Below are 288,358 nucleotides of genomic sequence, written 5' to 3'. Positions count from 1 at the left end.
TTCTCCAAAGCCGTAGCATCTCTCTAAGAAGAGCTTTTATTTTTCTAATTTTTGATGGGCTTTTAATATTTACACACAAGAATTTTGTGTTCTTTGAAATAATTTCTTTGAACCTCTCTCCGTATTACTTAGAGGAAAAGAAAATTGGCATGTTACCAGTTCAGTACACTATAAAGGCAAGAGTATTTACTGTTTTCATAAACATCCTCAGAAGATTTACATGTGTCTCTTAATGGTGACCTGCTGTAGATCTTTTTCAAAGAATCTATGAATATGTATGAAAACATAGAATGGATATGGATAAAAAACATTTTTAACCATTGATTTGCATTTTTAAATGATTTTAAAGCCACTTTTCTAGCATAAAATGCAAAATAAAGCAACTACTTACTAAATATCTTTTAGCCATATATTTGTTTTATTGAATAATGAAAAACAAAGTAACTACTGTAACAGTTTTGTTGTGATTCTTCAGTGAGGTTTCACATTTTATAATTGCATTGCATAAAATAAATTGGCTCTGATCACATCTTCCTTCTTGGCCATGTTATGTCTGATGGTTTGTTTCTTTCTATTTTTTTTCTTTTTTGGGGGGGGAAAGATAAGGTATGTGTTTTAAGTGGCCTAACCACATCTGTAGTTGTGCCTCTCCAATGCTTCTGGCCCCATAGTTTCCGAAAGTTTCACAGCTTTTAAGTAAATCAAGTCATATTGTTCAATCTTTGCTGATTGTCATAGTAGCATCTGAAAAATCAAAACCTCTGTGTGTGAGTATCCTGGATGACCAGGGAAGGAAGGGGATATACTTTTTTCTTTTTCTTTTTTTTTAAGTGACTTTGTCATTTTCGTTTTGCAAAGACATTTAAATACCTCTCTAAACATCTCCACTTCCTGTAAAACACTGGTTTGTAGAAGTTTGCTTGGTTTAGGGCATAATAAAAAATTTGGCTTTAGTTTAAAGATGCCACAGTTTAAAGCAAGTTATGGGAAGTATTTTGTGATGTATTTATCACGCAAAAAAGTTAGATGTACATTTTGTAAATACGTATGTAGGGGAACCATTGAAGTACATTCTTAAGAAAGTGTTGAAATGAATATATCTTAACTCCAAAATACTTCCCTGACACTGTGATGTGCTTGAATGCTGTATTCAGTGGATATTCAGAAGTCTATAGTTTTTTAAGTTCTTTCCATAAAATGCAGTTCTTCAGTGAAATATGGGCTGGATATTGAAAACATTTTTGTGACCAGTAACAATGAAGGGTACAAAACGATTCAAAGTAACTTCAGGAAAGTTAGCTGGATTAGTTTGGCTAGTTGCTAAATCAGGCTGGTTTGTTGTGTTTTGATTTCGACACCTGATTTTCTCCAGTTATGTACATGAAATACAGCTTGTGCTAGCATAGAGTGACTCTTCCATCATATTTTAGTGGCTAGATCACTTACAAGGTTAAAACTAACAGACCTGTGTCTCTAAGAAATAATGAGAATCTAAGACTATACGTACTGGAACAAAAGATCCATCTAGTTCAGCATCCTGATTCCTTTCATGGGTCCGTAATATTTTACTGTCGAGGGGAAAAAAATGGGACACGCGGCACAGTGATAATCACCGGGAGCTTTCGTGGCTGGTTTTGTTGGGACCAAGGCAGATTTCAGCCTTGGTTACAAAAAGCCAGCAGCGTGACCTGAGCTCCCCAGATGTTCAGAGTCCACCTTCATTCCCTGCGTGCATCTGCCGGAGGGTTGCGGCTGCAGGCTGGGGCAGAGGTGGGCACATCTGTGGGAAGAGCGATGCCGTGCGTGTTTCTGTTGATCCTGGCGGGGCATGGCGTATGCGGGAGCACGGTGTGGTTGCCAGGTTGCTCACTAATGTTAGCACAATTGTTCGTCGGGCTAAAGTTTCATCATTTCTCTTCAGACAATGTTTCCAAACACTCACCGGGGTCTTGTTCAAATGGTAGAGTTTAAGGCGTTTGCACAAGTCTTTTCTGAGTCATAACCACTGAATACATTGCTGTTACTGAACACCGTATTAACTTGAACTTTAATTTTCAAGAAGAGATTGTTAGCTTATGTGATGAAACAAAACAGAAACACCAACTCTGAGTGAAATCTAAAGTCATCAGCAGTGTGTGCTCTAGATACCTGCAAAGTCTTCAGGGAAGACTTCATGTGCTTAAGGTCTGTATCCTAAAATAAGGTCTAGCTAACTGCTTTATGAGGAGACTCCTAGTCTAGAAAATTTAGAGAGAGGGGAATATGGCGACAGAATTAAAAAAAAAAAAAAAAGTAATAGCACTTGTAATAATAATTCTAGGAATTAATCTCATTATTTGAAATTAATACTATTTTGTGAGTGTAAGTATAAACCACAGCAGATTGTACTGGAGAATAAGCTTTCTAAAACTGGAAAGGTTGACGGAAAACTTTTCTTTAAAGAGAAAAAAAAGCAGATTTTTTTTTTTTTTTTCACTGTAGGCTTTTTGCTATAGAGTGACTCTATACTGTAACTCTTAGATGGCCCCTCATGTTTTCAAGGCTGGCAAATTTTTTCTTGCTTATTTGGGTCACAGGTAAGGACCAAACTTGATCTTTGATTAACAGTGCATTCTAAGAACAAAGAAACAGAAAGAAAGTAAAAACAATGATGTTTACATCAGACTGAGAATCTTGAGCTTTTGTTCTTAGTGTACTTTCCTGTGGAATTAGATCATAAATATGGTTATTCTAAATAGCTATATTCAAAGCAACTCTATGGTCAGTTGCGTGAGCATTTCTGGTTAAACAATTTCTAATGCTTCCTGAAAGTGACGCTGTAGAGCTTCTTCCTCTGGTAGACCGAGGTGTCTGTAGGAACAGCTCACCACCGTCCTTTGCAGCTGAAGGAATAACTAGGTGTCCAAACATTCCCAAGGGCAATGGAAGTTTTAAATTAGTGCAGTTTTAGAGGAGTCAATCAATTTTCACTTATGATACAGTAAGGTCAGCAATTTCAAAGTTAAAATTTAAAATGTCAGTGCACACCAGATGGTTTATAGTGTATATACGTGCTAGAGAAGGTTAAAGCATGGCTTACAAATTGTTTTCAGATTTGTTCTTTCCTTTGCCTGGTTCATATGCTTAGTGTTATGTACTTTGTGTTTTGATTTGATTGTACAAAAGGGTATGTGTTGAGTGGGAGAGTAAAGGACACTTGATCTCTATTTCATTTTAATTTGGAAAAAATATCCATAAGACAAAGTAATACAGAAGTCTAGGATGAGTTTATTATCATATGACTTTTGAGAGGCATGAGTTCCAGAGAATTAACATTAGAAAAAGCTGTATTTTTACCGAGGTCATCAAGGAATGACGATCAATAACAACAAAGAATTTTTTCCCAGATGCTGATGGCAAATAAGGTAGCGTCCTGTTTCAAAGGATCCATCAGTGTTTCAGATTCTATTTTGCTCATGTTAGAGGCATCTATCTTGTATCAGGGCATCTCCTTAATTGATTTGGTTTTCCTCTCTTGTGCATTGTACTCACCAGATCTCCTGAGATTTGTGCTTATTTATTTAAACTGCCCAAGAACAAACTATCAGGTTCTGAATGAGAAGATGGGAATTATTGTATTTAAGGATACTTCTTTGAGATTTAACATTGTGGGAGTGTTAAAACATGGAAGCCAGTGCATCAAGCAGTTGTTGATTTGACAGCTTATGCCCATGACTACAGAAACCAAATATATGAAGGATTACTACTTCACAAATCTTTAAAACCACACAAAGACGGGATCTTGCTCATTTTTTCATCAGCAGGATACATGTGCCATAATTGTATGCAAACTGTGCCATGCTACTCTACTTCCTTATCAGTAAAGATTTAATAGCAGGGTTGTTTGTCTTCTATTGCATTTTTTTAAAAAAAATGCTTATTGAGATAAATCATTAAAACATCTTATCTTTAAAACCAATTCTTTACAAGGATCAATTTCAATTTTAAGTTCAGTTTTGCCCTGAAACTGGTGCAATGCAGAACAAGCATATTGAGTAAGACAGTGTTTTGGAGGTTCTCTCTGCTGCCATTAGTGGCAAAACATGGGTGTAGTGAGGAGGCAGAATGAGTACTAGGATGTCATATGGTTTCTGTCCCCATGAATGTTCGGTCTTGATCCACCCATAGTGACAGATGAAAATTTTACTGTTATTCATTTATACCTATTCCTATGTTATTTTCCCCTGTTTATCCAGATAAAATTGTTTGTTATGCTCTAGTTCTTCATACCTTTGGATACTCATGAAAAGCAATGAATGATGGACAGCTGTCAGTTAAGTTATAGTTAAAGTAGTGCGAGATACATTTTTTTGGTTTGTTTTTTTTTTTTTTTTAGTGCAAGTGAAGATCTTAGTTAATCATTCTTTACTGGTATTGGTATGTGAAATGGGAAGTTCTTTTCTTTATTGCTATGTGTTACTTGAATATATTCAATGTGAATTGAATTATTCAATGTTAAAGTCGTTACTCAAGTAATTACAACCTAGTTTATTCTAAAGAATTCAATCCTCTGCACTTGAACATATATGTCTCTAATCAAAGCTATTAAATGTAACAAAACGGATTCCTTGCATGCTCACAAAATGATTTGCTTTATTATGGCATTCTTATTGTCAAGTAAAAATAATGTCCTTTGGCTTTTTTGCTTGTTCATAATGGAAGTTTTCATAAGTAATGGGAATTAATAAGTCATTATTCTAACCTACATATATATATTGTTTTATTCTTTCCATTAGTAAAATAATGCTTTATTTGGCTCTTTTTTATTTTTCTTCTGTACACTTGTTTATATTTAAGAAGCTTGAACTAAGATGTGAATAGAAGTGATTAATTTGGTGGAAGGGATTTTAGATCCTTATATGCTAAATAAAGTCTTAAAGTATATTGAGACATAGTAAATTATGGGAAGGGAAAGAAGAAAGTAGTGATTGGACTGTTGAACATTGCGATAAATTTATGTTCTGCTTTTTCACTAAATGAATGCTCCCTTTTTATTCATTTGTCCCTTTTGTCAAATGTTTGAGCTCTGCCTTCCCAGTGTCTTCCCAATACCTGTCTCTCATTTTCAGTCAAACCACCAGAAAATTTTTTTCCATCCAACTTGTTCAGAAAAGGGCACTTTCAGTGTGGAATCAGTTGTCTATTGATTGTAAAGTAAGGATGATTTTTGTTTTTCTGAGCAAGAAACTAGAACTTTGTTATGTAGAGGAAGAAAGGCATAACCTGCTAGAACTGCCTTATCGTCTGTAGAAAGATGGGTAGGCAGGGGTTGTTGGGGAAAAATGGAGGATCTCATCATTAGGACACCTGAATGCTGTCTTGAAAAATGTAATTCTGTCTTTCCTCTGCCATAGTTAGTCTAGCACGGAGCATATCACTCAGACTGAATATTTCGGAGATGATTGCTAATCATTTGCTCATCTTCCTGACAAAGATTGAATCCGTGAGCCAAAACATAAGCAGAATCAAGCCTTTTTTTCTCCCCTCTCCTCTGCCCCAAGTAAATATTGTCAGAATATGTTAGAATAGAGTAGAGCAGGATGATTGGGTCTAATAGGGAGAAGCTATGCTACAAGTACAAGCCACAGACAAACGTGTCTCCCTTTCATGTTGGTTTTTGTTTTGGTTTGGTTTGGTTTTGGTGGGGCTAACTGCAGAGAGGTATTTAACTAGCATGCAGTGTTATCTTTGATATCCTCTGTAATCAGGGATGAGAGTCATCCAGAAGGCCATTCAGACCATCTAAGTGAAATTCCTCTAGAAGGTCATCAGACTTCATCCCTGTTCTCTACAAAGAGGTACAGAAAGGCTAGTTGGGTTAATTCAGTCAGTTAAGTTAAATATACTTAGATGTGAACTCCTAAACACTGAGGGGTTTTTTCGTTTTTCTACTGTCTTCTGAACCTAATGCAGGATAACACCCAACTTTTCATTCATTATAGGCCTTCCCTTGGGACTGTAAACTGTGTTAGTAGGTGAATGTTGTTAAGGGATTGTGCTGTTGAAGTATAAAGTGTTTCAGCACAGCACTGAGCTACTATGGTGTAAGTTAAGGTTTGTTATCTGAATGACGGTAACTGATGAAGTTATGTTTTTAAACCATAAATGTTGTATTTTACTTCATTTTACATTAAATCTCAGAAGGCGCTTGGGTGGCAGTGCTTTATAATTGACTTTAGCAAGTCCTTCCTCTGACCTCTTGGCTGTTCCTTTTGTTGAGCCACAATGGCAGCTTGGCCATGTGCTATCTGGCATAATTAAAAACAACCGAACAGAAAACCTTGGCTTTAAAAATGTTTCTTTGGTTGAATCAGTTCCTCAGTCTGGTTCAGTGCATGGCTGTACACATACTTGCCAGGATAACAAAGCAGGTGTGGAAGGTCATTGGAGTTGTTGAGCCACCAAGTGATGTCCACAGAAGAACAGCCTCAGTGAGTGAGCCCTGAGACTAGGGGAAGAAATTTGTGTGTCCTGACAGGGTTTGTGTCAGTTTTCTTCTCTTCCCTTAATGTTTCTTTGAGAGATGTAATGTTTAAAAGTTAGTTTCAAAACTTGCTAAATATTAAGGAAGACGACTACCTATTCCTTGTCCACTTTCAACTGGGAGTCTGAGTGCTCTGTTCTCTACAGCTTAAGCAAATTTAAGTGCTGCAGGCCTTGCTTGCCACCACTGCCTCCTCCAGCCAGCCACTCGTTCTTCTCTCTTCCTTTGCACCGACACTGTTTTGTGTTGCTGGGTCAGGTGAATGCCATTTAAGGAAGCCTGTCTAGCTGAAGGCTGTCCACTGCCTTTGTAGAAATAGTTTTCTGGCAGTTTTCTGACTGACTTAGGTTGAAATCCAAGAGGTGTCACTTCAAGTAAAGGAGCAGGAATATATGGCATGGTTGAAGGGAGACATGAGAAAAAACTGTGTAGATGTGGGGGGATGGTTGCAGCAATGACTTGGCTCTCTTTGGGGGGCGGGGGGGGCAGTATCTGTCAAACTGTATGTTTAATTTTCAGCTAGATCAACTTGCTGGACTGACTTGCAGTGTGGCTGCACAGCTTCTTGCCCTTGGCTTGTGCTGCCTCACAGAGCCCATGTCCCTGGACTGCACCTTGAGGTCGTGCAGCACCAGGCAGGGACAGGGATGGGGTGAGGAGCAGCACCCCTGAGAAAAGGGCTGTGCCGTGTGATGGGGGGATCACGTTCAGAGTGGAAGACGCTGTGCTGCACAGTTTTAGTGGCTAGTTACCCTTCAGTTTTAATGTGAAAATGGAAAACTAGTGCTTGCAACAATTTGGGATGCCAGTTACTTCTCAGTGCTGCGTAACTGCTACTTATTAACAATTCCCTGAATTTTACTTTAGGCATACCAGTTACAAAACTTGCTGAAACGTTTTGTTACTTTTGGTGTGCCACAATGAGTAATGAAAATTCTGCAGCCATGTAAGGCTGTCTTTTCCCTGTCCACCTTGATTATATTATAGTTATGCTTTGATGCTGTTTTGCAAACCCAATCTGAAGATGGGGGTGACATAGAAGTGTAGCTAAAAGTATCATTTATTTCTAAGGATTCTGGTTATTCACTGAGTGGGCAGGGAGTGGGATGGGACAGGATGTCTCCTCGTAGTTGAGCTCACTTTAAGCTGCATTTCATTTAAAATGCTGATATTCATAAAGATTATTTTTAGCCCTTCCAATGGAATTAAAATTCAAAGTATAAGTGCTGTCAGTATCTTTTGGGTAGAAAAACTTACACTTTAGTTACTTTCGGTTTCAGTTTCACGAGCAGGAGCAAATTATTTTCACTTTGTGTTTAAGTGAAGGTGGGAAAACTGATAAGGAGAGTAAACTGTGTTGCTCTTCAACTCCTTCCAATAAATAAGAACTGGTTAGGAAAGAATAATACCTACTAATACTAAAGACTACAAGGCTAGTGCTGTGTTATGGAAGGATTTGGGAACATAGAGATAGCAATTGAGTGAGAATTTAGAAATAGCCAAGTAGTTTAAGTGCCCCAAATCCAATGTTCTCCGTTCGGGGGGGGGGGGCTCCTTATTCTGTTTACATTAAGGAAAAATATCCTGTCAGTTATTTGGGTGTGGCTAATACTTAATTAAGAAATTTATTATTTCTAAATGTTAAACATGATGATAAAAAGACTATGTATTCAGCATTTGTAGTTTATGTATTCAGTATTTTAAACACAATTTTCTTTTATTAAAAAGATTTAATATACTTATTACAAATGGAGTCTGCCTTTGTATGCAGCTTAAAAACATAAAATAGATTAAAATATTGGTTATTTCAGGGGTGTAGCACACAAAAATTAAGATTGTGTGAATGTATATTCAGATGACTCATTGTTTTAACAGGTGCATGTAGCAATAAGTTTAAAAGCTATATTTTGCTTCTAAACCAGTACAGTGTAATGGCATTGCCAGCCACTGGCATTGATCCTTCATTTAGTTTAAAAAAAAAAAAAAAATTAAAAGTACAAAAAGTTGGTTGATCATTGTCTGGAAACTCAGTCCAATATATTCAAATTTATTTACTTGCCACTTGCCAACAAAGTATTAAAACAAAACCAAAACTAAACAACAAACACTTTAGACTACTTATGTGAAAATTACTAAGTCAAACAGACTTCCACTGTGCCAGTTTTTATTGAGTGCCACACTTTATTAAGAGCAGAATCAAATTATAAAATCAGGCCATTATTATTGCCCCTTCCATTTTTCTTCCATGGTTCAATTCTGACATTGTTTTAACAGCCAGTCTGGCCTAGGCACTGGGTTTTTTTACTCCCAGAAAGCAAGGATTAAAACATTGCATTCTATTTTTGATTATTTGCAAGATAAAAGCAACTGAACAAAGTGTATGCTTAAGGACAGAAAGTTGCCTCAGAAAGTTCTGTAAGGTCTGAACTTTCTTTTTATACAGATAAAGGCACATTTTGGGGGGATTTATGTGACAGAGGGATCTTTCTTTAAATGTCTAGATGCAAAGAAACTATGCATTGTTGTTTCAGAGTGATCACATTAGGTGCTCATTAATAACATTTTCCCAGAATTTCTAATATGTGCAGGTCATTCATCATCCTTTTCTGAGAATAAAATGTTCTGTTCAATTTCACTCTTCTGACAAGAATGAAATGAAGTATAAGCTCACTCCACAAAAACAATCAGCACTGATAGCTATTGTTGCTTATTTGAATCTGCTCTATCCAGTACAGGCCTTGCCAATAATATATAATCACTTTTTTGAAAAGGATGATTTCCTAAAAATAAAGTAATATGGATTTTACTGAAAATATAAAGAAAACAATTTTGTCTCAAAGTTATATTACTTAAAAATAAAAGTTACTCAGGGGGTTTTGTAATTCTTACAAGGAAAAGTCACAAGAGATAGGTATAAAACTGTCATAGTGTAGTAAGGCAGAGGTGAAGATTCAAATCAATGAAGATTCAGAGAAAATGCCATGAGTAGTACTGGCTATTAGCTGTCACAATGAAAAGATCATTCGTAGTAGATTATATGGACACTAATCATAAACCTTCTATCAATGGGGTTAAGAACATTATGAAAATTCTCTTATTTATTGAGAGTAAAAAAATGCTAGCAATGACATGCATTTACTAGATAGGGACAATAATAGTTGAGAAGAGACAGAAATACTGCAAAAGATATTATTCTATGATTCTTTAAAACCATGCTGTGAATCAAAATACTGTTGTTCTCTGGCCAAAATCTGGATGTTGTGTTCACAATTTACTGTGACTTACAAAATATATTTCTGTATTCTGGTAGGAACAAACAAATTTAATTCTTTTCTTTAGTCTACAGGAGTCAGGATTTAAAACAAACAAACCAAAAACCCCAACCAAGTGAAGATATCTAAGGTATTGGCTTTTGTATTTTGTCTTGTTTTAATTTTAATTGTTGTAGAAGTGTAAATGAGATAGGATAGGCCAGGTTATAACATAAATACTAGACTGGACAGGTTGATAATGATCACAGAAAGAATTGTGGAAAGGCTGAAATGAGAATTGCTTAGCAGAAAATCGAAGAAAGCAGAGTCCCTGCTTGCCCAACTGTTCATGACGATTAGAACTTGTCTGCATTTATTTCTTTATTCTGAGGCTGAAATTTTTTGATTGACAAAGATACTCATGTAGGTATAGTAGGTAAGCTTTCATAAGGCACCTGATGCAGTACTGCATGGTATTCTGATTTTTAAAACCTAGCTCTTTGCTAAGTCAACATGGCCCATGTTAAATACATTTCACACTGGTTAATTGGCAGATCATAAAGCAGTAATAGATGAAGGACGTTCATATTGGATTTTATAGAATTTTTTCACAGCCCATTGCTTTGAGGATTTGGATAATGATCTGGAGGAAAATAGAACATAATCTCCAGTAAAATGCATACGTGCAAAAAACTGATGGATTAATAAGTGTGAAGGATGGTCTGTACTTAGTTAATGGGGATCATTTCAACATATGTTAATATAGCTAAATATATCTGTCTAGACAGTAAGATCATACATGTAGGATGGAGAGTAGTACTTGGAAAGGAGTAATTCGGTGATATGATACAGTAGCTAAAAAGTGCAGTGCAGTCCCTTGGTATGGATATAGGGAATCCCAAGTGGAATCAGTTGTGCTTTTTTTTGCTGTGTAGCTCTAGTGAGATAATGTTAGAAAATTACATCCTGTTTGAGCTTAAGATGCAAAAAACCCCAAAACCTAGATGAACTTAAAAAGATTCAGAAAAGCATGTCAAGGGCAATTAAAAACCTTAAAAACAAGTAAGTGAACAAATGCTGGTGTATACTAAGAACCTGGACAAGCTCAGTCTATTCAGTTTAGCAAAAGGAAGTTCAGGAAGTGACTGATGGCATGTAGCTACTTATATGGGGCAAAGATTTCAGAAAGAGCAGTCCTTTAGGTATGGTAGGCAGTGATATGACAAAATACAGGAGCTGAAAGCTGATCTTGGGTGTATTTCTTCTAGAAATATAATAAATTTAAAACTGAAGACAGTTATCAGAACAGTTTATTTAAGGTTGTTCTGGATATGTCAGCAATAAAAAGGTGTGTATTTTTCAAAAAAGATGCCTTTAGTTCAAGCACAATGTGATGGCCTGATGCAGGAACTTTGGAGTGAAATTATCTGTTATACAGGAAGGCAAACTAAATGATCATTGCTCACACAGGTCATCTGCAAAATCTGACAAAAATGTTTTCAGCATCAAAGGCACCCTGTACTCAGTTGTTATGCGCATCTGTATTTTTGAAGGGAAGGCTGAAAAGAGAAGGGAAAGGGAGAGTTGGGGATGTGGGGTGAGGATATAATAAAGATGAGCTTAAATTTTATTTTACAAATACAGAGAAATTAAGTATGAGATTTATTAAATCAAAATATGTGATTATCCAAGCAATACATACATGTTCTATATAGCATTTTGAAAGATTTTTACATGATAATTGTGTGAATTAGCAACCAGCTGGGAACAATACTCTGCTATTTGTTGAAGGAGAGACAATGAAGTTCTTCTAGACAGGAAAGCATCTACATTGTTAACAGATGACCTGAAAGTTCAGCTCATTGAAAAGGCAAATATTTTGACCAGGAGAATAATTCTTCCTGTGGAACAGTATGAGTTGCCATGCTTAAGCTGTACAGCTATTTTTACCATGTCACAGCTATTGAGCTTAGTCTTCAACTTACTTCATAAACAGTGTAAAAAAGACTAAGTAGGTCTTTCTCTGTGATGAATGTAGAGGTGAATATGTCAGAATGCCTTTTTGTTGCAGTTTTTGTTTATTTTGTGCAATTTCTGTATTGGTTTTAAGAGCTCAGATGCAGATTTTTGCTCTTCTTGTCACTACCTGCCACGTTCTGTTTTGTTAAACTCCAGAAACGCTATTGCATCGGAATAACTGCAGGCAAAAGCTGGAGTTGCATGTGGAATGAAGGTTGTTATGATCAAGGGGAAAAAAAAGTTAAGGCTCTATATAAAATCCTACTTTCTGTGAATGGCACAGATGCAGTTTTCCAAAAGTTTGTTCTTGAACACTTCTGTGGTTTAAAAAATTTTATTCCAGTTTAATGGCAGTTTTACAGTAGAATATGAGTTCAATATGTAGCTTTTCAGCTTGTCTGGATTCTTTCAGATGTTTGACTTGAGCATCTAAAATCTTTATCAGAAAACCTTTAGTTTGATTTCCTGAATTCTAGGTTTTTCTGGTTTGAGTGGTGATTCCATTTACTGTGATAAATGTCTCTGAATTACTTTAGTGCTTTCTAAGAGTAAAGTTGTGCCTAAATTAATGTCTTGCAAGTTAAGATTCTTCAGTTCAAAAGGTATGTTAGCAATGTAATTAAAATCTTATTGAGAAATATTTGAAGGAGTGAAATGTTGTTTTCAAGACCTACACTTATCTTAGATTTAAAATATCTCATTTTTCAAAGATGGTATGGTGCAAAATGTTATATCAAGGAAAATCTATTTCAACGTTAAAAATGTGCATCACTTAGTAGACAGGCTTATGTATCTAGGTAGTTCTTTAGTGGCAATCTCTGAATGTTATTTTGTGATACGCCTCTTGAGATTGTGTATTGTGTGTCTAAATTCTATATGATTTCTTTGGGACATGCTATAGAGTTTATGCTTATTCTATGTACATAAGTGCGTACTGCATCCTTTGGGAAGAAAACAAGCACCTTACCTCTTTAACTACTAGGCCCTTCCTTGTAATGTGGCTTTAGCTTCTCACGCTTTTTAGGAAAACATGACCCAAATAGGAGAAACAACTATGAATTGCACAGAGTGCAAAGCTCTATGAATTTGGTTTCTTTTCCACTTTTGCAATTAGTGAGTATAGTCACTGTATCCATCTAAATGGTGAAATTTGGTCAAGCCTAATCTTTTCCTTCTTCTTTCCACCACTTCCCTGTGCCCATGCTAATGGGCTTGTAGGAAAATGGAAGGCAGGTATGATGTACTACATTTCATGATAACTTGCTTGATGATTTGGTGACAGGCCGAGAATAGACTAGACTGCCTTTGAATATTATTCGTGGAAATGAATGAGGAAGTGTAGCCACGCACACAGACGTTCCTTATGTTAGGGCATGTTTTGGGAGTTCACCGCAACTTCTTAAATAACTAATTTGACACTTTCTAAAAAGACATTTGACTGATACAAAAAAAAAAAAAAAAGGGATACAATATAATTGAAACTATACTGTCTGCTCTGTGATAGTTAACTGGCAATGCATATATAACCACAAAAAAAAAAAAAGGTATTTCAAGTTCAGCTTCCACCAAATTATAAGATAATTACTTTTGCTTGCCTGATAAAGACATGTGCGTATAAACAAACCACATTTAGGTTAGCCCCTTGTTCATGTATACTTGATAAATCTGATAAAACTCTTTTACCCCTGCAAGGAGGAGGATTGTGAGCTCTCTAGGGCAAGGGCTGTGTCTGAGCATCTTTTTTTTTCTTTCTTTATAGATTTTATACCACATCGTAAAAAGACTGTTATTTACGTCACAAATTCAAACACTCTAGATTGAGGAAATGCCAGATTTGTGGTTGCCTGTGAGTTCTTAATTCTCTTTCTTTGTATCTATTTTGTGCACAGACTGGATCATGGGTCCTGTGGTCAGGGAAGAAAACTGTTTGCAGTCGTAATTAAAAGAGAACTAGAAGGTGCACAGCTAATCTACCCTTTCCGATGAATTCAGTGGGAAGGGGTACTTCCCCTTTGGTGCTTCCAGGAGACAAGTGTCAGCCATGAGCAAAACCATGGTACTAACATGTTTAGATTCTCCTGTTTGTCCTTATTCTCAAGGACTAGAGATTCCCACATATTTCCAAGGCAAGGTATGTGGATATCCTGCCTTCCCCCTGCCTCCTCAGCTGGGTGTTCCCTCTACCAACGCTGGCACTCAGGATTTCACACAGAGCTAGTTTAGGAAGCTTATCCATCTGAAAATTCTTCTCCCTCACAACCCCCCACTTTTTTTTTTTTTCTCCTGTTTTGCTTAATAGGGTTAGTTTGAGGCCAGATTTTCTCCAAGAGCAGGTTCAGTTTAAAATTTTGGCAACCCCATGAGTATTGCTTTAAGCAGCTGTGGAAAAGCATCCTCAGTTCAATCTGCTGAGTTTCAGAAGCTACTGGCAACTTTGGAGGTGGTATAACTTCTGAAAGAGACTGCCATTGTAAGGAAACTTAAAATTTGGCATTATTTCACTACCAACTCCCCTATAATGAAATATCTTTAAAGTAGCATGCAAAACTATATTATAGGTATAATAACTTTGTAGTTGAATTACCAATGTTTTTGTGTTTGTAATTGGAAGCATCTAGAATGAATTTGTTTATTAAAAAATTGAGTTGTAGCTACTTAAAGCAAAAATGCGAAGTCCAACTTCTCAATCTGGAAGTTAAAAACCAAACTTTGTAGAAATTTATTGACTAAGACTGCCTGTTGTTTTATCACAAGAGAGCAGAGACAAATTTTGGTTTTATTCTAGAATTTGCTCCTTATTCTTTGTTGTTCAATAATTTTCTTAACTTGGAATGCATATGAGGAGCTGATGATTTTGTTGATGTTTTTTTCCCTTTGGATAATAAGAAAAATTATGGGGTAAGGGGAGTACTTCTAATGAGCATTTCTATGTTCCCATCTATAACTCTTTTGATTATCGTAAGTATAAACCTTGTATCCAGATGTACAGGTAAGGAGTCGACAGTTTTTTCCATACCAACAGAACTATCATTCATAATATGATTTTATTTTTCTTTGTCTACATGGATTCCAGTTAGTGTGCTTGACTCCATGTGCATGGGGTCAATTTTCTGTGCTCTTGCCTGCTTCCTAGAAGCCATTGCCCCTTGCCTTTCCCCACTTGAACTTAACAGTACCTGTTTTTAAGATAATAATATATTTCCAGTCCATATAGCTTCTCCTGCTGTCTCTTATCTGGCTTAGAAAACAATAGCAACCTGCCTACAATATATATATTTACAGTCCTTCAGCAGTGGCTCTGTCAATGGAAGAGCAAGTCCACCCCAAAGCATTCATCACTGCCCTCTGTCTGGGGTTACTGCCCTCTGGTCTGCTAGCTGAGCTGCTCATGGGAGCTCTCCCTAATCCAATTCGGTCAAATTGAGCCATGTTAGGAAAGATTTGTTATTTAAATTACTTAAGCTGATCTAGCTTATTTTGACTGACATGTTTAGGGAGTTCTTATATACGCAGCTCAGCCAGAAGATTTGAGAAGTGGTAACCATCAGCAGGATGTGATGATAAGCTGGGGACATGGGTGGCAGAGAGCAGGCCTTTCCCAGCTGTGCCCAAACTGATTGAGGTATGCTCATCTACAGCCTGAAATTTGGGATCGTGCTTTTCTTCATGGAGCACTCTTAAGGTTTTTTGGCCATTAAAAAAGAGAAGACTGCCAACACCAGTCCCTCTCTGAGTGTTTCCATTAGCCACAGTTTCACCCGGAACCACCTAGGGTACATTGGCCAAGAGGCTTTGATTGTCCACTTTTGAATGACTCCTGCCAGCATTATTTCATAGTTGAACTATAGTGCAGGTCTCCCTCTGGTGCCTACTTTGTAAAAGCACAAGATTTTATAATTGGGCTGAGCAATTGAAAACCAACTGTATGAAAAGAGAAAGGTCTCTTTGTTGTCCTGGTAATAACAGTTCTGAGAGTGCTGACAGTAACATTAGACAGTAGACTACTTTTTTTGTCACGGTACATCATGCTAATCTACACATAAATTCAGAACTGTGTATTCACTGTCAGCTGCAGCAGTGCTTGTCCTCTGCACCTCTTCTAGCAGTAAAATCTTCTATTTGGGAGGCATATTTGTTAGTAGATATATGGAAATAAAACCAGAGGATTTTTTTTCAGTTTCTAATCTTTTTCACTTCCTTACCAATTGCTTTTAGCTGTTAATTTTGGAAATTACTAGACCACACAAAAATTTGTCTTTCTTATACAACTAGATGTTTTATGCCTTGATGGATTTCAAATTGTGAGGATCAAAATCTAATTTAAAGCCTTTAGCCCACTGATGGAAAGACTTAGACGTCAGAACATTGATAGGAGCACACCACCACACACGTCTCCAACAAAATGCTAAAAATTGATGTCATCACTGAGGGAGGAATTTTTCATTTAAATCACCTTCCACCTCAGGGCCTCTGCCCCCTTCAGACAACCACGTTTTACATAATCAGTCCTACCTTTCACAGCTATCTACATGTGAATTTTTCCATTCATGTTCCCAAGAACACACAGTGCAAATGTTTCTCAGAAATACTCTGGTTATGCCATACATCAAAAGAACTCCATGCGTTTTGGACTTGGTACCTTTTGGTTGTACCTTGCTGACTTTGAGAATACCTTGACAATTCCTGATATCAGCAGGCAGTTCTCAAACAACCACAAGTGATGTGTATGACTCAGTCCTGCGTGTTGGTATTCCCAGAAATAAGCCTACTTTAAAAATGCCCAAAACAATTGTTTAGAAATACAGTTCCACATGAATACTGGTTTATGTTTCAGACACGTGATTTTCTCATCCTTTGTTGTACACCAACATATGTCTAAAAACTTCCCTGGTATGAGAAACAAAGCAACATAAAGGGCTGATTTGGACTGCCCCATCATGAGCAAGGTCAGGTTGATGCTTAGAAATGATAATCCGAAGACAACCCCCCATCAGTTTACCTATTTGATACAGTCTTACAGAACGGCAGTCTAATCCTGCACTTGAAGCTTGCCTGTGGGTATCTCTGTGGACAATGTCCACCACAACAACCTGGTTGGCTGAGGTTTAGGATACTTTGTTCTAAAGCAGAGGAACAAGGAACTGTGTGGAACAGGAGTTCATTGTGGGGAGTCCCATCTTCTCATGATGTCCATTGCTGTCTATGTGGGGGGCAAGCTGCTAGCCCTGAAAAGAAGCCAGGTGGTCTTTGACTCACTTTGTGCCTTACTGCTCTTTGGCAAACAGCAGAGGATGATGACGATCAGGTTCTTTTGGGGTTTATACAGGGGCAGGGGTGGCGTCGGCCTTCAGTTTCCCTATATTTCTCTATTCCCTTGATATAAAACTACTCTTTCCACATCTGAGTGTTAGGCTGTAGTTTTCATATGTATTAAGTCAGTACTGCAGCAGGAATGGTGTGGGGGGAGGTGACATTTGTTTTTTGGGGATTTTTTTCCAGTGTGCTCTCTTCCATTGTGCTGGCTCATCTGTTTTTATGGCTGAATGTGAACCAGGTCCAGAAATTCAGCTAAAACATAAATACTATCCTGGTCTGCTTCTTAGCAGAATTAGTTCTCCTAATGGGTACAATATGCATCTACACAACAACTGTGCCAGCACAGAGGTGGGGGAGAAACAGAAGGGAACTTCAAGAAAAAGGTGTCCTTTTTTTATTATTATTTTTTTAAAATTTTAAAAAGATTCTTAAGAGGAAGGAAGCAAGAATGAGCAGGTAGCAGGTCACCCAATGGATAATACTTTCCTGCAAGTTGTCTTTAAAGGGTTTCTGTTCATTCTCAGTAAGATGAATTATCAGCTTGAACATCTGGCTGTAACTGGTCTTTGTGTTGTCCTCTTCTCCCATATTTTTCTAATTTTTCCATAGAAAACAAGACAAAGTGTTGAAGAAGTTCTTTCACACTCTCCCATTTGGCTTTCAAAAGGAATCAATTGGCCTCTAAATGCTTTGTAATTGTGGTGCTGTCCGAGGCAGGTTAGTGACCTCATCTAAGAACAAATCAGAGTATTAGATTACTTTTTCACTGCTAGCACTTAGTACCTCTTTAAATTCTGCCCTTGAGTTTAGACATCCTCTCAAAGAAAGACAGTCTAGGTCCCAGTGGTAACAGATGTACATGGAGAGGTGGCAAAAGATTGCTTGCAAGGCTTTCATTTTTTCAGTGGTATAAAAAATTGTTTTGTCCTGGATGCTCAGTCAGAGGCTTTATAAGGCTTCTGAATCTTACTCCTCCATTTCCTTCCCAAGAAACTTCCTTTCTTCATGTAATTGTTTTGTCTTTAAGAATTTGTTTGCATATAATCTTCCAAAGTGTCTTGGAATCAGAGAAACCCTCTCAAGAACACTGTGTTCTCAAAATGCAGTCAGTGCTGTGGAGGAATACTGCTCAAAAAGGCTTCATAATTTCATAATAAAATAAAGAAGGCACTAAAGATTACTGGAAGGTACCCAAATGTCTGTCAGTGACGGATTATGGGAAAGTTTGATGAAATATAGTTGTTCATCTACTTTTTTACACCTGCACTACATCCTTAAGCTGGGAATCACAGTAAGGATTGCACTGCAAGCCAAATAATGAAAAACATTTTTTTTATCTTGAGAACTCAAGTTCAGACCTTAGACCAGTTGCTGGGGGGAGGAGGTGTTCAGAAGAATATATTTCATCACCATAAAGATACTTCAAAATATCCAACCCCTTTTCTTGGGAAAAACAACGCCTTTCTGGAAGGCAATACTTAAAGAAGATGGTAATTTCAATGCTGTCCAGTTCCACTGTAGGAGTAGTTCTTGTTTAGCTTGAGGGAAAAACTAAGTGATGGTGTAGTGCTGTTTCTCAAAATGGCCCTTTTCCTCATTTATTTTTTTCAGAATTGCTTGAATTATCTTTAAACACATCTTGAGCAGTTGAGTTTGCACAGACTGCAGTGAAATCTGAGTGTTACTTGTAGTCTGAGGATATCTACTAGACCACAATCTTCACTGGGGCTTAAGCACATCCTTGATCCTTTGTGAGTCCTGGCTGAATTTAGCCAGGAGCTAGCGTCTAGATTCTCAAACCACAGTACTGCTGAGCATCAGCCAGGCAACTCTTTTAACAGCTATACTTGCAGTGCTGTAGCCCACTTCTTCATCCACAGTGTTTTTCCTGCTTTTGCATTTGGCCATTTTACTCCCACCTTCTGCTCCAAGTGACTTTCAAATTTGTTATTGCATACAGTGCTAAAAAGCCACCTGCTTGTCTTTCTGATGAAACTACTGCTGTACAGTACTTTCTACATGCAACCTTTGTATCCTTTGTTCTATCCTAATCCTCACCTTTTTTTTACTTGGCTTCTGCTTGAATCCTTATTCTCAAATATGATTTTCTTAAGCTCTTATTAAAACAAATACCATCTATTCTTCCACCTTGAGAACTGAACACAGCAAGGGATGCAGAGTTGTCTTTTAAATAATGCTCTTTTTCAGATTGTACTCTTTATTGTTCCTTTCTGTTGACCCTCTCATCCTCTCTACCCTTTTCCTTCTCTTACTGTATTTTAAATCTTTTTGGATCAACTATGTAACTAAGTGCTTACCAGGAGGATTTCAGGTTGTTTGGTAGATGCCAAGCTGAGCATCTTTTTTAGATTTCCTCTTGTGTCATAGTAAGATCTGTTTCTGCTGATTTTGATGCATTAGCATTGTTGGTAGTCAGCAAAACATCTTGAAAACTGTGTTGGCATGATTAAACCACACCACTAAATATAAAACTCAGTGGTTAAAATTGAATATATTTACCTTTGACCCTTTGCTCTCATACTAATCTTTAAATACAAAAGCTGTTGTCGTTAGATCCATTGTACCCAGATCCACCATTAAGGAGAGTTTTTTTGAAACAATTCAGAATAAAGTAAATGCTGGGGCCTTGCTAAGTAGTAGGATATCCACCTGTGTTTTAGAAAAGAATGCAAAGCCAATCATGCAACTTCTACTTATGTGGAAAAGGCATACGCAGGCAAATTGTCCTTTAGACTGATTTTTTTTTTCCCCCCCAACCAATTTTAAGATATATTCAAAAAATTGTTTGCTTGTTTTTTCATGTCTGAAACGTGTATGTATGTAGATTTTTAGGCCAGAAACCGTTACAGAGGTGTACATGTATCATATACACTCCATAATAATATGTGAAAGGAACATATGTCTATTCCCAGATCTGAAAATGGTTATCTGAACGAATTCTCATATACTGTTATACTGTACTTGGGTTCCTCATGTTCCTTAACATACTTCCCTAATTAAGCTGTTCATTTCCTAGATTTAAATAGCTGTCCCCAGCTGTTGTGCATTAGCAGATCCCCACTGCTAGTCTAAAAAATTGGCTGAAACTGTTTTTTAAATTTAGAATTTGGTCTGAGTTTAATTTAGCCAATGTTTACTACTACAACTTCTTCTCTTTCGCTGGAGAGAGAGGCTTAGGCAGTGAAGTAATAACATTTAACAGATATAGTAACTCTCGGGTAGCTGTTAGAAAACTGAATCTGAGCAATTAAAAAAAACTCTCTTCCTGACAGAATATGAAAGTAACAATATTATGCTAGATAAGCAAATAAGATACAGATTAATATAAAATCCTGAATATGTGATGATATTGCTAGGTATATTTTTAAATAAATATTTAACTTTATTGAAAGACATACTTAAAATATGAAACATCTCTTAAAGGATGAACTTTCTATAAACTACCAAGGTACAGAAAACTACAGAAAAGTTTCAAATACTGTGTATCTTGCTGCCAGAGAATTACATCACTGAATTTGTCATGGGCTGAGCTTAAACAAACTTGAGTTTTAAGTACCTAATCCATTCTTAGCAGTAATAGCAAACTTTTTATAGATGCATAGAGATACTTTCTTCATTTCAGCTTATTCAACCATCTCAATAATAACTTATTAAAAGCTAAGAAAACATCTTGGATTTCAGAAATCAATGTCATATATTCTTGTCTAAAGAAAAGAATAGGTATGAGTTAAGATATTTTACTTCCAAAATCTTGAAGCATGAACACAAAACCAAGTTTAGCTCCCTGCTACTGATTATTTTCTCAAAACAATTTATAATTATGTTAAGTAAAAAAAAAAAACCCAAACCACAAAAAAACCCAACCAAGCGTTTAAGTCCATAACCTATTTTTAGTTAAATAATACTAAAATAGCAACAATAATAAGCAATCAGAAAGGTAAGCTTCCTGCAGTGTAGTTAAATTTTAGTTTACATCCAAATAAAATTCATATAAGTTAGGAATAAAACCCTGGATATTCAGGGTTTCCTTAACTCTTTTAGGATTAATAATGGTGCATTTCTTGGCTGAATAAAATAACAGTTAAATCTTTTCCCACCTTTATCATCACAATAATAAATGTGAGTGATGTATCATCCTATTCAGCAAAACCCACCAACTTTGCTTAAAAGATGTTTTTTATCATTTGAGTTAACAATACCTTAGGTCTTAGTTTGCTTTGTTCATTTTTTTTTTCTTCCAATGAATCCATTCTGCTGCTCCCATGCCTCCAAGTTTATTCATTCCTGTTAAAGCACCTGCCTGATGCAACAGGGAAGGGAGTACCCAAAAAGAAGACCTGAACAAACTGAATCATAAAGGATTTGTTCCCAAAATGTAATGAAAGAGAGAAACAAAACTGGACCCTGAATCTTTGGAAGCAGCAGATACTGCTGAAGAGGAGTGAAAAGACCATTGTACTGAGCTGGAGAAAGCAACTCTCACTAAATTGATCTGATTAATTTCTATTTTATCTGTGTGTCCAGGGGAGTTAAAAAAGAGCAGGAAAGAACGTGGGAACAAATTTGAGTTAAAGTAAATTTGATTAGTGGCTAGATGAAGAGAAGGATAGAGTGGGAAAAGTAAATTTAAAAAGCAGGTTGAGCAAGAGCTAGCTGAACTTTGTTCTAGCCTATTTGTAGTACCTGAAACATTCTTTTATTTTCTCCTTTAACTTTGGCTTTCTGTTTGGTGTGGTTTGGTTTATTTCTTATTCTCTGTATGCAGTTGTTAGGTTTTTTTCTGATAACCAACACTAAAAAACCCCACCAAACTCATTCAGCTGATTTGAGAAAGCGAGTGTGGAGTTAACTACCCAGCAAAGTGTAGGATGACTCATGAGTCAGGAGACTCCTGGTTTGAAAAGGTCCTCAATTACCAGGGGCTGCACCCGTGTATCCAAACAATAGGAGATGGAGATGAACAGCTTCAAGGTCCATTTCCATTGCAGCTTTTAAGTTGAGCTAAGTGGGGACTCTGCGGGTTCCCTTTTGACCCATCCCAAACTAGTTTCCTGCCTTGTATGAGTGCTGCTGATGAGCTGATCTATTGATGAGGCAATTTGGAGAGCTGGTGAGTTTTATACCAAGTGAGGGTACAGGGGGTAAAAGGTTCCTGAATCCTGTCCCTCTGAGATCAGATGAACTCCAGTGCTATTCCCAAGGAAATGGTCTGGGACACCCTGTGGGTGGGAAGAGTGGGACTGGGGCAGAAATACTTTAGCAGTTTTCATGAAACTTCCTTTATAGGAAAGCCAGAGAAATAGCTAGGTGATGTGATGAAATGACCTTTCTAAGGCTTTGGCTTTATTTGCTGAATGGCTAGGAACATTGTAGTACTTAATCATGTAGTTAATCTTCAGTTATTAGGAGGCAGTTGATTGTGGGGAGGAAGAGAGGAAAGGAGAATAGGGAAGATAAAAACAGGCTGTAAGACAGAATATATTGCAACAATGGGACAAAATGTTCCATGACCCACTACAAGAAGTCTTTGGACATTTTGGTATCTGCAGAAGGACAGCTGTGACTGATTATCCCTGAGTGGTGCCATTTTCTTCTTACAGTCATCTGGTTTCTCAAATCACATCAAGCAGAAGAGAGAGCTTGCAACTCCAGGGAAGAGCTGTCTTCAGTGGAAAGTATATCTGATGCCTGCAAAGGCCATCAAACCCAACAACAAGGTCTCTGACCTGGACCCAGCTATCCTTTTTGAAGAAGACCTTTCTCTGTTTTGGTTTCATCATCTAGTTACTGTCAAAGTTCTTGGTTTCAAAGTAATTCAAAAAGCTTTTCTGATGCCTGTTAGCTGATAGAAAGCAAAAAAGAATAAAAGCAAAAATAACCCAGTTATTCCTTGGAATGATTGGCTTTCCATTGATTAAAGTAATTAAACTGATACTTCAGGAGCTGCAATATCCCTATAATTGATATAAGGGATGGGGAAGAGCAATAGTGAAATTATGACTGCCTGTTTCAGTCATAGTTCATAATTTACCTGCAATGTCACACATTACCTGTAAGCATCTGTAGACCTTCAATCTGTTCCATTGGAACACAGCTAGAATGAATGTTATGTTGGCGTAAGTCAGCACTGATGCCAGAAAAAGCAGAAAAGTTCTTTTCCTGAGCCTGGCTGCTCCTTTCTGCCCCTGTGCATTGCAAAGCTTTTGAGCATTAATGGCACAATACGATAGTGGAAACCAATTTAAGCTTAAAACTTTTTTTTTTTTTTTTTTTAAATTGGGACATTTTAAAGCTGGATCTGTTTCCCAGACTGGTTCCTTGTGTAGCTAAAAACCCCTGTGCTTATAGTGGGGGGAGGGTCCAAAGAGCAGAGACCACTGCCCATACCAAAAGAAAAGTACCTTGTATCATTACTTTAGTGTCGTGATTTAACCTGGCAGGCAGCTAAACACCACACAGCCTCTCGCTAACTCCCTGCTGGTGGGATGGGGGTGTGAGTCAGAAGAGTAAAAGTGAGAAAACTCGTGGGTTGAGATAAAGGCAGTTTAATAAGTAAAGCAAAAGCCACACAAGCAAAGCAAAACAAGGAATTCATTCACTGCTTCCCATCAACAGGCAGGTGTTCAGCCATCTCCAGGAAAGCAGGGCTCCAGCACATGTAACGGTGACTTGGGAAGACAAAATGGCAACACTCCGAACGTCCCCTCCCATCCTCCAGCTTTATGTGCTGAGCATGACATCATATGGTATGGGATATCCCTTTGGTCAGTTGGGGTCAGCTGTCCCAGCTGTGTCCCATCCCAGCTTCTTGTGCACCCCCAGGCTACTTGCTGGTATGGTGATGTGAGAAGCAGAAAAACCTTGACTCTGTGTAAGCACTGCTCAGCAATAATGAAAACATCCCTGTATTATAAACACTGTTTTCAGCACAAATCCAAAACATAGCCCCATACTAGCTACTATGAAGAAGAATAACTCTATCCCAGCCAAAACCAGCACATTCTCCACTGCTTAGTTCATACCATTTACGTCATGTTCAGGTTCCACACTATCCAATATATTCTCATTACTCACCTCCCCCCTTCCCATCCTTTGATATAACACACAGATATCATTCCCTTAGTCTATGGACCACCCCTGTGAAATGTCTGTAAAATGTCCATAAATGTCCACAAAATGCCCAATGACCTCATTTAGTCCATGACTTTGGGCTCCATCTGTTACGGTGGTCGCTCAGGACAGGAGAGGTGGTGTGTTGCATGACGTTACTGGGCACCAAAGCCAGCTCAGGTTGGGCCACTGCTGCACTTGCACTGCTTTCTATAAGGCTTCTCCTCCATTGGTTCAGGTGGTTTCTGCTATAGTAATTCCTATAACATGCAACTCAAATCATGGGTTACAACAATTTAAAGGTATTTCCATTACAGTGTCTACCCCTGGTCCCTTTAGGCCAGGTTACAGAGTTTAACATAGCAAAGGGAGGAGTTCATTGCTCTTAGCCTGGCTAGCAGCAAGGGATTCCTGCTATAGTAATTCCCATAACATGCAACTCTAATCCCGGGTTACAACAATTTAAAGGTATTTCCATTACAATCTCCACCTCTGGTCCCTTTGGACCAGATCATGGGGTTTAACATTGCAATGAGCTCCTTCCCTTGACCCTGCTCCAGCTTGGATTTATCCATAGACTATAGTCCTTTAAGGGTGTACCTGCTCCAAGTGGAGCCTTAGCTATGACCCACAGTCTCTCCAGGTGTATACCTGCTGCAGCATAGACATCCACGGCCACAGTCGCTTTGAGGTGCACCTGTTCCAGCGTGGTCTTCTCCATGGGCCACAATGCCTTCAGAGATACACCTGCTCCAGCATGGCTTTACCCACAGCCACAGTCCCTTCAGAAGTAAACCTGCTCCAAGATGACCATACCCATGGCTGCAGTCCCTGCAGGGATGTACCTGCTCTGTCATGGGCTTATCCATGGCCACACGCTTTGAGGTGCTCCAGCATGACCTCATGCACAGCCACTGATGCTTCAAGGTGCACCTTCTCCAGCATGGACTTATTCTTGGGCCACAATCCCTTCAGAGCTATACCTGCTGTGGCACAGGCATAACCATTGGCCACAGATGTTTTGAGATGTACCTGCTCTGGCATGGGCTTATCCACGGCCACAGATGCTTTGGGGTGTCCTGCTCCCACCTGGGCTCATCCACAGGTCACAGTCTCTTTGACTCAAGTTCACACTGGAGTTCCAGCCTGTCTGGTACAGCAGCACAGAAAGAGCAGCGATGCCCTGGCCATCTGCCAGCCCAGGTGCATCGCCATTGCTGTTATCAAAATGTTCCCAGGCACAGCAGAATAAGATGATAAGCAGTACAGCAAGCAGCAAAAGCAAAAAGCAGCCACTAACGAGCACTAGACTCTAATATACAGCAAGGCAAGCAAACCCCATGGCAAGCACAGGAACCTGTCAAATAATAGCTAAACGGCAATTAACAGCTATAAATTCAATCTAGCACATTCCAATCAAATCTGTTGTTCTCTTGAACCCTTTGAACCCCACACTGGGGGCCAAAAAGGACTTGTGGTTTAACCCCAGCCAGCAACTAAGCCCCACACAGCCACTTGCTCACTCCCCACGCTGTGGGATGGGGGAGAGAATCAGAAAGGGTAAAAGCGAGAAAACTTGTGGGTTGACATAAAGATGGTTTAATAGGTAAAGCAAAAGCCGCGCACACAAGCAAAGGAATACAAAGAATGCATTCACTACTTCCCATCAGCAGGCAGGTGTTCAGCCACCTCCAGGAAAGCAGGGCTCCATCATGCATAACAGTGACTTGGGAAGACAAACACCATTGCTCCGAACGTCCCCCCCCTTTCTTCTTCTTCCTCCAGCTTTATGTGCTGAGCATGATGTCATATGGTATGGAATATCCCTTTGGTCAGTTGGGGTCAGCTGTCCCGGCTGTGTCCCATCCCAGCTTCTTGTGCACCCCCAGCCTGCTCGCTGGTGGGGTGGTGTGAGAGGCAGAAAAGGCCTTGACTCTGTGTAAGCACTGCCCAGCAGTAATGAAAACCTCTCTGTATTATAGACACTGTTTTCAGCACAAATCCAAAACATAGCCCCATACTAGCTACTATGAAGAAAATTAACTCTATCCCAGCCAAAACCAGAACGGTTAGACACCACTGTCTCAGTTATGCTGTTATTTTTAACGTATTCTTATGGAAATGTGTGTGTGGGGGTGTTTTGTTTGGTTTGGGTTTTTTTTTTTTTTTTTAATTTAGAAGGCAAGGCTTTTACATTACCACTTGTCTCTGGCGTTGGTATCTTAGCTATGTGATTGCCTGAATATCACCTTGCTGTAGGGTATGGTTGAATTCTATTGAGGATGTTAAATATGGAGACTATATCAGGCTGTGTATGTATAGAACATCTCACTTTTGGTGTCTAGGGTAATCTGGATCTTATCTGTGTGGTGGCTTTCTGCTCCAAAACTGTTACATGTTTTCAAGTGTCCTCTGCTTTACCCTCTTGGAAGCTAATTAACCTTCAAACATCACGGTCCTCACTGAAAGCATTTCTGTGCAGAGCTAGCTAAAACTTAGCATTCCCAGCACAGAGAAATTATGACAAACAGGATTTGTTTGAGTTTGGAGGGTTTGGGGGGAACAACAGAGGACAGTGGGGCTTCTTCTTGGTGGAAGTCAATTGAAATTAACTTTTTGACAGTAGAAATTCTCATCTTGTCTTTTCTTGGGAATGCTGAAGTTGAGCTGACTTTTGATACTTCAACCTGCATTTCGCCACTGTGGCATGTCGTCTTCAGGATGTTGTAATTTAGGAACCTCAATATATTATTTACCCAAATGAACCAGGATCTTTGGCCAAGTTATTTCTCCCAGAATGCACCGAGAGTTATGTCTCTCTTGTGCTTCCTGCACAGGCAGGTAGGAGGCATGTCTGCATGATGTGAGGAATTGCAACACCTTCTGAGGAAGTGCTCGTGCTCCTCTGAAAACAGTGGGGGCTTTAGGAGCTCAGAGGGGAGGCCATCATGTCAACTTTTGTAGGAAAAGGAAGTTAAATTGGTTTTGAATTACCTTAAAGCAGAGTGCATTGAGTTGCTTTAAATATCATATTGAGATGTTCCAAGTTGGATCAGACAAAGAATGAAGAAGTGTCTTATGATTTTGTTGATTGGAGAAAATAAAACTTTCGGGAGAATTTATATTCCCCATAGAAACAATGATTTAATGAAAACTGCCTTACTGATAAGAAATTTTTTCATTTTAAAAATTCCTGATAACATTTACATTTAATAAGTAGCTATCTTCATGTTGCCTATGCTTTCCAAACTGCCTCTGTAACCCCGATTCTAAAGTGTCACTGGTCTGAATGAAACAGAACATAAGGGCTACTACTCCAGTTCAAGCACTTGATCTGCTGGTGGGGTTACCTTTTCCATAAAGCCTCTTTATCCTGTTGTCAATGAAGTATTAATCCTCATCTTTCTACTTCTTAAAAATACTGAGCTTTTGATGTAAGAGATGTTCTACTGGACCAGCCTGAAGATCCACCTAGGTGGTGTCCTTTCTTGAAATGACAGTAGTGAATGGATAAAAAATAATAAGACAGCACAGAGACTCACAGCAATTTAATTTTATATTTGTATTACTGCCATGTAGTACAAAGTAAATCCTCTCCCCCAATAATCAGTAGGTTAGAAGTATTTTCAATTAACGTTATTAAAATGACAAATAATACTGCAAAACATACTTCCACAGTCATTTCCATCTTATTTCTCCTAATTTTATCTGTCAAACTGAATGTATGTAAATTTGATTGCAACTTTTAGTAGGATTTTAATTTTTTTAAGTCTTAACATTTTTTTTTCAAGTAGGAACTTACTCCACTTTGTTAGAACAACTTCCCTAGCTTGTGAAAGTATTTTGAATTCTCAGTTTCCCTCCCTTTTTAGGTAAATACACATATCACCCTTCTTCAAAATATAGTCTGTTCACGGTTGCTAGATCCAAGTATTAGTAAGTCAGTGTGATAATGTGAATGGACGATCCATCATGGTATCCAAATACTCCCTTATCCAAACTGATGGTAGCATCCTAAACAGCTGTAGTAAGCAATTGACTGTAAACATATGCTACCTTGGAAAAACCTCTGAGGGAAAAGGAAACACTGCTGCATCTGATTTTTTGAGGGGCAGGGTGGGGGGAGGAATGGTGATGTAGACTGCAAACTGGATGCCTTGGTCCGGACAGGATACTGACACTCGGAAATCTGTGAAGGTGTAAGAGAGAACTGGCACGACATGCAGTGGTGTTTTAGGGTGTAAGGAGGCAGACTGAAAAAGTTATACTATGGCTAACAGCAGAAGAAAGCTTATGCTGCTTCTAATACACGTTACACTCAACAAAAGGACTGTCACTCTCATAATGTAAGCTAAAAAAAAAAAAGGCAAAATAAATGTGTGCTCTAGCAGGAGCTGGTCTGAGAAGGTGTCTCTCTCTCATATCCTGTCATAGACTGGTAGGTAGGAAAAAACCTCTCCCATTATAAGTTAAGGTACTGTTAGCAGGATGTCTCTAAGGTGCATACACACAGATGCATACAAAATGTTTTAGAAGAAATAAACCATTTTCCCCGAGATTTCTTTTTGAAAGTGACACTAGCTGTTTGTGTATAGTGAAAATCTAAATGAAATTTCACATTCATCAGTAACTTTATCCTTTAGGATTAAAGAGGAGTCTGTTTCACTTCCCTTTCTCCTTGCTCCTGTGAGGTGTCAAGTGAGGTGTCACAGAGTTCTGGAAGCATCAGGAAGAATAATTTCATTCAGAAATTGGCATCTGAATATCTGGAATTTAAAAAAGAAAAAAATGCTTGACTTAAATGCTTTTCTAGTTTGGAAGCAGTCATGCATTTTGTTTTGGGGTTTTGTTTGTTTGTTTGTTTGTTTGTTTTTGAAACGGCTCTCTGAATGAAGATTCCAATCTGGCCCTGGAATAAATATTTCTAAATGCGAGATGACAAGTTAAAATGACATTGTGCCTACAGAACAAAAATAAAAACTTCTTTGTAACCCTTCTTGTGTTTATGGGGAGTACTAATATGGAAACATGAAATTAATTATTATTTTACCCTTAATTGGTTTAGTGGTGGAGTTGGTAGTGTTAGGTTAATGGTTGGACTGGATGATCTTAAAGGTCTTTTCCAACCTAAATGATTTTATGATTCTGTGTTCCTTGCAAAAATTTGTTTATTTTGTTTTCTGGATTGGGATGGTTTCATTTTTACTTATCCTCTGTTTTAGTTGTTAGAAAGCAAGACTTTAAACATGATGTCAGGGTAAGGAATAGATAGAAGAAGAGACAACGTCCTAATCCTTTGTTTTGACACCACATTGTACTTGATTACTGTGAAAAGATTCATGTCATAAAACAAACAATTAAAGACTTTGGGTAGAAAAGTTTTTGAAGGAGACGGACTTTTCAAAACAGTGCTGTCATCCTTGTGTAACTGAAGATATTTCAAAAGCAAGGAGCGAAAGACAAACGTGCAAGCAAGAAATTGGAAGGGTTTAATTCATACACTTTCCAGTATTCTATAAAATGTAATTAATTAGTCTTTAAGAATTCTTGATTATGCAGTTAATTATCTTTAATACTTACATACAATTTGTAATTATTTTCATGTATATAAACTCAGTATTTAGTCTTTAAAGTAATCTCCAAAAATAATGCATTCCTTCAGGTAACTTCCTCATCTCTGATTTTTTTTCAGGTTGAGGGGTTCTGGGTTAGATTTTCTTTGTGTTCATGACAAACACATATAAACCATGCTGCTAGGGAACTGCAGCAATTTTCACCATAATTCCACATTCTTATTATTCCAGAAAAACTCACCACTGCTGTATCTCCACTTTTTTTTTTTTTTTCCCCTGCTCCGTCCCACTTCCATCACCTAAGTATATGATTACACAATAAACCAGCTGAAAAACCAAGACATTTTTGGATGTATTTATTTTTAGGCAGATCCATTCACCAGTTTAATTCATAACATTGCTACTTTCTGGAAGAGGAAGGAATCAGCTATGTTCTTTACAGTAACAGAACCAAGTTGTTCCAGATTCAACAGAATATGAAACAAAAGTGTTTGTTGTCATGGATTATAATTATGAGAACAAGGAAGGTTTTTTTTAAGACCTCGTCTGTTGAGGGGAAAAAAACCTAAATAAGTCTTACATTCCCCCAGAAATGTAGTACATGCATTATTAACATGCCTTTTTTTAAAAAAAAAAAAGCCAAAAACAATTTAAGAGGAGAGCACTTTTTAAAAGAAAAAAAGTTGAAGGAATCATTAAAGGATATTTAACTTTACCTAACCCTTAACTTTTTGTGTGATTTCAGATAAAAAAATCTTTCTCACATTGATTGCATGACTAATCTCCCTCAATATAATGAAAAGCATAGCCTTAAAATCAAAGTCTAAATTAATCACTGATATATATCTTAGTGATTGGTTAGTAATAATAAAAATAGCAAGGAAAAAGCTGAATGTTTGTGTTACTCAAGTAGCAAGGCATGGAAGATGTAGGGTCATGAACTACATGACAGAGTACAGCAGTTTGGTCACAGTTTCCAGGAAATCCCTTTACAAAAGCATTAGTGCTTTGGATTGCATCTAAATTTGTGCATTTGTTTTAGATATTCAATTCTGTTCTCTTCAGTACCACTGTAATGGTAACAATACCAATTAATTTAGTTTAATTTTTGAGTAACTGTAGAGATAAGACTAAATCCTATGCTGGGTAGCTCTAACTGAACTTTATGGTGCTAAAGTATTAAAAATGCTATAAAAACTATCACAAAAGACCTTTAATATGCAAACATCTTTTTTAAAGGTATGTTTTAAAACATATTCAAGTTAACCACTAGCTATTGAATTTACAGGTGATACTGGACATTGCCAACAGATGACTAGACTAATTACCAGCAGCTGAAACAAAGGAAAAATATCTATTTTTACAGAAGATCCTGAATTCAAAAGATTTTTTAAAAATGTGACTGGTTCTAGAAACGGATGGACTGTTGGCAAGGAATTTGCAGCATACATGCTTTGGATGCAGTATAGATATGCAGTAATTATGCTAGGTATAAAGACAAATGTGGAGGAGAAAGGAACTCTCACCTGTCCTCCCAGTCAAATTTGAAAGAAAGTGAAATATGCTTCTATATTTCAATGTTACTGTGACTGTACTATGACAAAGTAGGTATAATACCATATTCCTGGAATTTGGCAACTTGCTTCCAAATAAATTATTTCTATTTTATGTAGGCAGGGATTACCAAGGCTAGAAGTTTGGAAGACCAACATGCTAGACCTTGCCTGAGCATTCCCTGAATTTGAGGACTTATTTGTGCAAAGAAACCGACTGGCATTACTTCTGCAGGAAAAGTGTTTTGTGAGGCAGTAGCTATTTCGGAAGGGTAACTCCCCACTTATGTTGCAATGTGAAGATAATTTTATGTGAATTTTTACATTCCTTTTGTGGCATTAGTTTGGATATCAGTTTTTTTCAATGGAGAAAAGGCAATAATGTTAAAATGTTATATATGAAAAACAGCTCTTAAGTAAAAAAAGTGTTCATGCATACAGTGCGTATTTAAACTGACTTTAAATATGAAAAGACATAGTGAAGGGGAAAATAGATGACAGTGGATTACATGCTTATGTCTTGATTCTCCAGGCACACATTAGTGAATTTGTCTATTTCATAAACAAAGAGGTAAGACAGTCATTTATTCTCTACAGCCCACACAGTATAGAAGTAATAACCTGAGATCCGTCAGTGAAATTGTACACATAACTAAGGCAAAAAGAAAGGTTTGGGCCTAACTTAAATTACTTTGTATATAATAAAAAACCTGTTTGTGAATAGTGACTGTACCACAAACAGCTGCACAGATTAAAGTGAACACAATGATTTTTAATTTTTTTAAAAAATAAAAACAGTGTTATTTTGCAAGGTATTTTACAAATTACCTCAGTGTTGAAACTAGAGAAATGAATAAGGGTTTAATATGCTGTTACAGTATAAAATGATGAGGAAAATAATCCTCAAGGCATTATTTGGAAAGCCAACTATGATGTGGGATTAGGAAAAGCACTGCAAATAGCAGTATCAGATTCAGACAGGGACAAACACAGGAAAAGGAAGAAAAAGCAACTGAGGCTGAAGGAGATGGCATGAGAGAAGAACTACTCTTTTAAACAGATGAAATGTTATCTCGGAAGTGAGTATAGCGGGTGGATAAGGATGCACCAAAAGCCAATACAGTATAAGTATCTGGTGGAAAATACAGAAAAATATGTTCTTCCTCTGGAAAACAGCATGTGGTAGTTTACTTACAATATTTTTGTAGTAATCATAGAAAGTTGACAGGTTATTTTGTATGATATCTCTGCAGAGGGAAAGACTTGAATACAAGTAGAGAAGGAAATTTGTGCTTGTAGAAGGTAACTCTTGGTTCCTGTGTTCTTGAGGATAGATTTTAACAAGTTGTAGTGCCATGCCATTTCTGCCTAAATGAAGATTTCAGCCATGGTTCTTTTTAGGAAAAAGCTCTGGCTTTCCACAGACTTTAAAGAGCATTGGCAAAATCTGCAGAACAAATCGTTTCGGTTTCTTCAACATCTGTGTCATGACCTTAAAGGGTACAGTTTTTAAGTGTTTTATCAAGAGTACAATGGCTACTTCATGCTACAGCCAATTTTGAGACAATGTTTTCTGGACAAAAAATAATGGGCAAGAAGTGTTTTGAGTAACAAACAACTTTTTTTATTTTATTACCTGATTCTGGACACTGTATTTTTCCTCATCTTACTTATCTAGAGGATAGTGAATGGAAGATTCTTCTGAAGGTTTTTGTATCTATATTACTTCAGAAATTCTTATTAGCCATGTAATAGAGAAGTTGCTGCTACCCAGCTTTTTAAAAAAACTCTGAATTATTAAAAAATGGGTTTAACTACCTCAACACAAGCTGCTGTTAATGAAGCTGCCATTTTCCAAGCCTAAAACACTTTGCTTTTCATGCTGTTTGTTGTCATTGCCAAAGCATGCAGTATTTTGAGATGGGACAACATTATTTTATCAACCAATATCAGGATAATCAGATAATATCTAGTGTCTGTTACTTTTAGTATGCACGTATGAACTGATGGTGGATAGGGTCAGTAAATAACAGAGCTTAAGAGAGTGCATATTTTCAAAAGACAATGCAAGAAAATCTTATAGGCATCAGTCCCTTTGATGCATGACGTAATATCAATGTAATGTGTTAGGTTGAATGACTTGATTTTAAAAAGTATGTATCACGCCTAAAGCATTAGATACATTTTGGGAAAATCATCATTATTGGAAATATATTTTCATATAAATTATGCCAGAAGGAGGTATACGTATGTTAAAAACAGTGATGCAATGTAGGCTAGTTTTATTTCTGATTGGCATGTTTGAAGGATGAAAGCATGAGGCTTAGGAACCCCTTAAAGTTACAAATACTAGTGAAATAAGAAAGCCATTTAAACACATAGCTTATTGCAAAACTTGTACTATTAATGTGCCATGTGCGGGCCTAGCAAAAAGTTAATTATGTGCCAAAGATCACAAACTTATTTGTACGTACTCTGAATTATTTTTTTTGTGAGGAAGGTACATACTGGAAGAACATTATAAAACTTCCCTAGTTTAATGAATAAACTTCAAAACCTTGCAAGCTGGAAGAATTTTTGCCAAGCAGAGTTACCAGTGATCCCACAGCTTTATTTGTACCCCACAGCCCAGTTCCAAAAGAAAATGGGAGAGTGGAGTCATGGAAGCTGCAGTGGTATTAGATAAGAAAGAAGAATTTAGGTTCAGACTAAAAACTGGGGAGATGGAGGGACCCAAGACCTAAAACAGAGAAAAATGCCTTTTTCCAACTGGAAAAATAGTTCATCTACTAATAAATCCCATAGAGAAACAGCATGTCAGAACTAAGAGGCAGCTGTGCTGCACTGACATTGATTAATTAGGGGAAATTTCCATATCACCAGCTTTTCTAGATGGGATTAGAACAAGAGAAATCATATTTCAGGCAGAGTGACTGGGGACCTGTGCTCATACAGCATGTTATTCTAGGACATGATGAAATTGAGGTAAGGAATACAGAAAGAGCCAGTAAATAATGTTGTTCTTAATTATGATCTGGAACCGTTTAGTGTGGTTTTCTGTATTTGAAAACAAAAATGCAGTCATAGTCTTGTATCCAGAAGCTTGAATTTTGTCTTGCTGAAATAAGCTTTTGGTGCAAGGGTGAGAGGAGCCTGGTAGGAGGCCATAAGTGCATATCGTGCCTTCTCAGATGCAGTGATTCCAAAGGCAGCTGTCGCTACTATCTTTACTTAGGACAAGCACCTCAGGACCTCTAAGAGAAAAAAGAAGGAAGACAGTGCTACTGAATAAGCTTCTAGGAGCTTATATGAAGTCTCGTGTCCCTTCTTACTGAGGTTTGGTCAAGTGATCTACAGTAGCAGACTCACGTCACTGTCCCTTCTGCAAGCAGCAGGCTGCTGAAAAGCCTTGTTTGGTTTTCATCGATAGAAGTGTTATTGTAGAATTAAGTGGCATTTGATAAATTTTAAGTACAGCATACCAGGTTCCCTCTTCAACTGTGCTGTGATTTTCTTGCTCTTCTTTCTTGTTACAGTTCCCGTTTCTGAAGTTTGTTTAGCCATGACAAAGTGTTCTCTAATGTATTTAGAGTGCAGTTTTGCTGTGACCTACTCTCTCCTTAAGACACTCTTTTTAGATAAAATATTTTTAATCTTTATCAGTCATTTGTGATTGAGCACTGTGGAAGGTTCAGTTTCTCCTACTTTGAAAGCAAAAGTCTGTAGTCTTGATGCTTAATGTTGACGAATTCTTCATCTGATTGTATTATTCTAGCTGAGGGATAAAGTGACAATATTTCTATTGGCCTTATACTTTAAGTAAATAGTAGTCAAACTGTTGAGGCTCTTACTGTGAGGTAGCTTTAATTTATTACTACATTTTCTCAAATTATCACATCCCAAAATATGATCATCTTTGGGTGAGAGTTTTGTCTTTAATTTTGCCAGAGTTGCCAATAATAAATATATATATATGTCAGTTTTCTGTACTTTTTCTTTGGGGTAGTGTTGGTTGTACCACGTTTGGGACCTGCACCTTTCATGACTGCAGTGGAGAGATACCAGGAGCAAAATTTGACAAGTGCAGATGGAATATTTACCTCTGGGGGAAAAAAAAAATCCAGGATTTGCTTCCTGGGATATAGATTTTACAAATGAATTGAAGAAGTGAAGAATTTCCTTTGGAATTCTATGTGTGGGTGATTCTGAGATCTTCACGTAACTAGTGATGGGAAACATTTTGATAATTTTATGAGAATAACACAGTAATACTTATGTAATAGCTTTGACCATCCAGAATCTGTATCTTAAATCAAATGCTAGTAGTTTTTAATAGTTTCTTCTGATTAGGGCCATTTCCATTTGAGAAGATAAACCTATTTAATGCTACTCATTCTTATTTCAAAGAGGAAACCAGTGCATGTTTGGAAAGAATACATTGTTGCAGGCATTTTTTTATATTCAGTATTTGTACATATATTAACAACTTTTCATGTACTTTCATTCTGGTTTTGTGCAAAATAGAAAATTTATAAGACTCTCATCTCTTTGTAAATAAAAGGTAAGAACTGTTATGAAAAGTGAGTGGATGGGAGTAAGATTTTCTAACCATTTTTGCAATAGCTAGGTAACTACAGTTAGGGTAAGGCACTTGATAAATTCTGCAGTAGGCTGTAACTTGCACCACAACTTGCTGTGATTATTTCTATGTAAATTGTATCTGGAAAGATCTGTGATGCTGACATTTTAGAATCAACCATCAGTGGTGATTTGTGAGGAAGTAAATCTGAGGCAAACTGTTTCTACAGTAAGTTAATTCTCTGAAGCAAAGTGAATGTGTCACAGGTTATTCTTTCCCACCAGTTTCCCTGATGTCCTCTATGGAAAAGGCTTCCTAAGATCTTTTTTTTTTTGATCGTGAACTGTATTTTTCAATAGATCATAAAGGAGCTGCAGGTACAGTGATACTCAGTTTGTTGAGTGTACAGGGCATAAAACTTCCTAAAGTGCCTTTTCAGGAGATGGCTGTGCAGCCAGGCATGGCACTTGCCACAGCTGTGATTCCCTGGAACCACTGGTGTTGGTGAGAATGTGGTAATTAAATTATTTTGTCTATTGTCTTTGTTAAGACTATGGAAGGATATGAGTCATAAAGTTGATGATAAATTAGGGGCTTGACTGAGACAATTGTATTTTTATAGGCAACTTGATTAGAAATTTATACAGAGGGTGAATTAAAACTTTAATTATGAGCTGCAGGCCAGTATATTAATTGAATGTTGCAGATAGCCGCAAAGTTAGCACTTGCATGACTTGTGTCCAGGAATCCTAAAAGAATGGATGGTCTTTGACTGAAATAAAGCTTGTGAAAAAGAGAAACCTCGATATTTGTTTTAGCAGGTTATTTAATTTTTGGAAGGAGGGTTGAGATATACAGTTCTCTCTACTGCACTGCTAGCATGCAGGACCACTGGAAGTGTATTAGCCCTTTATGTGACTTCTGTTCATAGACATGAATGTGTTCCGACTTCGCTGGACACACCGCTTCCTCAAAAGGAGGTTGGGAGTGGCTGCATGTTGTAAAGCAATGATCCTGTATGAATTCATCCTGCTGGTCCCGATTGCCAGAAGACAGTCAAGTGGGTGAACTCTGTCTTGGCAGGCCTTGGGCCAGATCAGGTATCATCCCTCATCCCAGAGCTGTCACAAAAGTAACACAAAAGCTGTATCATTTGCTGTAGCTAATTTGACAGAAAGCCAATAATCTGCCCACATCTGATCTGTACTTATTTTGTACAGCTCTGGCTTCCAGAACAACATATACATAATACAGTCATCACCGTAGCCAGAGAGTCCTGTACCCTATAGACACTCTGGCCAGTCATGCCATAAGGAGGCAGCGGCTCAGTTTACAACAGTTATTGACTGTTAATCCAATCACTCTGTCCTGCTAATCAAATCAGTCAGCTACAGGAACATGTGGCAGCAGGCTTACGTTAGCTCCCAGGCTAACGCGAATGGAGCGACATGGAGCTGCAGTGAAGATGAACTCTAGGATTTATATGGTATCCTAGTGTAATTTTTTAATGAAGTTATTTGAACTTAAACTGTGCAATACTATGGTTTTGGTATTCTAGGCGAATGTGTGTTAAGCTGTTTTTAAAATTTACCTGCTGATGCTAACTGCAGTGAGCAATGCTCTGAACTGGCATTAAGGCATACTATTGGAAATGATGTATTTTCTAATAAAATGTGTACATTGAAGATTTTAGTGCACATTTTGCAGACCTTCAGGTGTATTTTGACATCCTCATCAAATTTGTTTTTGCATAACTGTCTTCCCAAAACTAATTTCTCCTTTTACTTTAAGCAAAATTTGGCACTTAACTGTTTTCATGTGTTGTATGCTGCTATATATCAGTTGCATTTTTTAACGTAGAATGTATTTATTTTATTTACAATAAGAAGTACTTGAATACTGTTTATCATTGACTTCTGCAAGATTTTAATAAATAGAGGATATAGTCATTCATAAATACTGCTGATTGCTTATGGATGATCATTTCGATCCCATTTGGACATGGAACAGTTTCCAATTTAACCAAGGGTGACTGTTCACATGTAGCACATACATGTGTGCAAGACTTGCATTTATTCTAGCTTCAGTCTCTGAACTGGGGAATGTCTACAACAGTGGTTTGGCTCAATTGGAGAAAATCAGTAGAGTGACACAGTTGGTGCTGCGACTCCCATCTCTACGTAATCTGCTGTGCAGCACTTTTATTTTGGACTAGATTTAGTGGAGCCTCTCAGGATCAATATCCATGCCACAACATGTGTTGAAACTGCTCAGAGCTGTTACATGCTTGGACCTGTGTGCCCCCTTAGGGGTTGAAGCATGACCAATAACCATTGCATTGGTACATTTCCATCTCCAGTTTATATTTCTCCTTCTTCCTTCCTTTCTTCTATTATATTTCATAAAGAATTCACATCATGTATACAAAAACTGGTCTGTGAACAAAACCATTGCACAGTAAGTGGGAATAGTGCTAAGGGAAGAAGGATTTGCTTCTAAATTGCACTATTGCTCTGAACCAAATACTAATGTAAACCAAATACTAATGTAAACATAGCCTTCAGCTAACAGAACAAGGCCTTCTCCTATATTTTACAGACAACAGATAGAGTATGAAGTCAAATAGATTCTATTCTGTTAACTTTAAATTAATTTAGCCTGACATGAATGTGAGGACAGAGAGGAACATGATGGGAGTGGAAAATGGATTTATGACAAACAAGGCAGCACTCATTGAATATTTACATGCCTACTTACATGTTTATTTTGCTCATTCTGGTTTTTACTGTTCCCCCCGACAGCTGTACCTTTAGTTTAATGTCTTCAAATCTTCTGTTCAATTAAAGTATGATGAATATAAAGTATCTTTATATATATAAAAACATACGTATACACACACACAGAGCGAGAGTATGCCTTATATAGAGTTTACAAATGTGCCCAAATTACAATGCTTTGGACTGAGAACATCCTTTTGAATTTCATGCCTACTTTTATTGACCTGAACTAAAGATCTTTCATTGCAGATTAAGTTTGCATGTCCTTTTTCTGACCGCAGCAGAACAAAGAGGTTATTGTACCCGTCCTGCCCATAGGTGTTTGTTGTCCTCTGCTGAAAGTTGCAGTCCTCTTAGATGTGTCAGAAAATACTGCATATGTGGCTGCTCTCCAAACCAGTTATTTCAGGATGCCTACATTAGCTCAGGTATTCTTAATATTTAAACCAGGTCACTTTGACAGAACTACATTAGGGAATAATTACACAAGAAGTTGTGCTGACAGATGGGGAGGAGCTGTTGTCTCTGAGCACAGGACAGGGAGGAGCAGTTGCAGTGGTGCCGTTTTCACCTGGCACAGCTGTAGCCGAACAGCACTCTGGCCTGCAACCTTACCTTGTTCTTGTCCCTTTTTTGAAAAAGTGTAGATGCGGTATATTTTGCTAACAAAAGCAATTAAAATCAAAGTATCTGCTTCCTCAAGGAGAGAAAGCAAACATGAACCAATTCTCACCACATTCATGGAAGGGAAGGGAAATTTACCATTTTACAGATGAGAAATCACAGATATAATTATGGTGTGTGGGATTATAATTTGGGCCCTCCACTGTTGGATTATACCTCTGAGCAGTGTGCTGTTTTTCTGTCACTTTTTCTGCTGGCTGAGCTTTTGAGTGTCATTGATCAGTACCCCATGCGGGGAAAGTGATAACTTAGTACGTTAACATAAACAGGGAGATGTTATCTTTTGCCACCCAGATAGTTTGCCTGATAACTTTCCCTCACACTTATCTTTCCTTTTTATATAATTTTTCATTTTGTTTTGATTCTTCTACGACACCTGAAAACTAACTAGTAGCAGCAAATCCTGGCAGTACAGATCCTTTTAATCACTAGAAATAAGTATTAGCCCATGGCAGAAGGCATTGGACACGGTAGAAATGGTAGTTGGCATGAACTAGTTATTGCCAGCATTTCTGGAGTGATTATGGCAAAGGATGTGGTCTTGCTTTTCCCCGGCTGTTTAGGGGCACTCTGGCAGTTTTTAACTCTCTGAACTAACTTGACATAAGATAAGAAAAGCACCCCTCAGCTCCAGGGTAACAATAGTGGGGGGAGAAGCAATACTGCCTGTGTGGATGTTACCTAGCTGTTCCAACAGGTTCGCTGTGTCATCAAACCGCACCATAATTGAAGTGTCAGGAAGTAGGAATGTAGACTTTTTTTCCCCACCCAGTTATATTCTTTTTTTCATTGTAATATTTGGATGTAAGCCATTAGTGTCTTCTAACATAGGACTTTGAGGTGTCTCGCATGGTATTTCATGTCATGTCACCACTGTGTACCAAAGTAGAAATGGATGACTTGGACAAGATTTGGTTTTCAGCAGGAAAAGAGGAGAAGTACGAGTTTGTGGTCTCTGTTTTTGCCGTGAAAGAGTTTAAATAAGCCACTAGTTCAGCATGGATATTCCTATTCCTGTCCTATACTCAAACCCTGTATGCATTGTGGAAGCATTCCAGTTTCCTCTTCCCAAATCTGGGTGAAAAACACATGTAGCTGTTATCATCACTAAAAGTATTGAGGCAGAATATTCCTGAGCAGTTTTTCAAGTGATCCTGGGGGAGTTAGACTAAACAAGCTGAGGCAATCCAAAAAGTCCCTCACTAAAGCTCTCAAGCCACATGATAAATTGTGTATCACAGATTAATTGTTATAATTTTTGTGTTGTAAATAAAATAGAAAAAAGCTGTTAGGGAAAAAAATCTCCTTTTAATCAAAAAGAACAATGTCAAAGTAGGTTTTGTTGCAGGCTTGGACACTACAGCTAAATATAATAGTTTTCTTTATGCATTTCTGTTTGCTTTATAAATCATTGGGTTAGGAATGGATTTTTGTGTCTCCTGTTCTAGAGTTCATCTGTTATCTCTGCAAGGTATCTGTTTTTTTGGATGAGAGGGATGGCTTCCTACTTGAAAAGGATATGTCCTTAATGGGTGGCCTTTCAGTATTTAAAGGTGTTAATAGAACTTTGTGCCCAGTAATTGATGCTGTTTGTTACAAAGATTTCCTGCTAGAAAATAAAAATACCTTCTTACTAGCAGAGCACTTTCTCTGAGAACTGTATTTTTAAAATCTATTTCAGAAGGTTGAGACAGGGGGAGAGGATAAGCAAGACTATTGCACTAACTGCTTTTTTGACAATATATCAAGTTTGATTCATGCGTTTGTTTTTATGTTTTAATTTAACATTTCTGACTTAATACTTGAAGGTCTTTTTACTCAGTCTCTATGAGAAAAAAAAAAAGGCATATTTTTCCATAATGACTTTCTTATTTGGGGTAGCATTTTTGTTAAGACGTTCTTAAATATAGTCTTGTGGAAAAATAATAGTTTCATTTTTCTAGCTGTATGTTTTTTTAAGTCCAGTAACTTTAATAAAAAGTGAAATAACTGGAATAAAAATAGTTTTAAAGTATTTTAACATTTGAAATAATATTTGGACAATTTATATTGCATTACTCTCTATAAAATGTATTGAATTGTACAACTGAGTAGCAAGGTAAAGGTGGAGCTAGTCTGACAGTTTGTGTTTGGTTTTTATTTGTATGTTGTTGTTTTGGGTTTTTTTAAGACCTATGCAAACAGAGCTATGCAACATCCTAATGACAGGACAGCATAGTACAAGACCTGCAGGGTATCACATGAAGTTCTAGGATGTGTAGTTACATTGCTGCTGAGATTATAATAATAGTAATCATTTAACCTCACTGTTGAAAACCAGGCAGTACGTTATGATAACGTCATGTATAAAACTGAGGTGCACTCTTAAGAGAATCTGTTGTCAACAGTCATATGATTTGGTAATGACATACATACCTGTATTTTCCTTCTGTCCTTCCAAACTGTTCTGTAGACATTCCATTCAGTTAAATGCCACTGCAGTAAAAGTTACTGGTCTTCAGAGATTCTCCTAGGTGTTATGTGTGATCTTAGCTTACATGCATGGTCTTTGTTTGTGAGAGGCTAAGCACTAGGGCTAGTAGTTAATAAGTGGTAGTTCCATCCCATCCACCCCCCCGCCCCACTTTTTTTTTTTAATAACGAAAAAGGAAGATAAAGATGGGGAAGAAACCTGTATTGGTCCCATAACCGAAATGAAGTGGCCTGGAGGATTTACCAGAAGGAGCAGCCTGGGTAGGAAAAATGAAACGCAAAGGGGAAATCCCAAGATTAGCCTTGCATTTACATCTCTCTTTCTGTAAAAGAATTCCCTTTCTGTGGGACTAGCATGACTGGCAGGAGTTTTGGTACGAGGCATGAGCCTCTGTCCCTGCAGCTGCTGCTGTCTGCCCTGTCTGCTTTACCCTGGTGCCTGAATTCCTCTAGCCTGTAGGTCCCACGTGCAGTTGTAGCATGTGCATGCTTAATACTTGTGACATAAATATCATCTCTATTTGCAGATAAACGAGGCATGGTAATTTGTTCAAGTATGTGTATCAAAGACTCTGGCCAAAACAAGTTCTCTGTTTTCACAAGAACAACCACCTCTAAAAAAAAAAATCTTCTGTATTTGCCCCAATTTCTGAGCCATACCATATTGTCCCTGGTAACTAAAGGACAGCTTACTGTAAGTAAGAGATTCTCGCCTATGCCTTATGCTAGGCAGCAAATTATTAAAACAATATTAAATTGATAAGTTTTGTAAGATAAACACACTGTGTTTATACAGCATATTTAAACATGATCTCTATATTCAGAGAGGGAAATCCTATCCATTTGAAGTTGGTGTCAAAACTTCGCTGGGGCCAGTGCTGGTTGTCAATTGTAATATGTCATATTCAGTTTCTTGTGCATACAAATACTTACTGAAGAACAATTTTGGTATTTTAGAACATCTTTTATGAGATGGAAGTAACAATCTGAAATTCAAAGAGAGGAATTTCCAGTCAGCAGTGAAAGACTAAGCTATAGAGCTACAATACAGAATTACAGAACTACAAGAGTATTTTAAAACATGTCTACACTCAACAAATTACTTGCATGCAAGTTGCTCACTTGAGTTGTGTATCTGCCCATGTCTAATGTTTAATTTTCCTTTTTAACAGGTAGAGAGAATCGTTGACAAGAGGAAAAACAAGAAGGGAAAAACAGAGTACTTGGTGCGATGGAAAGGATACGACAGTGAAGATGATACTTGGGAGCCAGAACAGCACCTTGTTAATTGTGAGGAATATATACATGAATTTAACAGACGCCATAATGAAAAGCAGAAAGAAAGCACATTAACCAGGACAAACAGGACCTCTCCAAATAATGCCAGAAAACAAATTTCTAGATCTACCAATAGTTCTTTTTCAAAGACATCTACTAAATCTTTAGTTATGGGTAAAGACCATGAGTCAAAAAATAATCAACTCTTTTCTGCCACCCAGAAATTCCGGAAAAACAACTCACCATCTCTTTCTGGAAGGAAAAATATGGACCTTGCAAAATCAGGTATTAAAATCCTAGTGCCCAAAAGTCCAATTAAGAGCCGGACAACAGTTGATGGCTTCCAGAATGAAAGCCCGGATAAAATGGACCATATAGAACAGGATCAAGAAGACTCTGTAGCACCAGAAGTAGCAGCAGAAAAACCAGTGGGAGCGTTATTAGGACCTGGTGCAGAGCGTGCTAGGATGGGGAGCCGACCAAGGATACACCCATTAGTGCCACAATTGCCAGTGCCAGTAACAGCCACAATTGCATCAGCATTAACAATAAATGGGAAAGGTACGTGTACAAGTTGGTCATTTTTGTGTACATTTTTCATTTGACTGATCTTTTCTGCTGTTCAAATGCAAACAAATTACCCACTCTGTTTCAGCCATGTTAAATCAAGTCTGGCGAACTTCACAACTTTATTTTACATAACTATATGACTGCAAAGCCATTTTGAATTTTGCCAGCTTTTGCTTTCCTCACAGAGATTCATTGGTATTTGTGTTTTCAGAATCACCATAAGATACATCTGTGTTTGCCTTGACATTGTGTGGTACACATATTCCGTGTACCACTTCCAGAGATTACATCATGGCTTTAAGTTTCTTAAACTAGGTCAAATTTGTTATGAATATTAGAAACATAAATTATAGGAATAGATGAATGATGTGAACAAAGATTCTTCATAATAGTACACATATCTGTTTTGTTATAAATATTGCCTGGAAAAAAAACTCTGAGAATGACGTTGCTTAAAAAATGAAGTTGATAAGTTCTGTTTCAGTGAAAATTTGAGCCAGTTTTGGAGATACATATGACTTCTGCCTGGATTGAATTATATCTTCATTATATTTTATCAATATTTTGTTGTTTATACCTCATTTGATATTGAGAGCTTATTTAGGTTTGATGTCTGGTTTGCTAATATCTCAGTAGATGACAGTTTCTTCAACTCGTACTGTAAAATTTGTGACACCAATGAAACCCAAACTGCTTTCATGGAAGGAAGCTGTTTGTTCCCCCCACCCAGCTGAGACCCTTGTTTAAGCCTTCACGATTCTCATTCTTGCACCCCAAACTTTTGTTCTTCCCTGACAGACCCAGGTTGTTGTGTAGTCGCAGGTGTTCTTGTAAGCATGCTTTTGAGGCTAAATTTTCAAGTGTAATACTGCATCCTCAAATAAAATGCAGCGGGTAGAATCCATGGGTATGCTATTGATGACGGCTTGCTGGAAAAATTGCTTGAAAAGCAAGGACTGGGCCTGCCAAAAAACACACTTAGAGACAAACTGTATAGGCAAAAAAATGTGTTGAGGACTTTGGGAGAGTTTGTTGGATGCCCCACTGTTGCTTGCATTCAGATTTTCTGAAAAAACAGCTGCAGCTGGAGAGGTTGCATGTCAGTGGACAAGGGAGGAACACACTCCTGGAGCTGCAGTGTCAGGTCATGGACCAACCCATTTTGCTGCAGATGAACTAGGTAACCATGGTAATGCACACACAGATGCCAGGAATATCTCTTCCTTTGCATGGGCTAAAGAAGGAATGTAAATCTCAGAGGATGTAAACAAAGCTGGAAAGGAAAATGCAAGAGATGCCAGTATGTGAGTTTTCTGAGTAGGTGAGGTAGAGGAGTGTGCTTGCACGTGTGATGGTTTTGTGATAATTAATACGTGTTTTGGAGTATGGTCATGTTCCTAGTGAAGTGATTGATAAGGGCTGCCTTTGGTGTCCTGGTTTTTGCCTCATGGCATTCAGAAAAAAAATTAGGACACAAAGGCCCTTCTTGGGTAGATCAGCAACCACAAATGATTAAATCATTCTCACCAACCTTTCACTCTAGTAATAGTGGTACAGTGAGGGCCCAGTTACGGGGCATCAAGTGGCAGTGGAAAGACCTGCACAGGAACAGTAGTGGCACATAAAATATTGCCTGAGGTGCATTTGTCTCTTTCACTGAAATGTTACAATTCACTCAACTGCCATGACCTCCTTCAGCTCTTCTTAGGCATTTGTCTAGGCAACTAACATTGAAAGCTATCAACTGACCCTAGGGATGATGGCAGTATAAGACTTTTTCTCACATGTACGTTTTCACGAGATCTTAAGGTGTAGATCAAAAAAAGGAGAGCCAAGGAGATAGATAGTCACAATATGTGGCTGCCCAAAACTACACAGTACATTTCCACCTTCTGTCTGCTGCTGGAGGGATATTAGTTCAAGTACATTAACTGAGGCTTTCCTTCTGTGTCTTGATACACCGCTTCCAATCCCCAAGCTGAGCTGTGCAGTCTGCTGGGAAACGGGTGCTAAATATCCAAATTTAGCCTTTGCAGGCAGTTACACTCATCTACAACATTGTGGGGGGTAACATCCAAATCATGCAGTAATTCTCTTATTATGAAACTTGGGAACAAAGCTGCAAAAGAAAAATACTTTGTGTTTACATCAGTCTCTTCTGCTAGCTTCCCAGGATTTCTTGGACAGATCTCTTTCTCATGGAAGCCCAGGCTCCAACTCATCTGTTCTGCATGGCCAGAGTGCACCTTTATTTAGAGAGAAGCCAAGAAAGGCAGCCCTGTCTCCTGGAGTTAGCCTGGCCTTGGAGCTTCCTGAGCTGACACATTCTCCATCTCTTCATTAAAGCTGCGCTGTTCTTGCTGGTTTTATTTTTAACCTCACACTGCTATTCATTAAAATGTAGTAAATCGATGCTTGCTTCCCTCCTCCCCTGCATGGAGTTGTCACAGTCCTGGATCCCATTTTGCTCCTTACTCAGGACATTCCTTCTGTCTTAAATGGACACCTCATCACATTTTCAACATCACCTCAGGAATCATACATCATGAGAGCTATGCATTGTACAGAAACACCATCAAATTTGTACCATCATTTCTGGCTCTTCATATGCAGCAGATCTGACATATTAATAATATAAATGATAGATCTGGCATTTGGAGCACTCTTTCCAAACTTCCCACCTCCTCCACATACACCTTCTGTTAATTTTAAGAGTTCCTACTTCCACATGGAGGATGCTGTCAGGAAGACAAAAGCATGTTTTGAAAAATAACTTTTTACTTGACCTGGTTTAGGAATTTCTTATCAAAACACTTTTGTTGGAAAAACCCAGTTAGTCAAAACAGAAATCACTAATTTGAAAGTATAATTTTGAAAGATTCTAGAAAAATACATATTACACTTCAAAAAAAATTTTGACAACTTTTTTAATTAAAGCTGATTTAGAATTTGATTTTTTTTAAACTAATATTGGAAATATAATTTAAAATTTTAATATGAGAACAGTGTTCCTAATTTTGAGATTATTTCTATGACTGCTTTTGAATTGTGTGACTTATGTTGGTTTTTTAGTCCTAGTTCAGGATGGTGAAACTCTTCAGCGTTTAGTCTGTTCTTTATTTGTTTTCCCTAGCCTTGATTTTTTTTTTTTTCTAAATTTCATTTTTATAATGGAGTACACACCAGGAAAAAAAAAAAAACCAAACTTGTATGCATAGGAAAATCCCATGACTGCAATTACTAGGAAATATTAGTATTATTGTAACACTTAGTCGTGCTTTTCATGACACAAACTGCCATGATGCAGTTCTTGCTCCAATGTTCCTACAGTCTCAGAAAAGGCAACCAGCAAATATTTATACAAATATGCAGGAGTACCAGGGGAATAAAATAACAGTAATGTTTGCTCTGGGAGTTGGTGGTTTTAGCACACTAAAATCTAGCTGCTGTCCAAAGTATATTTTTTAACAAAGAAAGACATTGTATTGAATGTTCAAATTTTAAAGACTTGGCCTTGAAAACAGAGTCAATGGAGTAATATACTACATACAAGTGTAAGAAGGGTGATATATGAAAGAAGTGGGAATGGGTCACTGAATGAACATTGCTGTGGTTCTGTTTTTTTGAAATATGTGGTGATCATCAGCTGTTACTAAAAGTTAATACAAGCGATCCTTAAATAGATGGATGAAACAGAAAAACACCACCAAAGAACTGAAATGCTGTGGAAAAGATGTTAATGGCACCTCCAAATAATGTGTATTACTCAAAACTAGGAAAGACAAAAAGTGGCCTCATGTCTAACCATAGGTTCTGATACCTGTAAAGTTTTTGAAAGCTTCCTTCATCAAAATTGCATAAAAATATAGCTTTGAAATTTTATTGCAAATGTTTTAGGCATAGTACACTCATAATATCCAAGGAAATTCTATTTAATAGAATACACAAGAAGCGAAACTGTAAAGGGAATCTAACCTGTCAGTCACACAAGGCTAGAGAGTTGTCTTGAAATTTTAGAAAGGACTAAAAAAATGGATTGATTGTTCACCTTCTGCAAAACTTAACCATAAACCTGTTGAATACCATTGCTTGGCAAATTCTAGTTGCCTTGCTGTATTTTTTTTTCTGGGTTACCCTATAGTTGCTACAGTTTTTATTCAGCTAACAATGTCCAACATGTGGATGTAATTGGGAATAAATGCCACAAGAAGGGAGATTTGGGGCAGAAAGGCATGCAAAGCTCGAAGTATAAAATGAGCATGAAAAGCACATCTAGCTGCATATGTTGTTATAATTAGAATAAGGCAGGCTGGTGGCTGGCATACGGGAAGAGAAGAAATACAAGAAATGCAGTGAATTACATCACTTGTTAGACAGACAAGCACCACCAGTGTGCACAGTGGCATTAGCATCTCCCTCCTTGCACATGAATAACTTGCAGGAGCAGTAGGCTGTCTGACAATACAAAGATGATTGCAGTGTATCACCCTACAAGGAACAAGGGTGCCTGCTGATTTTTCAGTTGGATAATGGTCCTGTTTTTATCTCAAAACAATGGTATTAGCACCAAAAGAAAAGCCGGGCATCAGAAAAAAAATTATTGAGCTTAGGTTCTGTTCGTTACTTGTTCTCTCCCTTACTCAAAGCAGCTTTTGGGATTAAAAACCACAGATTTGGAAAACCAAAAATCCACTCTAACACCCAAGGAAAATACTGTCTGTTGTTTGGTTAAGTGTCTGATAGCTTTAGTCTCAACAGGAACCAAGCAAGAATAGAAGTGCTTACAGAGGCAGCTGGAACCAGGGAGGAACATACGTTCTCAATACAATATCAAGCTGAGCTGAAAGGAGTTCAGCTGCTCTCTGTTCCTTAGGGTGAGGGGAGGTCACCCAGTTCCCTCCCAAATTCTCCCAGTTACTTTCTTCCCTCTCCCTGTATGTGCCTGGGTATTGGGCATTATGTGAGGAACAGTCCAGTGTCACCAGCGCATCTCATTAGAACACCCTCAAGGCTCCCTTGGGAAGGGCATAGCAGTTGACAAAGGTGTGTTGGGTGTGAACCACATTAATTGTCCAGGTGGACCACAAGCTATGCATATAACCCTCTCAAAAAGCAAAAGTGGGAGGAGAGTTGCAGAAGCTCATTGCTCTGTGAATAAGAGCAGACAGTACAACTAAAGGAAAGTTGGGGTGATGTGTTACAATTTGTCACATTTCTTTTTAGCATCCTGGAAGGACAGAAGCAGCTTTGAGCCCTCCTTTTTTTTTGTTTTGTTTTGGTTAAGTAGTAAAATGTGATTCCAAAAAAAGCCCTAAGACAGGAACTTCCTTTTTCAGTGTGTTTGTACATTGCACTTGGATGGTGGCTTGATCTCTGCCGAGTGATCTGGAAAGCAACCAAGTACTTTATTAGTGCAAACAAAAGCCTATGAAATGGGTTAAAGTCTTTTGTAAAGCCTGCCTAATTTCTGAAATTACCGGTTAAACTTCTTTGTCAAATGCAGCAGTGTGTAATTTTGTATCTTTTCTATTGTGTATGCAGTTAGCACATCACTATGAGTAAAGGGTAAAACAGTTTTCATTTAATCAACCTTAAAGACACCTTTGCGTTGTTTTTTTTTCTTTGGAAGTTGCATTTCATTTAGATTCTATTCTTTAAGAGTTCACATTATTCCTTCCCTTATGTACTGTATTGCAACATTTTAACCTAGCATCAGTTTTTCCATCTGTATTACTGTTAAGTCATTTTCAAGCCCTTCAGCTTCTTTACTCTTAACTAAAATAATATTCTGAAATGTTGCCAATTTCTTGTTTATCTATATTTTCTGGCTTAATGTAAATGCAAAAGTGTTAAGTAATATGGTAGACTGGATGGTCTATATTATGTGGAAAATTATACTGTTCCGATTTTTGTCTCCTGTTGCTTGTGCAGTTTCTGGTACAGAGTATTATTACTTTACGTGGTGCTCCAGGATTGAGAACCTCTTGTGAAAATCTGTCACCTTCAGGGCCATATTGGTATATGTCAAGATTATCATAATAATAAATCACGATTTAAGTGCAGGATTTGCTTGAGTTTTAAGGCTGTTTTCCTGAGGATGTAAGCCATAAATGACTGGTTTCTTGCTTTTTCTGCCTTCTGCCATCCTCCACTACTTAGAACAGAGGTGTCTCAGTTGGATGCTACGTTGGTGTAGCCCTTTTGATACAGGTAAGCTGGTGTAAAAGGTAGCTACTTTGGAAAGAGTGGTCCCATTCCTTTCCCCTGCTTCCCCAACCCCAGGTTATAATATGGCCTAACCAACTGCTCCTTTAGGACAGGCTTATTTTTATCAGCCTTCTGGAAGTGACAATGAGGGAAAGGATGTGTCCCTGGGGAGGGATAGAGAGACATGCTTTTTCCATGTTTTAATTCTGTCCCTGAAAAACCTTTAATGGGAACTCTGGATGTAATGTATTAAAAAAAAAAAGGGCAAGAAAGTTCTCAAGAAATACTTCAGTTTGGACATAAAATCCTCAACCTAAGTTGACAGAAAAACTCCTGTTATTTTCACTGGAATTTGTATTACACCTGCAGGCTCACTAGTAAACTGTGCTCTTAGCTGTGCAGTTCTTCTGACATTGCATGAGTTTACACGGACTGAGCATCTGGAGTCTAAATCTCTCTTGACTATTCAGCCATTACGTCCTCCTACAGTACTTGTAGCAATATGAGACAAAAGTAATTTCTGAGGACACATTTGTCATACCTGCTGTGTCAAAACTTAGGAAAGATGAAGCACAATGAAGCAAAGGCTCTGTTTACAAGGCTAACTTTCAACCTACTTTGCATATGTCTGTGCAGAGAAAATGTGGTGAAGATCAGATTGAATGACAGAACAAAAGTGTTGAGACAGGTTTTGTTGTGGTTTTTTTTCCACCATTGTCAAAATTGTAGAACTTCAGAACAGCTTTTGATAATACAGCAGAAATGTGAAGCGCAATCAGAAATCCTGATGCGGTGCCTTTTGCAGTTGTGCCTGGCAGAGTAACAAGCAACTTTTTTTTGTCTCTTCCTGTTTCAATTTTTAAAAAAGTTGCATCTCCCATCTCTGTTAAGGCTATGAAGTAGAGGGAATGTATATTTGCAAGGAAACTGTCATTATGAATCTGTGTTCTCCTGAAAAGAAGAATAATCTTAACAGGTTGATAAAAAAATCCATAAAAAACAGACCAAAGCAATCATAATACGGTTCAGGGAAGATTTGCCTAGATCACACTATCTACTTAAAATAAGAAAGGGAGATGATGAGAGTGCAGTTAAATCTTCAGTCAAGAAAATATCCTCATAGGGACACTGTTACAGGTGGGATAAAATATCATAGAAAGAATCAGTAAATAAACTATTATCGTTTTTTTCCATCAATGCTTGTGAAAGAGAGAAAATTGTTATATTCAAGGAGATGTAAAACTGAGATTTTTTGAAAATTTTTTTTAAAGCTAGCTGCTTGGATAACAGCTGGCAACAGCTTTGCATATTACAGGTGATTGCAACAATATCTTTTTTTATAATGAGATCTAATGAAATAGCCAGATCCTGTATTGCCCTGGGATAGCTGTACTTCCTACCAAGCCAGAGAAGTTGCAGTATTCAAACTGGTATAATCATGATTCAAAACTGCTGCTGTGAGTTATTGATAATAATACAGCAAAGTACTGTTCTGTTATTTAAAAGAAAATAAATACAGAAGTTGTACTTTTGTGATACTGTATGCTATTTTTCAAATCAAACAAAAATACCTAAATTATCTGCTGTATGTAACATTTATATTGTAAATGTATTTAAAAGCACACACTAAAATGCATTAGGCCACAAATTATCAAACAGTTAATTCCGGTGTAGCAATTGTTTTCTTAATTTTGCAGTTTTAGAATGCATAAAAAAGCTTTTCTTTTTTATTTAGTTAGTATTTTTAATTTAAAATGCTTTACAGTTTATTATATTTTAGATGCCTTTAAAAACCAAAGGCAAATCATAAACACTAGTGCTTTGAACTAGAATATTCTATGTTTGAACACATCTGAAAACTGGGAAGTTCTAAGATTTAATGTGGAAGAAGAGGAGGAGAGAAAGCATCTTACTATTGTATTAAGAGTTCTTTGAACACCTCAGTGGAACAGTGGATAAAGAAATACAGATTGCCATTTATTTTCTTTGAAAATATTCCGTGAATGAAGCAACTAAAGTAAGTAGTTGTGCTTCAAAAAGCTGCTAAGACACTGGCTGGGAAGATGGAAAACATAGTGGGCTTAATGGTTCATTTTAGTTGTGTCAGAAGGTTAACAGTGGGATGTCATAAGATTCTGTAATAGGATCTGTGCTTATTTATATTTATTAGTGATCTTTAAAAAAATTGCAGTGAGCAGCAAAGGTACAAAACTTGCAGAGAACAGTTATTTAATCCTTAAGATTCCAGAAAATAGAAACTTCGGAGGAACATATCTAAAGTGGGAGGCTAAGTAAAGTGATGAACAGCAGGAAGATAACTTGAACTGATTGTTTTCCTTGCTGGCTCCTAAAAACAGATTTTTTAGCCTGGGATGAAGATAGGAATACCTAAACACTGCTGAGGGCAACTCCAAGACGACTTGGCCTAATATGAGACTAAAGAAGCTCTCAAGGTTTCTCTGTGTGTCACACACATTTGTCATCACTCTTCAATCAAGCTTGGTGTATAATGAATCTGTAGATAATACGTGTTAGCTGGCATAGTGTCTTCCATGCGTTAGCAATGCTGTCCCTCAGATTTCAACTTTGATTGTTAAATCATTTTTAAGATGGGCTAGAATGAGAAGGAGTGGAGAAACTGGCTGGCTGCCTTCTCAGACTAGCTCCTTGTGAAAGATGTCCAAGTGGACTTCCAATGTATACACAATTGGAGAATCTAGGCCAAGCTATTGATGAAAGCTGGTACAACAGGAACAAAGAGGATATAAAATAATTTTTAAAAGTCATGTATCTGTATGGAATACTGAAAAGATTGCACATGGTTATTTTAGAGAAGAAACAAATTATAGACATGATGTAATAATGACTGATGTAGTTGGAAATTTCTATTCTGGAATTGAATGAATAAGACAAGGGGACATCTAAAGAAATCAAAGGGTGTCAAATTCAAAAAAGAAACATAATAGCTTTTGATATAGCTTCCATTTAGTCCTGAGAATGGTTTGCTAAAACGTACCTGCGTCCAAGAGATAAAGAGATAATGACCATTCAAAAGAATTGTAGGCATTGATATGGATAATGGGAATAAACTGTATTTATAGAAATGCTATTGTTTTACAAAGAATGTAAGTTCTCTTGCTTTAGAGGTAAGGAAACTTTTTGTGACCTACCTGGAAATTGTAATTCAGGGATTTTTATACCTCTTTCTGCATTGTTAGCCATTATTATTTATGGAATAATTCACTCAAATATTATTATTGAAATTACTTTTATGCTGTGCAGACGTTCAGAGATTATAATCATTGTCCTGGTAGGATATTAGGATAGGCTTTGGAAAAGCAGTAAAAAGGTGGAGCTCTGGTCTGGTTCCTACTGAGGTCCTTACTGTGAAGCACCTTTCTCTACTCTAGATCCATGTATGACATCCTTTAAAAAATACTTAGAGAACTGTATAAAACAATCATTCGGGGGGGTGGGGGGGAACCCAACCACAAAATTTAGATGCTTTAAGTAAAGAATACTGATTTTTTCATTCATCTTTTTTTATTTTGGGATAGTCAGGTCAAAATCAGATTTGTTATGTTGTATTCTCCCCTCATCCCTTGGTTTTCTGGACAGATTTCAAATTCAGTGGGCAGTTTTGAGAAATACAGGAATGAGTCGAAACCAACTGTAAATGCAAAGCTAATTCTTATTTTACCAGGCATAACATTTTATTGACATAGGTAATTTAAAAATAATTTTCAGCATATGGAAAGAATATCCTGCTAGGGCTTCTCTTAAAGTTGATGATTGTGTGAAGATGTATTTGTGGCAGTGCAGGGCAACACCCTTTCACCAAGAAATTCAAAGATAGGGCTTTTTTCGTATGTTAGAACAAGTAGGAAAACTTCATATGGTTATAATGGGTATTTCAAACAATTTACTGTATGTTTTGTAATTTTCTGTTTTAATTTCTGAATACAAAGGAAGACAGATTATTCTCTGTTCATTAGTTTAGAGAATCATCTATTTTTACTTTCTGTGCATGTGCAGGCAATTAGTTTGAAAACTTGTTTTAAATATTTAAAAGTTTATACAAAACACAAGTTACATCTTTGATTACCATTATTGAAAGCTAGTGAGGCATTTTGTTTTCTTGTTTCTTTGTGTTGTGGTTTAACCCCAGCAGGATACTAAGCACCGCACAGCTGCTTACTCACTCCCCACCCGCCCCAGGTGGGATGGGGGAGAGAATCGGAAAAGTAAAACTGAAAAAACTCATGGGTTGAGATAAAGCCAGTTTAATAGGTAAAGAAAAAGCCATGCATACAAGCAAAGCAAAACAAGGAATTCCTTCACTACTTCCCATCAGCAGGCAGGTGTTCAGCCATCTCTAGGAAAGCAGGGCTCCATCACGCATAACGGTGACTTGGGGAGACAAATGACATCACTCCAACCATCCCCCCCTTCCTTCTTCTTCCCCCAGCTTCTTATTGCTGAGCATGATGTCATATGGTGTGGAATATTCCTTTGGCCAGTTTGGGTCAGCTGTCCCGGCTGTGTCCCCTCCCAGCTTCTTGTGCATCTCCAGCCTTCTCAGTCGGTAGAGCAGGAGAAGCTGAAAAGTCCTTGACTCTGTGTAAGCACTACTTAGCAACAACTAAAACATCAGCATGTTATCAACATTATTATCAACATCATTCTCATACTAAATCCAAAACACAGCACTATACAATCTACTAGGAAGAAAAGGAACTCTATCCCAGCCGAAACAAGGACACTTTGCTTTGTACATTGACAGTGCTTTTTGTTCCATCAGCTCTATTGGATCCTGTATAGTCAGTTAGGTTGGGGGATGTTTTTAGAAATGACCTTTCTGAGCACAAACAATGAAGCAGCAAAAAACCCTTTTTAAATATGTGAGAGGGAGAAAAAAAGAAATTTAGACATGTTGCTTAGCTCATGTCCTTGTAGCAAGTGGAAAGTTTTCCATTTAAAAAAGGTAAAAATAAATAAATAAATAATCTTACAATTAATAAAACAAACGTGTATTTTGTAATACCTATACAGTGAGAGAATGGGTTTTCTCAAATGATCACGTAGTAAGATAGTGATGATAGTAAATGGAGTGGCAGCCCAAACTATGGGTCAGGATCCAGGACCTATTCTGGAATAAGTACTCTGAAGAGGGGTTTCTGAACTTGATTTAGTTCTGCTTGATGTTTCTTCTCTTAAGAGTCAGAGGAAATGTTTATTTCAAAGGTTTTCTTTCTTTTTCTGGAATGCTATATTCTACAACACTTTAGCTGTTGTAAAGTAAAAGGGAAAAGTAACAAGCGTATTAATGTTTAATGAACTTTGAAAGCAATGTGTAAAATTATTCAAGCATGAGTGCCTTTAAGACACATGACAAATCAATGGTATGATTTTTTTTTTTTTTCCAATTGATGGTTTAAATACCTATTGTGTTTATTGACTTCATGGGGAAGTGCCGATGCTCTGCATTTTTGGAAATCAGATTTCTTTTGTTTTCCATTTCCAAATACAGATGTAGCTAGCTAACATTAAAGGTTGAGCTCTCAGTCTTCTGGTAAAGTAATACAAGCCAAAACAATCAGTATCCCTAACTGACCTTTATTTTTCGGCTTGCTGTGACACTTTGAGGAAGAAAATGGACTTGTTACAATGGTATGTTAAGGTATTTTGCCCTTAAGTCCCTTCTATTGTAGCACTAAATTTTACTCTGGCACAGTGGTCATCTTCAAAACATTATTCGTCTTGTTATATCATGTCATAGTTAAGGGTTACTGTTTTGTTGGTGTAGTCCAGTTTGAGATGTCATCTTATAATTGAATAAGATATATTAATAGGTTAGTGATTGATGCATGAAATGTTTAGAAGTGCTCCATGCTCTATTAGATGTTTTATGCATATCAATAATACAAAAATTTATTTAAAAATAATAAAAGACATAATTGAAATTGTGTGAGCTTTCTTTTTGAAAGACAGGGAATTCTTATAACAGAGTTGGATTTATTCCCAGCTTTTTAAAAATCATTTTGTTTTCTATTTTCAAATTATACCAAATTCATTTATATCATATTTGGTTTAGATTGTGGCAGGTGAAATTTAGGCCCCAGTGAAAGTAATACATCTCTCTAGATTCTTTTGAGTTAAAGTGTAATATGAAGAAATCATTACTGCACTTGTATATTATAAATTACAAACCTAGTAGGGTAATGTAATACAAATAGGCTGTATACTTACATATGTTCAGGTTAAAAGCGGGGGTCGTGGTGGGGGTAATACTAGATAAAATCTATTTCAGGATAAACCTGTATAAAAGTCACTCAGTGGGTCTGTAGTTGACCTGGCATTAACATCTGTATACTTTTGCTGTAAGAGTGTCTAATATTTTAATATTTAGCCAGCATAAGAATAAGCTATGCTATGATCTTCCAACAGCTTAGTTAAACTTGATGATCACATTTTCAAATGTTTCAGTCTTTTATGTGTTGATTTTTTAAAATATATTTTTAAAATATACTTAAATTTTAGCCTATCTTCCTACTATAAATACTTCACATATTCTTTGGATATGACTCATATTCTTTGAAGACTCCAAAAAGGAAAATCCGTTATACTGAGGCAATTTTTGATGGGTTTTAATTACAGTTTGGCTACGTTTATTTCTATCTCTAAAGCACTTTTTTTTTTCCCCTCGGTTGTATGTCCTCATTGGTTTCTCTGGTCCCTGACTGAGCCCTGCTATGATCCTCGCACGCTCGCTAAGGCACTGCCCAGGGAGGAGGGATCAGCACAGGAGCGTGTTTGGCAGCAATGTGTCAGGGTTAGGGAAGGCCCTCAGGGAGGCTGGTGGAGCCTTTGGATGAAAACGGAGACACTCCAGCATCCCTGGCAGTCCTCAGAAGTTAAAGAGGATTTCTGTTGGTTGCAGAGTGATATTTATGTAATCGTTGTGTGCTTTTACAGACCGTGGTTATAGGTCAATAAGTTCCTTGGTATGTGTCCAGTTTTCACAGGTATTCTTGTAATTCTGCTCTAATTGTACTGTGGCTTCACTTAGAAGGAGTAAAAACTTTTTGTAGGGGGTGAGGAAGGTAGGTAAATCGGTTTGGTGTTCGTTTTTATTACATATAGATTTTGCAGAAATTGTGGTGAGATAGATCCTAGAAGTGCTCTGCCCAGTGTTTGTTGTACCTCAAGTCAGTCTCATTTGCATCAGTTAGATACTGTGGAATGACTGTTTTGATCAAATCAACATATTAAATACAGTACCATTTCAGTGATAAAGTTTTTTATGCTTAGGCATTTAATTGATTGGTTTAAAATAAGGTATCTCAAAAATGTGGTGTAATAAGCTGAAGAATTGTGAAGAAAAATATACAATTGAAATTTTTTTCACAGTATATCTATATCCATGGAAAGAAATTTTTATCTAGAGCTAGTTAAGGTGAAGCCCATCAAAGGAAGGGATGAGAATGGGAGTGTACTCTCTTCTTCTCTTAATGGCAGAAGTATTGCCCTCCTCCACTTCTGAATGTTCATAACCATGGCGAATTGTAAGCTCCCTGGTTTGCACACAGAGCTTTTATTCTCATCAGGGAGCAATTAAAAACTAAAGCCAGAAAGTGACTACCTTTATTTCGGTATTTCTCAGTTATAATGGGTGAGGGGGTAAACAATTTAAAAAAAAATCTTAGTATCTTGTGAGATGCACATTCAGAGTTTGGGTTTTTTTAGGAAAAAGAGAGGTCTGAACAGCTCTTTCTTACCAGCTAGTTTGCAAGGTTTTCACTAGAGTTCAGCTGCTAGTTGGCTGGATTTCCATAGGGTTAGTTGTGGAAGAGCCAGACCAAAGAGGAAGATTGAAGCTTGGCAGCTCCTTCATATAGAGCAGTTAGGGTTTAGGGTTCTCAGTCACTGTCTCAGGTATGCATTCGCAAAAGGGGAGCAAGAACACAAAATAAGACTGTCTGGCAATGCTTGGAAATTTTCTGGGCATCCACTTCAGTATGAAAGTTTTATCTTTCCTTGGCAACCTCCAATGACATTTGTGTACCTCTTAAGTCTTTTCAGCATTCTGGATGCAGCAGAGAGGGGAAAAGTAATGATGTAAGCTAATCTTCTCAAGGGCACTTGAGTTAGGCAAAATCATCCAAATAGTAATGGCCCAGACTCTTCTGAAAATAAGAATTACACATTTAAACAAAACCTAAGTTTTGCTTTTTTTGCTCTTACCCATATTCAGGCACAACAAAGTAAAGTGAGAGTAAGCCATTGGTAAGAAATGGAGTATTCACACTAAAACTGACTTATATTTACCCACTCAATTTACCTTTACAAATGTAAGACGAGAAAGAGGATGTTAACATTTCTTACTAATACAGCTATGATTTTGTAAACTTTTATGATTCTTGATCATGAGAACTTTGGGTACAAGTCTCCCTGAGATGCAGTTAATTTGGCAAAAGATACAATTTCTTTTTTCTTCTAACATCTAGCACATGGTAGTTGATCCCAACAGGCGGGTCACGAGTGGAGCTGGGCCCAGAGGATCCATCCATCTTTGGAGTCTGCTGCCCTTTCCCAAAGGAGGTGGAGAACCATTTGAGCGGCAAGTGTGGTCCAAGTCCTGAAGCCCTTCCCTTGCCCTGCCTCCCAGGGATGCAGGCTTGCTCCTGCTTGTGGGAGGGAAGCGGCTAGCAGCAGCAGCTGCCCCTGCTCCCTGCAGCAGCTGCGTGCCCTGCCTGGCAGCAGCAGCTCTGCCAGGCCTGTCCCCTCTCAAGCAATGGTTTAGCAGTCTCAGGATGGTGTGTGCAGGAGCAGCTGTTGCCAGTGGAAGAAATGGAAAGCAGGGCTATTAGTATGGGGGGGGTTGGGGGAAGGACCTCCTTACACAGAGAGTGGAAGGTGATAATCTTGGGTGGGGGTGCAGGGAAGGCACTGAAAAGAAGCTGGAAGCACTGGCAGGAGAGGAAAGGGACCTTAAAAGTTGGATGAGAATTCAATGACTGCTCAATTTGGACCATCCTGGTATAGTGCATAACATAAAAATTCCTTGAGTTAGTATTAGTATTCTTTCAGCATGCTCTTATTTAAAATCAAAACCAGTAAATTGTTAAATTATTGGAAAATACTAGGACTATGCATGTCCTTCATGCAGAAAATTGTAACATCCCTTTAGTTTGTGGGAGTCCCTTATGTTTTAATTCTGTGTTGTATGAGGTTGTAATGAGATGATGACTCACTTTTGATGTACTGCATTGTATTATTGTGTGGTAAATGAACCTCTGTACATCAACACACTTGGATATATATGACTTCCCTGTTACAAGGAAATCATGTAGTATCTATTAAAGGTGGCACACCATGGTCTCAGAGTTGAGGTGTGGAGTAGGAAAGGTCAGGAGGGGGGAGTATTTTGTAGTACTTGGCTTCCTTCTAAATTATGTTTTGTCTGTATGTAGTGATAACATTTTCTTTCATGTGATATCCTTCCACAAGTCTTTGTAGTGGTTGCTTAGGCTTTGCCATGAATGGAGATTAAAGGTCATGATTCAGGAGGAGTTACGTAAAAACATAATATGAAACTATCAGCAATGTCTCATTCTCATCATACAGACTCCTACGATACAGTGGTTGCATGGCAGTTTTACTGACATACTTTATGACAGTATTTCTTGCCTCTTGTTTTCCTTTATATAAATACAAAAGGCTGTGTTAGGCACTTCTGACTAACCTTAGGTCAAGGGGTTTGTCCATCAAATGTGCTCATCAGCACGGAGGCTGCAATTTGTAATTTTTTTTTCCCTACAGTTGGAATGCTTTTTTTATATAACATTAAAGTCAAAAGACATTGAGGTCGTCTAGTCTGTGCTCCAGTGTATTACAAGTCATTACATTTCATTTCATCACTTACTGCTATATCCTGAGTTAGCTTGAGTTAGCCTAGAGTATTACCAGACTCTGGAGACTAAATTTTTGTTTGTCATTTAATGCTGAATAGCAGGGAGTTGATTAGAAAAAATATGCTCAGATGAAAATGCTTGTTTTGTGTGTCATGTTCTGCATAACGTCTTGAGAGGATGCCATCTGCTTCTGAATAAATAAATAAACTGGATTCCTATTAAAAGAGCTTGCTTGCAGAAAAGCAGCTTATGTTTCAGCCATGTACACATAGCCTAGCCCTGGTAATGTGCCCTCCAAACACTTCCTTCTGGCAACCTCTGCTCTTCCCACCAAGACCCATGCAGATTGTTATGCCTCCCTGAATGCCTGAGTATGCTGACAATGAAAAACTGTGTAGGCTGGTTATTAAAACTTCTGTTGAGGTCATCCTGCTAAAGGGCTTGCTTTCACTATTAGCAATTTCTTCCTTTAGTGTCCTTCTCAACTGAGGAAGAGAATAGAGGTGGGCTCAGATGATTCCTTGCTAAACCTCTGCAGCAGAAACTCTGGACTTTCTCTTGCATGTGAAAGCTGAGTTGGCATAAGGGGCTTTATGAATATAAGAGATATAGAGGGTTTTTTTGTTGTTCTCTTTTAAACAAAAAAGGTTTGGGTTGTTTTGGGTTTTTTTGTGGATTTTTTGTTTGTTTTTGTTGCAATTATAATTGTTTTGTTGCCTATAGAGTAGAATACAAACAGAAAGATTTTTTAATTTTAAGTGTGTCAAGCTGAGCTGTAGCCTGGAAAGATCGCTGTAGGAGCTCCAAGCCAGGGAGATCCAATGTGAATAGATTTTAAGATAGACAGTCTCATAAACCACTGCATTTTTGGGGTTTTTTGGTTTGTGTTTTTTTTTTTTTTTTTGCATCATCTACGCTATGAAGTTCTGCAAAAGTAAGGAAAATATTTTTTACTTCAGTTGGTTTCAGGAATATCCTCAAGTTCCCTGTACTGAGCCCTCTTAAAGGTGGGAAAGGTCCTGTCAAAACGAATTGGTTTTTCTCTCTAAAAAGGGTTTAGGTTGTTTTTCCTGCCCCTTGCTAAAGTGTCTTCTCCACTATCATTCTGTCTGTTGAATGCAGCTTCTTCAAAATCTTCAGTCTACACAGCTTCCTTGAGGGGAAGGAGAAATAGAGCCACAGATTTCTATTGGGCAACCTAGCCCCAAGCCAGCTATGCTTTTCCCCCTGTTTAGTACTGTGGTTAAACATTAAGTAGAAGTGCTTCCTACACCTGCTTGCACAACGTCTTTTTTCCTTCTATCTGTCCCTTTTATCACTCCATGGTCCTGGCTGCTTATTCCTGTCCATATCCTTTAATTTATGCCAGCCCTTTTAAAGGGACTGAGCAGGGGCTGAAACCAGCAGGTACTGGGCAGAGGAGGATCTTGAAACTGGCTCCGCTGCTTACAGAAGCATGCCCTAGATGTATTTTGAAAAGACTTTTTTTGTCCTGCTAAAAACATCTGGTAAAGTGGTGGAGAGTAATAAAGAGCTGGTTTCTTTGCTGAGCAAAAGCCCTTATTACAGTGAGTAGAGATACAGAGATAACTCTGAGGTCCCCTAATTAACGATCTCTTAGGTGCTTATAACCCTGACGCAATATACCAATCTGCTACCCTCCTCATAGAAGCAAGCAGTGTCACTAAGCAGCTTCTTTAAATACAGGCAGTATGTAATCCATGAACATAAAAACCTCTGAACTGAGTTTTACAGCACTGGAAAGATTGCTTTATAACTCAACTAAGCTAATACAGAGTCTTTTTAATGGCGATTTCCCTTAGCCATCTCCACTCTTTGCATGGGCAGCTGTGTCCCTGTGGATGGTAAGAGCCGAAGGAACTGGCTCAAAACTGTGCTTCAGCCAAGAAGTTTGTCATTCAGACCCAGCAAAATGTGGCCTGGGCCATTAGTCAATATGACTTTTTGGAACTGCTTGATGAAGGAAGATGCCTTTTGACTTCATTAGACTAATGTGATAGCAGGTCACAGGAAGACAGGGAGTAAACAAATTTTAAAAGGCAGTATTTAACAGAAAAATATGTCCCTATTCTTTACTAAGCTCTATAATAGGAGTAATTACCAAGATCTAGCAAGTAGTCCAAAGAACAGAATACATTGGGTTGTATTTAGTTATTCAAAAAAATTATGTGATTCAGTCTTGTGCTTAAGGTCCTATTTTTTTGTTTTGCTTCTCATCAGACATTTGGATATCCTCGTGAAGGTTGCTCAGGGCTTGTTTATAGTACCTGCAAGGATGGAGATTCCACACCTCTTGGGGACGCTTGTTCCAGTGCTTGACTACCGCATTGTGAACATTTTTTTTAAACTAATACCTACCTAATCTGAATTGCCCTCGTTACAGCTTGTTTCCATTGCCCTTCATCCTTCAATGTGCACCTCCAAGAATAATCTGGTTCTGCTTCTGTACAGCCACATGTTAGGTAGTTAAATACGCCACAAGTAAGATCATCAGCTCTCATTAGGTGCTTCTTTCTAATGTGTCAGGCCATTCTACGTAGACTGCGGGAACTAAAATCTGAATAGTTTTTGCCTTTCCTTGTTAACTTTCAGCATTGGAAGTCTGATTTTGGGGTAGAAGATGGAATTTCTTAGTTCTGAGAATCTCCCACCTACCACATCAAATAGTCAAATTAAGCTTGTAAACTATATTCAACCTTGTTGTTGTTCAGTATTAGTTACTGTTTGAATAATTTGATTATTTGGACCTGTAGCCTAACAGTCTTTGTTACAAATTTGGAGAATTTGAGAAATCAAAAGGGCTCCTCAAGTAGATGCTGTTACCAGATGGGAATTCCATGGTGTGTGTTTTCTGGACTTAGTTTAAATCTCTTAGATTAACGCCCACATTGGCTCTGTCTTTAGTGGTATGGATTTCAACCAACAGCTTCAAACTAGCAAGATGGTATGTGTTTATAGTAAGCCTGTTTTTCGAACGCTTTTTCTCCATTTAGAAATGCCTAACATCGTAATCTTAGGAGCTGTGTAGAACAATGTGTCACTGAAGCAATAAATATTGGGCTTTGATCAAATTATGGTAGCATTGAAACTGGGACTAGGCATGTGGAAAGCAGATTCTTCTTTTTTTTAAACCTCGGGGATGTTGTTAGGGCTGCAGCTTGGACTAAAGGAGATGTTGATCAGCTTAGTCCATCCTTGTACTGAGGCAGAAATGAACAAATGTTTGTTTTCCCTGACAGGGGTTGTATAACCTGTTCTTAAAATACATCTGTAATGGGGATTAAACCATCTCTAACTCACCTTTCAAGCTGCTTTGTTTAGAAAAGTCCTCTTCCTTTTCTTTCCCCAATATATTTTATGATACAGGTTAAGCCAAGGCCATTCAGTAGTGATTCTTCCAATGAACAATTCATATTTGACTTGCATATGCTGTAGAACAGATGTCAGATCTCTGTACTAACTTCTTAGGGACTAAAAAGACCCTATTCCTTTCATCTTTCCTCATATGTCTTGTTTTTAAATTGCTTGTCATTGTTGATCAACCATGGACAGTCCAAAGTGTCTCTCTTTAGGTATGGTGCCCAAAACTGGATCATTTCAGCAGATACTTCACAAGTGCTTAGTAGAATGTATCATCTCCTAGCACATGTAAAGTTTCCTAAGCAACGTGCCTCAGAATTTGGCTTTGCCCTTCTATCTTACATCACACTGTTAACTGGTGTACACTTTGTAATTTATTATAACCCAATAAACTTTTCTGTGGTCTGCTTCATAGTCTGTTATTCCACATGTTAGCGCATGTTTTACTTTTCTTTTTATACAAGTAAAAATTCACTTTTCAAGCTGTCTTCCAAATTCAGCAATATAATTTAGAAATGTGATCCTCCCCTTCTGAAAGCTTGCAGTCCTTTCAGTTTGATGTAATCTGCTCACCTCATAAGTATAGTTTCTCTTCCATTATCCAAGTCTTGAGTAAAAAATACTGACTAGAATTGGGCCCAGGGCAGACCTTTGTACTTGAAAAGTATTTTTGGCTTGATATGTTTCTGCATATTTTTTTTTTTCAACTATTCACATACCTTCCTTCTCTCACCTCTCAGTGGTTATTACCCTTAGACAGTAATTTCTTATCTTGTTACGCCACCAGTGCCAAAAGATCTACTGCATCTTTTTCTTTCCCCCTCCCCCTTATCACTAGGTCATTTACTTGATTTCAAGCAACCTGTAGAGGTTGGTTGCAGGCGTTGGAGTGGGGCGGGGAGATGGTTGTGGTGGTGGGTTTTTGGTTTTTGGGGGTTGGGTGGGTGTTCAAAATTGGGTGGCCAAGAGCAGGAGCCAAAATTTTATTGAAAAAATAACAGTAGTGGTCCAAGTATATTTACAGGTGAAAGTGTAATACTTCAGTGGTTTGGGTTTTTTTTTTGCATCAGCCCCCCCACCCCAATCTACTCCTATAACGGCTGCCCTAGTGACCCTCCTGATCTATCACAGCATACCTTTTGCTGCTTGTATAGTCCAGTAGCTATGATTCCCTTCTGAGATTTCCTAACCTTGTTTTGCTGTTTCTCAGAATTAGGGGGTGATATTAGCACCTGTGAGACTTTCTAGATTCTGCAGACTTCCTCACTTTATCCTTGTGAAGCTAAAAAGTGCTAAAGACAAGGCACATGGTTCACAGCGAAACTTAATACCCTATTTGCATCTACTGCACCAATATATATTCCACTGTGGGAAGAAGGGAAGAAAACTTATTTCCTTCTTTTTTTTTTTTTTTTCTTTTTTTCTTTCCCCTCAGTGAGATTGCTCGAGTGTGGAGTTTTTTTTTTCTGGCTGGCACTAGAAAGGCCCAGCATTTCACTGCCTCAGTGCAGGATTGGGCTGCACTCACTGTCCTACCTTCCTCTTCTGTAGGGGGGAGTAGTGCCTGTGGGCTGTTAAGATGTGGTCCCCTCTCCCGGAGATCTTTGCATGCCCTCCAGGTGGGCTGTGTGTGATGGCAGCCTCTGAACTGCCCCAGATATGGTTTTTTTGTGCCTCTGTCAAGCATGACCTTGGGCTGCTTTAATTTATGACTGCCTAGCATTTTCATCAGGTTTTGTAAATCAAAGTGTGTGCTGTTCCTGAATCAGCTACAAATTCAAAATGTTTTGCCTATCAGATTTTAAAGACCACTCTGGAGATAAGCAGCCCAAGATCTGTAGATATTGTCTTTACAATGTATTGCTTGCTCAGTCTGGTCAGGTGATGTTGTTCGCATATATTTGCAACACACAGCAAATTCACTTCTGTCTTCCTTTTTAAATTTTTTTATCTCTACCCATACTTTTATTTTAATTTTTTTTTTTTTTTAGCGTTGGACTTTATTGGTCTGATTTCCTTTTGGTAGCATTAACTACATGTTTTGACCAAGGAACTCTGTAATTATAGTTATTTTAAGTATTGATTTTGGAGGAGGATTGATTTCAGTGCATCTCTTTTCCATGGGAATCCTTCCCGGTGTTTATAGTGCACCAGCTCTTTTATTGCACAGTGACTTGCAGTTTCAGTAGTTGACACTGCTGAATCAGTTGCACTTTCTGTTTCATTTTTAGCTCTAGAATTTCCAAGAAGTTATGCACTACTTCTTTGAATAATTTGGGTTTATGCTTGTTCCTGCTCATACAACAGTCACAATGCTTTATTTTCCCACATATTTCCTACTTTTTGGGCTGTGACTTTGTAGGAGAAAACAGGTGGTTTCTTGTGTTTTGTATTTGTTTCAGGTAGTGATCCTCATCCTTTTTTTTTTTTTTTTTAAAACAGTGCCATAGTTACTTTAATGTCTTTTTCTCTGTGAAGGTAAATGATTTATAAAACATTTAGACTCTAAGTACATGAATTAGTAGCTTTGTTACTGGACTTCAGCTCATTTAAATTAAAGTTTGTGATTCAGAGGGTAGGGGGAAATATTCTCAAAATATCTCCTAAATATATATACTAAACTATGTACTGAATGGATGACTTTCATAATTTATTTAATTTTATCACTCCTACCTTGAAACAATACAAGAAAGTCAGCATCTAGTTCCATATTGTTTGCTAACTGTACAGAATTATGGAAATTTTTTGTGCTCCAATAAAATACCTGGTTAGGATTTAAAAAAAAAAAAAAAAAAACAACCAAAAAAAAGTGTAATGGATGAAGTCACTCATTATAAATTGGCAGAGCTTCAGTTAAGAGCTTCAGCTAAGAACTTTTTCTGTCCAGGCTCTGGCTTCCTGTTGCAGGCTTAAAGAAACACCATGCATATCCTAAAAACCCACTTGTCTTTTTGTCCTACATGCTTTTCTCATAAAGCCTGTTTTTGTACACCTCTGTAATGCCATGAGCAATGAAGCATTACCTTGAGACCTTCTTGAAAGCCTTTGACTTTTACTGGTTTTGAACATATTCTAGAAAGCTGACAAATCTAGCTAGTGTTGGGTTTTTCTTGTTTGCAAGGTAAATACGACCTCAAGCTTTTTAAGAACCAGCTTCACAAGGTCATCACTCAGAAGGATTAGAATATTTTACAGTTAAATTTAATGACAAATTATCTGTGTTTAAGAAAAACAATTAGTAGGTTTTGTCCTGTACTTTTTATTTTCTTTTCATCAAGATACCAGTAAAGATCACCCGATTTCAAATGTCTGCAACAGTTTGACAAACAAAAATTCACATCTCCAAATTTAAATACAGCCTGCAGTTCATGAGTTATTGCAGTATGTTTACCAGGATCTTTACAGTTCTGTAAGAGGTAACATTTTGCCAGAAGGAAGAGGCAATATACCTTCAAGAGCAATATACCTTTCTAAGAGATAGTAGTTCATGTAGTCTGTAAAGTTTGGAGTGTAGAGTCATACTTTTGACACCGGATTGTGACAGGAAAGGTATCCTGGCTCACTGTGCAAATGAGAAACTTGTCTTACTTTATAGGCTGACCAGAAGTATTTAATTTAGGGTCTTTCATGGTTGCACGCAATTGCAGCTTTGCTTTTGCTTTTGTCAGTGGCAAATCATAACTACTGAAGGCTTCCTTGTAGTGCACCTGTGAGGGAAGTGGCATAATATAATGCTTAAATGTGGATTTTCTAAGGAGAAGTCTTTGTATATTTATTTGATAGTGTAATTTGTGGCGATGTGCGCCCCTAACACTAGAAGTGTATTTCAGATGACGTGGAGAATGAACTTAAGTGTGCCTAACATTAAGTATGTCTAATATTACCTGCCCCATAAAACTCCCAACACTGATGCCCAATTCTGTAATCACCCCTCTGCTTCAGAGACTCCTGCCTTGTAAATTCACAGATTAGCATTGCTACAGATGGAACACATCCAAACTAGCTTGGAATTTTTGTGTTCTATAGGTAATAAATAATTACTGGAGGTGTGTTTGTTACTATATCTGAGTTAGATGAAATCCTCTTTAAGCCACATTCTTTGTTTTTTATTGTCAGTGTAGCAGGCTTTTTCCCACCAAATGTACTGGTCAGACTCCAGGATCAAGTTTTTTCTTTGTTTTTTGCCTAAGTTAGGAAGAATTCAAATTTCATTGTCTGGGTTTGCTGCTCTGAATTAATAACATGATTAAATCTAAGAGGTAATAATCTCCATATCTCTACCTTAAATTTAAGACTCTATAGAATTTGATACATTTGTTGTTGTTGGGGTTTTTTGGGTTTGTTTTTTTTTCCCCCCTCATGTTGTTAAAGGTCAGAATAATAAGATCCCCTGAGACTGCGTCTGTAAGTACACGGAAAATCTCTGCTTCTCAACTGTTCTGCTGTCTGGTCATGCCAGAGACCTAAGTTCAGTGTGAAGTCATTAAGACAGCTCTTTAGGCTAGTAGGAAATACTGCAAAAGTATCAGGTTGATCTAAATCCTTAAGTTTTATGAAGACAGTTATATTTGGTGAAGAGTAATTTCATTCATGCACATGAAAGGTTCTTATTGTCTCTTCCATTTCTTTTAGTCTTCTCATGGTTTTCTCATGTGATTCTTGCAAAATTCAGCCTGGTGGGAGAAAGGCTCAGTAGCAAACCATTGAATGATTTGTGGCCTACAAAATGTAGAGTGTTTTAAAAAGGGATTCTGACCACTATTTTCTGAGAGCATCTCATCAATGCTTTCCCATGACACATCTGAAATGGCTTTTCTGGACCTAGTTTTAGTACGTAATATAGTTAAAATAGATAGTTCCAGCTGGGAGGTAGTGCTGTCTTGTTTGCATTACAGAATATAAAAGTCAGTAATTTTATAAGCTTTTTCCAGTAACCTGCAATAATGGGTAATTAGTTGTAGCATTCCTGAGAGTTAGATTTTTTACTTAAAATAAGCAAATGCCAAGGGTATAGTGCTCTTTCAGTATCACATAGCTCATCTTATGTTACGGGTACTTATGGATATGTTCTTTCTTACAGAGTTTTTTTCTCATTTCCAGTATGAGCATTAATTTAAATTTCAGTAAAGCCTTCGGTAAAGCCTTCATGCACTCAGTAAAGCCTTTGACACTGTCTCCCATAGCATTCTCCTGGAGAAACTGGCTGCTCATGGCTTGGATGGGCATACTCTGCACTGGGTGAAAAACTGGTTGGATGGCCAGGCCCAAAGAGCAGTGGTGAATGGAGTTAAATCCAGTCGGTAGCCAGTCACAAGTGGTGTTCCCCAGTGCTCTGTTTTGGGGCTAGTTCTGTTTAATACCTTTATCAATGATCTGGACAAGGAGATCGAGTGTGCCCTCAGTAAGTTTGCAGATGACACCAAGTTGGGTGGGAGTGTCGATCTGCTTGAGGGTAGGAAGTCTCTACAGAGGGATCTGGCCAGGCTGGACCGATGGGCCGAGGCCAGTTGGATGGTGTTCAACAAGGCTAAGGGCCAGGTCCTGCACTTGGGTCACAACAACCCCATGCAGCACTACAGGCTTGGGGAAGAGTGGCTGGAAAGCTGCCTGGCCAAAAAGGACCTGGGGGTGTTGGTTGACAGCCAGCTGAGCATGAGCCAGCAGTGTGCCCAGGTGGCCAAGAAGGCCAACAGCATCCTGGCTTGTATCAGGAATAGTGTGGCCAGCAGGAGCAGGGAAGCGATTGTCCCCCTGTACTCGGCACTGGTGAGGCCGCACCTGGAATACTGTGTCCAGTTTTGGGCCCCTCAATACAAGAAAGACATTGAGGTGCTGGGGTGTGTCCAGAGAAGGGCAACGAAGCTGGTGAAGGGTCTGGAGCACAGGCCTTATGAGGAGCGGCTGAGGGAACTGGGGTTGTTTAGCCTGGAGAAGAGGAGGTTGAGGGGAGACCTTATCGCTCTCTACAACTACCTGAAAGGAGGCTGTACTGAAGTGGGTGTTGGTCTCTTCTCCCAAGTGACAAGCGATAGGCCAAGAGGAAATGGCCTCAGGTTGTGCCAGGGGAGGTTTAGATTGGATGTTAGGAAAAATTTCTTCATGGAAAGGGTTGTCAAGCATTGGAACAGGCTGCCCAGGGCAGTGGTTGAGTCCCCATCCCTGGAGGTATTTAAAAGACATGTAGATGTGGTTCTTAGGGATGTTGTTTAGTGGTGGACTTGGGAGTGTTAGGTTAATGGTGATCCTAAAGGTCTTTTCCAACCTAAATGATTCGATGATTAAATTCACTGGCAGGTGTTTGGTTTTCTCATAATTAAGGTAAAGTTGGTGTAATTCTGGTTGTTAATTGCTTTATATTTGTTTGGATAGTTTACCATACTCTGATCTTTCCATAAAGGAGCTAATATATTTTCAGAGCTCTATTTTTGGTTTTTAATGAAAAGCTGCATTTCACTTGTCAAGACATGCAGATGTGTTTTCGGGGCTTTTTGGAATTTTTTTTTTTCTTTGAAGTCAGTTTATTCTTTTACAGTAGAGGCGGATACTATGATACTGTCCTATGCTACTGCTGCTCAAACAAAAAAGCCCTTATTTGACACCTCAACACTAAGTTCAGAGTTACACTTTTTATTTCTCTGTGTGTTATCTTCACTCATTCTGTCCTCTTGTTTTACCTTTTCAGTACTATCCCGGTAGTAAGGTTTTGGGTTTTGATACTCACAAGTTTCTTAGCTTTTTGATTGGTTGGTTGTCTGGTTTTTGCCCTCACTGTGTAACACAGTTTTTCAGTTGCTGTGAGGTGTAAAAGCATAGGGAACAGTAGCCAAATAGAAATGAAACCTGCAGAAAACATGTTACTCTCTAATTTCTAGCTTACTTGGAAGGATTTAAACAGTAAAAATCTGTAAGACAACAAGGAACATCTAATAAGAGTGCCACAGGCTTCAATGAGTAAAAATTTCAGTAAAACATCTCCTACTTTGAAAGCTTATTCCCCCAAACCTATCCAAGCTTCCTGATGTATTGGGTTTGTGTGGCAAGGTTTTGGCAGTGGGGGGGCTACAGGGGTGGCTTCTGTAAAAAGCTGCTAGAAGCTTCCCCTGTGCCCTATAGAGCCAATGCCAGCTGGCTCCAAGACAGACCGCCGCTGGCCAAGGCCAAGCCCATCAGCAATGGTGGTAGTGCCTCTGTGATAACATATTTAAGAAGGGAGGAAAAAAAAAAACCTGCACAGCAGCAGCTGGGAGAAAGGAGTGTGAATATGTGAGAGGAGCGACTCTGCAGACACCCAGGTCAGTGCAGAAGGAGGGGGAGGAGGTGCTCCAGGCACCGGAGCAGAGATTCCCCTGCAGCCCGTGGTGAAGACCATGGTGAGGCAGCTGTGCCCCTGCAGCCCATGGAGGTCCATGGTGGAGCAGATACCCACCTGCAGCCCGGGGAGGAGCCCACGCCAGAGCAGGTGGATGTGCCCAAAGGAGGCTGTGACCCTGTTGGAAGCCCACGCTGGAGCAGGTTTGCTGGCAGGGCTTGTGACCCCATGGTGCACCCATGCTGGAGCAGTCTGTTCCTGAAGGACTGCACCTGCCCACGCTGGAGCAGTTTTGTGGAGAGCTGTAGCCCATGGGAAGGACCCACGTTGGAGAAGTTCGTGGAGGACTGTCTCCTGTGGGAGGGACCCCACGCTGGAGCAGGGGAAGAGCGTGAGGAGTCCTCCCCTGAGGAGGAAGGAGCGGCAGAGACAACGTGTGATGAACTGACCGCAATCCCTGTTCCCCATCCCCCTGCACTGCTCAGGGGGAGGAGGTAGAGAAAATCAGGAGTGAAGTTGAGCCCAGGAAGAAGGGAGGGATGAGGGTAAGGTGCTTTAAGATTGAGTTTTTATTTCTCATTATCCTGCTCTGATTTGACTGGCAATAAATTAAATTGATTTCACCAAGTCAAGTCTGTTTTGCCCGTGATGGTAATTGCTGAGTGATCTCTCCCTGTCCTTATCTTGACCCACGAGCCTTTTGTTATATTTTCTCTCCCCTGTCCAGTTGAGAAGGGGAGGGATAGAGCAGCTTTGGTGGGCACCTGGCATGCAGCCAGGGTCAACCCACCACACCTGAGCAGAAGATACTTGGGCTTCATCTGATGATTGCTGTTCCACAGTCCCCCTTTTTTGCCAGTTAATTTTAGCTTGAAGTCCTACAGAAGGATGTTCTTTACTTTGCTTGTTTGGTCTTGGTTCCATCTTTAAAATCTTGAGATTTCTCTAGGATGTCAGTATTTGTGGTTGGTTTAGGGTCTATATTTGGTTTTTTCCTCTTACAACTATTATTAGACATTTTAAATTGTGAAACAGATTAACAGCTAGAAGACAAATATTTTAAAGTTTGGAGGGTATTTATTTTCTTTGTCTGTGTATCTTTCTCTCAAAACATTGTACATTGTTATAAACCAAAGGAATTCCATAGACTAACTCTCTGTTTGACCAAGTGTGTTTGCCTGTAATACCTACGATTCTGTTACATTAATGTTATTATTGCAGTTGTTACAAGCACAACAGAAGTAATATTCCATCTATGCTCCACTGCTGTAGTGGTTAGGACTGCCGCAATGTTGATGCTGCCATAATGTTGATATTCTCTCATCTCATAAGGTTACAGTCTGGCTAGTGTGCTCTAAGTTGCATTGGCCTTTTTTGCTCTAAATGTCATGTTGGTGTTTATTGACTAGTCTTAAGTGTTGGGTTTTTTTTATTATTTTATTTATTTATGAAACTTCAGCACTTGGAACTTGCAATAGGGATGTGAATACTTGCTTTGAATGACTGATTTTCACAATATATCAAGTTTGGGATAAATGCATATATGCAGAGAAATGTGTGCTTCTGATTGTATTTCACTTTTACTATCTTATAGCAATACTTAAGAGTAACTTGTAAGATTTTGTAGAAGAAAATAGGTCTTAATATGGTCACATTGTTAAATTAACCAAGAAATGAGTCTTTGTCAAGAGATAGCAAAAACCATTTTTTAAATATAGGTTATAGTTGTAAATTAGATAAGCCAATGTTAAGTTATTTTAATGAAGTTTAATACTGAAATCCACATAGTAAAAGAATCAATTACCTTGGCAAAAAAAATACCAAAACTAAATTAAACAGTAATTGATTCTCTTGAATCATAAATAGAGCTTTTCTAAGCAGATGAGAAGGAACAATTTTCAGAGCAAATTAACCTCTTTTACTATGGTAGATAAAGCAACATCCTTTCCAGGAAGAAATTTTAAAACAAAAAGAAAAGTTTACACGGAATTTTTAGTGTGTGTGTTTCACACAGGCTAACTTTCAGTGGACAGCAATATCTAATGTGTAGATTTCCATTGAAAATGTAACAGGGAATCATTGTTGTATGTCACATTTGTGGGGGTTGGATTTGGTTTTAGCCATCTTACTTGCAGTATGTAAACTTTGGGACGGTGATGAAACTTTTTTGGCTTGAGATTTTAGCCTTTCGGGAAGAGGAGGGGCAAAAACCTCAGGCTCTTCACCTATCATTGAAACTTAAACACATTACCAGAAGAATAAAGGAAAAGAAAAAGTCAATAGCAGAAAGCTCTGTAGTGAATATTGGGCTTGCATCAGAGGGAATTATATGGAAGAAATATATGGTATGTCAGGAATTCCCATATCCTGAGAATGTCATACATTGCTCAGCAGTTTGCTTTCTGAATATCTTAACTATCAAAGAAGGTGAGTGGTCATCTGCCCCTCACACAAGCCTTTGTGCAATGATTTGCAGTTTAACACAGCTTTGGCCTTTGTGTCAGAGATGTGCTTTTGCTATCTTGTTAAAATCTGTTCAGACTTGGCCACCTTTTAAGTCTTTCTAAAAATGTTTGATTGCATGCACACTCAGAAAAAGTCTCTTTGTTTTTTATCCATTACATTGTCTGAAGATCGCCTACACCGAACATAGCCTGGCTTGGAAATGAATGTAACAGTGCCTGCAAATGTTTCTTACTAACAATGCTAACAGCAGAGGAAGCAGTCTCCTTTTAAATGAATGGATTTCCTCAGCATAGAAATACTGCACCAGCTAGCTAGGCTTTTTTAAAAAGACTTTTTTTTTTTTTTTTTTTGAGAGGGGTGAGCCTTGTAACCGGCTCTTTTTGTGGTGGGAGGGCTGTGCTGGCTGGAGCAGGGACAGCTGAGGCTCTCCCTGAGCAGGCCGGGTGGGGAAGGGGCTGCTCACCAAATTGCAACCAGCTGTGGCTGCCTCTGCTGGCACGCAGCTGAAGACTCTTCCTGCTTCAACTTCTTTTCCCCCCGCCCCCTTCCTTCTCGACGAATTTCATCAGCCTGTTCTATCTTTCTATAACGTAATCCTGTGCTTCGCTGTAGAAGAGTGACTCCGTGCCCTTGCCGCATCCTTTCCGTGTCTGCCCGGCGGGGAGCCCACCACCTCCTGCCTGCCAGCCTGGGACAGCAGCTGCAAGCTGGCGGAGGGCCAAAAGCAATGCCAGGGTGGCAGACCCTCCTGCAACTCTCCTTCAGCTACTGAACGCTCTTTTGGCTCACGGTGATGTTTCCCTGACAGAGTATTGCTTGATTTAGGGGAAAAAAGGGAGGAACCTGAAGCCTCTCACGAGGGAACTGGCTCTGCTTTGGCTGATACTTATGGAAAACCTGATTTCCCCTTCCTCCCCTCACAGTATGCTTTGGATGATCAGGCAACTTCAGCATTCAGAAGTAATGTAGTAACAGTGGGCAATGCTGGACAAAACAGGCAGTTGCAAAATCACTGTGAGTCCAAGAAAGGGAAAAAAATACCCTCAAAAAGTAACTGTTGTCATTCCCCCTCAATAAATGCAGTTAGCTGGGGAAACATGGTTCTCTTGAACTTTTTACATCCACTCTTGCTATTGTTTTATCAGATATTCCCTGCTCCCCCACATCAGAGGGAAGGTGATTTTACTATGGTCCTCACTTAAATGCCAACAATATCAGATGAATCAGACTGGCTTTACTTCTCTTGCTGCAACCCTGCCAAATTCTAGCTTAACACCAAGTATTGCAGAAGGTTGTTTCAGAGAATGACTCCTACAGTTGGCCATAAACTCCCTTAGGCAGTCCAAAAGGTATTGCACAAAGTTTATCCAATAATAGCACCCATATTTAATTTAGATAGTAGTTTGGTTGTGCTGAAACCAAGGAGATTAGCAGTTTCCTGTGATGAATGACTGTTCATGTTCCTTACCCTTGGAGAAAAGGGAATTGTCAGTTTTAATCTGATCATTTAGAAGTTTCCTCTTACCACAGGGTATTTTTCTCATCCTTATTTTGAAACTGTTAGAAGGTTATCATTTCTTGTACCCAGTCACAGAGTCCAGTCTCCTGATTTGGAAGTGTTTTACAAATAATGCGTAAAACACAAGTAATTTTCACATCAGTGAGGTAATGGCAGAAATGAGCAGTTCAGAATGGAGACTGTGCTCTGTAGGAACATTCTTACAAAGACCTTACATAGCATGAGACCCTAAATTTTGTGGCAGAGGTACAGATACATATTGGAGCTGTGGTTGTGGCTTTCCAGACAAATATTCAGGCATGTCCACAGAAGAGGATTTTTTTCCCCCCAGGGTTCATTCAAGGACACAGGCAGAGAGCTCCCCATCAGGACTGAAAGCAGCAGTTAGCTAAGAATCTGATTGTCATTGTTCACAGTTTGCTAATCTGCACCTGATACCATCGGTCCAGGTACCTTTCCTTTGTATTCCAGCTTGTTGAAAAGCAACTGCCTTTAGGTCAGGACAAAAAGGCATAAATGCTACATAGTGTGATCACATATGCATCACAGAATACTAGGAAATAGGGCTGGAAGAGACCTTTGTCACCTAATCCATCCTCCTCCCCCCAGGCTGCTCTGCAGATGCTGCTGTTGATTCAGTCAAATGGTTTTCACATGCAGGGGAATCCATCAGGGTCACTGGGAAATACCTGCAGCTCTGTGGTTAAAGAATGTGCTAGTTAGTAAAACGGCTAGTAGCTGTTGTATCATCATGCAGAGGTAAAAGCAGTTCCTTAACTGGCAAAAAGGAGGTAGGTTCTCTCTGAGGGTCGTCTGGTTGGAGCAGAAGGTGTTTTTAGGTAGTGTGATAAAGTCAGAATGCCATCTGCTTTTGTAGATGCCCTTGGGACATCAGAAATATTGGTAATTCTAGCTAGTCAAGGATGCAGGGGAAGAGTTTTAATGAGGGAAATTTTCAGTGGAAATAATTCACATGTCTCTGGAGATGCTTGGTTTTCTGTTGAGCCATTTTTGCCTGTGAGGGCTACAAAATGGGGGAATCTCATCTGGCTTTCAGAGTCTGGGTTGAATTTACTCGATGTTGAAGTGTTTAGTTGCATCAGAATATTAATAAAACACCTCTCAGGCATATGATAAGGTGGAATTGCAACACAGGGCGGTGTTATGTATGTTAAATGGGCCATACTTCCCTTCTTTTGCTTACAGGTCCTGGTTATTTGCTTGTTTGTGTAGTATGACTGTACATGGCCATCAGCACTAGCTCACTAGTCATCCTGTGTGGGACAAATGCTTTGGGTTTTGTAGAGGAACCCTGACTGGGAGAGGGGTGGTTCCCCAATGCTTTTTGGAAGGAAAATAATTGTGAGAAGTTGTTGTTTCCAATTGCCTTGTGACCACTGACATGCGTAGTTTTTTAAGCTACCAAAGCAGAGTCAAATCACTGACAGACCCTTTCAAAGAGTGTATCTTGAAACAGCACAGGCCTGAATTCAAGCCATTGGTTTCCTTTACCATACAAGGGAAACATCTTTCTGATCTTAGATTAAATAATTTCTGGAGTTCAGCTAATGCATGTGGGGCTAAAGTTATGATTAATTTTAAATCGACCTGTAAGATATAATGTTGGGTTTGTTCTGCTTCAATTTTAACCTTTCTCAAGGAGAATCTAGTGAGTTAAATGCTGTATTAGTGTTTGCAAACTTTATTATGTTTCTTACTTATCTTTGCTACAAGTAACATGAATAATATGTATTCAGGTTCATACAGCAAAATAATTTAAACTTCTGCATTAACTCTGGTAATAAATGCTATAATTATATTACTCCTGAATGGATATGGGCAACGCTTTTTTTAGCAATAGAAATTGTAACAAAAGCAGAGCTTAGGACAGGGAAGAGCAGAATCCTATTTACAAATGAGTCCGATTTATTAAATGCACATCTGACTTTGTTTTGAAGCAGCATTTTTATTTTGGTTCAGAACAGTTTGAATGCTGTTACATAGAAGGAGTGAATCTGAAAACAAAAGAACCACCTGTTTAAGTTCTTTGTTGTGTCTCCAGTTCGTCTGAGCCAAAATCCATTATTTGCCTGCTTCTGCTCTTGATTGCTTCCTACTTCATGGTCATCATCACACTCATTTTTCATGTGTTACACGGAACATATATAAGCTAGATGAAAAGGAATGGGAAATTCTAAACTTCAAACCTTAATGTTTTAATCCTTAACCAGCCTAAAAGAACCAGAAAGTCTTTGCTTGCTGGCTGGTATACACAGAGTGATGCAGTGAGGGACTTGCCTTTGGAAGGAGCAGTTGTGAGAGAACCACCCGGAGTGGCATGGAGTCAGTCTCTCTCTGAAAACAAAGCTGTTTTGCGGGCTGGTAATGATGGGCAGCATGTCACGGCACGTAGAAGGAATGTGTTTTAACATGAAGTCTGCTATTTACTGTAGCTGTTAGTTTAGAAAAAACAACTTTCTCAACAGCTTTAGAGGCTGTATCAGTTGCGCTGTTTTCTGTGTCTTTCAAAAGGCTGACAAAGTCAGCAACTAAACAATCCCAAATCGGCTCTTCGAGTACATACTGCTCTAATATAATTTTCAGAGATGTCAGGGCACTCTCTTAACAGCCTTTTCCAGGGGCTTACTGGAGCATTTGTTAGACTGATTCGTGGAGCCTCAGCTTGAACATTAGTCTCCTTTCCTATTCCATGCAGTTTACTCTAGAATTTCTAATAGTCAAAAGCCATGCTGCAGGGACGGACCTAGCAGGCAGGGAAGTCCCTGTTTGTGAAGAGGGGGTGATGAATGGTCGCGCCTCTCTGACTGTCCCTGTTCGTGCTTCATCCCACTGCAGGCTGTGGCAGCCTCCGTGGATGTGTGGCTTGACCTCCCACCTCACACTTCTGCTCATGTCTGAGCGGGACATCCTGTCCACTTCTGATGCCGTTTTCTTTTCTGTGACAACTTTTCTTGTTTCTTTGCTTTCTAGGTAAGCATTGATAAACTACAAATTGAGGGCAGCAATGAAGTGTGCCGTATTTCCCTCACAGATATGTGCAACAATTTTTCTCATGATATTTCTGTTTGGGCAAGTTTGAAGACTTTACATCACAGGCTGTTTTGTACAGTATAAATAAACATTAGAAGATAGATTCACAGCAGGTTGTTGTTTTGTGGGGTTGTTTTTTTAAAGGCTTTAGATTGTAGAGCATGAAAGAGTATGTAGCGCTACAATGATACCTGTTCTCTGATGATTTCAAGTCTGCCAGTTTCCTAGGTGGAAATCTGTAGCGTTGGAGTTTCTTTTGCAATTCTGGGACTCGATCTCATAACTAAATGGTTTGCATGAGGAAATACCTACTCTTTTCTATAATTGTTATCTGCTAGTCAGTATATTATTTAAACTTGAGAGACATGTGTTGCCATTCTCTTCAGAGGTGCTTTCAGCATTACTCTCAGTTATCCTGTTCTTCCCTTCCACCACCCCCTTCCCAGACATTCTTGCTCCCTGCTTGGTCAGCAGCAGCACTCAGGAACTGATCAAGCTGAAAGTTAACCCAGTGCACCCTTGCAAAAATGTTTGGCTTGTTCTTGCTGTTAAGTTAATTTTGTCAGGTTTTGTGGGTTTTTTTGGCATGTCTTCATTTGTTTATGTCAGTTTATTACTCATTTCTTGCTACTTAGTCATAAGTTGATATTTCTGTCCAAATAATGAGCCCAGAGTAGGAAAACACTAATACTTTCTCCTGGATATTCTACTGTAGTTGAACTATGTTTAACACTTTTCTTAAGTTTGGTTTAGGATTCTAGTTGTCTGTCTTAAGACTGGAAAGGAAAGGAAAGTCAAACAGGGTAAAAACACTGATGATGGTAAATAGTTTTAAACTGGAATTTGATTTAACCTTGGAAACCCCATGGAATTGTTCAGCAGATGTGTCAGTAGAGGGAGGGAAGGTACTAAGTAACCCAGCTGTCCTGTTTCTGGTTTAGACAGAAGTACCTGCGATGAATGACTTTTTTTCTGGTCTGGCAGACTATACAGGGAAGAAACAGGGCAGTGAAGGGAAACAAATCTGAATTTCCATGTTATGTAAACTAGATTGGTGCTTAAGTATGTGCTCCTTGCCCAGATCAAAGGGGTATGGTGGGGTTCATGGAAGGTCCTTGGCTGATATTTCCTGAACTTGCCAGCTAAATGGAGTGCCAGTCTGCTGGCAAGAACAGTTGAGCCCAAGGACAGACATGTGGTGGACTTCCTCCTTGTAGCAGGTGTGATCAGACCAACACATTTGCAGTGTTGGTCTGACCTGAGTGAGCACATGATCATCCTGCTTCTTGCTCATAGTCTCTTAAGTGGTTTGAAAGCAAGCCAAAAAAAAAAAGTTTGTTTTTTTTTTTTTTTTAAAAACAAAACACCACATTCATTCTTTTGGAAATTTCAGTAAGCAATTTTGTTTAAGAATTAACAAAAAAGTAAGGTGATCCCACTGCAGCACTTTTGTTAATTGTAATGATTCAAAAGAACACCTTGAAGATAAATTCCTTTGAGATCTCCGTAGCATTTTAACTGAGCTGTGGGGGGAAATATCTGATGATGTGGTATCTTCTGTGGTGTAGCTATATTGGAAAAGTCATCTAACATAGTAATTAAAAATGGTTAAGGTGTTTCGGTTTGTCAATTACCAATATGTTGATGTATAGATAATAACAGAATAGAAAGCTATAAGTCATATCTTTCTTTCAGTTAACTATTGACCTTATGGGAACATACTAGTGATATGGCAACATATTCTGAGACCAAGTGGAGATGCAGAGTTTTTTATAACTCTGTATATCAAACTCCCAATGACAGAGAATGTTACTGTTCTTATCATACAATAACCCTGAAATCTTTGTTGTTACTAACTTCCATTTTTCGGCATCAACAGAAACTTTCATGTTTTAGGATCTTATAAAGTAAAAGTAATTTTAGATGGAAAATTTTTACTTTTCAATGTATTTCCAACTTTATATCACTAAGAATAATTCTGTGTATACGGTTTTGATGCCTAGCAAAATAGGGTTGCTCCTATATTGAGATATTATTTTTAAATCCTGAAATTTACATTAGGTGTAAGTATGCATGATAGGGATGCATGTTTTGTAATGGTATGAAACTGCAAAATATTGGTAAAATATATGGCACGCAATGAGTGAAGTCTTGTAAGATGAAATTTCTCTGCAGTATCCAGTATGGCTCTCCTAAGTATTGCTTTGGATTCCCAGTAGGTTTTAACTGGAAGGGCACTTTTGAAACATGACTTTATGGGAGCAGTCTTGTTTATAAACAGAAATAAACTGTAGAGGTTTAAGCCTTCTTTTTTTAAAGTTTTTTTTCCAACTCTTTCTGAAACTACATCAATAGAAGTTTTATTACTCAAAGCACCTTCCAAATTTGCTAGTCTTTAAGCAAGCAAGCCTCAGAGGTATTTCACTTACTATGATACATTTCCTATATAGATTATCACATTTGTTTGTTTCTCTTTTTTTACTGTAAGTCAGCAATCTTGTCATGTTCAAGCCTTTTAGTCTGTCATTTGTTATATGTACAATCTATTCATACTCATTATAAATCTTTTCTGGTTACTTATGGCATGCTGTTTTCCCCACTAACATTTTAATTGACTTTGTAACTTACACTACATTTCACTCTTTTATTTTTGGTCTAATTCTCCTCTCTCTCTTATTTTTTTTATCACTGAAAAAATAATTTGTGTTTAGCATCTGTAACTATGAGAACTTTAGAGTTTTACTTTGCATTTCTAATACCCGTTCTTTATCTGTTTTAGCATCTCCCTGTATTCTTCCCAGTGTTCTTTACTTCCTATTTTCTTGTAAGTATAGCATATTCTATTTTTCCCCTCAGTTCCTATTGACCTGTTTAACCATGTGGAGTTAATTGAAGCTACATCTCACTCCTGAAGAAAATAATTCAATTACTGTATAAGTTTAGTTCCATTTATACACCCTCTCCTTATGACTGGGTCATCTTGCTATTTGTCTAAAAAGTATTTAATGCAATATCTTTTTACATAACACATTTATCTAAAATTGTACAGCATTCATCTTGGTAGAAATTAAATTTCAATTCCATTTGCTGATACTGTCCTGTTTCTATTTTCTTTATTCTGTTTGTTTAGTGGGTGGAATCTGACTTGAACAGGTGGGTCCCTGGCAGGCTTCAGGAAACAACCAGTCATGTAATTAAACTACCATTTTGCCTCATCTATGACATGTTTTAAATGGTTTCCAAATTAAAATTGAGCTCACAATTGTGACTAGTTATGTACTAGTCCCATTATTTGTGTGTACACGATCTTTGCTTTACTTAATAGTAATTCTTTTATGTAGTGACTTCCTCTGATATTTTTGGCTTCTCTGTGTGTTCTTAATGGATTGTTTCCTAAGGCAAGATTCAGTATTTTAGGGGTCTATTGTATCTAAAGATGTTCAGAGCCTGTCACCCATGAACCACCTCTTAGTAAATGTGAGTCTGAGCACAGCTTTGTGAACTTCCCACTGAACATCTGAGGCTCCAGCGCTGGACTTGGAATTGCACCAATTCCCAAGCCCAAAATTCAAATGGAGATTCCCCCCCCCACCCCCACTTTCTCAAGTTACCAGGTTGTGGACCCAAGTCCTTTCATGTACTTGCAGTGACAATATTTTTAAAAAGAATCTACAAATTGACTCTCGAACTATGATCACACCAGTGATTTTCCTGTGAAAAGATGTGCTCCTACCTCCATCTCCAAATAGTCAGATAAGCCTTACTTTCCTATTGCCAGCTACACAACCTACAAAATTCTCTCTGAGGCCACTGCACACTTTGTTTTAAAGCATCAGGAATTATATACATTGTTCTTGGTTTTTGTGTGGCAACCAGCATTATGGTACCTAAATAAGTCCCCCTTGTTTTTGGTGCAGTTGATAGTAGTTGCTAAGTCCTACTCTCTTGAGATAGATCTTCCCTGCTGTGTCTTTTTTAAACTTGTTCTGGAATTTGCCTTAAACCACATTGGTTTTTCTGTTGGTCGGGGTTTGTTTTTTTTTTTTTTCTCTGCCACATCTGTAACTGCCTAATTTCTTGAATTTTCTTTTTCTTCAAAATTTCAGCCTCGTAATATTAGTCTTCATAGTCTTTTAGATTCTGTGGTTTCACAGTAATATATTGGTGCTGCTGAAACAATGTGTCCCCCTTAAATATCATAGTGCTTATTCTGTGGCTTCCTTAGCTGTCTCTTCTGACTAGCAATAGTATCAATATTGCTACTTGTACTTTAATCTAGATACATACAATTTCTGGAAAGGAAAAAAAAAAACCAGTACTTTACAAAAGCAGATTTTTACAGGGGAAAGTAGCTTTTGGGGATTGGGACCACCTGTAACTGTAATAATCCTGGCTTCTATACTGACTTGCTTTGTAGCCTGAGGGAAGCCACTTTAGCAGCTCTGCACCATTTTCTATGTATGGCAGCATGTGTTAACTACTTAATTAGTGCTTTATGGAGTTATGAGTTTAGGGTTTTTTGTCTGTGAGATTTTCCCTTTGATAGACTGTTCTACTTCATTGACTGTTGTCATATTTATGGAAGTCCAATGTCTTAAAGAGAAGCTGATTGCTTTCCTCAGTAATATGAAGAGTATGCATGGAAACACTGCTCATGCATGTGCAATCCATCCTGCTGTGTAAAGGCAGCTCACTGTCTCCAGTTTCTCTCAGCTGCTGGCTGAGATTGGAGCATTGCCTTCTCTGTTCACTGCTTTCAGCTGTGGTTATTTTCTTGTGATTGACCCTGGGAGTGTTTTTTTGATTTGCTTGTTTACCACTATATTCTTGATTTCAAAATTATGATGAAAACGTGTTCTTATGATGGACGTTTTCCCAAGACTCATGGCCATGTTCAAGATCTTTGTTATCTCTGCAAATCCCACAATGTGGAGAACCATATCGTTTGTACTGGGGTTAAGCTGTGGGGCAAGATGATGTGAAGACAAATGCTTCCTGTTTTTTCTAGTAGTTGCCTGCAGTGATACGGGACAAAGCCTAATTGAGGGAGGAGGATATCATACAAGTTTCCCTCATGCAAAGCATCTGATCTAAATCTTTTATTCTCCTAAGTCTCCTTCTGTTGACTTTAGGATTTTCTCTGGGTTTTGGGGGTTTTTTGTTTTTGTGGTTTGGGGTGGGGTTTTTTAATTATTATTATTTAATATAGGAAGAATAAAGGATTCTGGATATTCTCCATGAGTTCTCCAGTTCAGGCATGTCCTCACAGACCTGCTGATCCTAGCTAGTGTTGCCAAAAACAAACAGGAGAGATCAGATTCAGCTTGAGAGCACAGGTTGTATTTACTTACTCCTTCCATCATGCCACATTTCAGCTGTTGCCAATAGATCATATTTGGGATTTATTCCCCTCCAACAATATAAAAGGACAAATTTGGCAAGGTGATACACTGTTCTGAATCACCTTTTCAGTTCAGAGCATCTAACTATCCAGCACCTGTTGCATGGGATACCCAAAGATGCCTTTCATCATCCTGCTTTTAATGTGGGCTTATTTTCCCAGAATATTGGGAAAACTGGGGGAGAGATTGCCTCTAGAACAATTTGTGAATGCCTCTTCAGATATGGTGTAAATGCAGTTCTGTGCTTTGCCTTAAAGCTGGGTCTTTAAGAAATCTTCTTGGCTTAAATCCTTGACTCTCCAGTGGAGACTACTTTCCATTGAGTACCTCTGAATCAAAAGTAAGAACCTGCTTGACACATGCATTCCTGAATGTGCCGCTCATCTCTGAGGTACCCAAAAAAAAAAGTGAAGACTCAAGAGACTCCTCCTTTGCGCTTCCCCTCCCTGCCCCAGCCAGTTGTTTCTGTCAAGGTCAGTAATTTCTGATAAGGGGGTGCTGCTGCAGAACAGATTGCCCATGTTAGTAGCAGGCAGCAATGAAACGTATTGCGGGCTACGCGGGTATAGGGTGTAACTGGCTGTGTTAAGGCACACAGCTACATGCACTTGTGTACTGGAAGATGGCTTCTTTGCTGCAAGCTCCTACAGCTTCAGGTAATCTATTCATTGGCCACCTCTTAATGAACCTGTTGCTGAATGTCCCACAGGAAGTCAAGACATCTTCTATTAATGACAGATGTCAGGGAGTGGCTGGAAAGGCACACATAGCTCCTTGAGGTAGATATGTAAAAATAGAGATGCTTCTTCAAAGCAGGGATGCTCACTGCAGATACTCTCCTGTAAAGCTCAATACATTCACATCAGTGTCCTGAACCTCTGAAAGTCCTCTAGCCCTGTTTGCCTACTACTTTTCCACATTGAAATGCCAAATGTTTCTGTGGGCAGTTGTGAATGGAGCTCTTGCAGACTCTGGTACTTAAAGCCTCATCTATGTGATAAGAATGAAATGTGAATACTTATTGACGTGTTTTCAAAAAGAAGGTAGGTGAGAGTATTCTGCCAACATAGTGGTGCTATACCCATCTATCTAAATCTCGTTAATAATTTAGCTAAAATATTTTAGAAAGTTTTTATGTCCTTACACAAATTATGTCATGTGTACATGGCATGTGTATATTGGTGTCTAGACAGGGAACTGCCTGGGATGTCTTTTGACTGTATCTGTTCTAGGCTAGCCTTACATTAGGGCACTCTTATTCCACAGGAAGAGAGTAATTTTTTAGATCACTTTGGGGATTGGATTAAATTGCAATGAAGTACTCTTAATATAGAATGTGTTCACCTTAGGATTTAGTGTGAAATAGCTGGGTATACTTCAAGTTTAAACCTTAGCCTATTTTGTGATAGCTTTCCTCTACAGATGAGGCCTGAGCAATGTTCTTTCTTAGCTCTCAAATTTGAGAGCATTTCGAATGAATGCTGCAGTATCATAACCTGCACCTCCAAGAATATCAAAGGACAAGATAGGCGAGTTCTTCCTCATGAAATGTTCCCAGTGTTAAAAGGCCTCAAAAAGCAGTCTGTAACCTGGGGAGGGTTTTTCTTATTTGTATTTATTTGTGAGAAAAAGAAATAGGACTAACTCTTTGCTTTTCCCATCAAATACTTTGGTGCATGCTACTGTGAAATATGGCTGGGATTTTTTTGACTGGAGTAATATCAGAGGGGCTTGGGAATTCATTTTTTTCTTTTTTTTTCTTACAGCCACCTTGAATAACAGCTAAAATGGTGAGAATGATCATGTGCACTGTTTTCTGTTTGTCAGTGGTATCCTGATTGTAGATTCAATGGAAGAAAAATCACTCAAAAAAAAAAAAAAAATTGAAATGGAAGGGAATAAGAGAGCAATCCTAACTTATTTTGATGTCATGATCAAGGAGAAAAAGAATTTGGTCATCTGAGGAGTGTTTATTTATATATTTCCAGTGAAATAGTAAGAATGGAGATGTATTTGGAAAGACTTTTGCAGTTCTTAGGAAGGGGGCATTTTTTTCCACTGTAAGACAGCATGTAGAAAGTGTACTTAATACTTTATGCATAAAAATGCAGAGGTCCTTTTTGAAGGTAGTAAAACTTAATCAGACTTTAAGAGCTTTGTTGCCAAATTACATATTACTAATGTTATCCTTGGTTTTGTGGGCATGGTCTTAACAAGTGTTAAGTCTAGTATTTCGTAATTCCTGTCTTTTCAAGGTATGTAACCTTCCTTTTATTTCTGCTTATATGACTTAAAATAGTCAGACTAAGGTAAACCTATTTAACTTGAGGGTGGAGAAATGCCATTTTCTGTTGTAACAATTGCCCACTTTCAGTAGTAGAATTTTATGTTCTGATTAGTTGCAGTTTTGGTTGGCGTTACAAGTTTATCTTCCTCTGAGAAGGGAAGACATTCAAAAGCAAAAATAATTAAATAGCCTGTGACATATGTCCAATGCAACCAGTAATGCCACCATCTTCCTAACGGTATCACTGTAAACATGTAAAAATATTTGATTGATGCTCTAAGTAATCAAAGAAACAGAGAAAACTATCTACAGAAGGAAAAAATGGCTACTATAGACAGTATTATTCTAAATGTGATATGGCAGCCAAGATAAAAATTGGTATAGGATTGAAAAATCCTTTAAACAAGTGGAGAAATATTACCAAGGGTACATGTGTGTGTTTTTCTTCTCATGTTAATTTTGTCCAAAACAACAGTGTCCTGTAAGAAACGTAGATTTTACAGGAGCAATGTTTCAAAGTGGCATTTAAAATTAACACCTATGCAAAATATAAGGAGAAGAGGAATTAAGGGCATGAGAAAGTGGCTTTTTTTAGGAATTGAAGATGGACATTGACAACCAAGCCTGCCAGCCACTTCAGGACTGTTTAGCCCTGAGTTGTAGTTACCTATTGCTGATGTTTCACCAAACAATTTGCCTGTTAGTCTGTGCTTAAAACCTACTTTCTTTGGGTATGGAAAGGTGACATATTTGCAAAAACAACAGAAGGTGGCCAAAGAACATCTAATGGTTCCCTATGTAACTATTTCCTGGAAACAGAATCAAGAAGTGGTTAACTTTATTTGAAAAGATAACGTTGGTGCGCACACACACACCCCCAGCAGTAAGAGTTTTGCGGAGGTTTCGGCACCAGCGGCAGGGTATCGCAGTGATCGGCAGCCCATAATTTGAAGTAGTACGACCATTTCCCCACCCGTCTCCTCCCAGGCATCTTTGGGGATGCCTGTTCTAATGCTGGGGTGTGTGCAGATTATTATTGGTAGCACTGTTGTTTTGTGTGCTGCATCAATATAACAACATAGTCAGGAAGGATGTAAGTAAAGTGTCTCTTTCATAAAAAACCTATACCTTCTGAACACTCCTTCAGAAAGACAGAGGAAAACAGTATTTTAGGTGAAATGTACAATAAATTCAGAATTTTTTTCTTCTTACACATATTTATAGTGACATTTCAAAGGAAGCTGGAACTTTTGTTTGTTTCTGAAATGTGAGTGCTGTAAATACATATACTCAAGATAAAAAATGGGCACATATATAGGTTTTTTAGAACCCTCATTTTGAATTTATATAATTTGTGCCAATACACTGCAATTCTAAGAAATATTTGCTGTGTAATTGCTGAAGCAGGGGTGGAAAAATTACTGGAAACTGCTTTATATTATGTTTGTATTGTGGTATCACTGTCTGGGGTTGGTGTCTCATTGTGTGAAATATTTGATGTAGTGCAGAGTTAAGACTGGAAAAGCTTAACAGTGTTTATTTACAGTCAGAGCTTGCTAGTATGTATGAACATGTAGCAAAACACTATTGTTCGTAGGCAGAAAGGGAACATGAGGCAACCTGCAGTGGACAACTGATGTGAAATCTTGTGGATTATATATACAGGGGACTATAAAGCAGTGAAAGTATAGAAAGGACTCTGGAAAAAATACAACTTACTTCTAGCACTGGTTTTGTTTGGTTTTGGGTTTGGGGTTTTTTTAATTTTAAAATTATATTTTTTTCCCAGTCAGTTTTGCAGATCATATTTTTCCCTCTCCGGTACTTGAGTTGTAATCAGTTACAATTACAGTGTTATTTTTGCAGTTAACACTAAGAAATTGTTGTTGCTGGTGTTTGTTCATTTGCTTATTCAAGTGGGGCGCTTCTTATTAATCATTTCGTCACTTAGGATAGGAGAGGACATGGTTAGTGCATGAGGGTACAGGGAAGGCATGGGTCCCTGCAACTCCTTGTGAGTGCTGCAGACATATCTGAAAATACTGAGTGATTTCATCATTAAAATGAGAGATTACTTTCAGCACAGATTAATGCCAAGCAATGAGGAGGGGACAAAACAGACTTCTATGCGAAACTATGCCTATAGCAAAACATAAAACCGTGCCTGGACAATGACTGGTTCCCGACTACATGTTACTGCTCAGCAAAAGGGCATTGGGTCTGTTTTGGGTAGCTTTCTGCAAACATCTGCTCAGTGCTAGTTTAAAAAAAAACAAACACACACAACAACAACAAAAACCCAAATAAATTGTTAGACAATATTATGGAAAAGGAGCAGAGAACAAAAGAGAAGGCTCAAATATACCACATTATAAATCCCCATCTTGAATATTGTGTGCCCTTTTGGACTCTGTTCCAAGATTTAGTAGAAGAGGAAGAGGTATGGAGAAGAATGACAGGCTTGGGCTGGCTTCTGGAAGAAGAAAGGGTAAATAAGATTGGTACTGCTCATTCTGGAGAAGGGATGTGATAAAAGGGATGAAGAAAGTAAGGATGTACATTGCAGAACTTAGTGCAAAAAGATACTTTGGAAGACAAAACCATAGTGGTTTCAAAAGTAAATTGGACAATCCCATGGGGGATAAGGATTTAATTATGTGGGTTTGGGTGCATCCTATGGTTCTGGGCATGCAAATCTTAGGAATCCCTAATGTCTGGTAGCTGGAGCTGGGGAAAATACTCAGACAGCATTGTTCACACCTCCCATCTTCTTGTGCTCATTCCTTAGACATCTGTGCTCAGCCCTTCGGAAACAGCATGCTCTGCCAGAGAAACCTTTAAGTTAGGAGTACCATCACTAGTACATGTGTACTGGAAAAGAAGTGTGCGAAAGAGGCTTGGCTGTCCTTGGAGCACCTGTTTGGATCTGTCCCCAGTATTGTTGCAGGGAGGGGAGTGTTTGTACTCAAGGCTTGCTATGTAAGCTAAACAGAACTTCTCAAGAATTTGGGAGACAGTAACAGTGAAGCATGAATAGCTTAGGGAGGAGCTCGGGATTGTAACTTTTGGATTGCTGTGAAGTTTTGTGGTACTTGTTTTGGTTTTAACTCTGTTTATCTAGATGTCTGGCATTGTACATTTTAATTCTTATCCCCTCACATTTTGGAGAGCAGCTGCAAAACCCAGTAGCCCTCTTAATTTCATTTTGCATCTGTACGGTGAAGCTTTGCGCAGTAGTAGTATGTCTTCACCTTTGAGAAGACCACGTTAAGTTAATTAACAGTTTGCAGTTGGAAGGGGGTTTTGTAACTGTAAGAGCTTAACCTTAACACAAACAGAGCTCTGCATTAGTTGACAATATCCAGGGTAAATTGTCTTTTTTTTCAAGCCCTTATTGGTTTTGGAAGGCTCAGTTTGAAAGGAGAGGGCTGTGGTGTTTTGTTTGTCTTTGATACGCTATCTCCATTAATGTATTAAAATGCAGAACTGCTTTTAGTTTGTTATTAAATCTATATTTTGAAATTGTAAAATATAGTTAATTGACCTGAAAATAAGTAACCTCAATGCAAGATTTTCATGTGAGGAAATCTATGGCAATACAGTTAATTTTCTCTGGCACTTTTTTTTTCTTTCCATCCTCATTTGCTGCAACACATGTCCAAGACTGTCCAGTCATATAACCTTTGCTTATTTCTATATAGCATGAAGTACTGCTTTATGTCTCTGAGTTGTCTCTTCACTTTTGAGGACCAAATGCCAAAATAAAGAGCCCCCTATGCTTTAAGGTGTAGAAGGTCACAAATTTACAGCAATAATGACAAACACTAATGAATGTACTTTAATTCTGTCTGTGCCATTTTCTAATCTGTACCAGCTGGCTGAATCTGAGGTACGGTTTCTAAAGCCTACAGTTTTTTTTATTCCAGTTTAAGTATCTTAAAAGTGTGTTTACAAGATTGGATGTAGGAGACTTCTTCCACTGAACTGCAGCTGTCCCTTGTTTGTGGTTTGAAACTGCAACTATTGACAAGTGCAGACAGAGTTTATATAAAAACTCAGAAGGTCTCTTGCCAATTCAATAAGCATGAAAAGTGGTGTCTGGTGTTTACATCGTGGTCTCTCTTGCCAAAAGTTTTGTCTCTCAAAGTGTATAATCATTGCCTCTTACATCTCAAAAGTAATTTTCTGGTGTTTGAGTATGTCTTTGGAAGTATGAGTCGTGGGAAAAGATCTACTCAAAGCTCTTACCCAAGTTTGCTGACTTTTTTTTGGCTTAGTCAGTCTATTGTGCTCTCCTCGTTCTCCACTTCTTTCACTACAGCTAGGACAGAAGCAGTAAAATCTTATAGCAGGATTTAGAAATTAGAGGTAATTTCAGTTGTTTTAATTTACCTTTCCTATGGAAAAACAAACCATTGAGGCCAGTGATACCATTTCGTCTTGTGTTCCGAATGAAATATGGGGCAACAGTAGTGTTCCTGCAAATTCCCTTTGCAGAGAATTCTTTTAAAGGAATGTAATCCACATAGTGTAGCTTACAAGGGAAAAGTATTGAAAGCACCCCTCATCAATTTCATATTTGGTATGCATCAAATTTTTATTTATTCTGCTGAAATGAAAAAAAGAATTTGATAAGCTGTGAGAAATTTAGGAATAAATGTGGAACTTCTGTGACAATATAAAATATTAATTTTCCATTTCATTTTGTTCACCTCTGTTGTCTCTGAGACTGATCACAACTGAATTCAGTTTCTTATTCTTCACTTTAAACAATTGAAAAATCTTGAGTAGTCTTTAACTTCTTCATAAAAAGTGATATGGTAAGAGGATTAAATCACTAATACAACAAGAAAAACTTTAAAAATTAAAATAAAAGCTTATTAGTGCATAGCTCCTTTGACAGACAACTTGCCTAATTAATCATAACAGATTTATAATCAAAGATTTATTTATTTTTAAATATTTGATATAAAGACATCATTTATATCTGAAGACAGTTTCTGAAATACAAATAGAAAAACGTATAATGTTCTAAATCTTAATTTCGTTAGCCTTCCTTTTAATATCTCCCTCATACTTCATACGGGTCAAAGTAAGCAACATTTGAATACAGTTAAAATGTGGAGATACAGGATATTGCAGTTATTTAAGTGGGCCTATTTAATGTCTTCATGGACCCACAAGTATTTGAAGTATCTTGTAAAAAAAACAAACAAAACAAACAAACAAAAAAAACCCAAATGCATTGCCTATTATTAGAACTGTAAAAATATAGGTTCTTCAGAAAGATAATGATGAATTAAACAAGACCCATCAGTGGCATTTAATTAACAACTTACTTATATGTGGTTTAACTGTACTTTTTAAGGCATCAGATGCATGGTGTTCTGAAGTACCTGTTTGTGAGATAAGGGCTGTGAGCTTCCAGTAGATTTTAACAAAGTCTCAGACCTCAGTTTTCAGGAAAAGGCTTTCAAAACTTTCCTATCTTGGCTTGTAATACATTTTTCCAACATTTTTAACCCTACTGTCCCCTCCCCCCACACATACTCCATTACTTTAATCTGACAAATTTTATGGAGATTTTACATGGAGACTTTAACATACAGGCGGATTATAGATCCATGATGTTCTCTTAGTTTCTCTTACAAATGCTAGTTATCTGGTATTATGTTTCTGATGTGGAATACAGAAAAATCTGTCCCTTCTGTGTCATGAGGAATGGCCTGTTTACTTGTATGCCCTCAAATTCTGTCTATTTAAGTGACTGGGAACAAGACCAGAAAGACATAATGCGCTATTTGCCCATCCTAATAGGAAAAGTTGTTTAGACTTGAGAAATACCTCATTGTCTATGAATCCGTTAAAATATCCATCACTGCATGGGTCTTGTTTCCCTCTCACAGAAGTATAGTCTGTATTTCTTCATTTCCATTTTCATTTAAAGACTATTATGCTTTATATGACTTTGTCAATCAAGTTCTTTATCTGGCTTATTGTAAGTGTTGTTTTCTTCTGTATATTAACTTCTTGTGGTGTTTGAAACAAAAGGCTTCCGCTTTCTTTTTGCGATCTTGATGCTGTTAGATGACTTGATGTTGGAAAAGGAGAAAGAGTGTTCACCTACTGAAGTGCATTGGTATTAGGGACGTTATATAAACCTTTCCCTTCCTTCTAAAAATAAGTAGATTATGATTGGTCTGTTTGGCTTGTTTGAAATGTATTTTCTCACAACTGTAAAATGAATTTGTTGGATCTCTTTGTCACTTTAATTTTGCTCTGTGCACAGTGTCTATTTCTGTAACATTTCAGTAACTTCCAGGGGGCTGAGTTTCATATTTACTATGTGTTCTTAATATGACCAGTGTGTTTTCATGCTAATAGGGATTTTGAAACTGCTGAGCTAATAAAATGCAATTAATAGAATGTTATTGTTTAAACTATTTCCAGGTACATCCACCTTTATGGAAGCATTAGCAGCCAATGGTACAACCAACATACAGACATCTGTAACAGGAGTGACAGCCAGCAAACGGAGGTTTATTGATGACAGGAGAGATCAACCTTTTGATAAAAGGCTACGTTTCAGCGTGAGACAAACCGAGAGTGCGTACCGGTACAGAGACATTGTTGTCAGGAAACAAGATGGATTCACACACATTTTGCTATCAACAAAATCATCTGAAAATAATTCACTAAATCCAGAGGTCAGAACAATTCTCATTTTGTAGGGGAAGGGTGCTGAGGGAATTCTAAGTCTCTGTCTCATTTACGCCTGTTATTCAGGCACAAACATACACGAAACAAGACTCAGGTTGTTGCTTGCAAGATGTTACACGTACAACTGACTTTAACTGTAATTCAGTTGAGTTTTAACTACATTATCTGAACATGTAGATGTACTGACTCTTGTAAGACATGTGGCAATTTATGAAGTGCAACTTGAAACAAGCTTTATCCTGAATTAAGGGGTTTTTTTTCTGAACTGGTTGCATGTGCCATCTGCTGTCCAAATTACAGAAATGCTGAATGAGTGCTTTAGTTACAGATAACATCTAATAGATCTTTTCTTAATGATTTCATTATCTTAGTCTAATTACATTTTTGAAATGCAAAGCTTCTAATACTTTTTTTAACTTTCTTATTTTGGGATAATGAAAAAAGTTAACTTTTCTAATATGATGGCTGAGTGGATCCTGAGGAAAAATTAAAGACGTTGACGATCTCATGGGGGGAGGAGGGGAAGAGAATAGTATGCTACTTCTTAATGATGTAATAAGAAGATTCATTAGAATTTTTGATTTTTCAGGTAATGAAGGAAGTCCAAAGTGCACTGAACACAGCAGCTGCAGATGACAGTAAACTTGTGCTGTTCAGTGCAGTTGGTAGCATTTTCTGCTGTGGTCTTGATTTTATTTATTTTATACGACGTTTAACAGATGATAGAAAAAAGGAAAGCACTAAGATGGCAGAAGCTATTAGGTATGTAAGATTATCTTCATCTGAGTGGGTATTCTTCATCATGTAGTCTGGCTTGTTTTATCTTTTTTTATTTGAAAAGCCTCTAATTCAACAAGATCTCAGATGTTCACCTGTTATGTGTTACTGTGTGCAGCACTTCTTTATACTCCCTGTCCCTTTCTATTTAGGTTGTCATTTCATGCATCACTATTTTTACTACTAAAATTTAACTATTAAAACTGGTAGTATGGTAATACTCCTCCACTTGAAAGCAATTTTAAAGACTTAAACAGCCATAGGGTTTCAGGAAAACAAATTTAACATACACAAATACAATATGTGCATTGAATGAGTAACTTAATATAGTACATTCAGAGCAGTGGAATGATGGAAATTTTAGAGAAGTAGGTTAATACTAGTGAACATCATCCCAGCGTTAGGTACCAAACCTAATGTTTAAACAAAATGATCTGAACTACTACAACTAGAAGAATATATATGGAAAAAAGTATGCAACTTAGAGGGACATGTTTTAACAGTACAAACAAGTAGGTTATCATTTGAACACTGGTTTTGAGGGCCTAGGCTCTTGGATTAGTTCTTGTATGCTTCCAGAGTATCTATATTCCTTCAGAGACCTATGTTCCGTTGTTGTTATCAATATTCATGTCCCTAAAAAAGGCCTTGTAACATGTAAAGCCTGTTTCACTGGAGGCACAGTTGACTCCTAGAGATGATAATAGATAGTTTTTTCAAAGAAAAATTTTTAATCATTCCCTGTAAAAGTTGCTCATGCAGTGACTTCAGATGTGGCCAGGGGACAGAAGCTCTTAACAATGAGCTTCTGTCACTAGTTTAATTCAGGCCCTTCCAGAAGCCTGATTTGTCACCTATTATTCGTTGTTAATAAAATGGATAAAGGTAACTTAAACCACCTATGAACTCCCCCTTCAAATATAGTAATGGTATTTTTCATATATATGCTAGCGATGGTCCTCTCTGGAATATTCAGACATGATTAAAATTATCTTAAGTCTCTGGATAGGATGTTTCTATGACAGCTTGCATAAGATCGTTCCAGTAGAAATTTTTTTGCATTCATCTATTTCAGTTCACTAGAATGAGTTAAGAAGCAGCATGATAACCTTTAGCAATGGATGCAATATAGTAGAAATGTTCTGTTTCGCAGAAATACAAGAACATGTAACAGATAAAGAACAAACTTTAAGATTACCACTAAATCCCCCTTTTAAAAAATTTTTATTAAAATCCTGTATTTCAGCATCTAATACTGAAATCGAAAATCATCTGTCATTCAGAGCAAAGGAGTGCTTTACAGGTGCTGACAACTGTATGTTGTACATTGTATTCTAATCGGAATTTGTCATGTACTTGAAATAGATATGGACAAGTTCTTCATTATATGTGATAGGTATTATCTGAGAAATGTCTGCTCCTCAGCTTCGAGGTTTTAGAAGTCTCTACTTGGTCTAATGCACGTGTACACACATGTAGGTACATACATGCTTACTTTTTTTCCTAAGAAGCTCTTGAAGGCATTTACTGTTTGAGAAAGAGAAGCATGTAAGCACCCATGCTTTGTGGGTACTGGAACAAATTGTCATCTTGTATTGATAATGAGGATGAGAATATGCATTTGTAACTTAATAGCATAACACCTATAGCATTATGACCAACTGAGAGAGGGAGATGAGGAGGGGAAGTTTACAGGTGTGTGATATGTGAGGATGGAGCTCTACTATTTATGGCTTGTTCATAATTTTAGAAGGCAGATTTATTTATTTATTAAGAAAAGCTGTCTCCCCAAAGTCCAGAAATACTCCTTAAGGAAACTCATTTATGCTTTGCCCATCTTCACTTACACCTATATAATTTACACCTTCACTTAAAAAGATAGATAGATACCTTATACCAATGTCACACATAAGCACAGTGAAGACCAAGCAGGGCTGTAACCATGGCTTTGGTGCCCAGAGGTGAGGTATAACTACAGGCTCATCTGAGAGGGCTGTGAGGCATGTGAGTATCCTGCAAGTGCCATATCAGCTGGTGCTTGTAGGAAGGGCATTAAATCTGGACCTGCCCAATTACTGTGCTTTGTTGGGCTGGGAGAAATGCTAGGCTTTCAGGGGATCAGAGAATGGTTGAGGTTGGAAGGGACTTTCGGAGGTAATCTTTTTCAACCTGCCCCTGCTCAAGCAGGGTCACCTAGAGCAGGTTGCCTGGGACCATGTCCAGGCAGGGTTTTTTAATATGTCCAAGGATGGAGAGTCCACAGTCTTGCTGGCCACCTGTTCAGTCACCCTGACAGTCAGAAAGTGTTTCCTGATGATCAGAGGGAACCTCCTGTGTTTCTGTTTGTGCCCACTGCCTCTGGTCCTGTCACTGGGCACCACTGAAAAGAGCCTGGCTCCATCCTCTTTGCATCCTCCCTTCAGGTGTTCATACACGTTGACGAGACCCTCCCTGAGCCTTCTCTTTTCCAGGCTGAACAGTCCTAGTTCTCCCAGCCTTTCCTCACATGAGAGATGCTCCAGTCCTTGGTCATCTTGGTGGCCCTTTGCTAGACCATCTTCAGTAGCTCCACATCTCTCTTTCACTGGGGAGCCCATAACTGGACACCAGTGCTAAGCAGAGGGGAAGGATCACTTCCCACAACCTGCTGGCAACACTCCTCCTAGTGCAGGCCAGGATACCATTAGCCTTCTTTGCCACAAGGGCACATTGCTGGCTCAAGTTCAGCTTGGTGTCCACCAGGACCCCTCTAGGTCCTTTTCTGCCAAGCTGCTTCCCAGCTGTTGGCTTTCGCCATATATTGGTGCCTGGGGTTGTTCTTCCCCAGGCACAGGACTTTGCACTTCCCCTTGTTGAACTTCGTGAGGTTCCTGTCAGCCCATTTCTCCAGCCTGTCAAAGTCCCTCTGGATGGCAGCATGGCCCTCTAGGGTATCAGCCCAGTCTTGTATCATAAGCAAACTTGCTGAGGGTATACTCTGCCCCATCATGCAGATCATGAATGAAGCTGTTGAACAGTACTGGACCCAGCACTGATCCCCTGCGGTGCAACGCTAATTACTGGCCTCCAACTAGACACTGTGCCACTGATCACCACCCTCTGGGCCAGCCATGAGACATTTTTTCAGTCCACCTCACTGTCTGCTCATACATCAACAGCTTGACTATGAGAGTCTTATGGGAGACAGTGCTGAATGCCTCAGTCTGAAGTCTAGGTAGACAGTATCCACTGCTCTCCCCTCATCCACCAAGCTAACCACCTCATCGTGGAAGGCTGTCAGGTTGGTTTTGAAATTGGTGTTACTGTGGAGATGAATTATTACTGATTTTTTTTCAAGGGCTGGTGTATTTTACTCTATATATGTAGTGAGTGCATGTTTCTGTTTCTCTTCAGGAATTTTGTGAATACTTTTATTCAGTTTAAGAAGCCTATCATTGTAGCAGTAAATGGCCCAGCCATTGGACTTGGAGCATCTATATTGCCTCTGTGTGACGTGGTTTGGGCTAACGAGAAGGCTTGGTTTCAGACACCATACACTACTTTTGGACAAAGTCCAGATGGATGTTCATCCCTTACATTCCCTCGGATAATGGGCCTGGCTTCTGTAAGTAGCTTGCAGGGTAGGGGCTGACAGCTTCACAATGTAGTTGTGATAATTTATCCAGAGTGATTTCAAGGCTTTTTAGCTTTGCTGTGTTGCCTTTTCATGAGAGAAATAAAAAATAAAGAAAACCTTTCATGAGAAACTACTATTTTTAGCTTCTCTGCTCCATACTGTTACAACCTAGTCTTCACGTGCATGCACAGAACAGAAAGCAGGCGCCGGCCCTAATCCCACGTCATGGGCATCTTTCACCCTGACAGTGGCAGAAGGGTTATGTCCCGCATACCAGGACACACCTTCCCTGCTGATGCCTTGTGAGGACCAGCCACCAGTGTCTTGCATTCAGCACAACATCAGAGTGTAGCAGAGAATGGGCTGGTCTGCACTCAGTGTGGTTACGGAGCAGAGCACTGTGTCACCAGCCATTAGCAGGCTCATGCTAGTATGCAAAATAAGTAACTCAACTTTCATGCACTCGTTCTCAAGAAGTCGTGTCAAACTTCCTCGCTTTGTAGATCTCTGCTGATGTTTAACACTAGTGTGTTATGTAAGAAATACTCAGTCCAATCTCCTTTGTGAAGGATTTTTTTTTCTTCTAGTCTTGCAGTCGATTTACAGTATTGCTGGATTGGGAAAAAAAAATGGTAACGCTTTGCATTGTTGCTGAAAACATAAGCCACATGTTACTTAGTATCCCTTTTCTCGCTTTCTAATCAGATGAAAGAATCAAATGTAACAAAAAGCTGTTTACAAATCTCTTACCTACCTTATTTTCATGTTGCTTACTATTTATTATGCTGTGTTCTTTGAAAACTGTTAGACCTATGTCCCATTCCAATTTGAACAGTAACAGTATGAAACAAGTGCTTGTAGCTGCACCTGTTTTTCCTAAATTGCTATTTATTGTAAAAGCCAGCTTTTCCCTGTAGGTATTTATTGATTTTAAAAATACAGATTTCAATATATTAAAAGTATCAGTTTGAACATATCTGATGATTAATTGTGTGATGTCTGGATTTAGTTATTAGATGAGAACAGAAAAGGTAACTGAAATAGATTAACACTTATAAGAGTATCTTTAATATCTTAGCATATTTCAAACTACTGATTGTTCCTTTCCCTGTTTATTTGGCCATCCATCCATCCATTCATCCATCCATTCCATCCATCCCCGTCCTTTAGAGACTTGTGGTTGTTACTTTTATTTTCTTTAGAAGTTGTACACAAAACACAAGCAGCTCTTCCGTAGTATACTCTTTCATGTGTGTTTGTGAATGCCCTCATTTTTAAATATAAAGATTTAAATTGAAAGCTTCCAGTGATAACAATTCCGTAATATTCAGCGCAAAAGGGGAGAGCGGGGGGAGAAAAAGGTCCACTGTTTTCATACTATTCTCAACACTCTGCAGTATAGCAATGTCAACGCTGTATGGAACAAAGTTGGACTTTAATCAGCAGATTTCATTAAATATATTCAGAATCCACGCTGAAAATTTTGATAAAGTAGCATGCTTTCTATCTATAAAAGGGAGAGAGAAGTCAGCAGAAAGAAGAGATGGTGTGAGTGAGATGAGAAACATTCAGGGGAAAAAAAAATTAAAATGTCATACAAAAGAAAGAATTAAGGCCTCTGTGTGCATCATAAAATTTGCTATAGATGTATTAATTCAGCAATATTAGTCCCACCCTTAAGTCTTGTAAGTAAGATTCAGTGAATTCTTTTTATCATCAGCAGTTATGTAAAAATCTTCAATTGCAAGATATTTCATATCTTCCCTACCAGGTCAGTCTTGGCTGGTGAGCAGGTTTGTCATGGAGGGTTTTTTTTCTCCACAGAACATGTTCAACAGAAGTCATTATTACAGGAAATCTGAAGCCCAAACCTTAGGATTCAAAACTGATACTGTGTTGGGAATACCAAGAATTTTAGAAGGATCCTTAAACTCAGCTTTTGAGTTTTGAAAATAATCTGTAATAGAGATTAAGGTGACGTCTGTTTGGGGAGATACGTTATCATGCGTCTGCTGTGGAGTTCTTGGTCTGGTTTTCTGGTCCTGGATATAAAGCACAGGAGCTGCGTGATCAAGCTTCACATACTGTGTTTCCCTGTTGGTCTCCAGCATGCGTGGCACTATTTCTTATGCTTTTCTGTCAGTCATGAGGGATACACCTTTCCATAGTGCCTGTAGTCCACATCACAGCCAGGGTCTCGGGCGTTGCAGAGATCAGCTGCCTCCTGATCATAGTGCAAGAGAGCTGAGATGCTGCACGGCAGCTAGTGCCTGTGGGTTTGCCCAAAAAGTCCCCCATGAGCCTCAAAGCACTCTCTGTAAAAGAGAGACCAGAGGCTGTCCCAGTGAAGTTCCCCTGTGGAAGGAGAAAGACAGACTGAGTAGAAAATGAAGGTTGTTAACGAGAATCTTACATTAATGACATTTTTTTATCATCTTCATTTCTATTGCTGTATTATATTTCTTGGAAAACAACCACCAAGTGTGTTAATTTTCACAGCAGATGCAAGGCATGATTGTATAATTAAAACTTGTTTAGCAGTGGGTCTCCGGCATACATTGCGTATAGATCAAAAGTGAAGATGCCAGAGCAAAACATTTCCCTTCAAAACCTGTCAACTGAGAACACTAATGGGAGTGCTCGTTTCATGTGAGGTTTTTCTGCTGATGCTGTGTTACAGCTGGCAGGAATAAGATATCTGCACCATTGTCATTTGTAGTTTTGCACGTTCAGGAGAACGCAGCAGTTGCTACTGAGTTTTAGAAAAAAATTATTAAGTTTTGCCAGCATTCATTTTTACCCTTGTTACCAAAGATACATGTGAAGAATATGTAGACCTGACCAGCTGACTTAAATTTCTGACTTTTCTGACTCCCAGTTAGATTGACTTCATGTTTTGATCTTTGATATAGATGTTAAGTATCTTTTAAAATTATTTTGGAAGAATTTTTTTTTTTCCATATCTCCTTAGGAAAATGATTCCTGTTTTTAGACAAACTTGTGTATATCACTGATTTTTTGGCCAGTGTTTCAGGTTAGTATTATTCACATATAATCTGGAAAATTAGAAAGTATAGTTGTGATAGTTAATGAACCTTGTATATTTGGTTTTGCTTTCACAGAAGGTAGAACTATAGGGGTATATAATTTGTACCTTTAGTTGGAGGCTTGGTTTTTTTAAACTGATATATGTGAATCACAGCTTTCCATATTAACTTATGAGAGATGTGCTGATGATAAATTTTATGTAAAAGGCCCTAGGAAGCATCTTTTTTTTACATGCCTAATGGACTGGGAGTCAGCAACCAAACTGCCAGTAGAACCCATTTGTATTTCATTACAAAGGGACAAGTAATAGACCTCTGAGTTTTCAAATTCCTTCATATGTAAAATGGCAATACTAGGAACATTACCTACAGTAATTAGCTAACATGAGTTGAGATCCTTAACTGGCAGTTGCTGTAATAATTACAAAAATTTCCAGTATTAGAAAATATTTTAAAAACTCAGAATTTTATCCTCAGAAATGCTACACCTGTCAGGTTTGGGTCTTTTATAACAGCCTTAGTTCCCATATTTAAAGAGTCCAGTGATGGCTTTGTTATATTGTCAATGTAAATTAGTCATTAAGAAACAGTAAAACTGGTGTTTGGGTTGGGTTTTTGGTTTTGGGTTTTTTTTTTTTTTTTGGCAATTACTCTGACTTTTTAATCTTCACTGGCTGTTTCAGTGCAGATATGACTGCAAACAAAAAGTTTAACTATATAAGAAACCTCACTAAAAGTAGAATTAAAGCATAAGCATCAATGGTTGTAGGATGAAGTTTTAATGGGGAAGCTGATGAATAGTGAAGCATGTGACAATTCCATTTCAAAAAGATTTACAGAACTAGAGATCACCTTATTGTATAGAATATATATAGTACTCTGTTCTGTACCTTTAAACTATGTACAAGATCTCTTAAATAGTGGGTTTTTTTAATAAGACTGCTAAATCAGCTTTTGAAAGGATTTATCATTCAATATTGAACTCCTGAATAAAATGTGAATGTTTATTTTCTATGAATTTGATCAGAAATTGGAATACATCCTGCTCACTTCAGTGGGTTATGGAGGTCAAATTCAAAGATGATCCAGCTATTTTAAATGTTGCATCATAAATGAAACACTGCTGAAGACTTTTGAGAAGTGCTGAAAATAAACCATATATCTAGGTTTTAAACATTTTTCAGTACTAAAAACATTTTAGTTGTAAAGTATTTAACTGTTCTTTTGTACCACAAATGGCAGCTCCACTACCAAAACTGGGTTATTTTTATAATTTACAGATGATGTAGATTTTTAGAAAAGATTTCATTGCTGCAACTAACATTATTATAAAGGGCAAGCTGATGTATTCATTGCTGTTTTACAGATCTGCTAGGCCCTATAACCTATTACCACATATACAGTTAATCAAGTCAGCAATACTGCAAGAAAGCTAGAGCTAATGAACATTCATGAATGGAAAATGACAAAAGACATTTTCACGTTTAACCCTTAATCACAGACCTCCATATTTTTATAACTACTGATGTAGTACAGTCAACAACACCGACCAGCTATCTGTAGGCAAGTCTTTTTCTTTATTAATTAAAAGTTGGAAGAGCTATAATAAAACTATTTCAAATAGTGCAGGCATTTTCCTTATTTATTTTGAACATTTTTCCTTTAATGAGTTCTGTTTCATTACATTTCATACCAGAAGTAACTTTTTATCCCTTCAGGCCAATGAAATGTTGTTCAGTGGAAGGAAGTTGACGGCGCAGGAAGCTTGTGCCAAAGGACTCGTCTCTCAAGTGTTTTGGCCGGGAACATTCACACAAGAAGTAATGGTTCGAATTAAGGAACTTGTCACATGTAATTCAGTTGTAAGTTTCCTTTATTTTCTTACCATACATTTTTATGATTAGATTAATAAGAATTAATCTAAGATTATTAGACTACATCATTACGTCCTTCTGAAAAAAGACCATTTTCACGAAACAAGGACAGCATTTTAGTATAGCAATGTCTTTTAACACATTCTTGTGTATCTTTTTGTTTCTGGGTTTTTGAGGATTTTTTTTTTTACGTTTGTATCTGAATCTTCTTTGGCATATGGTATAGTACATTGTAGTTAAGAACATTAAAACAGCATTGGACTCTTTACAATATATTCTGGTTTTAACATAGTTGTGTAAGTCCAACTTATTCTAATCAACAATGTAAACAGTTGCCCTAAGAACCACACAGAAACACAGAAATCTTGAGTTATCTTGAGCTGTAATTTAATGTCTTGAATTGTAATTCAAATTACCAAGGAAATAAGTGTAGTCTTTGTCATTATGTTGAACTTGCACTAGGTGTTACTCATAAAAGTGTATTTGTCATTGTGTGCACTACTGGCAGTTGCACAAGACAGCTAAAACTACCAATATTTGATGCTTTCTTACGAGGAGAGATGCAGTACAAATTAACTGTTCTGTGCATTAGGAATTTTGGATTTGAAACAGATTAATAGCTTTCTAAATGGAAAAGCAAATGAGATTTTTCAGTCTATTTTAAATGCTCAAGGGATTCAAGGTCTGCCTGGTTATTAGAGCAGTTCTGGATAATAGTGTTATGATTAGCCTCCACCAAAATGGAGTTGGAGTTTTCTCTAGTTATCAGCACAAACCCATTTTTTTTTTCCTCATAGTTATGATTTTATGATTTTCATTATTTCCACATTTTTGTGCAATTGTAAATTGTGCTGGTATAGGGTAAAGGAAATCCTATGTGACGCTACGAGAAAAACTCTATGAGAAACGTTTCTTAGGGTCGTAGTATGTCCATGAATTGATAAGCTTAAGTTTGTAATCAACTTCAGGATTCATCCATATAAACATGTAAGTGCACATGTCACTCAATTCTCATGTAATACTAAGCCAACTCCCTTTCTTTTTTGGCCTAGGTACTTGAAGAATCCAAAGCTTTAGTACGTAATATCATGAAGGTGGACTTGGAACAAGCAAATGAAAAGGAGTGTGAAGTTTTGAAGAAAATCTGGGGCTCGGCACAAGGGATGGACTCAATGTTAAAATATCTGCAGAAGAAAATTGATGAGTTCTGATGAGATGCCCATTGACACTGGAATTGTATTTCTTGGACATCAGGGCAAACAAAATATGCCCATTTTAAAAAACCTATATAAACTTAACCCCTTGTTCAGCTTGGGAACAGGAGTGGACCCCCCCTCCCCTTTTATTGTCAAGGGGTTTAAAAGTACTGTATCACTTAAATTTGAACAAAACTCCTTTCTCCCTGATTGTTACATATAGATATATATACACACACAAGTGTATGTGTGTGCATATATATATGTCTTTTATATATATATATAAAAAATGTAATATGTTTGTGAGAGTGTGTATGTAGACACACACACACAAGCTAAAAAAAAAAAAAAAAAAAAGATAGAGTGCACTACCAAACATCTCTTTAAAGGATCTAGTTTTTGTTACCTTTGGCTAGTACTGTATCAAACAGAGAATGGATTAAAAAGTGAATGGTGTTGCATTATTTTCTGTGTGGCAGGGAAGTCTGGAATAATGCTTTTCTTTTTCATTAGAATACAGAATTGAAACGGGTATTAGCCAGCCCTTACTTTCACTGCCCAACGAGCCAGCTAAGATACAAGGCATTGCCTCTGAAGAAGGTTGAAATACCTCAAGTAATGGAACATTCTAAAATTTTGGGGAATTAAACCCTATTAAGATCCCAAAAAGAGAGTGTGCTCAGGATTAATGCTAAGAAAACACTCTGTCCTTTTTTGGGGGGAGGTATAGAGGGGTGGGAGGAAGGGGGCAGGAATATATTTAATTCTTACCCAGATAGCATGAAGAAACCACTGTCTCTTGGGGAAGGGGAATGAGGGGAAGTGGGAGGGTAATGGAAGGTGGAAGGAAAAAAAAAAAAAAAAAAAGCTTGTTTTGCAGTATTAGTGAATCACTGAATATCTTATGTATGAATATCCTAAGTTATAAGTTAGTTTTAGTGGGTTTTTAAATAGTCTCTCTGGGTTTGTTTTTTTTGGTTTTTGGTTTTTTGGTTTTTTTGTTTTGTTTTTTTTTTTTTAAATAACTACATAAGTGCTTCTGTTGCTGGGTGAGAATACTACTTTATATACAGTTTGGGTTTTTGGTTTTGGTTCTTTTTTTCTATTTGCTGGTTTAACTGATGTATTACACCAAAAATGCATTTTATGTTCATAAATTTTAGGTTCACTTAGAATATATTATTTAATAAGTTAAAATTCTTTTGGCACACTATTAAGTAAAAAAAAAAAAAAACTTCCTTTAAAAAACCCCTACCTTATATTAGATGTTTAATGTTCTTTGTCTATGCTTTTTTTATTATTTTAAATACACACTATATACAGTATGGTGTAAAAGAGTGCCCTGTGTAAATAGACATATTTTGCATTCCTTTCAGGAGTGGTTATTGATTCCTGACTGCAGATATCTATTACTACTTGGGTATCTGTGCTTGCAATCTTATTGAATGTATTATGAAGAATGAAAAAGAAATCAAACCTTATTTTTGTACAGTTTTGAAGTTTTTACTTGGAACTGACCCACCTCCCCTTCCCAGTGCAGAGCTGTACAGTGTGTAAATCTGCCTTTACCTTGGATTGGTACAGTATTTTTGCATCTGTGGGACCTACTTTTTTGTTCTAGTAGTTTGAACTATATATAAACTGTACAATCTGTAAAGTTTTTATAGAATAAATATTCAGCTGTGAAAACTGGTTAAATAAAACTAATATTTCTTAACACATTTTAAATGTGGTTCTCTCATATAGTTGTCTTTTTCAAAGACATTTCAGTTCTGATTTTAAAGTAAGAGTTGCTGAAACAAATCTTGCAAATTAAGGACTTAAATATTTTATGTTTTCTTTTGTTGAACTTCTATAAGCTCTTAACAATTTCCTTCAAATGAAAAGTTGAAAATTAATTTATTGTGGTAAACTATATAGATGTTTTCTCTTAGTGGATGCGGATGGGGGAAGAAGACATATAGGAAGTCATTCTACTCTTAATTATTTTCTTACAGTTCTAAAAGAACATTCAGTAAATTTGTCTTTGCAATCTTAAAAATGGGTCATTTTCCCTACAATGCTGTGGTAAAGTGAGAATTGCTTAGTTGAATTTGATTTTATTGACAGGGAGAAGGAAAGATACCTTACCTACAGTTCTGTAATGTTAAACCTTTTGGAGTTCAACTCAAATTTATATGAAAGATCCCTTTTCTGGCATCTGTAAGAAGTAGTTGGGCATAGATTGCATCTATGAATCTGATAATTAGATCAGTTGAAGGTACAGGCAATTCAACAGGAAAAATAGTTCTACTTGCTTCATTTTTTGTGTTACTATCAGTCAGGCTGTTATGCTTGCCTACAATTTGCATACTAAGAAGTGAATAAGTTGGTGACCACGTACATTCCTGTCTTTGACTGGAAAAAGTCCTTAGTTCAGACTAATTCATATACACTGTCAGTGTCACTGTGCCACTACCCTACTTTTATATTAAAAGCAGTAGCTAACTTCATGCTATTAACAAACTATGCTCTCATTCATAGCTAATGTACGCATTTTGTCTATATACTGGACTACAGTACTGGATACTGTTTCGTTAGGAAAATCCTGTCAGTTCTTTTCAGTATAGGTCAGTAAATATCCTTTGATGTGTGTGAAAGTTACAGTTAAGTCTGTTAGGTCTTTGCAAAGCCATAATAGAGCAAAGACAGAAAAATCACGCGGTTCTAATAGCAAGCAAGAAGGCCTGAGAGATCATAAAAACTGACAAGACATTTTAAAATGAATGTTTTCAAAGCTTTTCTTCACAGAAGACACAGGTCTTTGTCTAGCCTGGTTCATTGCTGATGCTTGTACTGTTCTGCAGAAATCTGCAGTACTGCTTAGATAAACTAACCTGAAGCATCAGATTTAGCCTCTGGTGATTGAACGCAACTGTGGCCACAAAGGTTTGACTGGGCCCAAGGAGAAGCATGGGGAGAGCACTGAAGCCAGCGTTACTTCTAAGGCACCTGGTTTGGAGTCGCAGCCTCACGGAAGCGGTGGTACTTCAAAATGGCTTTTCTGTGTTGATTCTAGCACCGATGTGTGAACAACCTGTACCTGGAGAATTTTGGAGCATCACGAATTGTTGGAGCTGGGTGCTATGTAAGAAATATGTAAGAAATAGTAGCTTTCTGAAGGATGCCTGAGAGAACTTCCATAGGGCTTTTTTTTTTTTTCTTTAAAAAACAAGAAAGAAATTTTCCTCACTTTTTTCCTCTGTCAGGCATGAAGGCAAATCACAGCACCTGTTTGGGTGTCAGAAGTCTAGTCAGAGGCTAGTAGAATCAGGAATAATGGTATTGGAATATAAAATTCATCTAGCCTTTAGCCTTGCTCAGTCCTGACTCCGAAGTCTCCTGCTGTGACTCTGCTATCTTGATTGCATCACTGTACTACACAATCTGCTTAATTCCTTACGGAGCATAGAGACATGCTGTAAGCCCACTGTCAGTGTTGATGCCTAAACTTAAAAGTAGCAGAGGAGCCTTGATAATGCAGCGTAGGAATCTCCCTATGACATTCTAGTTCTCTTCCTGAGACAGGTAACCTCTCAGGCACTAGCAAACAGCAAATTGACAAGCATTAGCAACTGGACTGCCTTGAGGTCATAGAGCGTGCTTTCCCCACAAAAGTTCCATCACGTTTAAGTTCATTTTTGGAAGTAAAGATGAGAACTTTTCTCCTGGTCAGGAAAGAGTACCAGAGAGCCATGGGTTGAACGTACTTGGAACTGTTTGAAAGCCACCTGTGTACACTTAACCACACTTTGTTCTGGTATATTAGTCTGAGCAAAAATAGAAAGCAGAGCAAGGTTTTAGCTCTGGGTAAGCTAACCTACAACAAAAGGTATTTTTGGGGTAATCTGAAGATCAGAACTCACCCACACGTCTTTTCCTTGCTCAAACTTCCTAATTTGCATGCATATGGGATTTGAAGCAGTTTGAGTCCTTCCCTGGATTGCTGACATTGCTAAAATATACTTCTCTGCGCTTCAGAGGCTGCACTATTATCATGCTGAGAACAAGGTTCAGGGGAATTAAATCATCTTTTGAGGTGAGATTCATTTCTTAAAGTCAGGCATACTTGAAAAGAATAGAAGAAAAAAAAAAAAAAAACAACCCACATAATGCTGAGCTATAAACTGCTGAACTTTACACTGATACGTTTCATACTTTACCCAAACAGTGGATAAAATAGGACTGCAACCATCTAAGGAATGAGGCAGCAAACAAAACATTTCTGGCCAAGTGGAAAGGAGAGACTTTCTTCAATCAGTGGTGCCTATACTCTACCTATGTTTGTTGGTGGAAGTGGAGGCACTTCACATTCATCTGGGACATGACAAGTATGCTTCTGAAGAGAGTCGGAGGGAGGAGATACCTCAATTACAGTTTGCCATATGATTTTCCATCCTAAAGAACTGCCAGCAGCTGTCAACACACAGGCTCACTTACAGAGCTATAGCAGAGGCTGAGTTGGCAACCTTAAGTCATGCAGCATGGGAGCTCAGTTATCCTGAAGGTGGCACACAGGTGAATTTTCCTTTCCAAGGGAAGAAGTATCAGGAGGAGAGCCCCTGTATAGCACAAGATCACCATGGTCCCGTTCTGTACAGCCCCTCAGATTTCTCTAGAAAATACTCTGCATTTTTTTTTCTTACTTGTGAGGGACACGTCTGGCAGATTAAGTCAAGTCAGGCACCAGACTTACTAACAAACAAAACCCAAATTACCGCTTGAGGTACTTGCAGGATGAAAAATGGTTTGATGTGCAAAGATTTTTGAAGTGCAATACAAAATGAGAAGATGGTGATGCTGGAGTTCTTTTGGTCCTATTCATCTTTCCTGCACAGGGAAAAATACAACAAATAAGGGAAATTAGAAACCACCAGGAAACAGCAGGTAAGAAGTCAAAGGAGCTGCAGGAAGAAAGAAAGGAATGGCAGTTATTCTCCCTTAAGTCCTCATTCTTACCACCCTCAATGCTGGAAGAGGTACAATTGACAAGAACACCAGGTGGACATGTACCTGTTTCATACAGCAGTGTGGAGCACATTATCAGTACCTAAACTTAAGCTCATGCAGATTACGAGCCTCACATTTGCAGGCCCTGGTCCTCATGGGTGACTTCAACCACCCTGATACGTCCTCAAGGGACAGGACAGAGAAAAGAAGGCTCAGGGGGAATCTCATCAATGTACATAAATACCTGGAGGGAGGGTGCACAGAGGACAGAGCCAGGCTCTTTTCAGTGGTACCCAGAGACAGGACCAGAGGCAGGGGGCACAAGCAAACACAGGAGGTTCCCTCTGAACATCAGGAAACAATTCCTTACTGTGAGGGTGACCAAGCCCTAGCACAGGTTGCCCAAGGAGGCTGTAGAGTCTCTATCCTTGGCGATACTCAAAAAACTTCTGAACATGGTCCTGGGCAACCAGCTCTAGGTGGTCCTGCTTGAGCAGGGGTCGGGGGGGACCAGATGACCTCCAGAGGTCCCTTCCAACCTCTACCGTTCTGTGAAAAAAACCCACTCGCATTCATTTTCCAACTATCCAGTCATCCACCAAACAACCTCTATGGCTAGAACTGCAGGCTCAGCAGGCTCTGCAGCACTACATGCTTTAGTCTTTTAGAACCCAACATCTTGTGCTGGATGATACCAAATCACCCAGAATGAACGTGAGTACAGATCAATTCGTACTTAACATGTGTTTCAGGTAATACAGAGATCATCCTTTACCCTGTCTTTTAAAAAGCATAAAGAAAAAGTTATTTGTTCAAAGAAAAAGAATTTATTTGTTTATTTGAGGATAAACAGGATTGTAATACTTAACCAAAACAAATACATGCATTTTACAGTACCTGAAACGTTGCTTTGGCCTCAGCAGCTCCTTGAAATTTTGCATTTTTTCCAAGATCTGCCTCACTCAATCAAGCTGAGCAGTAATCCAGCCACTGGTGGTCATACTGAAATGTAGCCACATGAGCTACTCAGGAAGACAGCATGTAGTGTGAGCCTTTACGTCCAGTGTAACACATCTTTACTATGTTCTCTGGCTATAACTTACTAAACACACACTACAGAGCAACTACGTAACTGCAGGGTGAGAAGTCAACTCATAATGCTGTAATAAACCAGTATTACCTAGATGCTGCTTTCCAAGACTTGTTCATTATAACCCTTTACTTCCGTCTCCAGCAAAATGTTCTGATTGCTAGACAAAACCTAGAATATAAACAATCTTCAAAGTCCTGCTTGTCTTCCCTGCCTCCCCCTTACTAATTAAGTTTCACTAAATTCACTGTACCATCTGTCTCAGTAGGAAAAAGCACTCATTGAGGCCAACCTCAAAATCACCCCAATCACGTGCTGGGTAAACTGACTGCTGCCAGTAGCAACTTTTGTGAAATGCAGATGCTGCTCCTTACAAATATAATGTTTTTGGAATTCACTGAGCTTGTCAAGTTGGACTGGGATCTTTAATCAAACAGTATTACTAAAAAAACAAAACAAACCTAAAACCACCTGCTAAGCTGGGAATAACCGAGACACGTGCTTCTACAGAAATCATGCTTGCACTATATGATGTAAAGTAAAAATGACAAAATAACGTAGTTTTCTTTCTATGTTCAAATGTCAAAAGACAGACACATCCCCACATTTCGTCCCTTTCTTCTCTCCACCACACTCCCCCCTCATAGGCTTTATGCTCAGAAAGAGTGGTGGGGATTTAAGCCAGAAACCCGATAAACCCTGAACTTATGTGCTGGAAGAATTATTTTTGATACTAAATAACAGTTAACAAAATTAAAACAATGCAAAGCTGGGAATTTTTAAACTGGATGACCCCTTGAATCAAGAAGATCAAGATAAGAAAGCAAAGGGAAGCCACCTAGAAGTTTTTCTGCTTGCTTCTTGGTAGGCTTCTCAAGGCCAATCATGTCAAAATAGAGGCCTGCAAACTTAACTTTGTAATCTTAAGAGCTGCGCTGTAACATCGACAGAAGTATTTGTGAAGCCAGCATTATATTGTGCCTAGGAATAATTGAAGTCACATTTTCATTTTTGAATGTTTCTGAAGGAATTACATGTTCATTCATGCTGACAGAAAATCGTATTCTGGATAGAAATGAAACAAGTCCATGCATCCAAGGGACGGGAAAGAAAAAAGTCAGGTCTTGCCATCAATTTTCTTGAAGTAAAATAAACCACAATAGCAGTCTGACAGAGGAACCAGAGGCAACAACTCCACAATCTTTTGGACATGGACATTTTGGACAATCTATTTCAGCTCATGAGAACAGACGGGGCGGGGGGGCGTGGGGAGGCGGGTGGGCCGGGGACGACATGACCCAAACCCAAAAAAAACCCCAGGTCATTGTCATAGGAGACTCTCTTCTGAGGGGAACAGAAGGCCCAACACGCAGACCACACCTTAGGGAAGTCTACTGCCTCCCAGGGGCCTGGGTTAAAGATGTGATGAGAAAGCTTCCTACCCTGGTACAGCCCTCACACTAGTCTCCATTATTGATTTTTGATTTTTCAGGTAGGCAGCGATGAAGTTGCGATTAGTCCGAGGGCAGTCAAGAGAGACTTCAGGGCCTTGGGACGACTGGTTAAGGGATCAGGAACACAAGTAGTGTTCTCCTCTACCCTTCCAGTTGCAGGGAATGATGAGGAAAGACACAGGAAGAGCCAGAACATCACCTGGTGTCACTGGCAGAATTTGGGACTTTTTGACCATAAGTCCATTTACAGTAAGGATCTTGCACAGGAGTTAGCAGGACTCATTGAAAGAGCTTTAAACTAGATTTGAAGGAGGAAAGGGATAAAACCAGGCTTGATAGAGATAAGCCTGGGGGTGGCATGCCATTGTTTGAGGGACAGTGTGCTAGCCAGGTCCTTTGGTCTGCCGTCTCAGTGGAGGTAGGGGATGGAGATCCATGCAGCAGCAGACACAAGGGTTACAGATGTGTTAGAAACCACAGCAGTGCCTGAAAATGGTCATGTAGGAATTAGGGCTTCTCCCCGCATAAAGGTGCCGGGATCAATAGCCCAGCTGACTTGCACCAATGCACACAGCATGGGCAACAAACAGGAGGAGCTAGAAGCCATTGTGCAGCAGGAAAACTATGACGTAGTTACCATCACAGAAACATGGTGTGATGACTCACACAACCCGAGTGCTGCAACAGATGGCTGCAAACTCTTCAGAAGGGCTAGGCAAGGAAGGAGAGGTAGTGGGGTAGCCCTGTAAGTTAGGCAATGTTTTGATTGTCTAGCTTAATGATGGTGATGATAGGGTTGAGTGTTTATGGGTAAGAATTAGGGGGAAGGCCAATAAGGCAGATGTCGTGGTGGGAATCTGTTATAGACCACTCAACCAGGATGAAGAGGCAGATGAAATATTCTATAGATAGCTAGGAGAAGTCTCATAATCGCTAGCCCTTGTTCTCATGGGGGACTTCAACTTACCAGATGTCTGCTGGAAATACAGTACAGTGAGGAGGAAACAGTCTAGGATGTTCCTAGAGTATGCGGAAGATAACTTCCTGACACAGCCGGTGAGTGAGCCAACTAGGGGAGGCGCCCCGCTGGACTGTTTTTTGCAAACAGAGGACTTGAGAGTGGGCATAGCGATCACGAAATGATAGAGTTTTTGATTCTTGGAAAAGTAAGGTGGGGGGGTCAGCAGAACTGTTACCTTGGACTTCCAGAGGGCAGACTTTAGCCTGTTTAGGAGCCTGGTTGACAGAGTCCCTTGGGAGGCAGTCCTGAAGGGCAAAGGAGTCCAGGAAGGCTGGACATTCTTCAAGAAGGAAATCTTAAAGGCACAGGAGCAGGCTGTCCCCATGTGCCAAAAGATGAGCCAGCAGGTAAGACCAGCCTGCCTGAACAGAGAGCTTTGGCTGGAACTTGGGGAAAAAAAGGGGAGTTTGTGATCTTTGGAAGAAGGAGCAGGCAACTCAGGAGGACTACAAGGATGTTGTGAGGTTATGCCGGGAGAAAATGAGAAAGGCCAAAGCCCAGCTAGAACTTAATCTGGTTACGGCCATACAAGACAATAAAAAATGTTTCTGTAAATACATTAGCAACAAAAGGAGGGCTAAGGAGAATCTCCACCATTTATTGGATGCGGGGAGAAACATAGTGACAAAGGATGAGGAAAAGGCTGAGGTACTTAACGCCGCCTTAGCCTCAGTCCTTAATAGCAAGACCAGTTGTTCTCTGGGTACCCAGCCCCCTGAGCTGAAACACAGGGACAGGGAGCAGAATGAAGCCCCCATAATCCAGGAGGAAGCAGTTAACAACCTGCTACACCACTTACACACACACAAGTCTATGGGGCCAGATGGGATCCACCCAAGGGTACCGAGGGAACTGGCAGAAGTGCTCACCAAGCCACTTTCAATCATTTATCATCAGTCCTGGCTAACTGGGGAGGTCCCAGTTGACTGGAAGTTAGAAAAGGTGATGCCCATCCACAGGAAGGGTTGGAAGGAGGATCCGGGGAACTACAGGCCTGTCAGTCTGACCTCAGTGCCAGGGAAGCACTGAGTTATGGAGCAGATCACCTTGAGTGCCACCACACAGCACGTACAGGACAACCAAGTGATCAGGCCCAGTCAGCATGGGTTTATGGAAGGCAGGTCCTGCTTGACTAACCTGATGCCCTTCTATGACAAGGTGACCCACTTGATGAGGGAAAGGCTGTGGATGTTGTCTACCTGGACTTTAGTAAAGCCTTTGACACCATTTCCCATAGCATTCTCCTGGAGAAACTGGCTGCTCAGGGCTTGGACAGGCATCCTCTTCATTGGGTAAGAAACTGGCTGGATGGCCAGGCCCAAAGAGTGGTGGTGAATGGAGTTAAATTCAGGTGGCGGCCAGTCAGGTCATGTTCCCCTGGGCTCAGTACTGGGGCCAGTTCTGTTTAATATCTTTATCAATGATCTGGACGAGGGGATTGAGTGCACCCTCAGTAAGTTTGCTGATGACATCAAGTTGGGCAGGAGTGTTGATCTGCTGGAGGGTAGGAAGTCTCTACAGAGGGATCTGGCCAGGCTGGATTGATAGGCCGAGGCCAATTGTATGAGGTTCAACAAGGGTAAGTGCCCTGTCCTGCACTTGGGTCACAACAACCCCATGCAATGCTACAGGCTTGGGGAAGAGTGGCTGGAAAGCTGCCTGGCCAAAAAGGATCTGGGGGTGCTGCTTGACAGCCGGCTGAACATGAGCCAGCAGTGTGCCCAGGTGGCCAAGAAGGCCAACAGCATCCTGGCTTGTATCAGGAATAGTGTGGCCAGCAGGAGCAGGGAGGTGATTGTCCCCCTGTACTCGGTGCTGGTGAGGCCGCACCTGGAATACTGTGTCCAGTTTTGGGCCCCTCAGTACAAGAAGGACATTGAGGTGCTGGAGCGTGTCCAGAGAAGGGCAACAAGGCTGGTGAAGGGTCTGGAGCACAGGCCTTATGAGGAGTGGCTGAGGGAACTGGGGTTGTTTAGCCTGAAGAAAAGGAGGCTGAGGGGAGACCTTAACGCTCTCTACAGCTGCCTGAAAGGAGGTTGGAGTGAGGTGGGTGTTGGTCTCTTCTCCAATTAACAAGTGATAGACCAAGAGGAAATGGCCTCAAGTCATGCCAGGGGAGGTTTAGATTAGATATTAGGAAAAATTTCTCCATGGAAGGGGTTGCCAAGCACTGGAACAAACTGCCCAGGGAAGTGGTTGAGTCCCCATCCCTGGAGGTATTTAAAAGACATGTAGATGTGGTGCTTAGGGACATGGTTTAGTGGTGGACTTGGCAGTGCTAGATTAACAGTTGGACTGTCGATGATCCTAAAGGTCTTTTCCAACCTAAACAATTCTATGATTCTGTGATTTATTTACCCCTAGAATCATAAGCATCTGAAGTTATTGATACTAGTCATCAGTCCTGGCAGGTAAGCCAGAATAAAGTAAGCAGGTAAGCAGGGCAGGTAAGCAGGTAAGCAGGGCAGCAGAATTATTTCAAGTTCCTTCAACAGAAGATCTTTGCAAATAGTTGATCCTAATGATGTAAAGCAGGAAATTTGGAGACCTTACATAACCCAGCTCTGAAGTAGAATAAACACTTAAAAAATAATTCAGATCCCTGATGCTTCTGAAAGGCCCTAGCACAAGAAGATAAGCTATTGCACTTACTCCTTAAAAAGATGCAGGTCTACAGTTCAGGTTCCCCTACAACAGATACCCCCAGCATCCCTACCAACCATTCAGATGAGGGTGACAGTAGTTTTTCACATTCATTCAATTCTTTTATATTCTGCTGCAGACATTATGGCTCAGCAAATAGATTTTTCACAGTCATTAAACAGTTTAAACATAATTGCTTGAAAGCATAGTTTTCAATGAAAAAAAAAAAAAAAAGTGGTAAGGACACAAGGATGCTATTAAAGAGATACCTCAAAACCTGAAAATATGTGAGGAGCTTCTGGAAATCTGTGGTTAGCCTATATTAAAATGCCATTCAGTTCCCTCACTACATTTCCTAACAGCAGGATAGGTCCACCCAACGCTCATGTGGCAAGTTAATGCTTTGGGAGCAAAACTTGCTGAACAAGAGAAGTGGCACATCTGCCTCTAGACAGTTCTTGACACAGAGGCATTAAAACTGCAATTTTGCCACTGAACCGGTTATCACTGATTCTCAGCATGTCACTTAAGGTCTTTCTCTTTCATTTCCCCCTCTGGTAAATTGGTTTTGGTTACTGAACTTTCAAAATCAAATAAGCAAGTAATACAGCAGTCTGTAACACTAATACATATACAATAATTAAACAAGTTATACAAAAATTGTCCAGAAGTTCCCAAGAGAGGTTGGTTGGCTGAAAATAAGTGTAATTTTGCCAGTGTCTAGAAGACAACACGCACAGAGCCCCTGACTGTACGTTCAGAGACTTCAGAAATCCTCAGCAGAGTTTTGTACCCCAAGAAGTTGGTTTGAACCCAGGAAATTCCCTGGTGGAAAATTTCTGGCCAGCAATCCACAATAACCTGACACGCCATCATTATTTCCCCAGCTCTGATGTTCCTGGTGCTCCTTTAAGTTCATACTGATGAAGAGCAACTGTAACCTGAGAAGAGCTCCAGCACCAACAGCAAGGACCCATGGCACATTCCCCAGAAACGTGTTATCACTGAAGACACAACAGCCCAGCAGCACAAGGCACCAGTGAGATAAGCGCTGGATTTTCTCTCTCAGACCACCACCTCATCACAAACCGAAACCACTTGCACAGACAAAGAAAAATCAGAGCATCCCACCCAGGATCTACGTGCAACGCAGGAAAGAGGCACAGCTCCTCTGCAAGGATGACAGCCGAGATTAAGGATCTTTTGCATCTGTTTTTCCTATCACGCACAACAGGAGGTCTGTTTGAAGAGCTGTGCAAAAGCATCCATGTGCCATGCCTGGACTGCTGCCATGCCTGACCCTGCAAATCACTGATGATAAAACAGCAGAGTGCAACATTGCTAAGATTACAGACTTGCCCAGTTTCCCCACTAGATCAACACACTATCACCACTTCACAGGCTTTCTCATGAAGGAAGCTGCCCACCACATCAGCAACGTGAAACTGCACCTTCCAGCATGCTCTCCCTAGTAACTAAAGCCATCCACATCTACTTCTAGCCAAAGCAGCAGACTGGGAAGAGTTGGAAAGGAGTTATCTAGGAGCCTGACGGAAGCAGTGGCTTATCCCTCTTGGAGACTGTGAGGCTAGAGGCAACAGCGCAGCAAACACTGCATTACCCGAGGGCCTTCAAACCAGTACTTGCAGTCCAAAAGCTGATGGGTGGCCAGCACCTGGTGCCAGCTCTTTCTTTTCAATTCATGTTTTGTGGAGGGGCATCAAAATACTTCAAAAGCATTCACCGACCAACCGCTGGCAACTGCCGCAGAAATGGTGTGGCCATAAATGAGGAGCTTTGGCAAATGCCAAAGCCTCTCAGCCTTCAAATTAGATGTATATTTAGAAATTCTGTGTTAAACCATGAAATTAAAAAACCCTGAACACTGTGGGTCTCCTAGCAGCAAGACCTGGCTTTGTCAGTTGGGACCAGCAGGGATTTGATCCCGAGGCGCAACACTCTTGCTTGTTGCTGCCTCTGGAAGGATTACATTTGTCAGAGAGCCGGAGAGCCTCTGCGACTCTGCGTCTCTGTGGGAACCCCTAAGGGGAAAATTAGGGTCTCCTCAGAACTGACAGGAAAATTTAAGACTTCCTCGAAGAAGAAAAGAAGCAAGGCAGAAGAAATCCGAGGGAAGAAGTGGAACTATTCCTAACAATCATGATAATTGCAGTTTTGTAAGTTAGGCTGGCTAGGTGCCCAGAATGGGTAAACAACCCTAAACCAGTTTAACCGACAAGCATATTACAGTTTGCACAGCCCTGGAGCAAAGCAAAATGACCTCCAACTTTTCAAAAATCTTAGCTACAGATTTTCCCCCATCCCTACTTTTTTATGTAAATTAATAAACCTATGCTCTAAGATAGTGGTGAAGTTTGATATTTCTGACAGTAACCATGAGGTTTAGAGACACAGCTGTCACTAAAAGAAATGGGAAATAAATTTTGCTTCAATCTAAATTTCAAAAATCCCTTATTTAAAATACATTTATCATACATAAACAGCTGATTGTACACACACAATGCATGAGGTGCAGTCTTCACATGTATATTTTGCATGGACAACTTACCCAATGTTTACAATGCTTTGCTCAATGTAAGTGTTTTAGCCACATTTTTTTGGTAACTTTTCTTCTTTTTTTTTAAAATATGTTTTACTAACAAGTCACCCAATTACCTTTGTATCAAGACAACTTTAAACTCAATTTTATCCCCCTGTCACACTGACCTAACATTGTTCCAGCAGAATTCTGAATTCAACACTTGTGAAGATCAGAATTGTTCATAAAACTACAAAATAGGGCCTGCTGGCACGGCTTCAGGATCTTCACTTTAAAGATTCTTGGTCCAAGATTACATACGATGGGTAAACTTTCACAAGAATTCTAGAAACTCTGGAGGTAGATATCAGGCATCCTCCTTGATGTCCTCTGTTGTAAACAAAATAATTTTTTTTTAAACAGAAGATGGAACAGTGCAATGATTTTGCACTGTTATTTGATCTGCACAGGCTTTTCCTGCCTAGAAAGAGTTAATCTGAATAGCATTTTTCTTTCTTTAGCAGGAACTATGCATCCCCTGATGAAATTGTATGGAAATGCAAAATTATAAAAAATGGTGCCCTTCAGGTTTACTGAGGGAAGGGGGCAGGAGCCACATGAAACGGGAGCCCCTGATGGGCTGTGCACTACATCCTTCCCTGCCTTTCGGATCAGTCCTGTATCCAGGCACGTATTTAACACCCTTCATCCCTCTCTGCTGTGTCGCCTTTATCCAACAGCAACCTCGAAGCAGAACTTTACCAATGTTCAGAATAGCTTTTGACAAGGACATGTAAGACCATTCACCATCTGAAGAGGGAAGCAATACCTGTAAAAGTAACACGGGGGTGCTGGAGGAAGCCTGGCACCCTTCTGGCTCGACCTACCCAGAGCTGCTACTACACAGCGTTAAAGATCCTAAGGCATTTAGGCTCCTAATCTCCCATTCACACATACACGAAGTAGGCCATGAGCATTGTTGGCTACAATCTGCCTCAAATTATATTTACTACCTGATTTTAATAAGTTTATCTTTCTTAATGATCATTTTGTATCAGGAGAGAATAATCAGTCCCTTGGGATCCAGTTCATTTCTCTTTGGGCCTTTTTAATTTGCTAGTTTCTCAGCCCTTGATGCTGGCAGCTCCCAGAATCATATAAATCACAATTTAATCTAATCTGTATCTTTTCTAATAAAAAGAAAGCCCATTTCTCTCCTAGCATTATGTCAGTATTCCTCTTTGAAGTCCCATGGAGTTGCATCTGATTCATACCAGAGTACAAGAATGACTGGAGCACAGCAATCTTTTGGTTGCCTTCCTTCAAACCCTTTAGTCTCTTTTGCTGTTATCCATCTTTCCCACAAATCCAACTTGATGCCTACGAACACAATGCACAGCACGCTGGTTCAAGGCTCGCTGTTTATGCTACTCTTGACACTTCTTTTTTCCCTGCCCCCTACCATCTCAGTGCTTTATTTATTCTTCTGACTTGTGCCAAACACTGAAGTCACAGTCTGAGTTTTCAGTTTACTCACATCCCTAGCTCTTTTTCTTATTCTATAGCTGCCTCCTGCCTTTCCTCATAAACATTATTAGGTTTGAATAAGTCAGTCTTTTTCATACCTGCCATGTATTTACACAATGGACGACTGTAGTTTATTTTCCTTTCCCCCCCTCTCACTAAAACCTGGCAGCTCACCATGTTCGGTCCTTGTGCATTTGCACATCATCTGGGATAATCTGGACCTCACAGTGACATGGGGGTTAAGAAATATGAAGCTTATTTTGGCTCTGTTGTGATTCCGACTCCTAGCAGCCAACTTGCCTCTTTCAAAATGTCATTTTTCAACAAAACCCACAGGCTTTAAGACTTTAATTCATCCCAAAACTACATGCAGATGAACAGGCTCCAGCCAGCTCTCACTTGCCATGAAGCCAACATGCTAATAGAGCTCCATCTTTGCTTTCAAAAACCTCATGACAGGCTAATTAATTTAACAGTCCAGACTTCTCTTTGGTTGGCTTCAATTCCCTTCCCAGAAAGCTTCCCCTAGCTCTTTACGGTATCTTAACACTGGGTTTCACTATCTCAAACCCTTACTGTTCTTGACAGTCTGTCTCAGGATTTTCCATGTACCAACCTTTTCCATCACCAACACAAGCCAGATTCCACTGGGAGAGAAGAAGAAAAAAAAAAATAAGGAGCAACAGATCCCTTTGTAATTCCCCAATACCTCCAAAACCTGGTAAATAGAACAGTATTCTACTGGCAATAACACCCTCAGAACAGCTGCAGGGACACAATTCAACAGGCTACATGTCTAACCACAGCACCATGGGGCAAGGATAAAACTTTCCGAACCTTGTTTAAGAACAACCAATCTGAAAGCATTGGCTTGGGTGAAACTCTGTAGTGCATTTCTTTCTTCTCCAGTCTCCTTTTCCTACTAGCAGCAAAATCTTTTGTGCAATTTAAAAAAAAAAAAAAATGGAGAAAAGTGGTAAAGATTGGAAGCACTGGAAGGCAGAGACAGTCTCTTTTTACACATTAGTACAGCACTTGACATAATGCTGCTAGCAGGCTATGGCATTTTGTGTTCAGTGTGAGAACTGGTTAGAATTTCAGTGAAGTGCTCAGAAGTTGCACTGTTTCCATCTAAATGTGCTACTACTGATAGTGAATCTTTCACTGAGAACATCCAGGAAGTTCATGCAGGAAAGTTTTAGACAGCAGCAATCAAGTTTATCTCCTCTGTAATAAAACTGCCTGTAGTAATTTTCAAACTACAGACACAGTGAAACATCTGTGGGGGGTTAAAGAAAAAAAGGAAAAAAAAAGCGCGCACTAAAGATCTGTGAAGTCAAGAGAAACTGAAGTCCACAAGAAGGCTGCTACTTATTTCTACTTCTAAATGGAAACAGGAGTCTTTGAAAAATCTGACTCAATATACCCCGAGTCAGGGTCACACAAAACAGCTCAGAGCAGATGAGAGGACACAGCTCTAGTGGCCACCATCTCCAGAAGATTTAGTCAATGACATGCCATTCACAATCGTACTTACTTACAAGCTAGCATACTTGCAGGTACTTTAACAAAAAAAATTAAATGCCTTTCATAGGCATTTATCAAGAGGGTTTTCTCCTTGCCATTACTGCACAAGGGCAAGAAACCAAGAGGGTTTATTACAATGCTGATCCGCTTCTTGATTTTTGTACGGATTCTGGTATTTGTAGATCTTTTCTTAGAATAGGGCAGTATCTCATCTTGTTTGAGTGCAAATGGAATAAATCTAAACATGCTTAGAGGTATTTGGCACAGTAAGCTCTTTGTTCATTAGGAAGAAAAAAACATGTTTTTACCAAATTCAAGACACTATGGAAGAACCTGCGAGTTCTCTATTTGCACTGAAACCAACTATCTTAACACATTCTGTCCTCTTCTGCCCACAAGACTCTTACCAAGTTTGGAGAAAAACAACTTAGTCTTAAAATACTGTATCTTTTTCTATATTACTATCTAAAAGATCCAAGGCAAAATTTCTTATGTTTAGTCTCAATCCAAGACCAATTTCTACTTTTCTTCTTTATCCGCTTTGGCTTTTTTTTTTTTTTTTTTTAATGAAATTCAGGGGGAAGAAGGGGGACACCACAGCCATTTTAGAGCAGTAACTGTATGAGCTAGCACACTCTTTTAAGAGCCTGAGGTGCTTCTAGCATGCCCTAACAATTTACAGGAACAGGCACCTATGGCATTTTGGACAAAATTTGGTTCATGAAGCAATTTCTATGCTATTGAAAAAGCCTCAGCCAAACATCTGTTCTATGTTACCACTGCAGTTTTTGACCCCTTAACTTTGTTTCCAAATCACATTTTTGGGTCTTTCAGAAAATGGCAGGTATTCCTGAAATGACTGATCTCGGGGTGGGGAGGAACCCCACTGCCATCTTGGAGGTATACCATTTGTGAATTAAAAGAGGAGAGAGAGCTCTCAGTGCTGAGGGCTTTCTGTCCAGATGATGGTTGTCAGACTACTCTTCCAGAAGAGAGGCCAAGAACTCGACAGTGTATATTCACCGGAAGCAAATCCTGCTTGCTCATCTGTACAGGCTGTGGCAACTGCTGGCCAGGCAGGACACTGAGCAAGCCCCCTGGCTACAGCAAAGCCCACCTCCCTGGCTGATTTCTCAGTTTCAGCACAGTGAACAATTTTAGAAACAGATGCCAGTAAATCCAGGAGCACTTGAACTTTCTGAACCAACCCACCAAAGCATACTGGAGTAAGAAAAGAAAGAGCAAGCTGCTCCAGACTACAAAGTACCAAAGCAGTCCTGGATAGGGCAGACCTATCTCCTGACAGGCATGAAGAAAGGTATTTTCTTCACAGCTCCCTTCCCTAGATGTCCTCACCATATAATTCACTTGATCAAGCCATGCATTAAAGAAGGAGCAGGGAGAACAGCACCTGGATCTAAAGAAGTCTCATACTTGGTTGAAACTTAACAGCAACTCCACTTTCAGCCCCCAGGGAGGAAAAGTCAGAATAGATTGTCATTCACAAAAGAAATGAATCCATAGAATAAAAATTGGCTTTTCCACCCAGTCTACCAACACCAGTGAAGAGTTTTGCATAGAGCATGTGTGCTTTCATACATGGAAGTGTCGTGGCTATGCTCCAAGCTGCCGGTTCCATAGGAGCTATATAGAGAGGCTCCCACGGCCAACAATACCTTGGGGACTTGAAAGGAAGCTACAGGAATTCTTCACTATTTAAAAATGCACTCGCTTCTCTTCAAGGGAAGGCACAAAGGAGAGAGGTTCCCATGCAAAGTAACATGGGTGAGGTTGGGCTGGAAGCCCTTTTGAAGCCACATCTGACATAGCTTCCTGAAACTGCCTTCAGTCCCTGCTGAATCTTGCCCCTCTAAATCTTCATGCAAGGTATGGAGCTTTGAGTTCACTCTCATTTAACTGGGCTTAATATCCAAATGTTTTGAGCATTGCTTGGGGAATAGCAAAGGAAACCTGGCAGCAAGAAGTTGAGAAAAAGGAAAGAAAAAAAATTAAGTCTCTGACCCTTTGAGAAATGAGGGAGCCAAACAAGCATCCTACTGATCCTGCAAAGCTTAAGGGACTTCTGTCAACAGGGGTCAAAACCTGGCTCCCAAAACTCATGTATAATCCTGTCACGGTTTAACCCCAGCCAGCAACTAAGCACCACACAGCCACTTGCTCACTTCCCCCGTGGTGGGATGGGGGAGAGAATCAGAAAGGGCAAAAGTGAGAAAACCCGTGGGTTGAGATAAAGCCAGTTTAATAGATAAAGCAAAAGCTGCGCATGCAAGCAAAGCAAAACAAGGAATTCCTTCACTACTTCCCATCAGCAGGCAGGTGTTCAGCCATCTCCAGGAAAGCAGGGCTCCATCATGCGTAACAGTGACTTGGGAAGACAAACACCATAACTCCAAATGTCCCCCCCTTCCCTTTTCTTCCCCCAGCTTTATATGCTGAGCATGACGTCATAGGCTGTGGAGTATCCCTTTGGTTAGTTGGGGTCAGCTGTCCCGGCTGTGTCCCCTCCCAACTTCTTGTGCACCCCCAGCCTGCTCGCTGGTGGGGTGGTGTGAGAGGCAGAAAAGGCCTTGACTCTGTGTAAGCACTGCTCAGCAGTAACGAAAATATCCCTGTGTTATCAACAGTGTTTCCAGCACAACTCCAAACCATAGTCCTATACTAGCTACCAGGAAGAAAATTAACTCTACCCCAGACAAAACCAGCATAAATCCCCAAAATAAATCTCTGGCTGCTTCCCACCAAATACGTTGATTTCTGCCTACATCACATAGAACTGACATGCTTATAATGGAAGCCATAATCAATAGTGTTTCAACAAAACAATACATGGGAATTTAGCCATGTATCTCTGCTCAATTGAAAGGGAAGTCCTACAGCTAAAAATCTCAGCCTTCCTCTTGGGGAGAAGAGAACAATGAATCTGGCGGCAGAGTGACATATTCCAGGCAATTACAAGAGCTTCAGACCCCAAAGCCACACTCTGAGCATGACTGGAACATAAATAGATTAGAACTGCTAAGGATTGCTCTCCTCCTGATTTGGAAACCATGTTCCCACTTCGCTTTTGTAGCTTTTAATGATGCACAACCATTCTTTTAACAAGAAAAGCCATTTCACATTTTTATGAATATCCCAAATGCTTCATGTTACCCTTAGTTACCCTTCATCCCTCTGTTCTTTGCAATGCTGCCGATTTTCCAGCACATTACGGTCTTGCCTTAAGCAGCATAAACCCCATACCATTTCCTTCACCTACATCACCTCCGGGCAGGTGGAGGAAAGATAAGACTTGTTTTGCCCTGGAGCCCTGTCAAAACCACCACTCCCTCCCTGATCAGCAGTCTTCAGAGGAAAACGGATGTGGCAAGAGCTGATTCTAGGTTCTGAAGTAAATTCTGTGAACGTTAAATGATAACCTATGGCTCTCTCAAAGTGCTTTACAAAGCAAGTAGCACCCCTAAGTCTGTTGCATTGAATGGGAAAGTGTCAGAGCAGCACAGAACTGCAAAGTTATTTGTAGAAGGTCACCCACCAATTTGTTACCAGAGCTACAAGTAAAACCCAGATGTCTCTGTCACAGTTCTTCAGGCAACTTTGCCCTTCTACCTTAAACTGCTCCCCCCACCCCCCCCCCCCCCGCCAAACCCCAACTTCCATCAGAGCAGGCTGAGCTGATGATGATGAGCTAGAATCTGAAGGAATACTGTAGTTCTTCACACTGTCTACCAGCTAGTGTAGGTAGCTCACTACTCAGCATGCTGACTGTTCTGTATCTCTGTTCTGAGCACAAGAGTAAATGTGCTTTGCGGGACAGGGTATCCAGCCTGAAGGCCTTCAATGCCATTGGGGAATTAACTGCCTACACGTAGGCACCACAATGCCCTGCTTTTACAGATCCTCACAAGCCTTTTACAAGTCTTCAAAATTATGTAGGCACCACCGCTTTTACAGATCTAACTGGAGGGTGCCTACATAACTTTGAAGACTTAATTCATGGATCTTGCAAACCCCTGCTGGTCACAGAAATAGCTTTAATCATCTGGCCGAGGCATCCATTACTCTGAATTGCTAAGTGCCTGCTATTCCTACTGACCTTTAAGATCAGTGCAGCTACAGAGGTTCTACATGTCTCAGACTGCTTTGCAAGCCATGACATCCTGTACACATTTGAGTGACATCTGGAACACACGACCACCTTTCTGTCAAATCAGTCACATAAGGCATTTATGCCAACTATGGGAAAACAAACACTATTCAACTGTCATAAAGTTTATAAAAATAGTTGAGCACATTTAAGCAAGTTTCTGGGGCTACAGCATCTTGTTCTGACACAATAAAATCGGATTTAGTGTCTAACCAAAAAAACAGGCCCAAGTACCAATGTATCACTGCTTGGTTTTGTGCTTGCTCTGCAAAAGCTGACCATTTCAACTCTTAATTTGCTTCAGTAACAAAGAAGAAACCTCTCTTCATAAATTCTAATCTGTGTTGTCCCAGTGGCAGTGTGGTGCCTAGTTCAATAAGGCTTTTATGCCAGTGCCAAATTACAAGAACTTTTGAAAATTGCAGTGTAACAGCACTAGCTTCCCATAGAGCCTTAAGCTATATTCTTTTAAAAATGCATACTCGATTTGGTAGTGCCGAAGAAAGGTAAAAACTTCAAGAGTAACAAAAGATTAGAAATACTTGCCTTCATGATAAATCAATAAATATGCTGGTTTACACCTGCAATCACATAATAAAAGTTAGCCCCTTTGCATTCTCTGCAACCCTGCTGGCATATGATGCAGAAAGATGGTTGGTATCTAGTGAAGCTAGACATCTGGCTTAGCCATTAACAATAATATTAATATCAATGGTTATCTATATTTTACAGTGGGGGGGACAGAACAGCATATACCACTGCTTAGGATATTCTTCAATTACCCAAGTAAAACATACCCATATTCTCATAACTAAAGCCCACTAAATTGTTCTAATAAAGCCAGCTAAAAGAAACTTGGCATAGCCAAGACACCTCACACCTTGCTCTCTGGAAAGTTGAAAACTGCTCGAGTCACTTTAGCTCCCCCATTTTCCTCCTGTATATGGCTGCATTAAAACAAGTATTTTTAAGCAGTGCTGGAAGCTACTTCCAAGGATGAAACAGAGGCCACTCATTTATGAAGAGTTGCCTCAGTTTATAGTAGATATTTCTGAAATTCTTGTTAATATTCAGAAGGTGGTTATTTAATAGCCCACTAAATTCAATTAGTCTCCATTTTTGCTCTTTAAGATCTGTTCTGTGACTAAGAATGATTAAGAGAAACAGTTCAAGCATGTTCCAGTATAGCTACCACATAAAGAAATACTAAAGACGGAGTCAATTGCATACATTAATCTTTAATTAACAGCATCAGAGGAACTATAATCTAGTAGCTAGAGAACTGGACTAGCTACGAAAAGCCTTCATTCTAATCCCAGATCAGACACTGATTTGCTATACACCCCCCACAAAACGGGGAAAAGAAATACCCCTCTAAGCTCTCATTTTCCTTTTTACCTTTTGTCTGCCTTACCTATTTATTTCTGCAGTAGTTGTAGGGGGGGTGCTCTCTACACGTGCAAACCCCAACAGTGGCTCTGCAGCATTGGGTGAGCAGCTCAACTGCTAATCGCAATTAACAGCAACATCAGCATCACCCAACCTACCTCAAGACAGTTTTAAGTCTTTGGTGTTTCTGTAACACTTACAGATAAACCAAAAAGAGGCAGCCTGCGGCAAGGAGTAATAAAAGCACACAAATTATTTCCAACAAAAACATTCTAACCCATCTTTGAGCAATCTCCCTCACTCCCACGATTGCTATGCAATCCCCAGGCTGATGACATATGAACCTGTTTTCTTGTTGGCTTTTTTCCAGACATCCAACTTTACATCTTGGCTAGCCTCTCCAAAATGGATGTTCCCCAGTAAACGACAGCACGATGCAGCCAAAACAAAGCTCGTGCTTCTCCTTCCATTAAGCCCTGTCACCCTCCCTTTCAAGCAGCCTTAGATTAGCACTCATTCTTGTCTCTCCGGCATTCCCCAGATCTAAGCTGTAGCCAAATCTTGCTACTTTCCCTCTGCGGCCACAGCATCTCTAGAATCTATTCTGACAGTGACAGTTCTTTTTTTCATCCTTATCGCTAACTTTCTCAGAGTCCCCCGTGCTAATATTCCCTTCCTCACACAAAATACTATCGCCATTAGACTCCTGTTCTTGCCATTATGGGACACATACTTTTATTTCTCCAGACAGGTTCCTGGCTCAGTCAGCATTTGCAAACCAAAAAGGCAAACATATTCTATTCAGAGTGATTTTGCATAACACACGCTATCCAACTGCCTCAGCTTTTATCTCCCCTTTGTCACCAGAAAGTTTGTCCTCTGTTTGTTCCACACCCACCAATTTCTGAATACACATAACCACTTACTCAAACATGTGGCTGGAAAAGCACATGATCTTTGCGCCCGTTCCCAGCTGGTTCTGCTACCCCCCCAGTAACCTCTCAACAAAATTCCCTTTCCTTTCACCAGCTGAGAGGCAGGAATGCACAGCTCACTAGAAGGGCTGAGGTTAAAGCAGATCAGTTCCCGAGCTCTCAAGGAGTGTCTTATCACTGTCTGTCTGCATACCAGGACAACAGAAACCTCTACTTCTCATGCAACCAGCTTGCCCCAGGCTTGTCTCCACATTCAGATATTTGGCTCTCCTTCCCCATGGTAGATAAAACACTCCCCAGAGGCAAAACTTCTTAGTAAGCACTCAGCCCTTTGATCTCAGAAGCAGCTGGTGCACAGCTGCTCCCCATTGCTTTTGCAGCTCTCGGGAACCTTTTGGATTTTCCTGTCCTCCCTCACAGGCAGGCACAAAGGGCAAGAACACCACCAGCAGTCATCTTCCATTCTCATGCAAAAACTTTTATCTCCATCTCATGTGCCCTGCCGAATTTCTCCTTGAATTACTGCCCACCTGGCCCAGTCCCAGCTCTTCCTTCCTAACCTGTTCCCCAACCACGTGAGCAATACCTTCCTTGTCTTTTTCTCAGCAAGTCTCCCCCATGCTTGGGAGTATCCTGGGGAGACAGAGTCTTTACAGATGGTAGGGGACAGACTGCTGTCCCTCATCCCAGGACAATCTTCCCTCTGGGCACAGTTGTTTGCAGGTGGTAAGAGAGAAGTCAATTCCACCCTCCAGTTTCTCTTTTGTGCAACTACAAAGCCCAGCAAGCACAGGACAGCCCACCTCACAAGAGGCAGGCGCACCATCGGACCTCACTAGGAAAGCATGGCTCTGGTTAATGCCGTATCAGCTCACATAGTCTAAGAGTAGACCAACTGCAGCGACTGTTAATGGCACAAGGTTTTCAATGGTACTTTGTATAGGTTTATGGAAAACGAAGAAAAGCCAGAAACCAACTCAAATAAGTTGCAAAATCCAGAGACAGGATTTGAATCCCTTCCTTAGCTGGAAAAGCCATTTGAAACAACCACCAGAAGACAACCAGGGATTGTAGGAGGCAGCAGAGCTAAATGACTCTGCCTGTAACACTGAGCTTTCAGAAATATTTACAGTCCTTTACCAATGTAGGTAGGAGGCAAAGGGAACTGTTGACCCATCTAGATGAGATTTCCCTAGATATCCATAAAAGATTAATCTTAATACTCATATGCTGAGGAGAATGATAGAGCTGAAATACCTGCTTCTCAGCTTGCCTTCCAGAATCGTCTCAGTGAGGCTATCACCCTGTACCCACCAGCACTTCTGCAGCAGCTGCTTCATCAATGATCCCAAACAGCTCTGCAACCAGGTGCCAATTAGAAAAATGATTTCACCTGGTCCTACTGCTGCCATTTCAGAGCCAAGGCCAATGGCTGCTGTGCTCCTGCTGGGAGTATTATGAAGCATATGCATAAGACTTCACTCCTTTCTCTCAGTTAATAAGGGAAACAAACCCACCAATACAAGATTCTTACTTCTGCATGGCAGTCATTTTTTTCTTCCAAGCAGTATTCAGGACACTTGTTTGTGTGCGTGTATACACATTGCAGGGGAAAAAGTTAGTTTTACTAGAATCTGCCAGAAAGATGAGCACATTTGCTGGAGCAGCTACAAACTTCATCCAACTTTTCATAAAGATTTAAGATTTTTAACTTTGTATTAGAACTTCTGCTGCAGGTGTAACTTCCAGGAAAAGCCCAAGCTTTCAAGAGACCTGATCAAGGGGAAAAAGGATGACACTTCTGGTTACTAGTCTCTTTTGTGAAAGTTGACACATGGCATAATCCCTTAACAGACACTTTCAAAAGCAGACTTTAGTCAACAACTGAAGCCATTGGCACAGATGCATAGTAATGAAACTTAATGCTTGAGCCAGCCATGTTAAATATTTACTAGTCAAGTGTCAAGCCAAGAACTTTCCCAGACTCTTGCCCATTGTTTGTGAGTCTATGTCTGTACACATGACAAGGTGGCACTTCTGCTCCTGGTGACCTACTAGAAACATCTCATGGCAGGATACTTTTGAAAAACAACGTAATGATTTAGAAAACTGTTTGCTGATTTGTCAGAGTTGTGTTTGTGAAACATGTAACAAAACTTGAGCAAAAGGGGTTATGTTTAGTGGAGGTGTATGACCAACAAATACCATGCAGTAAATCATCCAGGATTATTCTCCTCACTGAAGAGAACCAATAAAGAGATAAAAAAAGCAAGTTCAACTGCTTCCCATGGGCTTTCTGCTTTACTGTGCCATTCACCCTGACAGGAGATCTTGATGTTTTCACTACAGCTATGCCCTAACTTCCACTACCAATTTCTCACTCCATCAAATGAACAACTTCCATTTTAGCACTGCATTGGTACTTTAATGATATATATACCCACTCCATAAAAAAAAAAATCTACATAACACCCCTCCCCCCCAAACCACCATCCAACCTTTCATGGATTTCAGCACAAGTTAACCTGGATTCTTTATAGCTGCCTATGCTCTCAGCATTACTGCTTATTGTTAAAAAACCTGTTTCACTTCAACTGCATTTTTCAGGGGATGTCCATATTGTTCTTCCCAGAAACGTGTTTGCAATAACGTGACAGTGAAATCTTAGCTCCATGAGTTGTCCTGTAAGCAAGAACCACAAGCTACTTTTAAAAGTAGATATTTGCAGGGGGGTGTGAGTGTGTGTGTAGGTCAATTAAGAAAGCAAGCAGCAGCCTTTTGCATCACTGTTAAAAATCAACTTTTTTCTGATAACCAGCTGTGACCTGCAAAATCCAAAAAGCAGGTCAATAAGGCTTTACTTTTTCTGTGTTCAATGGGTGCTCCTCCCACTGTCACATACCTCCTTCTCACCTTTTTTCTCCTCCCCCCACCAAATTATGGAGAACACATCTCGGGTTTTTTTTATTTGCCAGCATGTAGGATGAAATGTCTTAAACATGAATTCAAAGGTTTTACGGACCTTTAATGTAAAGAAAGAAAACACTAAATCCCAAAATGAGCTTTCCGCCCAAATATTTTAGCTAGCAATCCGTAAAACTAATTTTCAAATTCCAAAATTACTCCTGGATAAAAGGAAACCACCTACAGTCAGTTCCTGAGAACTTAATCTCTCAAAAACGTATTTTTTTCTTAAAGCTAGAATTGTGAAGGCTTTCAGAAGGCACTGTATGACAGTGAAGAAACAAAAATCCATTCCTTCCATTGTAGGTCATCCTTTAAGGGCTATAAATAATGGAAAAAATATATACAGCCTCTTAGTACTTAACTTGTTACCTAATTACTTTTATAAAAACTGTCATATTAGGTTTCTATACAGTAACATGGAATTATTAGAAAACTTATTCTGTAGACACAGCTTTACGGAGGACAATCATCGTTAGTTCCTACAGCCATCTGAAGCCAGTAGTCCAGATTTCTAAAAATGACAAAGTTGTACAAGTTCTCTCCTCCCTTGTGGAAACCATGTTCACTTTCTCTCCAGGAAACAGGGCTGTCTGCAAAGCCATGCACAGTTAAGGTCAGCCAATATGCCAGTTTTGGTTCACCAAAATAACAACTGCAAGAAAGAAGAAAAGGTAATCAATTATAATGGCAAAGACAGCATGTTCAAGTACACAATATAAGTAAAAAACCAAAAAACCACCCCCAAAACCCCACAAAAAAAACACAGGCACTTCAGTGAAAATTTGTGATTAACAGTTAAAAAAACCTGCTTTAGTACATAATAAATAAATTCAGAAGAAAATATTCTATCAGAAGACATTAGGAAATGAAATAAGGTTGATTCTTGATTATTCCTACCATGCTTTTAGACACAGCAAATCTGCAAGTTACAGCAATTAGAAAAAGTTCTAAGTTGTAAAGTAGCTGTTCTAAATTTCCTACAGCATGCATTGTCTTTCAGAAAATAGAACATTTACTGACAACAGTTGCTATCAGGGCAAAAAAAGACATAGGAGGAAGAAACACAGTCAGGCTATGCTTGACACAAATACTTTTACCAACAGAAAGGAAATGCATTACAAATAATCAAAGCCAGACATTATCCACTGCTCTTAAGTAGAGAATAAAAGCCAAGGAAAAAAAACTGTTTCAACCCTAGCCTAGGGAGGCTTTCTGCATGAGATCTGAAAATTGCTCAAAGAGTAATGATCATATTCCAGATACAGCAAAAGCAATATTGTCATGAGTCAGTCCTACAATCATTAGCCACCAGGCACTTCAAGAATTGTCTCACACATGGAGCAAGGAGCTTCCAGAATTTGCTATCAGTAGCACTAATGTACAATACAGGCAGATACCACACTGATCCATGATACGCTAGTATCATGTAGTTTGGTATTGAATTAGAACTACAGCTACCCTGTTCATGTTACAACACTTGATTCAAAAAACTCACTATAACTTAATTTATTGTAATGCATTAATAACCTTGAAGTACCTTGTGATACTCTTTTTGGTATCATAAAAGGATTTCAATCATATTTTCCATCAGTAGTTAAAAATACTAAATTAGACATATTTGAGGGCTTCTGATTTTCATAGGGGGAATTTGAAAAATGTAGGAGCTCAAGAGCCACTGTTTCTTAAAAATTAAGATAAAAAGCAAAGTCATTACTAGAATACAGGGCAGGCATTTTCAGATTTGAAGTATCCAAAATTGTTTATTGCTTTTTTTATACCGATATTAAGCTTCCAGCTCATTTCCTAATTTTAAAAAAAGTCTTCATTTTGTATATTTTGCTATTTACCTCCAACAGCACTACTGAAAAAAGTATTTAAAAGTGATTTTGAAAATTAAGAAGTGTTACAGTACAAGCGTTCTAGTAATGTACTCCTGTCAGCCCTTACCACAGCTGCTCCAACAACTGAATTATCTTCTCAGGAATTATAAAGCCTGTGATTGTGCACAAAAAAGCTTTTTCCACCATTGTGCTGGGCTGAGGACAGCAATAGGTTGATAAGAAGCTAGACGATTTGTTGTCTCTGGGGAAAGAAAAACCACAAACAAAACCAACCAAAAAACCAACTAAAATAAATATACTTTAAATCGTCTACAGGAAGTCCTAGTAATCAAAACTTGTATCAAACAAGTAGTATCTATGTATACCATCTAAATTAATACCAAAGCAACTAACAGCCAAGCAATTAATACACAAGATGTCATGGTGCTGTGGGTTAACCCTGGTAGGCACCTAAACACCACACAGCCACTCACTCACTCCTCCCTAGCAGGATGGGGGAGAGAATTGGAAGGGTAAAAGTGAGAAAACGCATGGGATGAGATAAAGACAATTTACTAGGTAAAGCAAAAGTTGCACGTGAAAGCAAAGCAAACTAAGGCATTCATTTACTACTTCCCATTGGCAGGCAGACATTTAACCATCTCCATGAAAGCACGGCTTCATCATGTGGAAGTGTGACTTGGGAAGGCAAACGCTCTAACTCCAAATGTTTCCCGCCCTTCCTTCCCCTAGCTTTTATTGCTGAGCATGCCACCATATGGCGTGGGATATCCCTCTGGTCAGCTGGGGTCTGCTGTCGTGGCTGTGTTCCCTCGCAGCCTCTTGCCCACCCCTAGCCTGCTCGCTGGCAGGGCAGCGTGAGAAGCAGAAAAGGCCTTGACACTGTGTGAGCACTGCTCAGCAATAGCTAAAACATCCCTGTGTTATCAACACTGTTTTCAGCACAAATCCAAAACACAGCACCACACCAGCGACTGCAAGGAAAATTGACTCTATCCCAGCCAAAACCAGAACACATGGGTACCCCTAAAAACACAGATAAGTTATTCAAGACTTACACACTTAAGCACATAACAGACCTCCCACTTACAGAAATGTGTCTGTCTTAATTCTTATTTAAATAAATTGTGGCTTTCCTTACTTAAAATGTATTTAAAGATCAAACAAATTCAAATACTTACAAGCTAACTTGACTCAAGACAGCACCTAGCCATTCAAACAGTTCCTCTGTACTGCAGGACTCATCTGGCTTTCCTTGTAGTTCGTTACTTTGTAACACTGGACACTGAAGGTCCCTTAATGTGCTGAATGTTATTTTTGGCTTCAGGGCCTGTATTTGGTTTTTTGAAAAGTATGACATCAGTGTTGATTCCTCTGCACCTTAACAACACAACACCACAAAGAGCTGTTATGAAACTACTAAACAAAAGGAACCCTGAATACATGAAACCTTTGTATATGTAGACGAGAAAATGCAGCGTGTAAAACTGCTTACATGCTGTTATCTTTGGCAAAAGCCATAGAATCTTCAGCTTCCTTATCTTCTTGGAAATAAAAGTTAGTGCAAGATCCAGCAACTTGGTACAGCTCAGTAAATTTACTACTTAACTAGCAAGTACAGACCACTGAGTGTCTAGAGGGATCCCAGCATCACTATTTCACTAAGAACTGCCTCCTAGAGACAGTATGGCTTCTAGAATCATGAACAACTCCAATGGAATAAATTCCTGCACATGTCAGGAATGCTTTGCAAAAAGCTGTAGTGTCATTTAAATTCTCCTGGAACACTCTTCCACAACCACAGAAAGTTCCCCTTTTTGTTGTTCTAAAAGGCACTCAGTCTTCTATCCAGCATGTCAGGTTAGTGGATCTCTTAGCTCTCTCAGCTCAGGACAAGAACATGTAAGAATCCTTCCGAGAGGTCTAATCCCATCACTAAAGACCACATACTTGATTTCCTAGGTGTCATGGCAAACTTAATTTAGGAGCCATAAGGTTTTCAAGAAAAATTTTTGCTTTACAGTAAATTGAGAAATCATCTTCAGATAAGGTGTATTTGGAAGGTGATACTGTCCCAGAAAAATACCAGTCAGTCATCAAGACTAGAGACCCTCCCACCTACCTGGCTAAGAGTGAGCAAGTGACTACAGGTTTGAAAAGAGATTTATCAATGATGTCAAGAGGAATTCTAGGATAGTCTAGGGGACAAGGATTGAAGAGAGAAGGAAGGGGGGAGCGTAGAGAAATCAAACTGTATCGCAAATCTCACTTTACTAGGATCAGAGAAGAAACGAAACAGTGGTAAGTCAGTACGGCTGTAAACAGTTAGATGTACCTTGATGGACGCGTGGGAAAGGCCATGTTTCTTCAACTCTGGTAAGTGATCCAAAACAGCAGGTAAAATTCTAAAAACCTAACCCGGACTAAAAAACTAACCTAACGGAAGCAAGCACATAGCAAATGAAGAAATATTAACCAGCTTCCTTTTTGAAGCAGTAAGATAATTGACATGGAATCAATTCTCCTAAATTTGACATTCCAGATAATGTATTCTATTTTCATAAAGTAACAATGGGTCTCTAGGCAACCAAGAAATAATACCTTTCATGAGAAACCTGAAGTCCAGAATAGCATTTAAATACTGCAGGAAAGGCATGTATAAACAGAAGAAATTAAAGAACAGGACAGAGTTCACTGTGGAATGCAATATCCAAGACTTGCTATCAAAAATTATGGACTGCCTAAACTCCATCAGCTGTATTTATCTCATCAAGGACAATCACATGGGGAAGTAGAAAAAGGAGGGCTAACCTGACCCTTTTTAGTCATCCTTCAAAAAAGGCTGTCCAAGTACTCAAGGGCACAGTGACAGAGACAGGCAGCCACTGAATTCTTGTTAATTGAGTATTTTTATATAGATATATTTAAGTCTGAAGTGTGCTAGAACAGATGATCTTCCTTCAGTCTGTACTTCCTATTGGCATTTGTTAGACTAACAGGTTCAAAGAATGTATAATATTGCCCTAGAATTCTTAGTCAAACATAAAAAAAATCATACATTTTAAATGTCTACTCTATATGGGAGCCTCAGCTATAGGCCTAACTTCAAGAAATCTCAAAGACTACATTCAAGACTCCAACAGAAAAACTCTTCTAGCTACAGCATAGCTTTCCATGTCAACAACAACCAGGCACTTTGTCAAAGTTTTCTGGAAGCCAATGAATTTCAGCCAATAAACATTTAAAATTGTCATAGAAATTATAGCAATAGGAAAGAGAAGAAAAGGTTGTTTTGCCTCTGCCATTAAAGACATGAGACACTCCATATTCCCTTTTTCTGTTCCTCTTGCTGCCAGAACCACTAAGTGGGAAAAATGGGTATGAAAAAAAATCCTGCTTTTGGAAAGTGACACAAATGCATATAGGTTTGCAGCAGTGCTGGCCATAGCAAGAAACACCAGTTATCAGCAGGCAGGCTGAAAGCAGAACATTCATGGAAGACACGGATGCTCTCAACAAAATACATCCCTCTGCTCCCCTTCCAGCACAATCTACACGATGCCTCATGTCTATTAATAAAAATCTGTAAAAGTTTTATTTTTGTCAGTACTAAGGAACTAAGAGTCTTTCATGTGTTATGAGCACAAGATTCCTGAACAGAAAGGCATTCAGATTTAACTCCATATTCATGAAATGATTGACCTGACCCTGTTTTTGGATGTAAGAAAGTGAGGAAAAGGAATGCTATTCTTCCTGAATGCTGCTACACTGGCAGCAACAAACATAAGAAACATACCGGCCCTAGAGGCATTTTGCTCTCTGCCCAGGGTCAATAAATCCAAGCAAGCTGAGCCGGAAGATCCGCCACCTTAGTTGGATTTATGTCACCATTTATGGTAGCAACAGTCTTCACTGTGACTCCTTCCCAAAGACTACAAGGACAGCAATTGCAAGCCTTTAAACAATTTCTGTATGACAAACAAGGGAGGCTCCTTGTCATATGATCAGTACTTAAAAAGGGGGAGGGGAAACATGAAGGACTAAAGTGAAACATGGGACACTGCTAAAGGAGCTTGTAAGCAGCTTTAATTTCTCAGATCTGTAACTCCCTCTCGGACTTGAAGAGCCAGACAAGAGTAACAATGTAAAAGGCAGATGGGAAAGCACCCTCAGGGACCTCTCTAACATCCCTTCTCACTAGTGTGGACGCTTCTTCATGACTCAAAGCAGAACCATGCTAAAAGCTACACGGCTATGATGAAGAAAAACTTTTTTTTGCAGTACAGACTCCTGCAGCATCTGTCAATTCTATGCAGATGCTACGTATCCCTAGATACAGCCTGTTCTGAGGTAATACAAGCAACTGAGGACTTTGGAAAATGACCCTCAGAGGAAGAATACTTAAATACCAGAAAAAAAAATTAGTGTAATCAGAAAACAGTAGGTAAACAAATTCTAGAAGAATAGAATCATAGAATGCTATGGGTTGGAAGGGACCTTGAGCGATCATCTAGCCCAACCCCCCCGCAGTGAGACAATACAATTCCTTATAACAACCACCTCTCACTCTGCTCCAATCTCAAGCAAGTGCTTGAGAATAAAATGATAAAATAGCAGACCACATGTGTATCAGAGTACATAGCACATGATAGAAATAGGGACTCTGTACATGTCCTATAACTACTGATGAAACGAAAAGTTCCCCATCTCAAGTACTACACCAAATATGTAATTTATGTGTACTAATAAAAAAACAAAGAAGTGTATTAATAATGGTTATGTGAGTCACAGATTTATAAAGAAGAGGCGGTGCTATTGAATAGGCAAAGTTATGCCAGAAAGCCTGCGCAACAGAGAGACAAGGAAATGAAGCAACTAATATATCTCCCATGAATCGCTGTTGTGTTCCTCAACTGAAATGTTCTGTTGTGTAGGAAGTAACACTCCCCCCTGCCCCCAACAAATAAACAGAACAAACAAAAAATCCCACCCAAACACATGTTAATCTAACTTCTCCCCCCACTAAAAATAATGCATTTGGACAATCACTAGAAAAGAACAGTAAACGAAAAATATTTGGACTTCACATCAGTTACATTTAGTTTTTATTACCTGTATTATACCAAGCCAGTAGGAAGTCAAACTCTAAAGGCTTCTTTTCTTTCAAGGCCCAAAGCACTCTCTTATATTTCTTACTATCAGGGTGAAAGCCAGAATCAGTCAAGTCAATAGTAACAACTGCAAAAATGTACAAAAGCAATAGTTACTCAATTGAAATAAATTTTAATATTAAATTAATTAAGAACTAAAAGAACGCAAAGAAACCAAAGAACATTACACTTCCTTTTCACATACACAGCATCTTTATAAAGTATTTGATTATTCAAATATAAGTCCCCATTACGTAAATAAGTATTCACCTCCTGCTGTCCTTATTTTGCTATAATCTGGAACTACCTTCTAGTGGCTGGAGGGACAGATTCTTTTTGTAATGGCAGTGACCAAACTCCCAAAACAGCATCTTAAAAATACCTTGGTACTTAGGCAAGCTATTAGCCCTAAAAAAAGCTAGTTTCTAACATCAAAAGACACGTATATGGCAATGACACTTTTTCAACTGTTTTTTTTCCTAGATGAATTGATCCCAGGCTAAAAGTTACATTTATTTTTCAGACAGAAATTTCATCATACATTTTACTTGGCAAACTGAAGAGTAAAATGATGTCCCATTTTGCCAAAATTCTTATTATAGATAAAAACTTTAGAAGGGGAAACTTGTTACGTAACTCCCTATCAACTACTGCAGGTTCCAATACATTTGAGATGGGATAGTGTTCATGTTTTTTTTTAAATTTTTTAAAAAAAAAAATCAACAAAAATCACACTCAGTACGTCTCCTCTGCAGCTGTTAAAAAATTACAACATTTTCCAAGTACATTTTCCAAGACACATTTAGATGTGTCAAATGTAATACAATTCTCCCTTTCAAGCAAGCAGTCTTGGGTGAGGCTCTTCACTGCTTTTTTTTTTTTTTAATAGTGTGAAAATTTTAAGCTCTACCTTAATTAGTTTAGTATTTGCTGATTTAAATCAGAAGGCACAGATACTGTGCATAGTATACAAAAATTCTTGAGTCCTACATCACTCCAGTATAAACACCACAATGAAAAGCCCAGAAATTGAAAATTTTATAGAATACCCAAAAGATCACAGATTTGCTTCCTTATGACTGCTTTATTATTTGGAAAAAGTATTTTTTCTCTTCATGCAGTCCTTGTATCTGCCTCTGGAAAAATATGACCTAGACAATAACCAATTTTAAGGAAAGTGAAGTTTCAGCATAGCTGGTTTAACATCCTAACAAGGTGCTTCACAGACAGATCTGAAATAAGCACTGTTAATATAAATAATACTTACTGTATCTCATTACTTTTTTGCCAGCATACCGAGAAGGGCGACCTTGCAGTCCAAGCTCCTCATAAGTATCTTTATCCACCGACAGAATTAGTTTTCCTATAAACAAAACAAACTTTAGTACAAATAATCTTCTACTTAGTTCCCTTTGAAGTCTTCTGAGAACTGTATACCTTATACAACGTTAGCTTTGGATCAATGGTATTGCCAATGGTATTGCCAATATAATCCAGACTCCTTAGGTCCAGTTAAATGGATTACCAGATTAACCCTTAAAAAAAATACATATATAACTCAATTAGTCTTTTTTATCAGAGGTCTTATGAACTAGAATAAGCAAAGTGTAATATTATTCCTGAGAGTCTTTTTTACTTTACTACCTCACTTCATTGCCTCAATCTTTCCTCCGCTTGCTGTGTCATTGGTTGAATACCACATAACACTAGGGCCTGACTTATGCATGCATGCTCAACTCAGTTCCTCCAGCTCCAGTGGGACTACTCACATTGAGTAAACTATGCTTATTCGTGATGAGCAGATATGCACTGGAACAACTCCATTTCCACGTTCATAAACCAAATCTGGCAGCTGCCACTTGGTACAGAATTTCACACAACAGATCTCTACTACGGTCTTTTGATTCTACTGTACAAGTAACAGTACAATATAGAATACAAACAAATAAGGTTGCTGCTGAAGATTTCAGATAGTGACATCACCAGGAACTGTAATGCTGTCTCTGCATTAATTGTGCATAGCCTGTAATAACTGTATCATATAAACTCAATCACTATCAAGCATCCATTTTGCTAGGACTGTGCTAACAGAGCACATAAAATAATTCCTCCTCTGAAGAATCTGAATTTATTATGCCCTGACGGGCACCTGTCATATTATAGCACCTTAGGCTAGAGGGCTGATAGACCAATTTGAGTTTCTGTGATATCTGATATATTGTTAAACGGAAATACGATGACATATTTGAAGCCCAAAATAGCTTCATTATTTTCTCTGCACGAAAAATCCTACCTGAGATGGAACATTTTGTCATAAAACTGTGACAGAACTGCAACAGAGTATTTTAACATGTCACATAATTCTCAAAGAATAAACACTGAATATTTAAAAAGTGTTCCTAAGCAGTGCTGATAATTTTATTTTTTGGTACAAATTGTGTCTTTAAGACCAGTAGGAAACAATAAGTTGTAATGCAATGTTTTCACAAAAATAATCCTCTGTAGCAATTGCAATTATGGTTGAAGCATTGACAATCTGATACTATACATAAGTGAAGCTGATTTTTTTTTTTAATTTCCTTTAGATGAAGTAATTTAACAGCATGAATGAAAAAAAATAAGTTAAAATGAATATTTTTCTGATTCAAACATATTTCTAATAAAGTTAACAAATCCAGTAAGCATTAAATTTTCCAGTTTACATCATTCCAAATAAAAAAAAGGGGCCATAATCAATATGTACGTATTACTAAAACCAAAACAAAACATACCATTTGGTAGCAGAGCTGCAGTATTATCTTGATCGATTTTTGTGTTATAGGTAAGTGCGTAGCATGAACCTTTAATAGTAAAGCAGAAAACCATGAGATTACACAGTCTCTAAAGACAGACATGACAATATGAAAGATTAACCTCAAGATAATCAAACATGCCAAATACCATTTGAATCACTCTAAACCCTTCTGTTTTCATCAACTATTTTTTTTCTACCTTCTCAAGCAAAAATACCATTTTGTTACGATTTTTATAAACCTTGGACTGGCACTATTTTAAGGGACCTGTAATACAGATAACACTAACAATATACCCCAATATGAAAACACTTCCTTTCCACCTGCGACCTTCCTCACTCAGCAAATGGAAAACCCCATCTTTTTCCAGATAAATTTCTATTACTAGTTCACATGAAGACAAGGTGGAAGATGCTTATATTACTAAATATATTTTGTAGCATTATCTGCCACAACCAATTTTGTTCTTAAAAATGCCAGAGTCGGATCCTGTAAACTTGGTGTACAAACATCGTACCTCTTCCAGAAAACTACTGGCATAAAAGCCATTGATGAGACTAAAGGAAAGAATCCCACATTTAAAAGGTAATGAATCTCATTCTTCCACTTCACCCACAGGTTCTCTTTCCTCCTCTCTTTTCCCTTTAAAGCTTTTTTTCTTCCCAACAGTCATCTGAAGGGTACAACATTTATCATGAGCCGAATGAGCAGACCCTGCTTGATGAAAACAGCATGCTCCGACTATGTAATACCAAGTTGGCTGGGCAGAGGCCGCATCTTCACATCCTCTTTGCTCTTACTGTGTAAGGATGAGCCTCACAGGTCCAGTAGCCAACCTCTCCCTCCCTTCCCCCCTCCCCAGCAGATTTTTTCCTCTTTTTCTCTTGCTTGCTGCAGAATACAGCTAACACAGCTCTGTGTTGAAATATGAAGGAATCAGAAAGGGAGAAGGGAACTGATTTCTGCAGGAATCTGCATAAAGATGAGATGTAGTAGATAAACAGGTGTGAGGATACACGGAAGCCCTCTTGACAGCTGGCTTGCAGAATTACGATGGAATAGGGGAGAAATGAAGAGGTAACAGTCATACAAGTTTTGGACCCACTGGATGTAAACAAATGTTGATACACCACAAAGCAGAAAAAGAAGCAGATAAAGAAATTAATACAGAATTTATTTTTTCTTCCCTTCCTTTAAAATACTTTTCAGAATAAATAATAATAAATGGATTTTACTGTGTTATGAAAAATACACACTATTACTGCATGTCATGTTCTGATTACCTCCTTACCTTTCTTCACAAAAGCATCAATGAATTCGTGAGAGACCAGTTCATGAATTGATAAATTCCTCACCACGTAGTACTCTCCAACATCCGCAATAGTACTTTTCAGCACTTCAGGTAGTATGCCACATTCAGGGATCAAAAAAGACACCTATTAGGAACATATTTGTAATGTAAATCATATCCTAAGATCTGTCCTGGAAGAAAACCAAGAAATAAAAAAATTTTTCTTTTCAAAGAAATCAGCAAGTTACAGCAAAATGAGATGAAGAAAAAATAATTTCAAGCTATTGTCTTCAAAATGTATCAATTTGCAAAAAGCCTACAAGTACAGCAAAGCCATTATTTGTTTTTTGCACTTTACAGGCTATACAATAGCATTTGAGGTGTTACATAAAGACATGGTTCTACGCAGCATGACGATCTTGTTTCACGTCATTATAAACTTAGCTGTAAGTTGCACTGGAACAGTTCCTTCAGCCCTTGCTGCAGGAAGCAGTTATAACTAAAAATGTAGGCTTAGCATTTATGTAATATCAGTGGAAATGTGAAGACCAAATTAGAATTTAAACTAGTTTTTGAATCAATGCATTCTCCTCTGTAGAATACTTTGGAGGTCAGGAGAGTGAACAGACCATCAGAACAAAACTTGAAGACAGGCTTACAAAAAAAGCCGTTAGGTGTATGTTAAGGCTACAACTTCTGTAGCAGGTTTCTAATCTAAGGTAGGAAACTGATTTTCAAAAGAGACGAGCACCTAGCTTTTCTTACTAAACTCAGCATTCAGTCTTTTGGTCCAACTGCCTACCTTTAATTTCCCTTTTGTTTAAAACTTTTCCTGTGCATGTTTCATAGATCAAGAGAACTCTTAAGTCCAGGAGGCCAGAGCAAAGGAGGTTATTAGACAGGCAAGTGCCAAGCTTCCCAATAACCATGCACAAGCAGCATAAAGGTTCATCTTCCTGCTCCTTCCCACTCCACCCCTCAAAAAACCACAAACCTTTTTTTCCTGAAACAAAGGAGCTCACAGAGAACAGGTACATATCTCCCTTTGCACACATACACAAGAGAAGTAACAACTGACAGATGGGCTGCTTGCCACACAAGCAGAAAGCTTTCTAAATAGTTGCTAAAAAAATTACTAAGGAAATAGCAAGAGGGTCTGACGGACACTTGTGACAGGCCAAGAAAGGAGAGAGAGCTGGCAAAAAATGGCCTTTGCAACATTAAGTTGTCCAAAACAACAAAGCAGTTGTTGACGACGGCAGGACATGACACTTTGGCAGAAAGAGGGACAACATGAAAAAGAAGACTTTGAGGGTACACCTGCAGCCAGGCTTCAGCAAAAGGCTCCCCTGATGCTGAGGGACTCCCTCAGTCCCGCACTGCCTGGACTAGGAATTTGTGGGGACCACTCCCTGCGTTACTTGCCAGGTAGCACCGACCAAACACTGTCACCTCTTCCACCGGGTCACCCCTCTTCTCTTCTAGTTCATGCCCACACGGTCTTTCACTCTTTGAGGTGCTGCATGCTGCGCCAAGTCCACCAAGCCAACAGCGACTAATTTTGCTTATTCTCCACCCCACCGCCCTCAGAAGAGGCATGCATTCCCCCCTCTTCCCCACCCCCCCCCCCACCCCTCCAAAAGAGACAGCAGGCCACCTGTGACAAGGACGGAGGAAGCTCCCAGGAAGTAGCCCCTGTAAGGGCTGACAGGCGGAACCCCCGGGACCCTCCCGCCCGCGGTGAGGGGATGCGCTGGGCTCCGCGGGGAGGCGCAGGATCCTCCGGCAGCTCTCCTGCCCCGGCCGGGCCGCGCCCGCCCGAGCCCCCGGCCTGCGACCGCCTCCCCAGGGGCCCCCTCCTCGCGCCCACCAGCAGCAACGCCCGTTAACCGCCCGCCGGCCCCCGCCCGCACGCTCACTCACGCGGCAGTTGTAGGCGTGGTCCCGCACGTGCGCCGCGTGCCGCGAGCGCGCGTGCCGCGCGTGGCCCTTCTCGCAGACCAGCAGGTGCCGCGGCGCCTGGCGGAGCCGCTGCAGCGGCGGCACCGACATCCCTCCGCCGGCCCCGCGGGGAGCGGGCCCCGGCCGCCTCACCCGCCGCCCGAGAGGCAGCGAGAGAGAGAACGAGGGAGGGGCGGGGGAGGACGCTGTGGCGTGAGGTCACTTCCGGCCGCTTCGGCAAGGGCAGCTGCTTCCGGTGTGGCGGCGGCGGCGTGCGCATGCGCGGCAGCGGGGCGCGAAGCGCGGCCCCGCCCATCTCCTCCCCCGCTGCTTGTGCGCACCCGGCGCTTGCCTTCGGGGCTGGCGGGGCCGGCGCGCGTCAGGCAGCCGAGCCCGCGCGGGTTCTGCGGTGCGGCAGCTGCCGTTTCACGGCAGTTAAAGCACGCGCGTGCTTCGTGAGCCGCTCTGGAAGCGGGAGCCGGGCCCCGCGGGTACGGAGGGGGAGCGGTGTAGGCCCTCAGGGCGCGCTTCCCGACAGGGAGTGGTCTGGGGAGAGATGGACGCTTGGAGGGATAAACCAGACAGGTGGAAGTGGCTTTTGGGGTGGCCGATGGCACCGGGCAGCCTTCAAGACATCGAGCAAACAGCTTCCGTCTACCCTACAGCCAGCATGAGAAATACGTAAACCCCTGGAGCTGCAGGGGGGCTGTGAGCCCTGTGCAACAGGCCACTACCAAATATTCCCCGGTTTCATCAGGGCCCCACAGAGGTATACTGAGTATGTGAATTCCTACTGAAAATTTGTGGTCTGTTAGACCTCTGAGCATATTGTAGTAATAGCTGCAGTTTTACAAGATCAGGAAGATCTCGCTCCAAATGAGACTGCTCAGGTTAGCAAGCGTGGTGCGCGGGGTCCATGGGATTGGGCCCTGGCTCCGATGCAGCCTCTCACTGCTCGTTCTGTACGTTGTGTATTTTATATAAAGCATATGCAAACATTTCTTCTTTCTGCCTTCCTGCAGTTTTTCCTTTCCACGTCCCCTAACTTCGTGGCTCCTGATTTAGTTTAAAATGTTACCGTTGGCATTTGCTATTTCTGTACACTGCACAAGGCTGTCTGTGACCTTACTTAAAACACCACTCAAGTCCGTTCACCAGGCATCCATCAAGCCGGCAAAGCTGATGCTCAGTTTTGATGCGCGTTTGACAACAGTAGTTCCAGAGATCTCAAGCTTGCCCTAGGGAGATCTTGACCTGCTATTTCTAGATGTGACGTTCGATGTTAACACTCAGGAGTACATGAGTTTGTTTATTCCTCTCCCTTAGGTGGTTGGATGCCAAGAATAAAAGTTTGTTCAGTATAGATTAGTATAGGAAGTTTGTTAGTATAGAAAAGTATAGGTTATGGGTCATTTGTCCAACAGCTGCAGTGTTACACAGATACGCACTATAAAATTCCTGTGATTTTACTTGTTCACCAGCTACATATCTTGGTGGTTTGATACTGTAACTCGAGCGTTTTTGTTCACTAGTTGGTCAGTTATTTGCTGTTTGGCTGAGGTAAATAGGTAACACGTAGGTTTTCTAGATCTGTATTTCCAGTCTGGTGAATTTATGTTACGGCTCCAGCTTCAGCAGTCGATAATGCCCAGGCTCTGCTTCTAGCACAGACTGCACTTTTCTGGTGCTCTGTCTATGTTTGGGTCTGCCTGGTGTTGCTGACTTAACAGCTATAAATAGCTAGCAGTGTGAAAAGGCTGGGCCTTGCAAGGCCTGTGTTACAGAACCATGCTTGCCCAATGGAAGGAGGCATGCTATTGAGGAGTTACTAGTTCAGCGCTTCTGGCTTGTTAGGCTGATTCAGACCCACTTGTTTCAGGGCTTGTGCTTTCCGAGTGCTTGTTCACTGAACTGACATCAAGACACTGCTGCTCTGAACTCAGTGGCTTGTATCCTCCAACGCATGAGACAGAGATGAAGCTACACATCACGAGGTCACTGGCTCATTAACGTTTGTGGAGGAGGGCTGAATTCTGTATAAATTGGATTAATTGGATTATTATGAATCAAAAAAGGCTACGTAATCACAGTAGCCTTCTAATTTAAAGCATGCAAACATTAATGGGAAAAGCACTACGTGATTAATGTTAGTTGTTATCATACCCGCAAGCAGAAGCCTCTGTGCTCAGACGAGCATCACGCTGTGATGATCAGAAAGCCTGTTCTGCTAAAGGGGTGAAAAGTTCAAGCCTCTGATCAATAAGCCCAGAGATCCAGAGAGGAAATTCGTCTGTACTCAAAGCAGCCTGTGGAGTTGGGTTTTTTTGTGGGTTTGGGGTTTTTTTTTTTCTGTGAGCTTCTCTATGCTAATACAATTTATGCTTTCTGCTAGGGATAGAGATGGATAGGAAAAGAAATGAGGAAAAAATATGCTGGGGATGGGTCAAGAGAGTCAAGATTCATGGGTGCATATTCAGAGTTAAGTCAGTATTTTAGGGATTTTGGCAGGAGTGTAGTTCACTGCAGCTCAGTGGAACATTGAAGGATTCACATCACTGTTCAGTCAGTTTGGTTCATATGTCGGGCAATTTATTTTAACCCACCCTTACTCATATACATTGGCTGTCCTATTATAGAGAATTTGTCTTCTCTTAGAGAACTCCCTGAAGATACTGAACTGCATTAAAAAAAAAAATGTTTAGCAGTCCAGTAGTCTGTGCTGTAACATACAGAATTTCCCTATCTTTAAATGGGCTATATATATATGTACGCTAATTGTTGGTAAATGCTGACATTTTTATAGTAGTTGCTACAGTTTTCTGAATAATTTGGTATAGGGTTTCTGTATATTGTTAAAAAGAAAAAGAAATTTTAAATAATTTAAGCAACACAACCCCTGTAAAGCTATCACAATTTTCCCAGGGATTTCAAACCAGTGACAGAGTAATGCAGTTTTACAGCAATTCAGTTTCTGCATGTTTGAAGAGAGTTATAAGCTGTAGTCAAGAGGAAAGAAATGCCTTGAGGCAACCTGTGGTAATAGCCTCAAGTAGGGAAGGGTCTCTAAAATATTTCCTGAGACTGGTGAAATTTGATTCTGTTTTTGTATAAAATGGCTGAGTTTGGAAAGAAAAGCCTGATCTTCACATTGGGTACAGTATCTCTAGTTGTGAAGCCCAGCTGCTTCTTTTATGTATTTTTTTCTATTGAAGAGCAATGTTAAATCATTCCTTCTGGTGGATTTCCTGATTTAAAAAAAAACCCATCATTATAATACCTAGAGTTTCATAAAATCAAATCTAAACAAATATTTATCACATGTATTTTGAATTTGGTTTGTGTCTTTAAGATGAATCAAAATATTTTTCTTTTCAGTCACTGTTTTTTTCTTTCTTAAATATTGTTGACTGCAGAAGAGAAGGAAGGAAGTTGTCTAAATCTTTTAACCTTGGCTATTGTAATCCATATTTTGCAAAACAGAAACAGGTATCTCTGGTGCATTGAAATTAATAAAGTATGTAAGACTCTGAAAACCAGCATTTCACTTGATCAGCGTCAACTGCTTTTTTCATTGAGGACAGTGGAAGGATGGTGAAGATGCGGATTGTTAGCTTTATATCCTGTTTTTATGCACTTCAGTCCAAATGTTCAGAGCAGTGATGGATTGTAAAAATGATCCCACTCAGACTTGTTTTTCTAGAAGATTACAAACAAAGCTTCTGCCAAGCTAGTCCCCAAAGCAGCTGTTCAAACCAGGAAGAATAGTTAATGTTAACCATGGACCGAGTTGCTGGATTTGGTTTAAATGCAATTTAAAAAAAAAACCAAACCACACCAATGTCATCTGTTTCTCCTAGAGTTAAAAAACCCTGTAATCTGGGAAACCTCACACTCACTCACTTTTGTGATACTACAGTGGGAGAAGAAATGAGAAGGATAATTCATCTGAAAAGGTTCTGCGGAGCAGGATTGGTTTTCATCTGTGTTCAAGCAGAGTCTTCACTTGCCTCCTAAGGATCAGATTTTGGCTGGGCCCTGCATGGTGATGAGGAATTTTCATGCACTTTCTCTCTCCCTCTAAACAGGTCGATTGTTTTTTGCATTACGGCTAATACGAGACACACACGCTCTTACAAGACACGCGTAGGGGCAAGCTACTCCACAGTGTTCGAGAAAGAGTTGGGAATCTGTTCCTCTATTCATGCATCCTTGCAGAGGGTAACAAACTGTGGCCATGCTCCCCTGGTTGCTCCTGCATCTTCTGGGAAATGTCCTAGAGAACCCTTCCACACCCACCTTGACCTTCCACAGGCAATAAATACATGTCCCTCTCCTTGTGCCATGACAAGGTAGGGAAACGCTGCTGCCTCTTCCATTGCTAAGTTCTCCTCCCCCTGCTCTACAGATAACAGGCACCATTTTCTCAAATTGTCTAACCAATTAACATGATTGTGTTAAAACTCCTAGCAGTCTTGTTCTCAACCTGTACGGAATTTTTCCAGTTATATCAATTGGTCTGCTAAAGGATTTTAGCTGTCCCTGCAAAAATTGCCTTGATAATATCCTTAGAGCATTGTATTTATAGTAACATTAGTGCTGCTGCTGGGATTGCAGCAGATGACGCTGTTACTTTAATGCACCGTCATGAAGATACAGAATGCAAAGCAAAGAGAAAATAAAACTAAGCATTCCCTCCTGTACACACCTTTAAAAAAAAAAAAAGTAGAAATTTAATGCTCGAAGTACGGTGCCTTTTCTCTTAAGGTCAGTACAGAGTTAATTCCTTCCTGTCACAACTCAAGCTTCCAGTCTGCTTCAAGGAGAGGGTTTGCCATTCCCACCAATAAATCAGTAATGTTTCCTGTACCTATTATTGTGTATTCCTTTGTATGTTGACACGTATTGTTAATAAATACTTGGATTGCCAGACCACTGGTATTTTCCCTCACTAAACTGTTTCTCTCGCACCCCCAAATCACAAAAGGTCCCACGCGGCACTTCACGTTTCTGCAAACTCTCATGGGGCTCGCTGTAGGTGTTTTGGCTGAGGATGGGCAGCAAAGTTTGGCCCTGCAGGTTTAGCACAGTGAAATTTCAATCATCCTTTTGCAGCGCAGCACCAAAGTCATGTGGTTGCCTATTTTGAGCAAAGAGAAGCTGAAGATGGTGCCAGCAGAGAAAGAAAGCCATAGAGGGAGGAGACTGTCCTCTCAGCCAGCTGGAAGCCTGTTTTTCTACGGCTGGATAGCGAGCTTGCCTCAGCCACGCAGCCTGTACACAGGTAGTCAAAAAGCAGTTACTGGAACGCCTGGATGCCTGATTTCTCTCTTAATATTAGCTATGAAATCAAGCAACAGAAACTGTGTAGTAATTTAAAATAACCCAAGATTTAAAAAAAAAAAGCTACATGTTCCCAGGTAAGAGTAGTATTTTCAGGAGGATCTAAGGATTTAGGGACCAATGTGGCATTACCAGAAGTGAAGGACACCAGTTTAAGTTTAGACTTGTACATTGCATTCATTTGAGCAAGATTCAAAGTTTTAATCTAGAAATACATGAAAAGAGTTATTCTGGAAAGTCTAGCTAAGAATGATTTTTTGAACATAAGCCCCTGTTTCAATACACTTATTTTGGAGTAAATCCCCTTTTTCCCATTTCACTTAACTCATAAGGATTAAGAATATTTACATACCGAGTTGTTCAGATATGTGTATTTTATTATATTTGCAATTATGGACGTGCAGTTTAACAGTCTGCCATATTCTAAATCACTTCCAAAGATACAACTTAAAAGTTTCAAATCACTTTCACTTAAAAACTTTTAAAAATGTTATTCTCTATTAGCAGGCTGTCCTTATCGTTCCACTTTAGATATATTTTTAGTGCTTGGACTATTTTGTAGACTACTCCTGTAGTGCCCAAACATTATTCATACATTGGCACTTCGGTGCTAAAGCATGGTACTTTCACAAGCTGCACCAAAGTCAGTGTGTGTATCCCTGGGTCACTCAGAAACCATTCTCACACCAAGACTTAAATGTGAATTCAGACTTTTAAGTTTAGGTTCTCATTTTGAAGCTTTATATGTAAATTCTTTGCAAAATTCTTGACATTAATGTTCAAGAGATCCCATGAACATCCATTAATATGCACGTTATATTAACAAATAGGCTTTGAACCACTTCTCTCCTGTCACCTGGAAGCTCTGGTGTGAGGAATGAGTTTCATGGAGCCCTTGAAGAGAGGGGTAAGGAACAGGAGCCTGGCTACATTTATGTAAAAAATCTGGTATAAAGTATATCACTAAAAATATCATCTCTACCCCCACCCTCCCCACTGTGCTTGACAGCAGCTGGTACTAAATTGGATCATAGGATCAATGGAAGCAAGTTTTGTTCAGGAAGTATTGCAAAGACTATGTGAAGGGCAACTGTCAAATTAGTATAAATACACACATATACATGAGTATAAATACATGAGAGTATATGAGAACACAGAGTGTATGGAAGATTATAAACAGATATGGGTGTATGTATCTATGAGTTGAAGCCCATAACTACAGATGTGACATTATCTTTTTCCTCTGGTCCCCATGATTTTTAAGACTGGAAGTCTCTCAAGCACCTTTCCAAGACGGAGCGCACAGTAAGATGTTACGTGAGCAGACTGTTCTAGTCTGCTTTCCTTTTTCTCTCATTCTTCCCTGTTCATACACACAGTCTCATTTACTCTTTTTTTCCCTTCTATTTTTTTTGCAGAATGACTTTAAGGTCTTTCTGTTTCTTGTTTTAAGTCCATATTTTGAATGGAACGTTAAAAATGCCACTTTGAAAGACAAGCAATCTGTGAATTTTGGTTTAAATTAAAATTTTGGTGAATTTAAAACAATTGTGTTTCCTATAAATGCAATTTTATCCAAACAGCTGGGAAAAATGTGACATTTCCTCCGTTATTTTTTCATGCATGAAGTGTTTGAGAAAAAAAATTGAATAAAAGCTCTGCCAAAAAGGCCAGCTCTTTACCTGAGGTCCAAGGAGCTTCTGCATCATTTGATACACAACCCATTCACAGCAAACCAGCTGCTAACTGCCATGATGGGAAGGAAAGTTAATTTTATCTTTAGAGCTTGTGTCCTTGTATTCTGCCTTCTAGCAGTTTGCGTTCAGATGATCTTCTTGCCAAAGTTGCTGCTACTGCTTCTGGCCAAACATGTTAGGGAACAGGCGAGCCTTTGTACGTGTCTGGAATTTTGTTTTAGATGGAAAATCCAGACAAGAAACTGCATCATCCGTTCAATCAGGCAAACAGCAAAAATTGGATCAGTGTGAAGACACAGCATCTCAAATAAGCTTTTAGACTTCACTGGTTGCCTGGAGGAATAGAGCGCTCTGCAGAACATACTGAAAGGTCACCACCTCACTGCTTTTATCCACTGCACTTAAATGTGAAAAATGAAGTGACTTGCATCTTGTTGCAGTTCCGTGCCAATACTTCATGGGTCTTCCTGTTCTGTGATATGAATCAAGAAATGATGACTACATGGATTTGGTTGTAAACCATAATGATACAACACCCCCTGAACATATGGCAGGAAAGAGACATAGAATTTTACAGAGAGTCATTAATCTTCAAATTTTAAAGTAAGACAGGCTTCACAGTTAAATAAAAATGCACTGCATATGGCCAAGATAAACCTTTTGTTCTTGGAGTGAGAAGGAAGGGACTTCCATTGGGAATGGATGCATCCTTCTTGTGGGAGGAGTAAGAAATGCCATTTTTTTCTTCACTTGGAGGGGTAAGTAGTAAACAGCATATAAAATTCAGTGAAATGAAGGGGATTCTTCAAGACAATGGGTAAAAGAGGAAAATTGTGAAGAAGAGAAAATTACTCTTAAAATAGGCCTTTGAGGTCATTTAACTTAACTGAATCACTGAATCCATTCAACATACAGAATGAAAACAAATCCATTGCTCTTAAACTCTTGCTCATTAGTTCATTAGTTCATTCTTTCCCCTTGGTTGTTAAGCTGCTCCCCCCCATGCCTCCAGCCTGATTACTAAACCACTCCACAAGAAAATGAAGGGCTCCAACTTTTGGTTCCCTAAGATTCACCTGCCTACTTTGGATCTTGTTGAGTGATCCTGAGGTCTGCAAGTAAGATACTATGTTTGAAAGGATCTGCGTATATGATTAGAAAATGGTTGTACATAGGGGAGAGGGACATTAGCTACCAGAAATCAATTCATAATTGATACTTGACAGTCTATGATTTACTTAAAAGATTCGGAGTTATATCCTTCAGTCGCTTAGTAGCATAAGTTTGCAATTATGCCCTTAACGTCAGCAAAATTATTCATAGTATAAAGCAACATATCCAATGTGAGTGGACAGTGACCTACTTACTGCTGCTGGGAACGGAATAATGTAAAGCAGTAAAAACTTTCTGTTCACTTTAACTGTGCTCACGCAGGGTGTGAATGGCAACACTTCTTATTCAGGAACATCTTTATTTCGAAAGAGAAGTGTCTTCTTTCAACTGGATTGTTTTTGAACTCCTTACAGTGTGGCTTCTTGAAATATTTTCAAACTGAAGTGAGTTGAGTCCTTCTGCTTCACCAAGTAAAAAGATAAACAACTCAGTTTTGGCACCATTAGGTTGCATTTACAGTCTATCGTATTATGGAGACATTAGAACTGACGTACTAAATCACAGAAGTAGGAGCCTTTAAATGTCTCATCAGTTTGGAGTTGAAAAGAAATAGGAGATGCAGGATTTTTCTTTTTGTTTTAGTTGGATATGAAAACGGAGACAGAAGCAGAGTTACAGCAGATTAGTACTCCAGATACCCAGAAAGGAAACATATTTAGCTAAAGTTATTCTTAAATATTTACTGTATGATAATGTGAACTATGTATTATCTGCAGATGGCTCATAAATGGAACTGCCCTGAATTGTGCCAAGCCAGTACTGGGAATAAGGAGCCTAAAAGAACTTTATTTAAGGTTGCAATCTCAATTCATGTAGATATGAATCATAATTTCCTAATAAAAGTTTAATGCTACGCTCACACACTACTTACATGGCTGGAGAATTTGGACTTTATTTGCTTCGAATTGCAAAGGCGGCAGGAAGGGAAAGGACAGTCCTGCCATGGAGGCAAGTGATTTCTAGCCTGGAGGGGCTGGATTTTATTGCTGCTCCTGACATCAAGCACCTAGCAATGCTAAGCAAATGGCTTAAACTAAGTTGGTTACCTATTGCATGTTGCTAACTTTCTACTCTCAGAACCCAAGCAGTCAGATTTCTGAGGTACTGAGCACTTACAGCTCTAGCTGAAATCAGAAGGATCTCTGAAGCCCTGTAAAATCTTACATACTGATAAGCAAGCTCAAAAGTCAAGTTGTGCACATCCAAAATGAGCACTTATGACAAATGGACAGCTTTTACCTTTACTTATCCATAGCTCGGCTCTCTAGTTGTCTCAGCTCTCTAGTCGTAGAATCAGGAATGCTTCATCTCATAGTAGTCTACTATTTCTGAAGCACTTGGAAGATACTGTGGTGCTGAGCACTATGGAGGATCCTGTGAGGAAATCTGATCACCTCTCCAGAGCAGGACTGGAATACTGTTCAATAAACAAGGCCTACAGCTACACATTGAGCAGTGTGGAGAAAAGCAATGACACCACCATTGAGTAGCTGTCTATCTTGTGTGCTTAATGAGACAGTCCTGAGGGAAAAATAGCGTAAGAATGCATAATTAAAGGCTGTAACCTAAATGATACGCTCAAAAAGGCTGCATTAAGGTTACAAAGGCAATGTGACTTTGGGCAATTTCTAGCATATGGGTGCTCGAATCTGTATTCTCAACATTCTTTTAACATGGATTTTTTTGTGGGTAATTAATACTAAGCTCTGCTCTACTCTTTAGAAAAAGTAACGCATTGATTTGAGGAAATGCAGCATATATCCCCATTGAAATATGGGCACTACAAAAGAGTAGACAAAGTATATTTCATTCCCCTGAGTTTGCAGGACAAGGTTTATCTGTGTTTAAGACTGCTGTTGTTTAGCACAAACGTTGGCTAGGCTACTGGGACTGGTCTTGAAAGAAATTGCCATGGGTTCTTCAATGAGTTTGTACGTGAAACTAGGCATAGACCTTCAGTAGCTAAATCCAGTATTATTCCGCTAATTAGTTTTATATTTTATCATGCTTATAACATTTTATAATATCAGCTTGGGGGAACATATCTTCCAATCCTGCAAAGCAGTGACTTTGCTGACATTACACAGATGTTGCATTTACACATATATTTGCAACTGAATACTTGCTAAAATGATTTGTAGGCTTAGGTCAAATTATTTTGCTTGATCATCAGCATCACTGCAGTTTGTTCAGCAATTCTTTGCAAATATCCGGTACAGGTACTGGTCAGCCCGATCTTCATTTTTTCTAAGCCTTTCTGTGCATCCAGGTTCCTCTATTGCATTTGTCAATGCATTCAAGAAGTCTACCATTTTCACAGCTCAGGCGATAAAAGCATAGTGGAGGCATGGAAGAAGAAAGCAGCTTCCTAAAATGTAGTCATTTTATTACATAAAAAAGTGATTAAAGCATCTGCTTTAGTTTTCATAGTAAGATGTTGCAAATCTGTTACAGCTAGAACAGTTTAAGATTTTTTAAAGATGGGAAATAGTGTCTTTTCCAACAAAATTGCCATTTGTTCATTGAAGAAAGTTAGTTTCTTATAAAAACAACTGCCTGAAGAATGGTTTGTTTCCTTACTGTGAGACACAGCAATATTTTTTTAATACCTCTGTAAACTTTCCATAAACTTTTATATGACAGGTTCAGCAGCGACCCTGACTTCACATCCACATGCCTCCTCCTCCTCCTCCTCCATCCTCTAGCCAATGATTCCTGCCTTCTCCTCTCCCAGCCCAGGCTGCAGCAGGTTACCTCTTGAAGTGTGCTACCATACCCTTTCGTTTGTGTTTGATGATCTGTTTCTGTCCTAGATTGGTACCCTGGCAGGATCACGTGTGCCTTATATTGAAAGGCTTCAACTCCAATTTGCTTTAAACAGAAGGTGGTCCTGATTTTAAAGAATTTTCTGATTTTAAAGTGTTAGGCAATGCTGGTTCAGTTTGCAGGACAGGTGATCCTTTACATGTTACTTCAGTTTTTCATTTTGTTGCTGGAGAAGAATGTATTTGCAATGAAATTAAATTTGAAAGTAATTACAACCAACCACACCACCAGATGGAGCTTCTTTTCTGCCTTTGCTGCTGAAGGTGCTGAAACTGTGGGACTGAATTCACTGGGACTGTGGGACCGAACCGTATTTATAGCCAACGAAATAGAAAACTCTCTTTTTTTACTTCTGGTGATGCAGGACTGAGCATCCCTGCATTCATATATGGCTATTTCAGTGGGTTTTATTTGTATACTGGTAATGATAGCTATTATGCCAGTCCTTTGCTTTTGCAGGGTTAGGCTGTATCAGGCACTCCTGTTTCTTGTTCGTGCACTTGAGAGTTTGCAAGTATAGGCTGACTTGTTAGAATGGTACAGTAATATTAAAGCAGCATGTATTTCTTTTTTTTTTTCTACTGTAAAAACTATTAACATTCTTTAGAAATGCAAATCTCTCTTTGTTTAGACCACTACATAATGCATTTTATTCACTGAAATTCAACTCTGAAGTCTTTTGTGCTTTTTGCAGTATTGTACTGTGTTACAGATACCTAGTTGCTGGTATACATGTACATCAACTAAAGTAACTATGTTCATAAGTCATGAGAATCAATATAAATGACTGTGATAAACTTTCTCTCTCTTACAAGATCTTCTGTGGGGTACCTGTTAGCTATCTGCTATCATAGCTTAGCAATTGATAAACCGTAACTGAGGCAGTTCTGGGGAACTGCAAAGAGACAAGGTTGGATTTTTTCCTTTTTCGGTGGTTTGGAAAACTACACATTCAAGCAAACAATTTTTAATGTAGGGTTTATACAGCAAGATTACTTGGAAAGGCTGTTGCCTAGTTTTAACCCAAGTGAAAGAAATGAGACTGACGTACAACTTACCCGGTTATGACTGCCGGACTGAAAAGGTTGGCCTGCATTTGCCAGGAGTTGTTAGAACAGGCTATCGTGCACAACTCTCTTTTCCCAAAAGATGGGGAGGTATCTGAGCTGATGAGGTCAGGTTACCATTCAGTTATGCCACGTCAAACACGACTCTAAAGACCGGTGGAGGCTTCACCAGCCGACGTTATGAAAGTCCTTCTGACCAGCTGGCCAATTCCGTTGTCCTAGGAGACTCCAAATAAGTTCATGCTGCTATTGATTTTGAGTGAGCTACACACCTTGCAGCTTGTGAAAAAGACAACCACAAAAATACAAAACAGAATTAATGTGGGTACAAGTTAATGTCATTTTCCATTTCCATGTCTCATTTCCAATGGGCAAAAATCTAATGCCTTAGAGGGGAAAAAAAGGGGAAAAAAATCTAATGCCTCGGACATCTAATGCTCATGTGCTAACAACTCAAAAAGCTGTTTTAGAGATGTGTGGGTTTGTCATTTATGTTTTATATACTTCCTAGGAGTTCATTTTGGAGAGTATTTCAAGCATTTGGAATTTTGCAGTGTCCTTAGTCAAGAGGTAAACACATCTTCTGTCTGAATAAGTTTCCTTAGAGTTTTAAGGAGACATTGGTTTTTGTTTTCCAGAGGCAGTCTGCTAGGTGGCAGGGCAGGAGCAAAATCCAGCACTTGAAGACAGTGAGGAAAAAAATATTATTTTAATAGCGCAGCAACAGTTTTGGGGGTAGAATGCACTTTATATCAGACTACTCTGGATAAGATGGATTTTCTTTCTCACTGAAGTCCAAAGCAATATAATAGCATAATGTAGGGCAAGAATTTGATCCAAATTATATTTTTCCTAGATTGCTAAATAAAAAAAATACATAAACATAGAGGTTTTATATGCAAGAATCTGGATCCTAGTGTTCATCAGAAACCTTTGAAGGAGATGTGGTTCTGCAACTTTCTGGGGATCCACATTAAAACAAACAAAAACCATAAAACCAAACCCTTTTCAACTCCTATGCTTTGAATAAATTTCGGAAGCTGAGAAGATTTTTCTCACTGATAATCTGAGTTTGCCCTTTCAAAGACTGTCTATTTGGGTTAAATTGCTGAAATCCAACAGTAAGTCTCTCTATTAGGATGGCAGCTTGTATATAGGTTTTTTATCATAATATGATTTACTGATTGAAAGTTTGACAAGTAACTTAAGATTTTCAGTGTAGCACATGGATATCTGATAAATCACAGGTATTAAACCAAAACTTGGCACTGCAAAGAGCCACAAGAACCAAGCAACACTTCTGAAATCTTAGTGAATGGCAAGTTTTTGTGCAGCGTGGTTTTGTCACAGTTAATGCAAACTCTAGTCTGAATTTAGTGATTCTTCAAGCACTTGGAACCTTTTCCAGGCAAAATTTTGGCAAAACAGAAAGTAAAAAAAAAAAAAAAAAAAAAAAAAAGAAGATTAATCCTTTGTGCCATCACTATATATTTGCTTGCCACAAAGAATGAGCCTGATTTTATACCAGATGCAGAGGAATCTTGGACCTACTGAAAGCAATTACAAAACTCCACCTTCGAAGAGCTCAGCATTGCACCCAAATGAAGAGACCTTCCTTGCCTTACTGCCAAATACTTGGTATTAGTAATTGAAAAGGATATTCCACATCATTACGGGAAACACACCACTGCTGTAATTCAGGAAAACAGAATAATAGATTTTCATATATTTAAAGTAATCTCTACATCCCATGTCAGATGCTGGTCTGCTGAAAGACAAGACAAAACATATGGCAGACCCCTCTGAAAGTGATTGTCTGAAAGACTCAAAGCTCTAAAGGATTTTGCTTCCTGAGCATCCTGCAGAAATTAGGTTTAACTCTTTGGATTTAAGATTTGGAAACTAAAATAATCACTTCCAAATATTTGTTTCCATTTCAGTACTATTTCCATTACAGATGTAATGCATGCCTGTTTGGAGTACAGCTGCTTGGTTTTCCTGCATAAAGAAGACAATTAGGTCTAGTAATCTAACTTCTGAATAATTTCTAGTCAGATTGTATAAAGCCACCGAGTCTTTCATTCAGTGTTTGACCATCCTCACAAACACAGTAAACTGAAATCCTATCCTAATTAAAATTACAGAGCAGCTTGAATTTCCCATGGGATAGGGAGCTTTTTTTAAAAAAAAATAATTGAGGAGGCTATTAATATCCTCCCTGCCATTTCTGTACTAGCAACACGACTGTTAAAATTGGGATGAAGAACTACATGATTTTCAAAGTGAAGCAAGATTGTTCAGAATGAATGCTGCTAGAATGTGAGATAATGCCTGCATATTTCTAAATTCCTGTAAATTGTGTAATAATGCTTAGTAGTTGTTAGTCATTGCCGTTTCCTGATAAGCTATTGTCATGGGAGATTTTCTTAGAAAGACTTGAGTGGGCAATTGGAGAGATTTGGCGTATTTGAACTAGGTGCATCCGTAAATAGAATACTTTCCTCCTGAACTAACTGGAAAATCTGCCCATTTTGGATGTGAAGGTTGAAACTACTATTAAAAGTGTAGAAAAGGAAATGATGGAACAGTGTTTGAATGGGCTTCTGGATTAAATCGTGTGGTTGTGTTGAATCAACAGAATCCCCCAGTTACTCGACTCTGGATGTCTGCAAACAAGTATTTTCATGTTTGTTTTGTGTCCAGATGATGACTATTGATCCAAGCAGCTTGACCCAATTTATTAAATTGCACATCAAACAGAGCTCCAAACCAAAGCAGCAAACCAAAATCTCTGATCTAACAAGTCCTGAGAAATACATAACCAGACACTCATAGTCAGAATTGAGAAGGCAATACCATGGATCGCTTACCAGTGATTTGCACATTCGTATTTCTTTTATGTCATTCAGTAGCCATTTTAGGGTGCAGATGCTCCTGCAAGATGTATGTGTTGAATGCAGGGTGGAGATTAGAAGGACAAGGCGGGTAGCTGGGAAACAAGGAGGGGGGAAATCAAAGAAGAAGGTGCTGTGTTGATCCCGTAGGTAGTTTATGACCTTAAACATAACTAACTGGTCAAAGCTCAGGGAATGCAAAAAGCCTCCTGACTGTGAATCCGCTGTCTTGTCTTTTACTAGGAAACCCCTCTACTTTTATCTCAACATTTTCTTTACTAACAAATGAGGTATTAATTAGAAGCCCGAGACCCTGGTTGCCCCCTTAAGAGAATCCATTTCGAAATACTTCAGAGACGACGCTAAATGCCTCTTTATCGCACATCCACTGGCATAGTTTGTCACATCAGTTGAACGTCTGTTGTAAAGGTTTATCTGATTTTAAATCACTCCCTTTCAGAATGGTAGCAATTGATTACCACTAAAAATCCGACTTCCCTTTGTATGCCGTTAATTGCCCGATTTTAATTCTTTTCATGCAATACGGAGCCCTGCTGCCTTAACTGCTTTTGCTTAATTTCTGTGAACAGTAGTCCTTTTTGCAGGCCTGTCTCCCAGAGTTATGGAAGATGTAAGAAATGTATATTAATTGCTACAATATTACTGAACTTTTATCAATATTTACAGTCAGTTTCTCTTCTTGCTGTCCCTTATTTTGCTTGAACCTTTCACATTCCTCTCTAATTTCTAGTAGTCCAAATGGTTTTGCCTTAACAGCAAACGGCACATTTTTTCCCTTTGCTGCCTAAAACATTTGTTAATGATTTGGCAAGCTGAGGAAGCATGCGTTAGTGGAGTAAACACCACATGAGGAAGTAAGGGCCGGTTTCTTCATTTCTGTTTTCCTCACCATAAAATAGGTATTACTTTGAGAAAGTAAAGTAGTAATGTTCTATTTTAGCTAAGGAATCGTGACAATATTCTAAGTACTAAGCAGCACACATCATCTCTTCATTTTTCTTCTTTCCCCACTTGGTAATCTGAGGTGCCACAGGCCTCGGATAGGTGGGACATGAGGTCTCATTTCCAGGCACAGGTAAGAAAGCGCCTGCATTGCGACCTGTTTTCATCAAAGTGAACGCGAACAGGAGAGTGGCCCAACGTTGTTGTCCACTGCTCTGTTACAGCCACTGGCAGGTCGGGAGCGACGGTGAAAGCAGGTGAAACCGGTGCCCCCCCTGCCAACAGTCGCGTGGGGGAAGACGACCATCGTTCCCTTCCTTCTTGCGCTGCATCGCAGACCTCAGCTGAGGAACTCGGGAGCACGCGCTGTCGTTCAGTGCCATTAAGTTGAGGCTGCTTAGTTCAAAGAGCTTAAATGGCATCGTACCAGCTCACTTGGACGGGAGGAGGCAAAGGAGCGCTCCCATGAACAGTTCAGCCAACAGCCCGGTGAACGTGGCAGCTCGCAGCAGCGCGGTGGTGACGAGCAGCTGACGGCAAACTGGGGTTCGTCATGTTTTCCATTAGCACAGCTGGTGCCAGCGAGAATGTTTGTCCTTCGTTCCTCTTCTTACAATGCTCTAAACCGAACTACTAACAAACGTCGAGTGCACGGCCAGAAGCTAGGGGAGTCGGCTTATTTGGCACTTCCAAGTAACTGTTCGCTGTTCAACTCTTCGGTCGAGGTGCGGTAAGAACATCCTCACAGCAGTGTCCGCTAAGGAAACTGTTTAGCGACGTTTCTGCTGCTTTGACATTCATTCCTCTGCGAGACCCAGACTGCACGCTCAGTTGAACTGCGCTGTGTTCACTCACGTTGGGAGGCTGCTTTTTGGCAACCAGACTGGTGCTAAAAATAAAACAAACTATGCAAAACAAACAAACAAAAAAACCCCTCTGATAAATCCATAGTGGGTGTGTATTGCTTCAGAAAGTACTGTGTTATTTGCATATGCTTTTTAGTGTCTCTTCCACGAGAAAGAATGGAGAGAAGTTCAATAACGTATATTTTTGCAATCATCCGTGCACATCACCCCCAGACAATAGCAGTGGCACGCACAAAGTATAGAATTAAGTGAGGAAAATTCTCAGATGTGGATCTCGCCGTACCAATAAAAGTATCGTGTTATGAGGATGCTGTTTACTATCCATTGTGCTCAGAAAATAAAACTGAGGAGGATCCTCATTCTCTTTATCTGTTTAAGAGGTAAAGCCTGTATTTTGTTTTTCCTCCTTGATTTTTTTTATTGTTGTCACGTGGAAGCTTTGATATGACCTTCAAAAGGGGTGCACGTGCCCACGTGTGTGCCTCCTGAGCCTTCGGACTTCATTTTCCGCAAGCAGAGTACTGCTGGCACCAAGCGTGGGTAAAAAATGTTCGAAGAGGTTTCCTTGCAAAATGTATCATACTCTAAAAAGCGAATGCCTTTGGTGTTCCTTTTACTTTCGGGGTTTTGCCCTCGAGTTCAGGTCTCGGAGCTTTTCTCTGCAGTTAGGATGGGTGGAAGCCGATTTAAACACAAAAGCTGGGGCGGGGGGGGGTGTCTCCCAAACTCCCGGCTGCGGAGGACAGAGGTGTGACGACGGGCGGGGCAGACGGGCAGGACCCGGCGCTGCTCGGGCGCGGGCAGGCGGGGAGGGAGCGGCTCAGCCCGGCGCCGAGGGGCCGCTCGGGTCCCTCCCCGCCCGCGCCCCCGGGGCACGGCTGCGGCTCCTCCGCGGTGCCAGCGCGGTGCGGGGCGACGGCTTAATCCCGACGCTTAACCCCGGCCCTCTGGGCTTCTTCCTTCGGGCTGTCTCCGACGGGTGGAAGGCGAAGTAACGCTCGTATCATAATGAATGATGACGAATAATGACGGACGACCGTAATGAATTTCAGTGACAGTAACAGGGAAGCCTGCTCCAGCAGCCCACGGCCCCCCGTCCCCCCCCGGGCTGACTCTGCGGGGCGGAGCGGCCGCGGCGGCAGCGGGGGGGACCCCGGGGCAGGCACAGCCGGCTCCGGGGGTGCGCCCGCCGCCGCCCCCCGGCCCCCCGGCCCCCCGCCACAGGCCACCGAAGGCCGGGCGGCGTTGCCCGCGGCTCCCTCCTCCGCGCCCCGGTTCCGGCGGCCCCGGCGGCGGGGAGGACGTGCGTGGGCGCCCGTCGCGGCCGCCGCTCTTTCCGCCTCGCCCGTCCCGGGAGGTCCCGCCCCCGCCCGCGGCCGCCCCAGCCCCGCGGGGAGGCTCCGGGCCTGGCGGGGGGGGGGGGGGGGCGCGCCCCCCGCCCGGGGCCTGCGGCGGGGCCGCCGGATAAAGCGGTGCCGGCCCGTCCGCCTGCCGCCACAGGGGCGGCCGGGACGGGCCCAGCGGGGCGCCCGGCCATGGCGAGCCCCGCACGGCCGCGGCAGGAGCTGGCGGCGGAGGAGCGGCGGCTGCCGCCGCTGCCCCGCGAAGCCAAGCGGGAGGCGGCGGCCGAGCGGCTGCTGCTGCTGGAGCTGCGGCGCTGCGGGCGGCCGCCGGCCCCCGGCCCCGGCGAGCGGCGGGAGGCGGGGGAGGAGAAGGAAGAGGAGGAGGAGGAGGAAGCGGCGGCGGGCGAAGGCTGTTGCGGCAAGTGCAAGAAGCGGGTGCAGTTCGCCGACTCGCTGGGGCTGAGCCTCGCCAGCGTCAAGCACTTCAGCGACGCCGAGGAGCCGCAGGTGCCGCCCGCCGCGCTGTCCCGCCTGCAGAGCCCGCCCGCCGAGCAGCGGGACCCCCCGCCGCCGCCGCCGCCGCCCGCCCTGCGCCTGGTGCCCGACTTCCCCGAGGGCGGGGGGCCCAGCGCCGAGCGGCTGCGGCGGCAGCGCGTCTGCCTGGAGGGGCTGGGGCGGCCCCCGGCGCCCACCGACGTGCGGGGCACGGTGCGGGTGCTGGGCGGCCCCGGCCCCAAGGAGGTGACGGTGCGCTACACCTTCAACGAGTGGCTCTCCTTCCTCGACGTGCCGGCCGCCCCGCTGCCCCCGGCCCCGCCGGCCGCCGGCGACCCGCCGGCCGAGCGCTACGGCTTCACCCTCTGCGTCCCGCCGGGCCTGCGGGAGGGCTCGGCCCTCCACTTCGCCATCCGCTACCGCAGCCCGCAGGGCGAGTGCTGGGACAACAACGGCGGCCGCAACTACACGCTGCGGTGCTGCGGCTCCCCCGGGGGCGGCCCCGCGGCCCCCGCCGCCGCCGGCTGCAGCCCGCCGCCCCCCGCCGCCCCCCGCTACTGATGCCGGCCCAGGGGAGCCGGCCGGGCCCCGAGCCCCCACTCGGGAGGGCGACAGCCAGCGCCCGGAGACCGCCCGAAATCCGGGTGGGGGTGTTTTTTGGTTTTTTTTAAGCGGGCCCTTCGGTCTGGCCAGCGGAACACGGATGTGCGTAGGCTCGCGTTGCTGTGGCTTGTGGAATCGTTTTCCTGGTTTGTGGTTTTTCTTTTTTTTTTTTTTTTTTTTCTTTTTTGGAGAGAAGAAGGAGACTGAGCAGCGTGGGCTTTGCTTTTCCCCTCTTGAAGTGAACTTGGGCTTGACTCCGCTTACCCGAGTAGTCAGAGCCGCACGGAGCACTGGCGTGAAAACTTTTAATGGCGTGTTCTCCGCAGATCTAACCTAGCATCCCAGTCTCCCCGTTCTCGCATCCCTTTCAAAGACACAGTACTGCGACAGCAGCGGTGTGCTTTGTCTTTCTTTTTATTATTTTTTTTTTTAGTTCAATGGACTCCGTAACAATACCATTCACTGTTGCGATCACCTGTCAAACTCATGACAGGCTTGTGTGCCCGGCCCACCTTCGCCGTGCCTGTGGCGGTTCGCAACAACAGGCAGTCTGGTTCAGGACTGGGTCTGGGGCTGGACTGGGCTGCTCTGCTTTTTGTCGTTCAGCACACTTCGATAAGGCTCCCTGCCTTCCCCAGGCTTGCGTGTAGATCCCGTCTGGCTAATAGCAGCCAACAGGGACTTCTGCAAAAACGTTTTCGCTTAAAATAGACTGGTGACTTCTTTTCACACAATTGACGAGTCTAAAAGCGGGACAAAGGAGGAGTTAAAGTATTCGCTGATGCTGGGTTTATCACGAGTGCTTTGGTAACACCTTTGAGTAATGCACTGTAAGGTAAAAGACGGTGTCTGTCCCACACATAGTTCTGCGTTTTCAGATTTGGGAAGCCGTGACGGATTTGGATGGCCACCTTGCTGAGGAGTGACGATGCGATACAGAGAGGGCGTCCTCAGCAATGAATGAAAACAAGTGCCTTAGTTCAGCTCTCCTTATGTTACATTTTGCACCACATTTCTCAAGTATTTATAATTTATTCGGCTTATTTTGCTACATCTTTTTCAGTATTTGTATGTTGTTGGGAAAGGGGTTTATTGAGCACACCGCTGGACTTTATAGCGCTGGACACTTGAAATGATTTCTGCAGTCTTCACTTTTGCATCGCAAGCCTAGAGCTTGACTACTACTGGTGTCCCCCGTCCTGAAATGAAGCAAAAAGTACCAATGAAAATGGGTTTGTAAGAATAAAAAAAGCTTTAAAAACGTTAAAAAGCTCACCATTACCAATCTTCTTTTCTGTATAGCAAAACGTACCAGCATCCTTCTTAGTTTTGCAGCCTGGTTGTGCCCCTACCCTAATGTGTGCGGTGCAGAGGGGATCGAGCTGTTTGTTGTGCCTCACGATAACCAGGGGCGCTGCTCGTCCCTACGAGGCTTTTAGGGCTACAGCTGAAAATGGCTGCGGGTCCTGCCAGAGCCACGGGGCAGATCGCCCTGTGAGTACGTGACGGCTCCGTACGCTCTTGCAACGGGCATCTTGTGCGGAGCTGTGATGTGAGGATGCTTTGCTAGCACAGGTGGAAAATAGGCAGGTTTCGGTTGCATTTTGTTCTGGCTCTTTTGCAGCTTTGATTCTGCTTGTTTTAGTCCAATACAGTATCTCAAAATTCGGGTGAATTTTGGGGATGAATAAATAAGTAGGTAAGACATTGTCAGGATGCAGGTAATGTTCTGACATGGATGTATGTTCTTCAGCAAGACCTTGGAAGATTATTTTCCTTTTTAAAACAGAGCATACTGTGAGTTTTCTCAGGTCTTCATTTCCTCTGAAGATATAAAACATCTTAAAGCCCATTTTGAGCACCTTAGAATATTTTGCACCTCTATAAAACTCCCCGTGCTTGAAAATTTAAGTCTTCAGATAACCTGCCTCTTTGGAGAGCTGGTACAAAATCGGAGATGGAAGCGGGGGGGCTTACTGGGGAAAATCCTGCATTACAGGATTACAGGATATTACATGGAATAATCTGAATGAATTAGCCTTTCTTCAGATAGTTGTGTCAATGAAATAGCGTGCTCTTAAGCTGACATGGGATGCTAACAGCATTAACATTGATTCTTCATTTAAGTACAATGCAATATTTGGAGCTTCTGGAGCCCATTCCTTATTCTGTATTTTGTTTATTAAGTGCTTCAGAGAAGAAGGAAACTTCGCCAAAAAAGGGAGGGGAGGGATCTCTCCTTAAACAGAATTTAAAGGAGTAGCTGTATTCTGGTGGCTGTGTCTGGGCAGAGGTGCAGAGCTGGTACCTTGGAGAATCCCAGCTAGCTGCGCTGATTGATAGAGGGCTAGAAATGTTCTCTGGTAGGTTGTAAACTATGGGCAAGGGGTGTAAAACATCCACATCCAGAAAATGTAACATTTATGTATTCTCTTCAGACGTGTGATCTGAAATTCGAAACACAAGTATTTGCTGAGACTAAACAGCAAAATGCTTTTGAGTGCTTCAGAAGTTTGGTGCCAAGCTAAAATCCTGCAAACTGTGATAATTAAAGTACAACATTTTTGTTTTGATAACAGGTAAAGTGCTTTTATTTATTATTAAGAATTACTTTTTGTGAAAGAAAAGGGGGAACCTCTCTCAGACGAGAATCAAACATACTCACTTTTAATAGATAGTACATTTTTGTGCTTATGCGATGTTATAGAAGCATAGATTTCCAAAGCAGGTTTCAAAGACTGCCTACACGGAGTTCTCTGTATTTTCATAGATGAGGTTACTGAGAGCTGTAGAATTGCAAGACACTGGGCAGCAGCGTAAAAATTGGAACTGGACAATGTGTGGACTGAATGCTAGTAAGCCTGCATCAGCAAAGCACAGGGCTGCTGCTTGTGGTTGTAGATTGAGATACATGGCATAGTTGCAACTTTATTCTCAAAGAAATATATGCAAAATGAATTAGTTCTAATTCTAAAAAATCAACAGGCCCGTATAGTGAAGTATACCATTAAGTGAAGCACTCTTTCTGTTTGGCTGCATTACTGTCAATGTAGTATTTTATAGAGATTCAGGGCATAACTTTTGGAGGATGTGCTCATAAACACCCTCCCTCCCCTAACTTAAGAAATATGATAAAGATTTCTTAGCACTCTTGGAAAAACTCCAGCTCCAAAGATTTTAATTTCATGCAGATTTCTGTTTTTTTTTTTTTCCCCAATGGATTAAGGGCTTAGGGGAGAAATAGCTGCCAAATGGTTTTATAGGTGTATATAAAACCAAAAAGTTTCATATAGTTGAACCTCCATAGTGGGTAACTGTGAAGGACATCAAAGTTAAATCTTCCTTAAGCAATTTTTTGCAGCTTACATTTAAATTCAGATTTAAATGATTCAGAAAAGGACTGTGAAGCTAAATTTACTCTGGTATCATGAAGAACTGCAAACTTGCATGCAAACTACTTTTGTTTTCTTTAAAGCTGGGGCTTTCAGTCAGGACTTGAAAAGCCTGGCTTGTGCTCCCATTGGCTTCCCTGGGATTTGGATCCAGCCCAAAGTACTGCAGGAAGGTAGGGGAAATGATCTAGGTTTAATTGTCTATTCTGTTCGGAGTCTTGTGTTATGGGGTCAGGATAACATGGCACTGTGATGAATGTTCATCTGTCAGGAGTTCAAAATCTGCTGTCTATGGGTGGCAGTAATTAAATCACCTTAATTGCTTTTCATGATTCTTTTTAAGAGGGAAAATTACTTGCCTTGGATTAGCATATTGCCAAAGACTGGTATAAATATTTATGTGATGCACTCTTTCAATAGAAAGCCTGTACATTCTTCACAGGTCTCCATAGTTCTCTTACCCTGAACACAGAAGAGCAGTCATTTGAATGCACTACTTACCATCACTTCCCCCTCTCGTTAAAGCTTCAGTAGATATTGGGCTTAGCAGTAAAAAAGGTAAGTAGTTTAGAAAGAAGCATCTCTTGCAATGCATGGATGATATTTAATTTCCTGTGTAAGCTGCAGAATCCTTTGGAGGTGCCTGTATTTGTGAAACACGTTTGAGAGTTCTGAATTTTTTTGCTCTTACAGTTGTAGAAAATACACAGTGTTGGAAGAATCACTGGCTTCTCTCTCTTTTTGCCTGCTTCCACATTAAGGGCTCATGAACTACTCTCATATTCTAAAATACTGAAAAAAGAAAAAGTAAGAATGTAAACTCTCAGTAAAAGAGCTACACACCTTCCTTCTTTTTTCATAAAGGTCATCAAGCAAAACATTTTCCTAGGAGTATGAAATAATTATGCCTGTGTTAAGAGCCGTGGAACAAAGCGATCAGTATACTCCTCACTTGAATAATGCCAGGATTTCACTGTAGATCATTATGGAAAACTCAGGAAAACAGCCAGTGCACAGCTCTTTCATGACGCTGTTTATGTGGACGTATGGTACTTGCTGGGTATGGGGAGAGACGCATTTATGTTGCATTACAGGAAGTAAGTTGAGGGGCAGGTGCTTCTCCCTAAAATTACTCTTCTACCTGCTGACGTTAGAGGGTGAAAGTAATGCTTTTAATGCCTGGAAACTTGGTGAAGTTTTATATAGAAAGACCTTTCTAGAAATGTGAGTCGTAAGTTAAAATCCTTCTTGGCCTATTTCAACATTGTACGTAAAGTGTTCACATGCTACTCTCTTGGGTTGCTTTCCTCCAGGACGGCTGTGTCTCTGGCATATCTGGGCATTTTGAAACTGTGCTTTCGATTGCAGTAAAACCTCCTGAGAAGTTGTAACCCACAGCAGAAATGCCTGTCCTTTAAACAGTTACTAATACTAAACAAATTGTTCTTTTTTTTCTGTCAGAGCATTATTTTCAAGTTTATACTGTAAAAGTCATGATAAACTTCAGTATATGTAAACATTCAAATTTTGGTGCGTACTGCTGAGGTTACTGGTTTGCAAAAATGTTGAGATCAGGAACAGGCAAACATTTTTAATACAATGCAAAAGCAAGCTTGTTTTGCTAAGACATTGCAGCTTTAGTAAAGATATTTATTGAGCTCCCTTCTATTCTAAGGAAAAAGGATATACTTTTTATAATAGCGGACATTGTACATAAGTCATGGGATCATTCCTTTGTGTTTTAACTATTCCTGTTGTTTACACTGCTCTGACAAAATCCAACAAAGCTCCTGACAGCGTGCCAAGAGAGAGATTTAATGAGTATTGCAACGTAAACGGAACTGGTGAAGCACAGAAGGTACAGCCGTAAGAGCACAGCAACTCCGAGGCTGGACCACAGTGCCAGCTCTCCAGTTCGCTGTCTCCATCAGTGACGATGAGCATCTAGCCAAGAGTAAGAACAGGGCAAGTGGATACAAACATAATACTAAAGTCATCCCAGCCTACAAATAGTATTTCTGTGCTGGACTTCCTAATCCAGATGTGCTTTCTAAGTGTTTTCCTTCTGTAGTTTGTAGGATTTCAATGATAAAGTATTTGATAAGCTACGTTTGTACACAGAACAGGGCATGTTATGACAAAATTACTTAAAATGGACATTAGGCAAGGAAAAAATAATATTTCTAGGTATCTTCTAATCACGTACAACTGACATGCACATTAACTAACACTGGTGGAGGGTGCACTTACATGTGTGTTGCTAAGGAAAGGAAACATACAGATCTGTCTCAAAGAGAGAGGGAACAGACATCTAAAATGCAGTGATTGTGTTGAGTAGTAAATGCTAATACCTTTGCTAGCTTTGCACTTTTATGAATAAGTTAGATAGTATTACACAGGCTTTTGTTCCTTAGCAGCAGTAGTTTTCTTATGTTACTTGTAATAAGTAATGTACTGTTACTGTATGGTAAGTTGATGGTTAATTTGCAGTAAGAACTAATTTTTCCTTGACTGAGAAAGTGAGCTGTCTTAACCTCTGCACTACAGATTGGGAAGAGAGGGAAATTATAGAGCCTGAATTTTTTTCTTTTCTTTTTCTTGATGGGTCCTCTCTGTAGAATGTATCCTGAAGGTTACTACTGCTCCTTTGCAGGTATAAATAGCAGGTATAAATAGGGAGAGATAATCTGAGTAGTAACCTTGAGGTAGAAAGTAGGAGCAGGTGGCATGAATTAGGAGTGCACTAGTGTTGCATCTACCACCAAAACTTAACAACAGAATTTTCAGGCATTAATGGAGAAGTAATCTCCTTCATACTTTTAAGGGAATTAATAAGAAATTTCACATTCCCATGACTACATGCCTGTATGACAGCATGTACCATCTACAGCTGTATTCTTGTTGGAAATGATGATAAAGAAATGCATTGGAAAGGTACTGGCATTTTGGAAGAAATTATTATGTATTGAAAGGGCCTCTATTTGAAAACAAACATTTTTTGGTAAACATAGTGCTGTGCTTTGTATTGGTAGCTAGAAGGGTGTTGGTAACACACCAGGGGTTTGGCTACTGCACAGCATCAAGGCTGCCTCTCCAACATGCCCCCCTCACCAGCAGGCTGGGGGTGGGCAGGATCTTGGGAGGGGAACACAGCCAGGACAGCTGACCCAAACTGACCGAAGGGATATTCCATACCATATGATGTCCGCTCGGCAAAAAAAGCTAAGAGAAAGGAGGAGGAAGGGGGAGGCGTTCGTGGTTTACGACGTTTGTCTTCCGGAGCAACCGCTACGTGTACCGAAGCCCTGTTTCCCGGGAAGTGGCTGGACATCGCCTGCTGATGGGAAGCAGAGAATAAAATCTTTGCTTCCTTTCTTTTTGCTTCTGCACGCAGCCTTTGCTTTTGCTTTTTATCTGCCTTCATCTTGACCCACGAGGGTTTTGTTTGGTGGTGGTGGGGTTTTTTTTCCATCTCGTTTTCTCCCCACCTGTCCTGCTGAGGAGCGGAGTGATAGAGCGGCTTGGTGGCTCCTGGCATCCAGCCAAGGTCAAACCCACCGCAAAGTGTTACTGATGGAGCTGTCCCTCTTTATAAATTACAGCTACACTATTTATAAGGATGTTTATTTTGTTTCCTAGCATACATTCTCAGACCTTGAAACGGTATGCAGTGCTTGTTCCAGTAATTAAGCTGTTTAAAACAAAGATTTTGCATGTACTGTTTTAGGGACCAAGTTCCTTAGAGTATAAAACTGGCAGTCCTTCAAGCCTGTGCCCTCTAAAAGTGTAAGATGTGATTACATTTCTCTGAGCTCACTGGAAGCTTAAACAGTAATCAAACCTTTCTTCCCCCTACACTTTCACCATAAGTGCACTTAATTATCTAGTTGTGAACATGGAGATTTAAAATGCAAAATCTAATGTATTTTACCTATTAGAATAATAATAATTAAATTCCATCTTAATAAAATATTCACTAAAAGAAATTTACATTGCAATACTTACACACCTAATATGAGGAGAATTATCACTGTATTTGCCTTTTATTTGAAAGTGAGAATGGAGGCTACATTTGTAGTCTCAGGTAGTCACAGTATCTTATTCCGTATGCTATATTGTTAATGGAATACATTACATTTCAATTAATTGTACAAAATTATAAAATACACTTTAAATGCTAGTGAGGAATGGGAGTTTTTTCTAAATTAGACATTTTGTCTGTCCTCTGCTTTAGTAATGTTATCACACAGCATGAACACCACAAAACAATAGAAGTTCTAAACAGAGATGAATTTTGGGAAGCAAGAAAAATAAGGGGAGGTTTTTGAAGGCCACAGTGCCATGGAACTAGTTTTGAGTTTCTGTTTCTCTTCTCACAAAACCCCACAACAATCCCCTGAAAAAAAAAAAAGAAGCTTTTTTCTGTATGCCATTAAAAAAGCTTTGCACTGCTTAATTTTTCTGCAAATTTCTAATAGAAAACAAATTCAAGCACAGCAATGACTTGAAAAGAACCTGATCAAAATTTTTGCTTGCCTTTTTTTTTAACATGTTGTCTTAAAAGTGCTGATTATTCTACAGATTTAATAATAAACAATAAAACACTATACTGAATGTTTCACTTCTGTCAGGCAAAGCTTCCTGCCAATTCATGACTTACAGCACTTGAGTTATTGTTGTAGTTAGGTTCTTCTTCTCTTGCAAAATTTAGGAGCTTTGTGAAAAGGGGAAACCTTGCATAAAGCGATGTGGTGCTTTCTGCTAATAGTTGCACCTCAACAAATTTAGAAAAGGACTCAGTGGTGAAAATATATTTTGAAGTTCCCAAGCCTCAGTGATGCAAGTTGTCTTGTTTCTTCTTGATTCTGCTCTTCTGTTCTGCTAATTGTTAAAAGTAGGATGAGACTGATTTATTAACTTTTAGAAACTAAAGAAAGAACAGTGAAATTTTTGTCACCTCCTGAAATGTCAAGGGATGCTCTTTAAAGAAACCACACAGTGCAGCTTGTGATATTTGTAAGTATCAAGGGCCAGGAGACGAGAACTCTGCTCATCTCTGGTTTTAGTATTTAAAATGAACTATGTATTTAGTCATTTAATTCAGATGCTGTATATTTTTTAAATGAAACAGGATCAATAAGAACTTAGTAACTGGGTGAGGGGTTTTAAATCTAACATCTTTTGTGCTCAGTGAGAGAAAAAGTTGGCAGCAGAATAATGTAGCTGGTTACAGGTAGCTTAATGAAGTTTTATTGTCAAAGTAGGGCAGGAACTATTTCATCACACGGGACATACAAGCAAACAGGTTTCAAGACTACCTTACACGCTATTATAAATCACAGCAATATATTTTAGAACATGTGAACTATTAGAAAATAGTACTTTGGTTGCCAAAAACTGAGTCTCTCAGGCATTTCTTTTGCTGAACAGAAAAGCTCAGACATGTGCAGTGAGTTTATGCATCTGTATGTGGCACTGTAGGATGCTGAAGATGGTCCAGTGTTGCTTCAGGATCAGAGTCTTCTCATAGCTATGTGTTTCCTGGACTCTCAATAACCAATTTCTGCGTGGAGTACAGTTGGCCAATAGTAACCTGAAATCAAACCAAAATATCAGAAAAGCGAAACTGGAAAGTAAACAGGTTATAATTTCAGCTTCACAAGAGAGATTAAAAACAAACCAAGAACTGACTAGCCCATATATTAAGGTTTTTCATAATGACATGTTTCTTTCTATAAGCGTTTTTTGTGAATAATACTGGTATCAGCCTAGACCTTAAGAAAAATAACCAATGCATAAAATATCTGTATATATAAAATCTTGAAATAATGACATTGAGGAATACTGTTCAAAGGCTCATATTAAAAATTAACATGAGAAGTTACTACACAGGAAAAACAAACAAGCTGTATGTTTAGAAAAATGAAAAGGTGAATATAATGAAAAATAGAAAGATAGATATAGTCAGCAGATATTTCTTATTATGCTTTTTGGGTGGAGAGCCTAGATATAAATTGCATGGTATAGTATTGTTTTTACTGTTTTACAGTTCCTTTGGAACCCTAATTTAATTTGCCTTACAAATGGTGAAAACAGTTACACAGTTCAGCGGTAACATTTTACACACACTGGAACTGACCTCTTGTTCATGAGATGGTATTCACACCTCATATATTTGTCCTTTCTAGTGTAATGAGGAAATGAAAAATGACAAAAATGCAACACTGATGCTTTGATTCCTCTTGTTCTTTAGAACTTTCTAGAATGCATCGTAACATTGGTAAATTGTAGTCGGATGCGCAGTTGGCAATAGTCACACACAGCTCTTTGCTCAACAGTTGAGATGTGGAAGAAAGAAGTTTCATGCAAGTAGGGTAATGTAAGCAGGAGAAGACAACATTTATTTTAAGAGTATGAATTTTGGAGTCTAATTTTTAGTATCTATTATGCCTTTTCTCACCCCTACTTTCTCCCCAAGGCCTGGGTACACAGTAGCTCTGTGTTCTTTTCACACCAAAAAAACCCCCAAGTTCATATACTTAATTATGAAATTAGGACAAAAAAGGCTAGATGCTTAATTACACTAAGCACAACATATTTAGTAGAATTTAATAATGCAGAAACTAAGCCTGACAGCAAGTCAGGCTCTCAAAGTTGTAAAAAATTAGGGAAAGGAATTTTTCAGCATTTTTCATTTACTGTTTTTGAGGGGAAAAAATCCTGGCAGCTCTTAAATAAAAATTTCTCATCTATGCCGACACTCACATAAAATGTAAATAGTATCGCCTTTTAGGAAATGAACTATTTCATCTTGATAAACAGCCTTGTCTGAAACTTGTAACGCATTGATTTTTATCTTGAAATATTTATTACAGGGGAGGATTTATGAGCCATTCTTAAAGGAACAGAAGTTCTCCTTGCCAGCAAATACTCCCCTCTTTTGGCACTCAGAACTAAGTCAGTAACAGCATATGAACAACTCTGATTATTTTTGAAATTAACTTATGAAGTACGTTGCATACAGAATATTTAAAACAAACGTGGTACACAACTGTGGCATGTGTTACCAACAGAAATTTTAAGCTGTCAACAAGTGTTACTTATCAGAGAACTCACTGCTCTGGGTTATGTGGCAGGCTATACACTTTAGTTGCACAAACCATGCTGTGGTACTTAATTTTTGTATACTGTGTTCTGAAGCCCAAAGAATCTTTAATCCTTTCCCACACAGTAGAGCAAATTTAATGGGAGGCTCAGAGGGATTACAAAAATGCTGAAACCTGAATTGCATTTTTTTTTCTCCACCAACTGGGGAGATAGATGAGGCTGAGTACGTGACTTCTCAGTCAACCATATTCAGCCGGGGAAGATGGCTTTGTAGGAAAAAGGTATGAGCTGTTGTTTGCTGTCCCGGTGCCACAAGGTGATATTATCTACTGCTGTACCTCTTGACTCGAACGCAATAAAATCATAGACGTGTGTGTTGAGCTGCTTCCTTAGTAAACCACAGACTGTGCATGCATTTCGGCGAGCGCACAGCCACCAGTGCCGTGCTGTCTGCCTTTGCTGGGCTGCTGCAGCTTGCCTGCTCTGGTGCCTCCCTTCCAGAAGCTGTGCCATGACATTTTAAGCTGAACTTTGAAACATAAGGATTTTTTTAAACCGTTAGCCTTGGATTTCTAACATTATGATCAAGCCTTTCCCATGTACTTTAGACAAAACAAATAGACCTTCCGTTTATAGCTGCTGAAAAATTCACATCTATAAACATCCACTGCCTCAGCAGAAAGACTGCACCGGTATTTACACACTGACACTCATTAACCCTCTGAATAAAAACAGCGTTCTTACCGTGTCCTCACCGATGCTAAGTCTAAAGAAAGCACTAAAGCAGCAAGCATCTCTGTGGATCATTCTCCCAAACTAAAGACTTAGGTGGCTATCTGTTGTGTTCTTTTTTCATCATGTGTGTTTGTAGCTTGTACACCGCATGCCATTTACTCTTCCGGTGGGTGGCTGGAAGCCAGTGCAGAGGTCAGTGTCAGGGTATTTTCATTAATCACAAGAAGCTTTTGTGGAAAAAGGCTCTCCCATTTGCTCAGCAACTTTGTTGCCCAGAATTTTATTTACCTCTGTAAGGTAACACATAGCAATTAAATGCTGCAGGAAAGAATGCACAATAAAGAGCCACTTTGTCCTCAGAAGACAATAAATAGAAATATAGAGGCTGCTTTTCAGATCTTACCAAATTATTTGATGTTTAAATTCTGCCTGCAAAATTATGTACTGACTTTTTAATAAGTCTGACAAGTCCAACTCTCAAAACCTGACAATTTGTCCTTGTTCAAAGATTTAGTACAAGTCTATATGGTCAGCTTTTTCTTGTGAACTTGAAAAAATCTTGCCTTCCACCTGAATCCAGGACAAGACTCAGGGTTTCAGAATGGGATTGATCAGCAGATGTAAGTGAGACAACATATGGGATGTGGTGGGTTGACCTTGGCTGGATGCCAGGTGCCACCAAACTGCTCTATCACTCCTCAGCAGGATGAATTGGGGGGGGGTGGGGAATAAGATGGAAAAAAAAAAAAAACCTCGTGGGTTAAAATAAAGGCAGTTTAATAAAAGCAAAAGCCGTGCATGGAAGCAGAAGGAAAACAAAGATTTTATTCTCTGCTTTCCATCAGCAGGCGATGTCCAGCCACTTCCTGGGAAACAGGGCTTCGGTACACGTAGCGGTTGCTCCGGAAGACAAACGTCGTAAACCACGAACGCCTCCCCCTTCCTCCTCCTTTCTCTTAGCTTTTTTTGCCGAGCGGACATCATATGGTATGGAATATCCCTTCGGTCAGTTTGGGTCAGCTGTCCTGGCTGTGTTCCCCTCCCAAGATCCTGCCCACCCCCAGCCTGCTGGTGAGGGGGGCATGTTGGAGAGGCAGCCTTGATGCTGTGCAGTAGCCAAACCCCTGGTGTGTTACCAACACCCTTCTAGCTACCAATACAAAGCACAGCACTATGAGGGCTCCTATGGGGAAGATTAACTCCATCTCAGCCAGACTCAATACATGGGGAAAAAGAAATTATTGCACAGTAAGCACCAGACCATCCTGTAACCCAACCATTCTCTGGTTGTTAAGTGTTTGTGTGTTTATTTGGAAACAGTACTTTTCCGTGCTCGTGGCTGGCAGCAGCAGTCATGGGGAGAAGCCACTTCATGGAATCTTTCACCTATTTCTGCTGGGAAAAAAACAAATAGGAGAGGTTTTCCCCAGATAACAGACTATCAAGAGATGTGTATGGGGAGGTACAGTAAGAATTAAATAGTAGAAACAAGTAAGAAGAATTAAAACAGTAAAATTAAATATTGGAAAAAAATCCTGATGTTCTGAAGACGGTAGAAGAACATGCTATCACCCTAAAAATTCAACAAATCCAGTCAAATCGCCAGCTCTGAACTCTGTCCTCTCCAATGGTCTATGGCTGGCCAGTGCCCCAGTCCCAGGGACACCTGTGGCTGGTGAGAAGGTTATGTGTTGCTTCTATGCCAAGCCACAGAAGAGATACAACTACAGTGGGACAGGGGTGAACTGGGAGGTAGCCTGAATCCTAGGAGCTGCCTTCCTGACACAGGTAGTGGAGTAGATCCTGCAGACCCATTGCCACCGCTTGCAAAATACTACTAGAAGATCATCTTCAGCTTAGAATCATAGAATCATTTAGGTTGGAAAAGACCTTTAAGATCATGCAGTCCAACCATTAACCTAACATTACCAAGTCCACCACTAAACCAATTAAGGGTAGAGTAGCAATTTCATGTTTCCTGGCTTGGGGGCTAGATTATTTATAATGAAAGTAAAAACTAGGAATCATTAAGATTGGAAAGGACCTCTAAGATCATCAGTCCAACCATCAACCCAACACCACCATGCCCACTAAACCATGTCCCAGAGTGCCACATCTACCCGTTTTTTGAACACTTCCAAGGATGGTGACTCCACCACCTCTCTGGGCAGCCTGTTCCAATGCTTGACTACCCTTTCCGTGAAGAAGTTTTTCCTAATATCCAATCTAAACCTCCCCTGGCGCAGCTTAAGCCCATTTCCTCTTGTCCTATCACTAACTACTTGGGAGAAGAGACCAACACCCACCTCACTACAGCCTCCTTTCAGGTAGTTGTAGAGAGCAATAAGGTCTCCCCTCAGCCTCCTCTTCTCCAGACTAAACAACCCCAGTTCCCTCAGCCACTCCTCATAAGGCCTGTGCTCCAGACCCTTCACCAGCTTTGTTGCCCTTCTCTGGACATGCTCCAGCACCTCAATGTCTTTCTTGTATTGAGGGGCCCAAAACTGGACACAGTATTCCAGGTGTGGCCTCACCAGCACCGAGTACAGGGGCACAATCACTTCCCTGCTCCTGCTGGCCACACTATTCCTGATACAAGCCAGGATGCTGTTGGCCTTCTTGGCCACCTGGGCACACTGCTGGCTCACGTTCAGCCGGCTGTCAACCAGTACCCCCAGGTCCTTTTTGGCCAGGCAGTTTTCCAGCCACTCTTCCCCAAGCCTGTAGCGTTGCATGGGGTTGTTGTGACCCAAGTGCAGGACCCGGCACTTGGCCTTGTTAAATCTCACACAGTTGGCCTCAGCCCATCGATCCAGCCTGTCCAGGTCCCTCTGCAGGGCCATCCTACCCTCCAGCAGATCAACACTCCCACCCAACTTGGTGTCATCTGCAAACTTGGTGTCATCTGCAAATGAAAAAAGCAAAAAGCTTTTGAAGGTATGTGGCATGTCTTGTGGTTTGTATCCATATCCAGCTCAGAGCTGAGGTAGAAGTGACTGCTCCTGTTTCTGCAGGGCTGAAAATAAGGTGACCAGGTTTTAAAAAAATTTCTAATTTGCCTCGGTCATTTTAGAGTGCATGGTTCTACTCTGAAAAGTATGATGGCACCTTTCCTTGACAGCTCTGTATATATTCCAAATGTCTGTCCACTTTAATAACCACCACATTTTATCCCTCCTTAGTTGTGTTGGTTCTGCAGTACAAAGGTGGCCAGGCATCTCTTTTCCCCATGTACTTTACAGAACTGTAATTGCGTGGTGAATAATCTGTGAGCGCTAACAAATCCTACTGAGCACTGATGAAGATACTTTTTCTCACTGTCACTGAACTACTCATCATTATCTTCCTGCCAAACCTGACAATCTCTGAACTACTAGCTGCCTGCATGGGTGAGGTCTCACTGACAAATTTCAATGTGAATACCCTAAAATTACTCAAGTAAGTAGCTAGGCGGCAGACCTGAGGAAAGGCGACATCCAAAAGGAAGTGTCAATGTACAGCCTAAGTGTGCACCCACACAGGTGGATCTGAAGAAGGATGTCCACAGCTTCAGTCATCAAATGCAAAATCAAAATGACAAGAAATCTTGGCTTGTAATATGTCTGAGCAGGAGGGACACATGAGAAAGACAGACAACAATTTAGGTCTCAGCCCTTGAAGGAATCTTAGCACCTTGCACAGCTGGTGACGTATCTTGATTGAGTTCCCCAGCACATAGAAACATCATCTTCGTAATTGCAATCAGGGTATGTTCTTATGTAAATCAATGCAATATGACTATACAGACACTCATAATGGTACTTTTACCAACGCTTTCTAAGCTAAGTCAATATAAGAGTTGTACAGAGGAGCATCCCTTCTCTGTCCTTTCTATGTCTCACCCCATTTGTTACATAAAACCCAAAATTAACAAACAGTGTTTGTTTATTTAATAATACTCCCCTCATTTAAATATAGTTTCTGAAGTAATCTCTAGGGAACAATTTCTGCCCTTAAAGGCAAACCAACCCCAGGGATTTTTCATGCAACTCTTTATTTTTTGATGGCAGACAAAAGCAGGAGCGGCCTAACAGGAGACGGTGCAACACTCTTACTCCACGTAGAATAAACTTATTGGTAAAGACAAGGCCTAAACTCATAAAAGTGCCACCACAGCACAGGAATATGAAAACATTGTAAGACAGCAATTCTTTAGCTCTCAACTATTTAAAAATTGATTTCCCGAGAGGGTCATCACAGGAGAAGTAGAAAATGTTTCTTGTTTTTCTTAAAGAAATGCAGATGATAACTAAAGTTGATGCACTATAGATGATTTTACATATTAAATACATTTACACAAAATATATATGAAGGTTGTTATATATATACACACATAAGTATGTATAAAAATATATTAAAAAACCAATCTCTCTAAAACATATCCCTCTTCTCTCTTTTGTTCCAAATTTGCTTGCAGGGAAGAAATGGTTACCTTATTACAGCCAGGGATCACATATAAATATATGCATTTTGATGGTTCTTTATTATGGAGAAAAAGGAAAAAGTCCTGTTTATTAATATATCTATACCATACACACACACATATATATTTTAAATCAGATTGATTTGTCCTGTTGCACCTGAAAAGTTGACAGGTGTATCTCACAGGCACACTGCTGAATCTTAACTAGGAAGAAAAATCCCCGATGACACCACAGTCGTATCGAGTATACTGCTGCTAATCTTGGCCTCTAACACTACATGAAGAAGTTGCGCATTCCTATTTTCTTGCACTATGATTATAAAATGCATATTGAGTGAATGCTGACAAGAACAGAAATGTACAAGAATAATAATTACTTATAAGAGCCAGCAACAATGTTAAGTTGTTTACTTACTATCTTTCCTGTTGGATGATGCCAACCAATTTGCAATCCTATCGCAAATGTAAGTTAAGTGGTGGGTTTTTCAAAGAAGCATTATCTTTTTTCCCATGCCCAAAGTCAGATATGCTATACGCAGCACACTTTATCATAAATATTTTTCATATTAAGGAAAGCCAGCTTAATGTTTTTTAAATGAATACAGACAGCAATTTTTGAAATGATCTTGTATTGCAATAATAAACACACCAATGTGGTACATAGTAATTTAAAAAACTCAAACAGAACCAAAAACTCATCAATAACTGTTCAGTGCTTTGCCAGATCTTTGTGTTGGTATTAAATGCTGTAGCAGCAGCCTTATTTATTTTTGCTTAGGAAAGAATGTTGAAAACCTGCATATGGGTCCTTAAAAACACAGGTTGTTACAGTTCCTCAGAGCTGGAATCAACATGGAAAAAACTGTATGATTTTGGAGATATTTCCCTTATTTTCAGTGATTCCACTTGTCTACACAGCAATGGGAAAGGAAATGAAGGAAAGCATGGAGCTGAGAAGTTAAAACTACTGTACATTTTACTTCTGCCTGTGTTTTGCAAACACTGTTTTCTTTGTTCCTTTGTGCTGCTGCTACATGAAGCTTTTCAAAAGGCAGGAAAAAATAATTTATAGCTATCATTTGTCTGGCTTTCACTAAGTAGGAAGGTATGAAGTAAAGTAAGCCAGCTAATAAGCGAGAATTTATCTGAAAGTTATTTCTCTTAATAATGATAAATTATGTACTTTTGTTAGAACCATACGCACTGTATCTTGGTACACCTTTATTCAGCCTATCAGAAGCAGGTTGACATATTTATTTAATGCTCTTATTAATTTATTCTGTGGGTCTCCCTGAAGAGACACTCTTCAGTGAAAAGAACAGACAATCATATCTAATCCAGCAATGATTAACACAAAAAATACTGCAAGCATATACACTCATGCATTTGTATATGATGATCTACAATAGAAAGGGATTCTTCTTTTTAAATGCTGATTATTTCTCAGTTAAGAGAGCCTTTTTTTTAAAAAAAAAAAAAATTACACAAACTTGCTACTATCCTTACAGACAACATGAGCATGACAGACATGGCCTGCGTTCCAAATAGCTACACGCTTGATACAGCTTGAAATAACAAGTAAAGGTCCTTGACAGGAAGAAAAACATTGGAAAGCCAAGTGGACAAGATCACATGGTCCTTCAGTAAAGTCACACTGTTTCACTTCTCTCATTTCTTGCAAACCTCTCAGCCTAGAGAAAAAAAAGAGTGTGACAAGGAAAATGCCATCTTAGAAGTACGCAGGGCTCAACAGCAGATGGCACGGGCAGCAGCCTGCTGCAAAGGGGAAGAAGCGTCCCTCGCCTGCTGCAAAGGTAACCTTACAAAGATGCCAGACAGCGGGTCGCAGGAAAGCAAGCAAGGACTTATTTTGGGCTTAAACAGCCAGGTGAAGGTTTGTAACAACACACATCCAAGGAAGAAACAGATCTGCAGAGGTAACACTGACCCGGTGTGATCTTTGCATGCTTTCGCCATCCTGGCAATCTCCAGGCTCCCACCTCTCCTCTCTTCCTATTCCTTACCTGCTAACGTATTTCAGCATCTCGCCTTTTCTCTCTCGTTCACATATAAAACCTCCACCTCCACAAAGCAGCTCAAACTCTTTGGAAAGCCAAACGCAGAAGAAGCAGGTCTTCTAAAAAGTCAGTCCCGTGTGGGTAAAGGGGAGAAACTTAATATAGGCTGATCTGTTCTCAATATAGCACGCAGAAGAAAGAAATCACTCAGTTAAGATGCTGAGTGTGGCAATGAAAGGAATACAAAACATTAGTACTTGAAAATACAGAAACAAAGACCTGGATAACATTGTGCTGAGCGTGGTGTAACAGGTACTCTAGTAATGCTGAGACATTTGGTATGTAAATGCCCAAACCATTCACAGAGGACCTTATGTTTTGTAGCAACTACATAAGCAGAATTCATCAAAGCCAGTGGGAGTGCCTGCCTTACTTTTGTCAGTAGTATAATACAACAGCCACTGTCACAAAACACACATTCTGCACTATGTCCAGGAAAATACTGTAATGTTTGTGTATCACAAATAAACTAACTCCACAATACAAACAAAGACTAAATTGTCATTATAAAAGGAAAATATTTCACTCCTCAGTGTCCTCTTGGTTCACGAATTGTAAGAGACTTTTGGAATGAAACACTGAAGAAAATTTAGTCCTTACAGACAGGTATAAACAAAAAATAAGTATGCTTACAGAAAAGTGTGATAAAGTAAATTTTGTAACACTTAGAGCTTCCATACCATGCACTACTGCAGAACTAAAATGAGCTGCCACTTTACACTCGACAAAAATTTAAAGACCTTCTTTTACAGCATTTGTATTTTGTCAGATGCTAGAAATGCAATATGCTGAAAGAATCAACTTTAGCCTTACTTCTCATGTAAACTGGGGAACGTGGCTGCTGGGAAGAGCTGCAGAACAGTTACACAAGGATGTACGCGGCATGTTTGTAGATTAATGTCTTTCAGAAAATTACTTATCCACCTGTGCCCCCCCCCCCCCCCCCTTTTTTAATACAGCACATCACCTTCTACATTTATTCTCCCTCCTAGTTACAGAAAATCTCTGCAAAATCTCTGATTTTGTCCCAAACCACTGGAACTTAGAGAAAGTTCCAGAGACAGTGAATGGCACATGGACTTTGTTTTTAACTAAGATTTGCCTGTCTAAATGATGATGTCTAAAGCCTCGAAAAGCTCGCATGTTTATCTTCACTGTATTTTTAAGTGAACAATACATAAAGTAAGTGCAAGGCATCAGAGTGTGTCACTGGTAAAGTGACACTGAACTTCAGGACATCTTGAGACAGCTGGTACCAAGGTATTAAGGACTGAAAAGCAAGACTGTCTGGCTGTAAATCTGGGAAAATGCATCTGAGGGTCTATGTACAAGAAACATGCCAGAGAAGATGTTGGAGCTCACCGAAATCAAAAGTAGTTCACGAGTGTGCAAGCCCAACGTTATGAGAACAGCCAAAGTCGCTGATTCTTCAATGAAGAAAATGCTGTCAGTGCAGTGGCACAAGGCAATGCAGACTGCTCTAGAAAATGTGTTTGGCTTGGCAGGATGGAAAACCTTGGTCACCTGCTGCCTTTGAAGCCAGTAGCTATTCTGATCCCAGTTGGGCCTGCGCTTGCTGCCATTCAAAGTTCATATCTGTAGTATCTGATGTGGCACAATAGTCACCTATGCACATTTGCTACTCTTCCACTTTGATGTTTATAAACAAGAAGCTTTCACAGTATCTGCAGTACCAAAGCATGTGACTGCACATACACCTGCAGTAATAACTCCATGAGACAAATGTACAAGTACACAACATGTATTATGCTTGAGGACTCTCCAGTGGGAGCTGAGGTGACACCGTTCCTTGCAGGATCCTGCCCAGTATTTTCCAGAAAGTATACAGGTAGCAGAAGTGCAGAAAGGTGTAATTACTCTCAGAGCTCAGATCTTAGATTACCTGTTTGAACAAAAGAATTAACTGTAACTCATAGGAAAACTGCAGCAATTAAGACAGGCTGGCACAATCACTTACTACAGAAAGATGCACCAACTAAGGCAAATATGTCTCCTTTCAAGCAGAACATACTCGTGTACATCTGGTAAGGCAATACATTATTTACCTAAATAATCTTGGATTCGTTCTTTTGTTTATTCTGAATCTTATTCAATACACCAAACATAAAGGGGAAAAGTTCAGGTGACTCAGAACTGTAATACTGTTTAACCTAGCAATTTAAATTTTCTGTTTTGTTAATGGCCTTTGAGCCACAAGAATTTTTTTTTTTTTTTTTTTAAAAAGGCATTTTAATCTGCTACGGATGCTATATTTTGGGAGGTGAAAGACACAGTGAGCTGCTGAATTTTTACATGAATTTATGTTAGCCACAGTTTAATTATTTGGTGGTGATACATCTGCTTCAAGACTCCAGACTGTCCTTACTGAGATTCCTAGTGCTGCCTACAAGATGGCACCAAGTACACTGCATTTTGTAAAACTGCCAGGTGCTTTAATACCACTTTAAAGTAACAAGGTCTTTCAGCATTTTGGGAAAAAAAGAAGTCAATCCTGTAACATATATACTTTTCCAAGACACAGAGAAACTCCTTTTTTTCCTGTCCTTCAAGGAGGCTAAAACCAAGGATTAAACTTAATTTTATATGAGGAACAACTTACTTTAAGGTTCCAATGTCTCTTTCTCTGCACTGATGTTACCTTACACACACCTCAGACATGATTACAGGCTGATGTTTTCTCTGTGCACATTCAAATTACAAAATTATATATGAAAGAACCGAAATAACTAACTGAATTTATCTTTAGAAAATATATCTGTATTTCCAAAGATAAATTTTGCATTGGATGTTTTTGATTCAATCTGTATCTTCACCCAGAAAGGAGCACCTCATCTATGTAACTACTTACAAGTCAAGTCCCTGTTGCAGTGTTTAGCTGATCTGCAAGTGCATAAGGAAAGGGATAAGAGTTTTTATTTTTCTGCATTAACAAGACTTCCTTTTTTGGCAAAATTCTAACAGATTACTAAACTACAGTCATCTGTTCCTGATAGAATCACAAAGATAATTCCCTTGTTTATCTGACTTTCTCTGATGGAGGATATCCAAGGATTTTTTTGTTGCTCAGCCATCATTCTTGGTTTAGTATCTCCAAATCCCACACCTGAAAGTGACCTGCACTTCAAAGAACATTTTTCTTCCCCCCTGCCTCTTTTGGAAGAGCTCTGGTGAAAGCTGTACAAAACACACAACATCCTTGTTCTCACACCCTCATGGAAACAGAGGTAGTCCCTTCAGCTCTTGGGAATCAAAGGCTTCAGCATTTGTGTCCTGGTTTCGGCTGGCATAGAGTTAATTTTCTTCCTAGTAGCAGGCATAGTGCTGTGCTTTGGATTTAGTAGGAGAAGAATGTTGATAACACACTGATGTTTTAGTTGTTGCTAAGTACTGCTTATGCTAGTCAAGGACTTTTCAGCTTCCCATGCTCTGCCAGGTGCACAAGAAGCTGGGAGGGGGCACAGCCAGAATAGTTGATCCAAACTGACCAAAGGTTATTCCATACCATATGACGTCATGCTCAGTATATAAACTGGGCGGGGTTGGCCGGGGAGCAGCGATCGCTGCTCGGGAACTGGCTGGGTATCGGTCGGCGGGTGGTGAGCAATTGCATTGTGCATCACTTGCTCTGTACATCATTATTATTATTATCATTATTACATTGTTATTATTATCATTACTATTTTACTTTATCTCAATTATTAAACTGTTCTTATCTCAACCCAGGAGTGTTTCTCACTCTTACTCCTCTGATTCTCTCCCCCATCCCATCGGGGTAGGGGGAGTGAGCGAGCGGCTGCATGGTGCTGAGTTGCTGGCTGGGGCTAAACCAGGACAATTTGGAACTTCAGCTGGAAAAAGCGTTGCCTGGACTGTCTACACTCTTCAAAAATGTGAGTAGGGAGCAGATGAGAAGAAAGGCCATTGATGTTTTTGGACTGATGATGGGTTTGTTGAATTTTAGTCAAGGTTTGTGGCTGTGAGTTGTCACTTGCCGTGCACTGTACCACAGACACCCTGAGATCAAGTCTCTGGTTCAGTTCAGTTTCCAAACCAACACCCCAGTCAAAAAGATGTGATGCTGATCTACTTTATTAAGCAGTCTCTCTGTGAAGCTGTAACTGCAAACACAGTGAACCACTCTGTCCCTCTTGGAGATACTCTAGGTGAAGGTGGGTGGACTTCTGTCTCTTGTGACTCTGTCTTCCTACAGCCTCTCCCCGGGGGACGGAATCACTACCCCTGCCTCTCAGCACTGAGGCAAACGCTGCTTGCAGCACCGCACCCAGCTGAATCCAAGCCCTCGTGCTCCAACCTGCCCAAGTTTAAGCCAGTGTCCTGTCATCCAACTGCTCTGCAGCCGGCGAGCTCACGCTCAGCCAGTTCCATACACAAATGAGTTAATTTCCCAGTGCTCCTCAGCCCAGCCCTTTTTACAAACACTAAGAATAATTAACAAGGGAGAAAATAATTATGTGCAAACCCTCCAGGTTTTAAACATGAGATATCTGTGTTTGTGTGGATATGGGGTATCACTTACATTAAGTTGTTTAATTGGAATAAACTATAGCAGCACCTTTTTCTTTTTTTATGGCAAAGATAAATCACTGGGTTTAGCACAGCTGGTAAGAGCTAATTCTGTACAAAGAGTTCTTTTCAGTAGTGTGGGTGGCAAAACACTTTCAGCAACTGGCTTAATGAGTTCTTCCTGCTTTGCAATAGCACAGGACAGTTTGCAGAAGAAAAAGAAAAAAAGACAGATTGTAACAGAAGGTGTGGTATAAAATAATCCTGTTTGCTCTTCCGGTTTGGCCAATTCTCCCTTATTTAATGTCACTGTAAATGGAGGCTTGCCCTGGTATTTCCCAGCACAGATAACAATTAGAAGTGAGAGGTTAGCACTTATTCCAAATATAGGCAGGCACAATCTCTGCTCCTCTGCACAGGACGGAGTGGAGCATTCCTCAAGCAAAACGCCCCAGCCAAAACCAAACAGCACAGCGATGGGAGTGCCACAAAGGGCTTTCCTCTCAGCAAAGCTACCATATGGCTTGTGGGTGGCTTGTTTAGCAAGGACTGGGAAGCCCGAGCTGCTAACAAGACCCGCTCCCCAGTGCAACCTCTCTGACACGGATCATTTATGTGACAAAAACCAACACTGGTGCCAAGTACAATCATTTCAGCTTCACTGCTCCCAGCGTACAGCACGCCAACTGCAGTGTAATAACCCATTGCCACAAACAAGCACTAACTTTAACACACAGACACCTTCCTTTCCGTATGAGCTGGCCAAAAGCAGTCAGGCTCTTCCACCAGCACACACATGGACGTGAAAATGCTCCGCAGCTGTCAGCAAGACACAGCTCCTACCAGATAAAAACTGGGCTTGCAAGACCCACTTGACCTTCTGAATGTCAGTGGGATAGAGGGTGAAAGGCCAGGAAGGGCACAGATGTTTGTATTTACTGTCATTATACACCATTTAGGAAACAGCTGGAAATTTTTTCTAGCTGTTTTGTTTTGAATAATGACTCTGGAGCTGTACTTGAGTGAATTACAAAGCTATTTAAAAAACAATCCAAAGAGTTACAAGCCATTACCAATGTTTCTCTTTCTCCTAACTAGACTGAAGAAAGGCAGGATTCTGAAAAATTTCTGTTAGGAAAAACTGAACATGCAGGGGAAAAACAAATTAAAACTGAAGGAGTATTTTATGAAGACAAACAAAATAACCAATTAATGAGGAAACTCTCCAGATATCTTCAAGAAAAAGCAGGCAGTGAAACTGCAAATAACAGTGTTTACTTGTATCTACAGTTCCTGTTTTTTCGGGAAATTATTTTGGTATTTGCCCATTCATTTCTTTTGGCAGCAAATGGAAGACTGAGGGTTACTCCTATAGATAATATTAAGCAGACTGATTAAAACCAAGAACCAATCAAAACTTATTACTGCCCACTGCTCATTTCTGGTATAAGCAGCTTGATACTGAGAATAATATTTTCTAATACATGCCTCTCCATAACAGAAAGCTTACGGAATTTTGGTCCTTGGAAGGTTGTTGATGAATCTTGAAAACACTGTTTAAAAACACATCGGTGGGGGGAGGGAGAGAAGCTTCCAATTAAGGGGAATATATTGAATCTAGGAATATGTCAGTGAAGAATCCTGTCAGAAATAATTTCTAACACAACACTTTCCAGTTTTTGTGGCTTGACAGCTTACATATTTCTTTTCTTTCCATTTCTCTGTATAAAAATATTGAAACAAAAACGGAAACTGACTGACTATAGACAGAAAACAGTGAAGCTACTTGCACAAAAGCTACTATGAGTGACATAAATGGTCAACAGAGATTCCTCCATTATCTTTCAGTACTAGTCATTTCAGAGTTACTTTTAACAAAAGCAGAACAAAATTAACTGGCAAGAGATTAGAAATGATTCTTTAATATATGTCCTTTAGCATACATATGCATCCAAAAAATATCTTGCTCATTCTATGCCAGCTTGTTTGTTTTGCTATTTAAATATACCATATAAACCTTACATATAAGCCTTTGTACAAAAGCAAACCCCCTGTGGGAAAAAACACAGAAAAGTGAGCCAGTAGATGGCATTGTGGCACTTCAAAAGACATTCCAGAAAATTCCACTTAAAAAACATGCAAGCCTAAGTACTGTGTTTAACCATTTACTGCTTAACCAATGCAGTATTTTGCTCCTGCTCAGTGCTACGCAAGCACAACTGAATAAACAAAACCACACGATGTAGCTGCACTGTCATACGAGCCCTGAAACAAATCTCTGCTCTGGTTCCCAAATCCAATGTATGCTAGATCTACAATCCCAGGCTTGAAAATATGATCCTTATTTGATGACTAATGTCCCATGATCCATAGCCATCAAGGGGATAACAGAAAGGATATGATTAGTTGAAAAATATTTCCTAAAAAGTAATCACATACAAGATCTTACAACCAATGCAGATGATACTATTTCCTGCCACAGAAACTACTGCAGAATAGGTATTATCCCTTAAAAATAATTTTCTGGAGTATTTTATGAATACTCCCATTTTCTTTCAATTAAACTGAAGATATGCCTTCACAGCTAGGGATGAAAAGACTGTAGCAACCCACCAGTTTCTTGTGCAACACAGCACTTCTCTGTATTGCTAAAACCACAAAAACTTGACACCATTTTGCAGAACTCAACGTACAGAAAAACTCAGGAATTTACTTTAAGAATTAGATTCCATACGCAGGCAAACTTATTTAAGCTGAAGTTAGAATTGCAATTATCAGTTGTTTATCTGCACGGTACTTTATAGATAAACCCGCTTTACCTTGACCAGCTCTGAGCAGGGGGGCTGGACCAGAGACCTCCAGAGGCCCCTTCCAGTCTCAGGTATTCTATGAGGCTTATGTATCAATGCTCTTCATGCTATTAGTCTTTAAGAAAAGGTCTAGTTTCACTGTGGTTTTCATTTTGTCAGGAATTTCTAAAAATCCTCGTATCATAACAAAAAACTTTCAAGATAGTGTAATTGAATCTGCCTACCTTAAGGGCTCTTAATTAAATTCAATAGTACACTCGAAGTGTCCGGTTGTATATTTTTATATTTTTTCCATGTCACTTCTCCTAGAGCAAATTAAAGCAGTCTAGTTTTCCTGATGGAGAATTTCAACTTCAGGTCTCCATTGCCTGATATGCTAATATTTGGATTAAGAAACAAACAAGCAACCAAAACTTCATCCACAAATTATGGATGGTTCAAATATTTCTGTAAATTTAATATGTGCAAAAACATCAAGCACACTTGAACAAAGCTAGTTTTCACATGTGGAAATTCCCTTCTTTTAATTATAAGTAGCTTTTAAAGACACAGAGTACAAGAAAAACGTTTCTTCCATCCCCTTACGAAGTTACAAGCATTACTGTGAATGTTTCAACATTAAAAATGAATCCTCCTTTCTGGAACAGAGGTGGTCAGGTTGGACTGGAGCACCCAGGAGAACAGGGAAAACAGTTCCTTCCTCTTTTCATCACTTCTTTCTAAGTGATCCCATCTGTAGAGGTAGATGACAAGGGTCACAAACCCCAAAGCATTTCAGAGAAAAGAATGGCGTAAGAAGAGAACATAAGCACTGTGGTACCAGATCAATTCAAGGATCCATTTTTTCCAGTATGTTGTCCCCACCACCGGCCACCAGCAGTTCCTCAGGGAAAGGGAGCATGAATATGACACACATGCATACATCCCTTCTGCTGGAATGCCGCCTCTGCTTCCAGCAACCACAACTTTCTGGCAACTTCAGGGCCATGTAGCTCCAACCATACCACCATTTTAACAGGCTTGATTAATTTGTCTGATCCCTGTTTGAACTGATCTACCTGCTGGCCTCCCCAGCATGCTGTGGCAATGAGTTCTACCATATAATGTCCATTTTGTACTTCTTTTGAACTCTCAAGCTTGGTGGCTGATCATTTTGCTTAGACCTTGTAAAAGAGTAAAACCAGTAAAAAAAAGTCACTCTATTTTTATTTTCCTCAGAAATATTTTTCTCTTGGGAGAGCTTTCAAGTGGTAAGTTCCTTATGGAAAGATTCCTCCCTTTGTGTACAAATATCCAGATACCAGGAAGGAGGATAACAGCCTACACCAGAAGTACTCAACCAGCTAACATCCATGCAGTCAGGAGCAGAGAAAGCAGGACTAATAGCTGACAGTTTCTGAACAGGCTGCGAGAGCACCTTGACATCTGCAACCAATCTGACAGTAGAAACCGGTTCAAGTAGGAAAAGGTGACCTGACTGACTGCTCTTATTATTATTATTAAGGCAGAGTCCTTCAGAATGCCCAGCTGTGTCTAGTTACCACACTGTGGTTCAGGCAGTCTATTATATCGGAGTGGACCCTTGGAATAAATACAGCGTGACCTTGTGTGATGAACTCCAGAGTGTGGTGGCTCACAGGCAAAGGAAAGCACCCTTCGCCATCTTATTTATGATGTGTATTTGGTCTTGTATGCTGTGAGGCTCAGAGCTGGGGACTGCCACAGAACCAGCAGGAAGATGATACTGGGTCACCCAATGGTTTTGCCTTCTGGGAAACTCACAGGCAACTTAAAATTGTTACGGGGCTGTCTGGCCTGCATCGAACTGTGATTTGTAGAGGACACCACTTATGTGTCAGTGAGAAAAGAAATTTGGTTATTTTGTTGTGTTCATTGGTTATCCTCTGCTATCATGAGAGTGCTTGGTGAGGAAGGCAGCCTGACCCATACAAGACAGACACTTTTTGTGGCAAGATTTGGCTGGTTTGCCCTTGCAACTGAATCCAAAGAATCTGATTTCCTCCCAAACACATCCAAGTGTTTGAACTTTTTGCCCTTTGGCATACTCGTAAATGTCAATTATTCTCATGCAGCCAGCGCTTCAACAGAATCAGAGTTGGAGTATATGCAAAACTATTTGTACTCTGATCACGCTAGGTGGTATTTTCTTAACCCATTCAGTGGCTCCTGGTGTAGTGGCCAGCTGCTACTAAATGAATCATGCTGTATCTAGTATTTGTTTGTTTTAGAGAATGGCAATTATAGCTAACCCCAAAGACAGGCGATTTTTTGAAGATGACTATTGTTTCAAAATCCACATTGTAAACAACTGGTATAAATTACTTTTGAACTTTTTTAAAATGGGCTTGGTGCTGATTTGCCAGAGCTGAGGCCATTGTTTAACCCAGCACCAGTCAAAGGGGATTTTCTCAGATACTAAAAAAATGGTGACAACTGTGGTTGTACCACAGGCTTTCATTGCTCTTCCAGACCGAAATTATAGTCAGAAAAAAACCCCCTGCCTTTACTTGCAAAGACATAGGGAAGATTTGTGGTAAACTTCATACTAACGTAGTCTCTTAAGTTTTCACCTGTTGTTCCATTGTTTATAGGACTGGTAACTATTTGTGAAAAAGCAACTTCCTAAACCATACCCACCTACAACCATGGAGCATCTGGACCAGGTGGGGAGCTCAGTCTTATGGTTCCCTCAGGTTGGGGGCTCCCCACTGACAACATCTGTCCAGAAGGAGAAACAGATGGCAACTTCTCCAGACTTTTCTGCCCCCCTCCCCCCTCCCTGACCTGATCTTCTTTACACCAGTCACTTGGGCAGATTTAAAACAGGGTGATAAAATTCCCTGGGTAAATTAAAGAGTTAATTATGTGACAATACTTCTCAGTTCTAAACATTGGGCTTAATCACTGGGGTTCTCTATGCACTTTTACTAAAAAAGCAGACTGACTGAAAATGTATTATCCTCAAGATGCTACATTTGCTAATTTGCTGTACAGTTCCAGGGTTAATTGACAACTTCTTGCCATTTCTGAAAGCAGTTTGAGAGATTTTTCCAGGCACTCTGACACTGCCTATAGCAACTCTGTGTGAGGTACAATAATATCTACTGCTCACAAGTAAAAGAAAAAGCTCTCAACTCAGCAAGAATTATGTTTCTTAAAAAAAATTTAAAAAATCTTATAAACTGGTGCACAGGACAAATCAGCATTTATAGGCTAATATTTCTTACTTTGTTGCAAGCTTGCAATCCAATCAATAGTTACATTAAAATATACAGCAAAATAAAAATACAAAGAAGTAGAGTTAGCCAATCAGGAATTTCTTTAAACTGCAAGCATGCAAATCAAATTTAACTAATAACTTAAAATTTTCTTATCTTGATTTTTCACCATGTATATTCTTCCCTCCATAAACTCATTCTTTAACAGCATAATTAGTTATAGGAAAATTCTTTCAAGTGACATTTAAACCATCTTCCTAAGCCTTGTAGGCTTTTATGGTTGTATGGTCTGCATTTATGCTGGTAGCAGCTTCTGAAGCTGCCAACCCACTTTTACAGCACAGTAAAGATATTAAGTTCTCACAAGTTCCTGTGGATACCTGGCAGCCACCTACAGGAGAAAACCAAATTAATGGCTTCTCTGGAGGAAAGACTACCGCTTAAGTGCAAGTCTCTCTGTTTAGCCACCAGAGAATCAGTTCAGGAGAGGGAAGTTGTAAATGTTTCAACTACAGGGTAGGCTTATACAAGACCTTCTAAGTGATGAGAGAACTATGATAATTGAGCCATGAGACCCAACACCACAGAAAAGCAGATTTCCGGAATTTACAAGTCCACAAACTGTCTTTTTAAAGTTCAGACAGGACAGACCAGCAAGTTACCACCAAATAAGGGAAGGTGCATTCAGAGTCACCACCGACTCCCAGGTGTTCCTCCCCATGCAGTGGCTAAGTACCTCATCACCCACCTTTCACTGATGGTCCCTACTTCCAGTGCCAGCTAAAACTACCTTCTGCTGAAGGCACGGCAAAAGCCATGCAATGCGACGGTCGCTAACTCAGGTCACTCCTTTCCTGCAAAGTCACACTGTAGCTTGTTCCACGGGGTGGCAAATACCTGCCTATCTCTCTCTAGTTTAGATACAAACCCTCTAACATATATAAATTGGAAGCACCCACAAGAGCTTGTATTTCACTGTGTTACTTTGTCCCAGCTGATGTTAAGGGACATAAATTCAATTTTTTTCAGTCACAGAGGGAAACGTTGAAATGTCAAAGGCTCTTGTAAGAGACGGACTAAAACTTGCCCTAATTACTGCAGCCTGCCTGAGTCAATATGCAAGTGTTACAAAACTTCCCATGCAAACTGAGGAAGTTAATCTTAGAAACAAGAATGATAAATACTGTGCTTTCATCAAAAAATGCTTTTCCTTTGAAATTCTGATTAGGCAATAATAATGTATTAACCATTGTAGGGAGCAACTTTCTAAAGAAATACAGTGATAACACATTTATCATTTTCCATGGCTCAGAAGGTATTTGACATAATTTCTCCTTAGGTCCCCCCTTCCCACCACCCAGCTAAACTCTGATGCCTTAGTTCTACAGTGATGCCAAGTTTCCTTTCATTATGAAGGCTATGAAGAACTGCAGAACAACTTCTTAAGTCACAGTCTAGCTAAAAAGGCACGGAGCAAAACAGTCTGAGCAGATGCAATGTTTGGCTTAGCTCATGTTAGATTAGTGAGTTTTCTACTTCATGTTTTTATACCCGAATAGTGAATGACTGTATTTTCAGTCTTTGTCTTACTCTACCTTCCTTAAAAAAAAGGTGTAGCCCCTGCACATGATACAGCCCTGAAGAAACCCTGCCAAAGAGGTATCACTCTTACATAAAGGATTGTGAACAGTTCATTCATGCAGAATCCAGTCCGGAAAGAAAAGTCAGGTCACTCTGGATCTGACAGCAGACCCTAGGTTCTTGAGTATGGGTTTCTAAGGCAAAAGTCAGTGAAATGCATAGAATAAAATGATGGTGTTCAACAGCGTCCAGCATCCCACCTGCAGTCACTAATTTCATGGTAAGGGAACTGGGGGAAGAGGAGCTTTTTCCTAATGTGACAACAAATCATCACTTACAGGTCTGTTTAGTAACACTGGCTGAGAAGGCCAGAAGCAAGTACTAGTAGGCCACAGCTAATGTAAACAAATAACCAAACCAAACCCAAACATTACTCAATGTCAGACAAGAAGAAACCTCTTTTGGAGGGTAAAAAGTTACTCACAAAAAATGGCAATAAATTATAAATGATCCAATATTTTCATAAGAGGCAGGAGCTTTCCATCTATTTCAAAACACAGTAAGACCCCTTGAAGTCAGACACCATTTACTGCTAAGTTAAATGATGGGAAAGAAAATGCTACATATGAGTGCCCAGAATTTTAACACACTGCATTTGCTTTTATATCCATAAAGGACCACCTCTACACTGTTAAACGCTGAGAACATCAATTTTTACTCAACGCATTTTGCTTCTGCTGTAAAAAATATAAGAACGAAAAAAGTCCATGGCATAGAGATTTCATCTCTTTGTGCCAATAATTCTAGTCAATATTAGCATGTAAGTTTTTAATGATTCACTATACTGTTTGATTATCCACTCCCAAAAAACACCTTAATTAGCAGAAATATTGATTTTACAATGTTCAGCCCTACAAGCTTAAGAAATATGAGCCGATAAACCTAGTCCTGAATAATAAAAAATTAAACTGATACAGTAATAAAATTGTAACAAAGGGAAAATGTCCTCCTGCATCTAAATTGAGTTGCAGTAGATAACATTTTAAATAATTTTAGTTTGAATCCTGCTGAGGTAGTCATTTATGGAGTGCTGCCTTGCCAAGCAAGTCACCAAGTGCTCCTTGAGAGGATGTGATTGTACTGTTGCCACAACGTACTGTCTGGTTCAAAATATTCTCCCTGAAGTATAATAGAGTCATAGCACAAAGCAAATAGTGCCAAAGGTCTAGCTGACAAGCTTTTCCTATCAAGGAGAAAAGCCACCTGGTCCAAATTCAGTTTTTAAAAAGGATGACAAAAAGTTAGTGCCTTTTCATTCAGCAGACAAAAAAAAAAAAATCCTGTCAACAATTTTTTCCAGATTTCTATCTAATAAAAATAAACTTTCTCCTCTTTTATATGAATAGGAAATTCTGAGCATCTTTTCAGTCTTAGAAACCATAGCATAGTTACAGTCAATGGACATAGTTTAAAATAGCAAAAAGAACTCCACTCTTCATAACATTAACTCTAACAGATAGACTTTAACGTCTGAAGAGACAAGCATAATAGGTCAATGTTACCTTCTGCTTTAAAGCAGTCACAGCATTGCCAGTAATTTCCAAGATAAAGCTGTAACTATTTAAGCTACAGAACCTTCACTTCTTCTAAATTCCACATTTGCACAAGTGTATTTGAAATAAAATGTTTGCCACCTTCTATAATAAAAGATTAAACACTCTCATTAAGTGCCCAGAATCATCATTCAGTGGAAGACTCTTGTCACTTCATATGTTTTAGTAAAAAAATATACACCCCCCCGCCCGACACGTCCCCCCTCTTCCTCATTTCTTTAAAGGACCAACCTACATCGCTAGGTCAGCACTCATAGAAAGGGAAGGAGCAAATGGTTTTTAAGTAAAAAGAACACATTTTAATTAATTCTTCCTTGAAAGTAAATGTATCTTTCAGGAGAGATAAAAAGCATGTCTTAGCTGTAAGTAAGCCCTTATGTAAAGAACTAAAGTAAATAACTAAATCCTGGCTAATATTTGACAGTTGCTGCTTTATGGAAACACTGAGGTCTGCAAGGACAGTGGCAGAATGATTAAATGGTAAAACAGTATGTCAGCTGTTGAAGAGATTAAAAACCAACAGCCTCTACAACAGCAACAACAAAAAAAGATCAACAGGACAACAGCAAGCGGTGGCATCAGCATTACCAGAAACGTGTGTGTGCAGAAGAGGCTTTAGTTCCTATTTCAGCGTCTAAGCGAGTACCTTAATTCTCAAGCATCCCGAGGCATGGAAGGCAGTGAGACCTACTAAGAGTCAGCCCATTTAACAAATTATGTTTGTCTAAACACCAACTTGGGAATGCTTTTTTTCTCCCCTTTCCTTTTTAAAGAGATTATTGGCACCGCTGGTGTTAGCAGCTGGTTCTGAGTGTTGGGTGCCGGAGCATGCCCTCTCCCTGCTGCTGGAGAGCAGCAGCCCCCGGGGCCTGGGGCACCGCTGCTGGGAGGGAGCCCATGCGGAGCAGCTCCATGCCTGCCGCTCCCCGATGCTATGGGTTATCAGATGGCGCTGCGGGTGCGTTGACACCTTCGTAACACTCGTTCTGAGTCATATACGCAATGCAGCACAGCCAGGACTCTAAAACAGTACCTCAGGTAGAGCATACACTGGCATATTTCCTTGCCACTTGCAAGAACCAAGCCTCTGGAGCTTGACTCCTTTGCTTCTCCAGAAAAACGCATCACAAACACAGTCAAAACCAACTACTGGGGCAGGCTATGGAAGATATTAAAACCCTCCTATGACTGTGTATGTACAAGAGATGGTCTAAGGAAGTTTTCTCATGGCTGCCCATGCCCCTTCAGTTCCACCTATGTCAGAACAGCCGTTCTGAAGTCCCAATGCAAAAGGTATGCCGAGGGGACTGCCAGTATGAGCACAACCCTGAGCAGACCTGCCCTAAAAGATGTTTAATGAAGAGTTGCATGGACTGCCAGCATCAGTCAAGAGCTGATACACACCGAGTCTCTCCCCGTTGTCAGAACAGGCAACTGTGAGAATGGCAGCCAGAGGGCAGCTGATTTTGGGGGCTTCTGGGTGGTGGCTCTAGGCTAGACTACGTACTCAACTACAGTCACCCCGTGGGCTTCCTATGGATGTGGATTCCTAGTGCTAGGTTACAAGCAAGCGACGCAGCAGCTCAAGCTTTCAACAAACTATTTCAAAGTTTTCTTTCAGACTGTTTTAGCTTTAGGTATGTTCTTGTTTTCCTTTCATTGACTTTATTGAGAAGATTAATGATGAAAACCAGACCTATCGGAACTTGCTTCTCTATGTGAATGGTACCTTCAAAGTTCATCTAGGTAGGACCTGGCAACAGAGTCCTTGAGGCTGCTAATAAAACGCCTAAATGCTTTATTTGAATGGATGCCAGCATGCTGCTTGTACTGATCTTCAGCTATTTACCAGAAAAACCTTGACTTACATTCCTTAATTAGTAGAATTTACTGAGAAATTAATACACAGGACAGGTAGATGCATGGACTTAATTAATAAGGCAGCAAATAATGCAAACAGAAATAAAATATTATCTACTTAAAAATAATTAGGTAAATATATTCCTATAGAGAAAACAGTTTTTAGGTCATAATCAGTGCAATTGTAACAACTGAAATGGACTGGGTACTGATTTCTACCTGTTACTAAAAAAAAAAAAGTGAATACACCTTTTACAGTTTTACTTCTCCACAATCTTTGGTGTTTGAGTGTGTACCCTAACACACTGATCCATGTCAGGAATGTAACCAACAGGTGGTAGAAGAAACCTCTGCTGCCATGGCTAGTTCTTGCAGTGCCAACTCACTACATGGCTCAAGTGGCTCAAATGGGTCCCCTCTTGTTAATCTTTGGGTATCATGAAAAATACACTGCAGGACAAGGACGTGAGAAGTGTTCTACACTCCTGGTCTATGGATTCACTTTACGCTTTGCTGTTACCCAGCATCAATTCAAATTACAATAAAGTGGACATACAGTTATTCATTCATAAAATTCAAAACTGACAACGTGCAACCATTCATTAAAGACACAGGTGTGGAAGTAAAAGAAAAAACACAATTAACCTATCTACACTGAGGTATGTTACATCAAAGGTATCTCTCTTCCTCCTTCGTCTCACCTTTTCCTTTCCTTACAAGATGGCAGACAGGTTTCCAGCCTTTGTCCATGTCCCCCCCCCGTTCCTGACAAAGTACCTTAGTTTTTACAACTGGTTCATGACTGGGAACACATCCACTCACCCCACCTCTGTGCAATGAATGATATCCAATCTCTCTCTCTTCAGCAAAGTATGACTTAGTGTATTAACTTCTAACTTTTATATTGTGTGTCAAATGCATGACAAATGTTGGTGCCCTGAAATCTAGCAGGATTTTATTATATAAAACTAAACAAAATTCACCCTGTAAAGTACTATTATTTCATGCCAAATGTATTATGAACAATGTTGTATTGATGAATACACTAATCTTCTTAACCTTTGTAAAGGAAATGCAGGGGTTCTGACTCCATTAGGTCCCCTCACCTTACTGACCTTCCTCGATAGCCATGAGACCGTGGCTGCAGAAAGTACAAGTATCTGTACAGGTTCTTCTCTGCCCGCATAAACTAAGATGCAAAATAGAATCACCAATCTACTACTTATATATGTTAATTAACTGAGTAACTTAAACCAGGTTACATTTAATAGGTGATTTTTAACACACAGCTCAAATTCCCTAGGTTATTTTCCTGCTGTATTTTCTGAGTAAGCATAAAGTGGCCTTTAAATAAACAAACAAACAAACAAATAAATAAGAACCCACAACAAAGCAATAAAACACAGAGCCATGCAGCATATCTGATAAAAGAATTCTAATTCAGCATGGAAGGAGAAGCAAGGAACAACCAAACAACTTTATTTTATTTCAGAAAAATCAAATTCACAAGTTAGAGCAGAACTTGGGCAGGTCTAAAATGACATTTTCTGCAGCAGAAATATTGCCTAAGCTCTTTTAGAACTTGCTTGCTTGCTTGCCAGAGCAAAGATTTTCATTTCACTGAACTTGCTAGGCTACTCCCCAACATAAAACGTACGGTAAAAACACTCTCCAGCAATATCAAGCCTGGAATATTTATTAAAAACATTTGTGACCCATTAAAACAAACTCTTAATTCTGCATATATTCAAACTATGAACTGCACTTCCTGTATTAAATAGCACAACAGAACCTCATCTAAAACAGTTTTTCATATGGGAGAAGAAGTGGTGGTGAGTGGGTGCTCTTCTGTACATTATTGCTAAGATTTGACCTTCTGAGCCACCACTGACTAAAATTAGCACGCTTCATTTTGAGCTTGTTTGGATGCACACTGTACTATGTTCCACTGCTCTACAGTAGAATTAGCAGCAGGATTTAGAAGCATCATAAGGTATTTTCTTATGAGAAAATAAAGGGCATATTAGGACATATGTTGTGATTCTGCCTGTACTTTTCTCTCCAACTTACGTAACATTGTGCAGGCCTAAATGCCTTTCCACCTGCACCACCAAAAATTAGGATATATATTTACCTACCACTGTAGCCTCTAAATAATAGAAATATTAGTGTGGAAGAGGGTCTGTTGTTGTGGTCTTATATGGCACAGCTTATTATTAGAATCACAGAATGCTTTGGGTTGGAAGGGACCTTGAGAGATCATCTAGCCCAACCCCCCTGCAGTGAGGAGGGATTGAACCCGTGACCTTGGCATTATTAGCACCACGCTCTAACCAACTGAGCTACTAATACCATTGAATTCTGTGTCCCACTACTTTGGAATACCTAGGCAATTTAGAAAAAAACTTGTCCTTGCATAACAGTTACGATTCTTTAAGATCCATCAAGATCACATCCTGTTCTCTGACTCTGTGGTTGACCCCGTTCTGTTAAGTAGAGGGAACAGGGAGCTTTTATATGACTGAACAAAGAATTACAATCATCCAGTTTCACAACATGGTTGAATGTAATGTTCAATGGTATTTATTTAAACAAGAAATACCTTTCTGAAATGAACTGAATTCATAATGACTGTTGTTGTTTTAGTTTGCTAGCAGTGAATTTCACCCATTCTTGAGAGATACGTAGATGAAATAGGAGGATTTCTACCATATACTAACCCAGAAGCAACATTTATTAGCGTTAACAATGGAAGACAGCATAAAACATGCCTGCCTTTTGGAGGCTGATTTCTAGGATTTTTGGAGCTGAGCCTTTATATCGTATAAAAAATTAATAGCAAAATGGGTATTGCTGTCTTCATGGTTAAATTCTGGTTCTTATAAAGAAAGAAAGCTTGTTTATGTGGATTGTTATTTGCTGGGCTTTGATCCACATTCTCAGTGGAAGCCCATGTTGGCGAAAATGCTGTGAATTTCATCGTTGTCCTTGAAAGGATCACACAAGAAATGCACATAGACAGACCAGGTTTTCAACACTTGACATTTCTGACCAAGAATTACAACAAGTAGGAAAGAAAGAAAGGACAAGGTCATAATCACCGTCATCTTAATACTTCAAAAGAAGAAACATTAAAGATCAAGTACCTTACATTTTAAAAAATGATTCACAGGAGTTGGGGTCATCTTATAGTTTGATAAGCTTTTCCATAAAACCCCCAAACCCCTAACCAAGCAACCAATCCCCACCAATGCCTATTCCCTGCTCTGTTTTTCACCTTCTTTTATAATGGCATCCAACTATCAGATTGTAAATCCTGTACAAGCACAAAAATAGCAATGCTCTTCATAGTGGTCTTCCCTGCCCTTTGCACTGAAACTGTCCTGGAGGAAAAGGGAATTCACTATTGTACTTTCCTACTGGCCAATTTCTGTAAACTTCTGTAAATAAAGCACAGAAATAGCTTATCCATTTTTGGGTTTCACAGCAGAAATTAGAAACTGAATAACAGCTGGGAATTGATCACATGAGTATTGGAAAACGAGGACTAGGTGATACAGGTTGGATCAGATGTAGAATATGCAGAAGAGACCTTCACATTAGACTATATTCACAGCCATAAGCTAGCAGAAGATATTTAGAAAGACAAAACTGGACCAATGAGAGTAGAAAAATGTACTGACATAATACCTGGACTTAAAAAACTTGTGATAGAAGATTATGAAGTGACATGCAGAAGGTCCCAAAGACAAGGAAGAAAAAAAATATGGTGGGAACTGTGATATTGTCTCTGGGCAATACTAATGACAGTACTAATTGCTTCATCTTTAAGAAGCAGTTTCTGGGGTGAAGGGGGAAAGAAATAGGTTGGTTGGTTTTTTCTTTACAATTTCTATGTCACTTGAAATATTTTTGCAAGTATCCACTGGAAATTTCCCCCTTAATTATACGAATATCAACTTGTGAACTGTGAAAAGTTAGAAGAGTATGTATAGAAAAAGTGAAAAACACACAGATGTTATTGGACGAAGTACAGAGAATCACAGATTACCTGGAAGTAGGATGTTATCAACTATCATTGACTGCTCATATTTTTGTTTACACATCTGTCCAGCTATGACAAAGACACACAGTTCACTAGAATCCAGGCAGCTTCAGAAAGCTGGGCATTTGGTACAGGTGTGGTAGCCAACACGGTCAGTCCTACAAGACTCCACAGCTAAAGAGCTGGTAGATGCGCACGCTGCATACTGGGCTGAACAGAGAAAGATGGAGACAGAGCTCGGAGTTGAGCTGTATCCCTGAACAAGCTTCACAAGTCCTGGGGGGTTTATTGGCCCTCGCAGCATCCCTGGTTTTGACAAAATGTGCTGCTGGTTGCATGACATGAGTCATGCCTGAACGGCTTGCAAGTGCTGTGGAGTTCAAAAAGACGGGCTCTCTACCCCTGCTCCTACAAAAGTTTATTGCTTAGTCTAGAGTGTTTACAGTGGGAATTGGCTGCAAAAGGTCCTTTTCTCTTGTTTTGACTACCCAGAAAATGTGGACACTGCTAGTGAAATGAAATTATAACCTATTTATTTACAAGTGGACCAATGTATAAAACGTTCACTTGTGAATACTGAAAAGCAGATACTGAGGAGAAGTCAGTGGAGAGGAAGGTACTTGGCAAATTGACAATTGAATCAATATAAAAACTACAAGTACCATTTTACTTTACATCTTCACTTACAGTGTAAATCCCTTATCCAGAACCAAAGTAAAGTAAAGAGTTGCTGGACAACGATGCACAGAATCTGCTAGAATTTAAGTCCCAAAACAGCAACATTGCAGTTACTGATTGCCAGCACACACCTGTAAAGCATCAGCTTCAACACTGCACAAAAGGCAGCAACTTAAAACATTGAAGCATCTCCCATGGATCTGCTCTTCAAAAAGATTTAAAGCCACTGATTTGCAAATGCAACACAGTTGTTTTAACTACGGGGAAAAAAGCTAAGGCTTGTTTAAAGCTTGGACTAGTTAGCAAATAGTTATCTAATCCCTCAGGATGATTTGAATAAATATATATATTTTTTCCAAGGGCAACATAACTGTAGTAAAAAGTTATGTTTTTACATAGAGGATGTAAAGATGTACCCATACATTCATACAGAGGATGAATATACACATTTCTGAAAAATGAGTAACTGTAAAACAGTCTCGTTATAAGAAAGTGCACTACTCAACAGTGATACTGACACTTTCCAAAGTGTGCGTGTAAGGCATCCAGGCCAAACTGGTGACAATGCTTTTCGAAACATCTAAAAATATTCAAAGTTTGCCACTTGCTGAGATTAATGACAGTAAGTGAAAAAGACAACAGAGGTTGTCAGTGTCCTGGTTTTGGTTGGGATAGAGTTAATTTTCTTCCTAGCAGCAGGCATAGTGCTGTGCTTTGGATTTAGTAGGAGAAGAATGTTGATAACACACTGATGTTTTAGTTGTTGCTAAGTACTGCTTATGCTAGTCAAGGACTTTTCAGCTTCCCACGCTCTGCCAGGTACACAAGAAACTGGGAGGGGGCACAGCCAGAAGAGCTGATCCAAACTGACCAAAGGGCTATTCCATACCATATGACGTCATGCTCAGTATATAAAGTGTGGGGGGTTGGCCGGGGAGCAGCGATCACTTCTCGGGAACTGTCTGGGTATCGGTCGGTGGGTGGTGAGCAATTGCATTGTGCATCACTTGCTCTGTACATCATTATTATTATTATCATTATTATATTATTGTTGGTTTTTTTTTTTTTCCTTATTTCAATTATTAAACTGTTCTTATCTCAACCCAGGAGTGTTTCTCACTCTTACTCCTCCGATTCTCTCCCACATCCCATCGGGGCAGGGGGAGTGAGCGAGCGGCTGCATGGTGCTTAGTTGCTGGCTGGGGCTAAACCACAACAGTCAGGTACAATCATTTTGAAGTTCAGATGCTCATCTCTCAACACATTGCTTACTCTAAATTGCTAAGAATCAGCACGCAAGTGTCCTTTCGAGCAATGTAAGAATTAAAAAATTGTGTTTCAGCTTCAGTCTGCCTTTCCTACCACAAGCACTACTCTCAAACTCCTGAGGCTACTTGAGAAAACTGCCTACTCACATTTGCATCCATTAGAAACAGACTGAAATTCACACCAAATACGAGTAAGCCTTTGACTGAAACTCAGCACATATTTTACACAAGGGCTATACAGAGGCACTAACATACAAATCTTTCCAGGAGCTCTTATTTTTCTTTCTCTTAGCATGCTCTTTATAAAACAAGAAACACACAATGCATTCATCCAAACTGAGGAAAACCGCAGCATTTCTGTCCTAGGAGGTACAAGGCACCGCACTAGCTCAGTTTATTTCTAGTTACCACGGTCTCACCACACAGCCACTGGCACTGAAACCTGCCAGATATAATATATAAATGGAGCTGTGGCTGCACGGCCAAGATTCCAGCGCACTCATCATGGGCAAAAATAACAGCAGTACAGCTTAGCAGGAAAAGCACGTGGGGAGACAACATTTTATAGGACAAATAAGAACAGTTAAGAGTGGTGGTCTAGCCCTACTGAACCCCAAATTCACGGATCTGTATATTCATTATTATAAAGGATGTACTTTTCAGGAAGAGTCTCGTTCTACAGACTTAGCGGGGGAAAAGGTGGAAGTTAAATTATGTTCTCGCTGAATCCATTAGCAAAAGTCCCATGTGCTTTACGTGGGATCAAACTTTGTTTATGGAATAATTTTTTAATTTGGTTGTATGATTTTTTTTTATTAAATTTGAGAGATAAAAGAATTTTAAGAAGAGATAATTCAAACTGTTCTATCTTAGATTTTCTAGAAGCACAGAGGCTGCTTCAGCTCAAGACAAACTGCCTGCCTCAGCAAGCTCAAAAGTATCCATGTATCCAGAAAATAAATTTAATTGGAGAGACTGAATTCACATGGAAATTTTCAGATTTATAAGCTTACCTATTCACATCTGTTTACCTCTCTGCCACTGAAGAATGAGGAAATACACCTATAAACCAAACAGAAACTACCAAACTGTACCAATAAAAAGGGGCTTTAAGAGCAAGATAGAGGCTTGTAAATGGCAGATGAATCAGTAAGACTGTGGTTCTTCATGGACACTAAAGATCAATAAATGACCCTGTATTATTCCAGTGAGGATTGTAAAGGATTTTGTTAGCATTCCAGAGAAGATGCGACTACAGGGCTGATCAGTACTATGCAACTTTGTCACACACTGTGACAAAGCCATGCTTTTTAATTCTGCAGCCAAAAAAGTTGAGACATTTTTGCCTTGTTTCTTGCAGTAATGTAAGAAGCATTCACCACTCATAATGAAACATTGGCTAATCACATGTACTGTGCTCTAAAAACAGTCTTGATCAGTGTTGTACAGCCCAGAGTCCTCCAAAGTTCTGCAGAAAGTTTCAAAGGTTCACTTACTACGAAATGTTGCATTTAAGCTGGTTGTGTGTTACGTGTCATGATAAGTAGGTCACATTTTGATCTTCTGATTTACCATATAAAAAATTATCATCTTTGTTTACTGCAGCCTTGTCAGCATGAAATCAACATGCTACTTTTGTCATAACTCCATAAGACTGATAAGACTGAATTTTGGCAATGGTGGACAGAAAATGACAGCCATGCTACTGCTTGCTTACTGTGCTGAGCTGGCAGAAGTAAAACAGAAGCCACTGAGAGAATCCGCATCTTCTTTACTGTCGATAAATCCATTTCATGGCTGCAGAGAAACACATCTGCACTTGGCAAGGGCTCCACTTGAAAACCAAAAATAGAAGTATCATTGTTTTAGTGGACATTACAGAAATGTAATTCCCCAAGTGAATCTGACGCATTAATAACACCTCCTTAACCGCTGTCTAATGATTTCTGCAGACATGAAATGGAATATTTTACTACTATTTTCAGCCATCTGTGCTGCTTTTTCGTTCAGCTCAGGTTTGCCAAAACTGTAATGAAAGTCCCCATGCTTTACGCCATCACATGCTTCTTAGTATCAATACACCAATTAAACGTATCACTGGTGTCACAGTTACTAACTGCTGAACTCTCACACTGGCAGAAGCACAATTGTGCATACAGCCAGAGCCTGCTAATTATGAAGCCATCCTCCTATTCTACTTAAAGGTTTCTCTCAGTAATAAAGGGAATTCAGAAGGAATCTCGCCTGGAAGTTATAACACGATGATAGGACTCAGAAGGCCATTGCTAATTCCTAGTCCGACTACACGCTCTTGTCACTGTGGGCAAGTAAGTCTTTTGGAGTGCATCTACACTGAGGTTTTACTTTGTACATGGAGCGCACTTGTAACGTGAATTTCTTCATCCTCCGTGCTTTGTTCCACATCGTGGCCCAGTGTCTCAGAGTGCATGGGCTGGATTCTGCTCTGACTAAACCACCTGGGAGATCTTCTCCAGAACCACACCGAGTGTGCTCCAGCAGTAACTGAGCATTAAGCTGTCAGGACTAGACAAGAACTAGTCCACAGTAAAAAACAAACCCCAAAGCATATACAGTGCAGACGTCAGGTTCTTGACACAAAGTATTTTGCTTTACTGATATGTTTCTACAGATCTGCTCTATGCATTAATGCGGACATTGCCTCAAGTTTTTTGGCTCCCCAGATAGACTGTGTCTTTTGGGGATGGTGATGTTTGAGCCCACACCTGTTTGGTGGTCATGCTGCTTGTACCAACTTCAGCAGGTCCTTCCGTCACCAACCGTTATTCCCTAATTATAACAATAAATACTTTCATGGCCATGAGGTGAGCAAGATAACTTTCTAACAAATGCTAAAAAATAAACTGGTGAGCAAATGACACCTCTCCTCTTCCACAGTGATAAAACAAGTTACTTTTCAGCTGGATCAGATTTGTTGATCTAGATCACTGTTTTGGCTTCACGAATTGAGACGCTATCACAAAAAAGGTGAGGAGCTGCTTATTTTGACACTGAAAACGTGTTAACAAAACTGTGGCCTGAAGCAGAGACATAAAAGTGCCACAAAACCTTCCAAAACAGACAGGAAAGTTACATTTATAATATTTACAATATTTAATCTATTCACAATAGAGACTATTCTAATCACTAGCACAAAAAGCAGGGGCACAATATACAACCTGCAAGTTCAGAGTGAAAAGCAACAGTTCAACCAGCAACGCTTTCAGAAAGATTCACAAAACCTCACAGAGGTTTCTTTTTGGAACAGGTCCTTGTGGTTGAAAATTATTATTCTCTATTAATATGTAACCTGCTGTCAACTCTTGTCCTACTTAGTGATATACTACTATTTTCCTTCCCTTCCCTGCATTCCTTACCAGCTGAGCAAAATGAATAGCATGTAAACTAAGGGAAAAAATTGAAAACAAACATCTTTATGCAGATAAGCAGTATTACCTGAGGTGCTGCACCCAAATTTATTTGCAGCAACCTTTCTCTAATTATGTATGCAAACTTACAAGTCAAAAGAAGGCTAACCCACAGGTAGCAGCAATGGGACTGACAAATTATTCACTGCAGTAGCACAGGATTACTTAGAAGGAAAAGACTTAAAGATATGTATGGAAAATAAAGTGATTTGTTCTTCCCTTTTATGCTGTTCCTTTAAAGAACGGCAGCTAAAACTAGAACTAATACATACAGCTGAAGGGCAGTTCTGTACAATGCAACTGTCACATACAAATGGTGTATTTCATTGCTTGGGGAGAGACGTATTTGTGAGCTGCAATGGTGCTGAGCAAGCCTGCAGTTTTCCTCACAATTCCCTGGATAAGATGTGTATTTTTTTTTCCTGCCTTAGGGCAATCAGTTTCACCACACAAGCTTTGTCATTGAGGACTTTTCCCAAAGCTAATTTGCAAGCTGTTTTTCACACATCCATTCCCAAGGAGCATTTCTAGCACAACACACGGCCTGACAACTCTAAGTACACATCAGAGTGGCATAAGTAGTTCTAACCTTTCAGCTGAGGTACAGCAACTGACAGCACCTGCACTCCTAGTCTACCATGATGCAAAATGAAGTAAGCTTACTTAGGTACCAGTAGTTTTTATTTGCACTGCAGCAGGCTAGGGATGTAGCCACAGCTGGTTACTGCACCTCAGCTGACGTAGCAGCAACTTTCTACAGCAGGATCTGCTTCATGTAACCTAGCTCAGCTGCTCTCCTTTGTCTATACTCTCAAAGCTCTTCCCCAGTCCCACCTCTCAATTCAGTACAGCAACAAAGTTTAAATATTTGTAGACTGCCTTCTATAACTAATTAAGCTAAAACGATGAAACATGAAGAAAGGAACAATTTATAGTAAGTGAAATGAGGATGCTGGGGAAGGAAGAAGACTGGGGAGGAAGGCAAGTGCAAAAAAGGAGGAAGACAACTGGGTTCAAAAATTTTCCATCATGGCAGGAAAATATACATCTCTATTAAGTGACCTGGTCAAACCTTGCAAGTTCATCAAATACCACTCAAGTAAATCAAGGTAAAGATCTGTGCCTTCTAGAAGTTTTTACTCAATGTGGAAAAGTCAGACAAAAGCAATAATTTTAGGTTCAGCAGACTGTGATCTATGGTAACATTCACCTATTGGTTTGTAAGGGCAGATTAAAAAGAAATTTCACACAGTATTCTAATACCTTTGCTAATATCATTGACAAAAAAGACATCTTGGCAGCATCTGGCACTAAATAAATTGAAGCTGCAGATAGATATTTAATATGCTATGTTATCTCCTCTCAAGCTATGGCCCAGCTAAGAATGGTCAGCATGGGAGGAAAAGCTGAGTGCCGCAGGAAAGGTTTCTAATGATTTAATATGTGGCATCACTTATTGCAAGTTAGTCCTGGCAGAATTATTACTCAGAAGCACTGGGGACCACTTGCCTGTTGTTACCTTTAAACCCTGAGAAGCTGTCCCCACTCGTGTGGTTTGGTTGCCATTTCTCTCTGCAGCAGTGCAGTCTACTGTGGGCTCCCGGCTCTGCCGCTTGATTCTCCGCCATGAGCTGCTTGTAAGTGATTGATCCTCTGGTCTGGGGGCTGCCTAGATGCCTTCACTGGGAAACCAACCTCCTGTTTCTCTAAGGTGGAACTGCTTATACTAGCACTACTGCTGACAGATGTTCTTTGTATACCTTTGATTAAGCTCCAGTTGCATCTTTCGGAAGATGAGGGATGTTATTTCACAGCTTTTAAAAATTAAGTGGCTGTCATTTGATGCACGTTTTATCCTGTTACTGGCTATCACTGTCACTCAAAAAAAGCAGTCATGCCCCTTCCTGCATTTTCTCCTCCCTACTCTGCTCCCGCTGACACCAACATCAGTACAGTTGTTTGGTGAGGTGACTGGGAAAGCGGCCAGGCTAACCACCAACACCACTCTGGTACCTGCCTGGAAAAAAACTGCTTCCTAGCCAGCCTGATCCCCCTTCCCATGTACTACACCAACTACTTATACCCCCACAAGGGACCAGGCAGGACTCATTTCCACAGGCAGTGCCAGCTTAGAGCTTTCCTTCAACTACAGACTCATGGTTGCAATCTATCCCCATGAAATTCTTCTTTGGTTTGAAACATACCCTGCATTTTCTTCCCTGAGCTGCCGAGTGACTTGGCTTAATCCTACATCACAGGTGTGTCTCAGTGAGGTGGCTAATTGATCTCTCTGAAGTGTTCATGTTTCTGCTCAAGAGCCAACAAAATTCTTCAGAATACTTCAATATCAAACGTACTACACAAGATCTCATTTTTAATTGTGTTCAAACTGCAAGAAGAAAAAATGTGCCAAAAGTAACAGTTTTAAGCTATCGAGAAAGCAATTAAAGCAACAGCCACGCTACAAAATAAGTTACTTCTACTACAACAAAGATGCTTTTTAAGGAAAAGAAGTGCAGCAGTTCTATACAAAGCATAGCCAGCATGTTTTGCAAATATCAATAAAGAAAGCAAAATTTGTGCCCTTGGTGACAGCTGTCTGTTTGACATTAGCAGGAGCCTTTTCATTTTCTAGTATACCAGGTACTACTTCACAAATATATTTATTAGAACAGCAACAGCTATCTCCTATGTCTTCTTACCTGAGGAAAAGTACGTGGACAGCACTATTGTATAACAACATTAGATCCTTGCTGTGCATTTTTGTAGGGGTTTCTTCAGATCGCTACAGGCCATTAACCTTTCACATCAGGTAAGTAATGAACAATGACTTTTCCAACAAAGGAAATCAGCTGTGTTACCAATGGCAACTCCACTTTTAAACACATGCACCAACCCCCTGTGCATGCACTTGTTATTTTTTTTTTTTTTTAAATCAATTCTGGTATGAAATAAGAAAGGTTCCCTTTGGCTTCACCTTGAGTTGATAATGAACAAATCCTCAGTGAAGCCTACTCCCAAGGAAGTCTTCCTTAATAGCACTGATTAAAAATAAAATGAAGTTTCTACTTAGGAAGCAAGATGTATTGCTTCCTGCTTTCCTTCACCGGGGTATCTTGTAATTGGACCAGTGCTAATTGGACACTTCAGCCAAACCATTTAATTTAAAAAGGAAAAAAAAAAAAAAAAAGACTCCCATTTCCCTTGGTTTCTAACAGAGTTAGTGTCATTGACCAACACCAATACGCTGAACTGTGAAATCAACACAAGACCTTAATTACACCAGGGGAAAGCACAGGAAAACCCTGGTGGGGTCCTTCTTTTTCATTTTACTTATGTACCAGATTAACATAAATCTTCAAGCAGAAACACAAAAGTGTTTCTTAAAGAACCTGCTCTGATTTAACATGTCTTGTACAACAGTAGGATGGGCAGAATAGGTGCAGCTACCACAGGTTGAAAAATGTCTCTGTAACATTGGTGTGATCCTGCATCTGTATCAAATCATTAACTATAAAACAGGTTAAATTTTTTTGCCTGAGATCAGGGCATATAATTTACAAAGGAGGTGGTAAAAGCTGACAGATTCAGGACAGCAAGCTAGAAGAAATAGAGACATAATTAAAAAGTAGGTTATTTCTCAGATAGACACTATTTGGGAAAGACTTCCATCTCTCTGGTTTTTGTTTATATGTAATGGTGGTCAAACCCACATAAATAATAACAGGGAGCTGAAAACCTTACAGTAGTTGGGAAAATGTAGTAAAAACTAATACTTATTTTTCCTTTCCCACCCTGCTTGATTCTATCCCTTAATTTGTCCTTAACCCTTGTACCCTTAAGTCTTCTCTTCTTTTCACCGTTTCTCCTATTAACAGGGCTTCCTCCTCTCCAAAAGCAGCAGCTGTGAACTACTTCCTTTTAATGAACTTTAGTTCCTTTACATTCTTTAGTTCCAAAACAAAATTCCTCCATGAAGTGGGCACACACCAGCCTGTTTCAGCAGAACATGTAAGAGCCTTGGAAAGGTGCTGGAGAACAAAGGAGAGCTAGGGAAAACTCTGCCTTGCATCTTCTAATGCTGCCTTTCCCTTTGTACTTTTTGTATGGTAAAACCACTGAAAAGGATGCACTGAAAAACTGCATCCTACTACTTCCTTCCTTTAATTCCATATATTAGCATTTATAACTAGATTTTGTTTATGAATTTTAAGAGAGATTTTATTTCATGTCAATAGGATAATAGCCTTTAATTTTCTAAAAAATACTTGTAATATTTTTGTGGCAGCAATATATAGTTGCATAATGCCTCGATGTAGTCTATTAAACTTCATTCATACTTCCTTAATATCCTGCATGCAGAAACTAGAATCCAGCAAACTGCTGATGGGCTGCATTTCTAAATTCTGTATTGCCTCAAATACTAGCTCAGTAAAGACTTAAAAAAAAAAAAAAAATCTTAATTAGAAGCCCCAAGAGATCACAGAGACTGCTACTCTAATCTGTTATGGAAAGACAGATTCAGGAGAGATTTCCAATTCTTAGCAGTATAAAATTCAGAAGCCCAGAAAGCCCCTCTTTTCTTTTTTTTCCCCTAGAATAAAATACGTATTGCCAACATGTTAAAACAATGTTAAAAATGCATAACCAAAGACACAAAAGATGACTTCACATTTATCTGCTGAATTAAACAGGGCTTACAGCACATTTTGTATTTTTCGACCTTCTGTCATATAAATACAATTTAGTTGCAATCAATCACTTCTGTATAAACGTGAAAGAAACAGTTCCCACAGTGAACCTCTGGATTCCACATTAATCATTGCTCTGAAAGACTATTTAATTACAGCAAGAATTAAATACATTAGAATATTTCCCCAAAATTGTTCTGCATTCTGCCCAGAATTTTCTACCATGTTCTGTCTTTGTATGAGACTCCCTGTTCCCTACTAACATTCAGGGAAGCTCTGCCTGCAAAATAAGATACAAATACAGATTTCTGCTATTCAGACTGCCTGGTAACTGTATACACTGGCTACTTCCCCTCCCCAACCCCTTCAAAGTGGTTTGCAGGAGGAAATTATAGAAACATGATAATGTCCAAATACTTGCATAAGGAAGATTTTGAAGATTCCTCCAATTTCCTTCTTCTGTATGTTCAATTAATCGTCTTACAACCCAGTATGAAGGTGCTGAGTAGGCTACCCTCAGCTATAACAGTCACTTGAACACATCATAGCTTCCCCCAAAAGTTTAAACAGTGAGTGACCCCACAGACCTGTGGGCACTGATGTAACCTTCCAACAACAAAGGACCAAAGGAGAGTCTGCCACAAATGGCAGGCCTTAGCAACATACTTTCAGCGGATTAAAGAAAAGATAAATCCACTGCAACAGGTATATTAGCTATTCCTGTTGTTTACCTGTATTCCTTGTTGTTTATTTGGAAAAGAAAGTATCCTGCCCAGCCTTTTTTTGTGGGTTAATTTTAAAAAAGCTAGAAGTCACCTACAAAAATATAGAAAGTGAATACAAATCAGAGGGCAACTATAAACTTATACTTTATTAAGTAATTTTGTAGTAACTGAATTACTTTACCATCATGAGCAAAGTCTAGCACCAAACTTACAGGTGGTACCATTTTTTTAATTCTATTTTTCAATCTAATATTTTTGCTAGCACTGTGGTAACATCAACTAATACAATGTCATCTCATACTAAAGGTAATGAAGAGTAAGTCAAGTTCTTATATATCATTCTTTGTGTGAAGTTTGTTTTAGCGGTAAACATACAATCTCAAAAAAAAAGAAACACTTCTTTATACACTGGCATGTCTTCAACAAAAGGGATTGCTCTGCTTGGGAATTTAAAAAAAAAGGTACAGATAATTACTGAATACTGTACTTATTAGTATGGGTACAATCCCATGAAATGAAACTTTATTGGCTTCTCACTTTACATAACAGTGATGTTAAAATAATTTGTTGTCATGCAGAAAAAAACAACTGCATCAGGTTGGGTTCTACATTACCCACATTGTCCAGTAACTATTAGATTGAGTCCTTCTCTTGTGCCTAACTCCTTGGTCCTCCAAAATACCTTTCCAGACTGAAACCATGAAGTAGTTATACAGCAGTGATTGACAGAGTACTGTTAAACAAGCAGCTTCATTTGTTCAGGGCATTTTGGTTGGATTGCTCAGCTGTAATGATCCTCTTGACCTAACATTACAGTTCTTAAAACCCACAATTCACTGCCACAGCAGCACTGCTATGCCAATGTGTTGACCATTACTGTGAAGAATTCTCCATTAATTGACAATCAGGAACAATCACAGGTTTCACTGTAGGCATCTTATAATGCCACACCACATCTCTGAACTTGTTCCCATTCAAGCTGGAAGCATATTTTGTTTCAGCCTGCAGAAACCTTTTAGCAGCGGTTGCCAAGAGCCACATTATAGCTCCATTAACAGGTGTTTTCTCAGATATCATTAAGGATTAATACAACTCTACTGCAGAAGGTAAAGCTGACTTAAAACAGCATGTATGTATTCATTGGGCTATGATGCATTCAAATTTTGTTCATAATAATAAAGAGAACAGGGTAGACTAGGAGGCTTACTGAAAACTGCTGTTTACTTCCAGGCATGCTCTATAAAGCAGAAGGCCACTGTTACTACATGTAGAGGATGCAGGAGAATCTCTAAGCAAAACTGAGGTCTAAACACAGTAGATGTAGGCCTAGCGACCTGTGAAATGAAACACAAATGTCCTTGCAGTACTACAAAACCAAATGCACACACACAGAGTAACCAACTGCAAAAGATACAAATATTTTTGCGGAGAAAGTGACCCTACTTCTACAAGGGTCACTGGGGATAGACGCGGTGGTGGCAGCAGATAATGCAACATCAATACCTGTGTTGTAACAACTATAGATGTCTTGCACACTTATAAGAACTTGGGTGATCATCAGCTAGTAGCTCAGTTATTGCCAACGGTTTCAACAGATGCCAGGTAACAGCAATGAACAAGAGGTTGGTGAAGGAACACACAGCTCTCCCCATTCTTCAGAGCATCTGCCACCAAAAACGTGATGCAACAGCCTGGGCATCATTAGGAATACCTGCCTCTGTGGACATGATCTATGTGACAGTCATTCCACAGGAGATAATAAATACAACAAATTTCTCTTATACACGCATCTTCACAAGGTCAGCAAGCATTTGTCAGGATTCACTGAAAGAACTATATATAGCCTGTGCTATCTGCTTTATTCTACATCAAAGCTTTCTGAAGAGGTGTGCAGAACTAGCTAACTTTCTTGTGTGCTGGAACAAACAGTTATGTTTTCTACACATATGAGGAACAACATTTTGCTTCTTTGCAGAAGTGCAAAAATAGACTCAAAGTGATCATTCAGGGAATTGCCTAATGCGAAGGAATGCCTTCAAACCCATTTTTAGAAAACAAAAGCATGGCTGTCATTACTTTCCTCACATGGTAAGAATGGCATACACTCTTCTTCATTTTCCCCTCTACGTATTTTGGAATATGAGGTTTTTTTTTCCCCAGTTTAGCCTTTAAGTGCTTCCTAAGTGACAAAATGTTGTGTTATGGGGAAAGGAGCTTGACGTTAGACTAAAATTCTCAGCCAGCTTCACCGTTCCCTGCCTGGCGATATTTACAGCCAGACCTTACATTACTGAGTCTTGAGCAAGCACAAAATGCCTGCAGAAATGCTGCTGATTCAGAACTCTTCACCTGCAATGAGACAGCCTGTTACACCCACTTCAGACAGGGGTAGATGGCCATGCAAGACATACAGCAGGGTAGCAGCAAACCTCTCTTATAATTCTTGTTTTTGCTTTGGGAATTAACTTTTTTTTTTTTAATTTAAAAGAACAAGACATTAAAAAGCCAAAAGCTCTTCCCTCACCCACAAGAGAAGACATTAAAATCATATGTAGTGTTATTACTCACTTGAATCAACCATAATGTTCCAACATGTCCTTCCCTAACTGAAATGTCATCTATACTACATACTTTATAACTGAGCATAATGAGTGAGAAGAATTTTTGTACAGCATTATGGAAAATGTGACCAAGATTAAAAAGGAAGCGATGAAATTCTGACGCCCCTTCCCGAGCTGAGCACTGGCAAAATGCTGCAACTTCCAGGGATATTGCTCTTCCACCTAAATACCAGATTGTAAAGGTATGAATGATGATTGATGCTTCCTCACCAGCTTAAAAGATTCTGGAGTGAGAATGCAATCAGAGGTTTCTGTGATGGAGCAAGTAAAATTGACACAAAATGCTTGAGGTCCCCCTAGCAAAAAGAGCGAGGCAACAACCAGATGCTGCACCCTCTGAAGGCAGGCATGGGAATTATAACTAGTATTGAATGTAGAGTGCGTTATTTTGCCCTTTCTTCCTTGCCATCATTAGCAGCCACACTCTGCTCTGCTACAGGTGTCTAGAGCTACAGGGGATTCAGGAAATCAAATATTATATATTTAATAGTCTATATTTAATATTCTGTATTCTATAACTATTTCTGCTGAATGGATTATCTGCCCTGCACAGTATAAGGCAGCTGAACTCCTGCACAGCACAGATGCTAAATGCTTGCTGGAAACTTGGAACAGAACACCACTGAAGGATAAAGGGTTACCTTACCATCTCTAATACCTGTTGCCATTAGAATTATCAGTATGGCATTTTATGTTTAACTCTCAGACAATATTAAAAGACAGAAAATATTTGAATGGAAAACTGAAGATCTAAATAAGCAAAGAAGAAAGCAAAACCATGCAAGGAATTAGAAGCCAAAACAAGGCTGATGATGTTAAGTCTGTACTGAGGATGTAAAGTGTTTAGTCTTTCACCTTCTGAGTTTGGGGGTAATTGAGTATTTTTAAAAATGTAAAAATACCTGACATGTGCATTTATATGGCTATTTATAAAGTTTAAAAACAAACCAAAACCCATCCTCATAACAAATCATATGGGCACAGAATTCTATTAATTCCATTACAGTAATACTGTGAAACAAATCACCTCTCAAAATGTCTGAAAATAATACTCATACATTACGTGAAATGTGTGATACTTGGCTTTTTGGATTAAGAGATGTAAAATTCTTTCAGTTGCATCTACTTTAACTTTGCTTTTAAAAGCATGTATAAATAACACAACACTTCATAGAGCTAACATTTATTTTCTTAGTTGAGAGAACTATCTGAAATAACTGGTAAGTTTAGTCCTTTGAAGAGATGACTAGTTTTGCAACACAACTGAAATGTATGCTACAGGTTCTCTGAAGAACAGAGGAATGAGGGTGGGCTATTAATTTTTTTTATGGACATCATATCTCTACAAACACCAAAGACTGATAAACGATCTTTTTCTTTTCAATAACTTGCCCTACATGCAGCGGGCGACCCAAGGAAGCAGCTTACATGGAAGTGGGATCTTGGGGTTTCCAGGCAAACAGCATCTGTAGGACAAGTTTACTAAATGTGGCATCACCCACAGACAGCTCTGTGATGCTGTAGAGGTTTGATGCCTGTGATGTCTGGACAAGGAACCAACACATCCTGTGCACGCTTCGGATATTCCCAGCAAGCAGCCAGGTGACCTTGCCTGTTACAAGCAGCAGAGGAAAGACTCATGCTGGGCCCCAGGGAGGAAGGGAAGAAGTCATTGTAGGTCACAAGTCGCAATGCCAGAAGAGGACTACATTTTGAGCACTGACAGAGAAGTGATCAGTGAAATGAAAAAAAAACTGGAGCAAACTGCTGCAGCTCTGATAGGGCAGATCAACATTTTGTGCACTGATGGTGCAAGGGGTTGCACTAACAGTAAGTCCAGCAGGACTGACTGACAGAAGTGTGAAGTGCTCTGGCTCAATTTCCTCTGGGCATGACAGAGTTATTCAGCACCAGCTGGCAGGAACAAAGGGGGAGAAGAGTGCTGAGAGATGGAAGAAAGGATCCAGATCCTGCAGTGTTCGTGGTCCTGCCCATCAAGCTGGAAGTGAGCTGGAAGAGTGACAAGACCTCTGGTCCTTGAATTTCCTTGTTAGAACTGACTCAGCTTGGGTAAGATCTCAATTTGCCTCAAGGCTTATGGGCCTTATAAGGCAACTTGCAGGGCCATGAAGTCTCAAAACAAGACTAGGAAGGAAAAACTTCTTGGGATCCATCTCAGCAGACCAAGACTCACTCCAGCATAGGAGGATGCCAGGCCACTTAAGAACACATTAACCCTGTCATCTTGGTAATCAGCATGAACACGTCTGAGAATGACCCTGCAGGAGGTACCTCTAAGCAAGGGAGTGGCAGCTGAGCAGAGACCTAACATCAGATACGCAGCAGGAGTGAGGAGGAGAGAGTTGCTCCTCAACTACAAGAAATGGCTGAAAAGTAATAGAAACCAAAAGATCACAGAAGAAAAATCAAAGCAAAATGAAAACAGGAGTCCCCCCACCCCCAAACCCTAGCTCCAGCCCAGGGCACTTGAGAGGAACTGTGATGCCCATCATAGTTTTGCTCTGTATAAACTACATCTGTTTATTATTATAGTTACCAACAGGACACTGCTGGGGAATATTTCCCATGGTTGACTGCACTTTTAATGGTACATATAACAGAGTATCTAGAATGCCAAGTTTTGTAATGACCACAACAAACGTTTTATTTAAAAAACTGAAAAGCAAAAAATAGTTGTCCAAAATGCCTGTAACTCTGCTAACACCCTCCTGGAAATATCCACACACCACAGACACATCAGTGAGAAAGCTTCAAGCTTGGAATGAAACAACATTGATGGGAGAAAATAAATGGAATAAGATGTCCTCTTGCTTTTTTTCCCCTTCATTGCTTTGGATGTACAGATTGTCAGGCCTTTGAGCTTTGTTTAATTATTTTGTGCAGGGGACTGGAATCCTCTAAGTGCTTATGTGTGCATATGAGAGTGTGAACACACGGCGAAATTCAGTAGCTACACAAACAAGTTAATAGGACTTTTAAACTACTGAACTATTCCTCAGCTTCTACTGTTTCAATTTCTCATTCCTTAAAATTCAATAAATCCAATACCAAACCATTAAGCAATTCTGTATCTGCTTCAGTAAACAACACTTGATTAATGATAAGAAGAATGACATGGGACGGTATTACCAAGAAGACCCATGCAGTGCAATATACTTTATCCGTCCTACTGGAAAAAAAAGATTGCTTTACTGAGAACAGTACTGTCTAGCAATGGTAGGCCCTCAGAGTGGAAATTCGAGGATGCCATTACTGTATTTGTGATCCCTCTGAGGACTGCATAGATCTGCTGTTTTTTATCTCCCCCAAGTGGTCAAGCGAGTTTGTAAGTCCGCCTTAGAGAAGCAGCTTCCTCCCTCTCTAGAACGTCTAGAGTCAGATGAAAAGGCTAGTGGTGGACTAGGAAAACTTTAAAGCTGAACAAAAATGCATTAAGAGGGTAGAAAGCACAGGAAATGCCCAGTCTCAAATGTAACTCAGTGACTTCACATATGCCGATATAACCCCTAAACTTAATTCCTAACTCCCTTTCCAGCACACAAGTGACTAAACCACAACTTGAAATAGTACCCATGTTTGACAGTTTACAAGTGGGTTTAATCACTTTGGTACAGATTTACTAGTAATTTATAATCCAATTTGTCTTTGAAATAACTAATATTTCAAGCACCTGACATCAGAGGTATCTGAACTAGTATAATCTCATTGCAATTAATAGCCTTAAACGATTCAATTGCAATCTATCACTACTTCTCAAACAGCACTGATTACAGTTACTTTCCATTTTTCTTTAATGTCTCCTGTAAATTATAGTAAATAAGCAGATAGCCTTCACCCTTTTAGTTACATGTATGTTTAAAAAGTGGTGGAAAGGGCATGGAAAAAGAGGAGAAAATCCTTACTGTTATTTTAGCTATACTCTAAATCTGTTACAAACCTTAATGTGGCTGTAGGCCGGTTTAGACAGGATATAAATGACTGTCCTCCACTTCGCTCTTTTCTTCAATCATTAAAGTTTACTTAATATTCATGAAAAATACTTTATATCCCTGGAAGCTAAAAGCCTCTGTTTATTCACAGAACAATTACACCTCTGGCTGTATCATAAATTACCTACATTGTCAGGACAACATACTTATAAAGCTTATCTGGAGGACCAATCCTAGATATGAGAGATTTGTTTTCATGTCTAATAATTAGTAAAAATGCTTTGCTGTTTATTTAAGTTATAAAGAGTGCTCTTTATTTATGGTTGTCAAAGATTACCAGGATCACTAGGAAATCTTTCAAAGTCAGTGAAAAATTTGAAATAGGGAATTTCCACTGGTGTTTGTGCTTACTGCTCACACACACTGAATTTCCCAAGAGATATATATGCAATTTTGTGATTGATCTTCCCAAAGAAAGGTCTAGCTGGAGGCAGCTGGCTTGGGCTGGGAAAAGCAGTCACCAAACAGGCATCTTTCTTATTATGACAAGCAAGGGTGGCATTGAAGGTGATATTAAAACACTTTTCTTGCCTTGTCAAAGCTGCCCCTGCAACTGGGATGAAACACGCACAGCTTTCCACAAACTGAAGTTCAAAAGTACATCTTAACTTCTACTTCCATTGGAAAAAAAAAAAAAAAAAAAAAAAAAAGAGTTTTGTGGAAATGACTTATGAATTACAACTTTGGCTTCGGGTGTAACCTCATGGATCCACTCCTGGTTTATGCCCACAACTTTATTTTTTATTCCTTATGGCAAGTGGTGGATTCTACAACAGCTAAGACAAAGGAGCTGGTTTAGTCAAATTCCCATTCTCACCATGCAAACGTTTTCAGAAAAATTCATGATGTTGATTGAAATTCCAGTGTTTATCTATTCTCAAAACAGTATTTTCTCCCACGAAGTAAGAGCAAGATCCTCCCTAGATCCACTAGGGAATACAGTAAAGACCCATAAATTAGAAACATCGTTTTGATTTTAAAAAGATTTTAAAAATTTTGGTATTAAGAAATAAGGCTAAAACAAATATGCTTAAAAGCTGAAAGCTGACACGGATAGAAATGTCTTCTGAGTACTACTTAAATGTCACTTTCTACACCAGAAATAATCTGTAGCACATATACCAGAGAGCAGTCATATGATTACTTTCAAGAGGAAACAATGGAAATTACAGGTTTGACAAGTATATACCATGATCAAATTAAGCATTGCTTTTCTGTTTTGTATAGTTTACATATACAGAATTTGCTTTTTAAACAATATTGGCATTTGGAATTTGTTTATATAACAATAAAACCTACTCCTCCTAAAGTTCCCTAGCTGTTTGTGCATCTATACAATAACGTTATCCTTAGTTCATTGTAGTGGTTGTTGTAAAGCTTCTTTGTAACCAGTTCCTGTCTAAAAGAATTGAGTGCACAGGTAAAAGAACAAAACCAAAAATGAAGTCCTTGACGCATGACTGTTAAAAGCAGCTTTTAGTTCTGTAAACTGAGTCACTGCTGATGCTTGTTATTAAGGGAGTAGAAAATACTATTAGCAGTAGCAATTCAGGATAGGTCTGCAGTGATTTCCACCCTGTGTCAACTGTCCTTCCTGGCCTTCAGCCTTAAAAACCCCCAAATTTGAACAGCAACGGTCAAATGCCACCACAGAGAACAACCACTGGATCTCACTGCTCACAAGCTGAGTAACAGCTGCCCTTTGTGTTTGTCCTTTTGTGTATCAGATACACAAAAGAAAGACAGACCTAATTCTTAACCAGCTGCGTGCCTCAGTATGCACTGTACAAGGGACTTCATGCCCACCATACAACGAATACTGGGCCATGGAATTGGCTGCACAAATAGTAAGGTGGGTAAGTGGCTTTTTAATATTATTATATTGCGCATTTCTCCTACATAAGTTTTACAATGTATCTGCATACCAACTGTGTGTATCGTAAAAGCTGTGCAATATAATAAACAAAAATGCCACTTACCTGACTTTCCATAATTTGGTCTACAAGAATTCAGAGTCTCACTAGTATGCTAAATATTGAGATGTCATAGGAGAGCAAAGAGTCAGTCTGTTGACAACGAAGAATGTCATGTAGCCTAAAAAAAATTACAAAGGGTTTTTGCTTCTCTAAAGGAAAAAATAGACTATATTAATTTTTCTGTTAAGCCAATAATTTAAGTTTTCTTTCCAATGAAACAGAAGGTGTTTCTGCCACTTTCTGCCACTCTTTCATAGGTGTTTCTGCCACTCCACATACCATTTCTATATTCCTTCAAAAGAGATCCACTAATTTTTCCTAAATGTTTTTCCTAAACATGACTTCTCTGTTGATAAATAAAGATACCTCCAATACATACACTAAATCTATTTAAACTGTGTTCAGGGGCAGGAACAAGGGTAAGAAAGTTAGAGGAATTTCATAGCCAGACACAGAAAATTACTGTCAATAACCAAAATAATTGTTTCTAAAACTACAGAAAAATTACTGCAGCTTTATAACACTGTTTAAGTGTTCAATCAGGCTCATATAGTAAGAATAAAAAAACCCCTGAATTTAGAGAATGCACCAGGCCGGCAGGTGCCTTGACACAGCTTGATAAGTAAAATTAATAAAAATATGACTTATAAGGGGCAGGACAAAAAAGAAAATCCAACCGTAACAAAAGCAAACAAAACAAAACAAAAAAACCCTACCAAATTCCAGAAGACTGAATTGCAGTGTGCTGTCAATAAAATTTACACATCAAATTTTGTTTAAAAAAATAAAAATCACTTACCCTTTACATACACACAATACAAAGAGATTTACTGAGATACTGATATATAAAATAACAGTGAACACTCTAAGATCCTCTTAGTGCAATGAAAGCTGAATTGGCGGGAAAAAGTAGGTTCAATTTTCTGCAGAGGTATAACATAGTTTACTTGTACTCAATATTCAGGCTAGACAGATACCTAATACCCAAGTCTACAGCATCCTTTGATAAGGTGTAAAGAAACCTTAGGTACACAACATTGTATGGAGGCAAAATTCAGCCACCTTCTGACTGAAGTCAACTGAAAGCCAGCTTTACATGTGAGATCAATAAGAAAATGAATAATAGTTCTAGTCTGAAGCTATCTGTGCAGTGGTGATTGTGAGATACTGTTGATTCTTCAAAAATAACAGTATGGTTTGCAATGCTTTAACTTCCTTCTTATTCCCAATATCTCCAATTCAAATAAACAGACCTCTATCATATAAAACTGGGTTAGTTGGGTTTTGGGGTAGACTATAGCAATTTATTTTCCCATGACATTACATAGTATTCCAGTTAACATTTCTCGACTCCTGCATGAAGTCCCATTTTGCAAAGATATGTGCCAGTGAAATAACAAAAGGCTGAACTTTAGGTTCATATACAATTCTACATAAATTCACAACAGAATTAAGAATAAATATTACTCAGTATTAAACAACCAGAAGAGCCCCATTGTGCCTCTGTAATGGATGGCCAAAATCCTTCTGCATTTGGTGCTTTTCAATGATAATCAGGAAATTCATTACTAATGCTCACAAGTTTTTAGAATAATTTGCTAGGTGCCTATTGCTTATTAGGGGTTTCCATCCACAGAAGCTTAATGAGAGCAGAACTCAAAACTGAGGAAGGACAAAGTAAACTTGAATTTCTTCACATATTACATAGGAACTACAACAAACTCTTTAGGACCTTTGAGAACAAATTCAAAACTCACATTAACTTTAAATCCAAACCACTGTAAGCTCTCTAAAGCAAAGTTGAAAATCTAAGATATTTCCTAAAAGAAAAATATACTTACAGCACCCAACACCAAAAAGTGTCTTCATATTAAGTGAGCTTTAAACCATCTTTGTCATATATGCAATTGAAGAATTACCTGTTTTAAAAAGGGAGAATCCAAGACAACAGGTAAAGATAAAAATGATAAATGATGTTCTACACCACTGAAGTTTGTGGCAGAACTAGAATTAAAAGGTGATTTTTCTAAACTTCTGTTCTTTGAAGCTAAAACACTTGATCTCACAGCCTTTGCAAGTTGCCTAGATATCCAAAAAAGAACATGCATAAATATACACCACTTTTCCACTCAGCTACAGGGCAAAGGGATTACATTCTTTTACCCTTGCAAAGTTTCATTAATCACAGAATCATAGAATCGCTTAGGTTGGAAAAGACCTTTAAGATCATCCAGTCCAACCATTAACCTACACTACCAAGTCCACACTAAACCAATCAAGGGTAGATTAGACTAATACTACTTAAATGTCTTCTTTCATCTCAGGAGAGACCACCTTTCCAGTAACATGTTCTTCACATTTGTTCTTTAGCCATGTGTCCTGGTTTAGCCCCAGCCAGCAACTAAGCAGCACGCAGCCGCTCACTCACTCCCCCTGCCCTGATGGGATGGGGGGGAGAATCGGAGGAGTAAGAGTGAGAAACACTCCTGGGTTGAGATAAGAACAGTTTAATAATTGAAATAAAGTAAAATAGTAATAATAATAATAATAATAATAATAATAATAATAATAATAATAATAATAATAATGTACAAAGCAAGTGATGCACAATGCAATTGCTCACCACCCGCCGACCGATACCCAGACAGTTCCCGAGCAGTGATTGCTGCTCCCCGGCCAACCCCCCACACTTTATATACTGAGCATGACGTCATATGGTATGGAATAGCCCTTTGGTCAGTTTGGATCAGCTCTTCTGGCTGTGCCCCCTCCCAGTTTCTTGTGCACCTGGCAGAGCGTGGGAAGCTGAAAAGTCCTTGACTAGCATAAGCAGTACTCAGCAACAACTAAAAACATCAATGTGTTATCAACATTCTTCTCATTCTAAATCCAAACCACAGCACTATGCCTGCTACTAGGAAGAAAATTAACTCTATGCCAGCCAAAACCAGGACACCATGGCATTGCTCTCCATGCATCCTCTTCTTGGTGACTACCATTTAGCAAAGGTTACTGCAGAAACATCTATAATCAGTCTAAAGCTGTGTCACAGGAGCATGATTCTCACACGGGGGTTTCAATCTTCCAAATGAAAAGACTATGCCAACAACTATTTGTATCACAGGGGAAAAATCTCAAACTGTTTATTAGCAGGCATGTTACAACAGCACTTTTTTGCTGCCTTATAGTGAGTGCTCAAAGACAGCTTTGAAAGAAATGTGTTCCCATGAGAAAAGGGTATACAGCAAACACATAACTCTCTCTTACAATGCCTTTGAAAATTCTGGGGAGAAGAATGCATTACATGCCATGTCATTGTTTTCCAAGAGACTTCTGATGAAAAGAAACTCTGAGTTTATCTAATGGTTAAAAGAATCAAATACTAGCACTAATAATTTGTAAAGATCTTATAAAAGAACAACCCACATTATACTGAAAGCAACAACAAAACCTCCTACCGCATATTTTAGATAGAAAAGATCACCTGAATCTTCCACAATACTCCTACCAAAAAAACACCCCATCTATCATGAAATCACTAAACACTGCAGGACTATTAAGTATTTTGGACTTATGGTTCTAGGTCTCAAGGAGGCTGCAAGGTGGAGCTGTCATAAGGGGGGAGTTTTTTCCTCCCTCTGACATAGTCCCTGGGGGAACCAGAAGGTCATCTCACAGGGAGTCAAGGAAGAGCAGTCCATCTGCAAAATAGAAGGTGGTACTGGCATCCTCTTCATCCTTCCCACCTGTGCGTGGTACAAGACTTCTGCATCCCATGTCCAAGCCCTGGGATACAGAGACCCTCACCTGCTCCAACTGTGGAGTAACTCCTTGCTCCTCCACCCCTCCAGAGAAGTGCTGGAGAGAGCAGGTGCAGGACCAGGATGGGAGTGCAGCCTTCTGCAGGGGAGGGAAGCAGAAACATTGTCAAGGTGGGCTGAGCAGCACCTTAAATTGTGTAGAGACACTGCCTCATAACTTTGGTATCATTTAGTGTCACATAAAGTTGGAATTGGTTTGCTGCCTATCTTGGTAGTCTTACCTTCTGCTACATACCTGCAAGCTTCTTGCATTTTAGTTCAGTTAGTAACGAATGGTAGAAACAAGTCAAAATAACTGTATGTTGATACCTACAGCACAGGAGGACAGTCTGCTAACAAGAACAGACTAAATGTTCCTACAAACTGGAAGTTTAGTGCATTTGTGTACCTACTATAATAGCAACGAAATTCTTAATTCTGAATAAATAGTATCACAATCAAAACAAATCTTTGAGAAGTGATTTTTCCATTCCTGGCATCTCAAAATCTCCTGATGATTTCACATCCACAGATAAACAACAATAGTGAATTTCCAAACAGGCCAATACCTCCAAAACCTGAATCTCAGCTAAAACCCAGTGGAAAATTTTTGCAATAAACATGTTTCTAAAAATGGCTCAATATATTAACATACTACAGCACAGATTTTTACTAAGGGTGTGAGTTTTTCTTAATGGGATATTGGAAACAGCATTTCAGCATCATTTTAGTCATAGTCTCCTGAATGTGATAATAGAGAACAGGAACATTAATGCAAGAAATGTCATCAACTCCTTCTCCTCTTCTCAGGTTTTCTGGCACTTGAAGCATGTTGTTACTTTACTTGATGCAAACCCAAAACAAATGTGACCTGGAGACATAGACTGGCAGAACAGCCATTTGGATCAGGGCAGATGTGGCTTCATATTTCAGGGCTTAGAGCCCTGCCTCCCACAGAAACCTTTGTTTGACCACAAGCTGCTCTTCTACTTCTTTTCTTTTTTTCCACTTTTCCTTTAAAAATTGGATTGAAGGATAGTAAGGTTTAAGATTAAGGTTTAAAATCATCTGGAGGTGGGTGAGCACATACACGGACCACCCAAAAGAAAGGAGAGCATAGCACAGTACCTATATAAGGACAGGCTAACCAGTGCCTTTTAAGATATGAGCAGAATTGCAAGAGCAACTCCAGTGGAGGTAAAACCTCTGCACGCGGTCTTCATAATGAGCACTGAGCGCCCAAAAAGCACGTGAAATGTTTACAGCTTTATTTGCTTTTTACTTTCCGATTGATCCTGGGATTAACAATCATGCCATGAAAACAAAGGTAGAAGTCCAGTGGATCATATGATGCAGGACTTGACAGTCTTCCGTATCTGCTCAAAACCTTAGCATTTCCAAATCAGAAATATCTGCAATTGATTCTTTTAATATAGGATTATTTCCAGAACAGATATTGCTTAAATAGATCTCAGTGACATAGAATTTACATTGTTCCCCTCAATGTGATTTGTACCAACTGCCCCACTTATCCAATACTATAAAAAAGAAAACAAATAGAAATCTGAAATGCCCCCATTATTACTCTGAAGAAATGGCACTGAAAGATTCTTTGTGTTAAATCAGGAGGTCAAGCTCTCAGTTCTTCCAAAAATTTTAGATGGGAGTGGGAAGTATTTCATGTTTTTTACTACAAAAGCATTCTGACCTGATGGGTTCATGCTAGTAAGCTGTTCAACACCATTTTTAAGAGATAGAGAGTAGTGAAGAGAGGAACGTTTATAAATAAGTGTAACAATGCCACAGGTTAAAATGTCAGGTTGAAACACCAAGTCTTCTAATACCATATTCAAATCTACTCAACTCTTACTTTCTGCGCAAGGAAAAGAGGTAAAACTTTCTATTACTTACCAAGATGAGGGACATTGTGCCTAGAAATTAAAAAAACTCTGCTAAATTTCTGTCTCCATATTCCAAAAAAACCCAGATGTTGACTTCAGTGAGTTTCCTTAACTGTTGCATCCATATTCCATGTTGGGATATCCCATACCCACGTTGCGTAGTTTGATGTAGGATTGTAATAGCTAGGGTAAAATTATTATGTGGAACTGAAATTTTTTTGCAAGAGTGGCAGGGATTTAAAATGTTATATCTAGGCTAATAAGTGTTAAATATATGCCATTTGACAGATCTGAAAGCAGACCGATTCACAAGTACTATTACAATTCATACAGCACTTCAGAAGCTTCAGGCTAATAGCAATTCATACATGTAAATTGCCAAGAATTGGCAAGAATGCTAGGTTTTATTTTTTCTGCTTTCCAAAATCCTTCAAAGAAACTTACCACTACTTCACAGCTGAGATCTACAGGAGAACTAAGGGAAAGGTTGTCTTGTCTCAACCACAGGAGATTTTCTCTAATTAACTCAAGCCAGATTATTAGTTTAGTTGAAAAAAAATCACGCTGCCTGAAGGGCTATCTGATTATTCACTCATGTTTCTACACTTATGACACAAACAAAGTATTATAAATCAAACCTGCAAGTTGGAAGATTTCATGTCTCTATGACTGAAAGTCAAGTTTGGAAAACAAATTCCAGATCCTACCATCCTGTGATATAGATTCTGATCTTTTCAAAGCACAGTCTAACTACTAATTATAATAGGAACTCTCACATACAAATGCTTCATTATTTAATTTACAAAGCAACAAGCTGATCATGTCTCACAATGATTCAGAGCAATGTTAACCTATCTCAGAAACTGCAAGCTCAAACCACAGCAGGCTTTACAATCAAGCTTTTTGAAGCGTTTCAGGTCAGTAACATAATTTCATCTCAGGACCATTCGGCTTTAAAGTAGCTGCACTGCATCTCTGGTGCCAGAAATTAGTTCCCTCTGGCAGCAGCAGGAAATAGAAATTGTGTATGTCATAAGTAAAAAGCAATGAGCAGTTATTGATCAGGAGTGACCTCCCTCCACATGCCTGCATGTTGGCTGGGAGAAACTCCACACACTGCAGAAGTGATGGTTTTTATTGCTGAAGTTCATCAAGCGTGCTGGCACTGCGGTATACATCCTACAAGCACCATATGATGCATGGCTAGAAGTAGACATCAAGAGCAATTAAAAAAAAAAAAAAAGAAGAAGAAGAAACAATGAGCAATAAGAAAGTGGGTGAAACGTTATGACTGAAGATCATCATCTGTTGTTTTTTAATTACTGAAGCAGACTTAGCACAGGTATGCAAGCAACACTATGCAATATCAAAACTGCCTGCATGCTGTGAGGTAGCCCTGATCAATTCTGCTTGCCGTGGAGGTTGAAAGTGGGCAGAATACAGCTGCATGCATTTCAGAACTAGAATTGCCTTTGTAAAACATCTTTTATTGCTCCTCATCTCCAATCAATCGCATGTAGGCAAGAGGACATATCCCACTGTACATATGTTAGCTCAGTATGCAAATAAGCAGCTGAATATCCCTGCCAGTAATTTTCTTCTGTACAGAGACTGGCTCGTTTGGCAGCAATGAATGCCATGGGCAGAGAACTGTAGATGTCTGGATGTGCTAGAGATACACAAAAAATACTCTGTGCATGACACTTTAGGTAAAAATTCTGGGCGCCAGGGAAAGACAGAGCACAAGGGGAAGATGATGGACCAGGAGGATGAAGATGGGTAAGTGTGAAGCATTCAGCTATGGCCAGGCTGGTCCTTTGAAACTGCAAAGGCCTGAGCTACCACTTACGCTGAGCTAGGGGAACATGAATTATTACTTCGTGTCCACAATCCAGAAAAATGTATATAGCCCCACAGCTAAAAGACTGGTCCAGCCTCATCCCAAAATACTAATCATGTGATCTAGTTACAATGTTTTAAAATACCTCTTCATTTGTTAAAAAGGACCAGCCATGATGTACATAGCTCCTAACATACCACCACTACAAACAGAAACTCGACATTTTAGACAGCAGGCCTAATTGGAAAAAGGAGGAAGCTGCACCTAGAAACTTAGTGTACAGCTCACGCAGAGTTGATACTGAAGCTGCACTGAGTCTCTCATAGTCGCAAAGAATTATATGGAGAACCATGATCACAGCACTCTGCATTTGCATGTATTTACTGTACTGATTTACTTCTAATACAGTAGTAACAGATCTACCAGTAGCATGCTAAGCATAAATTTGCATTCATACAAGAAACAACACATTAACAGTGCTGTTCCAAAAGTCACATTGCAAAAGAAGATGTGGTATTAATCCACAAGTGCAGGACCCCAAATACGTATGCTTCACTGTGATGATCTGCAATTTGTCATTTTTTTATGAAACATCGGACAGTGGGTATTCAGTGTCTCTCCCCACGTGCCTAAGAGAAACTCTTGTAGCTGTACATCTATCCCATAACCCTAAAAGCACCAAGCCAAAATGAACTAAGCACTACGTGTTTACGAATATCAACTTTTAAGAACTTAGAGACTGAATCTAATGCATAAAGGTTGGATGACAATTAGGGAATGGAACTACAAGCCCCCAATTATTCTGCAATAAGACAGGCTATGCTTTTATTCCCTTTGTTGAAGGGACTCAGGAAAGCATTACTATAAAAACATGTAAAAACGAGAAGCAAATGGCATTTAAACAGCTTCACTTCCTACTTAGGGTAGACCTGAGAGCAAGGGGAGCAAGCATGTAGGAAGGAGAGTGCTTGAAGAAAGAAATAAAAGCACAGTAGCTGGCACTTCTCTGCAATAATATTATCAGCCTGCTGAGAGCAATTACAATAGCACAGACAGCACTTGCTTTATTGTGACCTTATTGAATTAAATCTGAGGAAAAAAACTCCTGAGATTCAGCAGGGAATTTATTAGAAAATTTTAATGCCAACTTAAATTTGATCCAAAGGCCTCAATATTAAAGGTCATATCCATTACTATACGGTGGGAAACCTTGGATCTCTCTGTTCCTATGTTCCACCCTTTCTCAGTTTTGTTTTCTTTTGTAAGAGTAGGTCAGACTCTCCTTCTCTCAGCTTTGCAGCACTCTGTATTAGAGGGACAAGACTGCTATTTACATTTTAAAAAGCCTTAGCCAGCAAGTCAAATAAAGAACTCCAATCTTACTTTAAATGAAAAGTTGAAAACCAAAATCAAGCAGCACTGACAAAACTAATATGCTATACAGCCAGATTTTACCACCTTACGTGGATATACAAAACATGTAACCTGATCTTCACTGAATTATCTGCCACTGCTTCCAGATCAACTGTCATCATGACAGGGGAGTCAGGTATGAACTGACTGCTGACTTGCACAAAATGGTAAAAGCTGCGTAGCATTTTTAAAAAACAAATGCTTAACTCTAGATCATTGCAAACCTTTCAGTACCATCACTGAAGTCTGACCAGCTGAGCTTCAAAGGCTCCTTGTTTGTATGTCAGCAAGCACAACAGCAGCAATGGTTACTGGGTGGTACTTCAAGCCCCATCATTCCCCTGCCCAGAGCTTTCAGCTTTACAACAGGAGATGCACATGCTAAGCACCCATGAAAAATACAAAGTGCACTGTGGAGCTCATGGATTACTCCCTGAAGGAAGTTCTCCCCACAGATTTGCAGGATAGCTATGTGAAGTTCCTCTTCTTTTAGTTGAAGACTTAGGAAAGAAACATAGATGGTCTGTACTTTACCAAAAGATGAAAAGGACCACAAGTTCTACTTTTATACTGTACTCATTTTTTTTCAGATATGAAACTGTATTAGAGAGAAAAATCTTCTCAAATGCTTATGTAATTTTGGAGCTTACATTCTACTGACTTCCAGAGTACCTTGAGCTCTTAAGTGGTCATATTAGTCAGCATAAATGTGCGAACGCAAGTCTGGATCCTTGCTATCAATCTGCTCAGTACCCTCTGAACAAAAGAGCCATCCTCTCTTTTCAGCCTGTGAGAATATACATTATGGATATTCATTACACTTTTTACTTTCTCAGTAGCCTCAGTATTCACTCAATGTAGGATGTCTGAGGAAAGGAAGAAGGTTAAAAGACAAGTTTCCTGTACCAGGCTCACTTAGGTTTCAAAGTATATCCCACCTGATGACCCAGTAGCAGCAATTTCAGTCTTCCTCAAAAGTACTGGAAAACCTGGCAACTGAACTAGTTTAATTTACCACTCAGGCTATGCTAGCATTAAATATATTTTTGGAGGACAGTGCATGAAAATCATCTTTTCTGAACTTAATTCACACAAGATTTTACATTCTTCATGCTAACAGCCAAATTAAATTTAGTTTCCTGTGTGCCTCGTGTATCTTAGCAGGTCTGAAACCAAAAGGGCAAATACAATTTGAATGCCACTGAAAGGTCGCCACTTAAAGACCTGTGTTCACACATTCATACACTGACCCAAGCTTACCCTTCTAGACATGGATGCAAACGACCTCTAGCTCAGAACCTGTGTGCAGCAGTGTCTGGACTGACTTGCCATATCAGCTGCACCCCAGGATGCCTGCTTTTGAAACTAAATATAACTTACTCTCACAAGCACCCTATTGCAAAGCCCTCTACACACAACATGAATGTACTTAATCTGCCATGCTACAGAAGTGTCAATGGTTTTGTCTTCTGAATTGCTTCACCCTTCACAAAGAGATTGATTACACATCCTTGCTTTAATGCAATTTGATTTGGTAACCACTGCAATTTTGTTTGTTAGACAGCTGTGTCTTATCAGTCTTGTCTCATTCAAAAAAGGAGGGAGAGGCTTAATTTATTACTTTTAACATTTGCAAGAAGTCAACAAAATGGCTGCTAGACTAAAACTGAAACATTTAATATTTTAATTTGTCTTTTCATACAAAAGTTAGCCTTGATGTTACAGTATAGACATCTTAGTTTTGTACACTGACAACAAAATCTCTGGGTCTGATTTTTTTTTTTTTTTTAAGGACCTGGGCAACACATGACTTCTTCAGTTAGTAAGAAGAAGATAGGAATTACGGAAATAGAAATTTCAATCGTGACACTGGGTAGGATAGCATCAGGCTTCATATTAGTGTTTAACTCACCCGTTTGCCAGCCATTTTTCTCTCACACAAGTTCAAAGAAGTGAAATAAAAACTATCAATCTATTAACAATAGTTAATAATAAACTATTAACAATAGTTTTCAGCTAACAGTATCTTATTTGAAATACAGACAAATATAGTATTTTAGAGTATTAAGCTGGAGTACTATGTGAGGATGAAGCTGGGATGCAGAACAAGAAAGGCAAGAGGAACAGGAATGTAGATATGTCTGATCTTGAATTGCTCAAATGACAGGGAACTTTGCTACCTATATCAAGATTTGGATGTTTAAATCAGTCCTTTTGTTTCCTAGGACTGAGACCCTGGTGAATTTTTTACTCACCCCTTGATAAAGGGGGTTTGTTACCACCAGGTTTATAAATATTCTTTTTTTTACTGTTTCAACTGATTAAAGAGGTCAGTCATATGCATTCTGCAGCTCTTCCAACTCCTCACCTGTTGTTCTTTCTCAAAATAAGCATTTATTTTTCTAATCTCATTTTCAACTTAAGCAAATGGTGTATCTCTAACTCTATGTAAAATACCATTTAATTCTATAGCATTTCAGATAACTATTTCAGTCAACAGTTCCTTCTACAGGCAGCATTGCAAATTAGGCCCTACACAGTTAAGATATTAATTAATTTTATATCATATTTGAGTCTAACAACATTACTGACTTTTATCTGAATTTTTGTATGTCTATGTATGTTTACTTGAAAAACTGCAGTTCACCTTTAGGATCTCAATTGAAAAGACAAGTAAAATTGCAAAAAGCCACAAATAGCTCCTTCCCTACTTCTCTCTTTTCCTATCCTGGTGTTCACATTGGCTCTCACTTAACTAGAAAATAACAGTATTAACTATTAAGTCTTTCTTCACTGCTCATTAGGCAGGGTTTTTAATTCTTGTATTGTCTTCGGTGTGGCCCATAAAACATGGCAAGACTGACACAAACAATGTGGTCAGCATCCTGCCAACTTTCTGTCTAAGCAGATTTTCTTCTCCAGTCTACTGCTACTTGGATCGAAAGGGGACAGAGAAGAGAGTGAGGCAGATGATAAAGGGATAGCTACTGAGATAGACAGTATTGTAAGTCTTGGAATATCACGCTTTAATTCCTGGTGTAAGCATATTTTGGGAAACTGGGCAAATAATTTAGCTTCCTATGCACCAAACTCTTTACAAATATATGCTTAAATATAAACAAAAGTAGCCTCCTTCATTTTCACCTCAATATCTTAAGGACAAGCATGTGCTGAAATGCACAGTTAAAATCAGGGTGCCTTGATCTCCCAGAGCTCACTGCTACTTCTGTATAAAGGAGCAGTAGTACTAGTAATTCTCTCTGCCCTCTGCCTTGCTTGTAGAGCTGAGAGAAGGGAAACAACCCCAGCCCTGACAAGTCCCTTGGGATGGCACAACAAATGTACGTGTACTGTCATACTCACAAAATGATTAGTAATAAAACTAGCACTTTGAAAAGACTTACTTCCTTTTTTTACCCATAAAGCATACTATACACGTGATAAAGGTATTTTACTGTCAATGGGTTAGTTCTTCAGTATTATTCTACAGCACGACTTTGCATACCAATTTTTTCTCCTCTTCCCTCATGAGCATACATACAAATAATTTAAAAGCAATTTACAACATGTCAAACTGCTTAAGGAGACTCTTAAAAATCTAATATATGAAGTTAACCATTGGCATGATTTATTATTGAAGTTCCACTGTTATAACTTGACAATTAAGAAATATTGATAAATGTAAACGCATTATTGATGTCAATTAAAAAGCACAAGATTGATTAACCTCCCAGAGGTATACTGGCACAAGCAGTTAGAGAGTAATCAGCCCCGATAAGTATTGACTACTGACAAATGGGCACAGAAATTAGACTGCTGTGAGACAAAAAGTACTTTCAATTAAGATGAAGATCATTTGAACACATAACCAAAGCATTGGGTCAACAACAAAATCAACAGAATTACAAACAAGATCTGTATTAATGTGAAAGGCTAAGTGATTAGGTCACATAATGCTCTCATTAACCATACACTCAGATGAAAATATGGTTAAAAATTACCAAAGCAACTGCTCAGCAAGTGAATTATGCTCACAGGAGAAAGACTATGAACGTCTTATTTAGCGACTACACTGCAATATTCATAACTGCCTTGGTGAGGGACAAGACCTTGTTTACAGGATAAACAGCAGATCTTTGTTTCAAAGTATGAATTTACGTACATTCTACAGGTGACCAAATTATAAAGGTGAACTCAAAACTCTGCTTAGTAATGGTTCACTTCCTGCAAAGCAAACAGCCTAGGAAGGACATTCAGGCAGTCCATACCTCGAAAGGGGGAAGCATACATCTGACATACTCCTGAGAGAGTAACAACAGGAATCAGTCAATTTGTGATTTAAATGTGACTGAAAGAGTTTGGGCTCCTTTTTTCTTCTTCCTTTTACTTGCTTTCAGAATTAATGTACTGGCATAATGCCTGTCACCAAGGGCACTGCAGCTATAGCTTTTAATGGCCAAAAAAAGCCCAGGCTCACCTCAGAAAGCACAGAGCTAAAGACAGCAGCAATGCACCAGTACCAAGGAGACTGCGTAAACACTAATTAAACTCCTCTCTACACTCCTGTCTATAAAACAGTTTTCCCTGCTTAAACTTCCAAGGGCTGGATCAGACGTGCTGATATTGGAGTCTAGCAACTTTCTTCCCTAAAGCTTGGCCTTCAATCACAACTTCATGGATCAAACAATTTCCCTCAAATACAAGCAGTGTACTACAGAGACACTAGACAGAATCCAAATTACTGAAAAAAAGATAAAATTGAAACGTAACACGTCAATGATAAAGCTTCTTTGTTTGAAAGAGCTTTATGTGAAGGCCACACATATGTTTATGTTTATTGTCAAAATAAAACTAGATCATTGTGAATTCACCTGGTTGCAAATTCAGTCAAATGGTATTAGTGACAGAGACCATGTTTGGTGCTACGCTAAACCACAGGAGTATTAAATGGACCCCCAGAACATTACAATACATGTAGACACACCAGACACAGAGGACTGTGAAGAAGGCTTCTTTTTTCCTTTTTTTTAAAATAACTTTTTTTTTCAGATTTTTATTAAATGACTGTTAATGTTGGTGGGGTTTAAAAACAGGTTTCATTTTGACAAGCCATTTTAAAATAAGAACACAACTAGCACCTTTGCAACTGGGATAATGGAAGAGTTTTAGTGACTGAACCAACAGAATAAGCATGAAAATAATAAGATGGGGAAATAAAAAGCACTCGTGAAGCCAGACTCTTGGAGCAAACGGGACAAACAGAGCTCTTTGCAGGCTGCCCTTACACTGAGAATGAAGACGAGAATAAATTCTTTAGACTTTACAAACTATCTGTGGAAGAAACAAAAAAAGGCATCTGATTTAGAGTGGCAGGGGAAGATTTTACACACAGTATTTTCAGTTTGCTGAGGGGAGAAGCATGGCCATCTGAAAGGCCAGAAAAGAATGCAAGTAGCTTAAAGAGCAGGTAAAATGCTCCCTCTTCCCTTCGTTAGCTGTAAAGGGAAAAACTGTAACTGTAATATGCTGAGAGACTGATGACTGAGCATGGGGGGAGAAAATGTCATTAAAAAAACCCATTGTACCACAGCTACAGGACTAGGTGACTTGTCGGATAGCGAGGGCGTCAACACCAACATCATCATCCTGAATTACAGATAGCAGTTCAAGGGCAGCAGTACACAGTCCTGGGGATCTGAGGCACAGACAAATGTGCCAAAGCTCCTCCTGAAGGGAAGTGTGCCTGCTCAGTTGCCGTGCCATTGAACCTGACACTGTCTCCTTTCAATAAGCAGTACAAAACCAGGAAGGAAAGTTTTCTCAGCAAGGAAAGTGAAATGAAACAACAGATTAAAAAGCAACCAACAAACTGTGGGAGATCAAAACAGAGATCACTGTTGTAATAACAACACTGTTGTCTCTCCTACTTTTTTCAGAAGTCCTCAAAACAGCAATCCCTTTCATTTCCTCAAGGTCTAGCTGTACTTAAAACTGGTTTATGCCATGATAACACCACTGAAAAGGGATGCTCAGGAGAGATCTATGCTCTGACGTCAACGTAAGTCACAATACATATGCAAGGCTTTTACAAGGTTATACGTGTCATAAATAACATGCAAAACCGCCATACTTCACTTTTTCCTATTCAGTAAAAAAGAGATCCTCCACTCGTGTTCTGCTCTGCAGCAGATACCATACAGCAAGAAAGACAGAAAGTTGCTCAAAGCTTAATATACTGTAATGCTAGAAACTCAATCGTCAAAGCCTCCCTCAACTGGCACCACTACAAACCAGATTGGCAGACATCAACTCAAGATCACACAATCAGATTAGAAACATGGCAGAAGGCATTTGAGCTGTGATCAAAACTACCAGCACTTATTTCTACCTTGCCTCTCTTGGCAGTATTTGATATGTACTCGGACACACATGCCCTTGTTGTTACTCACCTCACTTGGAAGAGGCCCCCTTGAAGTTTTGTTGCAACAGCCACCCCTATGAACCGTATTCATTTACACACTGGGCAGAAGCCCTTGAGACACCACACACAGGAAAGCAGAAAGGGACCAGTGGCAGATGAACACATCTCCCTGAAAATGTGAGCATTCCTTCCTTCTGGAGCTTTCTTCAGCACAGGCTGGTTCAATCGGTGCTGCTAACTGTTTCAAGAAGCTACTGACCAGCCAGGCTGGTGAAACTTACTCTTTTCCACGTGGAAGTTTATACCTAGCATTTACTTGATCGGATGTGACATACTGCCATGCAAAATTGCTCACTAGAAAGTAAGTCCTTCTCCTGTCCTTCAGACAGCCCTCCTCCTGTGCATAATATCAGATGCTCAGAGCTCTGGATGCATTATATAAGTGCTTATTACTTATGATAAGGCCCCAACCTCACTGGATTAGCCACTAAATACATGTAACAAAAATAATGACAGCTCTTTATGAAAGATAAAGTATTTTAAAATCAGCTGCCAACACTCAACAGCCTTTGTTTTTTTTTTTTTTGAGGAAGCGTTACTGCACACATCAAATGCTGTGTTTTACACTAAGGCTCTTAGATCACAAAGACAAAGCCTCATTCTACCTCTGAATCGCCTTTGCTTGTAGCCTAAAGGTTACTTTCCATGCAGGGTCTACTTTGGTATTTAATATTGCAGGCAGAACCTGCCACTTGTAATTTAGTCAGCAGAGCAAACAGTAGCAAATCACTTGTGAAAATACAGTCTTGCTCTCCATCAGGAGAGTTAAATGAAAGCCTAAGGAGTAACACTGCTCTGGAGACTCGCACAGGTGTAACCTGGAGAGCCATGTCACCTGAAGACAGGTAAAATGTTGGTTATACTTCCTGCACATTCAGATGCTACAAGTTAAGCTGATATGACAGCTCTGGGCTTTTGGCATCTGTTACAATATTGCATATCTCCAAAGCTATCCTACATGCCAAGATGAAAAAGCTATTTGAAAAGGCTGGCTGAAGTGGACCTCACTGCTAACACGTCCTGTGAAGGGCCAAGTTCTGATTCACCTGGGTTTCTGTTCAAATTTACCAAACCTTTTTCAAAGTCACTCCTATTACATTTTTTCCTTTGTTCCTCCCCCCCCCCCCCCCCCCGCCCCCAAACCTTATGGATAATTACTGGACATAAATCCATTTACTCTCATACTGGAATACAAAACCAATATAGCTCTGAATTTAATGCCTCTGCATTTCAATTTCAAGCTTTCTTTTGTTTACTAAAAGACAGGTATTATCTGTCCTATGTTATACCTTCCTCCACCTGCATCTGTGTCTCTCTCCAAGTAAAGAGCACTGCAACTTGACATGTTAAGGATTTCTGTTGCTTTCTTAACCATATTCTTCCTTGCAGGCTACTGTTATAAAAGAAGAAATATACAAATGTATATTTCTCGAGTTATGCTTTCAAATCACATGGAAGGTAAGTGCAACTTGAACAAACAGGATTTAAATGACCTCGAGTTAAAAAAAAAAAAAATCCCCAAAACCCCAAAGAGCTTTGGAATTTAAAAAAAAGAAAACCACAGAAAAATCCCCCCAATGCCTTCTAAAAACCAAAGTCAGGTGATTTAAATTCAGTGTTTAGCATTGCCACAAGCTTCCAGCATAATTTAGGTAAATGCACATAGGGAACCAATCAAGTGAGAACTCATGATCTGCTAAAGCAATTAAAAACTGACTACCACTACTGCAACAGGCTAGGAGCTAGAGAAGTGCAAGAGGCTCACGTCAACCATTTGCTAAATTCTAGATGCCATTACAAGTATTTAGAAGTGTACAGATGCTTGATTACCTTCAAGAACTGATACTGTGCAGTGACTTGATAAAACTGTGTTAATAGGATCTTTTTCTGTTTGATCTGGATGAGGGGATTGAGTGCACCCTCAGTAAGTTTGCAGATGACACCAAGTTGGGTGGGAGTGTTGATCTGCTGGACGGTAGGATGGCCCTGCAGAGGGACCTGGACAGGCTGGATCGATGGGCCGAGGCCAACTGTATGAGGTTTAACAAGGCCAAATGCTGGGTCCTGTACTTGGGTCACAACAACCCCATGCAATGCTACAGGCTTGGGGAAGAGTGGCTGGGAAGCTGCCTGGCCAAAAAGGACCTGGGGGTGCTGGTTGACAGCCGGCTGAACATGAGCCAGCAGTGTGCCCAGGTGGCCAAGAAGGCCAACAGCATCCTGGCTTGTATCAGGAACTGCGTGGCCAGCAGGACTAAGGAAGTGATTGTCCCCCATTATTCAGCACTGGTGAGGCCGCACCTGGAATACTGTGTCCAGTTTTGGGCCCCTCAATACAAGAAAGGCATTGAGGTGCTGGAGCATGTCCAGAGAAGGGCAACAAAGCTGGTGAAGGGTCTAGAGAACAAGTCTTATGAGAAGCAGCTGAGGGAACTGGGTTTGTTTAGCCTGGCGAAGAGGAGGCTCAGGGGAGACCTTATTGCTCTCTACAACTACCTGAAAGGAGGTTGTAGTGAGGTGGGTGTTGGTCTTTTCTCCCAAGTAGTTAGTGATAGGACAAGAGGAAATGGGCTCAAGCTGCGCCAGGGGAGATTTAGATTGGATATTAGGAAAAATTTCTTAAAAAGAAAGGGTAGTCAAGCATTGGAACAGGCTGCCCAGAGAGGTGGTGGAGTCACCATCCTTGGAAGTGTTCAAAAAACGGGTAGATGTGGCACTCTGGGACATGGTTTAGTGGGCATGGTGGTGTTGGGTTGATGGTTGGACTGATGATCTTAGAGGTCCTTTCCAATCTTAATGATTCCTAGTTTTTACTTTCATTATAAATAATCCAGCCACCAAGCCAGGAAACATGAAATTGCTACTCTACCCTTAATTGGTTTAGTGGTGGACTTGGTAATGTTAGGTTAATGGTTGGACTGCATGATCTTAAAGGTCTTTTCCAAGATCGTAAATGATTCTATGATTCTATGATTATGCCATTCACCTCCTGCTCTTCTTCTGTGAAAGAGGCATTTGAAAACTCCTGCGTCTACACTTGCTTTAACAAACTAAATGGCTTGAGAGGTAGGAATAGTTCTCTCTGGGCATAATGTTGGCTCTATCCTGGTTGGAACGTGTAGGCACAACTGTAATAAATAGAAATATATGACACTAGTAAAAAAGCAGCAAACTTCCAAGGACACTCCTCTTAGGTAAGAACTGTAAGTCTATAAATTTTTTGTAGAAAAATAGGTATTTGTCATCGTGAAGCTGAAAAAAAAATTACAAGGAGCTTCTCAAGAAAAGCAGTAAATTAATATGTGATTTTAAAACTTCCTTGCAGTGACAAACTTGATAAGAGGAAACCATATGAGAGCTGGCTGCCAGCAGGAAAACGTGATTTGCCAATATCATATACATTCCTGAACAGTAGTATGGGTGCTGCACCCTGTAATCAGAGTGCTTAAAGAGCTTTTCCAGCTATTCTTTCCTCTTGGCTTCAAAACTGCACCTAACATAATCAAATACATTATACATTATTTTTCAACTTTCTTACTTATTCATAAAAATTAGACAGAAAGATGACTTGTAGCCTGAAACTAAAACTACTAATAAGGATTTTCATAATGAACCTTCTCCTGCTGAGGGCACCCAGCCTACAGTGCTTTGCAGTATAAACACAGGTATCTTCTGATACACAGAATATTCCTTGAAGGTTGAGAAGTTCCTTGAGACAGTCAATTCCAACATCACTCACAACTGTGTAAATTGGTACCAGTCCCCTGAATACTCAACAATATGCTTGCAGTCCAGAAATATATACACCTTGGCATTTACTAATTTACCTGCTATTGCTGCAAATTAATCACAGGATTACTAGAACTGAACTATGGAAAACAATGGGAGTATTTGCTGATAAACCCACAAAGGATGACCAATAAAATCCAAAGCAGGTGCAGTAAACTAAGGTACTTCTACCTTTTGTTTTTTAGAGTAACTATAATTGAAATTGCTTGTCTTGCTAATATTTATTAAACATGCTTTAATATTTATACTATTTTGATTAACGGAAATATGCTTCCTTATGCTGTGGTTGTATTATTACCAGCTTGCAATAATATGAGTGCTCTATTAGTACATTCATTCAGTATCATCTCCCACTTCCATTCAACCGTTACTTGAATCTATGATATTGCTAAGATGAGATACTGCTAATGAATGCCTCAAGAAGGTGCAGTACTTGGCTACACACAGCTGCACTGGCAACTTGGCTTGCTAAAAAAAAAAAAAGACCCAGAAGAACTGTTATTTTACACAAATTTCAAAACAAGACCATACTAATAATTTTTACTAGAAATGGCAAATATGGAGAAACACAAGAATATGAGACTGAAATCTCACACTATGACACAGGCTTTTATCAAGTCATAGTCATGAAACACTTCATTAAAAGAAATGGAGCTAAACTTACTATAATCAATGAATATTGCGAGGATTAGAATGTACTTACAACATGCTACAAACATGAAAAATGCTGCAGGTGCTCCATATTTATCATTATCAGTGGAACCTTTTTAATAGAGTTCTCATACTTCAAAACCGTGTTCCTTCATTCTTCTACACATCTGAAGGGAACAGTAAGAGAGGTCAAGCCTGAGGAAGAACTACTCAGACTCAAAGAAAAAATTAATCTGTTCCCTTAGAAAATGCTGATGACCAGCCAGCTGTAAAGGAAGCAGATCCACACATCCTGACTGTCTAAGCACTCCAGTGCATCTCTTGTCTCCCTGCTAAAGGCTTGTGCAAACCATGATTTTCCTCAGTTTGCATTACTTAATGGGACAAAGAAAGGCTGTGAAATATCAAAACTGTTTTACTGAAGAGTACTGTAGTTGTGTGATGTCAAAAACAGTACAATTGATACTAAAGCCTTCAGAACTGCCAGGAAAACCAAAATAATCCTTCTTAGCTGGACAACAAGATGACTGGTAGTTTCCAGCTACAATCTAAAACTGAGGAGAAAGTACTGTGGAGGAATACATAAGAATGAGATGTCCTATAAATTAAAATAGAGATTTAATCAGAGCACACAGGTCTAACACAGCTTTTGAATTTCACTTCCATATTTTCAGTTTAAAACTTGAGAGAGCATGCCACAAAGAAAACTAGTGGATACTTCAAAACACTCAGGATTATCCTGTCTTCAAAGTAGCTTCTATAAATCTTGAATCTCAGCAACAGCAGTAACATTTCAGGGCAAATTCTCCTACCGCTAGCATATTCCAATAGCAACGGAAACTCACAAATGAAGTCATATTAGCATAGCTGGGGAATGGCTGTTACAGTAATCCTCAAAGGACCTCAAGACTTAGCCTCAAAACTTTTAAAAAGTTTCTATTTCAAACTTACTTGTGACAATGCATTTCTCACAATGCCGCCCTTTACAGGGAAGACACCACAAATTGTGCTGTTTACACAGTAAACACACACACAAAAAATCTTCACAAACAGTGTTGAGAAAAGAATGTTAAGAGTTGTTCCTTCCTTTAGCCAGACTAATTTTAAATAAAAACCAATAACAAGCAGAGGAGGACGAAGGCAGAGATTAATGTTCCTCCATGCTTTTCAGCTTTATAAAGCTACTTTTCTAACATTCAAGCAAATTGTACACTGACTGACATGAACAAAATGACAGTAATCTGTCACTATTTCACATTTCCCACTAGGCTGATTCAAACACTTATTTATGAACCTCTACACTTCAATGGTCACTTTGATGACTAAACCATAAATTAGAATGTAAAGTGAACATAAATTTGATTTTAGAGTAACAACAGATTGTCAGCAAAGTGGGATATTATTTAATTTCTATCGACACACTATGAAAAAGTCAGCAATACTAAGATGCGCTACATCATAATAAAGCCCAAACTTAGCAAAAAAATGTACACTAGTTCTCATGTTTGCTTCAGTGCTTCTGCATTTAAAAATAAAATCACTTTATATTATGCTTGGTTAGTTTTAAATATAAAGTCTTAATAATGTCAGATGACTTCATTACTTAGATCTTCAATTAAACAGAGAGCAATAATGAATTTTTTTTTCCACAGAGCATGATTAAATTTGACAGCGAGTAAATATTAATATGAATTTAGATGCTAAGGTTTTTAACAGTCCTGATGAAAAGCTTACTTTTAAGACAGTGTTGCTATTTTTCCAATATTTATCTCTTGCTTTACAGCTGAAAGTAAGATGACACTAAAACATAATAGAAATTCTGCAAAGAACAACAGTTCTCAGTTTTTTAGAATAACTTTTTTTTTGCGGGGGGTGACTCAGAAAAAAATAATACCTATTACTGAAATATCAAGTCTTGCAGGGACTCGTGTCAAAAAATTATCTTGATAAACTAATTTTCTTTTATCAGATTATCTTCTGTTAAAAAGTTCCATTGCCTATTATGTTACTACATGTGTTACTGTTACTCTTGCAAACATATCTTGTATAAGATAAACATATACACCCTTCCAAAAGTGAATGCAGCATACTTTGTCTGCAAAATTTCTAGAAGTCTGACATATAAAAGATATTTCACTGTAAGTTTCACTGTTTTAGCAGTGTTAAAAATGGGAAATTGTGTCAGACTTTTCGATATTCCTTACTTTTCAAGTATATTTTTCCTGAAATTCTTACATGGAATGATACCAAAATGTGATCTGATTTAAAACTACTTTAGCTTTAGCAGATTGGTTTTGCATGTGGGAGAAACCCCTTAAATAGCTGGGATTTGAAACAACAAAGACACATGCAAAGCCCTGCAGGTTTAGCAATAACTGAGGCCATTCTGCATTATTCTGGTACGTCCCAGTGACAAAGATACCCTCCAACTAAAAAATACGTAACAGAAAGATAAGTACTTAACGTCATTTGCTTGACAACAGTTTGATTATAATATATTTAAGATATCTGTATTAAACACTAGTTTTCTATGTTTGCAAAAATAAAACATACGTGGAGAGATTTTCATATTCTGAAAATTCAAGCAGTGCTATTCCAGGGAACTAGAATCCTGCATGCCCTTTTTGCTTCTGAACATCTCCCCAGCTGAAAAATTCACACCTACATATAAAAAATTTTAAAGCAAGATTTATGTATTACATGGTAGAGCAAAATGTGGCTCTCAATGACTTATGTCAGTCTTGAGTCAAGAAAGACTTCTCATAAAATTTTTGCCATTACTACAAAGTAGCAAAATGGAACAAAAACCCCTAGCAGATTAAAAAGGTTCTGTTGGTGCAATGAAAAAAGCAGAATCCATGCTAGGAGAAAATAAAAAATCTTGTCTGACCTTTTATTGCTGTCATTTTATTGAATGAAGAATTAAACGTACAACATTTTTACCAGTGCAAAATACAGGCCGGTATATGAAAGTTACCTGTTGTTCATGCACAGGCTTGTTAGAGATACTGTGTATGTACAGGCACATATGTATGTTTATGTGTAATCAAAATGCTCACTAGCAACCAATGAACATAAAATGTCCTTAAGCCCAACTACTCCTTTATAAAGGACAGTGAGTGAGTATACCAGGCAGAGATTAACCAAGCTTGCCTGCTCATCCTGCTTTTTTCAAGGCAGCTGAAAGACCTATCTGATGCCAAGGGACAATCTTTAGGCTAAAAGAAGACTTCATAAAAGGTGCAAGACAAGACCCACACCCCATAAGGCAAAGAGTCTGCCCTGTCAAAAGTCTGTTTTAGAGGAATGGTATCTTTTTTTCAGGGTCTACAGTAACAAGGTAGTCTGGGTGTTCACAGGACTCAGACAGGAGAGAGGAGTTTTATTTTAAAAACTGTCCCAGACCTATTATGGCTCAGATGAGTCAGTAGAACCATGTTTTGTCATAAGAAGAGCTGGAAAGCTTTTATTTTAGCAGGACTTACCCACCATCTCACACAGAACTGCCTTTTATTATTTAGGCTCATAGAACCAGCAAGAGCCAAATCCTACCCACATCAAGTCAGGGTACCCGAAACATTAAGGTACTACACATTAATGTTCTCATTTCACCATCCCAGACACATATCTATAAAGCAGGAACAATATTTCCCACCTATTTCAAGTGCTTTGATACCCTGAAATTGAACTCTTCAGAAAAAGGAAGTACTTGCTATTATAAAAGACTTGTGCCAAGTAGGTCCTAGTTAAGATATTTTAAAACAAAAATAAATTTAGTACACTTCAGTCATCCATTTCATGGCAAAACAGTTATTGTGATAACGTCACTAATGTTCTCCTGATTTATCAAAGATATAAAGTTTACATTCTTAATTACAACCATCACAGAACATTTTCTGACATGCTGACAGGAATTTATCTTAGCCACAATCTAGAAGAAATTTTCTGTAGCATTTTACTATGGGAGATTCCATGTCCACAAATTGTTACTTCTTTGATGCAGATTTCTGTAAGTGGCAGAATTTGACCCCGTGCATTCTTATCTTTTGCCCCACCCCACCCCCGACGGATGCACTCCCCCTGTTTGAACTAAATGAACTTTGGTCCAGGCAGATGCTCAGCAAGTAGGACTAACCAAAGTTATATTGTGTGAAGCTACCAGTGAGAACTCAGCACCAAACCCAAAAAAACCTGGTTTGGCTGGAGACTGGGCTGATAAGCAGCCAAAACTACATTAACACAGCAGAAAATCTCACTAGAAATCAACCACTTCGCGCTATAAATATCTGCAGCCATCAGGGTCCATTGAGCTCTCCCTCCATATCAGCTGGCTGCATGGCAGTGATCTTCCCTTGAGTAGGGACGCCTCTCAAGGTTCCCCTTGAGGCTGAGAGATCCCTTACCTGAGACCAGACCTGGATGGGTTGGTAAGTGACATTTTTTGCATGCATGTAACATTTAAGATATGTATAGTAAGCGTAAGCGATAATCTTTGTATCCCATACTAACTTTAAGTGTAGTGTTGTTTAGCCTAGAGAAGAGGAGGCTGAGGGGAGACCTTATCGCTCTCTACAACTACCTGAAAGGAGGTTGTAGTGTTGGTCTCTTCTCCCAAGTAGTTAGTGATAGGACAAGAGGAAATGGGCTCAAGCTGCGCCAGGGGAGGTTTAGATTGGATATTAGGAAAAATTTCTTAAAAAGAAAGGGTAGTCAAGCATTGGAACAGGCTGCCCAGAGAGGTGGTGGAGTCACCATCCTTGGAAGTGTTCAAAAAACGGGTAGACGTGGCACGTTGGGACATGGTTTAGTGGGCATGGTGGTGTTGGGTTGATGGTTGGACTGATGATCTTAGAGGTCCTTTCCAACCTTAATGATTCCTAGTTTTTACTTTCATTATAAATAACCCAGCCACCAAGCCATTAATTGGTTTAGTGGTGGACTTGGTAATGTTAGGTTAATGGTTGGACTGCATGATCTTAAAGGTCTTTTCCAACCTAAACGATTCTATGATTCTATAAATAGCAGAGTATTGACCACTAATCCATCTGTACTTATTATTTTACATACCTAAATTTACTGATTAGAACTCAATAAACTAACTACTAGCTCAGATCTGCCTGAGTGATCTCTGAGTCTTCTCCTTCAACACCCCCTCCTTCATTTTCTTCTCCAGCCTCTAATACTTGGATATCAAGGCTCTCCAAGATAATACCTCAAACAGAAGAGCTGAAAATGCTACTCATCACCTACAGATATGAGAAAAAACACCCTAACATTTAAATATAATTGCATTGAATCAATCCAATCTGAATTTCTTCTTCAAGAAATACTTTTAAAATACAAAAATAGCAGTGTTTGGGTTAAAAAAAGATAGCAAAGCTATGGTAGCACAAAACAACACCTGTTCCTGGGAGAAGAAATTCCAAAGAAATAATTTAACTTGCACCAAAATATTCATACTTAATTGCCAAATCAAAGGGCCCAGCTTCCTACTGAAATGAGAATCTAGCTAACTGACCTGCTGGTTGTTAAAAGATTCATGTTAAAACAGACCATGGAGGAACAGGCGCACACATTCATTCATTATTTAATAAAAGTACTACTGAGCTCTGACTGGTGTCAGCAAGTGCAGATTTTGCAAGGAGGGACAGGTTAAGCATTGCAATTGCCCTTAGAGAGTTCAGGCATAGAAGCTTTCTTTCTTCAAATTTCCAGTGGTCACTCTAGATAGACAGTGGGCATGTGTGAGAAGTAATGAAGTATCTAAAGTTCAATGAAGTAGAATTCCTGTCTAAATAATAAGGTACTCAGTGGAAGGAACAGAGATGCTATAAATGCTGCTTAGACAAGGTCAGAGAAAAATATTGCCAGTGACTCAACTTTTTCCAAAGAAAAATCTATCACCCTGCATGGACACATTTAGCCAGCATTTACTTAATTCACTTCAGGATTTTCTTGTTCTGCCACTGTTCTAACACTGTGGAAGTGGGGAAAAACGAGCACAGAAGGCAACACTGTTCGGAGTGAGTGCCACAGCCACTCTTCTAAACCTATGGTGGGAGGAAAGCGTGAGGAAAGGATTCTAATACACATGAGCTAGAGGAAACAGATTCAAAGGAAAATTAGGGCAGAATAGAGAAGCAGAGTGAAGAGACAGTAAAATAAACAGCAGAAAAGGTAATGAAAGAGCATATAAACTTTTGACACCAAGGCCTGTTCCGGTTAATGGAACAAGCATCCCTAAATCCCCTATTGCAGCCATCACGGATAAATGGATGTTTCCCACCCTCTCAAACTCAGACATAACGAAAACTAGTGTTCATCCAGAAATGTTTTGAGCAAGGATCTATTTTTTTTCCATCTGTAGTGGCATAAGACTGAGTAGTGTACAACTCTTAGATAAAATGAGAGAAATAAACATACCTGCCGATGAATAACCTCTAGGTTTGCTTTGGCTTTATTCACTAGTTCTTCTATTTTTTCAGAATCCTTTATATTCTTGTTTTCTCTGAAGGCATCTCTTATCCTTCTGATGGCATACGTTCTAAACACAAACAATAAGACAATGTGTATTTATAGATGTGCCACAGTTTACGACATTTCAACATTCTTTAAAACACGCTGATTTTTAAAAATAAATATACATACACACACACATGTATTTTGCCCAGTTTTATACATATATCTTTTTATTCAGCATCTTGTCTTGCCTGAGTTGAAACAGTGGCCAGATTCTTTAATTAAAAAAAAAAGTGTTTTTACTGGAAGTTATTGTAGAAAAATTTCACATTTCACATCAGTCCAGTCCTAACTGCCTGTTATTGCTGCAAACATACTGTTGGATGTGCGGCACGGGTACTGCAAAGCTCAAGAACATAACAAAAAGCCTAAGAACCAAAAAATCATCCCCCAAATTATTTTGAATCAGTGTGACTATTCCTATTCTTCATACACTAAAGGTCATTGAGCTAACCATTAAATACATTATGCATTCTTACTAGTTCTGACTTTGTAATCTAGCAGTCAACAAAGGTAGACTGATAGACCAACCATAACAAAAAGGGCTCCTTCCCTGTCACCCCTTTCGTCTCCTGACAAAGTATCTTTCACCCCTCAGTCCAACACCTCCTCATCCATTTCCCTACTAAGAAGCAATAATGGGACACAATCTCTGCAACTAGGAAGAGGTTATAATCTCTGCTTTCAGAGAGGAAGGTCCAAAGCTGCAGCTATCTCTGAATCTCTCCCCTTTCTTTTCAACCAAGTAAAGAACCTTCATGCAGTCTGTAGTGTACTGCTCAATAAAAAATAGGGCCAATTTCAATATTAAAATAAAATTTTCAAGTTGAGCAGTAGATACTTTCACTATATGCATGCTTGGGAGGGGAAGGAGAAATGGCAGTAAACTGATCCTGCTCAGCTATCTTGATAATGTCCCACTTCTCTACCACCACATCACATCAGTATCATTTTTACTGCAGAAAGTAAAACCCTATCTGTGGTGCTGGAAGGAAAAAAAAAGGCTGCTGCAAACACCACAAATAGTGTAATATTTCAACAACTGTTTTCAATCTTGTATAAAAGTGAAACACGAGACACAAAATTGTCTGAAAGACAATCATAAAAAAACTCCAAAGACAATGTTGAAAAATAAAAATATTGGGGGAGGAGACTGAGGAGGGGAGAGGAAGAACAGGAAAGATGAATAGCCAGAGGCACTCTGTACCGTTAGATGGTGCTATCCAGCTCCTAATGCAGCCTCCTCCAGCCAAGCAGCATATTTTCTCTTTAAGCTCATAAATAATACATTTCAATCTCAGGAATCAGGATGGTTATGGAGTGCCACCCTGCTGCCGCACACCGGCAGATGGTGCGTGCTTTTAATTAGGGCCTGTTCACCTATAATGTGACACTGGGGTGCGTGAGTGAGCGAGTGTGCATTTGTATGTGTGAAGTTAATAGAATGTATTAAATATGGAAGCTCATTCTCATCTGCAGCTGCTGTCCTAGCAAGATTTGAAGGGGAAGCTGCTTATTTCTTCTAGAAAAGAAACAACCCCAAATCATTAAGATGTAGTGTAATTTTGTTGCTTGATAATGGATGGATTTCAAATCACCCATATACATATATAGGGTTAAACTGTGCAGAAACATATAATACTTTCCGCAAGAAAGGAAGGGTTTCCAAAAGATACAAAGACCTAATACATATATATTTTTAGCTTAAAAGAAAAAACAACAGCAATGAACAGCAAGTATTCATTACTGGGTACAAGTCTTTCAAAATGCAATACAAATGAGTAAATGCTATCTACATAAAAAAAGATAGATGAGACTAAACCAAATTCTTGTTCAGTATAACACCTACAGACTGTTTTTTTTGTTTTGTACATATGGTGCATTAATTGTTCCACTTTCTCTTTCTTCCTCTCATTACACCCAACAGTTGTTGAGAAAGAAAAGGTATGTACTTAGAAAACATCAGACCAGTTTTTATCTATAGTCAGAAAGTCGCACAGTTTTTTCCTTTTACTATTTCTTTAAACCTTTATGAATGCTAATTCCCAAATGAAGTTATTTTACATAGGCTTTAACAAAATCTTAATTGTACAGCTAAATCAAAACATCTCCAGTATTCCTCTAAACACACTTCAAAGACTAGCTCTATATCCTGGTACTACTCTTCACTAAGGCTACACTGAGATCCAATATATCACTTAAAATAAGGATGAGCTGAACTCAAAGCTCAAACCCAATACTATAATGACTATAAAACATCCTTTCTTCCCCATTGAGAGGTGCCAGAGGAACATTTTGCCAACACTCAAATTCTTTCAAAATTATGTAAAAAGTGTTAAGTCAGGATATAAAAAAATGGACAGTTTGGTTTTTTTGTTTGTTTGTTTTTTTAAACAACAGCTTTTTATATGCAACAACAGTTGTAAGCAGTGGCAATTCCAAACCTCAATACTCTTTACACTTCAAGAGTTTCTGAACTGAGTATGTACTAAAAGCTAGTACTAACATTAGGGCTGCTATATTGCTGCAAGTCCATGAACAACCGAGCTCTTTTGAAAGTACAGTAACGTGTGCAGCAACATGTAGTAAAAGTACACGTTATGAAAAGAACTTGTTCATTCAGACATATATCTGTTGTTTTTTTTAAAGAGCACTACTCCAAAGATCTTCTGTTTGATGAACAGACCGGTCAGCTGATCAGCTACTCTAATGGTGTCTATTTTCAGTTCAATAAGCATAAACACCAAAACCAATCATGTACCATTTGAAGGCACAGCTCAAAATGCCAGTGGCAGAGCATATATGGTTATCTTCACAAAACTTTACAGCATTAACCTAAAAGAAGCACTGTCGGAAGACAGAGTGACAGATGAAAAGCGTACCAGCAAGTAAAATGGTTGCTGTACCTTATAGATGATTGTTTACCCAAGCTGGCACAAAGGAACTGAGGGCATGCAGCATTGCAATAAGTTTAAGCCAGTGTGAGTGAAGGGAAACTGCTGCAATTTTGCCACCCTCCCTGGTAGGCACAAACCCTCCCTCTGCCTCCATCAGGTCAGCACAGCTAGCCTGATATTTGGTCCTGAGGTGAGCCAGTCCAACTTGGTAACCTGACGGAAGGTCAACCTACTAAAAGAGTTAAATTCTTTTTGTTGTTGTTTTGGGTTTTTTTCTGGATTAGCGAGCTCCATCGGATCTGCATGGGACTGGATGATCATTAGCGCTGAGGAGGAGGGAATACAGCAGTACTGATTTAGATGGATACACTTTGTGATAGATCCCACTCAGAGAGGCTGAGCAAGTCGCATAAACAAAGGGGAGTCTTCAGCGAGAAGGTACCAAGCAAGCTCTCCAGAGAAACAGAATGGGAAAGCAATTCTGCATACAGTACACTCAAACATCTCCTACAGACCTTTGGGAAAGGTCCTAGGAATGCAACAGTGTTCATTAAGAAACATCATTGCAAATGAAAACTCAAACTGCATTTCACAATCTACTATTTTTCTCACCATTTTTGGAAACAGATACTGAAAAATGCAACAAGGCATTTTCTTTTCTTTTTGTCATCCAAGCGGACTGAAATTTTAAGAGAGAACACCTTTGATTTTATCTTCTGCAAAGCCCTTCTAGTGAGCTAGTGACAGCAGGACACAAGCGAGAGTGTGCAGTTGAATATATTCACTCAGCGCTCTTACATATGCACACTCAAAACACTTTTTGTGACCCCTACTTAACGTGCATCTGTCACACAATTAACTCCCAATTAAATCCAAAGTATGTACGCAATGGGTAATAGACTCAGTGCAATGGCTTCAGACCAAAGCCACTGCAGGTGGATGGCTACACAAGGTAACAGATGCACATTAGTAGAAAACAGAAAGAGTGGTTGGGGGTTAATGCAAGAACAACGCCACGGTCAAAACATTACCACAGTCTCATAGGAAATGGGCACTACCTGATAACGTTAATAGACAGCAATGCCCCCAAATAATAGTATAAATCACAAAGTTACAGTTAGAAAACAGTCTTTTTCCTAATACTCAGTCATTCACCTCTACCTTCAAAGAGTTTATCTTTTTCCTTCCCAGAAGCACAACTGAAAACCTAATATGTATCCTCATAAAAATGAAGCCTACAAGAAGCTAACTCTGAAACAACGGCTTGTCCTGGTTTCGGCTGGGATAGAGTTAATTTTCTTCCTAGTAGCTGACATAGTGCTGTGTTTTGGATTTAGGATGAAAATAATTCTGCTAACACACTGATGTTTTAGCTGTAGCTAAGTAGTGTTTACATTAGTCAAGGACTTTTTCAGCTTCTCATGCTCTGCCAGGTGCACAAGAAGCTGGGAGGGAACACAGCCAGGACAGCTGACCCAAACTGGCCAAAGGGCTATTCCATACCATACGATGTCATGCTGAACAAAAAAACCAGGGGAGGTTGGCTGGAGGGTAGGGCCACTCCTTGGGAACTGGCTGGGCATCGGTCAGCAGGTGGTGAGCAATTGCATTGTGCATCACTTATTTTGCATATTATTTTATCATTACTGTTATTTTCCCTTCCTTTTCTGTCCTACTAAATTGTCTTTATCTCAACCCAGGAGTTTTACCTTTTTTCCCGATTCTTTCCCCCATCCCACTGGCGGGGGGGTAGTAAGCGAATGGCTGTGTGGCGTTTAGCTGCCTGCTGGGTTAAGGAAAAATGAAATTGCAACAGAGGCACTCCAGAAAATAATAGCTGCTTGGGGGATTTAGATATTTTTAATTCAAAATGTTTACTTATATCATGCCTGATCAGAAAGTAAAAAAAAAAAATCCATTTCCTTTTCAGGTCTTCACTCTCGTATCTTTGTGCTCTGCTGAACTAGAGCGTAAGAAAAGAAGCTGAAACACCATGCAGACATACTTGCTTTTAAGTACACACTACTATGCCTTCAAAAGAAACCTGGCCAAGCAATGTGTTTCTCAGAACCTCTTTGCATTTACCAGTATCACAACACACTAAAGGTTTAAGTCATCTTTCCAAGACAGCTTTACAGACATGTTGACATCATGTCTTTGCGGCTGTGAATAAATATAATGTATTAATTGATCACATTACAGTTATAGGCAAGATACTGCAAAACATAACGGCTATTACAAATTGTAAGTCATTGAGCACATATGCAAAGATAGAAATGGAGGATTCTGGTACGCAACCTGTGCAAGCAAGACAGATTACAAAAGAAGAGGCTAGCAGGTTAGAATATTCAAGACTTTCAAACAAGGTATAAAGTAAAATGCACTTTTCCTTATTAGCTTAAGTTCAAGCAATCAGTAGCCAACCTCTAGGAAGCCCACTGTGATTAATAATTCTGAAATGAAGTATATGATGCTTTTACTTAAGGACACGATGTGCAAAAGTGATACTGATTTACAATAAAGTAATATCGTGAGGGATTCTTTTTATAAAAGGTCATTGTTTCCTTTCACTGACTATATTTTCTTACCAATTCTCCCTTCCAATTAACATCTATGAACTTAAGGTAGCAACAGCATGAGTTTTCAGAATTTCCCATTATTACTAGCAAAATGCACACCGGATGAGATTTGCCTAACTGAATTTTCAGAATTACATATAATTTAAAAATGGAAAGTTTTTATAATAAAAAAAATCTGCAGAAAAATAATTTTAGCTTACCTTAATCTTTTATTAGCATTAGCGAGGATGTCTCTAGGTACAGAATTACTTCAGAGGGAATGATTATTTATATCTAAATATGTGTACACATACATATTTCCATATATATGTATGTATTTACATTCTTTTTTCCTTTTTTTTTTTCTTCTTTTTAATGAGACCTATAAAGGTCTCATTAAAAGACACCAATAAAGGTGAGGCAAAAGCTGCATGAAATTACCATTTAATACTAAAAAAGAAACATTTGACAACATATGCGTGTTTAAGACTGAAAGGTAAGGACTTCACAGGGAAGTAGGAGTGACGTCTAATCAAACACAGGACCAACAGAAGGGTGTGGATGCAATGTTTTATCAGCAAGGTGTTCCTCAAACTCCATCCCTAGACATGTTTTCAGCACTGCCACTTCAAGTTACAGCGCAACAACAACGACACCTGCCTGTTTTCTAAAATCAAAGCAAAGCCTGTTCCTGGAACCAGGATTTGCTTGGGGGAGTGGGGATGGTGGCTGGAAGCTGGGAAGGGAGGAGAGAAGACTAAAGAAACATGAAAATTAGACTGTTAGTTAACCCAGTATTATTTCCTTGAATTTTCTAATCAGTCCCTAGACAGTCTTCACAAAAAGCCTACAGAATGAAACCTACAAGCCACTACTTGGTTTCCCTGCTAACATACAAAATATGAGCTCCAGTGGAATTGCCAAGAAACATGTCCAGAAGAGAACAGCACTAGAGATACTTTATGAGAGAGGGTTACCCCAAAAGAACAGAGGAGACAAATAAAAATTGACAAACATTAGAAAACACACTCGAGAGCTGGTGACTGTGACACAGCACATATGATACATGCTGTATGATCAGATACAAGGATTTGTAACTCATTTCTAAAGCAAATCTTGCTACTTTGTGTCCCATATCTCAAAACTTCTACTAAAAACTTCAACCTTCTTCTTGCAAGTTGCCGTAAATGAGAAAAAGCTTCTAATATGCGTGCCTATTTCAAAAGGGTTTCCTTTAATTTTCTTTTATCAATCTAAAAACTGAAAATGCCTCCCTACATTTATGTATAGAGACAGACACTTGTGGCTGTTTTTAGGAAAGGAGGATGTTTTTTTCTGACTGTATCCTTTCATCAGTTTGTGCCTGTACCCATTTCAAAGAACAGGGATGACCACCTAATCAACGGGATCACAGAAACATTCACGTTAGAAAGCAGCTCGGGAGGTCTCTAGTCCCACCTCCAGCTGAAAGGAGGGTCAGCAATGGGATCAGACCAGGCTACTCGTGGCTTTGTCCAGTCAGGTCTTGAAAACCAGGATGGTGACTGGACCACCTCTCTGGGAAACAATCAATCGCTTGGCTGTCCTTGTGGGGAAAAGGCTTCCTTAAAGCCAGTCTGAAAACCTCTCTTCCCTCACTTTACATCTGCTGTCTCTTGTTCTCCTGCCAGACACCTCATTGAGGTACTGGCTGCTATTAGGTTCTCTCAATGTTGTTTCTTCTCCAGGCTAAACCAGCCCAGCTCCCTCAAGCCTTTTCTCACAGCTTGTGGTTTCTGCTGAGCTTGCTTCAGGTTGTTCGTGTCTTTCCTGTATGTGGGGTTGGGGCAAGACTGGACGCAGTATTCCAGATGTGGTCTAACAAGCACTGAGTAGAGGGGGATTAATCACTCCCCTCAGTCTGCTGGCTGAGCAACTGTTGATACATCTCAGGATGCTCTTGGCCTTCCTTACTGCCAGGGCACACAGCTGTCTGTCTGCTGGGATCCCTAGCCCCTTTTTGGCAGAGCTGCTCCCTGGCCAGTCACTCCCCAGCCTGTTCGGTGGCTGGGGCATCTCCTTCCCAGGTGTAGGACATGGCACTTGTCCTTACCGAATTTTCTAAGATTGCTGTTGGCCTTTTCCTTCAGGCTTCTGAGGTCCCTCTGGACGGTAGCCCTGCCCTTGAGCACATTGGCTCCCCAATTCGGTATCATCCGCAAACTTAATAAGGAAGCACTGTTACTTCCTCTGGGTCATTGATAATGATGTGAAACAGGACGAGTCCTAGGATCAACACCTGAAGACCCATTAACTACCATCCTTTAAGCCCCACCCATCCAGCACATGGTTGTCCACCCATCCAGACTATAACACCCTGACTTGGATACAAAAATGTTGTGGGAGTCAGTGTTGAAAGCCTCCCTAAAGCAGAGGTAAATGACATCCACTGCTCTCCCCTTGTTCACAAATCCAGGCAACCATGTTGGTCAGGCATGATTTACCTTCAGTTCCCAAACACCTTCTTCTTCATGGTCCCAGAATACTATCAGTGCTATTCATGGTTAACTATGATTATTTTTGCAGTTCTTTGAAACACACATTTTTGTTGCTATACTTCTAAAAATAAAAATAGTTATTGGCTTAATTCCGTGTAAAGAATCTCTGCAGAACGGAGTGCTTTTCAAAAGGTCAGGGTTAGAAGAAAAAAGGAAAGATGGCCAAATGAAAGCATTCTTTTAATCTTAAGGGGAGTTGCAACTGCAACGTTATATTGCAGAAGAGGTTAAAAAAGATGGTTACCAGAGAAGGACCCAATCGAACAAGTTGTTCAGTTAACGAGGCACCGGGCAAGGATGTGCTGCAGGGACTAGAAACAGAATTTGCCACAGATGAAAAGTGTCCTGATGGCCTGAAATGACAAATAGCTCTCTGCTAAGCTTTCACTGCCAAGACCCTGCCAACTGCTCACCAGGACACTCAGGTAGCTCAGCAGTCCAATTACCAGGTGGGGAATGCCTTGAAACCACAAGTTCAAATCCTGACAAGGCTGATTTCTCTCTTCTTCCTTTTGAGGCAGATACATACCGTTCCATTTGCTGTGCCGCTGTTTCTGAACAGTTCTTAAAAAAGGCCTGGCCTGCTGTGAATTGCCATTACAAATTCCATTATACTTTTCTGGAAATATTAGAGTTTTAGTCCAATGCTGCGGCCAAAATTTCTCTCTTCAGCCTGGCTAGTGGTTACCTTCCATTCTAAGAGACTTAGTTTAGCTTGTGACTTGGGTACTCTGAAGAGGGCTAACCATATTGTGCCTCTTCGTGACTGTAACTGTTCATTTAGAAAACTACTGGGTGCTAAGCAGCCTTGCTGGATGCAAGTATTTCCCACTTGTCAGTGTAAAATGATTTGTCTTTGATGAAGCAATAGTGCTTACTTTTTCTTTAACTGAGCAACAAGGCATAAAGCCTTGGGATATTCTAACTTCTTGGACTGCAGTGTGGTTGGTCTGGATGATGATGAAATTTTGACAGGACATTTCTGAAGCACAGCGTTATTTCTGAAGCTAAAGCTTTAGATTTAGTAAATATCTAGTTAGAGTACCTTTTAATATGGAAATTATACAAATGCCAATTCCTTAGAATAGAAAAGGGATCGAGTACCAGAAATATGTTGACAGCATACAGTTTTAGAATAACTGAGACATTTTGGCTTTCAAAAGATTTTAAGAAATGGTTCTATGAAGGTTATCTGAAGTGAAGCTTTGTTGGCCACTTTGACAGGCTAGTAATTTTGAGCATACAGAACAGACTCCTAAAAAAGTTTTACTTTGCAAAGGCAATGCTTGGATTCTAGTAATAAATTTTGCCTCTTGATTTTTACTCGAGTTAACCTGCACGTTTTGAAAAAGAAGAATTTAAGCATCATAGGTCCAAAATGAATCTAGTAAAAGAAATTACATTGGATCCAGTCATCTCATGACAAAGACAACAATAAACCATAAATATAATTTATGAAACAATCCATATGAAGTAACTGGTCACCTGTTCTGTCTGCTTATAGACAACACACTAGAAGTTACAGGGCTTGGAATATTGGAGTTGTTCTCCAAACTTTATCCTCTCATCTGTTTCTAACAGCTGAAGAGCTTATTAAAGAAAAAAAAATCTTTGTTTCTTATAACTCAGTCAGTAGTGACAAACTTCCCCCACTGGACCTCCCATCACTATATGGCTCAATGCCCTTCCCTCATTTATAGCAAAGCGCTGTATGTTTAGTTTAGCAAATCTGCAACATCAGTTTTGACAACAATGATGGATATTTGAAATTACAATGTAATACTTAGCAGCATAGAAAATTCTAATGTATGCAAAGCTTATTAGTCAAATCTAGAGCCTAAAAAAAAAAATCAATTTGGAATGCATAACACAAAACCACTGTCCTACTTTGTGCATACAACAGAGTACTGAATATTATTTTTAGATGTTTGGGATTGTAAATATAGTGCCTTTGGACAATACATGAAATGTTTCAGGAAGCTCAGATACAGACTGCTGCGATTGTGTTACCAGAGGCTCAGAAAAGAATAAATGCAGGTTGTTTCGTACACTATGAATGCTACCTAAGGCACAGAAAGTTAAGTGAACTAGATCTGTGTTTTTTCTATTTAATTAGTAACAGGATATGGAAGTCTTCACAAGCTTTATAGATGATAACACTAGCACAAAAGAAATGGGCGTTGAAAACCCCAGCTAAGAGTGGAACAGTAACCCAGAAACCCAATGGGTACAAACTCTGGGTGTCACTTCATCCCCACAGGAAATCAGATGCAGCTTCTTCCACGATAAAAGAGCAGAAGGAACCATGGGTGAACAGAGGCAACGTTTGAAGGGAAAAGAATATTCTGCTTGGAAAGCTGAGTGACTGGTTCACTCACAGATCATGTCAGAGGGAGATTTGAGGTTTTGAGGTAGGCACAGCTGATCTTCATCCACATAAATTACATAGCATCTCTGTGCACCAGGCATAATGCGCCAGAACTATCCACCACACCTTTCCGCACTGTAGGCCACTCTACTCCTTGCACCTCCCAGGTGCTGTCAGCACAAACAAGCATTGAAAAGAGCCAGACCCTTTGCACGCTAGTTATGGAACAATATGCCCACAGCTCTTGATCTTTGGAGGATAATGATGATCAGCTAAGACATACCCAAGACCTCCGCTAGCTCCAGCAAAATAAATTCAGCTTCTCAGGACCTATATGTCCTACATATCTTCCTGGAGTCCAGAAGCAACATATGCATCAAAGTAATACTAAATCCTAAGTGAAGTAATACAATATTCTTGAAAGCTACTTCACATAAAAGAAATAAAAAAAGGGTTACACCCATTTTCCTATTATTTTTCCTACAGTTACTCTAAGAAACAATGTGGATGGATGACCTATCTGCCAATTATGAAGCTAAGAGCATCTACCAGCCACAATGTTTCTTTTGGGCTATGTATGGCCTCCACCTCTAAAATTGTGGTGCATACACTCTTACTCTCTAAACTATAGATCCCAGCATACAATGCAATGCTTTGATCTGACCAGACAAGATATAATTTAGTATCAGACAGAAAAATGAGATTAAACTTAAAACTTAAGCTCTGCTAGTCCAGAGAACAGAATTCATTCAATAAATCTGCTGACAGATCTTCTGGGCACTGAAGCAGTTTAATCTAACCACTGTAACAGAAAGGGAGATCAGAAATATTCAAGAAAACAGAGACAGACATCAATTTTCTTTCTCCAAGAAGAGAAACATTGACAAAGTATCGTCTTTTAATCTAGTCAAGCCTAAGTATGTTAGGTTCAGATGTTAAAATTTAAAGGTGAAGATAAAGCTAAGGGGAAGGTCAGTAATTTTTGAAGAGTTTTCCAGTCAACCTCTTAATACTCAATCTTAGAGGCTTACACTATGAAGGAAAAAAAAAAATCACGTTATTCTATTTCTACAATATATAACTCTCTATATACTCTATTGAACAAGAGTAAAGTTCAGACTGGTACATTTTTATATCACAAAAGGTTCTGCATTTCAAGACAAAAATGTGTTACAAAAAACCCCACTAGCTAATAGCTAATTAAAAGTCACAAGAAAATAGTCACTCACATGAGTGACGGTAGCATTTTTTTGTCCTTTATCTACGAGTAAGGAAAAACACCATACAGCAAATACCAACTCTTTTCCCTCCAATAAACACATGGCTGTAAGGAGAAGTTCTTCTCAGATAACAATTACTCTAAATGTGGAATTAACATCTGGCTTAAAACTCAGTAACTCAAGTATTGACTAAAGTTACTGCATGAGATATTAGGAGAGGAAAAGAGGTATGAAGAGCGGTCTATTTATAACAAAGTTTTCAGTATAACAATTTATGACCAGGGCAGATTACCTTCCCTTTGACACACGACATGACCTTCCATTCCCCAGTGTAGCAGAAAAGGTTTCCAATCTTCGAACAAATTACCCACAGAGGTTGCAGAAGCACCAGGTCCCCAGCTAATGGTACCAATAACTTGCACTGATAGAGAATTTCTCCTTCAAGGATTCCAACAAATAGTTAGGAAATAAACCCACACAATCAAGCCTCAAAATCCATATAGGTCAGTAAGTACTGCCACTAGTTGACAGAACAGAGAGTTCTGCATAAGTATAGCATACTTACTTGCCCAACACTGCATCACTGTAGCTGGTAGGACTATATTCATCCTACAGCAGATCTTCAAGGACACCTTCCATAGAGTGCAAGAGCTCTCAGTCCCCAGGTGTTAGGAAGGGAAGAGACCAGCATGGCCGAGTCGAGACATGCTGGTCAAACTAGGAAGCAGGGACAGGTATCCTGAAGAGTACAGGGATGCTGCCCAGTTGTGTAGGAATGGCATCAGGAAGGCCAAGGCGCAGCTGGAGCTGAATTTGGCAAGGGATGTAAAGAATAACAAGGGCTTCTACAGGTATGTCAACCAGAAAGGGAAGGTTAAAGAAAGCGTACCCCACCTGATAAACAAGAACGGTGACCTAGTATCAACAGACGAGGGGAAGGCTGCGGCATTCAACAACATTTTTGCCTCAGTCTTCACTGGCAACCTCTCTCCTCACCCTCCCAAGTTGATGGACCGCAAGATGGGAACCAGGGGTGGAAGGCCCCTCCCACTGTAAAGGAAGACCAGGTTCAAGACCACCTGAAGAACCTCAATGTACACAAGTCTGTGGGACCTGATGAGATGCATCCCAGAGTCCTGATGTAGTTGCCAAGCCACTCTCCATGATACTTGAAAAGTCATGGCAGTCAGGTGAAGTCCCTGCTGACTGGAAGAAAGGGAATGTTGTGCTGATTTTTAAAAAGGGAAGAAAGGAGGACCCTGGGAACTACCGACCTCTCAGCCTCACCTCTGTGCCTGGGAAGATCATGGAACAGATCCTCCTAGAAGCTATGCTCAAGCACATGGAAGACAGGGAGGTGATTCGAGACAGCCAGCATGGATTCACCAAGGGCAAGTCCTGCCTGACCAACCTAGTGGCTTTCTATGAAGGAGTGACTGCATCAGTGGACAAGGGAAAAGCAATGGATGTCATCTATTTGGACTTCTGTAAAGCGTTCGACACAGTCCCCCCCAACATCCTTCTCTCTAAATTGGGGAGATATGGATTTGATGGGTGGACTGTTTGGTGGATAAGGAATTGGCTGGATGGGCACATCCAGAGGGTAGTGGTCAACAGCTTGATGTCCAAATGGAGACCGGTGACAAGTGGGGTCCCTCAGGGGTTCGTACTGGGACCAGTGCTGTTTAACATCTTCATCAATGACATAGTGGGATTGAGCGCACCCTTAGCAAGTTTGCAGACAACACCAAGCTGAGTGGTGCGGTTGACACGGCAGAAGCATGAGATGTCATCCAAAGGGACCTGGACAAGCTGGAGAGGTGGGCCTGTGTGAACCTCATGAGGTTCAACAAGGCCAAGTGCAAGGTCCTGCACCTGGGATGGGGCAACCCCCAATATCAATACAGGCTGGGGGATGAAGGGATTGAGAGCAGCCCTGCAGAGAAGGACTTGGGGGTACTGGTGGATGAAAAGCTGGACATGAGCTGGCAATGTGCGCTCGCAGCCCAGAAAGCCAACCAAATCCTGGGCTGCATCAAAAGAAGCGTGGCCAGCAGGTCAAGGGAGGTGATTCTGCCCCTCTACTCTGCTCTGGTGAGACCTCACCTGGAGTGCTGCGTCCAGCTCTGGAGCCCTCAGCACAAGAAGGACATGGACCTGTTGGAGTGGGTCCAGAGGAGGGCCACCAAAATGATCCGAGGGCTGGAGCACCTCTCCTACGAGGCCAGGCTGAGAGAGTTGGGGTTTTTCAGCCTGGAGAAGAGAAGGCTGCGAGGAGACCTAATTGCGGCCTTTCAGTACTTAAAGGGGGCCTATAGGAAGGATGGGGACAATCTTTTTAAGCAAGACCTGTTGTGACAGGACAAGGAGTAATGGTTTTAAACTAAAGGAGGGAAGATTTAGACTGGACATAAGGAAGAAATTTTTTACAATGAGGGTGGTCAAGCACTGGAACAGGTTGCCCAGAGAGGTAGTGGAGGCCCCATCCCTGGCAACATTCAAGGTCATGTTGGATGGGGCTCTGAGCAACCTGATCTAGTTAAAGACATCCCTGCTCACTGCAGCGGGGTTGGGCCAGATGACCTCTAAAGGTCCCTTCCAACCCAAAGCATTCTATGATTCTATGTTCCCATTGCTCTTGGGGGTGATTATGAGGGTGCCATCACCAGTTTGATAAATATTCATCTTCACATTCAAAATCCGCATATAATAGGCAGCAATTTTTGGTATAAGTTACAAACTGAAAATAATAAATTAACAAGTTTCGTAAAAAATGTGCTCAATAGCTCTGGAAATCAGGAAACCTATTTAGACGTCTACATGAAATACATTTCTTATTGTTTTGTAAACAAAACACTTGAACATTTATTTTCATATTGTAAATTAGGCAGGTCAGGGAAAAACCATTATGAGTGAGACATCTAATTTACTTTGGGCAGTGATAAAACTACTTAATCAATAAATGTGCCTCCCTTCAAAACTAGTTTACATATGAAGACCATTAATTTGAAAACCTATTTGCTAATTTATTGGACCAGAAAGATGCTGTGATATTCTAGATGAGTCAAACATGTTTTCTGGAACTTAGTAGCAGGTTTGTTTCAAGGCAACACAACACGCTTCTATTTGACATCTAGAACATAGTTCAAGCTATAAGCTTCTAGGACATACTGTGGCTTGTACTATGTCTTAAGCACTTCATCTGAGCTGTATTGAGTTTAAAACATTTTCCTGAGAAGGAAGCAGTCTGATGTTATTTAAATAAATAAAAACTTTGATTACAAGAGGAGGCACATTTTGATGAATGAATTATTGTCTCACAAAGAATTCCATTAGTGATTCAATCCAAAACTTCACGAAATGTGATGGCTTGTACCTAGCCCCTTCCACTGGCAGTTCCCCTGTTCTTAACTGTGATTAACAGTGGAAGTAAATGATAGCTTCTGACCGCCCCCCTTGCTACATTTAACTCTTTCATGGCTATTCTAACACAGGCTGCAGAGAAGTGTTTAACATTCACTGAACGTGTAACCATCAACAGTGGCTATCCACAAGATAAACTGATTTTCTCCAACACCAAGGCAACCTGGGTCCACATTTTTCCCGCTTATGCAAACGATGAACAGATGTTTACATCTGCCTGTGACTGCAACTGAGTGTTGTGATAATCTGTATGTTTGCTGGAGAAACAAATAATGCCAGTAAATAGATACTACCAAACAAAACCACCATGTATCCTGCAAACAAATACTAGTTAACAGAAATCATATACTGTGCAAGAGAGAGATGGAGACAAGTCTGTAAAGACTCACCTCACAGGATATAATAACTTATTCTCATAGACACTTAAACTAAGTGAACACAGAACTAAGTTCAATTACATAAGCTTCAATACCATAATGGATTAGTGATTATTGCCAATATATTAGAACTTATTATAGTTTCAGGGAAAGATTTCCATTTTTTTTTTTTAAACACATACTTCCTCTGGCAGCTAAAATAAGACAATCTTATTTTTATACAAGCTAATGATTTAGAAACAGGTCTTTAATGGTTCCAGACCAGGATATGCCAGACAAATGGACTCAGAAGGACTGTCAAGGCCTGGCGATGAAGTCTGTGGAGAATCTGACTGCTGTCATATTCAGAATCCCACAAGACACTTTGAATCTCATGCTGACTTGATGTAAAATGTTCATGGAGCTGTATTTATTTAAATACTAGTTTCTTGCAAAGTATCTAAAAAAAGTACAGTTAATTATGTCAACTTATAAATCAGCATTTTCTAAATTTAAATTAAACATCTTTTGATCTAAATGCTATCGAGTTCAAGAAAAAAAAAAAGCACTGCAATTCAACAGAGATTTATTTGTAATAAGACTAACACACCTATCACACTTCCTCTAGCTTCCAAAATGGTTTCACAGCTTGCTTTAAACAGGGATTTTTGAAAAGGGATTACTGGGATGGAGCAGAAGTGAATTCCTGACCTCTTGATACCAGTACATTCATACATGCATAGACACATACATAGTATTTACTTTGTGCATAGGCTTCTTTTCTTTAGAAGACTTAAATGTGATTTAAACAATTGCTATTTATTTTAAAAGTTAGAAAAATATATCTAAGCAGCAGCTTTTCCCAAGATTTTGTAACAAACGTGATGCTGAAGAAAAGTCTAGTCCTAAGTATTATGAGTCTCCGAACACCAGCCAAGCCTGGCATTTAGCTATTCACAGCACAGGACCTTCAAATTTTCCTGAAGAATAATTTAAAGATTTTATTTCATACACATTCTGATAAGGAAGACAACATCTGAGGACAACCGAATTCTTTCACTATTATCATATTAAATGTTCAGTTGTGCGTTGCGTCCTGAGAAAAACATTAGAATTTTATACAGAGATCAGGTGAAAAGAAATAGAATAGAACTGAATAGAATAAAAAGTAGAAAAAAAGTAAGGGAAAAAGGCCATTTTCCATAATGCCATCCTAGCCAGAATATTGTCTGAATGATTTGTGGCATCTTCATTCTTGAGAAAGAACTATAATATCAGGAAGAATCCCCCAAAATATTCCTCACTGAGGACATCCTCTGTACCAAATTATGTGCAAAACAGTCATGGAACAGCTGGCCCAAGAATTCACACAGGCAAGAAAACAATCAAGAAAGTTTTCTTTTCATGTCCATTTTTCTTGGAAAAGCAGACAACCATGTACAATCTAGGACTGTACCTTCTTGGTCAGCAAACCCAAAAAAACATGGGAAGAGCTTTATCAAAAAGGTAGTTCAGACAGCATCCTTGCTATCCATTGCTGCAGCAAGTGGCTCTAAACATCACCTGATCAACTGCAGTTTCTTTTTTTTGCAAGAGTTACTTTGATTTTTTTAAAATCCAGAATGCTGATCTTCTAAAGAATTCTTGAAATAATAGCCTGTGTCTACTGTGTCTTGAATAAATCTCAATGTTATGAGGTCAGCATCTTTTCATCATGGGCAGCATATAGATGGATACAATGAGGAACTAAATGTTAAAGCCACATCCAAGAGTAAGGAAAGGAGGAGGTGAGCTAGGACATCATTTCAATACTTAAAAACTATTACTACATTACAAAGCTTTTTTCATTTACTAGAAATCATATGCATATGTCTATTGGCATGAATCACTGCCAGAGGCAGTAATTTTTCTATTACTCTCATTAGTTCTCAAACAAATTCTACTGGTAATTAAATCTTATGTAAAAAGAAAAACGTCCTTGTTCTATTGTGCTATACAAAGAACGCAAATAATGTCTTGGATAACAACCACATCAGATGTACTCAACTTGGGTGTCTTTACTAAAATAACAAAGTCCATTAATCAGTCTTCTGAGGAAGCCCCTACTCATTTGTCTTCCAACTATAAAATTTCAATTTTTCCAGAACTCTGTATGCCATGTATGTGCTCCAAACTCTCCCTCCAAGTTATTACTAGTCAAAACTCTCCTCTGCCAAAACCAAGGAAGTCAAGAAAATGACATCAAAACCAATGTGTATATATCCTTTCTTGTTTAGGAAGAGCATAATTTTACAAGGGTAAAGTGAATGTATTTGGAAAATGACAATCACCATTGTACCTTTAAATCCAAGAAAGCAACTCCTAATGAACATGATCAACAGAACTTCAATGGAATGATTTTCAGTTGGGAAATGTTACTATCAAAAAATCAAAACATTTGGCAAAATTGTTTCCATTTGGTTTAAAATTTCTTTTCAGAGAAATGTGTTCTGATGGTATCTAATGGTTATGTTTTGACATTTTTGGAACAGAATGCTTTAGTTGTCTTTCCAAAATATTTTATATATAGAATACTGAAGCCAAATGGAAATACTTCAATATTGTCAGACCCAAAGTCTGACAATCCAAAATCGTGTTCTTATGCCTCTTGATTTTCCCCAAAATTGCATGCATTTCCATGTTTTACTACAGAGCATAATCATCTCAGTCCTTTTCACAGTTCCCATCCTAACCAGCGGATTGAGCACCATCTAGAGCTCTTAAAATACCGACATCTTTATTCAAGCGTACATGATTCTGATAGAATAAGGCAATATACATAAAAGACCCTAAAATAACATAATAGCAAAGTATCTGCATGGTATGTGGTCACTGAAATAATGCCCAAAATTTAACTATCCAAAGAAAGATACTAATAAGGCCAACCACAAATCTGTGTGAATGCTCTACAAAACTGATACGCAAACATGCAGCGCCCATTTGCCCATGATTTTGGGTCATGCAGCTGCCAGGCCAAAACAAGCATCTGCAACAGCGTAGGATGGAAGCCACCCTGCACCCCATCCTCAGGAATACCACAGCTGTTTGCAGCCCTGACTTTTCTATACTTTCAAGTAGATTACAGAGATAGCCACGTACTCATCACGTGGGAAATTAACTCAAAAATTCTTAAAGTTTATTATCACTCAGAACACAGACAGCAATTACATAGAGAGAAGGAAAAATAAGGTATCCACTTCCCTTGCACAGCCAAGGCAAAAACAGATATTGTAAAGCTGCAGTTCAGTCACCTTACTCCTACAAAGAAGTCAGACAGCTCTGCTGGAAAGAACTGGCAATTTGATTTTTTCCTGCATTTCTTATCTCAGCTACAAACTACCACTTCAGACAGAACACAGTACTTTCTATAACGTGGCATGTATCTGTTTTCTCATTATTGTTTTGGATTTTTTTTTTTTTAAGATCATCATTTAGTCTTTTTTTCCTCCATAACAGAGAAACATGATACCAAGAGCTGACAATCTGCTGGCAGATCTTGTCAATCACAAACTTCATTAGGAGAACAAGTGAGAGAAAGGCTTATTCAGCTTCAGTAACTGTCACATGTAAATTTTAACTTGGTTGTTAAATTACCTGAGTGATAAAAGTGCAAAAAGAACCTGTGACCAGATTCTATACCAGGGACTAAAAGCAAAGTAAGATTTTTCAATTAAAGTGAACAAATAAGGTATGTTAGGAAGAAGAGAAAGAAACTCTTTTTGAAAAAGCGTATTTTTAAAAAAATTTATTTGGTGTTAATTATGTTGTTGAAAGTGTTGTTAGCAGAATGTTAAAAGCTTTATGCCTCTCTGAAGAACAGGTCATTATGCAAGTACAAGTCAACTCAACCTATACTTGTGCAAAATTGCAGCCGCTCTTGTGAATGCTCTGAACTGGTGCCCATGCGTATCTGACTATTCCTATAGCCTCCTCCTTCCCCAGTTCAAGAAACCATTGAGACAGGTGCCATGCAGAAGCGGACAGCCTGAACTGCTATGGCAGTAACAACTTACTCCTGGATGTCCTCTTCCCTATTGTTACGGCAGTAGGAGAAGGCACCTTCCTGAGCAGCGGGGCTCATTTGGCATGGCCAGAAGAAGCCTTTGCTGAAATCCAAGAGCATAAACTCCTCAGCCCATAGCCCATGACCAGAAAGCCCTTGCAGCCTGCCAAGTCAACCTACTTGATGAGCTCTTAGCAGCCCTCTTTCCCAAAGGAATGGACTATAGGCTAGACCGACATGCAAAGCAACGTGAGAAAAGTTAGTTTATTAAATGGACAACGTGGAATTTCATCATGACAATGATTTTACCTCATATAACCACTCATGCAAGTTTCTACATCAGGTACACTGCAAGAAGACCCACAAAGGTCCTATATATTGAATTAAGTTGCAACATGTGAGAAAGCTTCCAGGTCCTATAGGTAAGAATGGAATCAATGAACAACCACAATATACTGATTATGCATTCATGCTCCACCAAAAGTCCATTTCATTCCAAGTGACACAAGGTATTAAGGGGCTAGATGCAGCATCTGTGCCCAGCTGCCAAGGAGAAGGAAAAAAAGGTTGCACTTGTTCTCAAACAACTAACAACTCTCAAACCACTCTGACACTACAGACAGCAATAAAATGAGCTTGTAAGAAAAACATAAACACCTGGAAGATAGAGAAAAACAAAGAAGGCAGAAAGCTGAGGTAGGATTTAATAGACATGAAATGATTTTTCATGTTGCTTCTTAAATAATAAAGAATTGGAATTCCATCTGGGGAATGAGAGGATGAACACATTTAGTATCTTTTTTTTAATATCCTGTGTTAAATTTATGTTCAAAGAGTATCCTATAGCAGTTTCACATCTTTCTCCAGAGCATAGTATCTAAGAACCTTGCCATTAAGCATGCAGAAAAATTAAAATAACAAAGTGTATGCCAATACACTGCTATGTCCCAGTTCTTCACCTTAGCCTAAAAAGTTGATCAGCACACTCAGTATTTGAGCAAGACTTTAAGTTGGGTAGCAGTCAGCAAGAAGTCTCAAAATGGAAAAGACTGACGCTAGTGGAACAGCAATAGAAACAATGAGAAATGGTGCACTGCTAAACCAGACCCCTTGTCCAAATGTTCAAGGAATTTGAACGTGGCTCTTTGTTTATTTTTGTGTTTAATCAGGAGTTACAGTCAATCTTTACGTAACAGCAGCTGGCATCCAACATAGTTCCTTTTTCCATTTTCCTATTTGCAAAAAACAGACTAAATCTTGCATACACAGCAGTTACCATTGGCTGAAATATTTTCTCAAACACAGATCAGCTTATTTTTTATGTATATCAGTAAGAGTTACCACCTCTACACATATAGAATACCTGGCCATCCGTGCCAAATTTCATGACAGTGACTATAAACAAGAGATTTTTTTTTTTTTCAGGCCCATCTGGACTTATGGGAGTAGCAACTCATTGACATGAAGAAAAAAATAAGTAAGCATTTTATTTTAGTTTAGATTATCATTGTTGTTTACTCTGATTCCATGCATGCAGAAGACCTCAAATTGTAGAAACACAAGTTCTAATGTTAAAACTTTGTCTCACCAAACTTTTACATTAGATTCAGATAATAAGCTTAGTGCAAAACCACAGGAATCACAAACTTTTTTTCAGAACAGCTTTGATGCCAAAAGACTAAATGCACCTTAAGAACATGCTCTGCCCTGTATAGTGGAATCCCTGAATTTTTACTTCCTAAACTTCCCCTCAAAACAAAAGCGCCACATTTATCATAAGCACCTTAAGATTCTTAAAATGAAGATTTTCTACATGTTGATAGAATCTTTCAGAGAAAGACTAAATCAAAATCTGTATGAAGTTTAACAAAGCCAAGTACAAGGTCCTGCACCTGGGAGGACATAAACGAAGAGCCCAGCGCAGGCTAGGATCTGTGTGGCAGGGGAGCAGCCTTGCCAAAAGAGACCAGGGGGTCCTGGTGGACAACAAGCTGAACATGAGTCAGCAGTGAGCCACTGCAGCAACGAAGGCAAATCGGACCCTGGGCTGCATCCGCAGGGGCCTTACTAGCAGAGGCGTGATCATCCCACTCCACTCAGCACTCGTCAGGCTGCACCTGGAGTACTGTGACCAGTTCTGGACCCCACAATTCAAGAAAGATGTGGACAGACTGGAGAGGTCCAAAGGAGGGCCACAAAGATGATCAAAGGGCTGGAGAACCTGCACCTGCCCTGCGAGGAAAGACTGAAGGAGTTAGGTCTCTTCTGCCTGGAGAAGAGGAGGCTCAGGGGGGATCTCATCACAGCTTTCCAGTACTTAAAGGGCAGCTACAAAGAGGACGGAGGCTCTCTCTTCACAAGGAGCCACGTGGAGGGGACAAGGGGCAATGGGTACAAGTTGCACTGGGATAGATTTCACCTGGACATAAGAAAGACATTTACAGTGAGAACAATTAATCACTGGAACAACCTCCCCAGGGATATGGTTGAGTCCCAATCACTGGAGGTTTAAGATGCAACTGGACAGGGTGCTAGATAATCTCACATAGGTTCCCTTTCCCACAAAAGGTTGGACCAGATGATCTTTGGAGGTCCCTTCCAACCCGGGCTGTTCTACAGTTCTGTGTTCGATGACTCCCTGAAATCAGATCAAGAACTACGTTCAAAGCAGGAAAAGCAAGTGGCACTGAAAAAACACTATAACTTATTTTGCTCAGTTTTGTTCTTAGGTTAGCAGAGATTTGCAAAAATCAGATTTACTAGTTTTAAAATCTTGAAAGACATGTCTCAGATGAAACTGAATGCACTCTAACTTGTTTCCAATGCAAAACCTGTTTTGACAAATTTACTTCCCTGATTCTTCTATATTCTGGGTAGTTTTATTAATTAATCAAATCATATTGCGCATTCTAATAGAAAAATCAAATTCCATTAAAATGGGATTTACACAGACAAGAAGAAATATATCTATAAACAAAAACACAACATCCACCAGTTAACAGAGAACATAACAGATACCTGAAATAAATATACAATAAATCAAGAAATACCTTAAAAAAACATAAAGAAATTACATGCAGAAAAAATTCTAACAGAGAGACTTAAAGCTCCTGACATTGCTCATAACTACAAGAAATTAAAGATTCAGAAAGGAGACCAGCTGGAAGCATGTCATAAGATGTTTTCCAGAACTTACTAGCCAGTGTTAGTATCTTTATAGGCCAAGGAAGGCTGGGGACCTGAAAATCATAGTAACGTTGGTTAGCTAGAATCTGGAGCTTATCCAAGCCAACCTCCCATTTGAAGTAGGCCTACCCACAACAAGGTCAGGTCAGCCATGGTGCTGTTCAGCTAAACCTGTCACGAAAACCTTAAAAAATGGAGACGTCAAAATCTCTTGGGGAGACCTTCTCCAGTCCCACACTACCATTCTAGAGAAAAACCTCTTCTACTAGATTCCTGTGTGTTTTGACCACTGAGCTTCACTCATGTTAAACAAACAAGAAACTTTACAGTTCAGATTATCCTCATTTGTAGCCAGATGTGTTTTAACAGTTTTCACAAGTTTATAAATTCTTTTGTTTTCTGTACCAAAAAAGAGACACAACATAAAGCCATTATTTAGATCACAAATTAAATTCTATTTAGAAATTATCCCTTAAATCAATTTAGTTGAGACTGTAATCTGACACGTTATAAACCGTCAGAGGATCTACTTTTTGTCAACCAAGCAGAAGAAAACAGTACACTCATTAGGAACCACCTTTTTGACTCAAAACCTAACATCTTCCTTCTTTGCATATTGATTTTCCTCCAGTACAAATCACTCTTCCTTCCTCAGACCGTCTGCATGGGTAATAGGGCAGAAGGGCAGACATGAAATTACTTACAGTCTACTAAATTCTCTCTCCCTGCTGCTAAAACCTGGCCTACACATCTGGGCCTCCAAACACTCCATAACATTTACTGCAGGACTCTGGAGAGGCTCCTGTATGTTGTTATTCTGAAGGCCGTCAGTGGTGACCTCAGTTACTTTAAGTCATGAGCATTATTCTTCACACTTAGGGCACTAAAAGTCCTTTTGGGTGGTAGAAGAAAATTTGGTACTACCAGATGACACATAGAATATATTTACTAGGAAAGTCACAAAACAAAAATAATGAATTTTCCATCACAATCTATATGTACACATTTAAGAGAAAAAACACAGCAATCAAGGAGACAATAACCAGCTGATCATACTCCAAATGCACACTTACAAATATGCACTGTTTGCAATAATAAAATATTCTGAAATTCTCTAACTGAAATCATGAATCAGTAAGATTAATACTTTCTGTTTTGCTACAAGCTGGTTCTTTACAAAGTCATTAGGTTTACTCCAGGGTATTACCATATCACATTACAGCAGCCCTGGGGACAAGGCAGGACTGCTTATCTTGGCATGGAGGAAGCCAGTGGGGTGTCCGTTTTAGCTATGGGTGTGGCATAAACACCAAGGCAGAAGTGTTGTTGTGGTCCTCCCAGATCTCTACATATCATAGCTGCTGACCATTTCTTGCTGGAAACTGCTATTGCTTTTAGTGATCACACACATGTATGCACTGCAAGATTTTATATAGTTGCTGATTTTATAGTATTTAAGGACAGGCCCATCAAAAACTGAGATCTTTCCCTTAAGGAAAGGGAAAACTTGCACCGTGATATTGTGTAAAAAAATCAGATATCCAAGGTAAACACATATCTTATGATTTCTATCCTTTAAAATCTGCTAGTATAAAAACACTAAATGAAACAGAATGAAAAGTTTTACATTGTGTTAAGCAGAAGACTCATTGGTGCACCTATTGTTGTGGGATAGCTAGCCTTCCCTTTGAGCTGCATGACAAAAGCCCATACAGCCAAGATCCCCAAGTACATACTTCATTTCTGGGGGACCTGGGGAGGGGGGCTGGGCTCTGGGTATGGTTTATAGAGAAGAGATGACAACAATTTCCCAGGTCCCCTGTGCTCCATCAGCAGAGAGCTGGGCAGAGGGGGGTCCGCATGTGGTCTGTGCGGCTGGTGCCACCAATTACCGGTGCAATCACTGTGAGGTGGTGCTGGCTTGCTTCCTCCCACTCCTGTGGACTCAGCTTCCTCAGTGATCACGCCCCAGAACAGACCCATTGCTGAAAACATGCCGTGGCCCAGATGGGAGCTACATTCAACTGTTCACCAACTGCACGTCTCACGGGCCTCAAGCCATCCTCATTACAAACAATCCTCTCTTTGTTAGCCAGAATAACAGCAAGCTGGGATACTAAGGACAGTGAAGAGCAGGGGGAAGCAAAGAAGGAGGAGGGGAACATGATGCATACACACACTGCTGTGTGGTGTTAGCAATGAAGGTCTACTAGCTCTGGCTCAGTTTCAGCCCCACAGCATTAGGAAAAAATTATTCTCCAAAAGGGTTGTCAAGTATTGGAACAGGCTGCCCAGGGAAGTGGTTGAGTCCCCATCCCTCCTCCCAGGTATTTAAAAGGCATGTAAATGTGGTGCTTAGGGATGTGGTTTAGTGTTGGACTTGGCAGTGCTAGGTTAACGGTTGGACTCGATGATCTTAAAGGCCTTTTCCAACCTAAACGAGTCTATGAGTCTACGATTCTCAGGGCCCTCCCTCACACATGAGATTTGGGGAATACTTATGTGTTGAAGAGTGCAGAGCTCACCATGGTTATGCAAGTTCAAAGACTTCTGTTCCCAATTCTTGCCAGGCTGGAGATGATTCACAGCTAAGGTAGCTCACATGTCTCTGCCTATAGTCCAACTGAGCGGTAAAGTGAATAAACTACCAGTAGGTAATAAAATTTTGCCAGTGCTGGTGGGGAGCACCCCCTGTGAACGTAGCAGATATCTAACAGAGACCAGGCCTATGCCTGTAGCACACAGGCAGGAATACCCTTTGCAAAAAAACAGTTCGTGTCTTTCACCCACAGCCAGAGAAGGCAACCAGCCACGCAGCGTGGCATCCTGCGCGGCGGGCCGAGTGAACCCTGCTCCCTCGTCGCACCCAGCGCCCCGCGCTTGGGCACTGAACATGGTGCCGGGGTTTGGCAGGGAAGCCAGCCTCCTCCGGCACAACCAGGGCTGCAAGCCGGCCCTGGCTCTCCCTTGCCAGGAGAAGGGCAGCATCCAGACCAGACGCGAGCTTTTCCAGGCTGCGACAACCCCTGTCCCCTCCCTCCTACAACAGGGAGGGCCCATAAACTGCTGCTTTTGAGGCAGCCCGCGGCCGGGCACAGGGAGGAGCACAGGGACCGGGGGCTGACCCTCCCCTGCACCCCGAGCCGGGCGCGGCCCAGGCCGCCGCCGCTGCCGGGCCCCCTCCCGCTCCCGCCCGCAGGGCACGGCTCGGCTTGGGCGGCCGCCCACTCCCCGGAGGTCACAGCTGCCCTGCGCCCGCCAAAAACGAACCCCTCAGGCGACCCCCTGCCCAGCCCCAAATCCCCCCCCCGGCCCCCGTTACCCCCACGCCTTCGCGGGGAGAAGCGGGACCAGGGCCGCTGCCCGTCCCCGCCCGGGCCGGGAGCGCACCTGTAGTTGTAGCCGCTGAAGCGCTGGCTCTCCCGCAGCAGGGCCCGGTACAACCGCAGCACCTGGGCCCGGCTGGACGCTGCCATGTTGCCGACACCAGGCGGATGCTGCCGCGGCGAGGCCCCTTTCCCCGCCCGCAGCGCCCGGGGCCGCGCCGGCCCCCGGAGCCGCCTCCCGCCGCCCGCGTCGGCCTCTCTCGGCGGCGGGCGGGCGGGCGGGCAGGGGCGGGGGCAGCCGCGGCGGCGGGCAGGAGCGGCAGCGCACGGCCTGGCGGTGAGTGGCGGCGCGGCCCGCGGAGCGGAGGGACGGCGGCCGCGGCTCGGCCTGGGCCCACGCAAGGCCCGGGGGCGGAGCGGGAGCGAGCCCGAGGCCTGAGCGCCGCGGGAGGAAAGGCTCTTCCCCGGGCGAGGCAGCCCCGAGGGGCGGCCGGCGGCGTTTCTGCGCGGCGGGCCCGGCCCCGGTGCCAGGCCCGGCCCTGTCCGGCGGCACGGGTGCGGCAGCTCCGCCGGGCCTCCCTCCCTTCGCCCCCGCCGCCAGGTTACTGCTCAAGCCTCGGCCTGCCCTGAAGCGCCGCCGCCGCCTCCCCGCTCAGGGCTCCGGCCGGAGCGGCTGCGAACGGCCCAGCGCTGGCAGGGCGCGGGGGGAAGGCCTAAGCCATAAGGGGAACCAGAGTTCAGATACATTGGTCGCTGCTAGTAGTGTGGTTGCGTGCACTTGTACTTGTTTTGTTGGTGTGTTGCGTGGGGAGGTGGGTGTTAGCAAGGTGGGATTGGTGTAGAGCCTGGAAATGAGCAACGGGTGATGCGTGTTCGGCGACTGCATTGAAATCGCTGTGTAAGTTTGCAGTGAATGATCGTCTGTGCTGGCGTACTAGGGCCTGATATGCTGCACTGATGTGTGAGTCGTTCCTCTTAGTATCCTGTTTTATGTTGAAATCTGTTATTTAAAATAGCTTAACCTGTGTAGTTGTAGTTCAGGTGCTGTTTAAGTTAAGTAGTGAGAGTCTCTGATGGGTGCTAGCAAGGATTTCCTACCTCTGTGTGTTTATTTTCAATGTAAACCCTCCATTTACTTACTGTTTTTCTTGCTTTTTCCATAGCCCTGAGAAATAACCGCATGGGTTTTATCAGTGCCTTCCTCTAAGGTTCCCCATTTGCACGGCTTTTCAGAAAGCCGAGTAACTGTGTTGACCTTCGGGTGAATTTAACACACAGGCCTGCATGTGTTTGAAACTGGCCTTGAAGAGGGCGGTACCCAAGCATGAATCAGTGTATGCAATGCCCACATATTGTACCTTCCACAGAACAGCATGTTACCTGAACCATTTAAAAAGTAGGTTTATTTGCCTGTTTATTTGCTAAATCTTGGTCTTTACTCTTCTTTGCTGTGAGGCTGGGGCTCTTTTTCTACTTGAGCACTTCTTTTATTGTTTGTGCCAGAGGCATCCTGATCCTTTTGTTGCTGGAAACAGCACATACCTAGCATCCTCTTCTGCTGAAAGTTTTGCTACTGCAGGATAAACTTGACATGCTTACAGGTATGATGCCCCAGCTGTATTTAATACTGACTTTTAAATATTATCAATAATATGATTTATTTATAATCATTACAGGGTTCCTACTTTCTCCAAGGCATGTTTTGTGTATAGTAGATGTCTATATATGTTCTGCACCTCTCTGGCAAAAGTGCTTCAATTACTGCCACTGATTGAACTCATATTTTATTGTATGTGCACTGGGAGTATTATTACTTATGTCAGTTGTACATCTGATGCAATTTACAATTTATTTCATAGAACTAAAATAGTTCTATGCAGCTGGATGTAAATAGTACAGACACACATGGATTTATCTCAAATTCATCTTTACAAGGACGCTATTTTTTAGCAGCCCTTTTAGGCTTCTGGAAACTGGGATTTACCATACATAGCAAACTTCTTAGATATGCTCTTTATCAAAACCTGTCGTGGTTTAGCCCCAGCCAGCAACTAAGCACCACGCAGCTGCTCGCTCACTCCCCCTACCCCGATGGGATGGGGGAGAGAATCAGAGGAGTAAGAGTGAGAAACACTCCTGGGTTGAGATAAGAACAGTTTAATAATTGAAATAAAGTAAAATAGTAATGATAATAATAACAATATAATAATAATAATAATAATAATAATGATACACGAAGCAAGTGATGCACAATGCAATTGCTCACCACCCGCCGACCGATACCCAGACAGTTCCCGAGCAGCGATCGCTGCCCCCCGGCCAGCTCCCCCCAGTTTATATACTGAGCATGATGTCATATGGTATGGAACAGCCCTTTGGTCAGTTTGGATCAACTATTCTGGCTGTGCCCCCCTCCCAGCTTCTTGTGCACCTGGCAGAGCATGGGAAGCTGCAAAGTCCTTGACTAGCATGAGCAGTACTCAGCAACAACTGAAACACCAGTGTGTTATCAACATTCTTCTCCTATTAAATCCAAAAGACAGCACTATGCCTGCTACTAGGAAGAAAATTAACTCTATCCCAGCCAAAACCAGGACAAAACCAAAATTAGAAACATTAGAGGAAATGTTGCATTTTTGTATAAAAATGTATGCAACTGAGACTCACTGGTAAGCATCATGCTTCTGAGGCCTTCCCTTGTGAGTTACAAAACAATGTGTTTTGGGCTCTCTTTTGGCATTCAGGAAACACAAACAGAAAAATGTCAGCCAAGCATGTTCTTTAGTTGCCTGTGGGACCAAATGCTCCTTTTAGCCCAAGCCATGTTGTTGACACAGATTGCCATGCCAGAAGTGGAGTCTGCCTGAGGTGCTGGTGCTCCCCCATCTTTGCAGCTGTTGGTGGCCGGGGTGCTTAATATGTGTTAAAGCAGAACTCTTGCTTTGTGTCTGCAGATTTATCATCTTCCCTTAAAGCAGCAGTGGCAACCCTGCCCTTTGTTTCGATCATGGGCTTCAGACCGCTTAAAAGATACGGGTCCGTCATGTACAGAGCAAAACCCAGCTTTGAGAGTTTGGCAAAGTTATGTGAAATCATGCTGTAAATGAGTGTGGCAGTTATTCCATCTAAGTTTACAACAGCCTTCTTTGTTATTGTGAGAAATAAAGTTTTGATGCTACGGTCTCCAGCTCTAAAAGATGAGAGGGTAATTGGGAAAAAAAGCAAAATACATTAAGTAAATTTTGTTTATAAGAATACAATTGATTTAATACTTTTGAAGTAATTATAAATGTTTTTGAAATAGTCTCAGGTGCTCATCCTGTTCCTGAATCTCCCTGACAGTTTTTGTGGTTTGTTTTTTTTAATTATTATTTTTATTATTTTTTTAAGAGAACCATGTTTTTCTCTTAAAGAAGCATGGAAACCTGATATGTTTAGAATAAGCAATAAGCACATGCAAACTACTATCAGATACAAAGTAAACATACCAAAGGAAAAAAGATTTTCCTCTTGTCTCCCTTTCCTGGCTTAACCTTCATTACACTCAAGGAGGGAAGAACAATTTTTTGCAGAAACCTATCATCTTTGTGCAGTTGGATTGGTGCTGTTGAATGGAAAAATGAATTATTCTCTTATGTATCTTATTATTGCGTTTTCTTGGAAGCAACAGATTATGGTCTCAGAAGTTCTGTCATTCTGCACTAAGTGGGCATTGTCTCTGCTGTGACTGGGGTACATGTGTTTCTGCTAGCCACCTGTGTATGTGCATCACTGCAAGCCTGCAGAGAATTTGAAGGACAGACACAGCCCAGGTGACCACTGTTGTGTCCTGTGACACTGGAGCCTAGGTATGGGGAAACAGTAATGATCACTTCATTAACTGCCTCCTTATTCCCTAGGGGGAATTCACACCTGAATTTAATCTAGACAGCAAGCCAGGACCAATCAAGACATGGGCAGATGTTTTTTTTTTTTTTTTTTAGCCCCAGACTTCTCTGGTTTAAAACTCAGTGCTGTTTTATTGTTTCATTTTATGGGGATGGGGCTAGAGATATGTTTTTCTTAATTGCAGTGATACATGTAATCATTGTTGAAGGGGGTTGGTGGGTGTTCATTTGTATGGAAGTCTTTGCTTTTGGCATTTGGTCTGAGGAAGGAAGGTGGCCTGTGCCTTGTTTTTCTGCATCTCTTGAGATAAATAAGCACTTTGAGAATGAGATAATTGTATCAGTATCTGGAATAGTTCCTAATATTTTAAATATGTAGCTGCTAAAAAAAACAAAGGGCAGGGGGAATTTGGCTGAAATACCTGCAGAGACTGTGGACTGGTGTGAAAGGAAACAGCTGTTATATTTTCTGGTACATATTGGATGTTTTGTCGTATGTTGCCAAATTGTTTCTTGTGGTACACTATTTCAGCTTTATGACATGGCACTCAACACTTCAAGAGAACATGTGCTTTCCTGGTACACTGCTCCTGTTCATTATTTTTCTTTGGGGTCACAATGATAATTGATTGTTGTGATGATATCTCTTTTAATTACTGTGTTTCAGTTTGTGAAAATGTGCTAACTTTTCCCTGCTGCTGCTGTGGTGTGCTTTCTTTCTCTTCCTTGCTCTTAGTTCTTGATGGACAGTGTTGTGCACAGTGAGATCCTACTCAGTGTAGAGTAGGACCTTTAAAATAAGGACTATAAGTCATGAGAATTTTGGGATTTCAGTCACAAATGTAACAAACTATAGTTTGCCCTACAGTGAGTAAGATTTCCACAGTATCAAAAGGAGGCCTTGAATAACTACTTTTTAAAAAAATATGTATTCATTTGGTTGCCCTGTAGAAAATAACATTTTAGTCAGAAGGAGAAACTTCCATGTTCCAAATTCAGCTATGCTCCTAAATTATTTGTGCATTTGGGAAGAAAAAAATGGGACAAAATTCTTAGTCACTTTTTGTGAGGTACCCCATTTCTTTCCAAACAGAATTGCAGAACGTTGTGTATTGTTTAAAGTAAGACTGTAAGAATAGTAATAATAGGGGGGAAAAAAACCCTGAAACCAGTAGTGGGTTTTCTGTTATAGTACTTGGTTGTGTAAGGAAATACCCGTGTTTTGTTTAAGAGCAACTGAGAATCTCTTTGTAGCCACCCCTGTATCTTCTTTGCTGACTTGTGATTTCCAGTTTGCCAGGTTAGTTACAAATGGTACTGCCAGCCTTTTTGTAAAGATCGTGATTGCATCTCGGATGTCTTGCTAGAGCAAAGTTTGTTCTTCTCTTTGAGTTTATTTTTGTCATATATGAATGCTTGTGTGAATATGTATAAAAGCGTGTGTGAATATGTATAAAAGCATGCGCATAGTCATGTGGTGGTAGTAGAGGTGAAGGTCATGCTGTTCATCCCAGATTCTCCTTGCTGCAGTGTTGGAGATTTGTGCACAGCTAACACAATGCTGTGAGTTTTTTTTCTGGTTACCCAGTCCCATGTCCCAGGTATGGGAAATGAAAGACAACCTGCTGTTTGCATGCATCCCGGTTCTTTTCCTGCTCCCTGCATTGTGGGCATGGGCCCTCTTGTCAGATGATACTAGGGGGCTAGCTCCGCTCAAGTCATGGGCTATCGTTTAAGTTCTTCCCTGCGAATCCACTTCTCTAAGCATTTTCTTATAAATACTTCCTGTGTGATTATTTTCTGGAAGCAATTCCTAGTGTGAAGTATCAGTGGGGTAGAAGTATCGTGTTGCGATAAGGTAGAGTGGAGCTGATGTAAGAAAACATGTTATCCAAGGTAAAATAAAAGTGGAAAGTTCTAGTGTAATATGTTGAAAAGTTGTTATTGGGGAAAGGTGTGACCTCTGAGAATGGGATATGTGGAAGACACTAATTTTTTTTTTTTTTTTTTTTTTTTTTTTTTTTTAGGGAAAGAAAGGTTAAGCAAAACTGTGGTCTACAATGGATGTGTAAAGCAGCAAGGATTAAGTGGCTTGTAAGTAGGCTATCTGTTTAGTTTTCTGACTGTGTGATGAGGGGAGGGGGAATATGACTTTCCACTTGTTGTGGTTTAACCCGGCAGGCAGCTAAACACCACACAGCTGTTTGCTTACTCTCCCCCTCCCCAGTGGGATGGGGGAGAGAATCGGGGGCAGGAAGTAAAATTCGTGGGTTGAGATAAAGACAGTTTAATAGGACAGAAAAGGAAGGGAAAATAATAATAATAATGGTATACAAGATAAGTGATGCACAATACAACTGCTCACTGCCCACTGACCGGTGCCTAGCCAGCCCCCGAGCAGTGATTGCTGCCCGCCAGCCAACTCCGCCCAGTTCATATACTGAGCAGGATGTCGTATGGTATGGAATAGCCCTTTGGTCAGTTTGGGTCAGCTGTCCTGGCTGTGCCCCCTCCCAGCTTCTTGTGCACCTGGCAGAGCATGGGAAGCTGAAAAGTCCTTGACTAGCATAAGCAGTACTTAACACACTGATGTTTTAGTTGTTGCTATCAACATTATTCTCCAACTAAATCCAGAACACAGCACTGTGTCAGTTACTAGGAAGAAAATTAACTCTATCCCAGCCGAAACCAGGATAGTATCCACCCCTTATTCTATACCATCTACGTCATGCTCAGGTCTCTACCCTTTCCAATACATTCCAATTACCACCACCACTTTTCCTGTCTTTTGATGTATACACACAGATGTCATTCCCTTAGTCTGTGGGCCATCCCTCTAAAATGTGCATTGAGTTCATTCAGTCCATGACTTTGGGCTCCATCTGTCATAACAGTCCTTCAGGGCAGGAGAGATGGTGTGTGGTGTTGGATTGTTGCATGCTGAAGCCAGTTCTGGTTCCATCACTGCTGCACTCTGCTTGGTTTTGTTAAAGTACATTCTTCATTAATCTGGGTGATTCTTACTGTAATACTGCTGATGTGGCATATAGCAACCATAAAAGTGATGCCATACAGTATTATGTAGCAATTAACATCATACAAGTCATTGGCTTTTTTCACCCAAAATCGACTTCCCTTGAGGTATGCACTGGACTTCCCCATCCTTCTGCATCACCCACCAAGTACCCCCAGGTCCTTGAGTAAAAGCAATCCCATGGATGGGTTTGCCTTTGCCCAAGGCAGGAATAACACAGGCTGCCTTCCCCAGCATGTTTTTTATGTGCACTACAGGAACTTTATCCCCCTTTACAGTATGTAAAAGTATTGATTGGGCAGGGCCTGCTTGATTGGGAGATCCCCTAGTGTTGACTAACCAGGTGGCTTTTGCTAAATGTGTACCCCAATGTTTGGATGTCCCACCACCCATTGCTCTCAGGGTAGTCTTTAACAGTCCCTTGTGTTGTTCGATTTTCCCAGAGGCTGGTGCATGATAGGGGATGTGATATACTCACTCAATGCCATGCTCTTTGGCCCAGGTGTCTATGAGGTTGTTTTGGAAATGAGTCCCGTTGTCTGACTCAATTCTTTCTGGGGTGCCATGTCGCCACCGGACTTGCTTTTCAAGGCCCAGGATGGTGTTCCAGGTGGTGTCATGGGGCACGGGATATGTTTCCAGCCATGCAGTGGTTGCTTCCACCATGGTGAGCACATGGCAGTTGCCTTGGCAGGTTTGTGGGAGTGTGATCTAATCAATCTGCCAGGCCTCCCCATATTTATATTTTAGCCATCATTCACTATACCAGAGAGGCTTTAACTGCTTGGCTTGCTTGATCGCAGCGCATGTTTCACATTCATGAATAACCTGTGCGATAGTGATAGTGTCCATGGTCAAGTCAATCATGAGCCCATCTATATGTTGCATCTCTTCCTTGATGGCCTGAGGTGTCATGGGCCCACTGAGTTAAAAATAAATCACCCTTATGTTGCCAGTCCAGATCCACTTGCGCCACTTCAATCAACCTGCTGGTTGTTTTGATGTGCTTCAGTGGCCCAGCTCTTGGATACGTGAGCATCTACGTGACATACTTTTACAACCAGGTTCTCTACCCAGGCAGCAATACGTTGCCACAATGCATCAGCCCAGGTGGGTTTGCCTTTGCGCTGCCAGTTGCTCTGCTTCCCTTGCTGTAACCACCCCCACAGGGCATTTGCCACCATCCATGAGTCAGTATAGAGATAAAGGACTGGCCACTTTTCTCTTTCAGCAATATCTAAAGCCAGCTGGATTGCTTTCACGTCTGCAAACTGACTTGACTCCCCTTCTCCTTCAGCAGTTTCTGCGACTTGTTGTATAGGACTCCATACAGCAGCTTTCCACCTCTGATGCTTTCCCACAAGACAACAGGACCCATCAGAGAACAGCGTATATGGCTTCTCATTTTCTGGTAGTTTATTATGCAGTGGGGCATCCTCAGCACGTGTCACCTCTTCCTCTGGTGATATTCCAAAATCTTTGCCTTCTGGCCAGTTCATGATCACTTCCAAGATTCCTGGGCAACTGGGGTTTTGGGGTTTCCTATTCGAGCCCTTTGTGTAATCAGTGCAACCCACTTACTCCATGTAGCATCAGTTGCATGACGTGTAGAGGAGACCCTCCCTTTGAATATCCAGCCCAGCACTGGCAGTCAGGGTGTCAGCAGGAGCTGTGCTTCAGTACCAACCACTTCTGAAGCAGCTCGAACCCCTTCATGTGCTGCCAATATCTCTCCTTCAGCTGGAGTATGGCGGGCCTTGGATCCTCTGTGTCCCCAACTCCAAAACCCCAGGGGCCGACCTCGAGTCTCCCCTGGTGCTTTCTGCCAGAGGCTCTAGGTAGGGCCATTCTCCCTGGCTGCAGTGTAGAGCACATTCTTTACATCTTGCCCTGCCTGGACTGGCCCAAGGGCTACTGCATGAACTATCTCCTGTTTAATTTGTTCAAAGGCTTGTCATTGCTCAGGGCCCCATTTGAAATCATTCTTCTTCCAGGTCACTTGATAGAGAGGGCTCACGATCAGACTGTAATTTGGAATATGCATTCTCCAAAAACCCACAACACCTAAGAAAGCTTGTGTTTCCTTTTTGCTAGTTGGTGGGGACATAGCTGTTATTTTGTTGATCACATCCACTGGGATCTGACGACGTCCATCTTGCTATTTTATTCCTAAAAACTGGATCTCCTGTGCAGGTCCCTTGACCTTACTCTGTTTTATGGCAAAACCGGCCTTCAGAAGGATTTGGACTATTTTCTTTCCTTTCTCAAAAACCTCTTCTGCTGTATTGCCCCACACAATGACGTTGTCAATGTATTGCAGGTGTTCCGGAGTCTCACCCTGTTCCAGTGCAGTCTGGATTAGTCCATGGCACATGGTAGGGCTGTGTTTCTACCCCTGGGGCAGTCGATTTCAGGTGTACTGGACACCCCTCCAGGTGAAAGCAAACTGTGGCCTGCACTCTGTTGCCAAAGGGATTTAGAAAAATGCATTAGCGATGTCAATTGTGGCAGACCACTTGGCTGCCTTTGACTACAGTTCGTAGTGAAGTTCTAGCATGTCTGGCACAGCAGCAGTCAGTGATGGCGTGACTTCATTCAGACCACAGTAGTCTACTGTTAGTCTCCACTCCCCATTAGACTTTCACACTGGCCACCTGAGACTGTTAAAGGGTGAGCAAGTCTTGCTGATCACTTCTTGGCTCTCCAGTCAACAAATCAGCTTATGGATGGGAATCAGGGAGTCTCGATTGGTGTGATATTGCAGCTGGTGCACTGTTGTGGTAGCAATGGGCATCTGTTGTTCTTTGACCCTCAGCAATCCCACAAGAGAAGGGTCCTCTGAGAGACCAGGCAAGGTTGACAGCTGTTTAATTTCCTCCATCTCTAAGGCAGCTATACCAAAAGCCCACCAGTACACTTTTGGGTCCTTGAAATACCCTCTCCTGAGGTAGTCTATGCCAAGGATGCACGGAGCATCTGGGCCAGTCACAATGGGGTGCTTTTGCCACTCATTCCCAGTGAGGCTCACTTCAGCCTCCAATATGGTTAGTTGTTGGGATCCCCCTGTCACTCCAGAAATACAGATGGGTTCTGCCCCTTTATAGTTTGATGGCATTAGGGTACACTGTGCACCAGTGTCCACTCGAGCCTTATACTCCTGTGGGTCATGTTCCAGGCCATCGAATCCACACAGTCCAGTAAACCCAGTTGTCCCTTTCCTCCACCTGGCTGGAGGCAGGAACCCTCTAGTTCTGGTCATAGTATTCGTCACTCACTTCTTGTAAGTAAAAATCAGAAGTGCCTTTATTGAGATCAGGGGTAAGACCAGCCCTTCTACTCTGTCTGGGGAACTGCCCACTGGAAACTGGACCAGCAATTTTCCTGGAAGAATCCCCTTCTGTGATTGTTTTTCCTTGCAATTCATATACCCATGCCTCTAGGGTCAAGGTAGATTTTTTCCATCCCACTTGTGCTTTAACCTGGCAGGCAGCTAAACACATCCTCATGTCTTCTCCGTGGTCACGCAGGTAAAATCACAGGGTGCCCTGTGGTGTGTATCTACTATATCGTGTCTCTTGGGTAGAGGGAAGCTTACTGCTAATAGCTGAGATATTGGTCTGTATAGGTGGAGAGTAGGACCTATTCTCTTTGAGTTGCTGGAACTCTTGGGACAGTTTTTCGGACAGTCTTTCAACAGCTGAGACACAGACCTGTACGGAGGAGGAGAGACTTTCTTTGTATTGCTGGAGTTGGCCAGCCAATTCATCCACCATTGGTTCCTCTCTCTTTCCAGATCATTACTGCCAATTAATTTGCATGTGGCAATGGTGTGCTCTGTACAAACTTCTGCCACATGGGTTGTGTGCACCTGACTTCATCTGGATCTTTGGATAACTGCTCATTGTTCAGGTCACTATAAATCACCTCTAGCATGGCTAATTCTCTCAGGTACTGGATACCTCTCTCCATGGTACCTGTCTCCCACTTGCCTGGGTGACATGTAACATCTTCCTTGAAGGGATACCTTTCCTTCACACCTGACACAGGAGTCGTCTCCAGTGACTGAGCATTTGTGCCCCTTTTCCAATCACTTTGTAAATGCCCCCTTCCCTAGAAAGGGATCCCAGCTGCTTGGCTTCCCTGCCCTCTAATTCCAGGCTACTGGCCCTGTTATCCCATCGTCAGAGCAGCCAGGTGATAATGTACTCGCCTGGATGATGACTGAAATCTTTTCACATATCTTGCAGTTCACTTGGGGATAGGGGTCAGGTGGTTACCATCTCATTTATGGGTTCTGCCTCTTCCTCCTCTTCTCGTGATGGCCCTGGTTCATCTTCATCCCTTACTAAACAAGCCGATCTTCTTGTGTATTTCCTCTTGTGTATAGGGGCAACTGATACTGGCACGGATTGGTTGTCTGGTTCAACCGCAGTGCCTGTCACAGGGGTTGGTGTGGCTGCGGTGCCTGTCATGGGGGTTGTTGTCTGGGTGATATTCTTAAATAGTTGTTTAACCCTAAACAAGACCTGAACCACATTCAGGAGACATAGCAGTAGGAGGATGCTGGTTTGAATATCCCAAGGATATTCAAAATTCTCAAGAGCTGTTGTAACTAGCCTGAAGGAGAAAGAGATGGTGAAGGAGTGGGGGAAAATGCCTCCCTTTGTCTCCCCAATAGATCAGTTCTCCAAGGAAAAGAGGTAAAAAGTGTAATTATTAATAGTTTCCAAGAAAGGGCTCCTGAAGTACAGGAATGATGGCAGTGTTGAGTACAATCTTGTGACTGATAATTTTATCATGTCATAAGCCAATGTTACACTGTACAACAAAGCGATACGTTTTAATCCAGCTCCCAGAGGTGATAAACAGCACCACAGGGAATGCATATGGCAATTAAGCTGTTACATAGCACAACTCTGAGAACAAGTACAACAACTCTGAGAGCAAATGAATCAACATTGTGACCAGTGACTATTAAACTAATATAATGAATGCTTATCACAAATTTGTTTTAACATGCTCTGGTCAAATCTGTCATCTCAAACCCTTTGTGCCCCACATTGGGTGCCAAAAAAGACTGTTGTGGTTTAACCTGGCAGGCAGCTAAGCACCACACTGCCATTAGCTCACTCTCCCCCTCCCCAGTGGAATTGGGGAGAGAATCGGGGGGAGGGGGGGGAAGTAAAATTCATGGGTTGGCATAAAGACAGCTTAATAGGACAGAAAAGGAAGGGAAAATAATAATAATAATATACAAAATAAGTGATGCGCAATGCCGTTGCTCACCACCCACTGACCGATACCCAGCCAGTTCCGGAGTAGCAATCACAGCCTCTTGCCCAGCTTCCTGCAGTTTATATACTGAGCATGATGTCATATGGTATGGAATAGCCCTTTGGTGAATTTGGGTCAGCTGTCCTGGCTGTGCCCCCTCCCAGCTTCTTGTGCACCTGGCAGAGCATGGGAAGCTGAAAAGTCCTTGACTAGCATAAGCAGTACTTAGCAACAACTAAACCATCAGTGTGTTATCAGCATTCTTCTCAAACTAAATCCAAAAGACAGCACTATGCCAGCTACTAGGAAGAAAATTAACTCTATCCCAGCTGAAACCAGGACAAATGTGTTTTCATGTTATGTGATGTTATGCATCCATATGACTTTTTGTTCTGGTGGCTTGGACTTTTGGTTCAAAAAAAAAAAAAAAACAAAACCCAAACCCCCAACAGTTTAAATATGAAGCTAAAACAAAGAAATCTAAAGAGAGTATTTCTGGAGCAATGTTTCATTTAAATGAGGAAAACAATATACCCGTATTAGCAAATTGTAGTAATGGTAGAATTTAAGATAACTTAATTTTGCATGGTCCTTGACATTTTTGATCTTTCATCTTGTGTCACTATCAGTTTTATGTCCCCAGACCTCTGGCCAGCATTCATGATAGTGCATTAGGGGCATGTTTCTAAATATATCATGCTTCTGATGCCTTTGTAAGATAAGATGAATTGTCAGTATTTCCTTACATGCCTTCACACTTCTAGACAGAACTTTCTTTTTATTTTTTTCTGTTTCAATTTTTTATATCTGGGGTGACTGTGCCAAAATTTGTCTTTCAGCCAGTTCCTGAAAAGAAGAAACAAAGCACTGACTGAAGCTAACAGGCAAAGGAAGCAGAAGTGAGGAAAGATTATCTCTGCTTGCAGGTAGATAATTACAAATAAATTTAGCTTTCTGAATCTGTCTGACACTAGCACTGCCAGCCTTTTTAGGTAGTAACAAGTTTTCAGTCTTTTTCCATTTTAATTAATAATAATAAAAACATCTTTCTTCATCTTCACCAGCTGTTAAAGACAGGTATGCTAACTAGGTATGCTAACTATCTGACTTCACGTTCTGTATAGAATTCATGTGCTTCCTTACTCCTAATACAAAGAAAATGATGAGACTCGAGTTACAAAGATAAGTAGATAATAATAATAGGTAGATAGGGAGAAGATGGTGATCTTCTGTAGGACAAATTCAGGAGGAGAAATTGTATGGTGTTTATATTGGTGTATGTCCATATCTTTGAATATAATCCCTTTGAAATCTGCCCATCTACATAAGCAATAAGTTGCTGTTCAGTGTGAAAACAGGTGGCAGGATTGGGTTCTCCTTAGTTTACAGACCACTTATAACTGGTGCAAGTTAGAATCCAGCATAGGATGCTCTGGTGAATGGGGAGTAAGCTCAGTGAGATCTTGGGAGAGGCAGTAGTTATGGCCTTACAGATCCTACCGTTAACCTTCTAGTCTGTCATGTTCCTGTCCCTGTAGCAGAATAAGCTAAAGGCAGTGTCTGTCCGTGTTTCTTCATAAAGTTTTGTGTCTTAGCTCAAACTGGGGATAAGGGTGGATTTAGGTGGGGATGCAGACCTGTGAAATGGAGCTGCTAGCTTTCCTATAGGGATGGGTTTAACATTCTGCAGAAAGGCAGGAAAGAGAAATGGGGGAAGAAATAGTTTGAAGGTAGCATTCTGGCAAGATTTACGAGAGTTCATCTGTCTGGAGTCCTGAATTAAGTATCTCCCTGTTCTAGAATTTCTGTGATTAGCTTTTTCAGGTATGCTTTGTAGCCCAGGATCAGTTTTGCCAGTTGGTTTTTTTTTTTTCTTTTTTTCCTGGCACTACATATGCTTTGTTTCCTTTCATTTATTTTTATGCAGGTGACTTTCATAATTATTTAACTTCTGCCTTTTGTGGAAATGATTCCTGGTGAAGTATGTATGCTGCATCTAAAATGGAGGAAAAAAAGATAAACAGAGCAAATTATCAGGGTTCTCACAGAGATTTACTGGTGCTTTTAAAATTTTTTTGTGTAAGATTTCAAAATTGGTTTGACTTTTAAGACAGTGTTCAAGACCTTCATTGAGAGTGTTCTTATTTTTGGGAGTATTAGCATAAACTTTTCATTTTTTTCTTATTTATTTTTGGCTGTAGACATAGCTTCCCCCCCCCCCCCCAACATTTGTTTTAACTTTTATTTTATTATACTAATTACTTTCAGGGTGAAAAGTTGCATAGCGCATTACACCAGCTGTTCCCTTGGGAAGATAATGTTCTAAAATGGACAGATATGCTATTGCACATGTATAATTATCAGATATCTAAGAGGTAGTTAAATTTCAGCTCTATATAGGTTTGTTGAACTTAGAAAAGCTGCTTGCTTTTTATGTTGTCACACTAGCTTTGTCAAGTTTTATGGAAGAAAGTTGTTCTAAACAGACGTGTTGCTTGATAAAGGTTAGCTTTTTTATTTTCTGTTTTCCCTTCTGTCCCTCTTCCTGCACAGATTGTGTTTCTTATTCCCCCACCCTTCTACTACCAGTGTATCTTATTCTGATACTGCCACTTTTTTGCCGTTTTCTTGTGGTAGGTTATATTCTCAATATAACAGTAATTCTACAAACATAAACTCTGCTGTATAGATGAAGACTTGAACTAAGTATGTGGGAACACCATGCTTATTCTGGTTTCTTTTATCAGACCCCCTGTGTTGTTTTTTTAAATGATTTTTTTATAAACACCATTTAAAAGATACTGCAGGTTCTACCAAATCCTATTTCCTCATCTGATATTAGGACTTCATTTGACTCCAGTGTCCCCTGACTGCTCTCATTCCAGACCCTGCATGACAGAGCCTGCTGGGCCTATGTGGAACTCGATCTTTCAGCATGTTGCAAATTGCAGTTGTACAAATGGTTTTAAAGAAAAAAATAAGAACAACTATTATCTTTTCATTTTGATTCTCTCAGTACATAATGGATGTGGCATTAAGTAAAGATTGTTTTGTCATATGTGACCTTGAGCTATAATAACACCTTATTCTTCAATAATAATTAAGATTTGATTCTTTCATGTTATTGTTTTCTTTTTTCCCTAACTTGTATAGCTTCTTCCACCCAGTCAATGTGTATATCTTGGCTCAAAATGCAAGATGAAGGGATGTTGCCTGTGTTATCTAAACACTGGATGGAGAAATACTTCTGCGTGCCATAGTTTGAATTGTGTATCCTGAGCTCTGTCTATGTTTCCTTTCACTGAGGCTTGCTCTGGAGGGAAGTATGACTTTCAAAGATCTGGTGCCACAGAAGGGTTCTCTGACATAATTAAAATATATGGCTTCTCAAGGCCTTTCAGTCAAAGTTTTTCTTTTGTCCTTTGTGCTGTGCTTTATCTGGAGTAAGTGTATCAACATTAGCAAGCCTTATAGGAGATGTTACCTGGTAACATTAAAGATAATAAAGCACAAAGCTGCTTGGGAGCCCATTATCCTAGGGTGCTGTGAGCCATGGACCCAAATATATCCTATTTTCTAGCATTAATGACAAAGAAAAGTTAGTGATATTAGTCTTGTTCTTTCTACTGTAACATGCTCAAACTTTTTTTATCTTGTGGTAGCAGGACTAGATGAAGACACAATTTAAACCTATATTTTAAGTCATACTTCCCTTGCTTTGCTTGCTACAGAGTATCTTGGAACTAACTCTTCTTGAACAAGTTATAGGAGATGTCAACACCTTTTGAACACTGTAAAGGTAGTAGTGTTCAGACATAATCAAATACAGTGTTACAAGGTAGGTGTGTCTGAATATATATGAAGTGCCATTGACTAAATTAATCCTAGCCGTAGACTTTAACAGAAACAGAGCACAGTTGTATCAGGAAATTAGAACAGGATTAAGCAAATCCATTTTTAAAATTTGACTTGTATTTATCTGAATAGGCAGAACTGTAAATTGAGGGATTTTATAATAAAATTTCTCATGAATATTTCGCAGTAGCATTGTCTATAATTCAGTATCACTTGTTGTAGTTAAAAGTATTTTTAAGGGAAAATACTACACTTTTTACCCTTAGGCTTTAAACATAGTTAATGCATTTCTTTAGCTACAGTTACAGAAAATGTTTCATAATATAAGTAGAATATTTGCAAATCTGGTTTTCTGTCTTTTTGCTAACTCGTATACATTCATAACTGTAGAATATACAAAGTAAAATTTTTAAGCTTGTTAATGGAGGTTGGCTAGGCAGTTAAATCTTGTGAGTCTTCTTGAATACACTTGTTCTTAAAAGAGCAAAATAAGTCATCTTGCAGCTCAGCAATGTGTTGGAAGACTGATGAGGCAGCACAGAGGCTTGAGAAAGTCACGTGGGATTTTGAAGAAATAAATTATCCATCCACCTGTGGTAAATTTTAATGATGGAATCAAGGAAATAACACCAGAGTAGTTAAAAAATAAGTATGTGTATATATAGTAAATAAGTTTGCTAAAAACACCAGGGTAAAGGAAGCCAAACTGAAAATGTTTAGCAGTGCAATCTTACTTCATTTTTGTTTTACCTTCTGAAATTTCTATTGCTGCGAGACCAACTGTATTGAGACAAATACTGTGATTGTGTGAGACTTGCTGGCAGAGCTGTCTGTATTGTTTGCAAATCCTGCTGTTCATGTGCATCCGGCATTTTGTGTAGGTTAAATGAGTTGGAATGAACTGTGTCATTTAGAAACTTATGTGGTGGGTTGGTTTTTTTCCTTTTACAACATGCCAGTTAACACTGCACTCTGTGTAGGCTAGCTGCTTTTTTCTAGACTTGTATTTTTTTCCTGCTTTCCTGCAACCCATGTGATTTGGGATTGAATGTAAATGATGATACAGAGTTTCTAAATGGATTTTGTTTGCTGTAACGTAGTATATATTTGCAATTCTAGCCTAATATTTTGGGTTAATAGTTTTTCAGAGATGAGGGGGTCTTCTGCTTCTAAACCCCATTAACGGTAAGGGAACACAACAGCCTAAATCAGTAGCACTTAAATGGAAGAATAAAAAAAATCTGGTCATTGATTTCTATTTCACTCGGTCAACAGGAAGGAGCTTCAGTGATAGGGAATCATACCAAAGCAATAAAGGCTTTTGCATTATGGAAAAAAAAAAGTGTCAGAGTAAATGGAATTTACTTCTTAGTACAACTTGCAGGTCCTATTTACACGTTTCGGAGCTAATGGGCCCTTATTAAGGAGAGTGAGCCGACAGCAGTGTTTTAAAGTAGAAGAAAGTCTCTAAAGTGTTTTTCAAGAGCAGTGTTAGTGCCTTGGTAAATTTACAGGAATCAGTTTTTACTCATTGTATCTTATGTATCTTAAACTATAATAGTCTATGTTATTCTGCAGCTATGTCTGTACTCAGTCAAGAGCTGAGTTTAGAACCATTTCTTACATGTCTGGACCCAGTCAAAAAAACCTGCTAGTATCATTTTTAATTGCGTGCCTAAAAGTGGCTCTACAGAAATCTTCTCTGGCAAAGCAGAAGAAAAATGGTAGGAATTTCAGTCATCATTTTCTGACACATCTCCCTCTAGTCTCGGACAGGGGTTGAGTGAGAAGGGGCAAGCAGACTGGGAGACTATTTCACATGCTAATTCTAGATTTCAGGGCTGCGTGAGGTATGTTTTTGCACTGCATGGAAATAAAATCCTGCTGCTCTGACTCCCTGGTCACAAGGTTCCCAGTGGCATGGTACAGCTGTCCGGGGCTTCTGAGTAGCTATAGCAAAGGAGATCTGAGGTGTGGTAATAAAGGCTGTAGTAACACCATTCCCTTTCCATTGTTTTTAATGTGGTTCTCTAACATGAAATAGAAGGAGATGCTAAGAGTAGACATCTTTGGTTATACCTACAAAACTTTTTGAACTT

At 39.8% G+C, this 288,358-nt stretch overlaps 4 protein-coding genes and 1 long non-coding RNA gene across 11 annotated transcripts in view; 3 read left to right on the top strand and 2 right to left on the bottom strand.

The window, feature by feature from the left end:
- Positions 1–102,772, top strand: part of CDYL (chromodomain Y like) — a 109,156-nt gene extending 6,384 nt beyond the window's left edge. Inside the window, exons 2-8 of one of the 2 annotated variants that reach the window (XM_075705334.1) lie at positions 43,051–43,717; positions 80,353–80,397; positions 91,713–91,969; positions 92,572–92,744; positions 96,153–96,363; positions 101,141–101,284; positions 102,349–102,772. In XM_075705334.1, coding sequence (XP_075561449.1) covers positions 43,051–43,717; positions 80,353–80,397; positions 91,713–91,969; positions 92,572–92,744; positions 96,153–96,363; positions 101,141–101,284; positions 102,349–102,507 — 1,656 coding nt within the window. In that variant the 3' untranslated portion in view covers positions 102,508–102,772. The remainder of the gene's footprint in view (positions 1–43,050; positions 43,718–80,352; positions 80,398–91,712; positions 91,970–92,571; positions 92,745–96,152; positions 96,364–101,140; positions 101,285–102,348) is intronic. The other variant, XM_075705335.1, reaches the window with a different exon arrangement.
- A 26,007-nt stretch (positions 102,773–128,779) lies between these two features.
- Positions 128,780–141,864, bottom strand: RPP40 (ribonuclease P/MRP subunit p40). The gene is made up of 8 exons (XM_075705534.1): positions 141,736–141,864; positions 139,813–139,957; positions 138,501–138,569; positions 136,997–137,092; positions 135,692–135,817; positions 131,761–131,959; positions 130,686–130,820; positions 128,780–129,390 (listed from the first exon to the last, which is right to left on the bottom strand). The coding sequence occupies exons 1-8, from the start codon at positions 141,862–141,864 to the stop codon at positions 129,192–129,194; spliced, it is 1,098 nt and encodes a 365-aa protein (XP_075561649.1). The 3' UTR covers positions 128,780–129,191.
- An 18,250-nt stretch (positions 141,865–160,114) lies between these two features.
- PPP1R3G (protein phosphatase 1 regulatory subunit 3G) lies at positions 160,115–160,978 on the top strand. The gene has a single exon (XM_075706399.1). It carries the CDS (start codon positions 160,115–160,117, stop codon positions 160,976–160,978), a length of 864 nt encoding a protein of 287 aa, XP_075562514.1.
- An 8,658-nt stretch (positions 160,979–169,636) lies between these two features.
- On the bottom strand, positions 169,637–270,387 carry LYRM4 (LYR motif containing 4). Of its 5 annotated transcripts, none has more exons than XR_012830846.1 (4): positions 270,274–270,387; positions 244,201–244,321; positions 217,906–218,020; positions 169,968–170,005 (listed from the first exon to the last, which is right to left on the bottom strand). XR_012830846.1 is itself a non-coding variant. In XM_075705401.1 (3 exons), exons 1-3 carry the CDS (start codon positions 270,357–270,359, stop codon positions 169,943–169,945), a joined length of 270 nt encoding a protein of 89 aa, XP_075561516.1. In that variant the 5' UTR covers positions 270,360–270,387; the 3' UTR covers positions 169,637–169,942. The 5 variants fall into 5 exon arrangements, 3 of the variants coding, with proteins under 3 accessions (XP_075561516.1, XP_075561518.1, XP_075561517.1); XR_012830847.1 differs by lacking the exon at positions 169,968–170,005 and adding an exon at positions 180,681–180,697; XM_075705401.1 differs by lacking the exon at positions 217,906–218,020 and having other exon boundaries at positions 169,637–170,005.
- Positions 270,388–270,511: 124 nt separating this feature from the next.
- On the top strand, positions 270,512–283,324 carry LOC142592871 (uncharacterized). 2 transcript variants are annotated; one of them, XR_012830830.1, is made up of 3 exons: positions 270,512–270,546; positions 276,124–276,190; positions 283,244–283,324. It is a non-coding gene; the product is annotated as an uncharacterized LOC142592871 (long non-coding RNA). The 2 variants fall into 2 exon arrangements; XR_012830831.1 differs by lacking the exon at positions 270,512–270,546 and adding an exon at positions 273,872–274,057.
- Positions 283,325–288,358: the final 5,034 nt, after the last annotated feature.

This window comes from Pelecanus crispus, chromosome 2 (assembly GCF_030463565.1).
Source record: "Pelecanus crispus isolate bPelCri1 chromosome 2, bPelCri1.pri, whole genome shotgun sequence".
NCBI lineage: Eukaryota > Metazoa > Chordata > Aves > Pelecaniformes > Pelecanidae > Pelecanus > Pelecanus crispus.
This window is presented reverse-complemented; position numbering and strand designations above follow the sequence as displayed.

What these genes read in the sequence shown, in the direction of transcription:
- RPP40 (XM_075705534.1), bottom strand. Translation starts at nt 141,864, where the DNA reads ATGTCGGTGCCGCCGCTGCAGCGGCTCCGCCAGGCGCCGCGGCACCTG. An exon ending in TGCAGCTCTGCTACCAAATG is followed by an intron (nt 137,093 to 138,500) that starts GTATGTTTTGTT and finishes TTTTGTTTATAG; the next exon opens with GAAAACTAATTCTGTCGGTG. An exon ending in CAAAAAAGTAATGAGATACA is followed by an intron (nt 135,818 to 136,996) that starts GTAAGTATTATT and finishes ACATTTTTGCAG; the next exon opens with TTGTTACTATTGACTTGACT.
- PPP1R3G (XM_075706399.1), top strand. Translation starts at nt 160,115, where the DNA reads ATGGCGAGCCCCGCACGGCCGCGGCAGGAGCTGGCGGCGGAGGAGCGG.
- LYRM4 (XM_075705401.1), bottom strand. Translation starts at nt 270,359, where the DNA reads ATGGCAGCGTCCAGCCGGGCCCAGGTGCTGCGGTTGTACCGGGCCCTG. An exon ending in TTCAGCGGCTACAACTACAG is followed by an intron (nt 244,322 to 270,273) that starts GTGCGCTCCCGG and finishes GTTTGTGTTTAG; the next exon opens with AACGTATGCCATCAGAAGGA. An exon ending in TAGAGGTTATTCATCGGCAG is followed by an intron (nt 170,006 to 244,200) that starts GTATGTTTATTT and finishes GTTTGATTTCAG; the next exon opens with GTTACTATTGGCCAACTGTA.